General features: G+C 43.6%; 1 protein-coding gene across 6 annotated transcripts; it reads left to right on the forward strand.

The window, feature by feature from the left end:
- Positions 1-35,767: 35,767 nt before the first annotated feature.
- On the forward strand, positions 35,768-169,583 carry HIVEP1 (HIVEP zinc finger 1). Of its 6 annotated transcripts, none has more exons than XM_061449463.1 (11): positions 35,768-35,909; positions 39,824-39,970; positions 110,621-110,674; positions 129,054-135,004; positions 141,444-141,577; positions 142,930-143,105; positions 147,608-147,712; positions 157,388-157,905; positions 160,780-164,160; positions 164,648-164,746; positions 169,054-169,583. In XM_061449463.1, exons 2-9 carry the CDS (start codon positions 39,931-39,933, stop codon positions 161,947-161,949), a joined length of 8,148 nt encoding a protein of 2,715 aa, XP_061305447.1. In that variant the 5' UTR covers positions 35,768-35,909; positions 39,824-39,930; the 3' UTR covers positions 161,950-164,160; positions 164,648-164,746; positions 169,054-169,583. The 6 variants fall into 6 exon arrangements, with proteins under 6 accessions (XP_061305447.1, XP_061305449.1, XP_061305448.1 ...); XM_061449465.1 differs by lacking the exon at positions 35,768-35,909 and adding an exon at positions 36,497-36,557; XM_061449464.1 differs by lacking the exon at positions 35,768-35,909 and adding an exon at positions 36,600-37,176.
- The last annotated feature ends 118,775 nt before the right edge of the window (positions 169,584-288,358 follow it).

Below are 288,358 nucleotides of genomic sequence, written 5' to 3' on the forward strand. Positions count from 1 at the left end.
CACTGAAGTCCTTCTGTCTGAGCTGATTTACTGCACGGGTAAGTCTATCACTAATAATAGAGCAACTGAAGCCAAGGAGAACTGCAAGGCAAAGCAGGGATTTACAGCAACCAGAAAGCAAGGGTTTAAAGCAGCCAGGAAAAGAGATAACTGGAGTTGCACCATAATTAAATCTTAATGTCAGGTGCAAAGCACTAAGGAGCTAAGCTAACAGTATGTGCCCATGCATACTAGCCCAAAATGCTTCCCTGTTTTTAAGGGTTTTGTTGGCATTCATCTCAGTGATCCCCCAAAGCTGTCTGAACAGAGATCTAATCCAGCAAGGCCATTGATGTCCCCAGGGCCATACCTGAGAGCTTTTAGCATCCTGCAGCACCAATCTCCCATCTAGGATTGATTTGACTACTTCAGACTTATGTTAAAAATGCTTTGTTAATAGATCCATTTAGCTAGATGAGCTTTATTTACTGAGCAGACACTCCTCATGCCATACACACTTTCTTAGTTTATGTGTAAGCTATACTGTCACTGGAGAAGACCACACTTTGTGGAGGACTTTAAAACAGAACAGTCAGTGGTAACTTGAAAAAAAAAAGGCCATTTCAACAGCCATTTGTTTTTTGGGTCTCCATTGTCACCACTCCCTGTTACTTAACACCAGCAGAAGACTCTCTTTGTAACTTTTATTCTGTATTATGAGAGCTGAATGCTGGTTTCTGATCTCTATTATGGCACTGCTTGAGGCTGCTGGCTTTTCTGCTTTGGATGATCCACGCTTCAGTTTGCTGCTATGCTTGTAAAGAAAGAGTCTTTAAACATTCGCCCCCCCCCCCCCCCTTTTTTTTTCTCCAGCTATCTTTGGGTTTTCTCTGTTTATTAACTATACATGTATAAAAGCAGTGGCTTTTAGATTGATTTTCTATTAAGACACAAAAGGTGTTGAGTTGTTGCTATGCAGGGGCAATCTGCCTACTATAGATTAAGGCAAATCTAGAAAACATTCATGGGCAGCCTGGCTTAGATAAGCATTCAAACTAAGAGAGAAAGAAAGAATAAAGACAGCACAAAATAGCAACGTGTGGACTTTAAAAGCAGAGAACCTATCTTCTTAAAAAAATGTTTGCTACTTTTAGCTCTAAAAAACATTGTTAAAACAACCCAACTGCTGTGCCGGTGTTGGCATCAGAGGATGGCATGGAGGGTGGCGTGCATCATGGGGAGAGATAGGGCACAGGACCAGGCCTCTCGTCCCCACTTGTATTCACTTTCTGAACTCAATTGTGTCAGTCAAGCCTAAATGTATGGACCAGCCCCCACAGCCACATGCAAGAGAGATCTCTAGAAGTGCTGAGTCTTTGCAGCTTCTGTGGAAATCTGCCTTGTTCTAGTGTAAGGCAATCCTATATTTGCTTAGCAGGCTGAAGTTACAGATCTATTTTTGTTGCTGCTTTGTGCCAGTTCCCTATAAACTATTGAGTAGGACAGAAAAATTTTCTTCTTGGAAAATATACTCAGTTGCCCATTTAGATGCATAGGAGCTGTGGCCTAATCTCTGATCCAGCATAGTCCTTGTTTCCTAATACCAGATCTAGTCATAAAAGCTGCTGAACTGAAATTCTTTCCTGCTCAGACATACCAGGCCACGCATCAGCTGGTGATGCCCTAATCAAAACATTTAAATGATTCTCTCTATGTCTCAGAAATTATTAATTTTGTTAAATTAAACCTCCAGGAAGTACACTTTGGGCAGTTAGCGTTTCTGGCCATAGAGGCTTTATCTAAACATATTGGCAAGCTAGTGCTTAAATCAATGTCAAATCTTTACCTGGTTAAAATAGACATGATTTTATCTATTTTAAAGCTATGCTATTTTACACAAGCCAAATAATGGCTTTTTCTCTCCAGCAAGTAATCCTGAAAGCTTTATTAGGTTGAACTTACCTGAGATGCACACACCAGGTGATTTTGCAAAATCATCCATTCTATATTAACCCAGAAAAGAGAAAGAATTTCACTGTAATTATGTTCTTTTGTTTTCACTTTCCTAGAACGATTATCATACAAGGATTTCATCTGACATTGAGTTTATGTGTACCTGAATTCATTATACTGTGTAATTTATATTTGATATAAAATGACAATAGCTCGAAACTGTATTGACAGATCTTTATTGAAGATAATTATTCGACAGGAATCATTCTGAATGAATTAGATTGAAAATTCACTTCAATTTTGCAGCACTCCAGCGATAAGAAACTTAACTATACACATTTCCTTTGCTAAATTGTAGGTATAATTTTGTTTAAAACTCTTTGAATTCTTTCAGGTGAATTTGAGCTCCCCAGAGAAGCCTGTAATACCTAAGCTCAACTTCTGCAGTTTGATTAATTCACAATTCAAGATGATATTGCTACAGGCAGATGTGTCACTCAGTTCCCTGTGATGGCAGGATGTCGCTTGTTCCAGGGAGATGGTTTGTTGGGAAGGGTGGGAGGAGTGGCTACCGTCCCTGCCTTTATCAGGAAGAGGGTTTGTTCCCCATTTGTGGAACAGGTGGGAAACTGGCTTCCAAGACGTGAATCTGGCAGTGTCTCTCCATCCTCCTAACCCTAGGGAGGAACTGGAGGAACCAGAATGCACCTCCAGCCCATCTTCTCTGATGATTGCGGTTGCTGACCACATGGGACCAGCCACAGGCTTGCGGTTGAGCATCTGTGTAACTTGCTTTGGGATTTCAGGGGCCTTATGCTCAGCACTTTGCAGAATCAACCATAGAAATGGGAAATATTGCTTGTAACTTCAGTGACTACACACATTTTACCTCAATAGGTCACAATAATATATTCTCTCAATTTCAATCTATTTCTACTAAAAAGAGGAAAGCTTAAAATACACCTTCTATTTCCTTCATCTATTAAAATTCAGTTGGAAACACAGATCATTTGTGTGATATAGTGGTTGTTCTCCATCTTGTATTCTTTGCTTGGAAACTGCATATATGGAACTGGCTTTCCAATAGCTGTCTTCTAGAGACATCTTCTAGAAATTATATCCAGCAAGGATATAAAACAGCAGAAATGAGATAAAAATTTAACAGTAAAACCATGCAGGAGAATGGAGGAAAGATGAAAAATCAGCAATGCATCTGAGGTACAGCTGTGGCATGTTCACACAGAAAAAGCATTCAGGGGCCACAATAGCTTATACGCGCTTGACCTAGTAAGTGGGATAATTGCCTCTCAGCCATATTGAACTAGTATTTATTTCATGTCATGTTTAAAAAGGAGTTGAATTAGAAAAGTGAGAAAAGAAGAATAGTGAAGATGAGAATATAGTGTGTGCTACAGATAAGTTAATTTTTTCAGAGACTATTACTAAAAGGTTATTTTCTTGTGTTGAAGCCTCATTGTCCTAATGCATTTAGACAGAAAGGAAGAAAAGGAAAGGATAAGGGTGGGTGTAATTCACCATCAGAAGAGGAAACCCACTGCATGTAATACAGTCCCTCCTTCCACATGTTCTGTCTCTCCCTCCTCTCCCAGTAAAATGTTTCTGGGTTCTCCTCAGCATCTTGGAAATAATTTATATTATTTTGCTTCGGCTGGTTTATTTGTATTAGTTTTGTTCTTAACCAAATGGGATTGTTTATTGGGAAGCATTACCGCATTTCATGTGTATTGGAGCTATTTTAATTTGGCTATGCTTGCTTCTGCAGATCTCAAAGGTTGCCAGTGACTTGTTCTAAAGGTCTCAGCCAGCAAATTACCAGTACCCACCTTAACACTGATTGCTAGGACCTTGTATGTCTCTTCACAGAAGTGTGCAACAAAGGCTGCTGTAATTTTTATGTTGCTAATAACACCTCTTATACCAGCCCTGTAAAACTCTTCATGAGGAGCTCTGCATGCACGGCACTGTCTGTTTGGAGAAGAAGGTAGTCATTGCCTTAGAGGACACATAAATGCCTTTTCCTTGTTCTTCACCTCCAGGAGGCAAATGGGACAGCTTCTCCGCTTCTTCTCTCTAGTTTTGGTCTGCTGGCTCAAGTGAGGTTCTCTTGATTCATTTCCATTGAGAGAGAGACAAGAGGAACGCTGGTCCTTTAAGCACACACTGGTACTAATCCCCCTCTTGCTAGCACCCCTTAGACAGCTGTGTACTTCTGTTAATTTCAGCTGAACAAGTTGATTGATGCTGATTTAGGTAAGAGAACCAACCTTCTACTGCAAAAGTTACTAACAGATTTGCATTACCTTATATCAGATTATTATTTGTCTGTCCTGTTCTAACATTCCTTTCCTGACTTAATACGGTTTTGCAGAATTCCTAGTAGACCCTGATAAACCAACTGAATATACTGTGTGAATTTGCTCAGTCTTTCTAGGGAAAGAAATAAAATGTTGTGTAGGATAATGCAAATGAATTTTCCATACATTTGGGCTAAGCACAGGTGTAAAAAGTGGAGTGTAATGTGGGAAGCAGGCTCCCTACTTTTTCTTGCTTTCACAACCCTAATAACAGACGTGTGAATTAGATGCAGGGAAAGCTACATTTCTCAATTGCACTGATGAACTCTGAGTCACATTTTACTGCTACTCAAGTATTTTCACACAGGAGTTATTATATAAACCCACTAAACCACCTTAAAGAGAAAGCAGAATCCTCACTGGAGAAAAGTGCATGTGTGTTGACCAGCTGTTGTCCCAACGGGAACCAATTTGCTTCCTATTGTAAAAGTCATTTTTGGAGCTGCTGAACTTCTTATCCATGTAGATTTCGCAAATAGAAGGTGAGGGCAAATGGCACACAGTTTGGCAGAAGGACTTAGTGTGCTCTGTGGAAGAGGGGAGCTGGTGGAGAATTCTTGGATGTCTTAAAGAATAAAAATAAGTCATAGTCTATTCAAATATTTGTTATTGCACTGATACAATGTGAGTTTGGTTTCAGCAGAACTGCTAGTCCAGAAACTGTGTTCTACATCTTTGGGCAAGGAAATGTATCCTGCATTAGCCCAGTAACATGGTATTTTAGAAAGATTTTAAAAACTGAGATAAAAAGCAAGAAATTTTAAATTTTTTTAGATACCGCAGAGAGAACATGAGCTCCAGGATGTCTAGTAGGCAATGGCCAGGACGTTTTTTCAACCAAACCATGAAAATTCTACTGCATTAAGACAATGAAAAGAAATAAAACTGCAGTGGGAGATACATAAGGAGAAAATCAGAAGAGCTAAAACAGAAAGGGCAAATGGTACACGTACAGGGAAAGGTGAAAGAAGCCCAAAATTGAAAAACAATAGCAAGAACTCCTTGAAGTGTACCAGGAGAACAGAACTTGGAGAAGAGTGGAATTACCAATAGTTAAAAGGATCGCTTCAGACACATGGATTTAACCCAGCCATTGAAAAGATTCCTACTCAAGAGTGATTTATTTTTCTTTCTTTCTGATGATGGCTAGAGACACTGCTCAATACCATGCAAAAACAAAGGTGTTGAAGGAACTGGGGAGTAGAAAATCTCTAGAACTCTTAAGCCTGGTGGAACATAAAAATGATAAAAGGGCTGAGTTAGTAGTAAGAGCATTCATCTGCCATCCAAACGGGCATCACACTGGGATGCTAGAAGGTGTCTAATGTCCCTGGTGTTTGAAAGTCTCTTCTGAGGAGTAAGACAGCTGCAAACCACGAAGTGTTGTTAACTTAGTAAGTTAAACTACAAGAGATCACAGAACAATTGAAAGATATGGTAATTGGATAATTTGACAACCAGGTAATGAGATGGTATTATAAGAGGTATTCAACAGAAAAATCATAACTTGGAGTAAAAGATAGATAGGCAAAATGGTGGAGAATAAGTGGAGAGAATTGACGGATTTATTCTTCAAGATAACCTTTTCAAAACAGTTATCTCTATTGGGGTCTAGAAGCTAGGCTTTTCAAATTGTCTTCCTTTGTCTCTCTGTGTTTAAACCTTTGCTGATCTGCCCTTGCCAATCTCAGCTGGTCTGGCGTTGAGATGGTGAAAGTATTTGCAGAAAGGCTGCAGAAAATCAGAACAGCGTTAAGGTGACATTCATAGACAGTGAAATTGTGCTGGTGGCTTCCCCTGGGTTTGGCATTTGTTGAAAAGAAGATCAAGAGAACATAGAGTACTTCAAAAGATGAACAGTGGAGCTTTCTTTTTAAACAAATCCGTACTTAGAAAACAAAACAGACCAACAGGTGACTGTGGTTTTCATTTTCCACATGCTACGTGTTTGTAATTGTGTTCTGTAATAAGTGAAGATTTTTAAAATTTAAAGTGATGTTAGAACAGCATGAATGATAGATGTGTCTTCACCTGTGACATAACATTGAATTTTAGCTACTCCTTTTCTAAAAAGATGTAGCGCACTGATTTCAGGGAGAGAAGAAAAAAATAGCTGAGGTTTGGCAAGAATATAGTTTTTCATTCTTCAAGATGTGAGGGAAGACCAGACTGCTGGAGCATTAGAAATTAATTCCTGAAGTAGGAAGGCATCCTTTAGTTGTCCACTGCAGAATTTCTTGTGTGTCCTGTGATGTTGGTTGTATCATGGCAACACAACTTCCAGCAAAGAAATTTTGATGGACACTTAACACTGCATGTTTTTACAGAATGATAGCTTATGTGGTAAAGAAAGTACCAGGTGACAAATGTAAAGATTTTGATTGTACCCTTTATTTTATTGCTCAGTCTGTTCTACAGCACTGCCCAAGTCAAATTTGCAAGATTAGGCTCTGGGTTACTCACATGTTATGATAAATCTGAGACTAGCACCTAGGTTTAGGGCTTTCATCCTTTCGCTAATGTGCTTATCTGTCAAGGTCTGTGATAAAAAGTTGGACTTACCCAGGGTCCCTTGCATTACTATCTGTGTTTGAGGCAAGTCATTTGGGAGTGCGAATGTAGTTCCTCTTGATTTCAGTATGAGTTTGCCTCTTGTCTTTACTGGAAAGAGCATTGGAATCACCTTGTGTTCTGAAACATTTTTGTCTTGTGGTTTCAAACTGGACTTTTGAGTTGCATGTGCAGTCTTGCTTAATCTCATCACACTGTGCATGGAGTTGTTGAACTGTTTTTGTGGAGGTTCTGTAATTTACTACTTAAAACAACTAACAAGTTAAATCTCTGAGTTCCAAAATTATTTCAAGTGTTGTCTCACAGATGAAGAAGCTCATACTGAAAGAATTAAAGGCAGTTTAATTCTAGAAAACCATGACTGGCAACTAAGTCACTGGCATTGATCTTGTAATGTGCTGAGCATGCAGTATTTCTCCATATTGTTGTGGATGTACTTCTTCTTATCTTTACTTGTACAGAGATATTCCAGGAATTGAAGGGCTGAAGGCCAGATGCTGCGATTAGATAGTATGAAGGATGTGTAACTACTGTACAATAATGGCTTTCATATAAAAACTTATTAAGAGAGTGAAGAACATCAGCACTAGAAATGTCCTATGATCTCATCTTGGTATATGGTACAGTATAACTGTTCAACCCGCAGCTTTTTATCTGATGCAATTATGCCAGATGATCAAACTGAAGTATACTGTTTAGTAGTAGTAGTCAGACAATGTACTAAAGATTGTGCTATGCACTGAGAAGTGTTGTCCATTTAAAATAAAAAACAATCCAAAACAACAACCAAAACTTCTCATTGACCATCCCCTGTGTTCCTTAAAGAGGTAAAATCTTTTATTTGCTTTAACTGGAGCAAGGGCAGACTGCCTAAGTAAGAAATATAGGACTGGTTTATGTATATGTTATCAACTTCCCCCCACTCTGCCTGAAATGGTCCAGTATCTCAACCCAGCTTGTCTGGTAGCAGAAACTTATGAGTCATTTTGCACTACTTGACCCTGACACCAGCAAATAAATCCCACGGGCTATAAGGGACAGTTAGAGTGAGAAGAATAAGAAAACATATGGCCAGACCAAGAGATGTGTCTGGTTTGTAATCTGAAGAGATACACCTTCAGATTTTCCCTCTTGCTCTGAGAATGCAACTCTTAATCTTCCTGCTGCCACAGAAAAGCTTGGTCACCCTTCTCAGAAAGCAGTCTACTTATCTCATCAATTCCCACTAATCCATTATTTCTTTCAGAAGTTAGAAAGCTGTCAGCATTGTGTAAGAACCATCAGCATGAATATTTGATGACCACAGCTGCCATAAGCATAACAAATCTGATATATTCCTAGCAGACATTAAATATTCTGTTTACTCCATAAATGTACATTTTTAGAAATCTATTGAGAGACACTGTCCAAGGAGATTTGAAGCTGGGTATTTAATATGAATCTTAGTGTTGAATATGAACGATACACTTCCCTGAGAGTCTAGTCAACATTTACATCCTTACTGCATATTTCTACATCTAATGAATGCTTAGAACACGACATCATTTTTGCTTCTGACTAGTGCATGTTGAAATGCAATGGCTTTTCAGTTTACACTCTACTAGGATGCGTTTGAAAGCCACATGACTGTGCCTGTTCTTTAACAGGTGCCAGTATTTTAAAAAGTGGAATAATTTTAAATTGTATTTTATGCAATACTTGGTTGTAATTGCATATTTTTTCAATTTTTAATCCTGTTAAAACTTCAACAGCTTTGCCTTTATGCAAGAAAATCCCCCGGGATTTGTAAGCAGATTTCTTTGTATTCCACTATCTCTGTTTAATGCAGCAGAGATTTAATTTATCTGTGCTGAAATGTACAGCTCCTTAAGCTGTGAATAACACAAGATCTTTCTCTGAAGTTTTGAGTAACTTTTCCATATAAAAAAATACAAATTTATAGCTTGATTTGGATTATATTTGTTTTTATTACCAAACTCAAAAATCTGTTAATGGCTACATCTAGAAAGCCAGACAGGAGTGTTTGTTAGGAACCAGTACTCATCTTATGAGATATTTAAGTGAAGACGCCAAACTGGGGCAATAGAGGGGAGGAGTTTGTCACTCAGTAGTTCTCCCATAGAGAAGCTGTTGAGGTTTTTCTGAAAACCCAGCCACTTATTTTAGTAAAGATGCTGGCTACTGAGTGCTTCTGAAAATATTTTCATTCTGGCCCCAAAATGAAAATACTTTGCACAGGAATCTGGATAAGAAGGGAATAAAAATGAACAGCTCACAGTCAGGGGGACCAAAGCAGGCAGAGATGGTTTTCCAGGAGTCTCCAAAATGGGCATCACACAAATTGGCAATTTAAAGTGATGTCGGCCATTCCCATAGAAAGGACAATAGTATTTGCTGATATTTCTACATTTTATTCCCAAAGGCTATGAAACAGAAAGGAAAATCAGTCTGCTGATACTTAAATAGCAAATTTTATTTTAACAGATGAAAAGCTCCTTCAAACAATGTTTTTGTACTTATAGAGTCTAAAAACTGCCAAATTTTCCAGAAACTTCTCTAAACCTTTTAATCACACTCACTGCTTTGCATACGTCTACAGACTTTTGCGGCAGTATTTATGACAGGCGCTCTTCATCTAGTATCAAGGGTTTTTTTCAACTTTAATGTGAAGTCTACTTTGACTAACTTGCAATTAGGTGTATGTAGTTCAAAAGCCCTGAGCAATGAGCAGAACTGCTCTTACCAACATATTCTTAGCACTCATCAAAGAAATACAAAATTCCCTGGTTCAACTACACCTGGCAAAAACAGGGCAGCAATGGCAGTATGGATCCATCACACCGCAGTGCCTCTCAGAAAAGCAAGCTTTTTATTCTTTGCAAAGAAAGACTGCAGATCTGAATGAGCTGGATATTCTTTTTTTAAAATGTTGACACCATTTTAGTGGTCAGGAAAATCAATGCAAAACATTCAAAATGAAAGTGAAGCATCAGTTGTACCTTTTAAAATGTTTTTTTTTCTCCTCCTGCCAGTGATTCTAACATCACTCTAGGAGACTGAAATTAAACCATTTCCCTGTTGATTTGGGTTGGCTTTTTTCAATTGGAAAATAAAGAAAAGAATACTCTTTTCTTTTTTTTTTTAGTTCTTTTCCTAGCATTGCAAAAGCCCCGCAAGGATTCCCTTCAAAGAAATCTGATCAGTGATTTAACACAATATAAAATGTTATGTAAAAGCACTAAGAAATATTCTCATAGAAGCCACTTGGGAACAAAAAAGACAAAAACAAATGTTTTGGCCAACATTTCCAAAGGAAGATCTATCATTTTTTATCTTTATTATTTTTAAAGTCAATTTTCTTCTTCATTCAGGCACATGAAGAATTGACTTTTCATACGTCTTGTGCCAGAGCCCAAGCTGGGAACCTGCTTGCTGCAGGAACCTGCCTGCTCTTCAGAGTTTGATATGGTGGAGTTGAAGATATGGAAGGAGGCTAAAAGACAGATTACAATCCTGGACTTCAGGAGAGCAGGTTGGACTCTTCAGGGATTTGCTTGGAAGAATCCCACTGGAAATGTCCCTGGAGAGAAGGTGTGTTCAGGAAAGATGGTTGTTTTTCAAGGATCACCTCCTCCCAGCTCCAGAATGATCTATCCCAAGGAGCAGGAAACCAAGCAAAGGCAGCAGGAAGCCTGCGTGGACAAACAAGATGTCCCTGACAAAATTAAAATGTAAAAAGGAAATATGCAAGACATGGAAGTACGTGCAGGTGACCCAGGAAGACACTGTCTGAGAGTGTAGGGTTGGGGTAAGAAAAGCCCATCTGGAACTGAATTTCATGAGGGAGGTAAAGGGCAACAAGAACAACTTCTCCAGGTGCACTAGTAGGAAAAGGAAGACTAGGGAAAATATGGGCTTAGTGCTGAATGGGGGAAGAGACCTGGAGACAAAAGGTATGGAAAAGGTTGAATTTCTTAACATCTTCTTCCCACTGCTGTGATTGTAAGTCTGGGTTTCAGGAATCCCTCAGTGAAAGAGCACTGGATTATGAAACACGTAAGCAAACTGGACACATTCAAGTCTGTGAGACCTGGTGTGATGCACTCAGGAGTGCTGTGGGTGCCGGCTGATATAATTGTGAAGCCACTCCAGATAATTTTTGAAAGGTCATGGCATTTGAAAAAGGTTGCTTAGGACTGGAAGAAAACAGATGTCAACCTTCAGGAAGGAAGATGTGGGTAAACACAGGCCAGTCAACCTCATTTAGACCCCTAGAGAGATGACGGATAAAATGGAGCAGGGAGATTGGACTGGATAATCTCCAGAAGTCCCTGTCCACCTCAATGGTTTTGTAATTTGATGACACCAATGTAGCTGGGATGCAGCACACCACAAGATGGAAATACAAAATGACCTCTCCTGTACTGTCACCTACAGCTGCCCCACTGTTGCCAAAGGAATTAGTACATTGCTTGCCTCTAAAAGAAGGAGCTCAAGAGGTAACACGAGCTGCAGCCTGACACTCTGCCTTGCCCATAAGTGGTAGCACGGACACTTCTGGTGCTGCTCTACAAGCTCTGGTGGGCACCTTCCTGCTGCTGCACAACTTTGCCCCTTACCCTGCCCCAGCGACAGCCCTGAGAGACAGCTGCCTCTTGGCTTGCACATGGGTGTGAAGCCCCTTGTTCTTCGATAGGTTAGGGCATCCAGGGATCCTGTGATAGAAATAAGAGTCAGGTGTGAGGAACTTCCCAACTGTGCAGCAAGCTATGCAGCCAGGAGTGTTTCCCAGATCACCATCAGCATGGTAGATGCCCTTCTACACTGCTTGCTCTGGAGGGGAAGGTCAGTCCAATGTAAGGGTTCAGCTGCCCTTCACACCCTGTTCCCAGGCTCCTCTCTGGAGACATCCCACTGTAGGGTAAAGGGTAAATATTATTTAATCTAGTAAAATTCCTCCAGATAGCTCTAGACTGTTAATAAAAAAAATGGAAAAAAAAGAAAAAAAAAAGAAAGAAAAAAGTCTTTTGGGCAGTCATTACTGAGAGAGTTAAAACCATAGGGAATTTTATTGGCCTGCTGTGATACAAGTTAAATATAGGGGCATCAGGAATTTCCCTCCAGGCCAGATAAGTCCCACATAAAATATTTGAACTTTGCAGGCATGCACACCCCATAAGGCAATGCTGAGCATTTCATCCAAATAATAATATACAGAGGGCCAGCAGTATTGCAGCAGCCCTGTGTGCGAGGCTGGCTGATTCCTTTTGTCTGTGTCTTACTCTTATGCTACTAGGCATGAAGTCTGTACGCTATGCTCCTTATTCCTGCCTCTGCATTCCTCTTCTTTGATCCTTCCCAGCATGGTGGAGTTCAATTCACACTCACTCCTTCCTGTGGAATTACTTCAGTAATTTCACCTGTGTTACTCCAGCATTTTCACCAGCACACCTGAAAGAATTACCAGTTTATTTACCTTTTTTTTTTCAAAGTTTTGGAGTTTACTCTCCCACTCCTTGAAACTCCATGGGAGCAGTTTATTTTGCTTGGCAGTCAGTGTAAAGTTAAATTACAACAAAATAATAAAAAAGAGAAAATATAAGAGCATAAAAAAGACAAAAGAATGGCTAGCTACATTTCCTGGTCCTTAATGAAGCAGCTAATTGACCTGCCCTGGAAGTACTACTCTTCAGTTCAATCACAGACCTTCTTGTGCAGATACCTAGAAGTCCCTGGAGAAATGTTGCTGTTCTAGTGTAAACTACTGCTCACAAGTAAGTACTCACAGGCAGCTTGCAGCCTGAAGAGGAAGGGAACAAAAGATGTCTGGTATGAAAGTGCAGGTCAATGGAGTTATTCCTAGAAACTGTTCAGATGTTTTTAAAATGAGCTCACTGTGTTAATTACTACTTCTTTTTTTTTTTTTTTTTTCCTTAATGGCTATGCATGTGGGTAGTGTAGAGCAGTAGCATGCTATAGCCAGGCACTTGGGGTTTGCATGTCTTACAACCCTGGCCAAAGAGAAACCCTCCAGTGAATTTATTTATAATTATTTAGGGGTTAACTGAGATCCCAGATTCTTCTGAAAATACATGTATTGCTCCAAACTGTACCTGTCTTAGTAGCAAAATACTAAGTGGATTAAATATATAGCATTTCCCAAAGGAAGGAGCGTGCGTGTAACAAATGTGCCTCTTACCCCTCAGAAATATCAGGTTTTAAAGGAAGACAAACAGCTCCCATTAATTTTCCTCCCTTCACCATGTACATGTCACTGCGAATGAAAGTTTCCAGCTAATTAGATACCATAAGGATGAGGTGAAGTTCCCAGAGAATATTGATTTTTAAGTAGCGAACATATTTTCTTGCTTACATTATTCAATTTTCCCCTTTTCTGACTGCAGAAAACCTCACTGGAAGCATATTTCTACTTGCCTTGGCCATAGTGTGTGAGTAGAGTGATGCAGTAGAGACATCTATGCCTAATGCAAGTGCTCAATTTAAGGATGGGCTGGGGCTCTTGCTGTAAAACTGCATCCAGAAAATGAGCATTTTGGAGGGATGGGGGAGAGAGGGTGCCGTGCTAATAAACACCCACAGACTGACAGATTTTAAACAATCTGGAACATTTTGTCATTTGATGTCTCGAGAAGAATCTCAAAAGAACCTAAATTTATTTAAGTAAAACCTGTGGGGAATCTGCGCTCCCTATGCTTGAGGAGCTCAGAGGAACAGATTGTGCCCCAGATCCCTTAAAAGCATAATTCCTTAAAGGGGGCCCATTTCTGCTCTTTTTCTGGGGAATGTAGTCCACTTTATTGTCACTGCTGGAGGTACATGAATTAATAACACAAACAGATATGGAAAAGCATAGCAAGCTAATAATACCTACAACAAAAAAGCATATGCATGAAGTTAAACTCGGGTTGGTTTTTTTTTCCAGAGAGTAATATATCAAAAAATCCATACAAGCCTGTTTTTTTGGTTTGTATGCTGTACTTTTTTTTTTAACGAATAATTTAAAGTTTATGCTTATTCTCTTTAAATCTTCTTCCAGTAAAATACAAAGTAAAAATAAATATTTTTAACCTCTCCTTGTGCCTCCAGCTTTTGGTACTTAAAGGGAATCAAGTTTAAAGTAATCATCTTGTACAACAAGGGGGAAGTTGTGTTGTCTCAATCATGTCTTAGAGCTTTTCTGTTTCATAAATATTGCTTTGCAGCATTCTCCTGTGCCTGCAGATACTAATAACACTGTGCTGTTCAGACCAGTCTATTAAATGAATTTACCAAACTAACTGCAAAGTAGAATTAATTGAAGCTTCCTCACAGTCAAGTATCTTATCATCCACACGCAGAGTAGGTAAGTTGGGCAACTGCTGTAAAAACTAAAGCCACATGCGTTTAATGGTGATAAACAGAAGTTATGTGCAAAAACATTTGAGGCAGCATTCCTTCATATACAGAATTCATCCATCCTCAGCTTCGTTTTCCCTCTCTACCTTAAATCAGATACTTTAACTGGTGAAAATACGAAGATTAAAACAAAGGAGCAGACTATAAGTTACTCTGCTAGATGCCTTGCAGTCACCTTGCCTGCCTGCTTGCTGATGAGCACAAGGGGACCTGTTGCAAACTTCCTGCAAGCAAAGTATGAAGCGATCAACTGCTCTGAGCTCAGTGGCAGCACAAGCTAACCAAAATTATTGCAGCATTACTGGCTGCAGTGTGAAAACCTCAGAGCCAAGAGAACCAGGTAACTGTGTGTGCTCAAGAGCAGTGGAAAAGAGGCTCACTCCCATTGCAATAGGTGCACTGAAAAGGGAACATGCAGGGTGTGAATGTGACCTCTGCAGAGGAAGCATCAGATCAGCAGCGGCGACCACCACATTTAATGAAATTTTGCTGATGCTGTGCCCAATTCATTCTCTTGCTGCTTTCCTGCAGAACTGCAGATGTCAGTCCTGCAGTTAATTGTGTTCTTGAAAGTGACAGACCAGGAAATTCTGATTGAAACACACATTTAGGAGGCTCTTCTCAGTTACATGCAATCTGCATCAATCAGTAAAGCTGCACCATGAGAAGCCATTTCATGTTGCGGAGGATTTCGATATTGCAAAATCTGGTTCCATTCCAATTTGGAAAGAAACCTAAATTTCAACATTTTCCATGAAAGGGAAAACCCATGGGGTCACTGCATTTCTGGCACACTGCTGGAGAAGGGAAGGTGCTGGAAACCCCCAGTCTTTATCCCAGGGCTCTCCATGTGACTTGGGACCAGTGAGCCTGAAAACTGCATGGCCTCCTGCTTTCTTGGGGAGCTGCAAGGCTATGAGCTGGTGATTCAGTTCATCAGTCCCCAGCAGTCTGCACGGTGATCTCTGGAGAGCTTGGTGCTGTAGCCCTCGTTCTGCTCACTGTCCTCTGTGTGTGAGTCAGTCTAGTCTGCTTGCCTGTGTTTGCTTCATGTCTTTGGATTTCTAGATGCATTCCCAAAGTGTAGACCATCTCTGAGCATCCCCTCCAGAGAAGTGAGACCTTGGTATCCAACTCTGTAGGGGTTTGGGAGTTGAGTGCCAAGTTTATGCGCAAAAACCATTGTAGCTGATCTGTCTTTGGTGCCAGCTCAAATCTCTGTCAGGGCTGATCTTGACCTCAGTGTAACCGCTTGCTGTCACCAATGCATATCCTGAGACTGGTGTCAGGTCTCAGAGACTCCCTGATGGCTTAATCAAACCCTTTCCCAGAGCACCAGTTCTGTGGGTATTCTGGCAGACTGCCTCCTCAGGGACACATGATAGCTGAAGTGTATGCTGCAGCCTTTGCATGAGGTTTCCAACCACATCCCCATCCTCCCCCTTACTGTCACCTCGATACTATTTATTTTAGACAGCACAAAAGAAATACAGATCTAGGCAAAACAATAACATGTCTATGTGCCACATCATGCCTCGGTTTTCTCATCATACTGGACATTCTTGAGTGCTTTCTGGGGCTGTGCACTCAGGAAAACAGAGCCTCTTCTCTCTTGACCTGACCCTACAACATGGACCACATGAGTTTTCCCCTCTCTTTTGTGAGCTCTAACTCCTTCTTTCTGTCAGCATTAACATCAGACAGTCAAAGTGATGCCACTTGGCACTATTTTCTTTGGCACTATTTTCTTTGGCACATCTATCGCACTGCCTAAACCTATTGAAAATGTCAGTGACCCGTCTAATCCCTTTCTTTAGACCTTCACCTCTCTTTCATAAATATATATACACACTTCATCCATCTTTCCACCCATTGCCTAAGCACTAGCCTCAGGAAAGGTCTCCGAAAGCAAGAGGTCATGTAGCAATCAACTACTAGACATTTTCTGTAATCAGTCTCTTCAGAGGATTCAGTGTATACGAGTCAACGTTCTCCAATGGGCAGAAAATGTTTCCTTCAGACAGTTTCTGACTGCAGGGAACTATTAGGTGCTATACTTGTGATTCACTCTGAGAATAAGCATGCCAAGTTGAAGTGACTGGAAGGGGGGAAAAGATTTCTAAGGATGTGAAATGTTGCTGCCATTCTCAATTTTAAATGTGCCTGAGGACACGAGGTGCCCCATTAGAATATTGTGTGAATGTAGACACACTCTGTACCTACCTCAAGAGGCAAATTGTGCTTTTAAGGGCCTTGTCTGAGCATCTTCAGCTCCACCTGTAGTCAATGAGGGTTGATGGTGTTTAACATTTTGGAAAAATAGGCCTATGCTCTGGGTTGTGTTAGTGTTCAGCCAGGAGCTTAGAAAATACAGTCTTTTCACTCCCTCTGCAGCTTTGGGCCAATCTGTTCTTGCAACAACACAGAACAGTACTAAGGATTCATATGTTTTTGGAACGGTGGCAGACATTTGATGGAAAACTCCATATGTAGGTCTGGATCCAGGTCTGCTTGTTTGTTTGTGACCATCTAGAAACTTTCTATGGGATGAGACGAGATAGAGCTTAGCTTGTTTACCTTGTCAAAACCCAGGATGCAAGAAGTTATGGGAGTGGTGTATAAATACTGGGTAAACAGTGCAAAGATCGTTGATGCTAAAGGACTATGTTAGCTAAGAAAAGCTCAAGCTGGAAAAAAGTGTTTCTAAGAGGACAGTATCTTTTTAGGGGAAATAATAGAAGGAGTTGTCTGCCCCCTTCTTTTTAAAGACAGATCTTTATCATTTAGTCAGATTTAGATACAGTATGTCTGCCAGCCACAGCAGGGACCAAAAATCAAACCCCCAGAAAATCTTCCTAGCTCTAAGGTCGTATAAGTATCCTTTCCACAAGAGCCTGGCTTGTCCAATTGGTAGCTGCCAGAAAAGGAATGCTATCTGAACCTAAGCCTGCTCATGGTGAATTCATTTGAAAATTCAAGCAGATGCTTTCAGGGTAATTATTATTATGTTGCTCGCCTAGCTGCAGCTGTGATTTCCTTTTTGCATAGTGTAGACAGAGCCTTACAGAATGTTTCCCAGCACCTTCTGTGATAATTGACAGCTATATGTAAACCCTGCCTATTGTTTCAGATAGCACAACATGTTCTTAATTGCATGTTTCAGATTAAAAACAGATCAAAAAATGAACTGACAAATAAAGCAATAAAATCTTTAGAATTTGTTTCACTTATTCACTTTTTATATGCACTTCTGGTTATATTCTCTTTCCATCACATGCATATGAACCCAACTGGTGTTTAACAGCTTTAGTTGGAAAGGTCCTTAAGATCATCTAGTTCCAACCCCCCTGTTATGGGCAGGGACACCTCACACTAGACCATGCTGCCCAAGACTCTGCCCAACCTGGCCTTGAACAGTGCCAGGGATGGAGCATTTACCACTTCTCTCAACAGCCTGTTCCAGTGCCTCACCACCCTCATAGTGAAAAACTTCTTCCTTATATCTAACCTGCACTTCCTGTGTTTGAGAAAAGACCATACTTCTTCAAAATTGAAGCAGTACTTTGTTATCGGGTTGTATATGCATATATATGAGAGATTTTTTCCATCCACAGGAATATTTTCTGTCTTATTTCCTTTGCCCTGTTGTACTTAGAGATTATTTATGTTTCATGAAGCAATGGCATCAAAGGAATACAGGGCTAGATCATGCCACCTAGACAGAACGGTGTGTGGGAGTCTGATGACTGGTTTTCATCAAAAAAAGGTCCCACAGGCATGCAACCTGCCCCCAAACGATCCTTCCTAGGATGAAGGCTGAAGACATACAAGACCTCTGTAGAAGGTTTGCTGTAGGAATGAGAAGAGCACATAGTGGCTTAAGACATTAAACTATAAGAGATAATGAAATCATGGCCTCTAGTGAGAGGACTACAAGACGTAACAGCAGTTATTGGTCAAGGTTCTGTGCCCAAGCTACACCACCTCAGCAGCTACTGCATAAGCTTACCTCACACTGCCATGGCTAATCATCACCCCAATTAGCCACAATAGAGGTTTTGCTGAAGCAGATTTGAGTAGAAACATATAAATGCATGAAAGTAACACGGGAAGGAGACATGTGGAGCAGGTGGAGATAACAGAAAGAAAGATTTGGATGTACAGTCCCTTTCTTCATTAAGAGAATTCTTGCAAACAGGCTTGAATGGAGGATTGAAGGACTTACTTCTTTTAAACTGGAAAACAAAACAAAATCTGAAACACCATCACTAACCCAGTAAACCAGCAATAATCAGAAAGCCAGAGAATAACTGTATGACATTGGAAAGGATTTTATACAGGTGATGTCATTCTTTCCTTGAATGAATGCTATCAATCTGCGTCTGAAGCATAAAACCATGAGGTAATGGAATACATTAATTGCTGCAAGCTGCTGGTGTCTCTAGGCCAATGGTTACCTATGTTTTTGGAACCAGCCTCTTATAACTTTTCCTCCTGGCTCTTCTGCCCAGTGGATAACTTTGCCCACAGGTACCCATTTCAGCTTTCCACCAGCAAGAGCTTTTGCTGTTACTTCCTCTCCTGCATCCCAGCTCCCCACACTCCTGCTGCTTTTTCTTACTTCCAGATCCAGGAACAAGACCCCAGACCCCATCAGACCTTATTCACTTGGCTCCTATACTCTGCTGAGCCTCACCTTCAACATAGACATGCTCACTGGTTGGGAAAGGAAGTCCCAAGTTGCCTGAGTTGTTCCCTCAGCTCAACTGCAGGGGTGAAAGGGAAGGTGAATGCAGAGAATCCATGTGGCATTTTCCCCATCACAAATCAAACAAGTATGTGGGAGCTCTTTGGATCTGGTGGGAGCTCATTATTGCATTCTTCCAGGTTCTCAGCTTTTGCTCAGGAGGATTCCAAGAGAATTGTGCAAAGGCCTTTGCAGAGCAAGCTATTGACATTCACTGAGTATGTCCAATAGCAGTGACTTAGGCTAAGGCAATAGAATAGTACTTCCATTCATGTTTGGGGTTTGGGGGGATGTTTTGCTGGTTTGGGTACTAATTAGATTATACATCCTTTCGAGCAGATTCTTCTACACATAACTGATATTCAATATAGATTTTATAATAAATATAATAGAGAAGAGATTCAGAGCAACCCTGCAGAGAAGGACTTGGCAGTGTTGGTCGATGAGAAAATGAACATGAGCCAGCTTCACTGTGCGCTCACAGCCCAGAAAGCCAACCGTATCCTGGGCTGCATCAAAAGCAGCATGACCAGCAGGTCGAAGGAGGTGATCCTGCCCCTCTACTGTGCTCTCATGAGACCTCACCTGGAGTATTGTGTGCAGTTCTGGTGTCCTCAACATAAAAAGGACATGGAACTGTTGGAACAAGTCCAGAGGAGGGCCACGAGGATGATCAGGGGACTGGAGCACCTCCCGTATGAAGACAGGCTGAGAAAGTTGGGGCTGTTCAGCCTGGAGAAGAGAAGGCTGCGTGGAGACCTCATAGCAGCCTTCCAGTATCTGAAAGGGGCCTATAGGGTTGCTGGGGAGGGAATATTCATTAGGGACTGTAGTGACAGGACAAGGGGTAATGGGTTAAAACTTAAACAGGAAGTTTAGATTGGATATAAGGAAGAAATTCTTTACTGTGAGGGTGGTGAGGCACTGGAATGGTTTGCCCAAGGAAGTTGTGAATGCTCCATCCCTGGTAGTGTTCAAGGCCAGGTTGGACAGAGCCTTGGGTGACATGGTTTAGTATGAGGTGTCCCTACCCATGGCAGGGGGGTTGGAACTAGATGATCTTAAGGTCCTTTCCAACCCTAACTATTGTATGATTCGATGATTCTATGAATAATGTATTAGAAGGGTAAAGATAATCCTGACTATTTTTACAGTGGTATAAGTGCCAGGTCTCTGCCCCTCAGGTCTGACCTACCATTCCCTAAGGACCAGAACTCAAACTTCTGTATCTCAAGTTGTAAGCAAGCAAGAGAATTTTATTTGTGCAGCTGACATGCTAAGGTACTTAAGGTGCCTGAGATCAGGTTAAGATGTCTGAATGGACAGAGCCAACAGCTTCCACTCAGGCCTGGGGTAAAAGGGACAAACCCAGACTGCTTCTGTAGTTCCTGCAGCAGGCTTTTTTAGACAGAGCTAATTACCAAAACCTTCAGAGCCTCCTCTCCATCACAGGTATTCCATCTGCATGCTAGTAGCCAAGCAGTGTGGAGAGAGGGTAAGTTGTGGAAGAGAGACTGGGAGCCAGGTTTTAAGGGATGACTGAGATAGGTGAAACTATGAGGAAGATTACAAGCTTATTAAGGAGATGGAGCTTAATGTTAAAAAAGGATGAGAATGGGAACTGGGAGAGGAGTCAGATCTGGTTCACCAATGTGAGACTGATTGGAAAGCCAGTCTGGCAGTGGGATAGGGGGAAGGATTTCAGATGAGACAAGGCAGAAGAATGGAACTGGATGAAGGAACCCTGATGGGCTGAGAGACTTTTCAAGATGAGAGCTTTAGGGTAGAGCTGAGACTGTCTGGGCAAGGAGGAAGAAGGCAGAGAATTCATCTGTGGCAGGGAGACTGTACAGTAAGGGACACTGGTGAAGAAGAAGGACTGAGGGAAGGAAGAGACTCAGTGAGGGGAAAGTATAATTGGGCAAAGAGCCTGGGATGGGGATTCACAGCCCAATGGAGGTAGGAAGTAAGGGAGGAAGGAAGGGATTCTAGAGGCAAGGAAGAATGGATAGGGCTGAGTGCACCTACAGGAGAGAATCAAAACAGGAACATTGTAGTGAGTTGGGACAGAGTAAATCAAGCTTGGGAAGGAAAAGTAGAAGAGCATGTGCATATTTCTTTGCTTCATCCTTTCCAGTGTCAGCAAATAGTACTGAAACCCACTGTCAAAGTGTGTGAGTGTCTTACATACACACACAGGTGTACACAAACATGCATAGAGATCCTGTCAGATACACAGAGCAATGGCTGATCAGTAGTGGAAGTTCTCCTTTAGCTTATGTGGCAGATGTCTTCAAGAGCAATATGCAGGTTCCTGTTTTCTGGGGTACTGAGAGACAACAGAAGCACATTTCTGGGCTTTCAATGTTCTGTTATAAACTCAGAAATAGCAGGCATGTATTTATTTTTCTTTTTCCTTCTTTAACGTTCAAAAAAAAAAAATCAAGTCCTTAGTCTTTGGGCAATGCTAGAAGTAAGGTTGCAAAATCCGCTCAGCCATGAGACTTACACCTTTAACTGCATCATCATACATACTTTTTCCCTCAGGACTCCGCTGAAGGTTCAGGACAGATCATCTCTGAGACACATCCAGGATTTACAGGGTCCCCTGCTTTTTTCCATATAGGAATTGGTGGATGTGTGTTGCCCTTGTGAGACAAAGGACTGAGGAAGAAGACTAGAGATTGTCAGCCTGTATCTTGCCCTGGAAAATAAAAATCTGTCCTTGGTTCTGCTCTAATTTCTATATGATATTATTCAAGTGTTGACTGTTTGACAGCTTATTTAAGAAAGTGTGTTTCTTATAATCTATATTTTAAATTTCAGGTGCTGATGCTTATGTTTGCAACAAAAATCAATGTAAGTTGTTCCCCAATCAAGTAAAGTGCTGTATAGTGCTAAAGCTTCTGGGAAAAAAAAAAAAATCAAACTGAGCATTTAAAATTAATGAACAAGTAGGTATTTGTGATACTACAGTGGTGGGTGTTACAGATATTAGTAATTCTGTCTCCACCACAGGGTTTGAATGGCACTATTGCTAAGGCTTTGGTATCATGCCTTGAGCAATATGGTGAAAAAGAAATATTGAACAGGAGCTCATTAATGGTGCAATCAGACACAATGTTCTGGCTACAGCTGTCTCATGGGTTGCTGACCCCTCAGATCTGCAGGCAGTATAGCACATCTCACTGTTCCTTAGTTTTGAAAAATTGAGCTTAGTGGTGGCAATTGTTTTGCCTGCCCTGTAAAAGCATATACACCATCCCTCCTACCCCCAAAACCTGGTCATTTGACAGGATCTGAGTTGGGATGTTATTACGGATGAAGCTGTGCTGGCAGATCAGAAAGTGTGATCATGTCCCTGTCAGAGAAGGGGTGAGAGCAGTAGTCTCTTACTTGGGTTGAGTTGTGATTGAAACATGTCTGATCATGCTCCATGACCAAGAGTGCAGGATCACAACACTGAACTCCAGTACTCACTACACAGGACTAAATTCATGCTGCATAGGTAACCTTTCTTGTGGTGTTTCCTAACTACTGAGGGTGAACTTTGCAGCCTGAATGGTTTATTCTGAGCATATTTTTGTGTATAAGCACATATGGAAACGCATGTTAAGTAAAGTATGTGTATCATGCGCATATATGACTTTTCACAAGAAACTATATTTTTGCTACCTTTTCTTTGTCATGCACTAGGAAATACTCAAGGGGCAGATGAATCAGTCCTATGGCATAGACAAAATCACAGTGAATCTATATTGAGTGGACGTCACAGGGAATATTTAAATCCCACAGGTATTTTAGAGACACTTAGTAACTTCTTGTGCTCCTTAAATACTAACAGCTGCTGTGGACTGCTGGATGAATGATAGTTTGGAAGGCTTTCTGCGCAGAACCATGACATAACTGTGCCTCAGTTGAAGAGGAATGCTTCCTTTAATCAAATCATTGTGTAACATTTCTGATTCACCATGGAGTTGTTAAGTAGTGTGTCCCAAGTCTCTGCAACAGACACAAGGCATCTTGTATCTCTTGAGGGAGAGAAAAGGGAAATGCGGTTTCTTAAGCCATGCTCATACTCTGAATCTTATGCCAGTGGTGGACAAAACCAGTTTCCTAACTTAAATTGGAGTCTGAAAGTTTCTTTGACTTGTGCCAGCTGCTGGTGGCCCCAAGAACAGCTTGAAAAGGGAAGCAAACAGGCTGAGTGAAACAACCAAACATCAACTGGTGGTGGTGATGTCCAAGTCTTAATCCATACGCCATTCTCTGAGAAGGTAAAAAGATACATAAGGTATTCCACTAACTTCATGACAGCAAGTTAGGGAACCACCCCAGAATGAAGCCAGATGGCTTTCAGGACATTCTGGGTTGCCTCTGTTATTCCAAAAGGCTGCAGTTCAGACACATGGGCTGAGCTGGGAAACCTGCCCTTCTGCTGTGGTGTTCCTTAAGTAATATTCATACATAAAATGCTTCTGTTTTGATTAAGAAGAATTTACCAACTGAAAGGAGATTTAACACTGGTAGAATTATAATTTCCACCAAATGGTACAGTTTTTCTGCACTGAAAGGAGGTTTGAAAGGTCGTTACAGCTCAAGATCCATTTTATGGAAGTTTAAAATACAACAAAGAGGTGCAGCACTGCAGTGACACAGGTGTTGTCTGTAGGTCTTGAAATGGTTTCCAAGACCAGGAGGACCTAGGACACTTTGCCAGCACCTGAGCCTTCTCTGAGGGAATGGATTTTCCCTGTTGGGAGAAAAATAATCTGTTCTTCTTTGAAAGAGAAAAACCGAGTTTAAAAATGGAAATGGTCTCCTGATAAACAGTGCCTTAAAGCTGGAGAAAGCTTCCTGTGGCACAGTGGATGTGATAACCTGTAACAAATGGCAGTTGGCTGAAGGGGCTCCCCTCTTGGTAACCATTTATGCTATGTATAAGTGGTGCAACTGATTTTTGTAATCCCAGACAAAAGTAGACTCTTCTGAAGTATTGTCAGCCTGTGAAAAGCTTCCAAAGACTAAAGCTGCTGCTGAAAAGCCAAAGGGGTGGCGAGCTTCCAGCTTGGCATCCACTGCTAATGTTCCATCTACCTAAAATTGCCATTATAACATAGTTAGAAAAGGCGTTTTTCATTTCCTGCTCTGCACTGATGTGTAGAGTTACTGTGTGCTGTTAGCAACTAAGTGCCGGTTTTCACTTCAGAAACAGATGCCTTTTATTGAAGGCTGGATCCTGGCAACCCTTCTGCAACTACAGAGATGGAAAAGGGTGCAAAAGAAGCTGCCTGGACACAAACTTGCATGTGTGGTGCTCTTTCCATCAAGCTTTAATTTTTCCGCTCTCCTTAGCTTTATTTCTCAGATGTAAGGCTTCTCTCCTGATATGACCACGCTCATACAGTGTGAAGAGGAGCACTCACTGCATTTCTCCAACATGTGAGAGCGCTCCTGCTCTGTTATTTCTAAAGTATTCCAGACCACCTCCATTAAGACATGCTATGCAGCCACCAGTCTCTACAGATCAGAGCACGATGGCCATTCACATTGGCTGGAATTCAGTGTGAATACGATTAATTTTCTCTGAAGTCGTTTCGGAAAATGAAACTGCCCTTGTCCTCTCCTTGGATAATCCCCTCCTGCCAGTGGCCATGAATCACCCTTGAATAACATTTCCGTATAGATGGCTTTGAAGTTCTGTTGAGTCATCTGTGCAATCTGGGAGGGTTTGCCATATCCTGGCTCCACACCTGCGTTTTCCAGAACAACCCTGAGGGAACTGCCCTATGTGGTATCCCACACTGTTTACATGCAGTAGCATACATCATTCTTCTTTGTCACCTCCATCTCTCTTTCCAAAGCTTAACACAGCTTTTGCAGAATTCTTGCTTTCCAGGTTTTAGTTGTGTCAGGTCATAAGCACGTGTTTACTTTGCAACTATCCCTGCTGGTTGAAGATACTACTGCCCCAAGGTATTGGATATCGTTCCTGTGCCAGAGGTCACCATTCCAACTGATCTGCCAGGAGGTGGAAATATGTTTATATACACCATTTGCTTCTTTACAGAATTAACTCAAATAGTTAATTTGAGTTAATATAGTTGAGTTAATTTGAGTTTATATAGTTAACTTAAACCACTATAGAAGGCAGTCTGAACTAGCCCACATGCAGTGCAGCAGGGAGTGTGCATGCAACCCCTTCTGCCGGTTAAGCAGGATCTGTGAACTCCATGTGGGACATTAATGCACTCAATCACAGGTGACAAAGTACAGCAAGCAGAGGATGTTTATCCACAGCTTTGAAATACAGCAGACTTCAACCTGGACCATTGGAGGTGATGCTAGTGCATGGATGAGTTATTAAATATTAAAAAAATCCAACATAAGCTAAATTAAAATCTAATTACACAAATTTGCAATGAAGAGGGAAGAATAAATGTAATATCTGAACTCTATTAAAGGATTTGCATTTGTATGGGAACATTTGCAAAATTAAATGTTTTAAAAATCGTTTCAGATGATTTGGCCAGGAATAATTATGGCATAAAACCAGACTGTAAATACAGAGAAAACCAAATTAAACCGGGACATGAGGTAAAGGAAGTTACTCATAAGAATAATTGTTTTATATTTCATATACTTCTCTTTTTTTCCAGCAGAAAAACAAAATGTCTTACTGCAGGGTAATTAGAATATAACCTTGTCCCAGGAAACCCAAGAGTTGCAAGCCCAATCCTGTATGTGTGTGTGCATGTCTGCCTGCACACTGCTTGTAACAACCCAATCAGTGGCAATGGTAAGTCCTGGGAATGACCCTTTTATTTCGAACCTCTGGCTATTTCAGGATTCAGTGTGAGGTCCAGCCTGGGGTCAGACACTCACTAGCGAGAGCAAAGAGAAGGCAAACAGCAGGCAAATTATCTTTCGGTTAAAAATCAACTTAGGAAGGATTACAGTTGCCACAAATAATAGAGAACAGCTTGGAAAGGTTACCCTTGTGGAATGGAAAGATCAAAGGCAGAATCAATTTGGGGAAAATAGCCTACAAGTGAGCATAACAGGTAGTAGTGGGATTAGAAAGCAGTAAAACAAATAAAAAGGAAGGATGTAGGAAGTGCAGAAGAATTATTTCCAAAATTTATGATGATTTGTAGTCAAGAAAACTAAAGAGTCCTTGAAGAGATTTTAAAGTAGCCTCAATGTAAATTTGAATGCAGGCCATATTATTTGTAGCTTTGAGTTCTTGTTTAAAAGTACTTTCACTCCCTTTATTGTAGCTGTGGCTTTCTTTAACTTCTTAACCTTTTGCTTGCTGCGTGGCATCAGATACCTGCTTAGAGTTATGGTCTATTCCAAGCCTTAGAGGATCTAAAATCATAAGCCACACGCTTGGAAATGAAAAGAGAAGGCTTAAGAAACAGAATATTAACATGGTGACATATACACACTGTACATACAGGTACATACATGTATATGTTATATATACACAAGTGTGTTCTGCAATTTCTTTTGCTCATTCTCTCCATCAGGGCCCTGAGAACTCTAACAGTCCTTAATAGACCTGACCAACCTCACCTCTCCACCCACCTTAAAAAGGGCCCAGAAATCCTTTTAAATTCAGCTGGGGGCCATCAACCCTTGTCTGAGCTATTTGGAGATCTCAGCTTAGCTTTAGACTTAGAGGTCTCTATCTTAGCCTGGCTAGGGCAGGCTATAGAGTCATTTTCTGTGGAGGCTGATGCCTGGACTGGTTTCCTAGCCTGAATCTGCCTCTGTTCTCTCACCAAGACCATACCTGGATGTCTCTGGACCTGACCTAGGAAATGGCTTCCTAGTTTGACCTGTCCTATCACCATGCTTTGCATTACGATCTGGACTCTTGACTGGAGCTGGCCACCACCTCTGGGCCTGCCCTGCTTGGCTCATTTGGGGCTGTGGGACAGGCTATGGAATTGCCTTAGCTTCTGGCTTGCAATCTCTTGAAGAACAGTCCTGCTCTTGCTGCTCTCTGATAGTCTCTTCAAGTATGTTATGTGAGAGTGTAGAGATGAGCTAGTGTGGCCATCTCTACCAAAGTAGCAGAAGACGGTGACTCCTGCCCATTCTGCAGAAGCACTCTAACTGAAGTCATCCTTTTGCCTAGTGAAGAAGTAGCCGTTTCTAACCAGCTCCTCTTCCCCTGAAGGCAGGAAAGTAGCAACAGAAAGCAGAGGTAAGGAACAGAAGTCTCTGGCAGCATTGCTATAATATCACCAATACAGGAGAAAATCTAGATAACACTTTTATTTCCAGATGCAAAGATCTGTGGTTCAGATTTGGCTAGAGAACATTGCCCACAAAGAAAGATAATCCCCTATTCAATGTTTCACCTCACTGGCTTGAGCCTGCAAAGCATTGCTTGTCTAGGTAAGAAACGTGTACTGATGTGGTTCATGTGAGCGTCTCCAGTGCTTAGTGTTTAAGTCATACTTGTTGTTTCTTATCAGTCTGAGTAATACACTTGCATTTTATGGGTCAAGAGGACTGGGACTTTTCAGTAGATGGTATTTCTGCAGTAGGCTTCCAGAATCAACTTCTGATTGCTTTTTTGTCACTGTACCCAGTGAATTCTGCACATCAAGGAATGGTTTTGGTCTCATTAGTAACAGGACTGGGCAGCAGGTCCCAATTAAGAGCAGCCATTTGCACCTCTATGTCTTCTCTGTGCTTGTGTTGGGAGCTGCTTAAGAGGCGTACACCAGAGAATCAGGTAAGGGGGAGGATGATAGAGGAGTGAAAAAAGCATCAGTCCTTCCTCTCCTAACCTGCAACTTCTCAAAAGATGCATCCAGATTGGGGAAAATAAGGTGGAGTACAAAATGTCTCTTCATTCAACCTGGGTAGGGAAAAAGTGCTTGTTCTAAAGTTGGGAGAGGAGTGGCTTGGAGGGCAACCAGATAAAGAGGTAAAACACAACAGAAAATGGGCCCTAGGAATGAAGGACTGGTTAAAAAGTGTCTGAGTGGAAAGGATATTTTAAAAAGGGAAAAGTTTATAGGCAGCTTGCAGGTAAAGGGAGATACAAAAGTGGGTATCAAGTGTTTAGCCTCCATAAACCAGGCTGAAATCATCATGCTTTATTCCACAATCCATAGCAGTGAACTGTTTCTGCATCTCTTGGTTTTTGTGATTAAAATGTTCTTGGCATCAGCTTTGGTTTTAATGTGATTGGTTTTTAAATGTAATTAGAATGTTTTTTACAGCTTTGTGTATTTCTATTTAAGAGACAACAAAAGTAATGCACAGTTGTGCTTTTTATCAGAGAAGGATCTCTAAAACATTACACCACAATGGCACTACAGTCTTGATAATAAGATCATGCATGCTGGAGCATTGCAGAACTGGCTCTGAACTTATGCAGACAATGTCTCTGGCTCGACAAAAAGCACAACTTGTGGTTTGTCAGCCCCGTTGATCTCAGTGCCTTGTTGTGCAAGCTGTTCACAGGATCAGATACACGATGTGGACCCTTAGATGCAGGGAGGAGGGGTTCAGTTATGTTTCAATTCTCTATGAACTTTTTTTATTTTCAGTAACATTCACTTTCTTTTTCCTTTTGAATTTTACTGCAGAGGCTACAGTAAGATCATCAGGAACTCTAGGCATGAGTGGTTCCACTAAACCGAGGGAATAACTCACATGCTCAAATAATGCCTGTAAGATTTGATACAAGAAGCCCTTAAGCATACACTCTGGCTTTCTGAGAGTGCTCTAGTGGGACTTAACAGACATGCAAATTCTTTTCTGAAGATCTGCACAGGAAAAATTACTCCACAAGGGAAATACCTCTCTAGAGGGGGATTCACAGCTGTGCTACGTACTCTTCCCCCTCTCTGCACTCTGGTGCCTGAAGCCTTTGGGGAGCTGAGCTGTTCTTTGCAAGCTCCTCTCCTAACTCTGCTCAGCATCTGCCTCATATGGCTGGGACTTTTTATTTCTTGAGGCCTGGCTTCCATGCTGGATTTCTTCTGGTCAAGTACTGACTTGGACTTTTGTTATCCCTGACAAACTCCGTATTTTTAAGAAGTGAATGCATGCCATGTTTGGGATTTTACAGACTGGCCAGCCACTCCTGTAGAATTTCTATGGCAAAAATAGAATTTATATATCTTGGAGGAGCTATGCTGATTTAAGACAGTGGAGGATCCACTGATTTTTACTTTTCCTTGTGTTGCCATTAGCTTATCTGCAAGCTGAACTGTGCATCAGTGTCAGATTCTCCTCTTCACAAATGTACTAACATTTAATTCATCAGTATGGCTGTTCCACAGTTTGATCAAAATAACATGTATGTCATATTTTTGTGACCTAGAAAAGGTCTTAACACTTGCTGTGAAGACAAGGCTGGGGAACAATTAGCCTCTGAAGGTAATAAAGTGTGCTTTTTCTGTTGTACCGCTTCTTAAGCCAACAGATAAACAGCTTTGAGGCGTGCTGTTGCAACCTAGAGCACATTTTGATGTTGCCTTTCAAGACATTAGTTTTTTAAATAGGAGAGTCAGTCAGTTGTGAAATGTCTTATTCCTTCCTGGTGAAGAGGGGTTACAACTTGGATGTGATGAGCCCATGGCACAACTTTCTGGAGGGGATGCAAGGTGCAACTGGTCCTGAAGAAGCACAAGTAGAGGCTGACAAGCCAGCCTGGAGCAGCAGCTTGGCTGGGTGGGAAACAGAGCTGGATGTCAGCTCTCTGGACTGACTAATCCATGAAAAAACAAACCCAAAATATTTCTATCCCTGCTGCAGCCTTGAACCAGGTCTCTAATTCATATCACTGTTGCTCTCCTACGCCTTATTTTCCTCTGTCTTGTACGCTACATGGGTAATTGTTTATCAGTGTGTGAAAATGGGCATAGTCATGCTGCTGTGATAGGATTTTGGAAAATGAGATCCATGGCTTTTACAGTGTTGGCCTTGTGAAATTTTGGGACAGCTGCAAGTGCTGTGTTTTCAACTTGTATTCATTTGCTAAACACGTTCTGAAAATTTTCTACACTCCTCAGCAGTGGAGCCTGACACTTGTTAGCCTTAGTTTAAAAAGATTTAACAAATCACTGGCCGCAGCCAGAGGAAATGATTTTTCAGAAGACCACACAAACAGGGAAATTACATAGCAGGATTATGAACAGAAAGGCACCAAGATCATTCAAAGCAAAACCATATGTTTAGTTATTGCTGTAGCCATTTGGATTTAAGGAGGACTAAACATCTTTAAATGATATAAATAGCACAACTAACAAAAGGTGCTATATGTCTGGCTTGTGATACACCATGCAAATTCTTCCTATATTATTTGAATGCTGCTTCATAAGTCAGGGGAACAAGGCTAAAGGAACTGAAGCTTTGTTGATCTGTGCCTGGCAAAGTAAATACTTCAGTAATCAAAGAAGCTTTAACTTGAGACTGATTTTTTTTTTTTTTTTTTTAATAGAATAGGGATATTATTTTCCTCTTTGTGGATTTTTTTTTTTATGTTCACATCTGTACCTGGAAGAAAGCAAGGAAAAGATTTCCAGAGAAAATAATTTTTTGCTTATTTCCTTTTAAACCTGCAACCTTTGAGCTGCAAAGCTAACTTAATGTGCTCAGAATATGGTGTTTAAAAGACCTCTCCCATACATGTCTGTGGCAAACATAATAATAGAGTGCCATTAAGTGGCAAAACTACTTGGGAAAGAAGGCATGGGATGAAATGCTTTTTAATCATTCAGATATGTTAAAATGTTTATGGTCGAATCTAAAGAAAAAGCATGCCACTGAAAGCATCTTGGCAAGGTGCACTTATGTTAAGCATGTATGTGTCTTCTGTTTCTTTAACAGATAAAAGGCTTAGCAAAAAAAATGCTGGCAAACCACACCATATTTAAATGAACAGCTCAGAACCTAGAGCTACTGAGAAAGAAAGATCAGAGTGAACTGGCAAGCTGAGGTAAAGGGGAGATGCAGTGGAAACTATGAGCAACCTCATGAAAAAGTTCAGAGGTGGCAAGAAACCTCTCTAGCTCAAGTAAAAATACATGGGTGAAAGGGAGGAAAAGGTCTGTGAACATACAGAGCCTACAGAGAAAAAGTTCTTTCTGGAAAGACAGAAGCAGTTTTCAGTGGAAAGCTGAAAGCTCTGGGACTTGCTTTTCATGGCTACATCTACACAAACTACAGAGCACCGGCCCAAGCTCAAACTTGCCTTGTGTTTGGACACAAGACTCTGCTCAGGGCCTTGGGTGAGCTCCATCTCAGGGAGGAAGGAGTCTGAGCTGTCTCAGCCCTTTAATATAATCCCAACAGTATCATATCCTGCACTGAAAATGAGGCTTTGTCTCCTCCCAGATTCTCCATCCCAGATCTCATAATTCCATGGGGCAATTGCCCTCCTCCCAGGAGGGCTTAATGCCACATCCCACAAATGCTAGATGTGGGGTGTGCTGAGTACAAGGCATTCATTACATAGCAATGGGCCAGCCTGCTCCTCATCCTGTTCAGGACAGGCCAGCAGCAGCATGGGCATGGCAGACTGCCTTTTGGAGAGAAAAAAAGCAGCACTGGTTTGACCAGGCTGGTGTTAATTTCTTTCTTATAATTCTCCTCAGACTTTTGCATGCCGTCATAGAAGATTTGGCCAGGCAGGGAGTGCAGCCAGCTTGCAAAGTACTGAGGATGAGTCTCTTGCTCTTGGCCTCATCATGTGTCACTGCAAGGAGGATGCTGCATGTGATGTGGGCATGGCACTGGTCTTGCCAGAGCTTGCAGTACTGAAGACCTCAAAGGCACTTTGATAGAAGGTGCTTTTCTCAGCTGGTGCTTTGCTCTGTGGCTGGTCTTTTGTCCGATCTCTTGTTCTGTGGCCAGATGTACAAGGCCTTGTGTGCTGAGAGGAATGAAAGCTGATGTAAGGCTGTGGTGGTGGTTTAGGTAGGGTGAGGATTGCTTTCCCTGCCTGGAGGAGCTGTTGCTGGGAAAGCTCTCCTGTGATTGCCCCTGGGGGAGTACCACAGCAGCTGGGGCTCTTCTAAGGAGGGAAAAGTACTCACCAAAACAGTTTTTAGCATAGCATCTTAAACACAGGCATTCTTATCTGAGATGCTCTGATATCATTAAAATGAACGTGGTATAGATAACTAGATATGGCATCAGCGATCCTGAAGTTCACTGAAATGTCTGGCTAATAATACCTGGAAAAAGGGTGAAGTCAGTGAATTGTGCTCTATATTGCTTGATTAACCTGAAGCTGGACAGATTTGCACCTTTCCTTGGCTGCAGGGGTCTGGACCAGTGACCACTACACTGTATATATGCTATGTATATATCTATGCTGTACTACTATATTTATATGTATGAAAGTATAGCTGCAGTGTATATATGCAAGTACAAAGTAAGATCAAAGTTCTTTGATGAAACATGTTTCCATGATACAATGCCAGTTTCTCTGAATCAGAAGAAACCAATTTGACTTACAGGACAACATAAAAGCATCCTCCCCCTTCCACCTGCCCTTAGGCTATCCTGCGAGGGGAGGAGATAGAGGACATTGCCATGTAAAATGTCCCAACCAGGACCAGTCTTGGCTCAGAGCAGCAGGCTGCAGGGAGCAGCACGCAGTGAGGTTCCTGCTGCTGTCTTTGCCTGCCTCCAGGAAAGTGTGTGGCCACTGCTGACAAGGGAGAGCTGTGAGTATCTGGGGTGACAGCTACTGCTGGAGAAAAGGGGGAAAATGACCTCCCTTAGCAGCAGTGTTTCCTGCCCTATCTCTCCAGTCCCATCACAGGAGCAACAAGCCCTGGAAACACTCTGAGCACCAGCTCATACCAGGTAAGCCAAGATCCTCTGACTTTCATTTAAATAGCACTGAATGAGGAGCCTCGGAGCACAAGCTAACAGGCGGCAATTTCGAGTGAAACATTTATGTTAATTCAATACAGACTGTTTAAGGAATTTCCCTTCTTAACTTCTATAGAGAAACAGTGTTCAGTCTTGTTTTTTCTTTTGAGAACTTCAGAAGTTCCCTCAAAAATTCCCTGAAGCCTTAATAATAGAGATTCCCAGTAGCGTGTCAGGATGTAATGTACAATGTAAAACTTTCACATTTGATGCTCGGCATAGTTAGATTTACCACACTGCTTCACATTAAATATATGCCAAGAATTCTAGCAAAATCACATCCTGTTCAACAGGAGATTTATAATGGGGTGCTTAACGATGAATTATTTAAAAGTACCTAATCTATCATGGTTTCTTGAGAACCTAATGTGTGTATGTGTATATATTTATATGTAAAATACCCGTAAGCCATCACAGAATACCAATTTCTGAGCTTAGAGGTTTTGAGCATAAAACTAGAGTATATTTAAATGTAAGTATCCTACTGAAAATGCAGTGGAGTTTTAGAAAGAAAAAAGCCTTAATAATCTTTGCTGTTCAGATATACACACACAGTCATTTAAAGGGAATCTGTATCCTGCAGGGCTCCTCTTAGGTGAAATTTTAAACATATCTAAATTCTGCCATGAAGGATTTCTTTCAGTGTGCATGTTGATGTGGCATTTTAAATCTCACTGAAAACTTTCACAGAATTTCCCTCAGTTTGCAGGTTTGAGAAGATTACTATGTGCCTCCTACTAGCAATCATCCACAGTACTTTGGGTAAAGTACTTTACTGAGTGGGTACACACTTCCTTTTTACTGATGGAAAAACAGATGGAAAAAGACAGTGTTCTGCCCTGTATAAACAGCCTGCTGTGCTGCCTTTTCAAAGCCCTTGGGACTTGTATTTTCTACCTGCTCATGGGGAGCTTGCAGGGCTGGAGGCAGCTCACTGGCCCCCAGTTCAGCTCACTTGAGGTGACCAGGCTGAGGAGCATTGCCAGCTCACAGATGCCTCTTCAGCCACTTTATAAGATGGCCATGGAAATAACCTCACAGGGCCAGCCTTTAAGTTGTTTTGTCCTCAGACCCAAACTGGCTTGAGATGACTCAAATGACATTCAAGGGCAGATTGGCTGGCACCGTCTGCATGCCCCATGCCTCTCTCCTCTCTGTGGGCCTCTCTCCTCTCTGACACCTCATGGAGCTGGTCTTGTAAAGGCACTTGTGCTTGCTTGCAGAGGAAGGGCACCTATTGTATTCCTGTGCACATCCATGTGGAGAAAGGGCTGGATTTTCATGATGCTGTGTGGGATGCAGTTTGATGACTTTCAGTAGAGGAGCAGTTTCTTGCTGGCTCCAGGGAGTTCGCTGTTGTCTTTCATTTCAGCTTGCACATTGAATCATCTGTTTTGAACTTACTTAGGTCCTTGCAAAGAGATGAGTGACACAGGACTTCCTCTGGCACCAGCAGCAGCTGTGGTGGGTCCTTTTTCCTCAGACATCTCATGAGGAAGGGCCAGCATCTGCTGCTTCCTCCCTGATGACTCTGGTGACAAAAGCCTGAAGCTTTCAGAGAATGAGTGGCAGAAGAGCCAGATGCCATGTACTACAGAGGCCAGCAGGATAGACTTCCAGGGACAGCTGAACAGAACAAGAAGTCCAGGCCTAGTTTCAGAGGTCACTTTATCTTAGGTTTGTGACTGGTATGCTAATGTAAGTTTATGGCACCTGCAGGGAGATACTTGGATTGGTGCTTTCAGGCTAATTTTGCTCTTTAGCAAGTTGGAGCCCTGTATCTATAAAAGCCAGAGGAGGAAGAAACCAAACAAAAGAATCTTCATTCACTTGTCTAATTAGAGTTGTAGAATACAGTGTTTCTCCTGAAGATACTGTCTGCAGGTCTGATCTTTCGTGAATCTCCAGTTCTGTGATGAATACCCTAACTGCTTGGTTGCAGCGTGAAGGCAGGTTGAACACTTTTGCCTCTTGTACAGTGAATACTTCTGCTGCCTCCAGGCAGGAGGCAGGACAGGTTACCCACAGCAGAGAACCTGCCCCCGTTGTAAGCCATAAATGTAGGGTATAATTTAAGGGAAGTCGAGAAGAAAAATAGCCCAGGGCACTGCCAGTGGCTAGAAGCTCAGCCCTAAACAGTGTCGTATCTGTCCGCAGTTCTGCAGTGAGCTTCTCTGCATCTTCTTGGCTTGGTTTCTGCCATGTCAAAGGGGGATGAAAATACCTGTCTTGTGAAAACCCTGCATGGTTAAAAACAGTTTGAAAGGAGGCCCTGTGAAAAACTGGAATACTCTGGAAACGGTGGTCATGCTCTCCAAGGCAGAGTCTTGTACGGACCTTACAAGGGAAGGGTGTAGTGTGGCCACAGCGCTTACAAGCTGAGTGCAGGGGCAGCCAGGGGAGCACAGGCACGGGAAGAGGAGGAAGAGCAATAGTGAGGTGATGCAAGAAATATTTAATTGGGTTTATTTGCTGAACGCATCACGTGCTGGCTCCAAATGCAAAGCCCAGGCGGCAATCACGAGCTGCCAACACCTTTTCGTCAGGGAGTTCGGATTAAAGAATTAAAAAGCGAAAGTCGCCATCCCCAGCGCCGAACCTTGCCCCCCACCTTCGCTTTCTGGGGGTGGGAGGAGAGGAGAGGAGAGAGGCACAGCGGTTCCCGGGGCGGAGGGGCAGCCGTGGGCCGGGCAGGGTGACCCCGCACGGGTCACACATGCGGGCTGTGTACACACGCACAGCTGATACAGGAAACCCCACGGCGGCGGCTCAGCCTTCAGCCTCCAGCCTCCCCCGCAGCAGAGCCCGCGGACCGGGCCAAAAAAGGGGCGCCGCGCCGGAGAGCGCCGCGCCTCCTCCTCGTATTTCCTCCCCCGCCCACTTCCAGCGGCGGAGGGGCTCGCTGCCGCCCGTGATGCAAAGTTAGCCGCGGCAGGATGCGCGGCGCGGCGGTGAGTTTCCGCGGCGGGGCCGGGGCACGGCGGAACGGGACGGGATGGGATGGGACGGGACGGACCGGGCTGGCGGCGAGGGCGCGGGGAAGCCCGGCCGGGCGGGCAGTGCGGAGGAACCTCCGGGATCTCCGCGTCATCCGCGGCTCTGGGCGCCTCTGTGTGTGTGTGTGCGCGTCCGCCCGTGCCGGTGCCCCGGGGGCCGGGCCGCGGCAGGGGGGAGCGCGACGAGCACCGGTGCAGCGCTCCGAGCGGCGGGGTGGCAGCGGTAACTTCTGTCCTAGAGGGGAGGGAGGGGGAAGGCAGCGCAGGATCCCGTCACCATGAGGGACCCTTTATACCCCTCCCGAGGAAGCCCCGGCTATTGGGGGGGGGCGGCCCGGGACACTGATGGCCTCCGGGTGCAGGCGGCTGTCGGCAGGGGAAACGCGCGCGCCTGTCGTGCCTCACGCTGCGCCCCCACCCCCCTTCACCCGCACCGGGCCGCGAGGAAACCCCCTCGGTGACCCCTCCCCTGACCCCTCCTTCTTCCCCCCCCCCCCCCCCCCAGCCCGCCCTCCCGCCCCGGCTGGGGAAAGGGGGCGGGGCCGGGAGACCCGGTGACGTCACTGCTCCGGCCCCGCTTCCTGCAATAGAAAGTGAGAGAAGGTAAAACACCCTCCGCCCCCCCACGCGCGCCCCTCCCCCCGCCAGTGACCGGGGCGCCTGTGGGGAGGGGCGGGGCCGGGAGCGCGTCTCTTCCCCCGAGGGGAGCCCGGAGGATGCGCCGGCCCCCCCCCCAGCCCCGCCCAGCCTGTCAGGGGAGGCTCCCCCCCGTCCTCCCCGCATTGTGCGTGTCACCTCTCCATGGGGGGGCTTCGGGGTTGGCCGGCTCCCGCGTGGGACATGGCGGGGGGGGGGGAAGGCCGGAGGAGGGGTCGGCGCGGGAGGCGGGCGCGGCGGTGGCAGGGGGCTGCGGAGGGGGCCGTGCCGGGGGGCGGTGCCTTGGCCGGCCCGGGGGGACGGTGCATGGAGGAGGGGTTGATGTCGGTGCCGGGCTCTGTGTGTGTGTGCGTGTGCCCGGGCGCGGCGGCGGCAGCGCTGGGTCATGTTTGTGTTTGAGGTTGTCAAGTGAAGGAGGTTCCCGGCTCCCCCTCTCCCGCCCGCTTCCCCCCCCCCCCCCCCCCGTCCTTCCCTGCTGCTGCTGCTGCCGCCGCCGCGCAGGGGTCGCCGCGCTCCCCGCCGCCGCCATCAGCCGCCGCTACCGCCGCGCCGGCCCCTCCGCCAGGTTTGCAGTGGGAGCCGCGAGGATCGGGAGGGGGGCCCGGGAGGCGCCGCGCGGAGGGGGGTGCGGGGCGGGACGGGTGCTCCCCACCGCTTCCTTTCCACCTTCCCCCCGTCCGTCCGTGGCCGGCGCCCCCCTCTGCGCGGAGCTGCGGCAGCCACAACACAATGTGTCCTCCGCCGGCGGCGGGGGAGCGGGCGGGGACTGGGAGTCCGCAGGCCCCACTCCCCCCCCCCCCCCCCCAGTATCCCCCCAGCTCCGCCGGGCCACCGCGGCACCTTCGGGACGCGCGGGTACTGCGCCCGCCCGCGGTGTCCCCAGGGGAGCCGGCGGCACCCCCCGCCCCGGGCGGGCTTGTCTGTGCGCTCCCCACGCGCTTAGCAAACGGGTTGGGGGTGGTGGGGGTTCCGCGGATCCCCGGCCCCACTCCTCTCGCCTCCCATCCCCGCCGCCGTCCCCGCAGGGCGCAGGGCTCCGCCACCCCCACTGGTCCCCCGTCTCCCCCTCCCTCCCCGGCATGTGTGCAGCGCTTTGTTCGGTGCGGCGTTGCAGAGGGGTTTTCCCAGGCTCCTCCCTCTTTATTCATTCATGTTTTTTTTCCCTCTCTCCCTTCTCTTTGCAACGCTGCTCTCGCATACCGACGGCTCTCCGGGTCCCGTGGGGACTGCTGCTTCCCCTTCCCGCTCCCTAATGGCATTTTTTGGGGGTGGGAGAGGAGGGGAAATATATGTGACCGCTGCCTTTGCGAGCTCTCGTTTCTCCTTCTCCCTTTTTGTGTCGTTTAAACGAAGAAGGGGAATGACTTTTCGTGTGGGTCCTACGGGGTGTTTCCGCCGTGGCTTTCACACGGCCAACCCTTCCCCCGAAAGAATGAGTCCTGCTGGTGAGCGGGGGAAATCGGTGGTTTGAAAGCGTAAATAAGATGTCATCCGTGCTGCAGGGGAGCATCGGGAGGTGCTCACGCTTTACAGATACCCGGGAGGGGGATGGGGGATTTCAAACTCCTGCTTCTAACAACTTGCATAAAGAAGAGACTGGTGTTGATGAGGATCTTTAAAAACCTCAACCCGGCAGCACACAAAGGAAAGAGGGGGTTGGGGTTCAGGGGCTGCTTATTCCTCCAGGTAGTCCAGCCTCTTCTCTGCATTTCCAGCTTGTGTCCGAGATGAGGAAAATGGGCCTGTTAGCATCAGGTTTTGTTTAATTTCTCAATCTTCCTGTTAGCTTTGCAGATAAAGTGGTACGGGAAAAGAACTTGACAGGCTCTGTGATCTGTTTTGGATTTTTTCCTTGTTTTTCCTGTAACATGCAGTAACACCCTAGTGAAGAGCCATCAGTCAGAGTAACATTTTCCAGCCCTCCTTTGTGTCAGTTGCAGTCAGTTTCTTCTCCGGTTTGGGTCGTTTTATGCAGCAACAGACAAAAGAAGCATTAAAAATTAATGATTATATTCCTCAACAGTGTGTAGACTGAAGGGGTGGTTGCAAGTAGTCTATTTCAAGTGAGTTTGGATTCCATTTTTATAAAAACATGGTTGTCTTAAACCCCCCAAACCCACCACAACCCACCAAAATTAATACTTGACAAATGCTAAAAATTTTACAAAACTCCTCCTTTGCGTAGCTACCCTTAATTAACTTGGTCATATTAGGGGCAATCCTGAAGAAAAAAAATCTGTTAACATATGTTAGTATTACCAAGTGAAAAATGGTTAATTTGTTTTGTTCAGCTGGAAGAGTGAAACTCTACTGGTCATTTTCTTTTCTAAGTTGTTGTCTGTAAGTCAGTTTGCCATAGTTCTGTGTGAGATTTCACATCCTGTAGCATTTCAGAAACTGAACATAATACTACTTAAACTGGAAGCAAAGCACAAGAATATTTGAAATGTAAGAAAGTTTTGTTTAATCTTGAAAAAAGGAAGATGTAGATCTGGGGATTCAGATGTAGGTTTCTGCCAGTATATCACCAGATCTGTGTGTTAGGCTATTAAAAGAATTCCCTGGTCCATAGGGTTTCTCTCTATCGGGGCTTGTAAATCTGATCCTGTAAATGCAGGGGCTGCTGCAGCCATGCAGGACCATGCCGAAGTAGAAGCTTGCTGTGCAACAGCTTGCAGGTGGATCAAGAGCCAGTGTGATTCTCTGCTGTATGCTGATACTTTGGAAGAGATCCTATGGGGATTATTCTGCACTGGCACACTCTGTGTGAGGAACCTGGAGGTACCTGATGTTACTAATAGGGTAGATTATAGCTGGTGCCATGTGTGTTTGCCCTCTGCTCTGTTCTCTCCCCACCCTGAGATGAAGATCTGTATCTTAAAGCCTGATGTCAAGTTTTGTTTACTTTTTCTGGATTTATTTGCATGGGACACAAGTTGTTGGAAGACATTTTCTGGCTAGAAAACAGCTGACAAATGTGGAAAAGTGTCTTAGTTTTCTCATGCTTCCTGAGTAATCCCGAAAGGAGTTTCACCCTCATGTAGTTTTCTTTAGATACAGGAACATTTCACTCTGTAAAAGTATAGGTACAGAAATACATCTTGCTCATTGCTAATTTCTGTAGCCATTTGAGGGTGAAAGGCAGAAGGTATCTTTGTTTTCCTTACTAATGCATACATCTTGTAACTTTTATTTCCCCCTTCTTTTTTTAGCATACGGATTAACTGACCCCTTTGACAAGTTTATGGAGCTGCCATCTCTCTGCTTGCTGTGCTTTGCATTTCTGAGAGAAGAAAGTGGTATATGAGATTAGAGGAAAATGCCTCGGACAAAGCAGATACATCCCAGAAATCTGAGAGGTATGTAGCTCTCAGCTGAGAAAGAAGAGCTCTTGGGAAACTCAGTTGCAGTTTCAATTACAAAGTTAAAGAAATTTGTATTTAAGAAGTCCATTTTGATCCAAAAATAGTTTGCAAGCAACTTCTACGAGTTGCCTGCTTGACAGCTCCGATTTTGAGAGAAATAAGTAGAATCTGTTCTTATTCCTGCAGTTTCTGTGCTTGACAGCATTCTTGATATCCTCCAGTTTACAGCAATAACCAATATGAACTTTGAAAAGACGAAGGAGGATGTAGTTTCCTTACCGGAGAATTTCCAGTTGAAATACACAGGGAGGTGGGGAATGCACGTAACCTAGAAGGAACATGAGATCTGGCAGCCAGTAGTTGTTTTTCTTAATAGTAATCAGTTTGGCATGCTTCTGAGGTGACCAAACTCTCTTCCCATGCGTGCCTCCTCACTGTTTATCATCTGTCACCCATGATACCTCCCGCTTTGCTAGATTTGACCTTGGTCTCCTTGCTGTCTTGCCTTCATACAGCCAAATGGTAGCTTGTTGGCTGTGGAAAAGAGTGCGCAGGCAAACGACCTGCTCCACAAACTGGCAAGCTTACATGCCCAGGCATTTCCTTGAACAAAATCCCAATGCACTTAACTGAGCTCAGGACTGGCAGATGAATGGGAGGAATCTGATCCTATGGTTATTTGTTACTGTCATGGTAGAAGTGGCCCTGAAGGAATTAAATGAGGGGAAAAATACAGGTCAGTTGACGAGCAGACATGTGTGGCAAGGGTGAACACACTTCCATCCCCACGTTCCTACGCAGCTTTCAGGAGAACATGCTTCCACGTGCACCCTCACGTGTAGCTGTCATCAGCCTTTTTTATGTGAATTTTACAGTTGCAGTATGGCAGCATCCCTTCAGAGAATAAAAACGATTGCAAAACCACGAACAGCAACATAAAGTTTTAGGGGCAGGAACAGCATTTGATTCCGGTTTTAACTTTTTATGCCAAAAAACCCAACAAACATCCGCATGTGTTTCAGTTAGTTTACAGTTGAGAGGCTCTCAAGTGCTAGTGCTTACAGCTGTGTCCAAGACCTTGTGTTTGCAGACTGTTACTGCTGCTACCACTAAGAATCTCTGCTGGAGGAGGCATTTTTGCAGTGTCTTTCTTCACAAGTGCTGAGTAGCATTTTTTGGTGTGATGGTTAAACCTGCATCACAGATCAGGAATTTCACATTTAGGTGGTGCCATTTCCTCTTCTCACTGAACGTGAAGCAATAGATTAGAGTCCAATTTTTAATACTGCAGCTTACCAAGTTGCTGGCATAGCAGAGTTTATGTTCTCTGATCAAATGTAAGAGTGATCTAATTTTAGTACTCTGATACTTACTCTTGTATCACTTGAAACTTAATAGGAGTTAAGTCTGTTGTAAAGCTTTCTATTCACTTACAGAAATGCATTTAAAATAAATAATCTAATTAAACTCTTAACTGTGTAAGAAATTAATTGCTTTTTTATTTCCTTGCGTAATTTCCCCAGTCATTTAGCTTTTATCACACCCTGTAATAGCAGTTTTCATCAGTTCCTATTTTTCCACAACTAATGGAGTTCTTGAATGAATTAAGATGGGCTAAATGTTGAGAAGAGAAATAGAGGTATACAGTGAGCCCGTAATTTGAAATTATGTTGGAATGGCTAAATGATTGTTAAAACTACACAGGTGCTGCAGACTTCAACACATTGTGAGCATATACTTCTACTATCACGGCTTATTATAAGTGAAGTGACTTGAAAAATCAGTTTACTTCTCATTAGTTATGCCCTATTTCCATTTTTAGTCTAGATAATGAGGAAAACTGGATTTTACCTTCTTTAGTCATCAGTCTCTGAGAATACTGCAGAAGATATTTGGTTAAACACTCAGTTTTTGTTGGAACTTGAGGAGGCCGAAAGATTTCACAGGCCTGTTTTCTGACAGCCTATTTTTATATACACAGAATTAGACCCATCCTAAGTTAACCCCCTTAAACATTAAAACTTTGAAAAATTTGTTTTTTAACACTGTGGTTTAATTCAGGGTAGTTAGTACTGATGATAACGGAATCTGCAAAAACAATAAATGTCTGTGGTTGAAGGTGAAACTCTGCAAATGCTTATGTTTTGTAACTTTCAAAAGACAAAGATGTAAGATGTATTTTTAGGTTAAAAGGTATTTTTAAGTTGTCTAAACTTGATTGTCACCTTTTGTACTGTGTACAAAGAACACTCTGTGGCCTTACCTGACTTCCTTATCCCTTGTCCTGGCTCCTCGCGTTGCCCCGTAGCAATCAGATCACCAGCAGCTTTAACTGGACTTGTCCAGAGCCTATCAATGTTTAACTTTTCGAAAGATCACAGTTGAACAGCCCTGGACACTGGCTACCCTGTTGTGCATCAGATGAGTTACTTGGGTTGCATTTGCAGTCCAAGTTAGCCTGGAGAATAAACAACCAAGTCCAAGAACCTGATGTATTTTCAGAAACCCAACACAATCCCTCTCTCCCTCCCCCACAAAGAAACCACACAGAAAAGACCCCACTGTAAACACCTACCACCACCACCACTCTCATTAGTTAATTTGAGGTTTGCTGCAGCATAAGAGTAAGTTTTGAAGGTTTTAGTATTGCCTGTGTTTACCATAAGCAAACCTCTTGTCTGAGGAAAATTAAATAGCTTTGTTTAATACAGGGAGCTAAATGTAAGATTTTGGGAGGAAACCTTAAGGCTCTCCTTCTTGTGACACGGCTTGATTTTACTCGTTTTATATACTTCTGAGAGAGATGACAGCCTTTGGCAGATTAGCAATGGCCCTGAAGTATCAGGATCTGTGAAGATCGATTTTATTTTTTGTATATTTGGGAGCTTTTCTTTCTTTTGTGTGCTGATGTCATCTTCTGTCTCCTCCTCCTTGGTTTTCACTGAGCATTTACAGATGTAAATGTACAATATAGTACTATACTAACCTGATTTTTTAGGAGGAAAAAACTCCAAACCTGTATCAAGAGGGCATGATATGGAAAACATTATTTTACAAATTTGAAAAAAATACTAAATTCGTTGGCTACTCATTTTTGTGACTGTATTAGTGATGTGGTTTTAATGCCCACCTCTGAGTGTGTTGTATCTGAAGGGTACCAATAAGGTACTTTTGTGCTTCATTCATTTCATTATGTTTTGTCATATCCACCTTCCCTGCTTCTCTCTTCAGATTCATCCTTAGGGGAAAAATGTTGCCATCACCAGTGTCTGTTTTGGTAAAAGGAGTTGTTCTTCGGTGTCAGGTTTGGTCTCCTGACTAACCTGACAGTTGTGGTTAACCGCACCAGTAGAGATGAGTGGCTAAAATTTGAGAGCAATTGCAGTTTTGCAGGTCTCAAAAAGATGCGGGTTGGATGCATACAAGTTGTGGTAAATCCTAAGTAGTTTGAAAGGTGAAGGCCAGAGGTATGCCTAGGACAAGCCTAGCATGGAGGTTTACCTGTCAGCAGTGTCGCTGGAACTGAGTTTATAAGTAGGTGTTCCTGATGTTGTCTTAGTCTCCTAAGTGTTAAAGATACTTATTGTATTGCTAATCGAAAGCATCATCATTCCATGCTGCAAAAGAGGACAATACCTGGCTTATTCAGATATTCAGAGGTTGCCTTAATTGACTTTATTTGTTGTATAAAGTTTTAGCTCACTGAAACTGACAAAAAGACTACTTTGCATGTGGTTACTGCCATATATTTACATGGCCAGTTGATACACAGGTGTAACAAAACGTTTCACAAGAGCTGTAATGTATTCCCAGAAGTACGGTTACATTAGAGAATCATGCTTTTAGCAGGGCTGAGTGGGCTTGGTTTGTTGTCAGATGGTTGTGAGAATATGGAAGGAAAAAATATGGTTCTGTTTACTTAAAAGTACCCAGTTGTATAGTTTAAAATGAAAACTTACTTACGTATATAGTGTTTAGCACACTGCACTGATTCACCAGTACAAAACTGTAACAAATATTTTGAACTTCATCTCTTGATAAGCTTTCTGTTATTTTTAATAGGACAAGCTGTTGCTGTTTCTGTTTTTCCTTCTCAATCAAATATTTCTGTTTGAAACAAGTGGCGGACAGGGCCATAAAGTTCAACAGCCATCTCCAAATCTTCTAACACTTTGCATTTGATAAGTAAATTTCATACATGTGTATGTAGTTTTGCTCAATAGCTTGGTAGCTTTGCATTAATCTGAAAAGTGTGCTTAAGTTTGCTGGAAAGCTGGATACATTCTGGGCCTTATGATGTCCAGAGGAGCTAGGCATCTGTGTCGCAAGTGTGATTTAGCAAAGGCTTTTTGAGTTTGCTTAAAATTGTAATGTGCTTTCAGTACTGAAATAGGCCAGTCTACACTGAAAACTGACAGGTTGGTATTTCTTATTAGTGTTTGGTTGTGTAGTCTATAAAACTTGAGTATCGATTGGTGTGCTGTGCTTCAGTTCATGATTTGCATTAATTACATAAAAAAAGCTGACATTTCTCAAGGCTTACTTCTGTAATTTGTGCTTGCATGGTTCAGAAGAAATGTGGAAGCACAACATTTGACTTCTGGGTCTTGGTATTCTTTCCGAGACAAAAATAACGCTTCAGTTTTATTGTATTTCTGAGGGGCTGTTGATGCAGTATTGGTATGTCAGAAGTGCTAGTGGTCTGTGCTCTGTGGTGTACCTGTGGGTATCTGTGAAGGTGTTGCATATGTCTTACTAAATTTGTGAAGCAAGTGTAAGACACAGGTGGAACAAGAAGTCAAGAGTTTTGATTCAGTGACTTTGTTACAGAAATATCCACTGATTTGTTAGTTCTTGTTCCTCTGTATCATGTTGTTTTGTACACTTCTACAAACCAAACTTGAACCCAAAACCTCCATTGTGGAGGTAGAGAGAATGCATAGCTCTCCTGGTGTGTTATCAGGTGGAGTACCAGTGATCCACCCGTAATGTAATGAACAGACCAGATCTCTTGTAGACCATCGAAATACACACTGTGCCTCATATTTCTCTTCTGGGACGGTGGAATTACAATGTTTCTGGTTTTTGTTTTGTTTTGTTTGTTTGATTTTGGAGGGTGTGTGCATGTTTGTTTTTTGTTTGTTTTACTTGTTTAAGATCTCTAGGCTGGTTTTTATGGTGTGCGTGGTCCAACATCTTGCACGTTAGGTACAATCTTGGCTGCAGACCTTAAATTTTATTATAATGTGAACAATATCTGTATCTTCAGGTGAAGAGCCATCTAAAATACTCTGCAGTGTAAGAAAGGCTGGATTTAAAGGTGTAATTTGCCACACTTTTCCATCACTTGTCTTGTTGTGTCTCATTGCTCTGTGTCCCTAAACTTACTGTGTTTTCAGCGGGGCCTAGTCCTGTTCACTGCACAGGATGGGTGGGGTTTGTGTCAGTGGCCACAGGTGATGGACAAAAGCCTGTTGAGGGTGGATTGCAAGAGGGGAAATAATAGTAGGGTGGATAACACTGTTCAGTGTTCCCTTGAGACAACTGGGTTTAATTCCTGCCTCAACCACCAAATTTCTTGTGTGACACTGAGCAATTCTGTTACACCAAACTAGTGCAGTCAGGCACTAATTGTGTGTGCTGCATTTTGCCTGAGTTGAGATGCATAGGCACAAATTATGAGGTTTTCTAAGTGCATTTGGTCCACTGTGGCTACAGTTTGGATGTAAAAGTGCAATGGTTTGTTTTTGTTTTATGTTTTTGTTTTGTTTTGTTTTTTTTTAATTGTTATTATTTTTAAGAAAGAGGAAAGGTCTAGGGTGACTTACGTTGAAGATCCAGTGTTAGCCAACACTTTATGCCTCTCTTTTCTGCCTGTAAATTGGAGATACCATACCGTATCAACTTCCAAGGGCTCAGAAGATAAAGTTGTTACTGTTGTGAAGCAGAACTCAGTGGCTAAATAACGGAAAAGATGATGAAGAAACTGGTAGCAAAGAGAGCCAAGCAGTGAGCACAGCCCATTTTGTGCACTGGCTTAGTTTGTGTAAACACCCTTACTTTTGGCATTCTCCAACTTCTTGCTGCTTCGCTTCACAGCCTTAACATTTAAAAGGTATTCTCAAAGCTTACTTCCTAGCTTTTAAAATACCAAACTAAAACCCCAAGAAATTCTAATGTATTGAGCCACAGCACTTCTCATGTGAGTCATGGAGTTGTTGGGACCTCAAACTGCAGCGCAGGCTCTTGCTGTGGGAGCTGTGCAGCATGCTGATGGCTCACCGGTGTATGGACCAGGTGCTGGGGAGCAGAGAAAGAAATTGCTCCCATAGGTGAGTGTTCATCAGCATGTTGCAGAGTTTTGAGCTGTTGCTGAGAAAGCCCTGCAGTCAGGAGGGAATACTCACTGCAGGAAAAGTCTCCAGAGAGGAACATCTTTAATGTCATAATTTCCCAGTTCGTTTGGAGTCTGGTTTAAGCCATTGCTCTTGAGGGAAGTGAAGCAGTCCTGCCTTCACCCACCACAGATGCTTGTTGCCCTCCTTGCTCCTGTGTGCTGGCCCTGCAGTGGAAGGAGTAGTGCCACACAGAGTGTGTGATGGCATCATCATGGGTAGGGAGTATATTTTCTGTTGGGCTGGCTGGTTCCCTGGTGCTGTATTCCTGCTGTTGCTGCAGCAGGTGGTGTTGGCAGCCTGGGAGGGACAGCACAGAGTCAGCGTTGTCTCAAGCATCTTGCTTGAACTCATTGTGAAACTATGTTGGAAATCTCTATTTGCCATGTGTAAGCAGCAGGCTTTTCTGAGCTTCTTTAATTGTCCAAAGACAGGTATAAATTTTCATAAGGATGACAGAAGGTTCATTCCCTAATTCTGTTTTCTTTGCTTTTCCCTCCAGAACCTGCTTCTACTGGTAAATTTCAAAACTGGGAAGTGATGGAGGTTTTTAATGGATGACTTCAAGAATTTTAGTGTACTAGTAACCAGCAGGAAACTGGTCTCACTTGACACCTTAGTTAAAAGTAAAATAAAACAATCCCTCTAAAATTTGACACAGAGCTTTCATTCAGAGTAAACAAAATTTGGCTAAGATGGAAGCAACTAAAAAGAGGTCCAGAAAACCAAACTTGATTGTAGCTGGTACTGTCAGCTTTGAATATATATTTATAGTTTTCCACACATGCCTGCTAAATATTAGGAGAAGTAAATGAGGCCAATGTGGAGAGAGTCTGCTGGATGCAGACAGTGGCAAAAATAAGTGCTTTCAGAGGGAGTTAAAATAACATGAGGAACAGTGATAAAATAATGGGATTCCAGCTAACAGGTTGCAAAGAAATGCCTGCAAGAACATTGATGGAAAAAAAGAGAGTGGAGGAAGACCTCACAGCAGCCTTCCAGTATCTGAAGGGGGCCTATAGGGATGCTGGGGATGGACTATTCATTAGGGACTGTACTGATAGGACAGGGGGTAATGGGTTAAAACTTAAACAGGGGAAGTTTAGATGGGATATAAGGAGGAAATTCTTTCCTGTTAAGGTGGTGAAGCACTGGAATAGGTTGCCCAGGGAGGTTGTGAATGCTCCATCCCTGGCAGTGTTCAAGACCAGGTTGGACGAGGCCTTGGGTGATATGGTTTAGTGTGAGGCGTCCCTGCCCATGGCAGGGGGGGTTGGAACTTGATGATCTTAAGGTCCTTTTCAACTCTAACTATTCTATGATTCTATGAAGTAGCTGTTCTCTTGATAGCAGAAAACAAAAAATTGTATTTTTAATGGAATATAAACCCTTTACAGTTGCAGTTAGAATCAGGCTGAAGTTGGAAGAAATCGATGAAGGGTAAGGTTAAAAAAATTTAACACATACAGGAAAAAAAAAAAAGCAGCAATGACTCAAATAATCATGAAATCATTTAGGTTGGAAAAGACCTTTGAGATCATCAGGCCCAACCATTAACCTAGCACTGCCAAGTCCACAACAATACATGCCAATGCATTAACTGCAAAAGGTATTTAAAAAATTATGCAAATTAAGATCACATAAAATGAAACTGCTATGCAACACTAGCAGTTTAGAGATAATGTATCTTATGAAAGTCTAACACTTAATTATGGAAAACGAAATACAAAGCATGAAAATTAGAACTGAACAGTGAACTGAAGCTTGAAAGCTATGTTTAAGCCAGTTAGATTTCTTTCAGAATACAATGAACTGGAAACAGCTCAAATCTGTAATTCTCCCTCACCTTTACATACTGTATCTTCCTTATTGCTAATAGACTGTGGAGTAAGAAGTGCTACAGAATTTGGCATTTGCTGAAGCATGAACTTCAGAGTTTTAGGAAGGTCCTGGAAAAAAAAATGTATCTGTGAAAGGAAAAACAAAAAGTAAGATTTCAGCAGTTGCTCTTTCAAACATTTCTGTTAAAGCAGGCAGTTGGGTCTGGGGTGAAACTGAGTCAAGTCTTTTGAGACCAGGAACAATGGCATTTTGTAAAAGTCCAGCTTTCTTATGAGCGTTTAGAAGAATGTGACTTTTTGGTTGGTTGTTTTTTTAAATCCTTGTATCTCAGAACAGATGTTGGTTTGCTGTGAGTGTATATGCAAGGTATATAAGTAACTGTTTTAATGTGTGTGCATGGTGTATGTGTGTGTGAACTTACTTAAAAAAACAACCATCCAAACAAACAAGCAAAAAAGAAAAAACAGCCACTTCTAATATGTAATCTTTAGAAATAAACATGTAAATAGTAAAATAGAATCGTAGAACAGTTAGGGTTGGAAAGGACCTTAAGATCATCTAGTTCCAACCCCCCTGCCATGGGCAGGGAGACACCTCACACTAAACCATGTCACCCAAGTCTCTGTCCAACCTGGCCTTGAACACTACCAGGGATGGAGCATTCACAACTTCCTTGGGCAAACCAATTCCAGTGCCTCACCACCCTTACAGTAAAGAACTTCTTCCTTATACCCAGTCTAAACCTCCCCTGTTTAAAGTTCTAACCCATTGCCCCTTGTCCTATCACTGCAGTCCCTAATGAAGAGTCCCTCTCCAGCATCCCTATAGGCCCCCTTCAGGTACTGGAAGGCTGCTATGAGGTCTCCATGCAGCTTTTCTTCTCCAGGCTGAACAGCCCCAAATCTCTCAGCCTATCTTCATACGGGAGGTGCTCCAGTCCCCTGATCATCCTCGTGGCTCTCCTCTGGACTTGTTCCAACAGTTCCATGTCCTTTTTATGTTGAGGACACCAGAACTGCACACAATACTGCAGGTGAGGTCTCATGAGAGCAGAGTAGAGGGGCAGGATCACCTCCTTTGACCTGCTGGTCACGTTTCTTTTGGTGCAGCCCAGGATACGGTTGGCTTTCTGGGTTGCAAGCACACACTGAAGCCGGCTCATGTTAATTTTCTCATCAACGAACACCCCCAAATCCTTCTTCTCAGGGCTGTTCTGAATCTGTTCTTTATCTGGAGAATACTGGATAGGTCAAGGCGTTTGGTTGAGAGATCTTCCTTGCAGGTTTATGGGCATCTGCTTCTTATATGGCTGTTACGAAAAAGGCTAAGGCTTATATTGTCTCACATTTTTCTTAATGGACTTTTTACTGCTTTAAAACTATGCAAGTTTCTGTCTTGGCATTCCTGACAGTATTTTCAGACTTTGAAGGCATCAGTCCCCTGGACTGTGCAGCTGTGGGCTGTGTTACTGCACAATTGCATATCTAGCTCAACTTCCCAAGAATATTGTTACCATTTAAAAATATCTTGTTATAATGAAGTCTCTTTAATAAAAAAAAAGGCCCCAAAGGAATTTACAGCATAGTACTGTTTTCTTCAAACTTGATCTGTGCCTGTGTTATGATGCTTGGAACGGTTTGTGTGATAAATACTTACCTGCTGCTCCAGGTGAGGATTCATGGTCCTTGGCATAGGTGGACAGGTATCCAGGACCTTACTTAGGGAGCTCAGTAACAACACACCATTGTCTGCATGTATGGGGGTAATGTCTGTTTGATGTAACACTTTGCAACATTGTTGAAGAGGTGAAAACTGTTTTTTAATATCCAGTCAGTCATTACCACCGAAAGAGTCACCCTGTAGCCCACCTTGACATATTCAATTAAGCATAGAAAAACACTCTGTTTTGGGGCTTATGTTGTTTTGTTTTTTTTTAATCCTGAAATTACTCCCTTTCATGGCATGTATTTTGAGTTTCTTCTTACAATCAGGCAGTTTGATTTCAAATTGCAAACTGCTGTAACCATTTATGCTGGGAAACTTAAAGGAGACTTCCTAGAGGTATGCATTTTCAAAGTGCTAGTTATACCAGTATGTTATTTCCTACAGTTGTGCATTCTTTGGTATGTTGGACTTCTGTGGTAAGCATTTTTAGAGTGAAATTTAGGCTTTTACTCACTTGGAAAAGTAAGATTTTCCTTGCAGTGTTAAAACAGATCAATAAACTGGACTTTAAATTTCCAAATTAGATGAGTTGGGCAAAGTGTGGTCTTCCCTTCCGCTTGTTTAAATGTGTCATGTTTCAGAATATTTATATTAAAAAGTGGAGGGGGGGAGCCTTTTGCAGATGTTTGGAGGCTTCATTGACACATTTGTGGGAGAATTGGGGAAGCTCTAGTTCAGTAGGCAAGGCAGTACTGTTTGGTTTTGTACAAAAGCTTTTTAAGTGCCCTTAAAGCTTCTCTCCGAACGAGCCTGCTCAGAGGATATGCTGAGTGATTCCCATATGACCTTTGGTGGCAGACTGAAGGAGAAACGTCTGTGATGATCCATAGGTTGTGAGAAGTAGAAGGAGGATTTCTGTTAAGGCAAAGTTGAAAAAGTCTGTGTACTGGAAAATTTCATCTTACCTCAAGACTTGTTGATACTTATACAGCTGAACCTGGTTAATGCAGTAAAATGGGTTTAACACCTTGGATTACCAACAGAAGCAGCAAGTAGAGAATGTATGTTCATATGTTAAATACCCTGTGAACTTGTTTTCTCCCTGAATTCCTGTGTGTTTAAGAGATAAGTTCCCAGAATGTCCCCTTTGTAGATCCCTGGGCAGACCTGGGCTGAAATCACAAACGGTTTGGAACAAGTTGTGGGGAGGAAAAGCAGTGGTTCTACAGGAGCCTGCAGTGTAGCATCACTACAAAACAACTGCATGTGTGTTCCTAGTTACCTGTGAAATATGTGGCTTATGCCCTGCCAGTGGTGGTAGTCATGGAATATCTACAGCGCACTGCATTATTTCTTCTAATTTCTGGCCTAATTTTGGGGGGTGGGAGGTGGGGTACGTTAGTGTTGAATGGCATTGTTTTTAACGACTGAGTTCAGCCAAGTCAGATGGGAGATTGCATGTTCTTACCCTGAAGGTTGCAATGCAGACACAACGTGGAGCCAGGAAAAAGAAGTAAGTGTTTAGAAATGGCACTTAAAGTATCATTTTTGTGGTGGCTTTGCTATTTCATTACATATAAGGAATCTGTAGCCGCTGTGCTTTCTGAAAGGAGTGAAAGTCTTTTACGCAGTAGATGTGTGTAGACTTTACCTTTCTTCCTCCTTCAGGATTTCTAAAAGAAAGAAGTATTTCTAGCCCAGATCTGTGAAGGAAACAAAAGGGTGTATGAATTAATTGTGTTTAAGATATTTCACTATAATTTTTATTGGCAAAATACCTAATATGCCAAAATGTTCCTGTAGTTTTCAGCTGTCAAGAGGCAGAGCTAAGTATGTATGTTGTAATAGTTTAATGCTTTGAATTTTAAAAGCGAATTGCCTTCTTCAGTGTAAGGGCAATGTTTTTATGGCTATCAGGTAGATTAGGAGTTGTGAAAATGCCAAACTTTATTGCAGGGATGATTTAATAGTTTTCAAAAAAATCTGTATGTGGTGTACACAGTGGACTTGCTGAATTTGTCTCAAGTATTACATGCTTTTGTTAGGGGGATGGGGTAGTACCCTTTTTCATGATAACAATTTATGGAACGTTTAATTATGTTTTCCCCTGGTGTTTTTTTTTTTTCTTTAAACAAAGTATATTTCTGTGCCAATAAAATCTTATGTGTATTTTTAGAAAACTGTGTATGTATGTTATGTCCAAGTATGTGTGTCCATTAGCATGAATCAAAATAGTGTTTTCTTTATGTGCTTTTTTTTTTTTTTCATAGAATTCTAGAATATGACCCGAAACAGCGATGTAACTTGTGGAGATAACAGATGAATTGCTGTTCTGGTACAGGATGATCTTACTTTTGTCAGACCTGTGAAATGCAGTACCTTCAGCAAGGTTTGGTACCAGAGTAGCAGTAGAACCTGGCTGCCATTCCTGTTCACATACACTAGATCCGTTGCCGTGGTGGTAGAAAGCAAGCCAGTTTTTGTTGTTCGGCTGCTAAGTGCAGATCTGCTTCCCTGTTGAAAGGGTCAGTATTCCCTCTCTGAGGCTTATTAATTAATTTAGTCATTAGGCTTGCTCAGAAGCCCTGTAGTCTTAATTTATGGGTTTCTGAGGCTTTCAGTTGTCTTGGTGTGTCATTCACATATGCAAGAGCACTGTCAGGGCAAACTCTGAAATTCCCTGGTGGAGCAGGTTGGGATCTCCTGCTTTGGGCCTTTGCCGGAGGGATCCCATATCCTAGAGAGAGTGGCATTGCAGGCAGATCAGGGCATGTCCCAGTGCTCGTGGGAAGTTCTCACAGGCATCCAGGCGGGAGATGGCCTCAGCACAAAACAGGTTTTAATTATTCAGGTTTTTCCAGTGTCTTATGCCCGGCTTCTATCATGTCTTTTCAGAAATAAATGGTGCATTCTTCTGTATCATTATTTTTTCTTCACAACTTCTTTTGCAAGTGGTGTTTCTCTATTTTTATTTTTTTTTCAATTCCTGTGCTTTTTTTTTTCTTCATGTCATTCTTTTTCTCCAGAGTGACTTCCAGGTCTTACTATCTATGGATATTGCTTCTCCGCTATTCTGCCTGCTAATGCAAATATAACCAACAGTCTAGTGGACATCTAGGAAACAGGGAAATTCAGTGTCATCTTATTCCTCCCTCATTCTTCCTCTTGTTCTTCAGCCTCACAAACCTTTTGGTACTTCTAACATCTTACACGTTTTCGTTTGCTCCCTGAACAAAGTCATAGGTATAAAGACATTTCCACTGAAGTGACCCATCAATGTAAACACATGATGGGGCCTTAAAAAACACAGTTAACACTGTTCTTCAGGAATAGCATCTTTACAGCGCTTTGAGAAAGAACAGAAAATTGGCTATAGAGAGACATGGTGTATTAAGAATCAAGGTTCAGAGGTTTGAAGAATGTGGTATCTGTCTGCAACATGCTCGGGAGCAATGCCAAGTAATGTATTCACAGTGTATCTGAAAACTGACCCCATTATTTTAGACAGTATTTCTAAAGATGGTATCTCCAAGATAAAAAGCAAGTGTGTGTGTGGTTGCATTTCTCATAGGTCTGTCTAAACACATTTAGAACTGTTTGGAAGTGGAAAGAGTTAATATTTCAATATATTCTCAACTTTTACAGTAATTTATGTACTTTTTTTTTTCTTCTGTGGGGGGACAGGACAAGGGTGAGTAGAAGTTCCTGAGACTGATACTGTAAAATCCCTTCATTTGAATGCTCAAGCTCCATGCTGTATTAAAATGCTGACCAATAAATCTCTCCTGTTTACCATGATGGACTGTCAAAGGCAGTTTCAGTAGAGGCAGCATGTGATGAACAGGCTGGTGTGCCCCACCTGCCTCTTGGCCTCCTTTCTTGTGTCTGTAGTGTTAAGGGTAAAAGATTGAACCCATTGAGGTATGTTCTTGTGGATGTTAGTATGTCACTTGTGGTCAGGTGTTAAAAGCTTATAAATGCAGCTTGTGAATGTCTGATTTGTAATTTGGCTGGGAAATCACAATTTGCACAGCATGGGCAGCAACAGTCCTAGCTCATCGATGTTTGCCTTCTGTAGATGAATGTAGTAATTATGAAAAGCTACTTAAAAATACTTAGGGAGGATTCTGAATGTTAATGTCTTATTGGTGGAAAATAATGGCCTGAAAAGGATGTAGTGGTCAGTGTTTTCCAGAGCTTAAAGTTCATGTTTTTTCTTCAAGGGCATTCAGAAATTTAAATGCTTTAAAAATCTGTGGATATGAGGAAAAGGGGCAGAGGAGACAAAGCCTTGTTTTAAGCTAACAGAGTTCATTAATACAGATGTACAAGTACTGGTTACCTGCAAGTTAATTTCAACCTTGCATTTTTAGTAAACGCTGATGTGAAACATGTCTCTTGAGCCGATGTTACAACTAACCAGCTTTTCTCCAAGAGGCTTTAAAAACACAGTTTTGGCAACAGTAACTAAGTATTCTACAGAATAACTCCCAGTAAATGGAAAGAAAGCTGGTAATCAGTTTTGATTAATGGATCTGCATTCTGTTATTTAAATGTTTACATCTTGATTAGCATGTATGCTGCATTTAAGTATGCAGTTTTACTTGGAGCAAAATTTGAGTCATGGAGAATGGAGATAATCGTTCAGATGCTAAAGGCTGGGGATGCAAGGTAAAAAAAATGTTTGGGATATGCACCCACCTTCTTCAGCCTTGTACAGTGATACCTATTATGTGACTGATAACTTTCACTTACTTGTGAGACTATGGGGACTCATAATCAGATACAGGTAAAAGAAAAGGGGGGGGGGGGCTGGTTTTATTTTCATTTGTTTTTTTTTTTTTGTAAATTCTGCTTAGTCTACAAGAGACTTAAGTTTTAACAGAAGTATTAAGGTTTTGTTTCATGAACTGAATGTCCTCTGCTTCTCATTTTGTTAAAGACAAAGTTGAACATGTCTGAAAGTTTGTGAGACCTTTTTTGGATTAGTTTAAGAATTGCTAGTTTATGATAGCATCTCATCATTTAAATCTGCATTTCCATGGTGATAGTTGTGATATTCATATATGTTGCTATTTCTCATGTTGTTCATAATATTATATTTCTTTTACGTAAAAGCTCTGATTGTGAGAACAGTTGTTAGGTACCAGAATGTAGTGATTTGCTTTGCCGACTCACTTCTCCTGCAAAGTTGAGGCTTTTAGCCAAGAGAGTATGTACATCTTTCTGGGTTGCGGATTCTGGCTTTGTGAAAAATTGACTGATTCAACAGAAAGGTTGGCCTGCCACGTAAGCACACAGTAAAAAAAGAGCATCTGACAGCTCTGTGGCTTGAAACAATGGATCTGACACAGGCATATGGAAAATTCATGCAACAGGAATACTGTATCAAAATGATTTCAGTAGAGGCAAACCCGAATCCTTTCCCTTCCTTCCTCCCTCTCTCCTTTGCTTTCCCCTAACTCTCTGTTTTTGCTTTGTTTGCTTCTAGCCTTTTGCTTTTCAAATTATTCCTCTTTAAAAATCTACATCTTACATGAGGATTGAACAGTTCCTCAAAGAATTTTTAGGTAGAATGATTGACCTTTGAAGGGGAATATTTACACAGATACATCAGGAAGGCGGGATGCTTTTGAAAAGCTGTGGTTCCTCTTCTGCTTAACATGACTGTCCAAAAGGAGAGACAACATCCTGTACTTGTGTTGGAAAGGGAATTCCTGTGCAGAATAACTTGACTCTCTTTCTTTCAAAGGAAGCTGGATATTCTTTCTGTGTCCTCTGATGAAAAAAACCTTTTCCCCTGCTCCACCCGGTATATTTTTGTTGCATTAGATTTGATATCCTCTGCAAGGTTTTGTATTAGTCTTCTACCTGGGCCTATAGAGAAAGAATTTCTGTTTACAGAGAAGGGCTTCTGTTATTGTTGAGCTGGCTGAGATTTTGAGAACTGTGAGGGGCTAGAAAGTAAATGTAGGCAAGCAACAAACAGAACAATCGCCCTTCTCTCGTAGCAAGCAAGGCTGTAACTAATCTTGCTGGCTTATTTTGTTTTTTCTTTTTTTCCTCCTGCCTCAAGTTTTTTTAAGACTGTTAAGACATAAACAGTACCAAACTCAAGTAATTCACAGGTGTCAGTTTTTCTGTGTAGGTAATACCCAAACTGCTCAGTGCTCTGTGTTTTTACTATTGCATTGGTGTTGGAGCACCATTCACACAGCCAGGTTGTTTTTTTTTTTTCTCTCTGATAGAAGAAAAATGAAGAAAATGCTGGAACTGACTTACGCATTCATCCTGTCATTTTTCTCTATCCTCCTTAAGGTCATCCAAAATCAAAACAATTCAATAGTAACGTTTTCCACAACTGTTATTGGGGCTTCCATGTTTTTTTGTTACACTTCTTTCAACAGACCTCACAAAATGAGGTGTTGCGGTTACAACTACCACAAAGTCAACATGTGGGGCACCTAAAATATTTGATCGTGTGGCTCTCTTCACAAAATTTCCCTTTTGCACCCCCTCAGTCATGTTATTTGTGCCTAGTGCCATAGGGTGTGGATTAATGAGATACAGATATGTGTGCCCAGGGGCACGTGCCTTGCTGCTCCAGCGGGACATGGCTCTGAATAGCACCACCAGTTCCAGCAGCCCAGTCTGCTCTTCCCTCCTGGGAGTTTCATGCGAGGGATTCTCTCTGTGGTGAATGAATTATCGAAATGAAGTGCCTGAAGATACAGTTAGACTGTCATTCATCCTGAGACATAATTAACAGCTGGATGTCTCACTGCTGAGAATTAATTTGCTTTGGTAGTGCCCAAGTCTTCCTCCTCTGTGTCCCTGCAACTACATTTGTGTATTTTCAGTTGGGCTGTTGTAGTGAATAAGGCAGACGTGCCTCTGAACATGCAGTTCTGTGTGTCTGGCAAACCCTTGCAGTGAATTAGGGTTTGTACTCTTAATTTCTGAAGTGCTAGCCTGGCAGGTTCAGGGTAGCGTGGCCCTAGTTATGAGCAGACTGTGGATTTCTGATCTGACTGCGTCCTCCATGACACAATTGACTTCATGCCTGGGGAACCACACTAGCCTTGGAACCACAAAACATGAGTCATGGGGATTCCAGTGTGATAGCAAGATGAAAAAGATAGACTTCTGGCTGTCTAAAGGTTGGGAAGGTTATTCTCCATCACAGTTGTCATCTCTGTGCCCAAGAGTACTGAGAAACTTGGCATGACACTGTGTGGTGGAAGTCTATGTGGGCTTGTTCTTTCTGTGTGCCTGTGTGAGAAGTGTTTGGTAAACAAATTTTTAAAAGCCTGTTTTGTGCCTGTTTCATATGTAAATGCCAACGTGGGAACTGCATATATGCTTACTGGGGATTTTGAAGTTGTAGAAGGCTAATGATGCTGCTGTGTGGATGTGTGGAGTGTGTTGTGTCAGTGAGCAGGACTGTGGAAACCATCCAGGAGGCCAGGAAGGGACCATTGCTCTCCCAGCATGTTACTCTTTTGCTCCCCAGTAAAGCTGTGCCTGATAGACGCACATTACAGTGGTTATTTTGGTGCTCTTACAAGCTATGCACACGCATTGCAGTGCTTATTTTGGTGCTCTTACAAGCTATACTAAATAATTGTTGTAAACCAATTCAGACTTCTAAGTAAAAAGTTGGAAAAAAAGCTGATTTTTTTTCCAGAAAGGAATCCAGTCACCCCACCCGTTTTCTCTCTTCAGAAACCGGAGCTCAGGAATTACTACAGTAATGCTTTTCCAAGTCACGGCGGTTGCTTCATCCCCTTGCTTGTAACTGTGCTCCTGTGGTGGCAAGGAAGTACAGCAATGCTCTGAAGCTCAGTGTGTGCGAAATCCTCCGTACAGTCACGATAAACGTATTAGTTTGCAGTGAAGTGGATAAATATATTCCCCAAGGAAAACTTTGTCTGTACCTGTCTGTATCTGACGCTAATGTTGGAGCATGTTGCTGAGAGGAAGAGGGGAGCAAATACTCCAGCTCAGTTGTCTTTGCTTCTTCCTGATTATCCCTTTCCATTCATGCTTAATGCCCATGTATATATTTTTGGTTTTCAAGTTATTTTACTTGCATTCTTTTTTTTTAATCAAGAAAAATTATATACAGAATATCTTTAGTTAAAAACTAGATTAGAAGAACATACTTGTGTGCAACTAAGACAAGAACTGGAAATCATAGAAGAGGATTTGTGGCTTTTCATTCAATATTGATTCATTTTACGTGTACTTTGTGTTGAGCTGAGGCTTTTACTTTGCAGAAAAGAAGCATGTACTCATGTCAAGAGCATAATTCCTGGTTATTTTCAGCAGGTGCTTAGACACGTTTGTGAATTCCAATTTAAAGCTGAGCAATTCACCCTCTACTCCCTGTATGTAAATTCATAGCAGAGGACACAATGAGGGGTTTGAGTGTATTAATGATACTTTTGTTTTCAGTGTGGAATTCCCATGGAGAGGTCAGGTCTAAAAATACCAAATGTTTCCACAAACAATTCCTGCATACTGTGTGTTGAGTAATACAGCTACAACCAAGGAGAGAGCTTCTGTTGACAGTTTCCCAAATGAATGCAGGAGTCCAAGCTGAGCTAGTCTATATATAGTTTTTATTATTGGTCATATGTTCTTACCAGAAATCCAGATGTGCTTGAATCATGCAGCACATTAATGACACAGGATGACTGGTTGTGGGATGAAGGTTTCTTTTGTGTGCCATAGACGATGCCATAACTTCCAGTTAATGACTTCAAAACATTTTACAGAATGCAAATGAGTAAGTTAAGGCATGTAAACAAAAGTTGTCAGACTTCTTTTCAAGGTAAGGATTTGAATTACGTTCTATTAAAATGTGTAACTTGATTTAAAGAAATAATTCTGTATCAGTGCTGTCCTTTTCCAGTTGAGTGCTTGGTTGATGAGAAAATGAACATGATGAGCCAGCTTCAGTGTGTGCTCGCAACCCAGAAAGCCAACTGTATCCTGGGCTGCATCAAAAGGAGTGTGACCAGCAGGTCGAAGGAGGTGATCCTGCCCCTCTACTCTGCTCTTGTGAGACCTCACTTGGAGTATCGTATACAGTTCTTGTGTCCTCAGCATAAAAAGGACATGGAACTGTTGGAACAAGTCCAGAGGAGAGCCACAAGGATGATCAGGGGGCTGGAGCACCTCCCGTATGAAGATAGGCTGAGAGATTTGGGGCTGTTCAGCCTGGAGAAGAGAAGCTGTGTGGAGACCTCATAGCAGCCTTCCAGTATCTGAAGTTTAGATTGGATATAAGGAAGAAGTTCTTTACTGTGAGGGTGGTGAGGCATTGGAATGGGTTGCCCAGGGAAGTTGTGAATGCTCCATCCCTGGTAGTGTTCAAGGCCAGGTTGGACAGAGCCTTGGGTGACATGGTTTAGTGTGAAGTGTCTCCCTGCCCATGGCGGGGGGGTTGGAACTAGGTGATCTTAAGGTCCTTTCCAACACTAACTATTCTGTGATTCTATTCTAATAAATAAATATTAAAGAAAAAAACACCTCAAAGTGTTCCTAGTAAAGAAAAGGGAAATTCAAAAGGAAAAAGCCAAAGGGAGTAGAGGAACTTTACAGGGCAGGCAACAGGCCTTCCACAATAGTAAGAAAATCTTGTGTAAGAGAACCTGAAGTGCTTCATTTTAAGAATGTTTCAACGTAACAGAAATTTTTGAGTAGCTGCTAGTTTGAAATACGAAGTTCAGCATGAAACCGAGTAAGCTTCTGAGTTCAGATATTTCTCTGTTCTCATATCCAGTACCTGTATAGGCATGTTTATGCAACATCAGACCCCTTATTTTTTCTTTTTTCCTGCTGCTGTCATACTGTATGTTCATTGGGGAAAAGTCCTGGTCCAGTGATTGTGGAGTTTCATGTCAAAGTATGCTCTCTCCAAATGAAATCCCTGCATAAGGGGGTGAGTGGTGTAGGTAGCCTGTTTGTCACAGCCATGTCCAACAGCTACAGTTTTTCTTGTTGCTCAGAGTGGTAGGGGTAGGTCTTTTCCCTCACAAAGGCTGTTTATTCATTAGTTTGGCAGAGAAATCAATAGGGGTCGTGCTGTCACTGGGCTGATTTCACCAGTATCTTTATGTATATCAGAATGATTTCAAGTATGATATACAGTTGGAAGCAGTGTGGGTTTGCTCAGTAGCCTTTGCGGAGTTGTGGAGTTTTTATCTCCATTTTTGACACAGTTGAGACCACCCATGAAGGTGACTGGGCAACCCCTGCAGACCAGTCAGCCCTGCCCATTGGCACTCAAGTGAGGAACTGTGGCTTTTAGTCTGCTCAGGTTTGTTATTTCCACTGTAATAAATCCAGTTTGTGACTAGTGTTTGATGCTAGATTTTTTGACAGCTGTTGTAACCCAGCATGTGCCCATGAGTAGCTGTATTTTTCACTCTGTGTATTTACAATCTAAGCTGTAAATAATGCCTGAACTCTTTCTAAGCTTATTTCCAGTTCTTTCTCAGTGGTGTATTTAGATTATTGTTGCAGACTGGGATGGGCTGCATGTGTTTTCTGTCTTGTGAAGCTTTCACACAGTGACTTTTTGCTCACCTCAACTTCTGCAGAAATCCACAGATTTCTTAGATTTCCACTTCTGTAGAAATCGCCCTTTTTCTGAGAAAAGGGTAGTGTTCGCACCAAAGAAAATGTTTTCCCTGTTAGTGGCTGGTCTAATTACTATTTCTGCTTGCATGAGAGTATTTCTCAAATTTAGAGAGGGTTTTTTCTGGGGTCCTTTTAACCTGAGAAAGCTTGTTGGTTTTTATTTTTGTTTTATTATTCCTGGCAGTAGAATTACATTCACCGTTCCTCCTATTTTGAATCTAACTTTTAAACACTGTGGGAACTGTAATGTAACCTTCTCTATGAAGTGTCAGGTTGCCACTCATAAGAAACACTTTTTAGAATTTTGTTTGTTTTTTTTTTTTTAACCAATGGCTTATCTAGGCTGGGGATGAGTGGGGATGTTGAGCAGAAGCACTGGAGACAATGTTGGTCAGGTAGTTACCCTTTAGCCAGTGGTAGTTAATACTATCCTGCTTAATCCTAATAAAACTTACTGAAAATAGTCAGAGGTTTGTGCGTACTAGTACTGTTTTTTTTTCCTAGGATGTTGATAGGCATTTCTTTGCTCCTAAGGCAGATGTAGTATTGATATGGAAGTGTTTTCTCTTGGGACGTCAGAATTGAGTCTGGTTAATCTTACTTCTGTATGCATACCTATTCTTCTAGGCTTGCAATGTTATCTGGAATTCCCAGTTTTCTGCAAACAGCTTTATTATTAGATGTGTGCTTTCTGAAGTCTGCAGTTTGGTTATCTTCAATATCATGATGATATCAAGGTCACATATAGTAGCCAGACAGCCCAGGTCATATATCTGGGGGGAAAAGGAGAGGCGTGCAGGAAACAATGGCAGAACAATGGGTTATGGAGGAATAGGGGCTGTATAATTTACCTACCTGTATGGGAAATGTTTACATCTAGTTATAAATGATACTTTCTTAGATCTTTCCCCAAACTTGTATTTTTTGTATTTGCCTGAAATAAAGATCGTGGAGAGACAGTGACATTACCTGAGACTGTGGAACAAATTCTCACAGGAGTATAATTATGCTGTGCTGGGGAAGATTGCTTTTTAAAATATCTATATGCTTCAGCACATCTCAAAAGGAAAGGTAAGAATGAGGATAGACAGTTGGTGTAAAAATACCCAGCAAAATTTGATCCAGATGGAGGAAGTGGAGTCCGTGTTCTTGAGCTGTGGAAAAGCTCTCTCATGTTTATTCCTGTTTCCCATTATTTTCAGCACAATGTGAGGAACCCTATGCTACATTTATGTATTGGAACTGAGAGTGAGAAGGTAGGAATGAGTCTGTTGTTGGTGTGTTGTGCTTTCTTTAATTTACAGCATCATCACTGTGCTGTGCTGCCATGAAGGACAGAATATAGCCTTTGTCCCTGCTCAGTGTTAGCGGAACCAAGAATGGTGCATGCAGTTGGCAATGACTTCAACAACAGAGTCCCCATTCATTGCTGAAGAGTAGTTTGTTTTAGCTGTGTTACGTAAGCTGCTTGTGGTATAACTCGGGACGTTGCACAGAATAATATTGGGCATGGATATCCATCTGTTGTTCTGAATATTGAAGAGGGGAAAAGGATACCGTATTGCAGTCAGTTGCTGGGCTAGGCCTTCAAAAGCTGGCTGTATCGAAGTATTATGACCCTTTCCATTAGCGACATCATATGACAAGCGCTCGGAGCATTATTGAGCGACTGCATATGTACTACTTGCACAAAAATACTGAGTTTTACCCTCTATGAACCCAGTGCCAACTTACGTGTTTTGTGAGTTATGCACAGGACCGGACTGGTAAGAGAAAGCTTACCTCATGGTGTAACGGTAATGCAGGGCTATAGAAACTATTAAGCAGATAAGATTTTTGTCACTGAACTCTGAAAAGGTAACTGCCATTAGTTACTGTGTTTCCTGAATGTAGATCCATCTGCCTTTGGTAGTTAACATTCTGACCAAGAACATGCATGTTTTTGCTTACAGTGGGAAGAAGGAAAAAGAGCAGCTGAAATACATCAGAAGCTGGGGATACTGAAAATAGTGCCTTGCCCTCCTGAATGTTGTCTGACAAAGTGTCTGTATAATGCTCTATAAAACTCTCTTCAGTTACAGTGATGGGTCTGTCTGCATTTTGTTTTGAAGGACTTTTAAAGAAAATAAATAAGTGAAAGCAGGCATTTCCCACAGTCATGGGTTGCCTTTGCCTTTGTTTTGTCTGCCCTGTGCCAGGGAGGTGCTGTATATTGCATGCTTGGCAAAACATCCTGCTTTTCCTTCCTGTTTCATACCACAGATCCTCAGTGTGACCTTGCAAAGGGACTAGAGATGCTGAAGAAACTTTAAGCAAAAACTGGTTTTATTTCAGCCAGGTGGTGCTTTTTAAGTTCTTGCTTACTGAGTTAGCACAAACAAAACCTAAACAGCAAAGTACAGACACAGAGACTTGTCATACATTCTGTTCAACCTGTTTCTCCAGGATTTTGTCTTCAGTGCTTTATAGCTACAGAAATCTGAGGACCCAGCTCAGTGTAGCTGCTCTTCGCCTTTATAATGCTCCTTTTCTAAGGGGGAACCTTTCCTAGAATTAAAGAAAGACTATTTCAGATCATGTTTCTGTTGTTTTTTACTTTTTTTTTTTATTTTAAGCTTCTGTTTTTCTGTTTTCTCAAGTTATGTTACAACCAAGGTGCCGGTCGTATCATATTCTTCAAGCTTATCTGGAAACAGGTCTTGCTGATGAGGAGGATCCTCTAAAATCTGTGTTTTACTTCTTAATAATTCAGTTACATCATGTACTAGAAGAGTTCTATTGAATCATGTAGCACTTTGTCTTCTAGAGCTATAGCACTTTATTGCAATCATGTACGACATTAACATGCACTGCTAGCTTTACTTATAGACCAAACCTGACATACTTAGGTAATGACAGACTTGGCCTTGTGGGTTGATATTTGAAAATTGTATTCAACAACTAGCCTGTTCCACAATTAGTTACTTTTTGGGGCTCTGGCCATCACAGTGGTGAATTACTGAAAACAATTTGAGAACCTGTTGAAGCTGTGGATTTTGGTATTCATAAATATATATGGGTGGGAAGTGCTGATAAAAATACTAGGTAATTTTTAATGGGTTTGGGGGCTTCTTTCAGTGGGCTGTAAAACTGAAAATACCCAGTTAGTCAGTTTATTAGAAGGCAGTATTCATTCCTTACACGTATAACCAAGTCTTCTGTAGATAGGCTGTGCAAAAAGGAAAATGGGGACTTTTTTTTCATTTGGAAACTAATTTGAGTTTAACGGAGATAGAAATGTAAAATTCAGGGAATGTTCCAGCTCTGTGTTCATACTTATTCTGGGGGCATGGGGGGTGGGGGGGGAGAATCTCTGTGTCTGGCTTTACCCACTTTTAAAATGGAATACTTCACTGAGAATAGCTTGTAGCTGTGCATAGCTGGGCTTTGAGTGCACAAAATTTGTGTGTCTTATTTGGGTTCCTAAGGAGGCATTGCCCAAGTATTATTTAAGTATCAAATTTCAGGCTGAATATTTTCAATCTGCTTGTTTTGCAGTCACCTAAAATTACTGTAACTGTGAGAAAGGAAAAAAAGTGTAGCTTGTGCTTTTGATAACTGTGTATGTAATCAGCACCTCCCGCTTAATGAATTAGTTGGCTGTTTCTTTCATACAGCAATAGGAGGGAAAGCTGCTGGGATAATCAGCAAGTATTGGCAGAGGGATTCAGCAATGTATGTATTGGTTAATATTTCCTTTAAATAGTTTTCAAGTAGACTAGGTCAAAATTTTGAATATGTCCCCCTATGTGTCTAATTATTTTACAGAAGCTGAGGCAAACTGAATATTATAAACTGTACAGTATTAAACTACTTTCTTAAACCTTGAGGGAACACTGAAGGGTTTTATTTCCCTTTTACAGTGCAGTCAGAGTCTACAAAATAAGCTCTTAAGTTTTATTTTAAAACATTGAACATATTTGAAAGCACTTTTTTCCCCAAAGAGGTCTTCCATAATGTCATATAAGTATCTTTTTCTTAAATGGTGATAAGAATATGTTCTTCCTACAGATATCTATTGTGTTTGTAATAAATTAAGTACTTTGGGCCCAGCTGTGCATGCAGAAGCCCTCTTACGATTTACAATTCATTGCTTAGTGCCCTCCCAGAATTAAGGTATTAAGAAGTAGATGCATCAGCAGAGAATAAATTTATCTTTGGTGATGGCTACTAAACCTGTCCTGTCGACAGTGTTATGTTCCAGCACCCAGACTTATCTTTAAACATTGTCTCTTACTAGCTGGACTTAAAATCAAGTCAAAATAGGCATGGGGCCATTTCCTTAGCAGCAAAGAGAGGACAGTGTGTGCCTGGCCACAAAGTGGTAGCCATCTCTTGGTAGGAAAAGCAGCTCAGGAAAGTTTATAGTCGAAGGGAGGCTGTGCTGCTGGCCTCAATCTGGCGCTTGCCTTCTCAGCCCCATGATGCTCTTCAACACAGGTCTGCTTGTGTGTAATACTGTATCTTTGCTCAGGGAGGGAAACACTGGTGAGGAGGGGAACCAGTTTCTAGGACAGGCTAGACTTAGTAGTAGAGGGAACTAGCCCTCCAAAGGGAATGCTTGCAGGGGATGCTCGATGTGAGCTTACTGTTGCTATCCACATTTAGATAGATACTCCTGCTGATGGCAGGGGTTTGTTTGGTTTTGTTTGTTGTTGGGTTTTTTTGTTTGGTTGGTTTGGGTTGTGTTGTTTTTTTTTGTTGTTGTTCTTGTTAGTTTGTTTGTTTACAAAATCAACCATTTTTATTTAAAACATAAAAAAAGGCAGTCAAGTATCTTGGAGAAGTGTGGTTTTCCTGATTAGGAAGACCTCATCACTAGCATTATAGCTTTGTGGTGTTTATTATCTGCTGTACATGGATGTGAGATACACATTCTTCGCTCAGTCATGGCAGCTGTCAGCCAAGAGTGGAGGCTCCCTGCTGACAGTCAGGCTTGTGCCTGAGCTGGGGTGCCCCATTGGGAAGCTGATACCTGGCTGAGCAGGAGCCAGGGTTTATACAATCACAAAATCAACGAAGTTGGAATTCCTTCAAGATCATGAAGTGCAGGAGACTTTGCTGGCTGTGGCTTTTGGGAGGATCCGAGACCCCTGTGCTACTGTAATGTGTGAAGGTAATTTAAATAATTTCAACATGACCTTGGGGATCTCTGTCCTGCTTTCGCTTTTTATGGTAGAGACCATGTCTTTTCTGTTGATTTGCTGTGACCATTTTTCATCTCTACTTTATTGGAAAGCCAATGATAACTCAGTATTTTCTGTTTACCATCCATAATCGTGGATCACATAGTAGTGATGTGAATTACAACAGTATTTTTATCAAATGTTCAGTAAAAATCGTAGAATCGTAGAGTCATAGAACAGTTAGGGTTGGAAAGGACCTTAAGATCATCTAGTTCCAACCCCCCTGCCATGGGCAGGGACACCTCACACTAAACCATATCACCCAAGGCCTCGTCCAGCCTGGTCTTGAACACTGCCAGGGATGGAGCACTCACAACCTCCCTGGGCAACCTATTCCAGTGCCTCACCACCCTAACAGGAAAGAATTTCCTCCTTAAATCCAATCTAAACTTCTCCTGTTTAAGTTTTAACCCATTACCTCCTGTCCTATCACTACAGTCCCTAATGAAGAGTCCCTCCCCAGCATCCCTATAGGCCCCCTTCAGATACTGGATGGCTGCTATGAGGTCTCCATGCAGCCTTCTCTTCTCCAGGCTGAACAGCCCCAACTTCCTCAGCCTGATTTCATACAGGAGGTGCTCCAGTCCCCTGATCATCCTCGTGGCCCTCCTCTGGACTTGTTCCAACAGTTCCATGTCCTTTTTATGTTGAGGACACCAGAACTGCACACAATACTCCAGGTGAGGTCTCACAAGAGCAGAGTAGAGGGGCAGGATCACCTCCTTTGACCTGCTGGTCACGCTGCTTTTGATGCAGCCCAGGATACGGTTGGCTTTCTGGGCTGCAAGTGCACACTGCCTGACCATGTTCATTTTCTCATCAACCAACACCCCCAAGTCCTTCTCCACAGGGCTGCTCTGAATCTCTGCCCAACCTGTAGCTGTGCCTGGGATTGCTCTGACCCAGGTGTAGGACCTTGCACTTGGCATGGTTAAACTTCATGAGGTTGGCATCAGCCCACCTCACAAGCGTGTCGAGGTCCCTCTGGATGGTATTCCTTCCCTCCAGCGTATCAACCGAACCACACAGCTTGGTGTCATCAGCAAACTTGCTGAGGGCACACTCAATCCCACTGTCCATCTCGCTGACAAAGATGTTGAACAAGACCGGTCCCAACACCGATCCCCAAGGAACACCACTCGTTACTGGTCTCCAGCTGGACATTAAGCCATTGACCACAACTTTTTGTGTGTGGCCATCCAGCCAGTTCTTTATCCACCGAGTGGTCCATCCATCAAATTGATGTCTCTCCAATTTAGAGACAAGGATGTCGTGTGGGACAGTGTCGAACGCTTTACACAAGTCCAGGTAGATGACATCAACTGCTCTACCCCTGTCCATCAGTTCCTTAGCCCCATAATAGGAGGCCACCCAATTGGTCAGGCAGGATTTCCCCTTAGTGAAGCCATGCTGGCTGTCACCAAGCACCGTGTTGTTTTTCATGTGCCTTAGCATGCCTTCCAGGAGAATGTGCTCCAAGATTTTGCCAGGCACAGAGGTGAGACTGACTGGTCCTTAGTTCCTCAGAATTTGTGGGAAGGTGTTTTGCAAATGTGATTTCTAGTATAATAACGCTGTACCTAAGAAATCTATGCTATGTATTAAAAAAATAAGGCCTGCTTAAACTACAAGTAACTATGGAAGTTGAGATCACCAAGACAAAAGAAACAGCCTACAGAAATGACTCTAAGATTTTGACTCTGACTGTGTTTGTACTTTTCACATGTCTGATTGCTGCCAAATTCTAGATGTCATCTTTCCTGGGAACTAACCAATGCTCTCTGGCATGGTTTTTACTTCCCCTTATGTCTATATTTGAAAAAGCATATGTGTAGTGCCTAAATGATTATAGTGGTTAACAAGCTATGGATGACAACCCACAAAACATGTTTGCTAAAGTAAGTTTCATAATGCCTAATAGAAAACAAATACCAGAGCTACTAAAGCAGCAACATTGCTGTATATTTCATACACGAGAAAAACTGAAGGACAGAATCCTAATCTGAGTTTTTCTTGAGCATGCTTCTTCCTGTTGGATTTGAGTTACTGGAACTCTGTGGACAGAACTTCGTTCTTTGGTACATATTTAATGTTTTCCCTGGTAGGGCAGAGCATGGCTATAATGCAGAAAAAACATTACTGTTGTTCCATGAGCAGTAGTTTCATCCTAAGAAGTAGTTTCATCCTAAAGAAGTAAAGCCAGTAGTGTCCATCTAAAGCAGCACTGTTAAGAAGTCATTCTGAAGTCAGCAGCATCTCTGTTCCTAAAATAAAAATGTTCAGGCCGTCTACCATGTGCAGTTGTGTGCAAGTGATGGGATGCGATGCTTAAGCAGCTCAGTAAAGGATTGCAGTGTTTGGAAAAAAACCCTGCCTTACAAGTAGTCAGTCACCCTAGCCAGTGGATGTTCTCGGGGACATGGGGAGAGTGCATCCCAGCTGGGGAGGAGTGTGCTGGAATAGTGCCAGTTTTTCACTAGTCCTCAATGGCAGACTGCCAGTGGTGCCCAACTTGGGTAGCACTGAATTCAGGAGCTAATTCAGCCTGTAACTGCTAGCTTGAACACAGCACAAAATTGGAGGTTTTATTACACATTGCTACTGCTTAGTAGTGTTCTTAACCTTGGGTGTTCAGTCTTGAGCCAGAGCTTTCTGAAGTTGGCTTAAGCTATTAGATTTTCTTTTAAATTAAAAAGGAATTTGAAATGTATTTACTTACCTTCTTTCATTTGATGCTTCACATTGGCTTCTTCCACATCATTGCACTGCTGAGAAGGTTAGGCACCTAAGAAGAAAAACTGAGATTTCTGTAACCTTTTGCTTCCTCTGTCAAATCCCTTAAGAAATTATCAAACTCTGTCAAGGTTTATGGTGTAGTTAAAAGACTTAATAACATCTTTTATGACTGCTTAATGCTCCGAGTAGAAGAATCTCAGTTATGTTGTATAACTAAAAACACTGGCTCACATCTTCAAAAGCAGAATTTAAAGTTCTGTTTTTTTGAAATTAACTTTTAGGTGCCTGTATAAATACACTTAGTTCTGCTAAGATGAATGGAAATTGTTAGATGGGCAGCATTTCTGGTCTGAACTGCACCTTTAGTTTTGGTGGTGTTTTGTTTGGGTGTTTGTTTTGGGCTTTTTTTTTTTTTTTTCCTTCATTTCGTTAGATTTTCAGTATTTCTTTAATATTAGTGCACTTCGTATTTAGGAATCAGGAGATAACTTCCATATAGCCTTCCATTTTGCTCCAGCACAGCAGCTGTTTCAGAATGTCTGCCCTTCTGCCACAGTTTAGCCCATGAAGTTTTCTATTTTGTGTTTAAGAAAACAGCTTTGTATATACATGTGTATCTAATTTATTTTTTTTTTTAATTGTTATTCCCGTAAGACTATTTGTTAGTTAACTGCTGTGGGAACTCTCTGGTTTTCTGGTAACCTTCATACAAAACAGGAAGAAGTGGCCTTTTTCATTTCAAAACGAGTTGAGGCATGGCTCCTAGATGCTTTCCAAAGGAGTGCAGCATGACATCCCATATGGCTAGTCCCATACAGACCTTGCTCAGTCCGGCTGTACCCTGTCAGGTGTGGCTCATGGAGCCAAAGGCCCTGTGTGCCATACCCTTGCATAAGGTTTTGACCACTTCAGAGAAAAGGAGAATTGTGTGACCAGTATAAATAGAGGTATAACTACAGCTTAACTTTATTTTCCTTGGAGTTTGGAGCATATGTGTGAGATACATATACATATAGAAACTTCCCCTCAAACAAAGCCCAGTATCACAACAATCCTAATGCACCTATGTGGAGCAACAAAAGGGAATAAACTTTTTTTAGTTAAGCACCCTTGATCCTGGGTGTACAGCAAAAACTGCATGCCTTGTAGTGTTCCTGATAAACTGTCAGAAGCTGCTCTAGGCAAACTCAACAATGGCTTTGCATGAGATATAACTCCAAGACAAGCTGCTGAAACTTAGAACTTCTTTATGCATGTGCTGTGGACAAGGATTTGCTAAGGGAAGTGTGTGTTAGTAATCTAATTACCGAGGTGTTCTGCTCTGCCTGAATTGTTTTCTCTGGCAGCTTCAGTCCTTAAAACATTGCCACCTTCCATGTTGCCGGTAAAAGAAAAGCCAAAGGAACACGTATCTCTATTGGCTGAGATCTCCACCAGGACTGCAGTCCTGTAAATTTTCATCAAAAATCTAGAGCTGTTTTACCAGGATCATTGACATCTCCCTGGCTTGGAGAACTTGCTTCAGCCGTAGACTCCTCTCGCAAGCTGTGTGGTGGAAATCATGATGAGCGTGTTGGGGGGTCCATAGAACACAGTGGTTCATATGCAGTGGTCTGCATCCAGGTCACTCCAACCCCAACAGCAGCCCAAACGTAGAGAAACTAGGAGCGACAGTGGAGAAGAACAATTAGTGGAGAACAGAAAAGGTATGTATTTTATGTAGAAGCAGGGTGCATGGAAGCTGATGTGCTCAAATATAATATGCATCACTGGCACAGTATATAGAAATGAAAGGTGATGTTCAGCAGTTTTTTGCCCTTTCTTATTTGTTGACCTCTTCGCATCTAACTGCAATCCCCTGCTTTTATTTAATCTGTGGCTGATTCCATGGACTTTGCAGTTGGCTTTTTTTATGCAGTTCAGGTGGCTTGCAGTACTCCATATGGCTATGTCATCTTTTATCATTCAGCATTAGACCTGCTGTTGAGGGACAAGCTGTACCTGACCTTTGCCCAGGTTTATCAGGGACAGCCTCTCTTCTTTCTGTATTTTAAAAAAAGGGACTGCTCCTCTCATAGGCTGCGGTGGACACTTGGGGTTGGGAAAAGGGTGAGACGGTTTGCTTGCGTGCAGAATCACAGGGATGAACTGGGTCCTTAAGAAATGATCTAACCCACTTATCTGAAGATGGGATTGGCAAAGTCTTGGTTATTTCTGATGCAGCTACCATCTTCATATATAGATATATGTTCTAATCCTACTGAAAAGATACATATCATACATATGTATGATGTATATGTATATATCTCTCATATTCTATTCAAGTGCTTCTCTGTCAGAAAGCTTTTCTGACTGTTGCAGTAAAGTATTTCTTCTTGTAATTTGAAAATAAATTTCTTTCCTTTTAGCATCATCTTTCTGAACAACTGGAGACTGTTACCTTGCTCCCTTCAGTTTGCTTTTGTTTAGATTAAATTCATAATCCATCCTTTTTCTACTCTTCTGAATATCTCCTGATTTGTCCACATTTGTTTCATGGAGTGCAGCAGTGAAACTTGACCAAAATGTTCCTGCTGGCATCCCAGTAATGGTGAGTACAGCAGAAGGCTTTCTTCACAATCTCTGTTGCTGTCTATCTATTCCAGAACAACACAGGTTTTTTTTGCAAGAGTGCAATATTGTTGATGCGTATCTAGTTTATTGCATGCTGTAACCTCTAGCTCTCTTCCACATAACTCCTGTTTAGCTGTGAGAGTGCAAGTTGGGGGGTTGATGAAAGATGGAAAACTGGTCGTGAGGCTAGCATGGGATAGTGAAACAGAAGAAGGGATAACAATGACAAAGGAAAAACTACTTGATTAAAGAAACTGTAAAAATATTTCACTGGGGGAGAGAGGGAGGGAAAGGACAAAACCTGGAGTATTTTTTCCACAGTTACTGATTCCAAAAGGATTTCAGCAATAAATGTGCTGAAGTTCAGTTTGGATATCAAGGTTATAATCTGTTTGAGGCTAGGAGATAGCAAAAGATACCTGTTTTTCTTGTATATGCAAGACAGTGTTATTAATAGTACTATTTTTAATGCTACCAACGTTTGTTTGCTTGCATTGGTGCACGCTGAAATCTTTCACTTTGCAGCCTGAGTTGCTTTTCTGGGTGACCTTTTCATATTCTTTGTGCAGAAAAATTCACTTCAGTTGATTTTTTTTTGTGTTTTTTTTTTTTTAATATAAAGTTTTAGGTAAATTCAGTTGTTTTTGTTTCTAGGTATTGTCTTGTAACAATAGTAATTTTGTAAACTTAAGAAAGTGGTACTTCAAACTTTTCCATCATCTTTTTATCCCACATTTCAAATGGCAGGGTTACTTGTGCAGTGTCTGGAGTGGGTATCTATGCAGAACAACTCCTGTGGTGCTTCTGGTTATTTTGGATGTGCCTCATATGCACAGTAAGTTGTGTTTTTTTTTCTGAAAAGAGGGGAAATCCTCACTCATTGAAGCAATTTGTATTCCAGATTGGACCAAAAACTATGGGTCTTTGTAGTGGGCTAAAATCCTGCAAAATTTCACCACTGTTATTTTTTCCAGTAATCCCAAGATTGTTTGTTCAGCTGCTTTTATTCAGTGTAGCACTCAATGCTAGTGTTTGAAAAAACAGGGAGGTGGTTAAAGCAGGGAACTTTTTTTGGGTTCTTTGACACATACTTGTTGTTTCAAGCTCCTTTCCATGCTCACGTTGTCGATTTTGTGTGCGTGTAAAGGAGTGTGCTGTGTGCGTGAGCACTCCCGAGAGGGATGTTAGCCATTTGTATTCCTGAGTCAGCAGAAGTTGCTGGAAAAAGGACAGTAAAAGTGTAGTAACTGCTATGGCGAACGCCACAGTTTGCATTGTGGTGTCTGATCCTGATTATGGGCATTAAGCCTCTACTGACAGCCGCAATTCCCTTGTTTGTGAATCTGTTTCTAGATGCTTTCTTTCTGAGAGTCACACAGCTGTGACTGCACTCTGGTTCATTTCAACATTTCCTCATTAGCCTTAAGGGAACTCTCTTAAAACCTGCTACCCCACGCTGCTTCCATCTTTAGCATGAAAGGGGATGGTTTAACAGCTGTGCGGGAGGACTGCAGGCTAGGATGGATGCGAGAGCAAGAGGGAAGGCACTCCATAGTGGCTGGAAAACTATCTCATCAAATATTTGTTGTATTAGTTTATAATATTTGACCCAGCTGCTACTGACTTAACCAAGGACTAAGCTGAAATCATACAGGAATCTGGGAGCTTTGTTTCTCCTTTGGTCTTTCACTTTTGGCTATTTTGAACCAAAACTTCAAAAATGGAATAGAAAGATATTCATGAATTTAACATTTTCCCCACTTACACAATGGTCTGGGTTAGGGTTTGGGGTTTTAAGAAACTGACAGCTGAATCCACAATGTAGTACACTTAGTGACACTAGTGCTTCTATCCTTGGGCATGTGCACCACTACGAAGGGACAGTCAGCTGCAGAACTGACCTGTGCTTAGTCTTTCAAGGTCTGTGCACCAGTGACTACAATTATTTGTTGTTTAGCATGTTCTGCTCTTGGTGCTAAAATTTGAGTTGCACAATTTGCAGAAATGCTGAGTAACTGCTGTTTCCCTTTTATTTTGTTCTAAATCATTCAAAAATATGCTTATACAAAGCTGTGGGCACCCTACTGCATAATTAATACTACAACAAAACCACAGCAACATTAAAATAATTAGTCAAAAAGGAGCTCTGCCTGTCTGCTACCTACAGAGAAAATTCTGTCCTACCTTTTTATTGCTCTGGAAATGTAGGTCCAGGTCTTTCTAAAAGCAGTTTAAAATAGATCCTGCTTTTGCTGAAGTCCTTCTGAGACTTAAGGAGAGGTACAAACAGCAGGGGCAAAGAGCTTGACATGCCCCTGGAGATCTCAGAGGAGACCACTCCGAAAGAACCAATGTATGCAAGGGGAAATCAGGTCTCTGCTCTCAGGAAGCTGGAACCTGTAACTGTTGGTTTTAATAGGTACAGTAGGTATTGAGCTGTGGGATGAGCAGACTGCAATAAAGCAGGTGTTGGGGTCATCCCTGTGAGTTACACAGCCACCATCTTTTCCTGAATTGTTTGCAAAAGAACCCAGCGTGGCTCCCAATTGTGGCTGAATTGTGGACTTTTTTGGATTGCTACACTAAATATGTTTAGTGCAGAAGTTGGAAGTTAACAGTGATTCCTTTGTGTAGCAGTCCCTTTTGAAGTAGAGCCCTGTATCTACAAGAACACATGCAGAGGGATAAATCCTGCTTTTAAGTCTGTATTTTATATATAAATGTCTTATGAATCTTTCAGCACAATATATGTTAACATGAATATCTACACATGAAAAGGTAATAGGACTTCAAACTATTTTGTTGAATATGTAAGTATCCCTGTCCTTGTTTGATTCCCTCCCTCTCTCAGTAATCAGCGGAAGACTTCAAGGCTTTGTCATTTCACTCCCTTCTCACAGTAATTTCAGTCCTCCTTGAGTGCTGATACTTGGTTCTGTCTTAGCTGTTTGATACCGAAGTCTTTCAGAAAGCTTTAACATCCATATCCACTGGTCAGAAACTGTTTGGCTGCTTTTTTGAAGCCCCCCATCTTAATTTCTGTTACAACATTTCCTAAACCATTTCATGTGCTTTTTCAGATAGAAAACCAGTGGTGTTCTCAGCTGTGGCTGGAAACCCTGGTGCTGTAGCTGGGGCTACCCTGTACTGTGGCATGGTGAGAAGCTCTTACCCAGGCTGGTCCAAGAACATCTGTAATGGGGATGGTCACCTCTCCTCAACCTACTTTATAACTTGAGGCCAAGGGAGCCACACAGGCCACGCAGCTACAGCTATCTTTGGCCCTTCATGGGCTACATTGTCTCATGTCTTGCAGTACTGTTGTTGGTTGGTAAAGACATCCTCTGGTGTTGGCAGCCTACCAGAATACATTCTTACAGCTGAGCCCCGAGGCTTATTCCACTGGAGCTCAAGAGAGATGTGCTTGCCTTAGCTGAGTGCTGATGCTGTCAGTCAGTCAGGGGTGATGTGATGTAACAGGCCACTCTTGATCACATATTATGTGCCGGACTTAAGGCACATAAGATGAATAAGAGCTGGCAGGTCCTAGTTCAGGAGAGCAATGTGTACTGCTGCTGCTGGGCAATGCAGTCGAAACCTCATCTGGGTGACAGTGAGGTGAGGTACTGTTTGCTGGTTGCCCACAGTTGGACCGATGACAGTGATGCACCTAGAACTTTCAATGAATCCTAGGAGTCATGCCATTACTTTTTGGCATTTCTGTTTCCTTTAACTTTGTGCCTAGAGGGAGCCCAAACACAGCCCCAAAGATTCTCCTACCTTCTTCACCCTCATATGGAAGACACCTCTCTGTGGTCTGCGCAAGCAGAACACTTGCTGTAAGAAAGAACCTTGGTTTAAACCACCTCAGGAGTAAGCAGTACAGAGATTCATCCTGGAGAACCAGCATTAGTATAGGGTAAGCAGCTGTTCTCTTGTCATCTTTCATGAATTAACTGGAAAGTTGTGTCATAAATACTTGTGGCTCTGATGGCCTCTGCAGAATACACTGTGTGACAGCCATGCTAAGGGGTCTGTATTGTAGGATTGCGTTGAGTCATATGGTTGGTGATTTAGATGTAAATAATAATTGACACATGTAAGAATTTGAATGTCATTATGTGGAGGCTTTTAGACTTAGGCAAGTTATTTTGTTTTTATGTAGCACTGTAACATGTTTACTATCTTTGACAGTGAGCTTTCCCCCTGATATTAGATAGCAGATAATAATTAGCAAGCAGACAGGGTTATGCAACAAGGGGATATTTTAATAATCTTTGTTTTAGAGAAGATAGGCCAGAATGGAGGTACCTTTTCGAAGCAATCTACTTCACTGATACTTTTGAACAGGCTGACAGCACCTGGGAAAGAAAATAAGTGTTTGCTATTCCTGTTGTAGACTTCTTTCAGTCACTACGACAGATGTTCCAAGCATGTTGTTCCTCTCTTAGCTTTTTTTAGTAGTAAAAATGCTGTGGTCTAAATATAGTTTAAATTGGTTGAGATACCTTGTCTGAATATGATGCAAAATTGCATTAGGCCTGGTTTAAATCATAGTGTAACAGGACAAAACCATTGGTAAGACTATTTAAGTTTGTTTCAAACCCAGGTGGGAATTTTCATTCAATCATATTTAAAGTGGTTCCATGGTTCCAAGGAAGTGCTAATTTCTAGTGTATGTTGCAGTCTGATTTAGGATGAACACTAGATAGCAGAGTGGACTCTTCTCCCCTGTTTATTATTTGGAATAACCTTAGATAAAAATGGAATAAAACCTTAAATAGTTCTCTTTGCTGTATCTGCAGTGTTGTCTCTTTTGACAACTATATAACACACCTCAGGAATACACACATTTTGTTTTTCTTTTGTTCTCTTTTCTTTCTTTTTTTTTTTTTCCAATTAAAAGAGAGCTTGGCATTCAGGAACAGTCAAAGTGGCTGAGAGCAGAGAGAGAACAAATGTACATGCACAGTTTACCCATTTTCCCTTGCGGAATTTGGGAGGTGAGAAGACTACGGCCCTTATGACACTTCCCTCTCCCCCTCCCTCTTCTCTCTGCCAGTGAGTTCCGGTTCAGAGCTTGTCTCTGTCATCTCTCCTGCTCACTTGCTCCTGGAGACCACTAGGAGATCTAACAGGATGATGCAGGCTGAGTTCTTTTAAATGTATTGGTGATAAATAGCTCCTCCTTTTTATTCTGCACCCCCTGTATCTAGATAACTTATTGCTGTTCATGAGACCCACTTTTGGTTGGGAGTGCAGCTGCCTGCCTAGAGTCAGGTCACAGTGGTATGACAGTAACTGTACTGGTGTGTCCCTTACGATTACAAGTGTGTTTCCAGTCAGTGACATTGATCAGGGGAATGAATGCTCTTGTTTGGATACTGGCAAAAGGCTGAAGCTTTCTGCTCTGTTTGACACGTGTCCTGGCATCAGGATAGGTACACAGCTGAAGTTGCTAAATTGCAATGTCTGGGACAAGGTGCGCTTTTGTTTCCAAAAATGATGTGTAGGGGCAACACAAGGACACAGTTCAAGGTTTATTTCACCACTTGGACTTTCACTCCAGTGGAAGAGATTTGGATTTCAACTTCAGAAAATGGAGATCAACAGTTCGTAAGCTATTTTTGCTTCATTACTAGTTAATTTCTGGATAGACTGTTAAAATACCCCTCTAGGAAGGAGGTGTAGGGAAACAGAGGTGCTGTGATCTATAGTCACTGATGACTGAAAACAGCTAGCATCCTTCATTTTGTGTCCCTTGCTGGAGGAAGACAGAAACTTGGTGGTAATCACATGGTGCCAGGTTGTTGCTGTGGATCAGGTGGCAGTAGTAACTGTCTCTCGAATGTCCCACTTCTGTGGGAAAACTCACTAATAATTGGCTTGAGCATCCAATCCTAAGCCATCACAGGATAGGGCAGTTCACAAACGTTTTGTCTTGAAGCCAGTTGGTCCCTGCTGTGATCTCACATAAGGAGGTGTTTTCTTCTAGGTTTGTTTTACAAATTTAGAATTAAGATCATTCATACTGATTTTTCTTTTTCTTTGGTTTCCAGCTTCTCTGCGCAGCAGTGATGATTGTAGTTATTTACTTAATCATTTCTTCACGTTATTTGTGTTGATTTAGTGCCCGTAGGTATTTATGCTGTAAGAACAGTGGGAAAGACTTTGAACATCTAATTTCTCCCCCTTTTTGCAGCATTATCCTTGTGATTAAGGAGAAGTCCTATAGCATTCACCCCAGGAAGTACTTTATAAAGTTCATGGGTAATTTTACTATCCATGGGTAACTGAATGTACTTTTGGATTTTTTTCAGCATGATCATGGCCTTCTCCTAATTGTTTTTACGATTCTATTTTTTCTTTACAGAATCATAAAATAGAGTTGGAAAGGACCATAAGTTCATCTAGTTCCAACCCCCCTGCCATGGGCAGGGACACCTCACACTAAATAAACCATGTCACCCAAGGCTCTGGCCAATCTGGCCTTGAACACTGCCAGGGATTGAGCATTCACAACTTGCCTGAGCAACCCATTCCAGTGCCTCACCGCCCTTACAGTAAAGAACTTCTTCCTTATATCCAATCTAAACTTCCCCTGTTTAAGTTTTAACCCATTACCTCTTGTCCTGTCACTACAGCCCCTAATGAATAGTCCATCCCCAGCATCCCTATAGCTCCCCATCAGATACTGGAAGGCTGCTATGAGGTCTCCACACAGCCTTTTCTTCTCCAGGCTGAACAGCGCCCAACTTTCTCAGCCTGTCTTCATACAGGAGGTGCTTCAGTCCCCTGATCATCCTTGTGGCCCTCCTCTGGACTTGTTCCAACAGTTCCATGTCCTTTTATGTTGAGGACACCAGAACTGCACACAATACTGCAGGTGAGGTCTCACGAGAGCAGAGTAGAGGGGCAGGATCACCTCCTTCGACCTGCTGGTCGCGTTTCTTTTGGTGCAGCCCAGGATACGGTTGGCTTTCTGGGCTGTGAGTGCACACTGCAGCCAGCTCATGTTCATTTTCTCATCAACCAACACCCCGAAGTCCTCCTCAGCAGGGCTGCTCTGAATCTCTTCTGTGCCCAACCTGTAGCTGTGCCTGGGATTGCTCCGACCCAGGTGTAGGACCTTGCACTTGGCATGGTTAAATTTCATAAGGTTGGCATCAGCCCACCTCACAAGCATGTCCAGGTCCCTCTGGATGGCATTCCTTCCCTCCAGCGTATCAACCGAACCACACAGCTTGGTGTCATCGGCAAACTTGCTGAGGGCGCACTCAATCCCACTGTCCATCTCGCTGACAAAGATGTTGAACAAGATCGGTCCCAACACCGATCCCCAAGGAACACCACTCGTTACTGGTCTCCAGCTGGGCACTGAGCCATTGGCCACAACTTTTTGTGTGCGGCCATCCAGCCAGTTCTTTATCCACCGAGTGGTCCATCCATCAAATTGATGTCTCTCCAATTTAGAGACAAGGATGTCGTGTGGGACAGTGTCGAACACTTTGCACAAGCCCAGGTGGATGACATCAACTGCTCTACCCCTGTCCATCAGTTCCTTAGCCCCATAATAGGAGGCCACCCAATTGGTCAGGCAGGATTTCCCCTTAGTGAAGCCATGCTGGCTGTCACCAAGCACCGTGTTGTTTTTCATGTGCCTTAGCATGCCTTCCAGGAGAATGTGCTCCAAGATTTTGCCAAGCACAGAGGTGAGACTGACTGGTCTGTAATTCCCCGGGTCATCCATTTTGCCCTTCTTGAAAATGGGGGTTATATTTCCCTTTCCCCAGTCATTGGGAACTTCACCTGACTGCCATGATTTTTCAAATATGATGGCCAGCAGCTTCGCAACTTCATTCGCCAGCTCCTTCAGGACCCGCGGATGAATTTCATCAGGTCCCATGGACTTGTGTACGTTCAGGTTCTTAAGATGGTCTTGAACCAGATCTTCTCCTACAGTGGGCCCAAGGTCTTCATTCTCACAGTCCCTGCATCTGCCTTCCTTTGTATAATGAAAGAAGTTAATAATCTACTTTTAGGGTTGTTTTCCTGTTTGAAGATCCTCAGGGCTTTAGACTGCATATTAGGAAAAATTTCTTCACTGAAAGAGGGTTATCAGGTGTTGGAACAGGTGCAGGGAAGTGGTGGAATCACTGTCCCTGATAGTTTTCAGAAGGCATGTAGATGAGGTCCTTGGTGACATGGCTTAGTGGTGGTCTTGGAAGTCCTGAGGTAGCCGTTGGACTTGATGATCTTAAAGGTCTTTTCCAACCTCACTGATTCTATGATTCTATGAAAACTGTATGTTATGGAATTCAACCAAGACCCTGATTCTAGCTCTTGTAAAAGTCTGAATCTGGCATAAGCCATTTCCCAAGGTCCATTTTTCTGCATGCATAAAGTAAACGAACCATTAGTTTAGTATGTGAGGCAGAATATCCCTAAATGACAGCAAGGAGAAAGATTTTCAGAAAGACCCACAACCCCTGCTTCGCTGGTTAGCCAGGTTTCTTCCTCCAACAAGGAGATAGAGTTTGTTTGTAAGAACTCGACAGTGGAGAGCTCTTGGGAGAGGCAGTGTGCTGTGGAACAGAAACTGAAGCAGTTGCTGACATGGTACTTCTCTGTTGAACTTTAATGAACAGTCACATTTATACATAAGGTTTGTGGCTTGTCAAAAGTTTATTGGGGCATTAAGGGCCAGCAGTGTCATTTGTGCACTAGGTAAATCCCTCTGCTTGTGGGTCTAACAGCAACCTGACTTGAACTGATAGGTAGATGTCTAATCCGCGACCTTTAGTAGCTGAAATATGTTCACCATCTACAGTGTTCTAAGGTTTGCATCGAAAGAGAACAGTGGATAAAGCATATGTATATATGCATTGCTCTGTGTGATCCTTTCTGGCTTGTAACAGCACATCAAGGGAATTCCAGCCTTAAGGAGTAGCAGAGCAATCACTTTTCCATGTGCTTTCATCCTCGTGAAACATGTTCGTTCATAGGGATTCATGGTGGTGTGCAGCCCGTTGGTCTTAATGGAAAAAAAAGAAAACAACAACCCATGACAGATATAAAGTTTGGTTTTATCCTCTTAATTTTCAATAAGACGTTTCTTATTTGCATTGTCCTGTTGAATTTGAAAGAAGACAGAGAAGATAATCAGAATAGAATGAGGGTAATTCATTTTGTGGTTCACAGTGGCTGAGATTTAGAAGGAAAAAAACCCAGACCTTAATCAGCAGAGTACTTAAGGGCTCCCGCATAAGAATGTTATGCTTAACCTTCAGCAAATGCTTATGGGCTGCCCTGAATAGTAATAAATTTAGGCACATGCTTAAGTGTTTTCCTGAAGGAAGACCTGAGTATCTTGGCAAGTGTTAACATTGCAGCTTCATTTACCTTTATCATAAATCCCAGGACCAGGGGCAAACTTTTCTTTCATCTTTTGGCTGATAGCTGGGTCTATAGATTTTCCCACCTCCTGTTCGGCTTGCTTTCTAAGCTACGGCTCCCTTGCTGGAATCCGATCAGCCAAGGCTGACCTTCAGGGGTGCTCCACATGGGCTGGGGGGCCTGCCTGCATGGATCCACTCGCAGGATCAAAGTCTGCACCTTGCCTTTCATCTGCCAGTTCTTTGCCTTCCGGGGTTAGTCATTTGGAGAAGTTTAAAGGCCTAGTTCAGTCAGTATTTTGCTGTGCCCGTTCACAGGCAGTAGGGCTGGGAGCTGCACGTTGTTGAATGGCTTGCCTGTAGTTTTTTTGTGGTGGGAGATGGGATGGGAGTGGGTTAAATTGGCACCAGCTGTTGGCTGGTTGTGGGAGACGAAAAAAAAGGGGGGGGGGCGGAGGGGGAAACAAAGGAGGGGATAGAGGAAAAAATAAAAAGGAAAGAGAAAAGGAAAGGAGGGAAAAAGGGAAAAAAGGATGGGAAGGAAAAAGAGTAAAGGAAAAAGGGGGGGATGGGAAAAAAGAAAGGAGGAAACAGGAAGAAGAAAAAGAATAAAGTGGAAAAATGAAATAGAGGGAGAACAGGGTAAAGAAAAAAATTAAAAAGGGGGAAGGAGGAAAAGGAAAGGGGAAAGATGAAAAGAAGGGAAAAGGGGGAAGGAAAAAAGGGGAAATTGAAAAAAGTGGGATGGAAAAAGGGAAGAAAGGAAAAAAGGGAGGGGAGGAAAAAAAGGAAAAACTGGGAAAGGATAAAGAGGAAAAAAGGAAAAGGGAGAAAGGTTGAAAGAAAGAAAAAAAGGATATAAAGAAATAAAAGGGAAAGGGAAACATGGGGGGAAGGGAAAAAGGAAAAAAGAAAAAAAAAGGATGGGGGGGGAATGAAAGGGGGAGGGGAAAGGAACCCCCCTCCCTCCCCAACCAGCCCAAGCCCCTCCCAAGCAACGAGCGCCCCCGCAGGCTCCTCCAGCCGCTCCCCAGGGTGGTGGTTGCGCGGGGTGCGGTGTGATCCGCGGGGGCCGCCGGCCTTTCGGCGGGACTGGGCGCGCGGCCCTTACGCAAGAGGCGGCCCGACTTCCCCGTGGCTGCCGTTGCCATGGCGAGGTAGCGGGGGAGGATTCCTGAGATCGTCAGCCGGGAAGAGGGAAGGAAGCAGGGAGGGAGGGGGGGGTGAGATTACGTCTGAACCCGGCACTCCGCTGCGCCTGACGTGGTGCGGTGGGGTCGTCCAGGTGTCCCGGGGAGGATGAGGGGGGCGAGCTCCGCGGGCCTCGTTCGAAATCAAATAAAGATGTGCGGAGGGGTGGTGGTGGGGTGTTGTCTCAGGGTGAGGTGCGCTTATGTGCGGGCAAGGCTGAGAATATACTACCCAGACTCCAGAGAGGAGGATCGGTGTGAGGTGTTGGGCTGGTGTCAGCAGATGCGCGTTCGTGGGTGCTTCTGGCTAGGCTATAGTATATATTTCACGTGCTAGAAGGGGGGTCTCTTAATTTTCCTCTGTGTGTTTTATTGCTGCAGTTAGTTGTAACCGTAGTAGTTGGAAGCTGTGCATAGAAACATACCATGAAAACATACAAGCCCTGAGCAAGCAGCCGCTCTAAATATTAGCCCTGCGCTTGTGTCTAGCCTAGGTCAGGTTGTTGGTAGATGAGCATGAACGGAAGGAATGATGGAAGAAGGCACCGGTGTCTGCTTCGGTAAGTTTTCTTCCTATTATCTTTAATTATTAGTGGCTTACTCCATCTCTTAATAGCAGAATGGGAGCAGTTCCCACTGGTGTGTCACCAATGAGGTCTTTTTGTGCTTTAGAACCTCTTGCTCCTCTTTGCCTGCCTGAAGTCCTAGAAGCAGGTGAGAGTTTATTGACTCCTGTCACTGCGATCTCTTCTTCTGTTGCCCCAAGGGTCTCATTAGTGCAGGCAAAAACTTCATAAATACTGATGTTAGGATTTAAGTTTGGAAAAGACGGTGGATTGTCTGGAGGAAAGTATGACAAACACCATGCTACAAAGTAGTATATTGTAAACGTGTTTCTTAACAGATCCCACCTGGGTTAACAATAATGTTCATTGCCAGAAAACAAATGTGTGCAGGGAAAAAAAAAAAAAAAATCTAAGTAAATTTAACATTCTAAAACTGTTTTACAGCTGTGGGATAAGAAATGTGTTAGGATGTGAGAGTATGCTACTGGGAAATGAGCTTGCATTACACCCACAGAGCATTTACTGTACATTAGTTATAACCCTGTTGTTTTTGTTGTCTGCAATTAATTGAGTAATTTCTTCCATGACTGAAACTGCAGGTTAAGCGTGTTTGCTTTGAAAGACAGTCTTCTAAATCAAGACAGCTTTTGCACTTACCATATTAACAAGCTCTTGCAAAGTACGTTTTGTGCACTATGGTTATGAATTCCTGAAAGGTGTCGGTGGGGGTTAATTCACTGTTACATAAACAGCTAATAACAGCATTTCAGTGTACGGGAACTGCTCTAAAATAGTTATTAGCTTCCAGGCTATTACCAGAGAAAAGGCTCTGTTTGGTCTACATGAATCAAGGCATTTCGCTTTTGCAATTAGTATTCATATGAAAAAGACAGAAGCAGGCTATAAGAACTTGAAGGAGTTGAAGCAAGGATGCTATAGTAGAAATAGGCGAAGACTAACCTGTCATGTAGCTTTAGCATTAGTTTTACAGCTGTGACAGTATCTTTTATCTCCAAATTCTATTGGCAGGGGTAACCCAACAAAATTACAACCAAAACAGTTTTCCAAAAGTAGGGTATTTTTTGTATGAAGACATTTGAGAAGAGCATTTAACTAGCGAAGCATACCTGCTACCTGTGTGCATGCATGGATATTCTAATAAAAAATGCAGAAGTTGGAGCTGGCAATGCCTAAAGCTGAATAATAATACATTTGTACCAAACTGTGCAGGCACAGGGGCAGCAGCACAGGAAGCCAGGAGGTGAGATTTATTGCAGCAGGGTTATGCAGTGGTTCAGCACCCTCCAGGCAGTGCAGGAAGGAGCTGAGAAGTAGCTATCAAGGGACCAGGGATGCCTGCCTGTGCCTGGAGGGTGGCAGGTGGGCCTACAGCCATTGAAACTTCCCATCAGGAATTTGCTATATGTTTCCATTGTCAGAGTGTTTATTTAGCAAAGTAGGCCTGTTGAAGGAGCCTGCAGAATTGACGTCTTCTTTGGATATGAGCAACTGTTATTTGCTCAGAGAACTTGAAGTGTTTGGGTATGAGAACTTTGCTTGCGTTTAGACACCCAGGGTTGCCCGCAGACTAACTTACAGCTGTCCTTTTCAGGAACTGGAAATACTGCTTCAGCTGCATTTCTAGAAGTGTACAGCAAGGGTCTTTCTTGTGTAATTCAGCTCTCTCTTTCACATATGTCTGATGTTTGTTAATACTGAGAACTACTTTCCAAGAGATAAAGTAACTTATGTTTTGGTTGTTTGAGCTTGAGGGATTTGACTCTTGTTTATTTTAAAATGCTGTATTGTTCTGCATCACCAGCAGTTATTTATTTAGGCTTGTAAAGCAAACACATGACTTCACATTAACCTTTCTTCCCATCCTGTCTCCCCTGACCCCAAAGTAGTTCAGCCTGAAACTTGATAAGTTAATTGCAGTTACCCTGGCAAATTTATAAACAAATGAAGATGGATGAAGCTTAACCTTACAATCATCTTCGATTGGCTGGACATATGCAGCTGAAAGCATTAATTGCTGCTGTTTTGGCAGTTACCTTTGACAGTGAAGGGTTTCAGTAAATGCTTCCTTCTTGAAGGAGGTGAAACATGCCCTGTTGTTTGCTTCACTTCTGGAGCCTTTCTGAAGCTTGCTGGATTGTTGAGTAGTTTTTATCAATGTTGTGTAGATATACCTTTCTGATATTTTCACTTCCCTGATATGGAACTAGTGTCAGCTTATCTCAGTATATTTCGGTATATGTATACTTGTCACAGGGAATTAAGTGTTTGTGCACTGCTTGAAAATGGTGGACCTTTACTACAGTCAATATAATTATAATGAAATTAATGACATTTTAAATTAAGAAGAATATTTGCTCATTTGTCTGTTATGTACCGTGATTTGATTGTAAATCCCAGCAGTGCCGATGGCCCTGGAGATGATAGATGACGGGACACAGTGTGTACCAGAGCATCAGCTATTAATATTGGTTCCTACAGTCCTGGCTTATGTTGTGAAAAGACAGTGAGAAGGAACCTATAACTCAGCCATGGAATTTATCTAGAAGGAGGCTCCAGAAGAAAACCCAAGCACAAATCTTTACGTAAATACATTTGGAAATTCTTTTCTGGTATTAAATTTGACTGTGTAAGTTCGTGTAGTGTGTTTTACCTAAAGTGATCCTAAACCTTTGCGAGTTGTCTTTTGTCTAGAAAGTGGGTAGTAGAGGGAGATTGAGAACCAGGAATGAAGCTTTTGGGTCTTAACAAAGATCATTCTGCTAGCCTAGCCAGAGGGGTAATGTCAGGTGGCAGGCTGAGCATGGGTTTCTTTTGGTGTGGTTTAAGTGTCCGCTTGAGACACTGTACGGGTGCACCATACTATTTCGGTCTTTGCTGTTTGGATATTGTATGTTATAAAGTGTATGGTTACAAACCAGTTCATGCTGAGCACAGTAAGATTTTATTCTGGTTAAACATTCGTGCTTTATTATAGATCTTTATTGTGATTGCAAGATAAATATCAGGTTTTTATTACTTTGTAATAAGTTTTATCTTTAAAGATCGTTTTCCAAAAGATTGAAACAGGCTGTTACCTCACCTCAGAGTTATGAGTGTGATATTCAAGAGTACTTGGAAGTTGAGTTAGATGAATGCTGTTTTAATTGGCAGGATTTTACCATCAGCTTCCATGGGAAAATTAGTTAAAATTGTCACCAGCATCATAGTGCCTTTGAAAACTCTCAACCATATTATGAAGATGTTTTACTTTGGAATTAATTGCTACAAGTTGGAAGAGGAGGCTACTTTCTAACTACCCTAATTTCACATTGTCCATATGATAATTAGGAGACACAGACAGAAGTCAGGTGTGTTTTCCACAAGGTTTTTAGGCAGCTAGCTTTATGTGGACCCAGCGTGAGACAGTTTAATAGGGTCTGGTTTTCAAAAAGTCCTTTGCTGAGCACCAAGGCTGGTTTAAGAGAACTGTGGTTGGGCGCTTGACTTTGGAAGTCATTGGTCTGACTATTAGTAGAACCTATCAGAATGTGTAAGGCCAGGAGGAGTCTGTGTCCCTACCTTGTATGCTGTAGTAATGTGTGATGAAATAGTAACAAACCAAGATGCCTTCAAATTTCTGTGTGCCATTGGAAAAGGCATTGAAAAGGAGATGTGTTCAGGAGGGCATCTAAGGGGTTAATTCAAGAGTATGTTTTATGTAAGTAGTTGGCAAGAAACTGTCTAAATTTCTCTGTAAGTCCTCATGTTGCAGCAACTATGTTCCTTAGGAACATAAATTATCTTTCCAGTAAATCCTTGGGGCACAGAAACGTTTTGTGGACTGGAGCACATAGGAAGGTTGTGGTGGGCACTGGTACTGAACTTATAAATCTCATCACAAGTTCCTTAACCCTGAGACCTGACTTTCCCCATCTCCCCATAAGCAATCCCCTGGGCATTTCACCCTCACCTCCCCACCGGCATCCCACTTACTGTCTTCTGCTTCTCATCACTGAGCCATGCCATCAGAAACCAGCATCACTTCCCTTTCCTGAAGAGGAATTTTATGCTGCTGGTAGGTGTCTTGCTACCTGCTTTTTTATTGCTCTGTGCCTGGATTCTTTCCAAGACAGCTAGTCCTCACTTTCATCTACGCCCTGGGATTTCAGAGCAGCGATGGAGAAGCAAACCTTTGTGTGAGATTTGGCTGGTTTGCAGAGTTGTCTGCCACAGGGGAATGGAAATCGTAACAAGGGAGTTCCCACAAATAGGTGGATGTTGTGGGGTTGTGCCAGGAAGTTTTGGTTTCCTAATAAAATCATAAGATGAAATTCTGGTTCTCTTAAAATCCTTGGGAACTTTATAGTCAGCCTGTGAGCACAGTCTGAATTTCAGTGAAGAACTACGGGGTTTTCTGGGTTAACCATTTTCTTAAGTTTAGGCTTTGCACTGCTCTGGAAATGTTTCAATTCTGAGGTTTGGCTCTTTGTCCAGTGTCCTCTGTTGGTAGCATATTAGTAGGGGAGTCAAATGCTCACCTGAGTTTGGAGCATGTGGTTGGGAAGGCATTTCAGCTTCATCTAATTTATTCCATCCAACAGAGAGATTTTCATCTGTGTGTTCCTGTTGACCACTATAAGGGAACAGGTGTGTATATATAACAGAGGCCAGGTCTTTGAAATCCTTAAGTTGCAGCTTTACAATGGGTACAGTATTGTTTGTTCAAAAAGCAAAACACATCCCTGTTGAAATTCACAGAATCACAGAATGGTTTAAAGCTCATCTGGTTCCACTGCTTTGCCAAGGGCAGGGACACCTTTCGCTAGACCAGGTTGCTCCAAGCCCCATCCAGCCTGGCCTTCAACACTACCAGGGATGGGGCAGCCACATCTTCTATGGGCAGCCTGTGCCAATGCCTCACAGTAAAGAATTTATTCCTAATACCTAATCTACATCTCCTCTCTTTCAGCTTGAAGCCATTCCCCCTTGTCCTGTCACTACATGCCCTTGTAAAAAGCCCCTCTCCAAATTTCTTGTAGATCCCCTTCAGGTATTGGAAGGCTTTTATAAGTTCTCCCTGGAGCTTTCTCTTCTCCAGGCTGAACAAGCCCAACTGTCTCAGCCTGTTTTCACAGGAGATGTGTTTCTGCCCTCTGATCATCCTCATGGCCCTCCTCTAGACTTGGCTCGAGCAGCTCCACATCCCTCATGTGTTGGGAACCCCAGAGCTAAACACAGTACTGCAGGTCAGGTCTCACAATGCAAAGCAGAGGGGCAGGATCACCTCCTTCAACCTGCTGGTCATGCTCCTTTTGATGCAGCCCAGGATACAGTTGGTTTCGTGGGCTGCGAGTGCACACTGAAGCCACCTCATGTTGAGCTTCTCGTCAGCCAGCATCCCCAAGTCCTTCTCCACAGGGCTGCTCTCAATCCATACTTCCACCTGGTTTGTATTTGTGCTTGGGATTGCCCCGACGCAGGTGCAAGACCTTGCACAACTCCGTGAAGTCCTTATGGGCCCACCTCTCACTGATAGTAGTTTCAAAATGAGTCCTCTGAATGATAGTAAATTAATTCATCAATTTGAGTGAACAGTAGATAATAAATCCACACTTCATAAGTGTGTGCAAAGCCATTCCTTGTGGGTATGTCAGATGAACTTCAGAGTAGCTTTGTACTCTATTAAAACATCTGCATCTGAAGCTTATGAAATTAGATTCATGCATCATTGTTGACATTATTTTTAGAAGTGTGCCTTTGTTTTCCTTTATAACTTGTATTTCATGTGAAAAAAGCAACAAAAACTGAAATGTCAGAAAACATGAAACTTGTCATATTTATGTCATTTTTCTGAAGTGAAATGTGTATTAAATTGGAGCTTCATTGTTATTTTTAAATACTTTTTTGAATTTAACTTTTCAAAGTCTGCATAGCTTTCCTTAGTGTAACTTAATAAAAAAAAAATTAAAGCTTTGGGTAAAAGTGCTTTGTTTTGTTTGTTTGGTTTTCTTTCAAGAAAAGATGAAACTGACCATTCTAGAAAATGTTTTATGATGTAAAACTTGCTTAAATTCATCCTTCCCAGAAACACTTCAGATTTTGGTAATGAACTTTCTGACAGAAAGTGGGTTTGTTTTTGGCAGAATCCCTCTGGCAACATCCTCCTGACATCAGCATAGGAGCCTGCAGGTTTGCTGGGGAAGCTAGGTGTCAGCCTGACATAGGCCATTTTAAGCTATAGAAAATTTATCAACTATTACAGCCAAAACAATGCCAACCATGCCCTTTGGTGAGATTAGAGTGGTAAAAATGGCCAGTAGAGCATTAAATAAAACTTAATTTAGGGTTTCAAAACACAGGAATATCTTAATTAGAGTCCCAGTACTGACTCCAGTGTTAATATGGCTGTGCACCTTAACAGTGCATTTCCCAACCATGATGTGTTTCAGTTTATGTTGCTCTAATTTTATGGATATGCATTACTTGTTCTGGGGATAATTGTGAGGATAATGTGCCATATAATGCGTTTTACTCTGCAGTACTAGCATATAATGTCAACCTGATTTGTTAAAACCTAGTTTTTATATGGGTAATTTTAAAGGGCAGTATATGGTTTGATATGCTTCAGCCACTTCTTGTTACACAGGATTTGCAGTATAATGCTTAAAGCCCCTTTGATAATACAGCACAAAGATTCTTACTGGCTTGTGCAAGGTATTCCCAAAATGTGTTAACTAGTGTGGTTTACTGCAGCCTTCTGGTTTTCTTTGGCATTATGCCTTAAGAAAGCTTTACTGTTGCACCCTTTGGTTTCAAGTCTGCGTTCTTAAACATAAAATCGTCATGATATATTTCTACAGCAAATATTTGTAAATTAATATGACCAGCCATCTCAAATCTGAACTAGAAGTGAAATATTGCAAATAAAATCTTGGCTTGCTTTGCAAACCAAATTCAAGTCTTTTTATGAGATGGGAGGCATCGTTTCCCACTGCGTATCTTCAGCAATCAACAGTGTAACAACAGTCTGATTGGTTATTTACTTTTTATTTTCTTTCCCATAGGTCTTAAGTCAACAGTATTCAGCAGAGTGTAGCATGGTTATTTTTAATGTATCCTTATTGGCTGTATAGATCAAAACATGAACAGTTTTATGGAGGTTGCATTTTTACGTCCTGGCAACTTCTTATTTGTTCTTGTTCCTATTAAGAGGTTTAATTTCCCTCAGAAAACTTAACCTTTCTTTTCCACTTGAAGTAATGACAAGGACAAATATTCGTCAACATCCCTTTAACCTGATGGTTTAACTGCTCCTTCAGTATCTTGGAGATCTGGAAAAGCATTTCTGCCCCTTCCCCAGCAGCCAGAGAAGTGCCCAGTGTTAGGAATGCCTCTGTCTGCCCTTGTCACTGCAACTGCTGGGGTATCACCACCGGCTCAGAGGGCCCCCAGTAGAGCTTCCCTTCCCCTGCAAAGCCCCGGGTGGTTGAGGGAGCATGGCGAAGAGCAGGCAACCTAACCTGCCTGCATCTTCCATTCTAGCGTGACACTGTGTTGTAGCAGACTTGTCGGCTGCAGCAAGGTGTAACGTAGCAATGGAGCAAGGGAATTTTACAGTGCCTTCAGACACAGTGTGGTTGTGAAGTTCCACCATGTTGCTTTAGATAAAATAATTTTAACTAGTGTTTTGGGTGAAGGAGTAAATGATATCTGAACAGCTGTAATGATTTTGTCAGGCTGTTTAGGACCTCTAGCAGAAGGATGGATTTTGAAAATCTGTAATGCTTGTGAAATAGAATCAGTATTTTTTTTATAGTATATTTAAGCTAAAACTTCTTTGGAGAAGGGAACTTACTTTCCTCCCACCCCCACCCTTTTATGTGTCCAGCATGCTGCTCAGTAAATAGGGCCCTGATCCTTCCCTTGCAGTCTGTAATATGAACACCAGTGATTTCCCCGTGTCACCTTCAGACCTGTGTCAGCATTGGAGTAATTTCCATTCCTGCTTTTAACTACTCAGATTGCCCATTTTTACTTACAGGTGGTCAAAGATCTCTGTCACCCTCTGCCAGGCACAGACCTGCTGCTGATGGATGTGACTGATATCTTCATAGCATGTTTGTGCTGTGCCTTTTCCTGAATGTGTGCCCAATGGGAAGGTTTCCACGGTTTTCAGATGGCCTTTTATCTGCAGACTTGTTCAGGAAGGTATTTTAAAGAAACTGTGGCAAGTACAAATCCTTATAATAAGGCTCTCCTAGTCTGTGCTTGTGCTGCCTGACAGATCTGTATTTGACTTCACTGATGGCTATTCAGATGCAGAGTTCGATTTTCTAGGTCTTACTGCAGTTGACTGCCTTGATTGCGGGCATCTTCCCACACATTGTCCTGTTGCCTTTTCATGGGCAAATACTCCCTTAATTGTTTGTATCCTGCTTTCCGCCACTGTCTTTCTCTTGTAAAACAAGTCAAAGGGTTTTATTAAGGAAGAACAGTCAAATATTAGGTGATGAGAAAAGGCAGAAAGGGCATTTATTTCGGGTGGTGGAGCTTGCTGGGTAGGTGGCTGTCTTGTGTGGCTGTGGGAGGAATGTTCTGCAGATACTTGATAACCTGCAGTAGGAGGAAAAAGTTGCACAGGTGAAAATGGAGGAGGTTCTTGAGAATGTCGAGGTCTCTTGCAAGTCTGGAGCTCAGCTCAGCCTACGTTCCCGTACAGAGATGTGCTGCCAAAAGATTAATACCTACTTTATTGGGATGCTAAGGGTCTTGGTGCACCACATTCAGAGCGCTTCTGTGGCTTCACTTGCAAACCTGAGTTTGGAACCGAAAAAAAAAAAGTTCCATCTAGAAACTAATTTTTCTTTAATAAAAAGGAAAAAAAAAAAAAACAAACCAACCCTTGGAGTGCCTTGGGTGTGTTGGGTAATTGTGTACTCAAGAAATTCAGTTACATAAGTGAAGACACTCCTGTCAGGCTTGCCTGCCAGGAAGGCAGATGCTGCAGCAAATCCACTCATCACAGAAGAACTCCAGTCGGTGCGAAAGGGGAGAAGCTTTATCCTGTGTGCTGTATTTATTCACGGAGAGAAGTTGTCTTTGGCACGTAAGTTTGGCACCAGTTTTCATCCCGTGGAGCTGCTTTTTCTTGTTGGTGTTGTGGGTAGAAGTTTCCTTTTCTGACGTGGAAGGAAAGAGGTGGGTATTTTCCATAGTTTATCACAAGGCTTTGCCACTGCTGGTTGAAAGAGCCCAACTAAGTGCCTTCAGGAAGCAGGATTTGAATCAGAACCAAAGTCCTGGGCAGCAACTTAGGTGTCTTGTTTGATAGGGGAGAGGAAAGATGGGAAGGGATGTAGAGGCATCATGCAGCAGACCGCGGTGTGTAGGACATTGGTCCTAAACAGTGGAAGTGATGTCTAGATCTACCTTTCAGGCTTACCAGTGTGCCTTTAGGGGGGGGAGTTTTAAAAGGAGGACGCTTTCTGGGCAAAACTAGGCTATTCTGCATTTATTAAGTATGCACATTCTCAGTTAAGGTGGTTTATGAAATGTCTGAACAGGCCTTACTGTTTGCTTACATTGCTTACGGAACAAATCATAGAATCATAGAATAGGGTTGGAAATGTCAAATTTAAATGCGTATAAAGCTGTATTTCATAAATTTATTTCAAATGTATTTGATTTTACTGTGAAAGCCATTAATGAGTTAAGTTTGGGATGTGCAGCACAACGGCAAAGGTATTTAGATATTTATGCTTAATTTAGAAAAATGACCTTTCAGAGCAAAGCGCTGTGCTTGTCAGAAATATCCTGATGAATTAATTTCTTGTGATGCCAATGTGTTGACTTTTGAGAGCAACCTTACAGATAATGAGGTTTATTTTTATCTTAGATCTGTCTGATTGTAGTGCCTCTTGCAAATCAAGGCACTTTCACTGACTTTTATGGTTATAAATACATAGCAAAATTCGGAAGAAAAAAAAAAGAAACAATGGAAAAAAGGAAAAACCCAAACCAACCCAAATCTGTCTGACCAGCGTGGATACCTGGACTTCGAAAAAATCCTGCAGTTGTAAGATCAGTATCCCCTTTTACCACCACCCCCCAACACTCCCAACCACCTTTGTAATACTATCTAGAAATACTTTCATTCTGATTTTAAATGACCTTACAGGAACTATGTTGCATGTGGTAGCAATGTTGTTTTGCATTAGAAAACACTAACTTTGTTTCCACAGGCTAAGGCAATGACTTTCAATTTGTAAGAATCTGCAAGGAATTTGAAAGCAACTTTTAGTACTTCTTGAAGGTTTCTGACTGCTTAAATTGATTTATGTTTAGAACCTAATCTTGCTCACTTTAACAAAAGCTGGCAACTTCAGTAGGTTTATTTGTGCAGATAGAGTGAGAAAGATTCAGCTATTGATATAAATACTTCAGCTTTCTGGTTTCTGAGAACTATTTTCTTACTGTTAATTATGCATCCTTAAAAATGTGTACATTCATATGCATATGTAGAGGCAGAGATGGCAGTTTAGTTTGCAAACTATTGAGCTTTGTTTTGCCTATCAATGTTTTCAATTTTAGTTTGACTCAGAACAATCTCCAAAATGTTAGGATAGGCTCAGATCAAGAGTTATGAGTTGGGTCACATGCATTGTCACATGTAGCATCATATACTGGATATAGGTGGCTATTACTGGAACATCAGTATATTCCAGTATATTATATTAAGAATTAAAAGTTATTGCTGGGTTGATTTACGTAGTCCCTTGAGGTTCATTTGGGCAGGAACAGATGTCTAAACAGGAGGTTTGTGTTCTTGTGAGCCATCGGCAGCTGCCAGGACTCAGGGCAGATAGTGGGCTCAGCATGGATGGGCTTGGGAATGGGTTTGTGGAAACTAATAAAATACTGCAAAACAAAACTCCCTTTACAGGCTTGCATTCAAGTAATTGAAATGGTTTTAGATGGAGTGGTGCCAGCTTCTAAGCAAACAGCTTACAAGTTTAAAAGTCTGTGTTGTTTAAAAGAAATATTAAAGGGTCAGCGGTCAGGTATGCTTGTGACTAGAACTTAAGTGCCTATATTGGCAAATGAGAATATGAGTTCATCTAAGAGGTTGCAGTCTGAGTGAAGTGCAATGGTAAAGCTAAAATGCATGATAAAACTTCATGGTTTTAACTTAATTGTTAGGAGTATTTTAATATTCTTGTGGTAGAAATGTCATCTTAACCATTTGGGTTGAGTATTGCATTTGCTGAAAATGTGTTTAGCTTGGAGTTGCTGTTGAAAATAGAAAAGTCTCTATTGCTATTTGGATTGCTGTGTTTTTGCTGGAGTCGGTGGGCAGCGACTTACAGTCATGTTTTGGTGTTTACTGTCAGGTCACTCTGAACTAGGCTCATCTGGGTTTTTTGGTAATATTGCAATATTACTCTGACTTTACAAGGGCAAGTTTACTGTAAATCTGTGGCGATCTCCATTTGGGTGGTAGTTTCTTAGAACAGCTTCAGTTATTGTTGGAATAGTGGCAAGTTTAAAGGGTATTGCATGCATGTAATGGTATTTCATCTCAACCAAAACAAAGGATGTCAGTTTCTAAAGCAACCAGAATTATTTTTAACTCTTTCCTCATTTCTTTAAAACAAACCCAGAGTGATTCATCAGTATCCTGTCTCGAAGTGGCCCCTGCAAAGTGTTTCAGTGGGAGATTAACAAGTGGTTCAGTGGGTAATTTTGCAAGCACCAGCTGTGGACCATGGTATTTTGTTCTATGGGGTTTTTTTTAACCTTTCATGCAGTGCAATTAGTAGCTGGGTGGTGTTCTGAATATCCCATTTGATCTCTAACAAGAACGTTATCTGTTCGCCCTTGCCAGGGTGTGTTGTTCTTAAAGTGGGTGTTGAGATTCCCCAGTACAGAGCTTTAGTATTTCATGACAAAAGCCCAAGGCCTAATATCTCATTGTGTTTAAAAGGGTTTCTCATTTGTCTTTTCAGACAAAATTGATCAATGAACTCATTTGCAGTGGGAAAGCTAAATCTCAAACAAATGCATTTTAAATATCTGCCTGAAAGCAGGGAGGAAATGAGAGCTGAGATAAATTGATAAAACTGGTGAGAAGTTCAGCTCCTAAGACCTACATCTTGATATTACAAGTAAGAGTTATGAGGTTTCAGTATGGTCTTTTTTTCCAGTAATGCTCAGTTTGACCTTCCCTATAATATTTATTATTTAATATACCCTTATTATGTCAAATATTTTCCACCTCCCTCTGAATTAAACTGCTGTGATCTTTTCAACTCTTCTTATACAGAATCATCCATAGGCTCCTAAGTACTAGTATCCTTTTTTGAGCTTTTTCTGTTTCTGAAATAGTTGTATTGTTATTGTCTGTATTTTTCCTAAAGCAGCCCAGTGTTTTATCTCCAAATACCACCTCCTCCCACAAAGAATTATAAATCAGCAAAGTGTCCAGGAATGAATCCTGTGCAGAGAGAGTCATTGAGACCTTTAGGTCAGTTTCATAGTGCTACACACCAACAGGTCATAAATTGAATGTATGAGTAGTTAAAACAGATACAGGGATTCAACCTGTTTACTTCTTTATGCATGTCAGTGCTTTGATCGTGGCTTTTTGCCTTAGTATATTTGTTGTAACACGGTATTCCATGTACAAACACTTTTCCATAGTCCACAATTGAGGCTGCTAGCTACTGGTTGGGTTGCATTGCTCTAGCTGTCCTAGAAGGAGGTGACTCCTAAGGTGTATAATGATAGACTAGTTAAACTATTAATTAAACCAGAAACTTAAACTATTTATATGCTCTGAACTGTATCATGATAATAATTTTGAAATGTCATCTGCTTTTCCAGATTTCAATCCCAATTTTTCCATTTTTTTTTTTTTTTTTAATTGAGTGCCATTGGGTTTCTCCTGGCTTTTGTGCTGAATTGGGAGTAGCAATTTCCAAATCATTTGTTTACTGTAGCATGTAAGGTAATGAAATTGCAGCCACCAAAATCTTCAAAATTATCTACTAGGAGTGCAAAAGTGTAAATTTTACCCACTTGATAATTGGTAATTAAGGTCAGATTCTGTTGCTGAATCATGACTTGAGTTAATGAATACTTGTTAATGAATACTTGTTGAGTGTTCAATCTGAGTAAAACTTAGTCTCTGGAAGTTCTTGAAAATAAGAACAGTCACAGTTTAAAACAGTTGGAAGTAATTGCTAAATTGGTTAAAACAGCTGAGAACTAAGTTATTTAAACACCTGAACTGTAAACTTGATTTGAACAATGAGTTATAGTTGGCTTTTGGGTTTTGGTTGGTTTTGGTTGAGTTGTTGGGTTTTTTTTGAAAGTGTTATATGCTTAAAATTTATTTTAAAACATGAAGCCAAAAGCCAGGGACCTGACTACCTGTAAAAAAAATGGTTGTTCTTGCCTCAGGATTAACCTGAGGTTGCTTGGTTTGTAATTATGAATTGTAGCTACAGAAAATGAGAAGCTGGACAGAAGGACTGCTGAAGATAGGAAAGCATCGTGTCATATGCTGTAAGAGTATATATTTTATTTAAATTCTATCACCAATAAAATATTATCCAATGTTTATTTACAAGGAAAAAGAAATCAGAAATCATGCACTGAGTATTTTCCTGCTTGCTCCGGTTTCTCCTAAGTAGAGTCCTCAAACATGAACTGATCTTTCTTCTCTGGAAAGAGAAAGCAAAAGGAGAATAATTTCAGTGCATCATTTCTACAGCAGACACTTTATTTGCTTTGCTGTCCTTCATCATTTTATGGATTTCAGTTACTTTGTCATTTTCTTCTCAACCCCCCCCCCCCCCCCCCCATCTTTTCTCTTGCCTGTCTCCTTTCCTTCTCCTTCACCCATTTCAGCATGGAGCAAAACATTTGCCTGTGTTTTTAAGAACCACAAAGAGAGATAAGTGCTGAGTTCCATGCACAACCTGAGGTCTTCCCCAAGTGTGAGGCATCAGAGGCCTTTGACCTACTGCAGTTTACTGAGGGAATACCAGATATGTGTATTTGGTGGATGCACACCTTGTCCTACCACTCACAGCCTTAAATATCAGCACTGGATGAATTTGGTGGCAGAAGAGGAGAGTAGGAAGGTCTTGCTGATATGATTCTTGGCATAGGAGGGGTTGTCGAGAGGAAACCTGAGAGAGCTTGAGCACTGAGCCCAGCCTTGCTCCTGTTCTTTATGCGCTGCAAAATCCAGTCATTCCAAGAGGTTTGCGAGCTGGTTTATAACAACGGTCAAAGTAAATTTGGAGATGTAAGCATCAGAGAGAAGTATAAGTATTTGGAGAACAGTAAGTATTAGGAAAGCAGCACCTGTTCCTTGGCAGCCAATCACTGATGATTTGTCAAGAAAGTCTGAGGAAAGACCCCCCAAGAGGCAGAAAGTGGGATCTGCCACTGGCTGCCTTTCTGTTCCCCAGGCAGGTGCCCTGCTACATCACTGCAAGCCTGGGTCAGCTGTAAGCATCAGTGAAAAGTGATGCATCATATAATCATTTAGGTTGGAAAATACCTTCAAGAGTATCAAGTCCAATCATAAATCTGTCTTCCATTGCAGGATGCCATCAGAAGAAATTATCAGATTTGCAGCTGTGGGCTGGTGTTTTCCCCAAGCACCTTTTCTCTTTCCTTGTGTAATACCTTTCAGTATTTATTAGGTTTGGTTGAAACCAATCCTGGTGTCCAGTAGGGCTTTGGTGAGAAACTGGCTAAGCTTTCCTTCAACACAGCTCTTGGTGCCTGTCAGGGTGACGTGGTGCTTTACTAGCCACTGTGAACCTCCTCAGAGAAGAGACATTAAAGAGCAAGAGAGGTTGTCCAGTTGGCCTCATTCTCTCTGCTTTCCCTTCTTTGTGCATGCAGAGTTTCCACTGTTTTTTTTCTTCTATTAACCATGCACAATTTTTGTCTCGGTTGCCCTTTCTCTGGCTGGAAATGTGGAAACTTTGAGCAGAATTTATTTTAGGTGAGCTGTTAAGAAAAAAAAAATGAGAAAAATACTTCTGTAAATAGGCAAGACATTTAAAACTGAAATAAACAGATTAAGGTATAGATGGGTGAAAAAGCCATTTAAAATATTAATCGTTTTGGAAATTTGTGGCTGTTACTCAAGTCACTAATTTTAGTGCTAGCAAGAAAATGTTTGGCAGAACAGGCATGTTAAAAACAAACCCAGAAAGCAGTTTCATGATGCTATCCTGGGTTTGCATTTTCATTGTTTTAGTCAAGTTGTACATTCTAATAATTTCTTCTCCCACTCACCATATTTTCCAGAAGTCATTGTTCCAACAAAACAAACCCAAAAAATACCTTATGTAAACGAGTTAATAAAGTTGGATGCAAGACTTTCTGCACTGTGTGGCACAGAGTTGATTTGTGCAAAATCTTTCTGTTAAAGGCCAAATAAAACATGAGGAGTTGAAGTCTCTGGGTGCTCCCTGTGGCACATTGCTATTGAATCAAGCTCCCTTCAGGCTGAATTGTTTGCTTCCAAATGCAGGATGGGATGGTGTGTGCAGCAGCTTGCTGTGGATTTCTCCCACATGTTCCTCACCGCCCCCTCGTCTTCAATCAGACGATGCAAAATTGGGCGTGAATTCTAAATAAAAAGGGAAAAAACACGCGGGTGATGTTCAGATTGCAGAGTGCCATCACTTTGTAGGTGTGTAAGAGGCAGCTATAGTTAATTGTCTTCCCGAGCTTGCAAGTAGAGAAGGAAAATTTCACCAACAAAACTAGAAAAAGGGGGGAAGAGGACAAGGTTTTGGGTTTGGTTTAGATTTTACTTGGGTTTTTTTTAAAGGTATCGTAAGCTATTCCATGGCAACAGGAACTGTCCTTCTTGTGGGATGAGGTGAATGTGAGTGGATCTATGTAATTTCTGCTTCATTTTTCAGAATACCATTTAGCATATTAATGGTACACTTAACTATCTGTATACTACCATGTTTGTTTCATAGCTTTTATTTACTAAACAAAACCTTCTCAGCTTCTTGTAATAACCAGCTTTTTGTATAAAGATTAATGAACTAAATTTACAGTGTCAACATTTCAGGATATTTTTTCAGGAGCTTATTTGTTGTCCAAGGGTATCTCAGAGATAATAGAAAAAGGAATGCCAGTAAGATATTTCAGCCTGCTTTCTTCTCAGGGAGAACTCTATTATATTTTAGGGGCTGGAGTGTGGGAGCTCTGTTGCAACACATTTTTGTTCATCAGTGATGCTTATAAATCATACTGGGGTTTTTGTGTCTGCTGCTGCCCTTTACTGCGTTTGTGTGATCTGAGCAATTTTGACTCGCTGCAGGACTTGGGGACTGCTCAGTGCTGTCCTTCACAGGTGAGCTGTAGGTTGGACAGAGGCTTGGGTGACATGTTTTAATGGGAGGTGTCCTTGCCCATGGCAGGGGGGTTGGAACTAGATGACCTTAAGGTCCTTTCCAACTCTAACTATTCTATGATTCTATGAGCTGGGGTAGACAGGGTGCCTGTAGGTGCAGTGGGAAGCTGGGGGCCAGCCACTGTGGTGTCCCCTGGGGCCAGCCTTCCTCTCAGCTACTGGGGCCAGCCGGAGCAGGCACGAAGGAGGAGAGAAGCAGGATGCAAGCTGGCTGTGCTGGAGACAGGTTTTAACAAGTGCCTTGGGACCAGCACAGCCCTGCTCCCAGCAGAAATCATTGTTTTACGGGGCTTGTGGAAGAAAGTGGCTTGTGTGGCTTGCAGGGTAGCCAAGGTAAGTGCTTAAAGCTGAGCACAGCCTTAGCAGGCTGCCATATGGTTGTGACCAGAGAATAATCTCTTCATAATAATGTGAATGTTTGTCACTTGGCCTCCTGGGACAGAAGACTTCAAGTCCTCTATTTTCCCTGATGAAAGAGGTACCTGTTTAGATGGGAGGTTACTAGCTGGCAGGACATGGCCTGAATCTGGCCCCCAGGATATTTTCCTCCCCTCCATCCATGTTCTCTAAGAAAAAAAGCAACTGTTTTGTACAGCCTTGTCTTACAAGGCCTATCTGCCATTCAGCCCTGAATAAAATAGCAGACATCTGCATTTTTACAGTGCTGGAGGGTGATGGTGTAGGACCTATTGCTGTGCTGTGGGGTGCTCTGCAAGGTCAGCTTGCAACTTCAATTAATGGTTAGTGGCCGAGCAGCTCCTTTCTAATAGCTCTTTAAAACTAGTAAAATAAGAAAGCTGCAGCATTGTAGTTTCAGCTCATCCCAATTTGCTGGGAATGTGTCGCTGAATATATGATCCGTGTTTGTTTCCATTTGTTACAGAACATCTCCCATACATGCCTCATTTCCTCTCAGCATGCCTGCCAAATGGCCCCCTCCTTCCCATAGTTGTACCTTGGGAACTGTCTGGCAAATCTGGATAACGTAGGGTAGTTGGCCCACAACTTCATTGCTCTGTTTAGGGTCTGCCTAACCCTGTGCAGGCCATGTGCATTTTCTGGAGAGGTGTTTTATCCTTGTTCCTATCATCTTTGATGGGATTGGCACAGGGACTGGAGAATACCCGAATGCTCAGTTGGATACTCTAGACCTGGTTTTTGTCTTGGGTATTGAGGGAGGATGGAAGCAAGTAGAGAACTAGGTGATCTTAAGGTCCTTTCCAGCCCTACCTGTTCTGTGATTCTGTAGCAGTAAAAATAAATCACTGAAATGACATACTGGCTTAATATGTGCATTTTCCACCCCCAATTTGTGTTTGCCCTGAGAAGAGAACATGAACTGCCTAGGGCTGTTCGTTTGTAAGCCTCTTAGAGTGGATAAGCCCCTGTTCATGGCTGGATGATATTTTCTTAACAAGAAAATATCATCTCTTTGTGCCTTTGCACAAGGTTTTTGTTTCAGGTACACCCAGTCCTACATCAGCTTGTACTGACTAGTTTTTCAAAGGTGTTTTTTGTTTTCTCAGTCCAATTTCTGTTGTTTCTTGCTTTAAAGCCGCAGCTAGTGACATTTCATTCAGCATGCAAAAAAAAATCAGGGTAAAAGTAAAAGGTTACTATGAAAAGATAAACTCTCAAAGTATGTAGAGCGAGGTTTAATATAAATTAATTTTGGATTTTTGTTCTGGGTTTTTTTTTTTAGCACTGAGACCTGCTGATGCCATTATGACTGTTGGTGTGTTGGATTGTATTCATATGCTTTGGCTTGTAATGTTAAGACCTATTAATACTAAGTTCTTGGAAAAACAAGCATGCAAAAAAAAAGAGATACCTGAAAAGCTTTAACTTCACATTTAATGTTTATTTATACCAAAGAAGATTTTGAAGGTGATTGTGATTTTTGCATCCCTGTTCAAAGTGGATTTATCAAATAGCACGAAACGGTAGCTGACCGTTGGTCTGGAAGAAGTCCTAAGCTGTGTGTTAGAGTTGGTCTGGTTATAAGGCTGATGCATGAAGATGCTCCAGCACTGTCAGGAGCTTGGTGAGGGGTGGCTGGGTGGCTGGAGGTGATGGCCCAGAGACATGGTCTTTGAGCTACATGGTAAAAGAAGGATGGTGCTTGGGGAGGCTGGGTTTTAAAGACAGGCTGGAAATACTGATAGGATTTTAAGGAGGAAAGACCGAGTATCAAGTGAGCTCCCCTGACACCCTAGAAAAAAAATCATTTGTGTGTAAATTTATCGAGAGTCTGATATTTGCACATTTTGCAGTCAATATCCACTCCTTAGCAAACACTGCCTGCTGTTTTACAGTTAATAGAAAAGTGCCTCGATTCCTGTTCTTTTGAGTGATCCAGGAAAGAGCATGCATAGTGAAGTGGCAGTGTTGCTGATTTGATGGAGAAGAGGTGAAGATGAAGATGCAAATGAAAATGGAAAGGACTTCAGAATGACATTTGGTTGCTGTGCAACCATATTATAAAATGACAAATGGAATTCAGTGTGGATAAATGGAAAGTGATGTCCACAGGAAAATTATTCAAACTTTTCATTTAAATTGACTTGCTTGTTAACACTCAGGCATATCTGGGGGTTCATATATTTGTGTGGAGAAGTCAATTGTGTACTCACTAGCTGTCAAAAAGCAAATAAAACATTAGGAATGTGTATGGTAGTAGTAGAGAAAAATGTGTCTGTCACAGGAACATCTGTGATGTGCCTTCATCTTGAAGAGTAGGATTAATTCTGACATCTTCCTTGTTATTCTCTTTCCCTTCTTCACTTCCACATCCAAAGAGGATAAAATTGTACTGCAAAAGTTGCAGAGGTCATAAGTCTGTTGAACAGCTTTTGTATAAGGAATGAATAAGTAGATGAGGCCCTGCAGTTTGAAGAAGGAAAATATGAAAAGCTCACGCAGACTGAAAGCACCCTTGGAGAAACTGATGTAGGAATAATCTGTGGGGCCTGTTAGGTTCAAATAGAGCTTCTGGGCCTTGCTTCAGAGCTGTGTGGTTTTAGTATTCAACTTAGCACGTGTCTTCTGCTTTTATCTGGTCTTATGCTCTTGTTGGCTGCTGGAGGCAAGATGCTGGGCTGGGCTTTTGGCTTGACTTTGCTTCGTTTCTTGTTAGTGTCATAAAGAAATACTTTTTTTTTTCTTAGCTGGTAGTGCTGTTTATTGTCCATATTAATATCAGGTAACTATAAGAACTTCAGGATCCAAAGTCTTACTAAAGATTTAGCCATTTAAACCATTTGTATTAAGATTTAGGATCTCAGTAAAGAGATGATCTTTACAGCATATGCTAAGCTTAAGAAAATTAATCTGTATTTAAACAAGATAGTCGGTTGGTTGATACTCTGGGTTCCTCAGTGCTTGAATATATCTACTTCCATGATTTCTGCCATGTAAACTCAGTAGCATTTGGGGAATGACACAAATAGAAGAAGAAATTACAGTGCAGTTTGACCCCTCGGAGAACTTGCAGACAGCCTCCACGCTGTTACCTCAGGTGATGAAACACAATTCTTGATGTTGTTTTACCTGTTGAACCAGTTTTGTGCCTTTCTGTGCTGGGCAAGCCCTCCCACAGCAGCCTTGCAGTTGAGGATGAGTGCTTTTTAGTACCAGAAAGATGGATGGGAGGTTTTTCCGCTCTTTGGCTAGGGAGTGTCTATCTCCACTGTTTGCTGCTTTGGCATAGGATCTGTATTTGAGAAAATACATAAATTAAAGAAATCTGTTGGGCCCCAGGTGTTGTTGTTTTTACATGTTTCTGGTGAGTGGAAAAGTTGGTGTTTGGTTTTGGTCTTGCCTTTTTTGGTTGGTTGGTTTTTAAAAAGTTTGCAGGCATTTCACTGACATTTACCTAATTTCTCTATCGGGCTTTAAAAAAAAAGGAATTAATTAAAACCACACTTCTTTTTTCCAGTTTGGGGACATGACATCAAAGGCCAGTAAACCTATCAGGGGGAGGGAAGCTGTCTCAGTGCGGAAGGTATAAAGGTGCACATGGCAGCAGCTTGGAGAAGGTGGTGAACTAGGGTGATTCTTGAGTGACTTTAATATCTTGTTTTAACTTTTATCCCTGGTATAGGATGACATATAAGAAAAAGAAAAAAAGGAAGAAAAAGCCAAATATAAGCCTGGAACAGTGAATGCCCTAGAGGCTGTTAAATAATTATTAAGCATATTTTAGTGATAATAATCACCCATCCTAGGTAGACAGATAGAATTTGGCAGGGGAGCAGAACAATGCTCTAGCGTCAGCATAGCAATGGTGTAATTACTGTGCTGGGTGGCTGATTAGGGGCTATGCAAATGGCCCTGCAATCAGTGCCTTCATTTGTACTTTGGTTCAGGAGGGAGACAATGTGTAAATGAATTATTTCTGGTGGCTGTGGGAAGGACACTTAGGATGTAGGGTTGCCTGGCTTTGTGGGACAAGTGGAAAAGGGAGTGAAGTGAAAAGTGGAGAAGGTGGAAAATCTGTGTGTAAAGTGCCACCCTGGCGGGGTTGGGTGCAAAGGTGCCAAAGCAGGAGATATTTCTGAAGATATTTCACTTGCGCATCTGAGGTTTTGTGCTTGGCAGCTACTATGCCCATCCCCACAGGTACCTCACTGTTTGCTGCGTCCTTCTGTGAGGAGACAGCCATTCAGAAATCCCCTTCCTTCCCCCCCTCTCCTTTGCTCAGTTTTTAACGACTTTAACAGTCTCATAATAGAAATTCAAATCATGTAAACTAAAAAAGCTGAAACTCCCTAGTTATAAATTGATGGCACAGGGGCTGAGTTTGGGTTCATATGCAAAGTGCCTCTGTAATTTATGCGCATACACCTTGTCAGGCTCATCAGGAGCCCTTGCCATGCTTAAGTAATACATGTGATGGCAAGGATAAAGCTATTATTTATTTAATTTACATACAGCTTTTCCGTTGACTGTTTTATTGTATGTACAGTGTAGCAGTTCATTGCTGGCACTAATTTAATCTGCAGAATATAGATTGTATTTTCAAATATTGCAAGCTCCTTTTTTCCTAAAATGAAGAATAATAAGAGGACTTTTATCTTCTATTTTTCAACGGGTTATGTAAAGTATCTGTCATGGGTTCTTCATTTTTAAATCAAATAATTATATATGGCAGGGAGTATGATGAGCATTCAGAGTTGACATTAAAGGGAAAAATGCATAAAATATTCTTGAAAAGCTGATAAAACAGGTCATTAATCAAGGTTATAATGACTAGTAGAACATTTTAAGATGTTTTAAATCTCATTTTTTATGTTTGAAAGAAGTGTATGATATTTTTTAAACTGACAAACAGCTCCTGCATCATCCTACTAGTTGCTAAGGGGTTTGTATTCACATAATTTTGAAGAAGTCTTTTTCCCCCCTCTACTGCAGCTGTACGAGCAATCTTCAAACGCAGTAGCATCTGACAAGATGAGATTTAATCTGCTTTATGTCGCATTTTTGGTAGGCTGGGGTCATCTGTGCTATCAATTATCAGGCTTAGTGTTTGGCAGTGTGTTGTGCTGTGGTACTGTGATTCTCTAAGCTTCAAACTGGAGAGGAGAAACCACAAAACAAACCATATGCCAAAAAGTGTCAAGTTCCCACACTATAAAATTACAGAGAAGATGTAGGGACTGCTTTTCCTCATCTGATCTCTTCCTTTTAATTTTGGGTGTTCCTCATTAAATTGGAAAAGGGAAATGTATGGGGACAGAAGAACGGTTTCTAATTAAAAGTATAGATTTAAATTTAAGTGAGAAGACTGCCTCATCCTATGGGTTTAGTGAAATGCCTTTTTTCTGCTGTTTGCCAGCATTGTAGGTGTTCATTCTGCAGCAGGAAGGCAGCAGTGGGAACTCCAAGCTATCAAAGGCATCCTCAGGTCCCTGGCTCTGCCAGCCCTGGAACCTCCTGTCTGCAGGGTCCCCTGCTTCTGCAGGGAGGGGCAATGCTGCCATCCCTCTGTGAGCGCAGGGTGCAGCTGGGACCTGCTCCTCAAGCTGTGCCACTTGGCTCTCAGGTTTGGAGGCTTTTCTGCTGCGCGGGAAGCCTGCGTGCAGGGACCTGCCGAGCCTCGGCTTGCACTTCCCGAGGGATGGGCAAGAGGCAGCATCCCTGCCAACTGCCCCACCAGCTGTGCTGCTCTCTCAATTAACCTAATGGGCTCCTTGTACAGACAAGACTCTTGGGGTTTGATTGTTTTTCCTTTTTTTTTAATTAGCTAGTTAAAGGAAGTCTCGGGATTCATCTCAGTTAACCAAAGCCCATTAAGACTGTAACGTTCATGTTTTAGTGGGTTGTAAAGAGCCTTTCCTCCTCCTAGCGAAAGGGAAAAGCCAAGCACCGCAACCTCCTCGCTTCTTCATCCTCCCAGCCCTGGCAGGTATTCCCTCCTGCAGGCAGGGTGCCTTGCGATTAAATGCTGCCACTGGTGCTGAGGGAACCTGCCATCCAGGGAAGAGCTCCAAGCTTGCATCTGCTTCACCCGCTGCATCAGCTTCCTGCCTTTTGCCCTTCCCATCCTGTGCCCTTCTCACTGCTGCCTGTGCTCTGTGCAAATGTGGATGCTCGAAGCATGAGGCTTCCCCCAGTGGGAGGTGTGAAATGGCCCAAGTGGGACATGGGAGTGGGCTCAGGTCCCTCAGTGCCAAATCTGAGCCCTTCTGCATACACCTCTCTGCACCGCCCGTCTGGTGCTCAGCGTGTTTTTATTTATTTGATTGACTGTGGTTTTTGTGCATTTAATAACAAGTGCCTTTGGACACACTTCTCATCCAGTGAAATCACAGCACTTTGGTACTGGTGCATTAGCCTGGTGAGTTTCAGTAGTTAGAAAATGGAGGTTTCCACACAGGGCCTCCAGCCTCTTTTCACTCGCTCTCTGAAATGAAGTAGCAATGGAAATTGCAGAGTTTTGAACTTGCATCAGTGGTTTTCTCAAGCTGTGCATCCCCCCTCCTAAAAAAAAGACAACCCCCTACAATTCTGTTTTCAGTAATACTGCCCAGTGTGCATAGTGTGATTGCATTAATCCATGTCAGCTGAATTTTGTCACTGCAGTTCATTTCTCTGCTAGTGATCTAGATGATCAATGCAAGAAAAAAATGATTAAAATGGTATCTTTGTGTCCACTGAAAAAAAACACATGCAAAGTAGTTTTTAAAATCACTTTCCAAATGTCTTCTGGTGCAGTAAGGTGAGAGAGTGCGTTTTTGGAGAAAGCGAGTAGAAAAACTGTTTCCATCTGAAGCTGTTTTGCAGGAGGTATTCTTAGGATGACTCAGGCACAAGGCCTGAGAATTGTGCTTGTCTTTAACTGAAGGGGAAAAAAATGCTGACATTTTCCTTCCAGCTGTTTTGGTTAAATACTTGAGTGTACAACCCCAGCCTTTCAGGCAAGATGTGAGCTCATATTTCTCAAAGTTTTGATGAAGTAGCCTGTCTTAACATCCAGTATGTTGTAAATCTGCTGATTTTCCACTTATCCATAAACAGAGTATGTGAGATATTAAAAATATGACCAAGGCCCTTTTTATTGTTTTAGAGCAGAAGCTTTGTGTTTTCAACAAGAAGCCAAAACCCCCCTTTTACAGTGGTACAGACGCATTCAAATGTGTACAATGAAAAATATTGATGTTTGGGCATTTTGCATAAGCTTAATGAGCACTTCTTACCCATCACTCTCATGTGCCTTTCTGGTGACTTAAAAGCAGTTGTGTCCTCCTCAGTGACTGGTTCTCTGTTCCTGTGTGTGTTGTTATTCTGCAAGGTGACTTGTTCAGCAGGACTCATTACACCAGCACGGGAGCTCTCTTGAGCAAAAAAGGGATGGAAAAACCTAAAACAAAACCCCCAAATGAACCCAGAAGTGTAAGATTTCTTTTGCTCCAGCTAAAATTGCTGTCAGAAGTTACTGGTTTTATATTTTGCAAACCTCGCACTTTTCAGTATCTCTGTTTTCCTTTGCTGAAATTCCCAACCCTTTATTTTTCTTCGTTAACTGACTGTATAAATAAGGCCTTAAAAGTTTTTCTTGAGAACTCCTAATGCATTTCTGATACACAAACCTTAACATGTTTATGTGTATGTTGGTATGCTGATATCTTAAAAAAAGAAAGTAAATATCTTTCTAAACTACATTTTATTTGTGGTGTAATTAAAATATATGAGGTGAATCTCAGTGAAGATCAAAAACAGACAATGTAAAGCTGTTGAAAAATCTAGTTTACTTTACTGTTTAAAAACTCACCACAGCACCACCGTATCTGACTCAGACTCTTGGTATCCATTTAATGATCTATCACAGCAGGAGGTGTGTAAAACAAGAAGCATGTATTAAAGCATGCCGATCTCCTTCCTTGTGTCCCTAAAAAGCACAGGGACATTGCCTATTTAAAACACCAAGGAATTTGGTGGTATTTCCACACAGCAGATACCTGCTGAAAGAGCTTTGTCAGACAATAATGTAAAAAGGTATAGTAGTGGAGTAAGAAAAGCCATTGCACCCTTGTTTCATCTTATTTTGCACACATGTGCATATATATATATATAAATAAGTATGTGTAAAAGCCAATATAGCCATAAGTATGTTTTATAAGTAAGTACACACATATTAAAAAAACCCCACTATTATGATATTATCTGAGCTTTCCTTTTTTGAACTACACACTTGCCTGGGATAACCAAGAGCTGGCTGCATAGCTTGTTACACTGGTATCACATGGAATCACATGGCAATTTCCTCTTTTATTTCTTTTTCCCCTCACTTGGTGAGAAGTGTCGCATCTTAAGTAAGAGTGTCTGGCACCATCATCATCTGCTTCTAGATGTGTGCTACTCTAGAAGGCTGTCATCTGAAGTTTGGGGGCATTAGGATAGGTCTTGCAGTAAAGTAGTCAAGATAGGTACTGTTCTGTCATTTTATGGGAAATGAAGAGGGTGCCATATCTGCTATGTATTAGAATTTTCCATTAGTTAAATTACTTTCTTTTATCCTAGGAGAAGTAAATAATATTCCAGTTTCTTTTGTAAAATTTTCAGATTAAACAGTATCTCCATTATCACAGGTTTAAATCTGAAATAATACTAAATCAAGTGAGTAAGGAGTTGTATAATATTATTTGCAATTAACAGTGCAGTTTTCAGTTCCTCCTGGGCTTTGCAGATGAGTTTTGTGTAATGTATTTTTGCTTATAAGGAATTTTCAAAGGTATGTACCGTTAAGAGAATCTATCATATAGTTATGAAATAATATGACATGTAATATGTAATTTGCCTTAAAATGTTTCACATATGGGTAATTTAGGGAGATATGAGAGAAGGAATTTACTGGATAATCTGAATTTGCTGTTAATTAGCAAGTTATTGTCAGCATTGAGGTGGCTGTGTTTTGGTGCCACTGGTGTGATTCCAAAGCCTGCTCTTCCCACCTGCTCTACAGAGGTTTGGGATGACCCATTTCTTCTTTCCAGCCTGGAACACAGTGGTTCATAAGGCAGTCATCCATATAGGATCTGTAGTGGTAAAATGCAGCAGGCTGGGAAGCAGCTGTCACAAATTTTGTACAATGGTGTTAAACACGCCTTGGTGTAACAACAAGAGCAGGTAGCTCTATGCTATGGGTTGTTCCAAAGATGTAGCTCACAATGAAACATTTAGGAAGCAGACCCATGCTAACATATACCCTGCCTCATTTGCAGTCAGAATCGGAACCAGCACTGAATTTTTCCATTGTTTGCAATGCTCAGAAGTGTTCTGCACAGAGATACCTCCACAGGTACGAAGATGTATACGCAACAAATATAACTCACTGGGGGAAACACGTCAGGAGATGTAGGAGACTTTCTGGCTGGGTACCAAGAACATGTTTACCTAGTTATTATTTGTGTTATTTGTGGTTCTTTGTTTGGGATTACTCTCTGACAAAGGGGTGGTTGTGAATTTCTGGTAGGAACTCTTTTTTTCCTTTAATAAGAGAAAATTCAGCTAAGGAGATCAAAGCGATTAATCTTTTTGGCAATCTAACATAGTATGCTTCCAAAATACTTCAGTAATTTTTCTCTATAAAATAGGATGATGGTGAATTTAAATGCATACATTCCTTGTAGCATTTATCTGAAATATGCAGATAATTCTTTTAAGAATGAAACTGCAGTTGTTTGTCTACTTAAGCATAAATTTTGGTGACAAATTGTTTACATTCTCTCAAGAGAGAAACATATCTTACGCATATCCCTAAACAGAGGGGAAATGGGTTTGATAGCCAGTCTATGGGTGTGATTGCTTGTTGCATTTGGTCAATCCTACAGCTCCATTTACAGGGTTAATTTGTTGAGGTTTATTGTTTCCTGTGTATTTCCTGTATATGTTAGTGTATTTCATCCCATGTCATGCACCTTTGTAAATTGCTTATTCCATCACCTTTCTGTAAAGCAATAACCTGTGGGAAAACAATGAGATTAAGATAGACTTTTCTCTAATAACATTATTGGCACATATATATAAAAGATGCATTGTTTATGTTTCCTCTTATTTTTGCTAGAAATCATTATTTACAGCCGTTCCTATTAAAAAAAAAAAGTATAGATACATACAGTATTTCAGCCATAGTTTAAGTCCAGGAAGATGTTAAATACTAAGTCTTCAGTGCTTAAAGTAAATCTGCATAACTGGGTTGGGAAATTGCTGGTAAAGGATAGTTCTTTTTTCGAGTTGCTTGTGCTTGTCTTCAGCAGCCAGTAAGCCAGTACAAAAGAAACTGTGTTATAAAACTTCCCTTTAAATATGTACATCTGTCTCGCTAACCTCAAAGGAAGAAGGAAGAGGTTTGGCTTTTAAAATTGCTGTAATAGTCTTTAGACTTTCTCAGAAGCTTCGTTTGCTCCAGCTTCGGGAGCAAATGGAAAAAACAAAACCAAACAACAAAACCAAACAAACAAAAAAAAAGAAAGCCTTAACAGGTGTTTTGGAAAATGAACAGTATTATCTGAAATCCATGTGCCAAGCTCAGACCTTGGGCAGACAGGCTGTAGTTTGATGTGGAACTCAGCTTCTCCCACTGCCACTGCTTCTTAGCAACATAATGTGAAGCCATCCTGAAACCACTCAGAGGATTATTTGCTACCAAAAAAAATAGAACTCAAGTTTTATTCATTCCAGTTGCCCCTTTTCTTGCTTCTTGCTCTGCACTTGCAAATGCACACACGTGCAGAACAAGCCCCCCTCCCCCTTTCCCGCTGCATCTTCTGCACAACTTTGGCAGAAACACAGTTCCCATCACTGATGTGTCTGGAGGGCAGCAGGTGATTTGCGATGAACAGGACGAGAGTAAAGACTGAAGGCCTCTTTTTGCTCCTGTTGTGTCCATAGGAATTTGGGTAGTTTCACGGAGGAATAAGCATGGGGCTGCTGCTCACCCCCCACTGCTCCTGTGTGACAGTGCTGGCTCCATCACTTCATGTGGCAAATCCTGTTTGCTGTCTCTATCGCTGTGGTTGATGCCCCGTTGTCTTTCTAACAGCATTTTTTCAAAAGCTTATTAAAATACTCTGTAATGCACCGTAATACCTATTCCGAAGAGTCCTCTGACTGCATTAATTATTATAGATGGTACAAAGCTGTGGTGGGATTAGCTGCTGGCTGCAGATCCAATGCCAGTGCTTTTCTTTCTGCAGTTCCATGTAATTTAACATGTCAGTAGCCTTGCTAGTAAAACATGATAGAATTTTATATGGCTGTATTACTCATAATGTACTGCATATTTACCTGTGAATGGCATCACTCCTAGGTATGTACAGATAGTTCAAGACAGATTTCAGTAAATGACTTTCTAAAATCTTATAGTATCTTATAGAAGTATTTTAATAATGACTTCTTTTTCTTGCAGACAAAATTGAAGAAGCACAAAAACAACTTAATGGAACAGAAGACCAACAGAGAGGTAATAAACAAACCCCCAAAATGAAATGGAAAAAGCCTCATTGTGATTCCAGAGGCTGATCCAAAGCCTTCCTGCATCAGTGAAAAGACTGCCTTGGACTGAGCACTGTATGAGGCCCCAGGCATATCTGTCTGCAGACCAGAGACTGTGTCTGTAACACCCCAATTTGCTAAGACACAAAGGCTTTGTTTTAACCACTTGAGTTGCTGCCTTGACCTTGATAAGACTGCTGAAGCTGTAGTATCAGAGATGTGCACGACTTACTGACTATAGCTTGTGCTAACCATTGGTTCGTTTTATGATTTACCTAATCATTAATAACCACATTTGGTTTATGGCAAGCGCAGTATGTGATGATTCCTAACAGATGTTGAAGGGGGATGGATCATCACAGGTTATTTTAAGAAACAGATGACCTGTGACAGATTAAATCTGTGTGTTAGAGCTTAGAAAGCTGGTGGTAAGTCATTGTATTTCAAGGCTGGCTGACTCCAGAGGTACCTGTTTGGTTGTGTGTTGGTTGTGTGATAAAGCTCTTCCTCTTCTGCACACCCACAGAGATGCTCAGAGAAAGGGAGTGGGACAGGCAAACAGTATTCTGCTGAGCTATGACTGGGCCCATCATGGGAGAGCTGTGAAAGGTTCATCTCCACAAGCCTGGAGAAGCACATGGGCAGAAATCCATATTATGGACTCACGGAGTGAGACCCTGTCTGGATCCCTTCCAGGGCTGTCCGGGCAGAGCCTCAGCCACAGTGTCTGGGTGTGAAACCCATCCCCATGAGCTGTGGGGAGCAGCTCTCCAAGTTACCCCCTGGTCTAAGGGGGGTTGCCAGCTGAGGGTGTGGGACACGTAAGGGGACACACAATAGCTTTTGGGCACTGCATAGGATTTATTATGGGATGTTTAGGGGAGGAACCAAAGGTAGGACAAAGATGGGATTTAAGAGACTGGGGCAGTAACAAGTATGGGATAATGAAATAAAGAGTTCATCTGTATAAAAAGCGGATTGGTCAAGATGCTTGTCTGGTGAAACCCTGTATCTCACCAGCACAGTCTGTCTCCTTACTAAACTCCACCTTCAACTGGTTTTCGGTAAGGAACTCTTTACTCCTTGTGTGTGTGGGGGGTGTGTGTGCAGTGCAGCAACTGGAGTGAGTGTGGGTCTGATTGCTAGCAAAGATAATGCAGATGAGCCAGTGAGCAGGTGAAGTAGGCTGGGGGCCAGGATGGGTTTGGGAGTCTTGAAGGTCCACCCCTGGGTATGAGAGTATCTTTATGTCCTTAGGGGTGAAAGCACAGGAGGGCAGCTGTAAGGAGCAGAGGAGTCCTGGACATCTCTGGTTACATTTGTAATGGTCTGTACCAGCAGCTGGAGTGAGGCTGCAACCCTGGGGGCTCATATGTGCAGGTGCAGCAGCTTAGGATGCTGATATTCAGGGGTTGCTACTTGGCAGGCTGAGTTTCTGAGCCCAGCTACTGGTGGGGTCTACCTCGGACATGGTGATACATTCCCAGTTAATGGACCTCTGCCCTGTTCAGGTGGATCAGGGAGCAGGATGAGTGTTGGTATGAGTGCTCAGAGTGTCTGTCTGGGATATGTATGTCCAGCTATATATGAATATATGTATGTATGCATGTGGTATATATGTGTGCTCTGTGTGCATGTCCCTGTTGGGAAAACATTTTCAGCCTTGCTGCTGGTTGGACGTGGGGGCATAGAGCAGCAGCAGCAGCCTCATTTCTCTTGAGCTGCCCAAATTGACATGAGATATTTTTCTCTAACAGTACCCTCTATCAGTGCTTTTTCTTTTCTGGGTAAGCATTCACCTTTCCTGGTAGTGAGCTGTCCTTCTGGTCTGTGACACATCTGTGAACAGTGCTGTAAATTGCTGATGCTCTGTCCTGGAACCAGAGTTTCTTTATCTTTTGAAACAATGAACTTCAAAACTTTTTGAAGATCAGAGAACAGAAGTGCCCAAGTGGATCTCAGTAGGGTCCATCTGGCCCAGAATTCGGTCTCCAAGAGGCAATAGCATGTACTGTTTAAGGACAGCACATAAGCCTGGCCACTTTCTTTAGTCCATTCCCCTCATGCTCTTCACAGACATTGGATTAGGGATATCTGCCTCATCCTTTTAGTTCCTAGACATTTATGGAGCTGTTACCTATGAATCCTTTTGATTAAATGTTGTCTGCATCCAGTTTTCTATGACAGCAAACTGCAGAAGTTCCTTAAAAATAATTGCTAAATCGCTAAAAGTGATTTTTTTTTTTTTTTTTTGCTCAGTTTTCAGCAGGTGTCCCCCAGTTCAGCCACTGTGGGATTTGTTAAATAGCAGTTCTACAGTCATCTTATCCACTGCCTTCATGATTTTATAAATCTCCTGTATCTCGGTCCACTTTCCTTTCTCCAAACTCATGACTGGTTTAATTTTTCAAGGGAAGGTTTGATATAAACTGTCTTGTCTGGGCGCCAGGACTGTGATGTTGCTCTATGTATTTTTAAATGGTGAAAGAGAGGAAAAAAGTGGCTAGAGGCAATAGCAACCGTTCAGAGATTTACAGAGACTTTTAAACAAACTAGACCTTCTACTGAATAGTTTCAACATAGTTTTGTTTAGTGGGTTGTAGGTAAGTGATATTGTCATCCAAACATAATTAGCTTGGCAGGCAAAGTATACCTGCTCTCATTGCTATAGGTCTTGCAGAGGTAGTATGGCTCTGGATCACTTTTTGTGATACACATGTTCAAGCTAAAGACCTGCTTTCAGGTGTTTGTTCTCACACATGGCCCAGTAACACCTTTGCACAAAGGAAGAGTAATCCTCTAGTGTAAACTTAACAATGTACTCTGAAAAGGATGGTGCTACAAAGATTTATGTGGTGGTGGCACTCAGCTTTCAGCATCTCAGAATCAGAGATCATTGCTTAATCTTTGGCTTCTAACCTAAATTCGTATGGGTGACAATTGAAAAATTAAGTTTTGACCTAGAAAATTGATAACTGAGATAATAAAGTTACTCTTTACCATTGAAAATGTCCTCTGCCCTTTTTTTTAAGGTTTCTTAAATGTCTCAGTCAGATAGATTTATTGGTGATATAAAGTAAACAGAGTGATTTATTTGAAGCTTTAGAGTCTGAAGGCCACTGAAAAAAATAAAGTACATATTCTGAGCAAAACAAGTAAACAAAAATGTGCACATATTCACATAAGTTATTTTAAATCACAATCCAGTTATGCAGGTTCATGTGAAGTATGGTTATAGATCTTCCCTCTTTGTTCATTTATTTTGTCTTTCAGTTCATCTAGATCAGTTTAGATTTGTTTATTTCCTGTCTGAAATGAATAGGGAATATAATTCTGTGGAATTTATCACAACTACTGATCTGTCAGTTGCAGAGCTGTCAGTGGCACAGCATATATCCAGGAAGGAATTTTTCATCAGTTTAATCATGCTGGGTTTCTGCTGACTAGCTTTGTGCGCTGAGCAGTCATAACTTTATACATGTGTGGGTTTTAAGTTAAATTTAATTGACTGCAAAAAGATACGTGATTAACACCTCACTTTGCCATTAGTGTAGTAATCCAATTAAGTGCAAATTGAAGTAGGATACTGTTAAGCATGGAGGAGACAGTAAATGAGCAGACATAGTTTTCAAGTTTGCGGATTTTTGTTATTTAATATGAAATTTCAGTTGGAAGGCCTACTCTGTTTTTTTTTTTTTTGGAGTGATAGTCCACAAATGCATTCAAATTATGAATATTCGAATGGCCTGCCACTGAGAACAGAAACATGTTTGTTAGGGGCCCTGCTCACCTTCCTGCTCAGTGAGTGCGTAAGGTGGGTCGTTCTTGTGTCATTACGTTTTTTTTCTCAACTGCCTAATTCTGCTATGAATTTTCAGTAGGAGCAGCTATGCTTTTCTTTAGGTTTAATGATGTCTCCCAAGGCTGTTTTACACCTTGGGTCTGCCCCTGCTTTGAGGTTGAATTTCATCCCATGCAAAAGTTTGTTAGTGTGACACAGAAGAACCTGCTCCCCGTAAGTGCTCCATGTGGTTCTTTAAGATCCTAGAAAGGATGGTGAGCTTGAACTACAGAATATCTCTCCTTGAGAAAGCAGTGAAAACTTTCTTTGATGTGGAACCCAGTGGGTAGCATGGGCTGGAAGGCAGTCAGACAAATCTGACTGCTTTATCTTTGATCTGCCGCTGGGCATCCTCCTTAGAAAGCCATCCCAAGAAAGTCCTCTCTGTCTTCTCCCTTCCAGACTGGTAAAGTCCAAGTCCTCTTGGGTCCTTGTGATTACTATAGAGGCTTCTAATTTGGTCATCCCTTCAAAACCAGTTCAGCCACTGAAGGCCTGTATGAAATGCTGTAAGCATTTGTTTTCATCTTTATCCATTGTCTGCCTATCACAGCAGTCTGAGTCCTGCTGGATACATTAGCTCCACCAACACCATCGCTGCACTCTTTAGGACTGGTTATTTCCAGACTTGGAACCACCAATGCTAAACTGCTGCCTAAATCTCTCTCTGCTTTTGAAACTGTTCTTGGAACTAAAGTTGGTGATTCCAGCAACACCAAGATTTGCCATAAAATGAATGGCAGATCCCCAAAAGAGCCATACTTTCTGCAGTGTTGTGGTTTAACTCCAGCCCCACACAGCTGCTTGCTCACTCTCCTGCAGTGGGATGGGGGAGAGAATTGGAATGGTAAATGTAAGAGAGAAAAAGGTTGAGATAGAGGAAAAGCTGTGTGCGCAAGCAAAGCAAACCAAGGAATGCCTTTAATACTTTCCGTGGGCAGACGGTGTTCAGCCGTCTCCAGGAAAGCAGGGCTCCATCATGTGTTACTTGGGAAGGCAAACACTATCACTTCGAACATCCTCCTCTTCCTCCTTCTTTAATCAGCTTTATTCCATACCGTATGCTGAGCATGACACCATACAGTATGTAATATCCCTTTGGTCAATTGGGGTCAGCTGTCCCAGCTGTGTCACCTCCTAACTAACTGCTTGTGCACCCCCAGCCTGCTCACTGGTGGGGTGATGTGAGGAACGGGAAAGGCTTTGCCTCTGTATAAGCACTGCTCAGCAGTAACAAGAACATCCCTGTGTTATCAACACTGTTTCCAGCACAAATCCAAAACACAGCTCTATAGTAGCTACTATGAAAAAAATTAACAGTATCCCAGCCAAAACTGGGGCATGCAGGAGAATGGGAGAAGGGTAGACTCTCTGTACTTATTTCTTCAATAGGTGGAATTTTAGACAGCTTACTGATTGTCACTGCAAGCTGTACGCAGTGTAACACATCCATCCTGAACTCAAGACTTTTGGTCCCCCATGCCCATGCAGGCATCTGCCAGTCTCCAGATCTCTTCCCAGGACTGGCAGGTGTCTGTCTAGCTTCAAGGAAAAGCCTGTTTTCAACCTACAGTTTTAGGGATCAGAGGCTTTGTATTACCTGCTGCCTCAGCTACTGCAGCTGACTTTACTCTGACAAAGCATGGGGAGATTTACTTTTTGAACACCAACTTTCCTTCAAGGTCTGTGCTCCATAGCATGGACAGGAGGAGCCATGTTCTAGTGGTCCTTTTAGTTACAGCACTCCTCGTCTCACCCACAGAAAAGTTGTTGTAAATAGTTGAAAGGAATATGCTGCCAGTTAAGTTTCAGATTGGTGCATTTTGTTGGTCCCCTCCGGCTGACCAATTCTGACAGAGTGAGTACTCATTTTGGAGTACCCACTTCAGCTGAAAGGATCAGGTCTGCCCTAAAACTGTGTTAAGGTCTCTTTAGCACCTCTCTGAGTCTGTCATTTGCCTGTCAACCAAGTTGCTGTACTTTCTCACTCCATTGATTTCACACTCCTTAAAGAGCTTTTTCTGTTTCTTGCCTGAGGCGGGAGATGCTTCATGTGGAATTTGAAGATGAAGCTGCGTATTCTGCTGCATCCTCAGTTTCAGATTCTCAGCATAGCTATTCACTTCTTGGTCTGTGAAGATGGATATTTAAGTTGTTCTCACTTGTTCCATAAGTCCAAGCACCTATGACAGATCTATCTTGATAGAGTTCCCTTCCAGAGGTACCATAAGTTTGTGCCTAGGATGGTATCAGAATTTCACCCGCATCGGTTCTCTTTCCAGAGTCTTGTGCTTAAATGTTAATAGTTCCCTCTTCATTTGCATCCTGAGATGCAGAAACATTGTGGGCAGGCCAAGAGTTTTGTCTGAATTCATCAGTGGTTGTTTTAAGTGGCAGCAGGCTCTGTTGGTATTTACTGAGAAACCACTAAGACAGAATGATTCAAAGCTCTGGTTTGGACACCGTCAAGGTCCAGGCAACTTTCGGGGTGCTGTTGAAAAATAGTTTTATTTACAGTCCCTGTCATGGGGCTGCCTAAAGCCTCTGTCTCCACTTTCAGTGGGTACTGATCTGTCTCCGAAGCCTTAAGGTTGTCACAGCATTTGGTGAAGTCACTGCGTGCAGGACTCTTAGGACTCTCCTTTTGCCTGCTTAGGTCCATGTATAGCTGTGTGGAACCACCCCTCATGTGAATGTATATTTGAGCTATCATGCAAAGAAAGAAAGGGTAAAAAAGGAGAGATTATGTTCCAGCAGCAAATATTCTCCAAGATGCACAATCCACATGCACATATGTTCCCTTCCCACACTTGGTAGTCCCTTCAAAGTAGTGTGTTGGCATGGAGGAGAAGCAACTGAAATTAAATGTCCTTTACCTTGTTTTCCCATCTGCTGTTTTTTTACCTGGAATATTATTTTTCTAGTAAATCTGACAGTGCTGAGATATAGGTGAGGAAGTTGATCATTATAAACATTATAAATGCATGTATGAGACTTCAGAAATGTTGGTTCTGCTGCATATTCTTGGTAGACATATTTTGTATCTTCAGGGTCCTTCCAAACCCTCCCTACTTTATCATCCCTCTTGTTAAGTGAATGGATGTTATTGACAAAATTATAGAGGGAGTTTCAAATACATTATTATAGATAGATCAGCATTCTCCTTTGATAAACAAAATATTGCATACGTCTTACCTTAAAGGTTAGTACCCTTTTTATGTTGTCATGTCCCAGCTTACTGAGGACTCTCATCGGCCTGCCATCTGGCCTCAGAGGAGCAGCCAGGCCCCTTTTCCTTCTCTCCCCTTCCCGCAGGCATTCCTGATCCTGCTTCCTGCCACTGCACCTCTCCCTGCCAAAACGCAGGTGGGAGCACCACATGCTGATGGTGTACCATGCTCCCTAGGTCATTGGCTGTGGTCAGTACTGCATTTTTTCATACAAGGGAAATAGGAAACTGAATGAGAAGGGAAGAGATCAAACAAAAATCTGGAAACATGGTGCTTAACAGTTTAAGCATTTTGATTTACTGGCTTAGAGTGACCTCATCCCCACAGATGCTTCCCTGAATTTTCCCTGTAAGTTTGAAACCATGTGAGCTTTCTGGATTCTTTGCTGTGATGGTACCCACATACTGTCATTAGTCAAAACCATTTTATCTCCATTTTGTATTTATAGGAAACTGTGCCATGTTTTTTGGGCAAGACATGTAACCAAGATCCATTTTGATTCTTTTCATCTTTCCATCCTTATCTCTAGCAACCATATGGGCTAGAAATATAGTCACTCTAAATGGAAGTGGATAATCTTCAGTAGTTGCAAGTTACAGTAGTGTCCTGTTTGCTACTTAACGCTGGTGAGAGGATTAGCTAGCCTTTTTATTTTTCTGCTGGCGTACACCAGAGCTACCTACCTTTTACTTTCCAAGTGTTCAAAACTACAAGTTAGCAACAACGTTTTATGCAGTTCATTTGTGCATTTTCCTGGTGTCTGATTTCATAAAGTGTTTGTATCTACATTAAAATATGTCCATATATGTGTCTGAGAAGAAATTTATTTAAATTGTTCTGTGTATCTTAAACTGTTAGGCTTTAAGTCAAGTCTGAACTGTCTTTCTTAAATATTTATGGCAGCTAAGACAGCCATGATTGGCTTGATGCAGGAACTGTTTGTGTCTGTAGCTCATGCCATACCAGATCTCACATTTTCATAAAGTCCTATCTATTCTTAAAATCTCTGGTGTTTTCAGATTGAGGGAACATTGCAGGCTGCTAATAACAAGAGTGGCGACTTGAAAGGTCCTTCCTGTCTTCAGGCGCATTCAGTGCAGTGATTTGTGCTCACTAAGGACAGTGAGAAAACTTGCCTGACTTCTGTGGGAACAGGAATAGTCTCTGATATCATTTAGCTTCATTTTTCATTGCTTTCGTTTTCAATAGTTAAGTACATTTTAATGTCCTCATTTTACCAGTGGGGGCAAATGGATAGAAATGGAGATGTTTACATGTTCTTTGCTCTGAGAAACAACATTAGAATATAGGCAGGGAATTTTTCTGGCTCCTGTAAATCTCTTGGGTTGTGAGTCAATGTCTGTATCTGTTACTTCTATTTTAATTTTCTTTGGTTAGTACATTTAGTTTAGACTACTAGCAACTGAAATCTGTTCGGTAAATCCACTGCTGGTGCTAGACATAGCAAGAACTGGTATTGTTTTGACAGGCAGACAAACAGATTTACAGTTTTAAATTGTACATTTCATCCTTTGAAGCTATTATGAGAACTGGGTTAAAACATTAATGGAATGTGTAAGTAATAGTATTTTGACTTTTCCTGACAAGTCTGGCAATTTTTTTTTTGAGTGACAGTTCAGCAAAAGAGATTCCAACCTGCAAGTGACATTTGCAAAGGGACATTGTACAAATCAACATTATAAAGCAATTGCTGAAAAAGCATCTTCCGATAGCAAACGGCAAGTGGCTGTTCCAAATGGTACAATGCATTGTTGAATCAGTGGCTATGTTTTCAGGATCCTGACATTTTTAGCTTGACCCGGCTTTAACAAATAGAAGGGTTTTTCTCAAGTTTCTAAAATCTGAGGCCAGAACAAGCTCAGTTTTGTGGTGGGATGATGCTGAGCTAACAAACTAGCTAATTCAAGAAGTATACCTCTGCGTGTATAGTAAATACAATAGGTTGCTAATTTTAGCTGATGTGAGCCAGGAGCGAGCCCGTTATTGAAACACAAGAATTTTTACTTGTGAGTTTCCTTGTAGTCTGTCTTCTTTGTGAGTAATGAGTGGGGTTTTTCATACTTTCTGGATACTCCTTTAGCACAAGGAGTTGTTAGTTTCCTTTGGCTTCCTTTGAATAAAAAATATAAAAATGGATGGTGAGTTAGATAACACTCTCTTGTAGCTATATCCTTATAGGCTGACCTGGATGGAGTCTTTCATAAGAATTTCCTAAAAAGGTACACGTATATGTGTGAGAGGGCAAAAAGAGAGACTGAGCACATCTGTGGAAAAGGGCAGGTGAGGCTGGGAAAAGGAAAGAGCTCTTGAGTAACTCAGAGCTGTCAGCATTGAGGACCTCCTATTGATGCTGAAGCAAACCTACCCTGGGGGAGGTCATCCTTCCCACTTCCAGCATGGGTGGGTCCAGCCAGACCCGCCTGAGCTTCCACTGTTAGGAACTTCCTGGTGTCTAGATTTCCATCAAATCACCTAACTTATGCTTTTGTCATGTTCACAGCCCCATTTAGTCCCAAAAGAAAGACCTGCTGTGTAAGACTTCCTACTTGCTTTGCCAGAACTCCAGTTCTTTTCTCTGTTTTTAAATAGTATGGTTGTTAGGTGTGAGCTCTTTGCTGCTTTTCATTTCTCTTCAGTTGCTACAGGCAGTATGGAAATTGCTCCATTTGGTCCCTGCTTTTCAAATGGAAGAGTATGTTAAAGAAATGCAGAGAGTATGACTAAGGAGCTTGTTCTGGTTTCAACATCATTATGAGCAAAGATAATTTAGTTAACATCTTGTTCATTTCATTTCTGCTTGTAACCCTCAGACTCATGTTTGGGTATTTTATATTCAGTATCTCGTCTGACCAGATAGCAGCTGCTCTTTGCTGATAACCCTACAACTGGTTGCTGTTTCATGAGCAGTTCTATAATTCTGTTTTAGTGGCCTTTCTTCTTCTGTGTGTTAGAGGTAGAACTAGCTCTAAAGATTTATTAGCCAAATCCTAACTTCCCAGTAACAACTGATAATCCTTAAATTGCAAGCAGATTATTTAGTCATGAAACTGTTCATAGCATTGCCTGGCATTGGAGGAATATTTCCAGATGTCCCTGAGGTATTTTGGTTAATTTCTGGAAACATGCTTTTTCTGTTTATCTTTAAAAAGCTTTATTCTCACATGGATAACTCGGTGAGACTGGTTTCTGGTTAGGTTTGACTGGGAGCCCATAAATTTGCCTCTGGGGAGGCACCCAGTCTTATTTTGTCTTTGGAGTGCCTGGGGTGGAAGAACTTCTCAGGCTGGGATTTCTTGTGATGTCAGTTATCATAACGTCTCTTCAGCTACTCATAGTCAGCATGCTTTATCTTAACAGCATTCAGGCAGTGGTTACTTTTCTTAGTTTAGTATTAAGGCTTCTGTGTGGATGCAATGCAGAGCCAGCACATAAACTCCATAGGGCTACTTTGAATAGCAAATCATTTTATTTTTTTTCAGCATATTTAATATACCGTAGTATATGCCCTTGCTGAATATTCATATATTGACATTTTGTGAGATAGTTGGGCATTAAACATAGGTTGTGTGGTCTGAGTTTGCTGTTCCTGTCTTGCCTTTCTTCTGTCTTGCAATGAAGTGCCCAAGTTCTATAAAACTGTACAGTGCTTCAGCCTCAGCTGGTTTCTTACCACATAATGGTGGGAAATATCGATTAGTATCAAATGTCATGTTTTATTTAATGTGTTTCATACTGGGCAGGAAATTAATTCTTTTTAGAGAAAAAAATAATCCATTTCACTTTGGTCAGAGATTTTCAGATGCGCTGAAATTTTGCCTTTGATTCCCATTCTCATGTGGATGTTGGCATTTCTTAGCTGAGGCTCTAGTGTTACCTCAGTGGTCAGATGTTTGTTGCTGTTTGATCTTCATAGTCTTCCTCATCAAGCACACTGTTTTTATGGCTAAAAATCTGCTGGTTGTTACTTTTTTTTGCTCCAGCCAAGAAGCTAAATGCACAAAATTAAACCAGCCTCTCATAAAAAAGATCTTTCTTGGTCTTGTTGACAGAGTAGTTATGTCCTTACACCCCGTCAGGAGTCTTACCGCCAAGATAGTTTTGATGTCAGTAGCCATGACTGGAGATAATGCCGTCAGAAAGGCAACCTCAGACTACAACGTGTCATTTACTCTTTACCTATCCCAGGGCCAAACAGGAGTTGGCAGGCTCTCACATCTGGGGTGAAACTGTATCACAGGGGAGCTTCCTGGTGAGTCCAGGCTGTGTGCCTCAGGGCGAAGGTGTCTCGCTTACCTTGTGCTAAAATGTTATTGCACAATTTATAATGTTAATCCTCTCTGCCCTCACTCATGGTGCCACCGTATTTCATCTAGTTGTGAGGACTAGCTCAGAGTGCACCTTTGTGGCTGTACCTTTATACCTGTATACCTTTTGCTGTATCAGTTGCTAGGATGCATGTAGTCTTGATTCTTGGGGAAGAACCTTTGATGTTTGTTACCTTCAAAATGACAGTTCAGTCCTATTTATATATTAGTGGAAACAGTATATTATACAGTTTAAACTTTACCATTTGTACAAAATGGTATTAACTAATGTTTGCCTGCTCTGGGCTGTGTGAATGAAAGCATGACCAGATCAAGGGGAAGGATTATCTTCTCCTACTTGGCAGTCCTTAGACCACCTTTTAGATACCTTGTCCAGTTTTGGGGCCCTTGGTGCATGAAGAGCATCAAAAACCTGGAGTGAGCTCAGCACTGGGACACCACCCATCACGGGTGGAGTACTTGTCCTCCAAGGAGAAGCTGAGGGACAAGGGCTCATTTGGCCTTGAGAAGCAGTGGGTTTTGGAGGGATATTATGAAAATGGTGTCAGACTGTTCACAATGGAGCATGGTGGGAGGATGAGAGGCAATAGGATTAAGTTGAAATGAGAGAGGTGCGGACTGGCTTGTTCCCCACGAGGACAGTCAAGCGGTGGAATGTATGGCTCACAGAGACTGTATAGACTCTCTCCTTGGAGGTTTCCAAGACCCTACTGGATAAAGCCTCTGGTCTGATCTCATAATTGGCCCTGATTTCAGCAGGAGGTTGGACTTGAGATTTGCTGAGGTCCTTTCTCACTTGAATTATCTTGTGATGTTACAAAATACTATTTTTTTTAAATTTGTGATACTTAGTGGTAGAGGTACAGGGTATGATTTCTTGGTGTACATATCAATAAACATGTTCTCTACAATTAACTTTAATATATGATCTTGAGATACACTGATTTTATGGGCTCATAAGATGTGATGGTAGAGAGCATTAAAATTTAGTTTGACTTTACAAAATGTATACTTTCATTGAGGTTAATGGCACTACTCAAATGAGTGCTGGTACTGCATATTAACACAGATGCACCTTTCCTGGGCTTGTGTTAGTAGGACTTTCGCTGGTTTCGTTAATAATGAGGAATTATGCTAATAAAATTTTTAACTTTCATTCCAGGATGAAAGCCTGATGTGAAATGACCCTTAAAAGAGGATTTGAGAACCTCTCGTTGACAGCCAATATGATAACTTTGATGGATCACATATCAAACCACAGCTTAATGTTGTCTGTTAAAAACACCAAGAAAAATAATGATGTGTTTACAGGCAGTATGAAATCAAAACCATACTTAACCTTATCTATGCCTTATGGAATGGTCCAGTATTTGCTGATATTAACAACATATGTTGCCATAGATGACACTTGATCCAATCCATATCAGAGTGCTTTAGCCTTGAATGTCAAATCCCTCCCCTCCCCCCTTTTTTAATTAATTATTGTCAATTTGTGCTTTACATAGAGATTAAGTGTTTTTTAAGGGTCTGTTCTGTATATGTTTGAATTAGTGTTCTCAGCAATAAAAGCTCTTAAGCATACAATAAGCCTACTGACAGAGGTTTTCAGATATCACTGCCGACTTGGGAGTGCTTGCTGACTTGCCTCCTGGCCTCTGAGAGACCACCCTGTGACCTTCTCAAGAAGTCTAAAGTTATGCACCTGAAGTAAGACTCTTAAAATTGTTGGTAATTGACTTTAAATCCTCTCAATTTCTGCTTAAAATTAAGCAAGGCGCCTGGGTTAATCTTGGCCAGATCTTTTTGTTGGCTGTTGACTGTGACCATTTTCATAGCTGCATATGTGGTTTATGTAATTAAGGATTTATGTTTGGGGGGGGTTTATGCTTTGGAAAAACTATCATTTTAGGAAAAATATTTATGGCTGTACTTAACATTTAGGAAGCAATATGAAGCCAGGAAGGCCATTTAATAAAAAATTAAAATTTAGTTATTCCCTGCTGTGTTTAATGTAAATTCTGGTGGCCTAGCGTTTGCTAGCCAGACTTATTTTTGCTCTCATAATGATGTTTGTTATTCACAGAAATAGACCCAGTGCAGTGATTCATGAGTGCTTTCGATAGTTTTGGTGAAATCAAAATTAAATAAGTATCATACATCAAGAATAAGAGTATTTTGAATATCTAAGGACACTGGGAGGCTTAGCTTTAATCAGCATCAGATCCTTAGTAATGATCTCTTCTGAAAGCCCATCTTTGGATTGCTACCGTTGTTTGTGGTCAGACTAACATTTTAGCTGTATGTGTAAGACATCAATTAGTATTTAAACATTTTCAAAAGAGGTTGCTCTTACTTGCAGTGCCATGGGAGCAAAAGTACAGTTTTAGAAGCTAAACTTCAGGCACTTGAAGTGGATAATCTGGTATTTGTACAGTCTGCAGTGATTTTTAAAATTCGGCAACATGAAGTGAGTGCATGAGATGAAAATGGTGCATTGGACCATAGGGGCAGGCAGTGGTTGCTTGCTCGGTGCTTCACAGGGTAGCACTGAGGGAGAAGGGAGCTTGGTGCCTTGCTTCAGTTCCTTCTTCTCTTTCTCTTTTCTTCTTAAGTGCAAGCATGTAGCTCTGTTAGAAGGGAGAGAAAGAGAGTAGGTGTTATAATAACATGTAGGCTTTGAGACAGGCAGTTCTGGAAGTTACTTCAACAAAACCATTGAGATCATTTTGTCAAGACACTGTTTAGTTCACCAGTAAGTGTTTCGGAAGAAGAAAATCAGATTGCTTATACCTTTCCTTTATTTGCTGTATGAGTTACTTTGCCAGATTGCTATCTACACCATCACATTTGTGTTCTGCTCTATTTCCTGTGCACGGAGCAAAATGCAGCAGAGAAATTGCAGGTTAACAGTCATGTTTAGAAACATCAGTTTTTCTTGTCATGTTTTGAGTGCAGAATTCATACCGAAGCAAAAGTATTAAACAGAGAATCTTGATAGCAAAGCAGAACAAAGCCAGCCAGGCAAAGCACGAAAGAGATGCTCTGGTGTCCCTGGGATATGAAAAGTGGGGTGCTGACCACAATGATGTTGTTACCTTCTCTCTTGGGCTGGGTAACTTAATCCTATTTGATATAATACAGCTTATGAAAAAGAACTTTTTTAGATGTCTGATTGAGGTGACAGCACTTCTCAGCAGCACCACTTCACCACCTGAGAAAAAAGGGAATTACTGCTGAAGGATAAGAAGGGCTTTGTGTTTGCGGAAGGAGGTGAGCAGAGCACAGGAGAGAGAAAGAAAAGTGGATCGGTTTCATTTTTGCTTCTCACACACACATATGATGTTTCTACCTTCTCTTTGTTCAGTGTCAGCTTGTTGATGTGGGTAAATGGCCCTGGGAAGTTATTAAGCTCCTGAAAGTTTGTAGCTCTGAAAGGTGGAGGAGTGTTTAGCACTATGGGGCTGCTGCTTTCCACCAGATTTGTTGTTGCCTCTGGAAATATTGATGCAGTTGATCTTTGGGGAAGCACATAGCTGTAGACTAACAAACTTGTGGTGGAATATCTTCAACATAAACTGGGAATACAAAGAAAAGACTCACACAGAAAGAACAAGAAGCTAAAACCAAGTTGAGTTGTCAGAGATTGCTTTTTTCCCCAAATATGCTAGAAATGTGGCTTTTAGCAAACATGAGGTGAATATTTCCATTAATAATAATGATTTCTAAATTATCCAGGAGTGAAGTAGAGCACAGGACTTAAACTATTATTAAGCCTTTTAAAGCCATTGTCAATAAAGTACATTTTACCACATTTTGTAGATACGTATGTGAAGCAAATTTGCAACTCCCATCTCTGGGATCACCAAAGGCGTAAAGTCAGAAATACAAATAAGAAACTAGTTCTCATGATTTCTGTAGACTGGAATTTTATTGGTATAGAACTACAGAAGCAGCACAACTAGTGCTTGCAAAGACTAAAGAAAAATCTATTTCTTTATTTAATGCAATGCATAACTTGCCTTTCTTTATTCTTTTTTCTTTCCTTTCAATTCCCTAAGCAATTTTTATGGTTTACCATGTGTTGAACCGCATTTTTTAAAGTAAAGCAGTAAATAGATTATGGAAAATTCTGATCTTATATTCATAACATTCATGGTTTTAATTGCTTGATTGGTAGATTAGAGATATATTCTTACTTTATTTAAGGCTTTTGTAAGCCACGTTGCATCTTTCAGCTGTGTCTGTTTCCAGTTCACTAGTATGGTGCAGTTTGAGTGTGTTTGTTCCTCTGCATTATATGATTGAAACCCAGGAATAGTAATTATTCAGTATTCTGAGGCATCAGGAAGCAGTGTATCATTTGACTGTTCAACTGCTGCAATATGAAACTCCCTAGTCTTTTTTGTATATGTTTGTCTGCATTGATGTTCGCAATTCCTGGCACTCTTACCTTCCTAGCTGTGCATAATCTGTTCAGCAATTCCTATAGCACTCTGGTACAAACACTGGCAGTGTGATCGGTGTGGAGGCGTGATTGTGACGGGATAAAAGCTGCAGTGTGTGCTTAAAAGGAACCAAATTACTTATGCTCAATTAACGTGACCGTGCTTCAGAGGGATCACCAAACCTTGGCTAAAAGCACTCTTTTATATAGTTACCTTGTTTTTTTCTCTTTGATTTTGTAAAATAGTTTTTTGTTACTGAAGAAAAAAGCAGTTGCAGTAGACTGAAATTTTAAAGAAATCGCCATTAATGATATTGATCACAACTTATTAGTGTAGGCCACTCATTTAATTGTGAATCAACAGAAAGGACAGAACATCGTGATGTAAGACTGCTGGGCTTTGAATATGTTAAATCCAGTCTAGTATGAATAGGTTTTGGCGATAAAGCAATAAATACAAAGTTCATTTAAAGGTTAAGTGAGTGATTACTGCAGAAATTTCTTTCTGGATGCACAAGAGGAGCACAAAATCCCCATAACTAGGTTTCGTAGCCAGTAGTTATGGCAAGGGATTCAAGCATCTCTTTCGTGGGACTGCTGAATGTGTCAAAACGGGCTCTTACTCTTTATAGTTAAACTTCCTCTAGTACGGCTGAGAGAGGAATAGATCAGGTTCTGCAGAACTTGCACATTTGCAGTACAGTGTGTGTGATGTGTAGTCTTTAATCTTTCAGTTTGCAAGGAAATCTCCTGAATATCCATTCATCCTTGATGAATATATGTATACAATTAAGTTGGCGCTGAGTTGGAAATGGGATTTTGAACTTCCAATTGTCTGGCATTAGCATATAGCTCAATCCCACCTGGGTTATGCTCTGACATGGAGAAAACGTCTTTCTTTTTGGTCACTTTTGCATTCTCTTCTGCTACCAAAGTTTTAGGCATTGCCTGTGTTTCCTTTATAAGAGGGTTTCACTCAGGATTCCAGTATCTCTTGTCAGATGCACACTATGTGTTGGCTTTCCTCCCACATAGTATAGGAGCCAGATGATGCTTCTGCAAGAGGATAGTCTTCATGCCACTCAGAGGGGTCCATAGGGTTGATGGGCACTGGGAAGTCTGAGCTTTCTCCACTTTCTTTCTAGTGAAATTCACTGTGAGAACTTTGTCCCTTTATGTGTTGTCTTGGGGCTGTTCTTTACCTAGAAGTGCATATGCACCTCTGTTGCTGAGTAACTCTGTGCTAGGTAAACATACCACATGGAGTTACTCATTACTGCTTCCCAAAATGTGTGTGCAGCTGAACCTTTTCAGAGACATCAGCCCTCTAGTCACATTAATTTCTTCCTTTGCTTAGAATACTGGCAACCAGACAAATATGGGTTTGACTAACAGCCTAATAAACTAGTTGTAAAAGCTTAAGAAAATGGATTTACGTCCATTTAATATTTGGCTTCTTCTGCAGTACTGGTGATGCTAGCTGAGGCAGTACCTATAACTGAGTGTTAAGAAAGAAGTAACAAATAAATAAATAAATAAACCAACCAGATTAAGTCTAATTCTGTTGAGATAAACAAAGGTGTGTAACATCAGGTATCCATTGAAAAACAAGCTTGTAAGTATCAACACTGAAATTCAGTCTGTATGTATTTTTTTTGTTACAGAGAAAATTGTATTCTGTACGAATATAAGTATGTGCTACAGGATTATTCTGCTAAATAATACCCCAATTCATGTGTTCTTCACTGCAGCCCTGAAACTCTGCATGCATACCTGCCTAAAATCAGCAGCAAGTGTAGCTAGTAATGAAATAATTCAGATTTAGTTTATTTTGTTTCATGATGCACAAATACAAAATCATTTAGGTGTGACTGATTTTATTCATCCACCGTAGTTGCTCATCTGAAATGCTATTGAAGTTCAGTAATTGGAGCTCTGAAATACAGTATTTGACAGATGGTGTGGGTGGTTGTGCCATTTCCATGATAAATCTACTTACAAATATAACCATGAGGAAGTTGTCTTCATTCCTTGAGTGCGGAAACATATAGATGGAAAAAGTGACAAATACAGCATGAAAACAGATTTGTGTCTTGGTTTTTCATTTTCCTGATTTGAATTTTTAAACAACTGCAAGACAGAGGTTTCTTTTTTACTTTATCTGAAAAGAAGTTGCTCTAAATGCTAAAATATTCATTCAGTAGCCTTTCTTTTCTTGCATTTCCTTTGAAGCTTTTCCTGTAGTGAATTACTTTTGTAATCCCTTACAGTATCACTTTGAAAGTATTGTTCTTTTTAGATGAAAGCAAAATAGATCTTCACTAAGATACCTTTACTATTAAAAAAAGGTATTGGAGGCAGGAGAGATGGACAGTCCTGTTGCTCCAGGGCTTACTGTTGAAACTTAGAGATGATAAAATGGTATAAATAGAAATATACTCCATTATTCGATTTGCATTTTCTTTTTTCTCTTTGTGTTTTAACAGAAATCACAGATGCTGGTACTAGAGGCACCCAAGATGCAATTAAAGGTGTGAAAAGAAAAAAGATTGTGACTGAAAACCATCTAAAAAAAATACCAAAATCGCCTTTGAGGAGCCCTGCTGAAGCCAAGGTTAAGCAAAGTGTAGACCCTTCACCACTAAAAGCTCTTCCGGATGCCTCTGAACACACCACAGCACAGGATCACCCACCCGTGCAAAATGGAAATCAGTGTACCAAACAAAGCGGGGGAGCTCTTAGCAGTGACATAAGTGTTGAAACAACCAAATCTGAGACATCAATGCAGACAAAACTCTCGTTGGCACATCAGTCCTTAGATTTGGGTAAGCAGGCAGTAGAGAATACTGATGCAAACCAACTGAACTCACCAGAAAAGAAGTCTCTCTCAAACTCCTCATCAAGTAAAACAAAGACTGACAGTAATGAATGTATTAACTTTGTTGATTGCAGTACATCATCCCCATGTACTCGTACTGCATTCGATGTCTTATTGAAAGCTATGGAGCCTGAACTGAACACCTTAGCACAAGAGTGCCCCCCTTATGGGATGCAGATAGAGAAACTGAGACCAAATAAAACTGTAAGCACCTCTTCTAATCTCACGTCCAATATAATAAGCGTCCAAAATCAGTCTTCTTTGTCACAGCATGAGTTTGCAGCTGGACCTCACTATTACCCGTCTACGTTAAACAATGTGCATGTAGCAGCAACAGCGAAGACTGGACAAGCACAAAGCCAGTCAGTTTCTCATTCACAAGACCTGATTACTAAGACCAGTCAACAAAATCACCAGGTTGTTATGTGTCCAAGTTTCACTAGATCGCTGGTGCAACAGCAGAATCAAGAAAACCCCAAGCTCCAGCAGATATACAGCATAGCAGTAACTTCATCTGTTGTCCACACCTCATCTTCCACTGTAACTCAGGTTTTTTCTCAAAACCAGCTAGTAGCTACTTCATCTACACCTTTGTCAATTAGCACATCAAGTTCAGCACACTTGCCTATAGGTCCCGTGTATAATTCATCCCAGATAGCGTCAGTTGTAAACCATGGTGTAGAACAAATATGTAACCTCTTGAAAGACCAGAAGCCTAAAAAGCTAGGGAAATATGTGTGTGAGTATTGCAATCGGGCCTGTGCCAAGCCCAGTGTTCTCCAAAAGCACATCCGATCCCATACTGGAGAGCGACCGTATCCTTGTGTGACATGTGGGTTTTCATTTAAAACCAAAAGCAATCTGTACAAGCACAAAAAATCTCATGCACATGCTATCAAACTTGGACTTGTGCTACAACCAGATTCAGCTGGCCTCTTCTTATCTCATGACTCGGAAAAAGCACTTAGCATCCACTCAGATGTGGAAGAAAGTGGGGAAAGTGAGGATGAAGGCACTGCTGATGAAAGACAAGATGATCAAGAATTGGAACCTGCACAAATAGTGAAAGTCATTTCGAGTGCAGAACCATTGAGGAAAGGAAGCCCTATTCCGTTAAGCAATCCAGACTGTATACCAGGTGACTCTTCATTACATGATACAGAACCTCAAGTAAGGGCAGCATTACCAAAAGTAGTAGTTCATCCTGTGAATGTTTCTCCATTAAGGGCTGATAGTCCAAAAGTAACAGAACCAGCACCCGAACTTTCTGCAGCACAGAGAAAAGGAGATTTTAAAGTGACAACTGTTCAGTCAAACTTAACACATACAGCCTCATTGAAGGAGAATGACGTAAAGCAACAGCAGAAAGCAGAAATGGGCCTACTAGAGGAACAGGTGGGATCTGCAGTAGGAATGGTGCATGCTCAGCTCCAGAGACAGCAGGCAACGGATGGTTCCCAAGATCAGCAAGGAAAATGCCTTTTGAGCCCTAGAAGTTTAGGTAGTACTGATTCTGGTTATTTCTCTCGTTCTGAAAGTGCTGATCAAACAATGAGCCCACCAGCTCCTTTTGTGAGAGGATTGTTGACCTCTGAGAAAGATCCAAACAAAAACGTGCCCTGTGTGCCACGAGCAAGTGGTGTGGTAGCATCAGTGGTACAAACGGTTTGTGCTGAAAAGAATCTGATTCTCTCTGGCCAAATGCGACCTCCCATGGCAACAAAAACTCTTGAGGAACGTATCTCAAAGTTGATTTCTGATAATGAAGCTGTTGTGGATGACAAACAGCTAGATAGCGTGAAACCAAGAAGAACATCTCTTTCGAGAAGAGGAAGCATAGATTCACCAAAATCCTACATATTTAAGGATTCTTTCCAGTTTGATTTAAAACCCATGGGAAGAAGAACTAGCTCAAGCTCTGATATACCAAAGTCTCCTTTCACACCCACTGAGAAATCAAAGCAAGTTTTTCTTCTTTCTGTACCATCCCTTGACTGTTTACCTATAACACGAAGTAATTCCATGCCTACTACCAGTTACTCAGCAGTACCTCCACATGTAATACCTCCCTCTCATCCCCTTCGAGGTAGTCAGTCATTTGATGATAAAATTGGCTCTTTATATGATGATGTTTTTGTATCGGGACCTGCTACTCCACTGAACCAAGGTGGACATCCTCGGACCCTTGTTAGACAGGCAGCAATAGAAGATTCTTCAACTGGTGAAAGCCAAGTTCTCGGACCAGTGCGATCTGTAGAAGAAAGTTATCTGGGATGTAATGAATCATTATTGCAAAGGAGCAAGTCCCTTGCGCAGGGATCAAATTTGGAAAAAACAAAGAAGTCCCCTCAGGTGCGAGGAACAATGTTTGAGTGTGAAACCTGCAGAAACAGATACAGAAAACTGGAAAACTTTGAAAACCACAAGAAATTTTATTGCTCGGAGTTGCATGGACCTAAAACTAAAGCAGCAGTCCGAGAACCTGAGCATAAAACTGTTCCAAACAGCACACAGCCTCAAATTCTACACTACAGAGTCACTACTTCAACTGGTGTCTGGGAGCAGACACCCCAGATAAGGAAAAGAAGGAAAATGAAAAGTGTTGGTGATGATGATGACCCACAGCAAAATGATACGAGTATACTATCAAAGAATACAGAAGGCCAAGGCAAGCCAGCAAATTCTTTCAATCTGTCAAAACACAGTGCAACAACAGTGGTAGGGTCCCAACAGCGAAGCAGCCTTCTACTTCAGAGTTCCCAAATTCAGCTTGTGGGTCAAGGCACAGATCAGACAACCAAGCCAAAGATGTCTCCACACACTGAAAAGCAGGTGAGTTCGGCTGTGCAAGAAAAGGTGGAGTTGAAAAGACAAGGTACTGGCATCTCAGTAATACAGCACACCAATTCACTGAGCAGAAATAGCTCATTTGAGAAATCAGAGTCGTTTGAAAGAGTGTCACCAGTTTCTTCTCAAGACCCCAACAATGTTGCAAAGCACCGTTCTTTGAATACAATTGTAATCCAAGAAGATAGACATCCTCCTCTGAATACTCCCCAGCATCGTCAACCCCTATCATCAGAAGCACCTAGAGGGGAAGTTCAAGGGAGCCAAATAGTTTCTAGTGAGAGAAGTGCACCGCTTCAGCCCTCAAGACTTGTTCGCCAGCATAACATCCAGGTTCCTGAAATACTGGTCACAGAAGAACCAGACAGGGACCAAGATAACCAATGCAGCGATCCAGAAAAGACAGAAAGGTTTAATTGGCCACAGCGCAGTGAAACGCTATCAAAATTGCCAACAGAAAAGCTGCCACCAAAGAAGAAAAGAATTCGCTTGGCTGAAATGGAGCATTCATCTGCCGAATCAAGCATTGACTCCACACTTTCCAGAAGTTTAAGTCGGGAAAGTAGCTTGTCTCATGCCTCCAGTTTCTCAGCTTCACTTGACAAAGATGAAACTTTGAAGTCAGAGAACCTTTCCCAAGCAGAGCTTGTTAGCAAGTCGTCAGAATTCCTCATGATTCCTGCTGGCTCACATGCACTGGTTGTGCCTGGACCTCATTACCGGGAAATGAGACGTGCTGCCTCAGAGCAGATCAGCTGTACACAGCCATCGATGGAGGTTGTAGACCACAGGAGTAAGTCTTTTGACTGTGGAAGCATGTCTTCATCAAAACCTGCCTCGCTCGTAGAGATAGCCACTCCGAAACCATCATCTGCAAATGGAGTTACTGGACATGTGCCTCTGCTAGAAAGGAGGAGGGGGCCATTTGTAAGGCAGATATCTTTAAATATTTCTCCAGAAAATCATCAGATACAAGGTAAATCAACTTCATTTCAGACAGTTCATGCTACGGATATACCCACAGTGCCATTGCACAGGCTGCAGATCTCTGGGAAATCTTCTGTGGAGTTTCCTTCAAGTACTCAGCATTCACAGACTCACTCCAGGCTTCCCTCAGCAATTCAGAATTGTAATCCTGTGAGCCTGTCTTCAGTTCAGCAGCCTGTAGATCATGTGCTGAACAAGCAAGGACAACCATCCTCAACACATCAGCCTTCCCAGCCCTCAACTAAAACATCAGCCCAAGAGGAACAGGTGAGCACATACATGCTTTCTTGTCACCCCAATGAAAAAAAAGATTGTTTTGCTCCGAAGTATCAGCTACAAGTTAAAACATTGCATATAGGTCAGCCATACTCTTCTAAATTGCTAAAAAATACTTTATCGACTCAGACTGTTCCAAGTCAAGTTGGGGTGGACCAGAATGTATCCTCCTTTGAATTGCAGACTAAACTGCCTGACATGTCTACTCCATATTCTGTGCCTCCTCTAAAGCAAATTGTCCCAAATAACTGCAGCAGTCAAATGCATCAGATTCCTCCTTTTGTGGTTCCTGTCCGTATTCATAGCAGTATGCCATCCTATGGCTTTGCAACTGTCACCCCCCTTCCTCACATTTTAGTGACCCAGGATCAGGTAAATCAATCTGTTTGCAAAACAAATGTTGTGACAGTGCCAATGCTTGAAGGCAAAGCTCAGCTGCCAAAATCTCACAAAGATAATCAGAAGACATTGCCAAATTCATTTGAATTTGAAAATTCACAAGCAGAAAGTGGAACCAGAAATTCATCTTTGTCAAGCTCTTTGAATATTATTCAGAAAGTGCCAGTTAGCGGACTCTTCCCTCAACCAGAAGCTACAGCTTCAAGTAAACGAATGCTTTCCCCAGCCAACAGTTTAGATATTGCCATGGAAAACCATCAAAAACGTGTGAAAGATGAAAGTGGAGCTGCCTGCATGACAGAAGCTAGACCACTGCAGTCACTGAACATTAGACCTAGTGACCCTACTGGTAAGCAAAAGAAACCAGTTTTGGTAAGACAGATATGCACCACAGAGCCTCTTGAAAATCATCTCTTGGATGCTGATGGTGTTGCACAGCATGAAAAAAGCAGCAAAGCTAGTCCTTCTGACCTACTGTTGCCTGACCATGACTCATCTGACACTGGTGTTTCAGAAACTCTGAAGGAGTCACCAGAATCTGAAGACGTTAGGTGTTCAGCATCGCCTGTGTTTGTAGTTAGAAAACCATCTGAATTGTCTCCAGTGAGTAATCAGAGTTCTCTTCTCAAGGCTGTAAGTAGCAGTCAAGAAAGAAAGTCCCCAAGTAACAGTAATGAGAGCAAGCACATCAGTAGCCATGGCCAAGCAAAGCCTGTAACTATGCTGGCTGTGATGAATGCAGGAGAACTGCAGAGGTTGTCGTTTCCAAGCCTCAAGACCACAACGAGTTTTACCTGGTGCTATCTCTTGAAGAGAAAACCATTGCATCTGCTGCAAAATGATCAGAAAATCTCAGCCTACTCTACATGGGCCGTTAGTCCCAGCAACCCCAATCCACTTGGTCTGTCAACAAAGGTAGCTCTTTCCCTCCTCAATTCAAAACAAAAAGTTGAAAAACCGCTGTACACTCAAGCAAGAACTACTCATCCCAGAGCTGATGTATTGGTCTACTCCAGCAAGTGGAAGAACAGCTTAACCAAGGTACATAAGGTATGCTCGATATATACTGATCACTTAAAAAGGATTTGCTTTGGAAATCACGCTTGCTCATATTTTAGAGAATGTAATATGCCTGACATGTATAGTATATGTGCTTATTTATTTTAGTTATGCTGGATCAAACTGCTAAAAAGATCCTGACTAATTCTGTTAAGAAACCTGTTCATAAGGATTTATTGCTTTTCATGAAAATTAATTCCTGGATTTAAATCTGTATGTGAAGTGTTTATTGTGGCAGGAGTGTGTTTGGTTGTTTTTTAAATGCAGTGGGTAGAACAAAAATAGTTCTGATATAAGTATTTTTTAAAATTTTAACTTAAATCAGGTGAATTTAAGATCATTGTATATTTTGTCTTGAAAGTCTGCTTGCATTTTCTGTTATGAAAGAGTGCTCAGCCTGAACCTGTCCATGGATACACCATGAAAACATTCTTCACCATCACCGATATAACTGTGAGAGAAGCAGTGTATCATTTCCCTTTCTCCCACTACGTTAATTGGTAGTGTGAAATAATGACAAAAATAGCACAGTTTAAAACAAAACTACAGCTACCGTAAAACCACTGACAGCTCCTTGGATCCATATGGCTCCAAAGATGATGTTAAATCTTGCACAGTGGCATATACTCTGGGCAATGTTTGTGACCCATACTACGTCATTCTGGAGTCAGATGTGGCAAAGCAAATAAGTCACTTGTTACTTCCTTAGCTGTCTTGGGGCTGCACATGTGTGATGAGGATTTCACTCACGGAAGAGTTTTGTTACGGGCAGGACTAAAGCTGTGCTGGTATGCACTGGATTTGATGTTTTTTAGTGACTGAACTGCCTCTGGGAATGGGTAAAGGTGGCTTTTTGCCCTTTAGTATGGCAGCAGGTGTTTGTGTCTATTTAATGGACCCAATACTCGCTTTTATTGTCCCATCTAGTGAAGCCATAAAGCTTTCTGAAACGTACAGTAGTTTCACACTCTTCTCACGGTGTCTTAAATGGCGAAATTCTCTTTGGAGCTGGCAAAAATGGGACGTTACCCATGGACCTCCCTTTCTGTGGAATCTTTTAGACCATAGAAATGTTTTTGTGGATGGGTAAAAGCAGTTGTAACTTGTTCTACTCCTGCAGTCTGCAAAACTTCCAGGGCATTGGGCTGGGAATTGGGGTCCATAGGGCTGGCAGTTGTTCCCCCGCAGCCTTGGGAAAAGCCACTTATTTCTGTGGATGATGAGTGACAAAGGCTTGCTGTCAGAGGTCACCCTGGGATGTTCTTGTGTTTGCAAAATGTTTTGCTAAGATACAAAGTCATCAGTTGGGAAAAGAGCAATAGATGAGAAACTGCGTAAGAGGGAGAATTCTTTTCAGAATTATAGTCAAAAAGATGCACTGAAACTCCTAAGGCCAGAAGACCGTTAGAGTTAAACCTGGTTGTCTTGAAATCAGTGGGAGACATTACGAACATTCATTTGGAGGTCAAAACTTTATCTGTAATGTTTCATACAGAAAGTACATACGGGCTATTGGTTTTGTATTAGTACTGTAATTAAACTGCATTATTGTTTACATTTTAGCATGCTGCCTTTGTTCAAACTCTCACTATCTTTTTCAGCCTGCTCCCTCATACATCTGGGGAGATAAAGAACTTAAGTAGTGCTAAATTAAAAAGAGAAAGAAAAAAGATTCAAAGGTTTATTTTTCTCATTGTATGAAGTTGAGTGATTCTGAGGCAAGTCTCACATCAGTTGTGTTATTGGCTTGTGTTTGTTTTACTTTTAAAGAACAGTGTTTCAGAAGAAATTCTCTGATAACAAAGCTACTGCCTGCCTCTTGAAGAGCAGATTTTGTCTACAAACAAATTCTGTTTAGAATATAAATAATGGATAATAATATTTTGAAAAATATTTTGACAGCAGCCTTTTAAACACTCTAGGAGTACTTAAATGTGGTAATAGGCAGCTGTCAGGTACATTTATAGTGCTTCTGCCACAAAAGAACCACAGTTACTAATATTTCTTTAGTCTTTCTTGAGCATGGTGAAAATGAAAAGTTCTTAAGCTCTGCTTGTGTCTGATTTACAGGCTTTACTTAGAGCCATTATGAAAGAAGAAAGAGTAGCAAGAAAGCACCAGTTAAAGTTTAATAGGCATCTCTGATTGTATGAGCAAGGTATGGGATGGCAGAAATGAAAAATTTCAAACACCTGATGGGTACTGTGACCTAATACCTCCAGAGTTTGTCTGCTTCCCTTTTAATGACTCAGGCAGCAGGATTTCAGTCACTGTCCAGAATGATGGTGGTGATGATGTTGTTAAAATATACCTCTGCATTACCAGTCTCTAGTTAGACCTGGTAATGGAGTAGCCGACCCAACTTGGAAGATTCCTCATAGAAGCCATGTTTAAAGAAAGCAAAAACTGAAATTCCTCATTCAGTTCTCATTCAGTAATTCTTCTGTTTTTTCCTGGTTGAGACTGAGGATGGAAATCACTGGAGATCCTTTTGCCAGTAAATATTCCATTTAAAAACAAGCAAACAAAAAACAACCCACACCCCCAAAAAAAGCCAACAACAAAAAAGAAACAAAACCACAAACAGATTAGCAAATAATAATAAAAAAAACAAAAAAAAGAAAAAGATTGATTTCCTGCTTAAAACCTCAGCAGGGTCCTGAATTCCTTCAGGAACCACAGTTTAGGTTGAAAGCCTCTGGGGGTTGTGTTTGCTCAAGTGGCTTGCACATTTTAACCCTGAGTTGACAAGCAGCCTTAAGTGCTGCTGTAATCCAATTTATAAATAATAATAAAAACACAGCACTATTATGCCTCACATTCTTTCTTACTGTCATATCACTTTGCAGAACAATTTGGTGTATTCTGCTCATGGAGCTTTAACTGCTGATCTTCTCACCAAGATTAAGTGAGTTGCTGGGCTGTTCCTGGGTTTTCCCCCAGAACTAAGTCATGTTTACAGAGATCTCGTGCTTCTGCATAACCACCATTAATCACTGTCACAAAAAAGTTAATTCTCAACAATAGATATGTGCAAAATTAAGAGACATGAACAAAATGCAGACAATGAGGAACCCTGGAACTTTGTTTGCTCTTCACAATTCACTGCTCAGAGGCAATAGGTGAAGTTGCCACGTTCCAGTGATTCAAAGGAAAACCACAAAATGTAATTGTGAAAGAAGCTCCTGGAAGGAGTGCAGCACGTTCAACTATAACAGGAGGTTCACCTGCATGAAAAAGGCTTTTTATATCTCCCTGCTCTTTTGATTTCATTGTTCTGTTTATTTATTATTATTTTTCACCAATTGTCCTCACCTGAAGTCGTTTGTGTTGTATCAGGAGCTTATTCTCAAGCCCTTGCATTGATCTTGGCTTCCCTTTCTAAAGCAGCTCACTAGTGTGGGCAGCATTCCAGGGTGAAGATTTTCAGGCAAGAATAGGCTGAAGAATGGAAAGTATCTGCTAACTGGAAAGCTTTGCTTTCTTGGATGGTGTGCCACAACAGTCCAGTTCACCACTGGAAAGTAGTTAAGTGCAGAAGATTCTTATGTGTAAACTAGTAAAAGCTTAAAGAAATTAAAAACATTTTCCTCAAGTGGCTGTTTGCCTATGGGAAAAATGTTTAATGAATTTTCTAAGCTGAAATTTGTAACTTTGATGATTCAGGCTGCGAGCATGTTTTTTTTTTCCAAAGGTTGTTTTAAAGTACCAGAAGTATCAATGGAACTCTGGTCTCTGGGCAGCCCTAAGAGCAGGGTTTTTTTTCCACTTTTATACCAGTAATTGAAGACAGTGGAGTTAAATTGGAGCAAAATGAGTAAGTAGAAATGAATCATGGTCCTTGTCTCTATGGGAGAAGAGAGGACTGTGCTAGAAACTGAAAGCATAAGTAATCATGGAGAGGGATATTTTACAGTGCTGCTGTATTTCTACCCTTTCCACCAGTACATGTGGGGCTGGGAGGGATTTTAGGTGAGGTTTATTGAAGGATTTCCACATAAGAAATCCATGGTCCTTAGAGACTGGCTGCTCTTTAAAATATGCAGAGGACCCAAGTCCTTTTCAGCATCAGTTTGCATTTTTTTCATAAAAAGTGAAAGAACTTCTTTTTTTATGTTGTGAATTAGCATTTCTATAGATTTCTATGACAGAAATCAGTGTTTGTATTAGAGCATCTCTGTTATAGCAGCATTTTGCATCTTTAAGACTGAAACAACTGCTAAAATAGCATCTAACCAGTAAATTAAAGTAAATGAGTGGGAGGTATGTAGTAATTTAAACACCTATGTTAGGCTATCTTATGTCTGTATGTAAACGTGTGTTAAAAAAAAAAAAGGGGTGAGGGGAGAATCCAGAGGTATTTGGCCTTGTGTTAGTTTTTGCACTCTATCTGCTTAATATACAATTTATTATAACACAGTTTCACTATAATTTGTATAACAATGTAGGCCAAATTTCTTTTTCCTTTGTCATTTCATTCTTGAAAATTAAATCTGGAAATAGTATTTAGGATTGGAAGATTAGCCATTTAAAAATTGCAGTATTTTACCTGCTGGGAATATTTATGTGGTATTTGGTTTATTGTACGTATTCTGTATTGTCCACTGCTCATGTTAAATTATAAATGTCACCTTGCTACTTTTTGTTTGCAATGGAAACAAAAGCATTTCATGTGCCAGTAGAGTAGAGGAATTACAACATGGCTGAGTTGCAGTTACTGGAATAGGCTCCACTTCTGATAATTCTCATCCAGAACATCATCTCCTTTCAACTTGTATGAATGCTGTTAAAACATGCAGGGTGAAATTTCTTTCTTCCTACACACAGGCAGAGTTGTCATGTGTGCTTTGGTAGAACTGCTCAGATATTTGAAATTCCAGCCCAAATCAGTCGGAAGTCTGTATGAAGGCATTCAAACTGGAGTGGTACTTGCAGCCTGTGCAGATTCTAAGGGCTTTGAATTAAATAAGATGCTTTTCCTCTGATCTGTCTTCCTCATCATCCACATGCCTCATCAGGTGGGAAGTAAAGGCAGTGGCTGAGGCTGCATGGTGGACTATGGGCAAGGATTGGGTGCCAGAATGATGTCACCCTGCAATATAGATAACAACCACTGTCATTTTAAGTGACCATCAGTCATTTTAAGTCAGCCAGTGAAGTCATTCCTCTTGCGAAGAGTTTGCAAGCTTACAGCATTTTAAAATGAGTAGGAAACATAAGACCAGGCTTCTTTTTTTTTTTACCTCTCATCATTTTATTCACTTACCAATATGAGCAAATGTGGTAAGTGTGCCAGCTATGTGGGTAGAACAGTTTATAAATACAGCAGTAATAATTGCTGCCTAATTGGATCGGTTCTTCATTGTTGCCCGTTTTATAAATATCCTAGATTTGGAAGGAGTAGATTTTAATTGGCAAATGTTGGGGGAACTCATCCTTCTTGTCTTTTTTTTTTTTTTTTTTTCCCAATTCCTTAATTAATAATCAGGGGAGATGGAGAAATGTGTTTTTGTTCTGCTAGACAACTGGTACACTTTTTCATGTAATTGGGTCTGCTAGTGGAAATTAAATGTGGAGTCCTGCTTTGGAAAGGTTCTGAAGCCCCTGTTATAACCTCAGCAAATTGGGAACAGTAAATTTCCACACTAAAACAGGTATATTTTTTGCAAAATACTAGCAATCAGAAATGTTACCTGTTAGTATCTTCCCTCAGCATGCCCCTCCTTCCCACCCTTCTTCTCTTTACTGTGCTGTAGGAAAGCAGCTTCTGCCAGCGATGAGGTGCTGCTGGGTTGTGGGTTGGTGGGTGAGACCCGAGGCCCACAGAGATAGGATGGAAAGCAGTCAGGGAAGCCTTGCCCTGCTATGGTAGACACTGGGCAGAGGGCAGCTGTCGCTGGGAATGCAATACTGAAATATCAAGATTTGAGGAGTGGAGAAAAGGCATGGGTAACTGGTTACACACTGAAGTTTCCCCCTTTTTGTTAAATTGTGGGGAGCAGTGTATCATGCAGCTGCAGAGCCTCGTCTGTGCAGTCTAGTTGCCACATTGAGGGCAAAGGAGTGAAGCTGTAGCTGTTCAGAAGGCACTTGGGTTTGACTGTAAGCATCTTCTCTCTGAAGAAGGCTATCTGTAAACTAGAAAACAGCACCTTCATCTTCCCAGAGGAGATACCTCTTACTGCAGATTCAAAACACTCCTGATTTCCTACAGTGCCATAATCTCCATACAGATTTACCAGTCCACAAATAGTCAATGCACAGTAGAGAAGTTAAGCAAAAGACACTTTCTGTTTCATATACCTAAATATTTTTAATAGGTTATTATAATTGTGGCTTTTATGATGCTTTTATTCATCATAACTTGCAGGTTTGAATGGCATATGAAAGATACTCATTTTAATGATATGCATATCTCATTTTCTTTCAGCGAGCATTAAATAGAAAAAAATTGACTGCCACTGAATTCAGTAATAAGGAAAACTCTGAATCAAGCACTGAGCATGACAAAGAAAACTCCTTTATCAAAACTGAACCAAGAAGAGTTAAAATATTTGATGGAGGGCAAGTATTGTATTTTGTATGCTAGTTATCATTGGGAAGATATTTTTCCCCTGATTCTAGAATTTGCAGAGATATTACTTCCTGATTGATTTATTTCAAACAACCAATCCCATATTGTGGTCTGTGAATGTTGGTTTGTGTTTCCAAGAAAAATGGAAAGTCGTCAGAAGCATGGAGCCATGAGAGTTACGAGGAGGAGTAATGAAATAAAGAACAGTAGGCAATGCGATTAATTTTCTTTTCCAGAGGATGAACATTCATCAGCAGTAAAGGCAGCTGGATACAGCCATAGATGTAAATTATTTTCCTATTTTTCTCATACGTAATAAATAATACTTGTTCTGCAGTATGGTTGTATAACTGTACCTGGAGAGGATATAGTCCAGGGGCTAAGCAGCAGTCGCTGTCTGGCAGTTTGCTGTGGCATTCACAGGCTGGAGAACTCCTGATTTGAAAAGTGCCATGGAAATATTTACTGAGAGCCCTTGCTCATGCACCTTAATACCTTAAATCAGTTGCCTGATATGAATAACAGTTGTTAACCACGGTGTTGTGCTATGTACAGCATCTTACAAAACACGTTTTCTAGTAGAAGAGTGCCAATGACACATCTAAAAATTCTGAGCACAAATGGTGCATATTTTATTATTCTTGTAACTTGTGTGGGCTCTAGGGCTTTCCATTTATTGGTGCCTGGTTTGAATTCAGTCTAAACCAGCAGTTAATCCATTACCAGCTGCCCAGGTAAAACATTGCTACATGTCTCTGCTCAGACGCAAATGTTGCAGGGACCAGGTAACAAAAGCTAAGCACCATCTTTGGCATCCTTGAACAAAGATATGAAGGATGTAATTGAACCTCAGTGACTTTTTCCATCTAGAGACTAAATAGGCTGAGTCCAGAGCACATTGGTAGGGAATTTTAAAGATTTTCCCATTGTCTAACTAATGTTCCTTTTCTGCACCCAATGCCTCAGAGGGTCTCAAAAGTGCCTTTTTAAAGCTTCTTCATGGTGCCCAAACCTGCTTCCAAGAGCTGGCACTTTTTAAAAGAATGTTCCTGTGTTGCAAAGAGGAAATTTGAGATCTTTGAATGCCTAGTATCAGATGATACCTTTCTTAAAAACGATGTAATGTTATTCCTAAACAAGTCCATGGTTACCTAGTGAAAAGTCTAGATAGACATTTAACAAATAAATGCAGAATTTGAGCAGAAAAATAATAAGATTGGTTTTGACAGACATTCATTTTCATCTATTATATTTATTTATATGAAATTCTGGTAGATTAGGGTTTCTAACTGGAATCATTTTCCCATTACAACTGATTGCCTTACTCTTACGGTGCTGTTAGGTACAAGTCAAATGAAGACTATGTGTATGTTCGGGGGAGAGGGAGAGGGAAATATATCTGTGAAGAATGTGGAATACGTTGCAAGAAACCTAGCATGCTGAAGAAGCATATTCGCACGCATACAGATGTCCGTCCTTACCACTGCAATTACTGCAACTTCTCCTTCAAAACTAAAGGTAGGGGTACTTTTCTGTGTATATTTCTCCCCTTTTTTCTTTCTACTTTAAAGTATAATTCTTGTCTTTTCCCATTTGGCTATTAATGAGCTAAAGAAGTTTTCTTTCTGTGGAGGGTTTTTGTGTAGTGCTTCAGATATTTGTAGTTTCTGATTCCCTTTTCCTTTGTCTTCTGTATATTTATTCAGATATGTTTATTCAGATCTTTACATGAATGAACTGTGGCATGCCATGGTGGGTGAGAAATTGGAGTTGAAAAGGGAAATCCTGTAGGAGTATGATGAAAGTTAGGTGAACACAAGTGAGCTGGTTAGCTGCCCATCCTAGATAAGGATGGGAACACAGAATTTGAAGTCCCCAGTAGTGTTCTTTTGGAAGTATAAGATTGCCATATATTGTACTGCTGTTGGCACTTATCTTATTGCTCTGGAAAAGAAATTGGTCTTTATTGAATTACTATATTAAAATGTCTTTGAAGGACAAGGTTCACTTTCCACTTGACCTTCTAAGACCCAAAGATGGATCCCAACTTTTTGAAGCCTGTTTACACCATATACTTAAATTCATCCTAATTTAAGCAGGCGGTATATTAAGCAGTGGTAGATCTAGACTCAAGAGAAGTGAAGCAGACAGGAGAAGTTCACAGCCAAAATACTTTCAGCGAAAAAATTCTAAGCAGTAAATTTTTTCTTGGCTCTCAACATCATTTAGCAGTAATCCCCCCAGCTGTAACCTCGGAAACATTTGTATTTTTAGTGGGTTCGAGACTGCTCAGCAATTGGGTGGAAAGCTTCCAAGAAATAAGCCAGTGCTGCAGAAAGTGGGATGGATAGTCTTTACATGTGTCAAAACCTATCACTGCATCCTGACAGACTGGGTCATCATGTCGCTTTTAAGGTGAAATTCCAGAATGTGAATCCAGTAAATTCTGATTATGGCTTTTGCAGAGTAGGCATGTTGGCCAAGTTTGAGTAATTAAGTTCTGCCCAATAAAATTCTCCTTGGTTTCAGTTGTAGCATATACTTGTATTCGCTTCCTCTTATGTAGTTGCTGTGCCCAGCTGTTGCTATTACTCCTGGCAGAGTCAGTCACAGAGTTGAGTGGTTGATGTTTGGCAAACCACAGACTTCATGACAGGATAGTATAGCCAGTAACTTCATGCCGTATGTAAAGCCAGGAAATTTGCTGTTGGTGACTTAATATATTCATATAGCTTCATCACAATTATTTTGAAATTTGGGGTGAATGACTACCTTAATTTGAAAGCAGGAATAAAGTACTCCATAACCAGGGAAGAGTTGCCATTTCCACCACTGTATTTCTCCCATTTTTTTTTGAGAGACAGTAGGAAATTTAAGTATAAAGTAAGCAGTTACATGTAATAATGTACATTGCACAAATATCATAATTTACAGGTTTCTGATCTACCCTTAACCTTTTCTTGATTCTATTTGCTGCTGTATTGCCTTTTCAAAGAAGGGGAAAGCAGCTTGCAGGGCCCCTTAGCAGTTAGCCATTCACTTCTGAGATTCAGATTGAATATGTTCATAAACTGATTTTGAATAGAATTTATCTGTTTATTTAGCTTGGCAATGAAAATGATGACAGTAAAAATAGAATCCATCAAATGCTAAATGAGCTTCAAGATAGATATGAACTTCCAGTTTCATGCAATAGTTTTCTGTCTACATGTCTTTGAAGACTGAGTCATCCGTTTTTATACTTTGCCATAAACAAGTGAGGGATCTTTTACACCGGTGCAAAATGCATCATCATCTAGTATTTCTATCCTGCTGTGTTATTTGCATGATTGGAGTGCTGCAATGGATGTCTACAGTCTCTTCAGAAGGGATGGACAAGGAAAAAGAGGTGGTAGAGTTGCATTGTATGTCAGGGAGTACATCAACTGCCTTGAACTCAATGTTGTGAGTGAGAACAGTGAATGTTTGGGGGTGATGATCAGAGAGAAGGCCAACCAAGCAGATATCCTGGTAGGAGTCTGTTATCAACCACCCAGGCAGGATGAAGCTACAGATAAAGCATTCTTCAAACAACTGGGAGAAGTTTCATGATCACTTGTCCTTGTTCTCGTGGGGGACTTCAATCTACCACATGTCTGCTGGAAGTACAACACAGCAGAGAAGAAACAATCCAGGAGGTTCTTGGAGGTGTGGAAAATAACTTCCTAACATAGCTGGTTAGTGAGACAACTGGGGGAAATGCCTGGCTAGATTTGCTCTTCGTCAACAGAGAAGGACTGGTGGGTGATGTGATGGTTGGAGGCTGTCTTGGGCAAAGCAATCATGAAATGATTGAATTTTCAGTCTTTGGAGAAGTCAGGAAGGAGGTCAGCAATACCTCCACCTTAGACTTCCAGAGGACTGACTTGGGGCTGTTTAGGACACTGATTGGCAGAATTACTCTTCAAGTAATTCAGGGTGCAGGAGCAGGCAGGGAAGAGACCAGCCTGGCTGAGCTGCTTGGACTCAGGATTAAAAAAAGGGGGATTTATCACCTGTGGAAGAAGGGACAGTTACCCCATAAAAAGTACAGGAATGTTGTTAGGTTATGTAGAGAGAAAGTTAGAAAGGCAAAGGCACAGGCAGAACTTAATCTGGCCACTGCCATAAAAGATAATAAAAAGTACTTTTACAAACATATTAACAATAAAAGGAGGGCCAAGGAGAACCTCCATCCTCAACTGGATGCTAGAGGAAACCTAGTGACTGAGGATGAGGAAAAGGCTGAGGTACTTAATGCTGCCTTTGCCTCAGTCTTTAATAGTCACACCAGCCATCCTCAGGGTACTCGGTTCCCTGAACTCGTTTGCAGAAATAGGGAGCTGATTGAAGTTCCCATGATTCAGGAAGAAGTGGTTAGTGACCTCCTGCTCCACAGAGACATACACAAATCTATGGGGCCAGATGGGTTACACTCAAGAGTGCTGAACTGACCTCAGCGCCAGGGAAGGTCACTGAGCAGATGATCCTAAGTGAGATGATAAAGCACATGCTGGAAAACAGAGGGATGAGGTACAGTCAGCATGGGTTCATGAAAGGTAGGTCTTTCTTGAGCAGCCTGACCTTCTACGATAAGGTGACCTGCCTGGTTGGTGAGGGAGAGGCTGTGGACATTGTCTATTTAGACTTAAGTAAAGCATTTGACACTGTCTCCCACAGCGTTCTCCCGGAGAAATTGGCTGCTCATGGCCTGGATAGGTGAATTCTTCACTGGGTTGGAAACTGGCTGGTTGGCTGAGCCCAAAGAGTAGTGGTAAATGGCATCACATCTAGTTGGTGACTGGTCACTAGTGGTGTCCCTCAAGACTCGGTGTCAAGGCCAGTGTTGTTTAACATCTTCATTGATGAGCTGGATCAGGGGATCAGTAAATTTGTGGATGACACCAAGTTGGCTGGGAATGCCTATCTGCTGAAGGGTAGGGAGGCTCTGCAGAGGGATCTGGACAAGCTGGATCGATGGGCTAAGGACAGTTGTATGAGGGTCAGTGAGACTCAGTGAGGGATCCTACACTTGGGTCACCATAATCCCATATAACGTTACAGTCTTGGGGAAGAGTGTCTGGAAAGCTGCTTGGCAAAAAAGGATCTGAGGGTGCTGATTGACAGAGCTGAACATGAGCAGCTCATGCTCAGGCAGCCAAGGCCAACAGCATCCTGGCAGCAATCACGTAGCAGCAATAGTGTGGCCAGGAGGGCGAGGGCAGTGATCATCCCCCTGTAATTGGCACTGGTGAGGCCACATCTCGAATAATGTGTTCAGTTCTGGGCCCGTCACTGCAAGAAAGACTTTGAGGTGGTAGAGCAAGTCTGGAAAAGTGCAACAAAACTGTTGAAGGGCCTGAAGCACAAGTCTTATGGGGAATGGCCGAGGGAACTGGGGTTGTTTAGTCTGGAGAAAAGGAGGCTTAGGGGGGACCTTATTGCTCTCTTCAGCTACCTGAAAGGAGGTTCTGGTGAGGTGGGGATTGGTCTCTTTTTTCCAAGTAACAAGTGATAGGACAAGAGGTAACGACCTCATGCACATGGGGAGGTTTAGATCGGATATTCAGAAGAACTTCTTCACTGAGACGGTGATCAGGCATTGGAACAGGCTGCCCGGGGAAGTTACAGAATCAGTGTACCTGGAAGTGTTCAAAAAAACTGTGTAGATGAGGCCCTCAGTGATACATTTAGTGGTGAGCTTGGCAGTCCTGGGGTAATGGTTGGGCTTGATGATCTTAAAGGCCTTTCCCAACCTACGTGATTGTGTGATTCTATGATCTCAGTAAAGAGCTTCGTGAGATGTATCCAGAGACGTTCCGGATGGTGAATCGGCTTCAGCCCTTGACAGCTTGCATTGAGGGGCAAGGTTCTATCAAGTGTGAAATCAAATTTTACAGGTGATTACAAATGTAACTGAATAAGATACAGACATGTTGGGTATATATTTGTGTACAGTCATATAGTCACAGAACAGATAATTTTTTTCATTTTTTCTTAAGGAAATTTAACCAAACATATGAAGTCAAAGGCACATAGCAAGAAATGCATGGATTTGGGAGTCTCAGTAGCCTTAGTAGATGACCAGGATGGAGAAGAAGAATTCGGTAAGAAATTAAAATCATCTTTCTTTACTGAATTTTTTATTTATTTTGTCATTCCAATTTCTTACCCTTTCATTTCCAAAGATTTTAAATTCTTCATCGCGAATAGATACAGAGATGAAAAACTTAGAAGCTAATCCAAGAGAATAAGAAATGCTGGAAAAATTTTCGTCTAAAGAAATGACAAGCATATGCTAAAGATAAATTGCTGCTGAATTTTTCACAAAGTGTTATGCAGTTTAACTTCAACAGTTTCACAGTTAAATATGACAAGACTGAAAATACCAGCAAAACAGCTGTTTGCCTGGAAAAAAAAAGGTAGCCAAATGTAGGATTTCTTTGAAAATGGATGTGCATGTAATTGTCAAACTTTTTGAGATGCACATTGCATAAAAATTACATCACTAACATGCCATCAGAATCACAAATATGTTGCTGAGTGTTCTGCAAGGTGGGCTGCCTTCTTCCAGTGTAAAGTTCTGTCCCCTTTCACAAATAATTAGGCATAAATCAACAGGTAGAAATAATTTAAAAATTACCAACATTATTCATCTTGACCTGTTCTATTTCTCCATTAGTGATGAAAGTGTTATCAAAATGAATGTATTTGCTAATAATTGGGATTTTGCATTTCCCACATCTTGAGATGGCTCCGCTGAAGAGGAAATGAGATCAAGGACAGTCAAAGAGGGCCAAACTAGGTTTATGTGGGTTTTGCTCACCATAATAAGGAAGATGTAACTGCACCAGGTGCAGTGGGGTGGAGAACAAGGTTGTGCATTAGGGCTGTTTCAGGTCTCGGCATGTGTCAGTGCAGCGGTTGCATTTTCTTCTTCCTCTGGTTTCTCAGCAGGGAGATGAGTTGTGTCGCCTTGCCTTGTATTTTTCTTCTTTCAGTGGAATAGTTTATTAGATTGAAGATGAGGTTTTGAGAAAAGAAAGCAGTGGGGGTCTTTATTTAAACAGTAAAGGGCAAGAAAGATGAATGCGCTTGGTCCCATATGACAACAGCCAGCAGAATAAGCGAATCAGCTTGAATCTAATTCTAAATAATGCCGGGAATATGACTCAGCTGGTATGATTCAGTGGTGTGCTAGGTACAAAGAAACCTGCATTTTCCCCTTTTTGGCATTCTTCAATATAGTCCTTTTCAATAAACTAAAAACATGGGCCCCCCTTTGCAATTTGAGGTACCAAATAAGTAACAGAGAAGGTAAGCAGCAGTACAAATTACTGTCCTTTTCTCACATGGGAACAGTTCCCACTAACATTTTTAACCTTCCCGTGATACAAAAAAAAAAAAAGCAATTACATTCTGTAGCTTTTGACATTTTATTTAGCTTTATAAAGTACATCTGAGCAGGGGTTTCCATTTCCTAGGAACTGGAAACATTTTACTGATTGATAAATTGATATTCTCAATTGCATACATTAAAAATTGCATTTGTGGTTATAATGTAATGGGAAATGTTTCAAATGTAAACAGAATTATCAGTAACACTTAGTAGAAGTAAGCCCTTTCAAACGTTTGTTGAAAGGTTGCTTTTCTTTGGCTTTAAGACTACTGAGAGGAGAGAGAGACTATCTTTTTACATATCATGTATAGGTGTGTATAACCATAGTGTAAATATATTATGTATTCCTTGAACTATGTACTTTGCTTCAGCACAGTAATTACTTAATAAATTTTGGAAAAAAAAAGGCAAGACAAACATTCAGCAGGTTTTGCTATATAATCCTTGAAATTCTACCAGAAATTTTATTTTAAGATGTTTCCACACACCACCCCAACACCCTCAAAAAAAAAAAAAAAAAAAATAGAGCAGGTAACACTTCTTGCTTTAGCTAAAAACCATAAAAAATCAAGCCTATCAACTTGGTGATAAAATCTCTACCTTATCTGAGTGATGTGGCTCAGGTACCCATAGTAAAACCAGGTGTGTAGCACAAAGCTCAGCACCAAAGTCCTATCCAAGAAATGGGAATAAAGCCTGTGATAAACACACGTTTGCTGTAGCCAAACCAGTTCAGCCTCAAAAAAATCCGGCAAAGTGCATTGACTATTGTCCATGTAAATTCAGTGAGTAACTGTACACTTTTAAAATGTGACTTCATCTGTCATCTCACCTTTCACACATGAAAATATTTCTCCTGATAATTCAGAAACTTGCTTGTTGGCCCATTTCTAAGACAGACAGGAGAGAAAAAAAAAGTGTGATGTATTTGCATACAGGCTTTTTTAAATGTAGGTGGAACTGTTGCCCTTTCCAAAATCTTGTACATGCAAAATTTTTCATTGTGTTTGAATGTGATTGAGTATGTTTATTTTCTTAGGTGTCTGATCAGTCTCAGTTTACAAAGCAGCTTCAGTCACCTCTTTGGATGCCCTTTCCCCAGGGCAGTTGTCCTGGGTTCAGCAGTAGTAGCCATGTTTCTCCTTCTTGGTAGCTGGTGCAGTGCGGTGTTTTGACTTTCGGCCTGGGAAGAGAGCTGATAGCGATGTTTTGGTTTGGCCAAGGACTTTGTGAGCCTTATGCTCTGCCAGGGAGGAGGGGAAGCCAGGAGGAAGCAGAGACAGGACACCTGACCCAAACTGACCAAAGAGGTATTCCATACCACAGCATGTCATGCCCAGGATGTAACTGGGAGTTAGCCGGAAGGGCTGGGAGACTGCAGGGTTGGAGGAGGTATGGGTCAGTGCTTGGTCGGGCCTGGGGGGTGAGTTATCGGTTGGCTAGTGGTGAGGTGTTGTATTCTCTTCCCTTGTTATTTCCTTTATCATTATTATCATTGGTGGTAGCAGTGGTGATTTGTGTTATACCTTAGTTACTAAACTGTTTTTGTCTCAACCTGTGGGAGTTGCATTCTTTTCGATCCTCCTCTCCGTCCCTCCGGGAGCAGGGGGAGGGCAAGAAGAGGGGAAGTGAGTGAACGAGTTACCTGACTGGGTTTAAACCATGACAGCAGTGCAGCAGAGCTCCTGTTGGGGCCAGCACCCCTCATGCCAGGTCTGGGCTCAAGGGAGAGTCGTGCCAGTAGTTACTTGCAAAGGAAAACATGATGGGCCTTTGGCCAGAAGCTTCACTCATGGTGTTAGTCTTTGGCTCCTTCACCCCTCCTCCCTCTGACGTGCATTGCTGAGAGGTTTATGTCAAATAATCTTTTCGGTGTTTTAAAAACTGACGTCTTTAAATGCATACATTTTTTACTTCAGGAGTTGTGTGGTTGTCAGAAACGATCTCTCTCTCAGAGTGGTCTGTCTGGTCCCATCTCTTCCCTCAGAGGAAGGCAATGTGAGATGCTGGTGAGGAAGGTGCAGAAAATCTGATAAGAAATAACTATGACCTCAAAAGAAATAGATTTCTTCCTCCTGTAGGCTGTGTGAGATTGGCTTGTCTCCTGACCCACAGAATGTCTGTCTGTCTGTCTCTAGCTAATCTGTTATTTGAACACTTGGAATACTGATTGTTATTATGGTAATAAAAATGTCTTCACCCTTGCTTAAAATAACTAAGCTGTATGTCTCCCACGAGACTTTGTATTAGAGAAATTATCCAGAAACTTAACGAAGCCACCAACCTTTTATTTACTAAGGAATTTGCTGGCTCTATTTTTATGTTTGGGCTTGGGGTTTTTTAAAGCACAGGCAGTCACAATTATTTGAATATATAATCTTTTAGAGTCATATGAGAAGTCAGCTTTGACCCAGTGACAGTATAGATTAATAATGCATGCAGATTGAATAAGGAGTGCAAAATTGTACACAATCCTGATGGCAGGATACACACATGCACACATGCAGAGCCTATTTTGCAGTAATTTGAGAAGCTGAAATCTTGTTGTGCTGTAGCATCTAGGGAAAAAGAAAGAGATGCTCTCTAGCTGTCTGAGGCTGTATGTGATCAGAGCTTTTAACATAGCAGTCTTTGTAGTTGTCATCATTTGGGTATTAGTAACTACTTTCTGGCTTGGCTTTTTGTATTCAAAGCCATTCCTTAGTCCATTTATCTTTCATCTTCTGCTCTGTGGAATGTTCTTGTCACCAAAATACAGGGTTACAATGTAAGGAATGTTAATATCGGAATTAAATTGTCAGATGAGGTGAACTGTTTAGTGTGACAGACTGCAACTGGGGATATCCTCTTTGGCCATGTTGATCCAACATTTTGCTATTCAGTCTTACAAACAGCAATAATTTGTCTTAAAATTTAAACAGTTATACTCTTTAAAAGGGTCTCTGTGGAGGAATTTTATCCCAGATATTACTTCACCAGTGGAAAGACCTAATTGTAAGTTTCAGGTATGTATTTATATACATATAGGAAAAAAAAAATCATTTTTGCAGTATTAAATCCTTCTAAAGATACAATAGTTTCACGTTAATTAGCTATATATTACTTATAGCAGATCTTAAGTGAGTTTCCATGGCTCTTCATTAGCTTAATCATGACACAGGCTGTGTTTTCACTGCACCTATGTTTAAGGAGTGAAAAGAAATTAAAATCCTTGCAACAGTATCCTCCTTTTGCAGATAGAATGGAAGGCTGGTTCTGTACAGCTTACAACAATTTAAATTTTTTTAATTTTTAATTTTTTTAAATATCAGTGTCTAGTCTTCAACTAGATGTACATTAGAGTATGCTGGAGCCCTGCAACACAGCCTGGAAATAGACTACCTAGTGCTAGGGTAGTAACAATAGTAACAATATACATGTTACTCAGGAAGGCTTAGGTGTAAATAATCCTTTTAAACAGGGGTTACTCTTACTTTTTGGTTAGTTTTACTTTGTTACTTTCCATACTCTTAGGAATGAAAATCAAAAGCTCACAGGATTGGGGTTTTTTTAAATGATTTCTGAGTAGCGCTGGCTATTACCAGTTTGAGTTTAACCCAGTAGATGTCACTCTTGAGTCCTGTTTGATGGTGATGAGTAGTGGACAGTAGCTAAAGCAAGACTGAAATCAGTCAATCAAAGCTTATGAACCGACATAGAAAGACAGCAAGTTTGGATATAGACGCTAGTGCTGTCTCACAGTACTTAAAACATGTTTTACCCTCTTTAAAATCTGATTGAATGGTTACAGGACCACTACAGTAGGAGAAAGGCAAGTCTAAGCTTGTAATTGTTTGGAAAATAGAGTGTGCATTGATGACATACAGACCTTACTTTCCAGTTTATGATAATACAATGACATACAAAAAAATATTTCTGCCTTTATTGACATGTTATTGGGTTTTTTCCTCCTTGAGTTTGATGGAGAATATATAACATAGAAAGATGCTTTATTTTAAAATGCTTTTAAATAGATATTAATCCACAGCTGAAGATACTTCCACAATTTGAGATGATAAACACTACTTTGTATTACTCAGATGCTAAGAGCCAGTAAATTTAAATTTAGACTGGAATAGATAGTGAAGAGACCAACATGCTCAGTAAGTTATGTCTTTATCTGTATAAGCAGAGCTTAATAGCAGTCCTGTAGTTATCTACGTGACTGTCCATTTGCTTTGGAATGTGTAAAACTTCAGCAGTTTGGACTTTTATTTTCAGGTCTTTCAGGCCTTCCTGCCAAGTGAAAGAACAAAAATAAACATTTTGCTCTTTGCACGAACAATCTACCTAACCATGATTAAGATATAACCAAATACGACTAAGTTACAAGCTGTTGAACTTTATCACTGCAGTTGATGCAGAAATTGTGAAGTCTTTAGCAGGGCCTGATAAGTCAGGTCATGTGATGTACTAATCGGTGATAATATCACAAGTAAAAATGCAAGCTGAGATTCTGGTGGAACTTTCTTTTAGTACGTTGCAGTATGGTGATAATTAGATGGCCATTGTTAAAACCATGTACAGTAAAGGACTCCAATAGGGAAAATTTTTAAAACAAAGTATTTTTTTGTTTTAAAAACTTCTAAAACAAAGTACAAGGGGAGACCTATTTTAGTTACCTAATTCATAGCAGCATAACTGGAAAAAGCAGTGGGTGGATTTATCAGCCCCACATGTTTCGCTAATGGACATATTAGGATGCTGATAAATTCAACTAATGCTATTGTGCTAAGGAACTTGGAGCTTTTTCTTTCTCACTTCAGGGTAAAATGTCAGTACTCCGAGAGCTTAACCAGCAAGCTTATCAATATCACAACCACAAGACGCAGCTGATTAATTAACTGAGGACTGACAACAAAATAAATGAAAGGACTAAGATGATTTTTGCCTATGATTTGTATACACTTACTTCAATATACTGGATTAAAACCTCAGTTATTTTATTAAATATAATTATAGCAGTCAAACAATCAAAATCTCCAGTCAAAAGTTGTGTCCATGTTTCTGTTACACCTTTATTTCCAGCTGTTCCTTATCTTTTCAGAGTTCAGTTCTGTAGCCAGAAGTTCCACTTTCTCCTGTGAAGTCCAAGAAGAAGGAGTCTTTCTAAGGGTTTAAAAGAAAAAATTGCAGGAGTTGACAAGAGGATGAGAGAGAGACATTCCCTATTCTTCCAAAAAGACTCTTTATAAAAAATTGAGGCAGTCTTGAGCAGTCTTTCTGTTAAAATGGTGAGAGTTACATATTTGAAAGAGAAGTAGCTTTCATAAGCCTTCTCTTAATAGTGTGAAACCTTTTTCCCTGTTTTCTTTTTAAGAAAAAACCTGTGAACTTTCATGCCAGAAGCAATTTCCCCATATGCTAGTGGTCTTTAAATTTATAACACATCCTTCATTCTAAAATATTCCACACTGCTTTACAACCTCATATAAAGATAAACACAGAAGTAATTTTGTTCCCTTTGGAAATTGAGTCAGTTCTAGTTATATATATCAGCTACATAAGCATATGGTTATAATTGTGCATATTTTAAGATAGGAATCAATTAATTTTTCCCCAATTAAAACTGCCAAGGAACTTTAGCAGGCAGTGTGCAATTACCAGAATCGATCAGGGCCAGTGCTACTTGGTTAACAAGACAGTGCTTGGAAAAGAGTCTTTTACCACAAGGAGTGATCCCACCCTCAGCTCGATGCCTCATATAGAGAAGACCTCATGACCTGCTTGGGTCTTCCACAGCTTGAAACTCCAGCATCAGGTCCTTTGCAGCTCCACTGATTTACAGTAATGCTTAACGGGATCACTAATCGCTAAAGCTTGGGCACCTCTTGTTTCAGCAAATGTGCACACAGGTATAAATCCAGAGCAGAGTATTCCTTTGTACATTGCCTGAGCAAGCTAGTCAGGTAGTGTGTTTCTGTCATCTGATGTTTCAAAGCGGTGTGGGAGTAAGGGAACCACAATGATTGCTGTCACCTCGCCTACACTGCAGGTTCTGGCTACAGGTAACCAACCACGCTTAAATAGAAGCTGGCAAATGCACAAAGGGTGGAGGTAAACAGGGAAATAATAGAGGGAAATGATATCCCACCGAGTCCTGCGTGTAAGGAATTTATGCCCACACACAGTTCCCCTTTTCCTTTCCAAGGTTTTATTCTAGAAAGCCAAGATGTATGTAGGAGATTTCTACATAAGCAGCATTTGCTAGTAAATCATGCAGCAGTTTAAATGTTGATTTGAAAAAGGAGTTTCTTATTATAAACTAGAGCATTGTTTGATCTTATGTTTTCCTTGCTTTACAAATATGACAAGTCAATCTAATCATTTCAGGTAGTTTCTCTTGCCGGTGGAGATAGTCACTCGTGATTGACATCAACTTTCACACAAAATGTGATTCATGTAAAGAGAGGGAGAAAAAAGAAAAGCAAGTAGGATTTCCCAGGGAATAGTTATGTGATGTTGGTAAAGAAGCCAAAGAGAGTCCAGACTGAATCCAAGACTTTGCAATGCCCTGTGCATTGTTTAAAGAGTTGCAGTAAATGCATGGATCATCCTCTAGATGTTACACATGGAGAAGTCTTCAAGATCTGCTGCAGAACCATCAAGGGAAATAATTTCCATTCAGAAATCAAACATATGTAGAGGTCCTAATGTTTTGGATGTGTTTGCTTTGCAAATTAATGATGTTAACACTGTTTGTTTGAAGAAGAGAAATGACAGAAGTATAGAGAAAAAAACATGGAAAACTCCATGTGGCTTTGTTAATAATATTTCTAACAATCCTACCAATATTTTAATGGAGCTTACTGAATTAATGGAGCTTACTGAATTAATTTTTCCACCAAAATGTATTTTTGTTTCTGAACAACTTTATCTGTAGATGGGAATTATAAATGAAGAATAGTTAAAACTCTAAAACATACTTTTCTTAGCATTGTTCCAATGACCTGGAGGATTTGGGGTGTTTTTAATGACATTTCCGTTTCGTGCCTGCTGTAGTAAATACAGAAATTCTATGGTTTCTCTATTAAGTTCATGTATAAATTACTTTATAGTCAAAGAGGGGCAAAGTCATTAGAGAGGGATTTTTTTTCCAATAACTATTAGTCTCATTCCTAATTACATTGCTCATTTGAAACCATAAAGGCTTACAATGGAGGGTAGCTTATGGAGAGATAGCTCAATTAAACCCATTTATTTTACCTGGAGTTCAAGGTGCTTATTTTGGTTTCTGCCACATAGCAACCAAAGGCATTGGTAGTAAATTCAGATTCTTTTAAGGGTATGGGTCTGGGTTTGATTTTTTTTTTTCAGAATTGTTCATGTTGATGATAAGTTGCTGTGTAGATTTCCCTAGAACAGGATCTCTGAGATTTTAACTAACCAGCCGTCATTGCTTTTGCAGAGCCAAATGATTTTTATGCTGATAATTTTTTTTGGACAGCTCAGCAGACAGACCTTTAGTTGAATATAAAATATTAGTGCATTCGAAGCATTTTGTCTTTTAGAAAATAAGATCCAAGACAGTCTGGCTTGAAGTCAGATACAGCAGATGGGATTTTCTGTCTCTTCACTAAGGATGAGTTTTTCTTTCCAAGTTGTGATATAAAAGAAGGTGAGAAGCTGCAGTAGAGCTATATTTTATAGAGAAATTTACCACTAGACAGCAGTTTGACTTTATGACTTGAAATCAGGAGGGCTTCTTCATGTGAGCATGTGCTCATATGAGCAGTTTCATGCATAGGTAAGTTTTGAGAGGATGAGGGCCTCCCAGGATATCTTGGGTGACTTGTTAATAAACCTTTCAAAACATTAGCAAAGTGAAGAAATCTGGTGAGGTCTAATTTTGGTCTCTTTTGCCTGTTAAGGAGACAGATTCCTGACTAACAGCCTCCAGTCTTTCTGTTTGCATCCTTCAAAAACCTTTGCAGCAGTGATTTATATTAGGTACAAGGACACCCACTTATGAGTCAGAACCAGCTAGAGAATATCCCACCGCTAAGGTTGGCAGACCAACTTCGTATGTCGTCACTGGGAAATTAATGAACCGGGGATCTGCTCACTTCTCCCCAGGTGAGAGAGTGAAGGGTGACTTGCAGCAAATGGTTATAAGTGGCTTAAAAGCAAACAGCTGGATCTAGAAGGTTAAAAACAACATGGATGTACACTGGAAAATAAGACCAAAAATGAAAATTTTCCCTATTGTGTTGATGGAATGGGATGTGACTGAAAAAATGCATGTGCCATGTGTTATTTTGGTGTTTCTAATTACTCTCTTCCACCTCCTTCCCAACCTATCCAGGACCTTCATTGGCTTATCTTCTAATTCCCACTTTTGCAGGTGAGAAGCAACGATTTGGCTGTGACCGGTCAGGATATGATGTGGAGGAGTCTGATGGTGCTGATGAAGATGAAAATGACAATGAAGATGATGATGAAGATAGTCAGGCTGAGTCAGTCCTATCCACAACCCCCTCAGTGACAGCCAGCCCCCAGCATCACCCCTCTCGACACGGCCTGCAGGATGCTGGCAGCACAGATGAAGACATCAGACTTCCAGACTGTTTTGCTGGGGTTCACACAGACTCTATGGATGGTCTGCCAAAAGCATTGCTCACAAAGATGACGGTCCTTAGCACAGCACAGTCGGTTAGCAGGACCTCCAGGTCACCAGCAGAATTCACCCATCAGGAAGCACATGAGGATAAAGCCCAGGAGAGAGGAGTGGCACCCTGCAGTGCTAGTGCAGCACTGGCAGACATTGCTCCTACATCTCCAGGTCACCAGATGTCTGTGGATTACCCAGATCCAGAAGCAGCCATGGGCCACTCCTTAATATCAACTGCAGCTCTTACAAAGGTAGGAGTGTCTGATTCTGGGGAGAGAGTGGGATTTTAAATCCTCCTTTCAAAGATATTTTGGGAGATTTTTCAAATATCAAAATGCTTGGCTTTCCCTTTATTCTTAGAGTTGGCTGATGAGTCTTTAAGAAGCATTGAAAGTGATCAAAGCACAGATGCGTAGGACTCTAGAAGCAGCAATATTGTAGGAGCACTGCTTTTCAAATTCTTTATTTTGATTGCATTCTCTGTGAAAGGATTAATTGTATACAGTCGTTTCAGCTGAAATTTGGAGCTGGTAGATTGTCTGACAAATAAGGGCTATAACAGATACTTGGAATAAACATACGGTGGTGAAGTTTTCAGAGTAAAGTGGTAGAATTCAGAAGTCATTTCACTCTGAAATATGAAGATAAAATCATAGGCAATTCCCAAGGGAAATTAGTTTAGTCCCAAGGGAAATTAGTTTAGTCCCAAGGGAAATTAGTTTAGTCCCAAGGGGGTTTGCTTTATCACCATAAAAAAATTGTGCAGTTGTTTATCTCTCCTCCAAATATGCTTAGTAGCAGAACTAGGAGCACCAGATGTTCAAGATGGTCCTTGCACAATAACAAAAGGAGAGGCAAGCTCAGAACTGAGACCTGAGCTCTGTTTTTCTCCAAGCTGAAAGAATATTTTAATCAGAAAAGGATCAATTTTGCCTATGCCTATTATAGACACACAGCTCTTCAGAGCAGTGTGCGGAAGGATGAGGTCAGACTGTATGCAAGGCTGCAGGGGCGTTCAGTAATTTTGGTGACTGTTGCCTTTAAAGCTCTGCTGAGGAAGTCACAGAGGAAAACTGGCAGGTGTTAAGCCTTTAACAGTATTTTAATGCAATATTTTAATGGGCTGTAATGGGGATGGTACAAGTCACATACCTGACTGACCCTAAGGATAAGGGATAAAGATTTCTTACTGCAGAACATGAAGGTACTAGAGCTCTACAGAGTAATGCTCAGATAAATGTGATGCAAAGTGTAGTTTAAATGTAATTTAAATAAAGAAGAAATTACTGCCTTATCTGTGATGAATGCAGTATTTACAAATAGTATATGCATGCAGTTATAGAAAACTAAGCAGCAGGAAATTTTCTAAAGCATAAACAGTAAGAAAAAATTTCATTCTGGTTTAAATACTTACTGGCTTCTTTCTTCCTTAAAGACCTGTATTACTGGATTTCTTTCTTACAACATTTGAGATAGTGAACTGTTGACAAGAAGAAACACTAAAAATGATTGCTGTATGTCATTGTTTGGCATTGGTCCATTCTTCCTCGTAGAACTGTGAGTCCGTGTGGCAAATGTAAATTGGAGCAGTTTTGTAGTATGGCAGAGAATAAAATTAATGGTCTCTGATCACGGTATATACCTGCCAAAAAAGGGGTAGGATCTTAATATTTGGATTTGGGGTTTCAGATGTTGCCAATAGATACCAGAAAGACATTTGACTGAGTATGCTCCTCATCGAACAGAACCACTGAAGCCTCAAGAAAATATTCACACAATTAACAATGTTAAAAAGCCTTCATCAATATAGCTCTAATAATTGTCTACATCAAGATACTAAAGGGGAAAAAAAAAAAAAAAGGCTTCTAAGTAATAAAAGGCGGTAATTCCTCTCCAGACTACCACCTACTTTCCCAGACCAAAAGAAGCAGCAGCCGTGTGTCTGATGGCTCGTCTACAGTCTGTTTCTATTGTGAATGGTTGTGGATCCCACTTCTTGCAATCAAGACAAGGGTCGAGACAGCTCAGGAAGGCTGTTGTATGTTCCTTCAAAAGCATCCGTACCAGTTTATCAGGATTTCTTGTGAGGTGTCAGACAGGACTTAATTCTAAGAAAGATGTTGGCTTCCTTCTCACACCCATCTTCCCATTTAGACTGGTTGGCACTGCACAGTCTGTAAATCATATTCTACTTTAACCTATATATTTCATACCAGCAGTTTTCAAAGGCATTACTGTTCATGTTTCTTTTTTTTTTTTTTTTTTTTTTGCCTGCCCGCTCTAGAGATTTCTTGAGAGTTTGGTCAAAATCACAGAATTAGCATTTAGGACTATATAAATAAGTAAGATTGCATCACTCTGTGTGTTGTGAATATGCCTAAAACTAAAAGGTACTGAGAGACTGCAATTGCAATTTAAGACTTCTTGGTTTAGGAGTTTTTAGGAAGGGAGTTGCCAGCCTTGGTCATTAATATAGGCTATATGAGAAGAAAAAGGAACATATAAATATGATTGTTAGTCCAGGTGTGTGCATCAAGCCATGGTGAGCTGAGGCAGCAGTGGGGTGAGAGTCCCACATCTCACTCCAGTATCAGCCTGTCACTTCTGCCTCTGCAGGCACTGTAGTTGTCATCCATCTCTTGTCATTTTATATTGCCTGTCTTCCATGTCAGGAGAACCTACAGACAGATGTGCCATGATCCTGCCTCTGCTTGCTGGAGGCTGTAATGCTTCCAGGAGAGGAACCCAGTGCATCAGAAATGCCAGCTTACACTTCTTGCCTGCGGTGATTTCCACAGAAAACAGTTCTCCAAAGCCTTCTCACTCCTTAAAAAAACATGTACAAAGGATATGCAGCAATGTTTTCAAGTACTAGTGTTCAAGAGAAATTAGCCTCTCCTAATTAGGAGAGGAAAATTCAATTAGTGGGTGAGGATGGAGTTGGAAAAAGAAAGGAAGGAAATTAGTTCATTGTTCAAGCTGGGCAGTATATATTGTGAACCAGTTTATGGTTGTTTTTTCTTATAAGGCAGTGTGGGAAGCACTCGGCAGCTACCTTGTATTTTCATTTCACTCAAGGATAGCAGTGGCCACCGCACTAATATGCCTGTGTTGTTCTCTCCCAGAGCACACCCTCCATCAGCTCGCCCTCCTCGCCAGTGGACCACGGCATGCAAACAGCACCGTTGCCCTACGCTGAAATCCCAGAGGAGAAGTTGGCCAGGTGCCTGCAGCCTGCTGCCGAGCAGAGGGCTCCCCAGACTCACCTCTTCAGCCACCTCCCCCTGCACTCGCAGCAGCAAGCCAAGGCTCCCTGTGGCACGGTACCAGTCGGGGGGATTCAGGTGGTCCCTGCTGGCCTGGCCACCTACTCCACCTTTGTTCCTATCCAGGCAGGGCCGGTTCAGCTCACTATCCCTGCTGTTAGTGTGATTCACAGAACTACCAGCGCCCTCGGTGAGACGGGTGGCGTGGCCGTCAGTGCCACTGCAAATCCCATGGGAGTTGCTGAGGTGAACAGCATGGTGCCATGTATTCCCATCGGCCAGGTGAGCCTGCCAGGCATCCAAGGTCTTGGCACGCCTAGTCTGCAGCCTCTGCCCCCGCTGGGCATGGAGACAGTGAACATCTTGGGCCTGGCTAACACAAACATCGCCCCGCAAATGCGCCCTTCGGGAATCACCCTGAATGCCGTGGGCCTCCAAGTTTTGACCGCTGGTGCTGCCCCACAGGGCAACCCCAGCCCACAGGCCCACATTCCTGGCTTGCAGATACTGAACATCGCCCTGCCGACCCTCATCCCCTCCGTCAGCCCTGTAGGTGCCGAGGGACAGGGAGCCTGCGAGGTGCCTGCCACAGGCAGCAAAGCCTGTGAGGCCCAGCTGGAGCCTCCTGTCAGCTTCCCTGCGTCTGAGGTCGGCCAGGCCGGCAGGGATGCTTCTCCTCAGACAGCAGCTGGTGGCCAGCGGTACAGTGGGAAGAGCCATCCCGAGCCCACCCCGCTGACCAACAGCAAGCGACCCGATGGTGCAGGGAAAGCAGATCCTGAAAAGACTGACCTCACAAATCCCGCCAAGCCAAAGCACGACGTCCCGTCCCTGCAGCTGAAGAGGGCTGCCCAGGCAGAGCCCCACTCCAAGGCGAATCCCGACGCGTTAACCAAGTCCCCGGTCCACCGAACTGTGTCCCCGGACAGACAGGTACACAGGCCAGCTGCCTTGCCCCGGCAGCAAAACACGGTGCAGTTTAGCGATGGCAGCAGTGACGATGAGGATAGACTTGTGATAGCAACCTAGTTTTTGTTTTTCATTGTGTTTTTATTTTTGGGGGTTTTTTTAAATAACACTTACAGGTTTCTTTGCAAACCTTCCTTTCCTTAAAGCACATTTTTCTGACACAAACTCATTACTAATCTTCGTGCAATCATGAACTCTTGACCAATAATTGTTGTTTCTTGTCAGCTCCAGCCATTTTTGTACATGTTGTATAGACGATTGTGCCTTTTTGGAGTTTTATGTTTAGAAACCTGTACAGATTGTTGAATATATATATATATAATATATATATATAAAATATGTATATTAAAACCAGGTAGTTGCTTGTGTTCAGTAAGTAAACATCCTATCTCAGATAAATAAAGGATTAAATTATATGTTGCACTGTTAAATGTAAATTTTTATGGCTGTGGGACAAAGTTTCTGTGTACAGATCTAGTATGTAAAACTCCATATTTATTGTATCCATATTAGTCTTGGAAAAGGGTCTATCCATCTTTCCTGTGTAAGACAGTAGCTTTACACTTAAAAGAGAAATACAGTATCTGTGTTATGAAATATTACAGTAAAATTTTGTTTACTGACTTTACCATTGTTTATGTTGTGCCTTCTTGATGCAGCCTGGTAGTTGGAGAGGCGCTTCATTCGTTCCTTTTAGTACACTCCCAGCTGTGTCCAGCTTGAAAGGATCTGGTGGTGGTGTGTGCCCCCATGGTCTCACCTGCCACGAGAGACACAGTATGATCTTCAGGATTACTTGGAGCAAAACCTTCCATTCCAAAACATCTGGTGATGGCAAAGTGGGGAGGGAGTCCTTCAGCTTTTAGCAGAGCAAGCATCCATCCACCTTGTGTTTTTTAACACTTCCTAGCTAAAATTTCAAGACTATTTGAGGGAAAGTAGCAAAAGGGTCAAGATGAAATATTTTTTATTTGTAATCTTGAACTATAAAACCACTTTTTATTAATATTAAAGTATTGTTACACAAGAAAGGAATAATTCTTTGTGTGTTCTTAATTGCAAAATCGGCCATACAGTTGGTGAAAATGCCACTGCTGCAATGAGGATTTGGCATTACTGATTACTGTCAACTTCTTATGAGACTGCCTTTCAGGTGATCCTCATTTACAGGCAGACAAAGCCAGTTTCTCCCTAAATACGGCTTTGTCTTATTCATGCAGAGGGGGAAAAGGGGGGTAGAGGTCTTACATATACAATTAATGTGCTCTTATGTCAACAGACTTGGCATTATGGGTATACAAGATATGGGTGGATTCCAAAACAATGAAATTTAATAAAATTCTGTTTGCACATAGTGAAAGCAATTTAAAGGTGTTCAACTACTGCAGGAGGCAATTCTCGTAAGTCACAGGGCTACACATTCCTGAAAGTTCCAAACTGACCTGGGATTTGTGCTGAAAATTTTAAATAGAGTTGGTTTTCTGCTGTGTCCTTATATCACATTCTCATGGAAGTTTGTAAAACCATTTTTACCACCAAATTCCAGTACAAATCTGGAAGATACCAACCTAAAAGCATGATCACCTTTATGGCAATAGCAAGGTTGAGTGCATACAAAACAACTGGAAGAAAAGGGTAGGAAGCAGATCTTGGAGGAAAAAAAAATCAGGAGTGAACCTGAATGTGAGCCGGGCTGCATTGTTTGCAGATTAACTCCTGTAGCCAGCTGAAAGAAGTAATTCATACCTTGTACTGCTCATATTCAAGAACAGCACTATCCTAGATCCATTTTTAACTTTACATTGGCTTTTGTACTATATTCACATTGTACTCATTACATTATTCCATTACAGTGTTGTAAAACTGTAGGCGATATTGAATGAGCTTTCTTAACTTTCAGAGAAAGCACTTCAGCACAGAGAAAATCATTTATATTACTGTGATTATCAGCCAATTGTACTAATCCAGCAATTAGAAACGCACGTACTAGAAAGGAGAAATTACTCTCGTCTCAGACATTAATGTTGGTGTAATTCCTTACTGTGCAGAGCCTCACCAAGGGCACGAGCACCTGAACCACGAAGCACTCTCAACTCACATTGAACTTAGAGTTAAGAGTGCTTGGCATCCCACAGCATTGGACTTCAAGTGTCTTATGTGAACCACTGTGTAAAATGTCACTGTGTATTTGTATGTTCTTTTTATAAACATGTAGTGATGTCAGCATGTCATACATCGTTAACAAATGTGAATTTACCTGAACCAGCCAAGGTTAAAACAGATACATTGCTGCATTACATATGCTCTGAAACTTTTGCTAGCAGAATCAGGTGATGGTTTGTAGTTAATGAACTCGAGAAACTTTGCATCAGTTTTAGCTTGTTTAAAATGGACACACTTGCCTGTAAACTAGAACTATGTTTATTAATTTGAGTATAAGATGACTGGATTAAGTAGGTTTACAGCAAAGTAAAACTGTCTCCAAAATTTTGAATGCCATCACAAGTTATTACCATCTTTCTGAGTTTTATAAGGAATTAGTAGGTGAGAAATTGCTCTTCCACATTCCCCAAGGTCCTGATTTTGCTAGCCATTTAGAAAGTCCATTGATTTACTGTATACACATCTGAAACATTTACTCGACTAGCAATTTGTGGTGTGCTTGTGTTCTAAGGATTAGTTCCAGGAAGTCACTAATTTAACAAAAAATTCAGTCTGGTCAATCAGGTGATCTTTATGTGTCTCTTTTCTATTATAGGTGTTTTGAAGACAAGGTCAAGAAATGGAAGCAGTATCTTGAAGAATAACAAGACAACAGATATGCCATAAAGCGGAATGTTAAGGTGTGTGTCATTTGGTAAGTTAATAGCAGAACAATAGACAGGACCAAGAGAATGGGTACTGATCAATAGTGAGCAGTCATCATACTTAGCCAGGCAAAGCAGATGAGCCATGTTTGAAGCCAGATGTCCATTAACAACAAAAAGATTAGTGAGTAGTTGCAGATACATCTAACCTTGTTCAGATGGAGTTGGGAGGAAAACAGACTTTTCTAGAACATAGGTGTTTGTAGTCCTGAACATTATATTGTTTCCCTTCCCTCTAGCATGTTTCCAAATGGATGTTCCTTGAGGTGCTTCACACCTTTGCAACAGGGAAAAAAAATAAACTAGCAGTATGACCACAACTGAAAGGTTAAACCCCATACCTCTTCTCTGTTAGTGTGTAGCAGTTCATTTTAATCATGTGTGTAACCAACATCTATTCTGTAAGTCAGCATACATGGGTGCCCTGTATCAGCACAAGCCTGTGACCAGTGTTAGCGGTTACATTTTCATTCTGAATTAATTCATTTTAAATTGGTTTGTATCATTATTCTCTGGTCCAGTCATTAGTGACTGGGAAATGGCACTCCCATTGCCACAAGGAGCCTCCTGTTCAAGTCAGTAGCGAGGATCTCGGAGAATTTGCCGGTTCAGGATTAGGCTGCTCTTCAGATGGTTTAAATTATCATAGCTGAATTGGAATAAATAGCACTGGGGCAGTTTACTCAGGGATCAATTTTTAACGACTATCAGACACCCTCTGGCAAATCCAGCACAGCTGTTTAAACATTAAAAGGCCAGAGCAAGTGTTGCTCCTGAGTGCATACAGGCACAGTCTGGCATCTTCACACAGCCTATTCTTACTGAGAGGGTGCAAGCAGGTGCAGGCTAAAGGCTGGGTACAAATACAGCTACAGTAAGGACATGGCACTGAGCTTCTGTGAGAGCCATGCAAATGCTTCCCTGGTAGCTGACAAAAGCCCTCACTAGAAAAAGAATCGACCAGTAGCCTGAAGCTTTTCTCTTTCAACTCAGACCTTGATTGATTTCTCATTGCAATATGTGATATTTGCTGATGATGCAGGTATCTGATATTGAAGGTAGCGTGTTTCCCTGCTGTCTTCATAACAATATTGGGTAGACTCATTAAATGTGCCTACATTCCCCACTTGGGCTTTAATAAGCTGCAGCATGACCTACCTGTCACTTCTTAGGACAAGACCTAAACCAGAAACAGCCTCTTTTGCAGTAACTGGCCTCAGATCTGTAGCATTACATCCCCAGATGCAACTCCCAGCTTGTGGGCCATAGCTGAAATAAAGCAAACCTTAGTAGGTTCAGAGATAGCCTGCATTGATTACTGCTGCTGTTCACGTGTTTGCTCCTTTCTCTTAAGTAAGTTGCTGTAGCTTCAGCTTTCTGTAAATTATGCCCTGAAGCTAGAGCAGCCCACAGTTGGTCCACATCAGCCAGTCCCCTGCCAGAATGTCTGACAATTCTGGTTTGCATACTAGCAAATTCAAATGCACATCGCATGTGTTTCATCTCAGACGATGTACTTGGGCTGAACACAGTCTGGCCCACCCTGAAATCAAAGATACACCATAAAACAAAGACATACCATGCTTTATACTTAGCTAAACATTCTGTATGGGTCCTTAATGAGCAGATTTATCTCGCCTTGAATGTACTGACATGTATGTTAAACAGAATATAAAATGAATTTGACACTGTACAGCTTATTCCAGAAGTCCTCATTTTTTGCAACATAATCCTCACTAAGGTTTTATAAACACTGTAAACTGCCTTTCAAACATGTTTAGCATGGGGATGGTTTCATCAAAATCAAATAAAAAATGCTCAGTTTCAGCATGAGCGACTTGCAAAAGCCAGGGAAACCAATCAGTCTACAAGTAAGGGTGCTTCCCAAGTTAGCCTTCAGCTGATTTATCTGGCAGGCCACTGCTTTTGTTGTTTCTGAAAGATCCTCTAAGACCAGTTACATCTTGTAGTAGGCAGTCCTTATCTTTCATGGCTTATAATACGAACAATAGGTGTCATCTGTCTTGGGTGACTGTCATGGTCAGTCTCTGATTGCGATCTTAAATTAGGAATGTCTTCAAAAAACATGGCTATAATTGTCTTTCCATGTCTTGAGGAATTTTTTTTTGCTTGTAAGGGTCTCGGCACCTACAGAGGGCCACTTTTAATGGTGCCTAAAATACCAGAGGCTTACACTACATATAAACCATTTGTGGCTTACATCTTTGAGGATGAGATCAGTGCCTTAGGTCTGTAAACTGGGTTGCTAACTATTGCTGGTTTAGGGTATAAACAAGCTACTTTAAAATACTTCAAATTGACTATTAGGTAATTTTATGTGGAATGTCCATGGGTGGATGAGCAAACAGCAACAGTGATGTAACAGCATAGAATTAATTGATGTTCATGTTTTGTTCCAGAAATGCTGAATCAAAACCAAAAATATCTTAATGGCAAAGGCATTGCTGGTGTTATGTTTGTCTCTCCTCTTCTCTCTGTACTGGCCAAACTACTCAAAATGTTAGGAGATGGATGGTGATTTTCAGATATTCCATGTGAGATCTAAGAAAACCATGCTGGCTGCAAAATGGCAAAGCTTTACATTCCTACTGTTCAGTCATGGAAACAAAACTTGTCCTAAGATGAGTCAATTATCTAGGCACACTTAGTTTTCTTTGGTAATAGTAGGCTTGTTTTCCCCAATAAGGTCAAATGTTAAAGCCTGTTTGGTTTTGCGGCTGTACTCCTTAGTGTATTTGAAATCCATTACTATTCGTGAGGCATTTGTGCTGGAAGCAGGCCAGCTGAAAGCTGTTTATAAAGTCAAATACCCCTATCATTTCCTCTTTTTGTTAAGTTAATGTGGTTACAGCATCCCTTTGGGCTTCAGAAGTTCCATTTGCAGGTCATTCAGGTCTAAAGTGCTTTCATGTTGGTACCTAAATACAGTTGGATTCTTCCTTCTGTGAAACAAAACATTCAACATAAGTTACAGTTGCATCTCTCATGCAGCAGCTCTCTAATAAAATCATTGACCTTTAAGAGTCACTCCTCACCCCATTAGCTTGCTGCTTCAGATGCAGCCATGGAAGTGAGTTCCCAGCCCATTTGTTTGCACAGGGCTTGTCCCCATCTCAGCAGCAGCGGCCCGCTTTTGTGAGGGGCTTTTGCTGGGATGACTGACTGAGGCAGCAGTGATCATTGGACATGCACGTGCAGTGAGGGACCAGCAGGGAGGGAGCATCACCAACATCGTCAATGTACATCCCAGAAGCACAGGGCCATGGCACACCTGTAGGGATTTTGCTCAGTGCTGACCGCATGCAGATGCAGGTTTTGAAGGAGTTAGGCACCATCAACAGGACCTACCCAGACCTGAAGTGGCTAAGTGGAAAGTCACCATCCTGAGACTTCCCCTTCCCATCCCATATGACCAAGGTATATCAAGTCAAAATAAACCTTTTAACAAAACCAATTTTAACATGATGCCAAAATTTCCTGTTTGAACTGAGAGTTGCCACAGCTCCATTCTTATTAATACTCAAAAACTGCCGAGCTCTCCTCCACAGCAGCTAGCAAGAAGGTAGTTTTGTTTCTGTGAGGCTCTGCATGCCTCAGTCACACTGTGTGCAGAGAGATCATATCCTTTATACAATGCAATCACAAGGGCTTCATTCTGAAGCTGTGAGTGTCAGGAAAAGGAGATGGTGAGGTCTGCTTCTTATACACCCAATCACTAATACTGCAGCCACTCAGCCTGAGGGGTGCAAGGAAGGATGCAGCCACCATCCTCTCAGGGGAAGCTGAAGAGCACTAGTGCTGCACCAGCTCTCTCCTCATCTCCAAGGGACGACGTAGCATGAAAGGTGCTTTAGCCTAGGCCAGATGCAGGCACTCGCTGGCAGAAATGAAGCTAGGATACAAGAAAAAGAAATAAACCAGGCTGCAAGACAGAGCAAGCCGGGGAGAGCACCATGGCATAACCTGGCTGTTAGGTTGTTTTGGCACAGGAAGACAGCATCCTGTATTTCAGCCTTGTTAGCCAGTGTTAGGTGTGTCCCTGGTTTACACAAAGAGTTTACGTGCCAGAACAGAAGCAAATGTTGAAACAGTGCCTCTTTGCAAAACAGAAGTAATATGTTTTCATATGGACATCACTTATTTTTGCACCATCAGCAAATCTAGTGGGTGGTTCAGAAACCATTTTTGACACCTAGAGGTTTAAATTGTTTTTCTCTCTTAGTTCATTCCCATACCTGTAATCATCTGTGACTTTTTCTTATTTACAGTGTTTCAGAGCAAAAGCTCACACACCTAATGCTGATTAATTCTGCTGGACTGGGTAACTGGCTCCCCTGTGGATATTCTGTTTTCCTGTGAATCATCATTCCTTCTTGAGACATCCTCCAACTCAGATCAAAGATCCAAAAAGTATTAGAGATGAAGACATCTGACAGCTCAAACAGATTAGAAAAGTCACGCACAAAGAAATGCATCCCATCTTCTCTCTGAAATAGGCATGGTGAACACAATCCTACATGCTTATTATAAAATGAACAGTAGAAAGACAAAAAGAAGAACAAAGGAGAATTTTGAAATTTAGCTTACCCAGAGTCTTCTACAAATTACCCTTTCTATGTATTTGCACTTTTGTACTCAGTTCTCTCTTGCAGTTGGAAACTCTTCAGGCTAGTCATCTGATGGAAAATGACATCCATAAGCTTCAGCAAGAGCTGCACGAACTGCGTCAGCAGAGGACTTGGTACTATCCATTTAAATTTTGAGTCTTGTTTACAAACACACAAATTAAAGGAACATGAAAACACATGATCTATTTTTTTCAAGTTCATGTAGTCTGTTGTGTTCTTGATGGTTTTATTCAATTTTCCATGGAGGTGTATGAACAACTGGAAAGATTCTCTGCCAGTGAAATGCCAAAACCTAAGGTCATGAGGTTAAACTAGATTATCTTCTCTCCTTGCAATCTTTGAGCACAGGTGTTACCTGCTAAAGCAGTTAAAGTATTTATTTCAGCAGCTTTTGATCTTGAAGGTTGCACAAATAATTAGTCTTTCAAGATTCTGAACTTTTTAATAGAATTTTAAGCTCTCCTTTTAATGGATTCCTTTTAATTCATGTTTAAGAATAAGAGCCATGTTTGATCTAAGACAACACACAATGTGTCTGGATAGTCAGAGACATCATTTTTGTGGGAGTGTTTGAACAATATATTGTATTTTTTCAAGAAGCTGTGCCTCCAGTCAGTGGAAAGAGCTGAAGGAAGCACCAAAGGAGTGTCCTTTTTCTGTCACTAAGCTCATGTAAAAGGAAGATAAAATGTGCTGCTCTTACATCTTAGAGTGGGCTATTTCAGGCTTTTAGTCCCCTCCAGTACTCTTCTATTAGTCTTCTGTACTTGGAGAGGAAAAAAAAAACTTTTAACCTTACGCACTGTAAACACTCACTTGAAGGCAATGCAGGAAAGAATATCCAGCAGGAATACATTCTGCAAATACTCAGCAAAATCATTAGATCCACATATTCTTAATTAGTGAGGCTTTGGCAGAATTAAAGGAGAGTGCAGTCTCCGAGTCTCCGAGTCCCTGGGTGGGGTTCAGCTGCTTATGTTTACTTTGAGGAAAAATGTCAGCAAAGTCTGATGCTGAGTTTTTCTCTGCCTCCAAAAATACTCAGTGTGGGAATATCATGCAGCATGGTTGTGAAAGGCATCTGAACTGAACCCAAAGTTTACTCCCCACTGCAGGTTCCACAGCTGGGGCAGCCATCAGGGCTACTGAAGCCATCAAAAGAAGATGGGACAAGGTTTGAAGAAACAAGGACCAAATAACAGGAAAAAATTTGCCTTCTGGATAGAGACAGAAACCTCATTGTTGATCCTGACAACAAATGGATAATCTTTTCGCTGTGGTATTTCTGTTGTTTTCGTGACATTACCCCTTTAATTTCGACCCAATACACATGTAATCAGCAATGCTCTGGCAGTAACAACTGGTAACATTGTTTTCCAACATTTGAGAGAAAGAGGAGGGGGCAATTGTTGGTCTGTCCAATTTGGAAGGCAGTCTGTAGGTGTCAGGTAGGCATGCCAGAGCATATGCTGGGCAGGTAGGATATTATACCTGATGCTTCTCCTCTCCTAGATTCCCCCCTTCAGCTCATCCAGGGCATTGGTGAGGGAGCTGAGGACTGCTGACTTTTAAACCAGGTGCTAGCTAGTGTCTCAACAGAGTTCAAACTCCTACTCCATCTATTAGAGACTCTTTACTGAGCACATCCTGTGTTCTGTGTATGTACAGTAATGCAATTTTGTCAGACCCATGCTAAAGTACTGACCAGACAAGCTGTCTGTATAATGATGGTGCCAAACAGGGGAAATTGAACTCGAGTTGGGTTTGTGCATGTGTCTTTAGGAATCATCTTGTGAGTTTCTGGACTGGCTTAAAAAAGGAAGTGTCTGGGAAGTGGTTGGACTTGGTGCTTTGTAGAGTGAGGTAGAATAGTTTTAAAATAATTGTTTGGGGCAGAAAATTAAGACATAGCCTGGCCTCAACATTGTCACGAACAGTCTCCTGCTGCCTGCAAGAACGCCAGGATGTCACTCACGGTTTCTTATGTCTGGAGCATGAAGAGCATCTTACAACAGAGGGTGGGTATTTCTGGCACAATTGGAATTGCTGTTTATAACACTGGAAAGTGATTTCTTTTTTTTTTTTTTGTAACTGGCAGTGCTGTTTCAAGCAAATTAAAGTCCCATACATTTGCATTTCTATGTGTCATTAACCCAGACACCTACTGCAGGGCCTAAAGCTCCTGTCTACTGGCAAGACTAAATCCTACTAATGCGCTTTTCCTAATGCACTGGGGGAATCTGGGGTCTCTACTTTTGAAACTGACTTGCTATTTTGACTAATTGCTCCTGGTAACAGTTAGTAGCATTTTGCAAAGGCACTTCATCTGCTGACAGCAGATTGACATAAGGAAGGGACACAATTCACATTTCCAAAGGGAGCATTGGAAACCTATTACCAGCTTCATTAATCTGTTAATAATAAAATTAAAGTACAAATAAAATGTGACAAATTGGGTTCTGTTGTGAAAGTCACTCTAACAGGAGGCTCTGAATAAAGGTCAAAACAGTCTCTGATTTCTGCTGTGTTTTAATAGTAGAATCAGAGGAGAGCATTGTAGAAACTCTGTAATTAATCTGTCGATACTATAATTGCCCCCAAACGATACAGAAAGTGTTTGACATGTGATTTTGGTTTTTAACTTGAGAACATTTACAAAACCTGGAACATAAAGCTTTGTCACACAACATTTAAGTGCTAATCCAGTTTCACAGGAAGCTTTCAACAATATACGCACAGTAGATGATAGGCTTACTTTCACTGCCTGCATATCTGCGACTGCCACATCAGTCGAAACTCAAATTTAACCCAGCACAGAGGCAAAAGAGAGAAGAAAAGCCCTACATGGGCAGATCTTCTAGCATCAGGCACAGAAATGAGCATGGCATTGGAAAAAGGCTTCATCAAAGAATCAGTAAACCAGATCAGACATCCCTTTTCTGTCAAGGATAGGTTGGCTTGCAGGAGCCTTGTTTAAAATGAAAACTATAAAATCTTCTTACTATTCACCGATTCTTTAAGGGCTACCCACTAAATCTACCAGTGCTCCCTGCATCTCTAACATCAGCCTTCCTAGCCATATCCTAGGTTAGCAGGATACGTTAGTCTAGCCTCTTCAACAGTCCTCCTGCTGGGATCTTCAGCTAATACCAGAGAAAAAAAATTGCTAAGAATGAGAGTGATTCGAGCATCTCTGAGACATGTTGTTAATGAGTTCTGCAGAAAAATGTCCAATTTATCTAAGTTCCTGGTTATTACAGTTGAGCAATTGCCCCAAAAGCAACCAGTTGCAGAGCATAATTTAGGGGCACAGCTGCAATGAATGGTGGGCTTCTTGCAGACTGGCAGAGCAGTGGTCTGCTGGGAGCACCTGAACCGGAGGCACACTTATTAAAGAACCCAGACAGGCAAACAAATATATAAACATGTTAATGTGAAGTATTTGAAGAAAATGGCTCATTAAGTCAAGCGGGATGACTATATGGAAAACTGATAGCTCTGTTTTAAAAATCAGCAGGAGGAAAAGGAGAAGGTTGTCTTTTCAGCTTATGTAAGCCAAAAGGAGAAGTTTGTACAACCTTCCTCTCTTCAGCCATTTTAGGGATAATCTCAGACCACAAAGAGGCCAGATTTCCTGATAGAGAAGCACCACGTCGAGTTGGTTATGTCAGGTAAGATAACAGGTAGGGGAAGGAGGACACATTTGTCCTCCTGGTCTTCAAGAAGGGTTTGCAGTTACTCACAGGAGGTGTGAACAGCGTGGTGAGGCATTGCCCCAGTGTTGATGGGCTGGGAGCCTGGGAAAGGCAAGAAGCCTGGAGCAGATGCCCATTAGTGTGAAAACACTCATAGACTGCAAATCAGATCTAAACTGGGCTTAAAGGCCAGGAACTGCATGGGCTGTGAGATGAGCTATTAAGCAGAGAGGCAAAGTATGGAAGGGAGAGAAGGGAGCAAGAAAACAGCCTGTTCTGGATGGAACAAGCTTTCAATAGCATAGCATGCTCTCAGATGAAGGAGCATGACAGAGGCTCACCCAAATGAGCAGATTTTTTGTCACAGCATGTAGCAAGAGTCCTTCTTGGGCTCAGCCTGACTTTATCTGCTTGGTTTGTGCTCAATTTCATATTTAAGATTTTTTGTTGTTAATGTCAAGTCAGATCTCTAAGTCTTGTTCTTGTGATTTGAGCTCTCTAAGTCCAGCTATAAGTCCTGTTCAGTTTGGGTACATGGAGAGCTGAGTTGTCAGTGCCCGGGGGGGAAGATTTTGGGTAAAGCAATACAGACAGGTCCAGGATTGCAGCTGCCTTGGAAGCTGGCAGTTGCCTGATTTGAATTTAGTTAGTTGACGACTCTTTGCTGCTTTGCGTCTCTGCTCAGCCAGAGCTCATGGAGCACTGCTCCTGCTAACAGAATGCTATTTGCTACCTCTTTGCTACCATTTCCTATCACTATCTCTTTTCCTTTCCTTCTGAAATGAGTCTCTCTCATGCCCTGTTTGTACAAGGGGAGAAAGGCAGGCTCCACTTACCTTCTCTCTTGCCTCCTGCTTGTATCTCTTCTGTCCAGCAGAAATTTGTTTGTACTTAACCCAGCATAAGACTGAAGAAGATGATCAGAACAATTGTGAAGGACCATCCCCAGGGCTGTTTGAGACCTACCAGGTTGCTGAGTCTTCCTCAAAGTCTTTGCTATCCACATCTACTGCATCACAAGGAAGGGAGCTTCACACTGCTAGTCCTTAAGTAGTTTATCCTGCAGCTGTCTCTTGTAAAGGCAATCATGCCCCAGGCTTTTTTTTCTGTTTCTCTCTAGATAGTGTATGGCTCTGTTATAATTGTTATCTCTTTCTCCTTCCCAAGGAGTTCTACGTTGTAAAATATTAAAAAAAGCAATCCTATGCAGAGAATTAATATAAAATAGGGGTGACATCTTGACATCTTTCCTGAATGCCCAAACATGGTTCCTGTAGTCCAGTCAGTACAGTATAACTCTGGGATTAGCATTTGTTCTAAGTAATTCGAGTTCGGTATTTTAATTCTTCGAAGGCAGCAATTGCAATAGCAAAACCCTGGCCCTGATATTTGGAGTGCCTCTACTCTTTTGAACAGATCTGTCAGCATCTCGAGAACACACAGCATGAGCTATAACCAAACCAAGAGAAATCTGGCATCTATTGCTTTAATAGTTTCATTGCCACTTTCTTTCTCTTAATCTTTCATCTGTAAATGCTGACTAAAAGTAATTTTTAAACAAGGTTTATGTATCCTGTCACACATGTGTTTCTCCATAATGATAAAAGAAGATGCCAGGGAAAAACTCTGCCTTTGTGTTCAAATCCACTTTCACGGCCAACAGTGCTGAAGTTCATTTTTTGTTGTCTCTTCAGACAGTGAATAACAGAGTACATGTACCATTCTGCATGGAGGATTGGGAGTAGTATAAACAAAACAAAGAAACATTTTGTTATCACAAAAACATGGTGCTGGTATCACAGAAACATGGTGAGATTGCTCCTATGACTGGAGTGTTGGAATGGAAGGTTACAGGCTCTTTAGAAAAGACAGGTCTGTCACACAGGGAGGAGGAGCTGCTGTTTATGTTAGGGATAGGCTAGAGGGTATGGAACTCTGTCTGGGGACAGGTGAGCAGTCAACAGATAGTTTGTGGGTCAGGGTCAAAGGGAGAACAGCGATGGGAGAAATCGCTGTGGGGATCTGTTACAGATCGCCTGATCAAGAGGACTCTGTGAACAAAACGCTCTATAGACAGATAGGAACAGCCTCATGCTCTCAGGCCCTTGTTCTCACGAGGGATTTCAATCACGCTATCTGTTGGAGGGACGGTACAGCCTGGCATAAGCAATCCAGGAGGTTACTCGATTGTGTGGAAGACAGCTTCCTCTGCAAGTACTAGAGGAGCTGACAAGGAGAGGTGCCATGCTTGAACTCGTGCTCACCAACAGGGAGGGGCTGGTTCGAAATGTGATGCTTCAGGGCAGTCTTGGTTGCAGTGATCATGAGATGGTCGAGTTCAAGATCCTCAGGACAGTGAGAAGAGCGTGCCGCAAGCTCACTGCCCTGGGCTTCAAGAGAGCAGGCTTTGGCCTCTTCAGGAACCTGCTTAGTAAAGTTTCATGGGATATAGCCCTAGAGAGTGGGGGGGGGGGGGGGGGGGGGGGGGGGGGCGCTAAGGCTGTTGGTTGATATTCAAAGATCACCTGCTGCAAGTTCAGGAGTGTTGCATCCCAACTAGAAGGAAGTGCAGCAGGAGGGCCAGGAGACCTCCTTGGATGGATAAGGAGCTCCTGAGGAAAATTCAAATTAAAAAGGGGCTTATAAAAAGTGGAAGCAAGGACAGGTGGCATGGGAAGAGTACAGGGATGTTGTCCGGGAAGCTAGGGACCAGGTTAGGAAAGCTAAGGCCCACTTAGAATAAAACTTGGCTAGGGATGTGAAAGATAACAGGAAGGGATTCTGTAGGTATGTTGCGAATAAAAGGCAGACTAGGGAAACGTGACCCCTCTCTGGAAGCTATCAGGAGAACTGGCTACCCTGGATTTTGAGAAGGCTGACGTTCTTAATGACTTCTTGCCTCAGTCTTCACTGGCAAATGCTCCGACCATACTGCCCAAGTCTTGGAAGGCAGATGCAGGGATGGTGAGAATGAAGACCTTAGGCCCACTGCTAGATGAGGATCAGGTTCAAGACCATCTTAAGAAACTGAACGTGCACAAGTCCATCGGAGTTGATGAAATCTTCATCAGGACAGCAGGTCCTGAAGGAGCTGGTGAATGAAGTTGGTAAACCACTGTTCATCATATTTGAAAAATCATGGTAGTCAGATGAAGTTCCTGATGACTGGAAAAAGGGAAATAAAACCCCCATTTTCAAAAAGGGGAAAACAGATGACCCAGGGAACTACAGACCAGTCAGTCTGTTCCAGAGTTTGAGGATTCTGGGCTGAGAGAAACACAACACAATAAAAAATCACAACTAGTTTATTAATACAGGGAAAATATAGACATAACAAAGGATACAGTAAAGGATATTTCTGATGTTTGGTTATCCTACCAACCTCAAAGACCATGTAATGACAATCAGGAGACCAGCTCCGAGAAACACCATCCCAGTGCAAGGTGGCAGGCTCAACCTTAGTGGGTGTCCCCGTGGAGGCAACGTTGATCTGGGTGGTATGAAGTTCTGCAACCCCACGCTGCATGAGGCTCGGGCTTTTATACTAGTGGAAATGCACACTCATTCTGATGCAGGGGGCCAGCCTACATCGGAAGGAGTGGCCAGTTTACACTAGAAGGGTCTCTGGGGTTCAGGGACTTTCCAGGGAGGAGCCAAAATGGGACTTTCCAGGGAGGACCCAAAATGGGACCTTTCAGGGAGGAGCCACTGTGGAGCATTACCTCATGTGTATAAGACTCGCTTTTGCTAACAGCAGTGTTAACTTTCCTGTTATCAAGGTTATGTTCCCACAACACATGCCAAACACTACTTCTCTATTTTGTTTTTATTTTTTTTGTTTCACCATGGACCATTTTCTATTGTTACTGACACACAGTCTCACTTCTGTGCCTCTTAAAATCTTGGAGCAGATTCTCCTGGAAGTCATGCTAAGGCACATGAAAAACAACAAGGTGCTTGGTGACAGCCACCATGGCTTCACTAAGGGGAAATCCTGCCTGACCAATTGGGTGGACTTCTATGATGGAGCTATGGACCTGATAGACAGGGGTAGAGCAGTTGATGTCATCCACCTGGACTTGTACAAAGTGTTCGACACTGTCCCACACAACATCCTTTTCTCTAAATTGGAAAGACATCAATTTGATAGACCTCTTGGTGGATAAAGAACTGGCTGGATGGCCACACACAAAGAGTTGTGGTCAATAGCTTAATGTCCAGCTGGCAACCAGTAATGAGTGGTGACCCTCAGGGACTGGTGTTGGGACCGGTCTTGTTCAACATCTTTGTTGGTGACAGTGGGATTTAGTGCACCCTCAGCAAGTGTGCTGATGACACCAAGCTGTGTGGTTTGGTTGATACGCTGAAGGGAAGGGATGCCATCCAGAGGGACCTTGACACTCTTGTGAGGTGGGCTGATGCCAACCTTATGTAGTTTAGCCATGCCAAGTGTAAGGTTGTACACTTGGGTTGGAGATCCCAGGCACAGCTACAGGTTGGGCAGAGAAGAGATTCAGAGTAGCCCTGAGAAGAAGGACTTGAGGGTGTTGGTTGAGGAGTAAATGAGCATGAGCCGGCTTCAGTGTGCGCTCGCAGCCCAGAAAGCCAACCGTATCCTGGGCTGCATCAAGAGGAGCGTGACCAGCAGGTCAAAGGAGGTGATCCTGCCCCTCTACTCTTCTCTTGTGAGACCTCACTTGGAGTATTGTGTACAGTTCTGGTGTCCTCAACATAAAAAGGACATGGAACCGTTGGAATAAGTCTAGAGGAGGGCCACGAGGATGGTCAGGGGCTGGAGCACCTCCTGTGTGAAGACAGGCTGAGAAAGCTGGGGCTGTTCAGCCTGGAGAAGAGAAGGCTGTGTGGTGACTTCATAGCAGCCTTCCAGTATCTGAAGGGGGCCTATAGGGATGCTGGGGAGGGACTCTTCTCTGGGGACTGTGGTGACAGGACAAGGGGTAATAAGTTAAAACTTAAACAGGGGAAGTTTACATCAAATACAAGGAAGAAGTCCTTTACTGTGAGGGCAGTGAGGCACTGGAGTGAGTTGACCAAGGAAGCTGTGAATGCTCCATCCCTGGCAGTGTTCAAGGCCAGGTTGGGCAGAGCCTTGGGTGACATGATTTAGTGTGAGGTGTCCCTGCCCATGGCATGGAGATTGGAACTAGATGATCGTAAGGTCCTTTCCAACCATAACTATTCTGATTCTACGATTTATTTAATGTTGAAAAATTAGGTATCAGAGTATCTATTTGGAGAGTTAATTGGGTTGAGTTTTGTTTGGGTTTTGTTTTTTTAAAATAATTTTTCTTTACTTGTTTGTTTTTGGTGGGCTCTTTCTAGCTGTGGCAGTGTCTCAGCGCTGTGGCAGTGTCTCAGCACTGAGGCAGTGTCTCAGCACTGAGCCCATAAGGCACTTACAGTTTCTTTCTGTTGCTCCCCACGTATGCTTTACATAAAACCGGATGCCTCTTGCACCTAGGGCCAATCACCAGAGCCTCAGCTGAAGATCAGTGGTCAAGATAAGCATCTACATGCTCATCTGTTGTGCCAGGCTCATCTATAGGTGCAACTATCACAAAAATCCCCATAAAATCTAAACAGCTGCTGTTTCTCCTTTAATATGCTCTTTTCAGCTTTCCAGAGCTTTTCACAGTAAAACAAAAGAGTAGGAAATTGAAAATAAATAAGCTTTTAGCACAAAATAGTTGCCTACTCAAGGAAGACTAGAGAGACATACAGCTGTTAGTAGCTTGGAAAATCAAGCTGTTAAAGGGAAACCCCAAGTGAGGGATTTGGGAGGGGGAAAAGAGCTATTCAATCTGTCAAAGAGCAAAGAAGGAGCAAAAAGCAAAAGCTGCAAGCTTAAGCAAGACATCTGTTGTTACAAAGATAGAAAGCAAATGAGGATATTTCTTTCCTTCCTTCCGTCCGTCTCCCTTCCTCACTCCTTTCTTTCTTTCTTTTCTTTCTTTTCTTACATGTCTGGCTACACTTGAGCTGAAAAAGGCATGGCAAGGGAGCATGGCACTCCACCAACTTTGCTCATTCAACACCTTTCTCATCTTGGACAACCATATCGCTCAAGGATGTCAGCCTCCGCACTAAGCTGGCACACAAATTAGGGTTTGGGTTAGGGGTAGCATTCAGAGAGCCACAGAGTCTACAGATCCTAGGATACTAGGGCTGAAAAAGGCGTACTAAGGGGAGAACAGAACTAAACCGTCATTACTCCTTCGACAGCTTTCTCATATGGGACACCCATTTTAATGGAGAATGTCAGCCTCAGCTATCCAATGCCTTGGAAATTATGGTTAGCTTTAGGGATAGGATTAAGTTTAAGAGAGCCACAGAGCCTCCCAGGATACTAGAGCTGAAAAAGGCATGCCAAGAGGAGAGCAGTAGTGCACCAAAATTGTTTCTTCAACATTTTTCTCATCTGGGACACATCCTCCTCTCTGGAGGATGTCAGCCTCAGCTGAAAGACGCAATAAAAATTAGGGTTAGGGTTAGCATTCAGAGAGCCACAGAGCCTACAGCTCCTAGGATACTGGGGCTGAAAAAGGCATGCTAAGGGGAGAACAGCACTAAACCTTCATTGCTCCTTCAGCAACTTTGCCATTTGGGGCACCCACTCAGCTTGAGGATGTCAGCCTCATCTTAAAGACCCAATAAAAATTAGGGTTAGGGTTATCATTCAGAGAGCCAAAAAGTCTACAAGTCTTATGATATTAGGGCTGACAAAGGTGGCCTTAGGGGGGCACAGCACTGCATCAACATTGCTCTTTCAACACCTTTGTCCCATGGGACACCCTAACCATAACCCTAATTTGCATAGTATCATATATCTGAGGCTGACGTCATCTAGATGAATGAGTGTCCCAGATGAGAAAGGTGTTGAAGGAGTACTGTTGTGCAGTGCCATGTTCCCCTTGGCATGCCTTTTTCACCCCTAGTATCTTGGAAGCTATAAGTTTTTTTTCTTTCTGGACCCTAACCCTCACCCTAACCCTAATTTACATGGCATTGTGGATCTGAGGGTGACATCTACAATCTGATTGGGTGTCCCAGACTAGAAAGATGTTGGATTAGCACTGTTGGTGCAGTTTCGTGCCTTTTTTCAGCCCTACTGTCCAGATTTGTGGCTCTCTGAATGCTAACCCTAACCCTAATTTGCATGGCATCGTGGATCTCAGGATGACATCTCCAATCTGAATGGGTGTCCCAAATGAGAAAGGTTTTGAAGGAGCAACGTTGGTGTAGTGCCATGTGTCCCCTTGGCATGCCTTTTTCAACCCTAGTGTCTTAGGACGTGTTGACTGTGTCTTTCTGAAAGCTAAGCCTAACCCTAACCCTTATCCTCATGGTATCATGCATCTGAGGCTGCCATCCTCAAGCCAAATGTTTGTCCCAGATGAGAAAGGTGTTTGTCCTGGGTTCAATAATAGCAGTCATTTTTCTCCTTCTTAGTAGCTGGTGCAGTGCTGCGTTTTTGACTTTCAGTCTGCGAACAGTGCTGATAACACTAATGTTTTTAGTTGTTGCTAAGAAACGTTTACTCCAACCAAGGACTTTCTGAGTCTCATGCACTGCCAAAGAGGAGGGGAAGCCGGGAGAAAGCAGAGACAGGACACCTGACCCAAACTAGCCAAAAGGGTATTCCATACCACAGCACGTCATGTCCAGTATATAAACTGGGGTCAGTTACCTGGAAGTAGTTACTGGTTTTACAACGGAACTTTCCAAAATTTCAGCCAAAGGACAAAATGATGAAGAGTAAGGTGATGAAGTAACGGCCACCAGGGCTCCCAAAGACCACTACCACATCACTGAGCATGTGGGAACAATATTCTAGAGATATGATGTAATGCATAAGTAACTTCATGAATATGCATGTAATGTAATGAATATGTGCATTTAATGATTATATAATCACAGCTTTTTGGTGCTCAGACACTCTAGGAGGGGTTATCTCCTGTGTCTCTCAGCGCTGCAATAAAGAATACCTGCTTGTCAACTTAAACCTTGTTGAAGAGTTCTTAGAGTTTTTTCTACGAATCAATTTGGTGACCTAGATGGGACATGCTCTGCTCGGCTGGAGGACCCGTTTAGGGCAGGGCCCCCTCGGGTCCTCAGGAACTTTTCCCGGAGGGACCCCTTGATTCACTCAGATCGTTGCGGGAGCAGACAAGGACCATCTTTATGAAAGGTATTCTTTTCTTTTATTTAGTCTGTAAGATGCAGTGAGCATCTTACATAAAGAGTAAATGGGGTTGGTAAGTGTACGCAAGTTTTGTCAGCTTTCTGTTAATCAAGATAGGAAATCTTGTAAGTAAAGGGGTATACCTCGCTGCTAGTGTGTGGTATATACTCACAAGGTGCAGGGGTTGTCTTGTATTTTAGGTCCTGCAAGACACAGGGGGTGTCTTGTGGAAACTGGTTTTGGTATTTAACTTATTTTGTGGCTCATTATGGTAATGATTTTGGTATTGATGACATGATAAGATTAATGTTGTACTGTATGTTTTAAGCACATTATTAATGATTGTTTGTCTGGATCGTGTTTGTGTTCCTAGTATTGTAGTTGCGTGGAGTGTGCTTGTGGGATCCCTTGTATGTATGTGTTGAGGGCAGCACTTGGTCAGTGGTGTGCGTAGCTGCACCAAGAGACGCTGTTCTGCGTATATTTTTGTTGTAAGGCTTGCACTGAAGTTTTTATGTAATATATGATCACTATGTTTTGTAAGGAAGAGCCTCAGGCTGTGGCTCGTCCTGTGGAAAAACTGGGGTAGACACAGGAACTGTGGAGCACGTTGTGGGTTAAAATAGAAACTTGCACTAATGTAGGACCTGAACCATGTGGAGCCAAGGACCCTATGGGAGTGCTAAAGTATTGGGGTGAGTTTATACAAACCCCATACCTGCTCAAAGGAGCAACTGAGTCATGCTGGACGCATGGCAGGCTGTTTGCTCTGTACTTACAAAGGCATGGTAGATAAGACCACAGAGTTAGAGAAACAAGTAGCAGATTTACATTCAGAGTTAAGAAAGGGTCAAAACAGAAGTGCTATTGCAGAGGCATTTGTAGCCGCTGCAGAGCAGGGCTAGTGACTGGGGGGAAAATAAAAGGAGCTCGCACAGCTCTTATGTTTAAATGTAAGATAATTAGTAGGACAAATGGACAAGTAAGAACAGACATATTGACAGCCTATAGTCCCAGGGAGATTAAGAATTTATTGGATAAATACAAACAGAAATAAAGAATGCTACGTAGGGGTGGAAAATTAATACATTCCCTGTGAGACAGGACCAGTGTGCATATTATAGATGAGATTAGATATTGGAAGTGGGAAAGCCCCAAATTAAATGATCCCCAGATATCTCCAGTGGTTGAATTGGAGCTAGATTGACGGGGACCTGGGGAACCTACCCTAGCAGATACACTGGTTAAATTAAAACTAGGGACCAGAGAAAATGAGGTGGAATTTTTAGTGGATACAAGAACAACCTATTCAGTGTTAAATCACAGTTTGATTCCATTGAGAAAAAATCTGTTACAGTTGTGTGAGACACTGGCCACCAAGAAAAAATGTTTTTTTCTGAAGTCCTTAATGTACAAATTGGAAAAGTGAATAGGAATACATAAAGTTTTGTACATGCTGAATTCTTCAAAATTTTTACTAGGGTGAGAGTTATTAGAAGATTTGGAAGTAATTATAACATTTAAGGAAGGAGAAATGGAATTAAGAATTAAGGACAAACAATTGAAATCCTGAGTTTATATTTAATTCAACAGAAAAGTGAAAAGAAGAACCTCCCTGAAATAGAAGAAATCTTCAATCAGGTACATCCATGAGTATGGACATCTGGAGTTCCAGGTAAGGTGAAAAATACTTTGACTGTTAAAGCAGAAATAAAAAAGGGGACCCACCCAGTTTGGATAAAACAATATCTCTTAAAATCAGAAGATAGAAAGGGAATAAAAGAAATCATTAACAAATTTTTAAAATATAGATTGCTAATTGAATAAAGAAACCAGATGGAAAGAGTTATAGGTTAGTTCAGGATTTAAGGGCAATCAATAAAATCATGAGGGATATTAACATGAAAAGTGAAATCATGGAATGCGCCCTGTAGTAGTTGTACTGCTAATGTAAATCTGTGTGTGCTTCGTCATAGCAGCAACTTGTTATTGGATGAAACTCTGCATTGATAATGAGGTGTAAGGATTGAGGTTGGTCAAATGCCTCCTGCCGTAGTCAAGGGCAAGACTGGGTTGGCCTCTGCATTTGCCACCAAGAAGGGCCTTTAGCTCTGCTGTTGGTTGCAACCCAGCAGGCATTTAACAGTGGGGACACATGCCATGCCAGATTTTGATGTGAGGGGTGGCCCCCTCTGTTATAAGAGGGTCATCCAGGAGGGAACCTAGTAAGACCCACTGGAGTACTGACTCATTGTAGACCAAGAAAATTGTAGGAAGAAATTTATATACTATGGTCAAAACAAGAATCAGATCAGAACAATTAGAAAAGGAAATTATGTGGGACAGAAATGGCAGATAGATTTTTCTGAATTACCTAAGAAAGGAGGTTATTGATATTTATTGGTATTGACAGACACTTTTTCAGACTGGCCAGAAGCACTCCTTTGCGGTAAATAATACAAAACAAGTGATTATAAAGTTATTAAATAAGATAATACCTCATTTTAGAGTTCTGGAGACCATTTCCTCTGACTGAGGTTCCCATTTTAATGCAGAATTATTGTAAAATCAATAAGAAATTGGAAATTGATAGAAAATTACATGTTCCATGTGAGCCTCAGGCCACTGGACAAATAGAAAAAATGAATCATCTAATCAAACAAGAAATTGGTAAGATTTGTCAAGAAACTAAATTATATTGGTATCAAGCATTACCATTGGCCTTATTAAGAATTAGAACAAAACGTTGGTCAAAGGAAGGATTTAGCCCATTTGAGGTTCTTCATGGAAGACCATACCAATCTCAGTTTAAAGGTGAAAATCTTCATGAAGTAGGAGAAGGTTATCTCCAACAATTTTTGATACATTTGGAAAAACAATTGGAAGGGATAAATAAAAGCATATTATGAACAAGAGCAAGAGGTTTAGATCACCCAATCCACCCATTTAGGCCAGGAGAATGGGTTTATATGAAAAATTTTACAGGTGAACCTGTTGAAGAAAAGTGGAGTGGACCGTACTAAGTGCTGCTAACAACTTTCACTGCAATCAAGATGAAGGAATAAACCACCTGAATATGCTACTCCAGAATCAAGAAAGCACCAGAACCAGAGGGAACATGGCAGGACAGATTTTAGGAACCTTTGCACGTGAGATTTTATCAGTCTTAATCTGGATTTATGTAATAATAAGTGTAGAAGCATAGAATAAGAATTTATACTTAATGTTAATCCAAAATGTCACTAATGTACTGAACAAAAGTTATTACTGGATTTGTACTCAATTGCCTAAGTCAGGAGAAAGGCCACATATCGCTTTAATTGGAATTCCCATTCCTTTTAAGGCAAATTAGAATATCAGGACCATACCAATCTCTAAATTTTAAAAGTCCAAACTTCAAATATTATGAATAAAACCCTCAACCATGGTAACGTATCAATAGGAAGTTACCCACGTTATAGTTGGACAATACAGCTTCAGAATAGAAAAACTCTAACTGGCTATTGGAACATTCCTCAAAAAAAAGGATGACATTGGTTATGTGGAAAAAATACATATAAGGCCTTACCTTTGAAATGAAAAGGAACTTGCACACTAGGTGCTGTAGTTCCCGATCTTACCATTATTGATACTCATCCTCCTGGAACTTGGATTCGGAGTTTCATTAAAAGAGTTAAACGAGGATATAATCCAATAGCAGAACGAAATACAGCATTTTGCAGTTTTGTTAGGTATCATATTCCATCTTCATGTGTTACTGAATTGGAAAAAAGCATTGTAAATATTTCAGCTACAATTGAAGAAATGGAAACCTTACTGTTGATGCCATTTTAGCAGTACAAGAAGAGTTACTAGTTTACCTAAAATAGTACTCCAGAATTGAATGGCATTAGACCTATATTATTGGCGTCTCAGGGAGGAGTTTGTCAGTAATCAATGATAGCTGTCGTTCTTATGTAGATCAAAGTGGGAGAATTACGACTAATATAAAAGAGATTTGGAAACATGTTAAAATGTTTCACAAGGTTGCTCAGGATGACACCTCATGGGGATTTGAAGAAATCTGGAAAAAGTATAACATTGTGACTACCCAATTTCTCCTGGGTAAAACAACTGTTAACAAGTGTGTTAATGATAATAGTTGTAATCTTGATCACATGTATCTCTGTTCAATGCTTCTTTTGGTGTTGCAAAAAAATCAATGATGAATTATGGAGAATGGAAGAGGAATAGGATTAAACATCAAGTAGAAAAGGGAAAATATTTTAGAAAGACTTTGAGTGGTAATGGAATTATATAAAATAGTTACAAAAAGAATTTGCAAAGGAACAGAAAAAGGGGAGATTGAAATAGAGAAGTATAGGTTTAAATATAATCCATTGTAAGCAAATAAATTCAGTTCTATGCTGTAGTCAAGGGACATTAAGCTTGATGAGTCTGTAACAACAGAAAGAAGGGAGTATCTGGGTAAATGTTTTGCCAAGACTGGCCTTAACTGGACTGGTAGTTGTTGGCGTTACAACCGGACTTTCCAAACTCAGTTTTTTCTATGAATAATCCTTCAATATCTTGCTCACCTAGGACAACCATTCAGCTCATGGATGTCAGCCTCATCACCAAACTGTCACAAAAATTCAGGTTAGGATTAGAGTTAGTGTTAAGAGAACTACAGAGCCTACAGCTTCTTGGATACTAGAGCAGAAAAAAGCGTGTCAAAGGAAGCTCGGCGCTGCGAACAACATTGTTCCTTCAAAACCTTTCTCATCGTGGACACCTATTCAAATAGGAGATCCGATCCTATCATCCTGAGTTCCATGATGCCATGCAAATTAGGGTTAGGCTTAGGGTTAGGGTTTAGAAAGCCACAAAACCTAAAGTTTATGGAATACTAGGACTGAAAACAGCGTAACAAGGGGAGCAGAGCATTGCACCGACATTGCTCCTCCAACAGCTTTCTCATCTGGGACACCCATTAGGCTGGAGTACGTCACCTTCACATCCATGATACCATGGAAATTGGGGTTGGAGTTAGCAAACTGAGAGGTGCAAGATTACTTCTCCTGGGATACTAGGGATGAAAGAAACATGCCAAGGGGAACATGGCACTGCACCAACATTGCTCATTCAAAACCATTCTACTTTTGGATACCCATTCAGATTGGAGATGTAATCCTTAGATCCATGATGACACTCAAATTAGGCTTGGAGTTAGGTTTACAGCACAAAATGCCACAAAACTTACAGCTTCTGGGATACTTGAGCTGAAAAAGGCATTCAAAAGATAGAATGGCAGTTCAATAACATGACTTCGCACATAGCTTTCTCATGTAGGTCACACATTCAAATAGAGGACATCAATTTCAGAATCATGCTATCATGCAAGTTAGTGTTAAGCTTAGACTTAGCATTAATAGACGCTCAAAGATAAAAGCTTGTGCGATACAAGCTTGTAAAAAGCATGCAAAAAAGAGCACGGCACAGTACCAACATTTCTACTTCAACACCATTCTCATATGGCAAAATCATTTAGCTGGAGGATGCCAGCATCAGCTAGAAGACGCAAGAAAAATAAGGATTAAGGTTAGGGTTCAGAAAGCCATAAAACTGAGAGGTTCCCCGATACTAGGGATGGAAACAGAATGCCAAGGAAAGCACAGCACTGCACCAACAGTGCTCCTTCAACAACTTTCTCATCTGGGACACCCATTCACCTCAAAGATGGCAGCCTCAGGTAAGAGACCCAAGAAACACTAGAATTAGGGTTAGGGTTGGCGTTCAAAGAGGCAAAAAGCCTAAACATGCTATGACGCTAGGACTAAAAAGGGCATACCAAGGAAAACACAGCACTACACCAAAATTACTCCTTCAAAAACTTTCTCATATGGAGCACCCATTTCCCTGGGGGACGCCACCCTGTGCTAAAGGGTGCAATAAAACTTAAGGTTAGGGTTCAGAAAGCCACAAAACTTATCGCTTCTGTGAAACCAGGGCTCAAAGAAGCATGCCAAGTAGAGTATGGCATTCCAGAAGCAAACCTCCTTCAAATCCTTTCTCATATTGGACACATATTCTTATCAAAGATGTCAGCATTCTCTCATCTGTGTCACCCATTCCATTGGAAGATGTAAGCTTCACATCCACGATTCCATGCAAATTAGAATTAAGGTTAGAGTTCACAAAGAAGCAAGACTGAAAGGTTATGGAGTACAAGGGATGGAAACAGCATGACATGGGGAGCACGGCACTGCACCAGCAAGGCTCCTTCAACACCCTTCTAACACGGTACACCCTTTCGGCTGGAGGATGGCAGCCTCAGCTCCACAATGAATAGGGAATTTGGGCTGGTTTTAAAGATAGAGTTCAGCTGAAGACGGACACAAAGCCTGCTCCTCCTGGGATATTAGGGCTGAATAACGAATGACAAGGGGATAACGGTACTGCACCAAAATTGCTTCTCCAACACCTTGCTTATCTGGGACACCCATTTGGCTCAAGGATGTCAGCCTCAGCTAAAGGACCCATCAAAATTAAGCTTAGGGCTAGGATTAGCATGCAGAGAGCTAAAAAGCCTACCTGTGCTATGAGGCTAGGATTGAAAAAGGCAAGCCAAGTGGAACACGGCACTCCACCAACATTGCCCCTTCAAAGGATTTTTCGTTTTGGATACCCATTTGCATAGGAGATATCATCTTCAGCTCCACCATGCCAAGCAATTTAGGGTTAGGGTTAGGGTTTGGTTAGGGTTAAGGTTAAGGTTCAGAAAATCATAAAACTGAGAGGTTTCCCAATACTACAGATGGAAACTGCATGCCAAGGAGAGCACATCACTGCACCAGCAGTGCTCCTTCAACACCTTTCTCATCTGGGACACCCATTCAGGTTGAGCATGGCAGCCTCACCTAAAAGACCCAAGCAAATTTACGGTTCGCGTTACGGTTAGCATGCAGAGAGCCAAAAAGCCTACCCGTGCTATGAGGCTAGGATTGAAAAAGGCAAGGCAAGTGGAACATGGCACTACACTAACATTGCTCCTTCAAAAAGTTTCTCATCTGTGACACTCTTTTAGATAGCAGATGCATCTTCAGATCTACAATACCATGCAAATTAGGGTTAGGATTAGGGTTCAGAAAGCCGCAAAAATGAGAGGTTCCCCAATACTAGGAATGAAAACGGCATGGAAGGAGAGTCCAGCACTGCGCCAACAGCGCTCTTTAACACTTTTCTCATCTGGGACACCCATTCAGCTGGACGATGGTAGCCTCAGCTAATAGACCCAAGAAAAATAACAGTTAAGCTTAGGTTTAGCGTTCAGAGAGACAAAAGGCGTGTTATGACGCTAGGACTAAAAAGGGCATACCAAGGGGAGCATAGAACTACACCAACATTAGTCCTTCAGAAACTTTCTCATATGGAACAGCCATTTCCCTGGAGGATGCCAGAATGTGCTAAAAGATGCAATAAAACATAGGGTTAGGGTTAGGCTTCAGAAAGCCACAAAACTGATAGCATCTGTGATACTATGGCTGAAAAAAGCATGTCAAGGCGAGTATGCTCCTTCAATTCCTTTCTCATATTGGACACCTATTCGTCTCAAATATGTCATCATCCTCTGCAAGACGTCACAAAAATTAGGGTTAGGGTTAGCGTTCCGAGAGACACAAATCTTATGTCTCCCGGGATAATAGGCCTAAAAAGGGAATGCCAAGGGGAGCATGGCACTGCACCAGCATGGCTCCTTCAACGCCCTTCTCCTATGGGACACTCTTGCGAGTGGAGGATGGAAGCATCAGCTCCACAATGCCTAGGGAATTACGGCTGGTTTTAAAGATAGGGTTCAGTTGAAGAGAGACACAAAGCCAACTCCTCCTGGGATATTACGGATGAAAAAGGAATGCAACGGGGATAACGGTATTGCAACAAAATTGCTCCTTCAACACCTTGATCATCTGGGACACCCATTTGGCTCAAGGATGTCAGCCTCAGCTAAAGGACCCAATCAAAATTAGGCTTAGGGCTAGGGTTAGCATGCAGAGAGCCAAAAAACCTACCTGTGCTATGAGGCTAGGATTGAAAAAGTCAAGGCAAGTGGAATACAGGGCTACACCAACATTGCCCCTTCAAAGAGTTTTTCATTTTGGATACCCATTTGCATAGGAGATGTCATCTTCAGCTCCACCATGCCATGCAAATTAGGGTTAGGGTTAGGGTTAGGGTTTGGTTACGGTTAATGTTAGGGTTCAGAAAGCAATAAATCTGAGAGGTTTCCCGATACTACACATGGAATCTTCATGCCAAGGAGAGCGCGGCACTGTGCCAACAGTGCTCCTTCAACACCTTTCTCATCTGGGACACCCATTAAGGTCGTGGATGGCAGCCTCACCTAAAAGACCCTAGCAAACTCAGGGTTAGGTTTAGGGTTAGCATGCAGAGAGCCAAAAAGCCTAGCTGTGCTATGATGCTAGGATTGAAAAAGGCAAGCCAAGTGGAACATGGCACTCCACTATCATTGCCCCTTCAAAGAGTTTTTCATTTTGGATACCCATTTGCATAGAAGATGTCATCTTCAGCTCAACCATGCCATGCATATTCGGGTTAGGTTTAGGGTTTGGTTAAAGTTAGGGTTAGTGTTCAGAAAGCCATAAATCTGAGAGGTCTCCCGATACTACACATGGAAACTTCATGCCAAGGAGAGCGCGGCACTGCGCCAACAGTACTCCTTCACCACCTTTCTCATCTAGGACACCCAATAAGGTCGAGGATGGCAGCCTCTGCTAAAAGACCCAAACAAAAATTGGTTTCCTGTTAGGATTAGTATGCAGAGAGCCAGAAAGCCTAGCTGTGCTATGAGGCTAGGATTGAAAAAGACAAGCCAAGTGGAATACGAGACTACACTAACATTACCCCTTCAAAGAGTTTCTCATTTTGGACACCCATTTGTATAGGAGATGGCATCTTCAGCTCCCCCATGCCATGCAAATTAGGGTTAGGGTTAGGGTTAGGGTTAGGGTTAGGGTTCAGAAAGCCATAAAACTGAGAGGTTTCCCGATACTACAGATGGAAATGGCATGCCAAGGAGAGCACGGCACTGTGCCAGCAGTGGTCCTTCAACACCTTTCTCATCTGGGACACCCACTCAGGTCGAGGATGGCAGCCTCACCTAAAAGACGCAAGCAAAATTAGGGTTAGGGTTAGCATGCAGAGAGCCAGAAAGCCTACCCGTGCTATGATGCTAGGATTAAAAATGTCAAGGCAAGTGGAACATGGCACTACACTAACATTGCTCCTTCAAAAAGTTTCTCATCTGTGATACTGTTTTGGATAGCAGATGCATCTTGAGATCTACAATGCCATGCAAATTAGGGTTAGGGTTAGGTTAGGGTTCAGAAATCTGCAAAACTGCGGAGTTCCGGAATACTAGGGATTAAAGCGGCATGCCAAGGAGAGCACGGCACTGCGCCAACAGTGCTCCTTCAACACCTTTCTCATCTGGGACACCCATTAAGGTCGAGGATGGCAGCCTCTGCTAGAAGACCCTAGCAAAATTTGGGCTAGGGTTAGGGTTAGCATGCAGAGAGCCAGAAAGCCTACCCGTGCTATGAGGTTAGGATTGAAAAAGGCAAGCCAAGTGGAACATGGCACTCCACCAACATTGCCCCTTCAAAGAGTTTTTCATTTTGGATATCCATTTGCATAGGAGATGTCATCTTCAGCTCCACCATGCCATACAAATTAGGGTTAGGGTTAGGCTTAGGGTTAGGGTTCAGTAAGCTGTAAGACTGAGAGGTTTCCCGATACTACAGATGGAAACGGCATGCCAAGGCGAGCACGGCAATGCGCCAACAGTGCTCCTTCAACACCTTTCTCATCTAGGACACCCATTCAGGTCGAGGATGGTAACCTCAGATAAAAGACCCTAGCAAAATTAAAGTTAGCATTAGGGTTAGCATGCAGAGAGCCAAAAAGCCTAGCCGTGCTCTGAGGTTAGGATTGAAAAAGGCAAGCCGAGTGGAATACGGGACTCCACGAACATTGCCTCTTCAAAGAGTTTTTCATTTTGGATACCCATTTGTTTAGGAGATGTCATCTTCAGCTCCACCATGCCATGCATATTAGGGTTAGGGTTAGGGTTTGGTTAGCGTTAGGGTTAGGGTTCAGAAAGACATAAAACTGAGACGTTTCCCGATACTACACCTGGAAACTTCATGCCAAGGGCAGCGCGGCACTGCTCCCAGAGTACTCCTTCAACACCTTTCTCATCTGGGACACCCATTAAGGTCGAGGATGGCAGCCTCAGCTAAAAGACCCAAGGAAAATTAGGGTTAGGGTTAGGGTTAGCATGCAGAGAGCCAGAAAGCCTACCCGTGCTATGAGGCTAGGATTGAAAAAGGCAAGCCAAGTGGAACATGGCACTACGCTAACAATGCTCCTTCAAAACGTTTCTCATCTATGATACTCTTTTGGATAGCAGGTGCATCTTGAGATCTACAATGCCATGCAAATTAGGTTTAGTTTTAGGGTTAGGGTTCAGAAAGCTGCAAAAATGAGAAGTTCCCGAATACTACGGGTGCAAGAGGCTTGCCAAGGAGAGCACGGCAGTGCGCCAACAGTGCTCCTTCAACACCTTTCCCATCTGGGACACCCATTTGGCTCAAGGATGTCAGCCTCACCTAGAGGATGCAATCAAAATTAGGCTTAGGGCTAGGGTTAGCATGCAGAGAGCCAGAAAGGCTAGCTATGCTATGAGGCTAGGATTGAAAAAGTCAATTCAAGTGGAATACGGGACTACACCAACATTGCCCCTTCAAAGAGCTTTTCATTTTGGATACCCATTTCCTTAGGAGATGTCACCTTCAGCTCCACCATGGCATGCAAATTAGGGTTTGGTTTAGGGTTTGGTTAGCGTTAGGGTTAGTGTTCAGAAAGCCATAAATCTGAGAGGTCTCCCAATACTACACATGGAAACTTCATGGCAAGGAGAGCGCGGCACTGCGCCAACAGTGCTCCTTCAACACCTTTGTCATGTGAGACACCCATTAGGGTCGTGGATGGCAGCCTCTGCTAAAAGACCCAAACAAAATTTGGTTTCTTGTTAGGGTTAGCATGCAGAGAGCCAGAAAGCCTAGCTGTGCTATGAGGCTAGGATTGAAAAAGGCAAGCCAAGTGGAACATGGCACTCCACCAACATTGCCCCTTCAAAGGGTTTTTCATTTTGGATATCCATTTGCATAGGAGATGTCATCTTCAGCTCCACCATGCCATGCAAATTAGGGTTAGGGTTAGGGTTCAGAAAGCCATAAGACTGAGAGGCTTCCCGATACAACAGATGGAAACGGCATGCCAAAGCGAGCACGGCACTGCAAAGCAGTGGTCCTTCAACGCCTTTCACATCTGGGACACCCATTCAGGTCGAAGATGGCAAATTAGGGTTAGGGTTAGGGTTAAGAAAGCCATAAAACTGAGAGGTTTCCCGATAATAAAGATGGAAACTTCATGCCAAGGAGAGCACGGCACTGTGCCAGCAGTGGTCCTTCAATACCTTTCTCATCTGGGACACCCATTCAGGTCGAGGATGGCAGCCTCACCTAAAAGACACAAGCAAAATTAGGGTTAGGGTTAGGGTTAGCATGCAGAGAGCCAAAAAGCCTACCCCTGCTATGATGCTAGGATTGAAAAAGGCAAACCAAGTGGAACATGGCACTACACTGGCAATGCTCCTTCAAAAAGTTCCTCATCTGTGATACTCTTTTGGATAGCAGATGCATCTTCAGATCCGCAATTCCATGCAAATTAGTATTAGGGTTAGGGTTAGGATTAGGGTTCAGAAAGCTGCAAAAATGAGAAGTTCCCGAATACTACGGGTGAAAGAGGCATGCCAAGGAGAGCACGGCAGTGCGCCAACAGTGCTCCTTCAACACCTTTCTCATCTGGGACACCCATTAACGTCGAGGATGGCAGCCTCAGCTAAAAGACCCAAGAAAAATTAGGGTTAGGGTTAGGGTTAGCATGCAGAGAGCCAGAAAGCCTTGCTGTGCTATGAGGCTAGGATTGAAAAAGGCAAGCCAAGTGGAACATGGCACTCCACCAACATTGCCCCTTCAAAGAGTTTTTCATTTTGGATACCCATTTGTATAGGAGATGGCATCTTCAGCTCCCCCATGCCATGCAAATTAGGGTAAAAATTAGGGTTAGGGTTAAGAAAGCCATAAAACTGAGAGGTTTCCCGATAATAAAGATGGAAGCTTCATGCGAAGGAGAGCACGGCACTGTGCCAGCAGTGGTCCTTCAATACCTTTCTCATCTGGGACACCCATTCAGGTCGAGGATGGCAGCCTCAGCTAAAAGACCCAAGCAAAATTAGGGTCAGGGTTAGGGTTAGCATGCAGAGAGCCAGAAAGCCTAGCTGTGCTATGAGGCTAGGATTGAAAAATGCAAGCCATGTGGAACATGGCACTCCACCAACATTGCCCCTTCAAAGACTTTTTCATTTTGGATACCCATTTCCATAGAAGATGTGATCTTCAGCTACACCATGCCATACATATTAGGGTTAGGGTTAGGTTTTGGTGAGCGTTAGGGTTAGGGTTCAGAAAGCCATAAATCTGAGACGTTTCCCAATACTACACATGGAAACTTCATGCCAAGGATAGCGCGGCACTGTGCCAGCAGTACTCCTTCAACACCTTTCTCATTTGAGACACCAATTCAGGTCGAGGATGGCAGCCTCACCTAAAAGACCCAAACAAATTTTGGTTTCCTGTTAGAGTTAGCATGCAGAGAGCCAGAAAGCATAGCTCTGCTATGAGGCTAGGATTGAAAAAGGCAAGCCAAGTGGAATACGGGACTACACCAACATTGCCCCTTCAAAGAGTTTTTCATTTTGGATACCCATTTGTATAGGAGATGACATCTTCATCTCCACCATGCTATGCAAATTAGTGTTAGGGTTAGGGTTAGGGTTCAGAAAGCCATAAGACTCAGAGGTTTCCCGATACTACAGATGGAAACGGCATACCAAGTAGAGCACGGCACTGTGCCAGCATTGGTCCTTCAACACCTTTCTCATCTGCGTCACCCATTCAGGTCGAGGATGGCAGACTCACCTAAAAGGCCCAAGCAAAATTAGTGTTAGGGTTAGGGTTAGCATGCAGAGAGCCAAAAAGCCTAACCCTTCTATGATGCCAGGATTGAAAAAGGGAAGCCAAGTGGAACATGGCACTACACTAACAATGCTCCTTCCAAATTTTCTCATCTATGATACTCTTTTGGATAGCAGATGCATCTTCAGATCTACAATGCCATGAAAATTAGGGTTAGGGTTAGAGTTAGGGTTCAGAAAGCTGCAAAAATGAGAAGTTCCCGAATACTACGGGTGAAAGAGGCATGCCAAGGAGGGCACGGCAGTGCGCCAACAGTGCTCCTTCAATACCTTTCTCATCTGAGTCACCCATTTGTCTCAAGGATGTCAGCCTCACCTAAAGAGCGCAATCAAAATTAGGCTTAGGGCTAGGGTTAGCATGCAGAGAGCCAAAAAGCCTACCCGTGCTATGAGGCAGGATTGAAAAAGTCAAGGCAAGAGGAATACGGGTCTACACAAACATTGCCCCTTCAAGGAGTTTTTCATTTTGGATACCCATTTGCATAGGAGATGTCATCTTCAGCTCCACCATGCCATGCAAATTAGGGTTAGGGTTAGGGTTAGGGTTAGGGTTCAGAAAGCAGTAAAAATGAGAAGTTCCTGAATACTACGGGTGAAACAGGCATGCCAAGGAGGGCACGGCACTGCGCCAACAGTGCTCCTTCAATACCTTTCTCATCTGGGACACCCATTTGTCTCAAGGATATCAGGCTCACCTAAAGAGCGCAATCAAAATTAGGCTTAGGGCTAGGGTTAGCATGCAGAGAGCCAAAAAGCCTACCCGTGCTATGAGTCTAGGATAGAAAAAGTCAAGGCAAGAGGAATACGGGACTACACAAGCATTGCCCCTTCAAAGAGTTTTTCATTTTGGATACCCATTTGCATAAGAGGTGTCATCTTCAGCTCCACCATGCCATGCAAATTAGGGTTAGGCTTAGGGTTAGCGTTTGGTTAGGGTTAGGGTTAGGGTTAGGGTTCAGAAAGCCATAAATCTGAGAGGTCACCAGATACTACACATGGAAACTTCATGCCAAGGAGAGAGCGGCACTGCGCCAACAGTGCTCCTTCAACACCTTTCTCATCTGGGACACCCATTAAGGTCGACGATGGCAGCCTCAGCAAAAAGACACAAGCAAAATTAGGGTTAGGGCTAGTGTTAGCATGCAGAGAGCCAGAAAGCCTAGCTGTGCTATGAGGCTAGGATTGAAAAAGGCAAGCCAATTGGAACATGGCATTACACCAACTTTGCCCCTTCAAAGAGTTTTTCATTTTGGATACCCATATGCTTAGGAGATGTCATCTTCAGCTCCACCATGCCATGCAAATTAGGGTTAGGGTTAGGGTTAGGGTTAGGGCTCAGAAAGCCATAAGACTCAGAGGTTTCCCGATACTACAGATGGAAACGGCATGCCAAGGCGAGCACGGCACTGTGCCAACAGTGCTCCTTCAACACCTTTCTCATCTGGGACACCCATTCACGTCGAGGATGGCAACCTCAGATAGAAGACCCAAGCAAAATTAAAGTTAGCATTAGGGTTAGCATGCAGAGAGCCAAAAAGCCTACCCGTGCTCTGAGGTTAGGATTCTAAATGGCAAGCCAATTGGAATACGGGACTACACCAACATTGCCCCTTCAAAGAGTTTTTCATTTTGGATACCCTTTTGCATAGGAGGTGTCATCTTCAGCTCCACCATGCCATGCAAATTAGGGTTAGGGTTCAGAAAGCTGCAAAAATGAGAAGTTCCCGAATACTACGGGTGAAACAGGCATGCCAAGGAGGGCACGGCGCTGCGCCAACAGTGCTCCTTCAATACCTTTCTCATCTGGGACACCCATTTGGCTCAAGGATGTCAGCCTCAGCTAAAGGACACAATTAAATTAGGCTTAGGGCTAGGCTTAGCATGCAGAAGGCCAAAAAGCCTACCCGTGATATGAGGCTAGGATTGAAAAAGTCAAGGCAAGAGGAATACGGGACTACACCAACATTGCCCCTTCAAAGAGTTTTTCATTTTGGATACCCATTTGCATAGGAGGCGTCATCTTCAGCTCCACCATGCCATGCAAGTTAGGGTTAGGGTTAGGGTTAGCGTTAGGGTTAGGGTTAGGGTTCAGTAAGCCATAAAACTGAGAGGTTTCCTGACAATGCACATGGAAACGGCATGCGAAGGCGAGTACGGCACTGCGCCAACAGTGCGCCTTCAACACCTTTCTCATCTGGGACACCCATTAAGGTCGAGGATGGTAACCTCAGCTGAAAGACCCTAGCAAAATTTGGCTTCCTGTTAGGGTTAGCATGCAGAGAACCAGAAAGCCTACCCGTGCTATGATGCTAGGATTGAAAAAGGCAAGCCAAGTGGAACATGGCACTACACTAACAATGCTCCTTCAAAAAGTTTCTCATCTATGATACTCTTTTGGATAGCAGATGTATCTTGAGATCTACAATGCCATGCAAATTAGGGTTAGGGTTAGGGTTCAGAAAGCTGCAAAATGAGAAGTTCCCGAATACTATGGGTGAAAGAGGCATGCCAAGGAGGGCACGGCGCAGCGCCAACAGTGCTCCATCAATACCTTTCTCATCTGGGACACCCATTTGGCTCAAGGATGTCAGCCTCAGCTAAGGGACACAATCAAAATTAGGCTTAGGGCTAGGGTTAGCATGCAGAGAGCCAAAAAGCCTACCCGTGATATGAGGTTGGATTGAAAAAGTCAAGGCAAGAGGAAAACGGGACTAGACCAACATTGCCCCTTCAAAGAGTTTTTCTTTTTGGATACCCATTTCTTTAGGAGGTGTCATATACAGCTCCACCATGCCATGCAAATTAGGGTTAGGGTTAGGGTTAGGGTTCAGAAAGCCATAAATCTGAGAGGTCTCCCGATACTACACATGGAAACTTCATGCCAAGGAGAGCGCGGCACTGCGCCAACAGTGCTCCTTCAACACCTTTCTCGTCTTGGACACCCATTCAGGTCGAGGATGGCAGCCTCAGCTAAAAGACACAAGCAAAATTAGGGTTAGGGCTAGTGTTAGCATGCAGAGAGCCAGAAAGCCTAGCTGTGCTATGAGGCTAGGATTGAAAAAGGCAAGCCAATTGGAACATGGCACAACACTAAAAATGCTCCTTCAAAAAGTTTCTCATCTATGATACTCTTTTGGATAGCAGATGCATCTTGAGATCTACAATGCCATGCAAATTAGGGTTAGGGTTAGTGTTAGGGTTCAGAAAGCTGCAAAAATGAGAAGTTCCCGAATACTACGGGTGAAAGAGGCATGCCAAGGAGGGCACGGCGCTGCGCCAACAGTGCTCCTTCAGTACCTTTCTCATCTGGGACACCCATTTGGCTCAAGGATGTCAGCCTCAGCTAAAGGACGCAATCAAAATTAGGCTTAGGGCTGGGCTCAGCATGCAGAGGGCCAAAAAGCCTACCCGTGCTATGAGGCTAGGATTGAAAAAGTCAAGGCAAGAGGAATACGGGACTACACCAACATTGCCCCTTCAAAGAGTTTTTCATTTTGGATACCTATTTGCATAGGAGGCGTCATCTTCAGCTCCACCATGCCATGCAAATTAGGGTTAGGGTTAGGGTTAGGGTTAGGGTTAGGGTTCAGTAAGCCATAAAACTGAGAGGTTTCCTGACACTGCACATGGAAATGGCATGCGAAGGCGAGCACGGCACTGCGCCAACAGTGCTCCTTCAACACCTTTCTCATCTGGGACACCCATTCAGGTCGAGGATGGTAACCTCAGATAAAAGACCCAAGCAATATTAAAGTTAGCATTAGGGTTAGCATGCAGAGAGCCAAAAAGCCTACCCGTGCTCTGAGGTTAGGATTCAAAAAGCCAAGCCAATTGGAAAACGGGACTACACCAACATTGCCCCTTCAAAGAGTTTTTCATTTTGGATACCCATTTGTTTAGGAGATGTCATCTTCAGCTCCACCATGCCTTGCAAATTAGGGTTAGGGTTAGGGTTAGGGTTTGGTTAGGTTTAGGGTTGGGGTTCTGAAAGCCATAAATCTGAGAGGTCTCCCGATACTACACATTGAAACTTCATGCGAAGGAGAGCTCGGCACTGCGCCAACAGTGCTCCTTCAGCACCTTTCTCATCTGGGACACCCATTAAGGTCGAGGATGGCAGCGTCAGCAAAACGACCCAAGCAAAATTAGGGTTAGGGTTAGGGTTAGCATGCAGAGAGCCAGAAAGCCTACACGAGATATGAGGCTAGGATTGAAAAAGTCAAGGCAAGAGGAATACGGGACTAGACCAACATTGCCCCTTCAAAGAGTTTTTCATTTTGGATACCCATTTGTTTAGGAGATGTCATCTTCAGCTCCACCATGCCATGCAAATTAGGGTTAGGGTTAGGGTTACCGTTCGGTTAGCGTTAGGGTTCAGAAAGCCAAAAATCAGAGGTCTCCCGATACTACACATGGAAACTTCATGCCAAGGAGAGCGCGGCACTGCGCCAACAGTGCTCCTTCAACACCTTTCTCATCTGGGACACACATTTGGCTCAAGGATGTCAGCCTCAGCTAAGGGACACAATAAAATTAGGCTTAGGGCTAGGGTTAGCATTCAGAGAGCCAAAAAGCCTACCAGTGCTATGAGGCTAGGATTGAAAAAGTCAAGGCAAGAGGAATACGGGACTAGACCAACATTGCCCCTTCAAAGAGTTTTTCATTTTGGATACCCATTTGTTTAGGAGGTGTCATCTTCAGCTCCACCATGCCATGCAAATTAGGGTTAGGGTTAGGGTTCAGTAAGCCATAAAAATGAGAGGTTTCCCGACACTGCACATGGAAATGGCATACGAGGGCGAGTACTGCAGTGAGACCACAGTGCTCCTTCAACAGCTTTCTCATCTGGGACACCCATTCAGGTCGAGGATGGTAACCTCAGATAAAAGACCCAAGCAATATTAAAGTTAGCATTAGGGTTAGCATGCAAAGAGCCAGAAAGCCTTCCCGTGCTCTGAGGTTAGGATTGAAAATGGCAAGCCAATTGGAATACGGGACTACACCAGCATTGCCCCTTCAAAGAGTTTTTCATTTTGGATACCCATTTGTTTAGGAGATGTCATCTTCAGCTCCACCATGCCATGCAAATTAGGGTTAGGTTTAGGGTTACCGTTCGGTTAGTGTTAGGGTTCAGAAAGCCATAAATCAGAGGTCTCCCGATACTACACATTGAAACTTCATGCCAAGGAGAGCGCGGCACTGCGCCAACAGTGCTCCTTCAACACCTTTCTCATCTGGGACACCCATTAAGGTCGAGGATGGCCGCCTCAGCAAAAAGACCCGAGCAAAATTAGGGTTAGGGTTAGGGTTAGCATGCAGAGAGCCAAAAAGCCTACACGAGATATAAGGCAAGGATTGACAAAGGCAAGCCAAGTGGAACATGGCACTCCACCAGCATTGCCCCTTCAAAGGGTTTTTCGTTTTGGATACCCATTTGCATAGGAGATGTCATCTGCAGCTCAACCATGTATGCAAATTAGGGTTAGGGTTAGGGTTAGGGTTAGAGTTAGGGTTCGGAAAGCCATAAGACTGAGAGGTTTCCCGATACTACAGATGGAAACGGCATGCCAAGGCGAGCACGGCACTGCGCCAACAGTGCTCCTTCAACACCTTTCTCATCTGGGACACCCATTCAGGTCGAAGATGGAAACCTCAGATAAAAGACCCGAGCAATATTAAAGTTAGCATTAGGGTTAGCATGCAGAGAGCCAAAAAGCCTACCCGTGCTCTGAGGTTAGGATTGAAAATGGCAAGCCAATTGGAATACGGGACTACACCAACATTGCCCCTTCAAAGAGTTTTTCATTTTGGATACCCTTTTGCATAGGAGGTGTCATCTTCAGCTCAACCATGCCATGCAAATTAGGGTTAGGGTTAGGGTTAGGGTTTGGTTAGGTTTAGGGTTAGGGTTCAGAAAGCCATAAAACTGAGAGGTTTCCCGATACTACAGATGGAAACGGCATGCGAAGGCGAGCACGACACTGCGCCAACAGTGCTCCTTCAACACGTTTCTCATCTGGGACACCCATTAAGGTCGAGGATGGCAGCCTCAGCTGAAAGACACTAGCAAAATTTGGCTTCCTGTTAGGGTTAGCATGCCGAGAGCCAGAAAGCCTACCCGTGCTATGATGCTAGGATTGAAAAAGGCAAGCCAATTGGAACATGGCACTACACTAAAAATGCTCCTTCAAAAAGTTTCTCATCTATGATCCTCTTTTGGATAGCAGATGCATCTTGAGATCTACAATGCCATGCAAATTAGGGTTTGGTTAGGGTTAGGATTAGGGTTCAGAAAGCTGCAAAAATGAGAAGTTCCCGAATACTACGGGTGAAACAGGCATGCCAAGGAGGGCACGGCGCTGCGCCAACAGTGCTCCTTCAACACCTTTCTCATCTGGGACACACATTTGGCTCAAGGATGTCAGCCTCAGCTAAGTGACACAATCAAAATTAGGCTTAGGGCTAGGGTTAGCATGCAGAGAGCCAAAAAGCCTACCCGTGCTATGAGGCTAGGATTGAAAAAGTCAAGGAAAGAGGAATACGGGACTAGACCAACATTGCCCCTTCAAAGAGTTTTTCATTTTGGATACCCATTTCTTTAGGAGATGTCATCTTCAGCTCCACCATGCCATGCAAATTAGGGTTAGGGTTAGGGTTAGGGTTCAGAAAGCCATAAATCTGAGAGGTCTCCCGATACTACACATGGAAACTTCATGCCAAGGAGAGCGCGGCACTGCGCCAACAGTGCTCCTTCAACACCTTTCTCATCTGGGACACCCATTAAGGTCGAGGATGGCAGCCTCAGCTAAAAGACCCAAGCAAAATTAGGGTTAGGGTTAGGGTTAGCATGCAGAGAGCCAGAAAGCCTACCCGTGCTATGAGGCTAGGTTTGAAAAAGGCAAGCCAAGTGGAACATGGCACTCCACCAACATTGCCCCTTCAAAGGGTTTTTCATTTTGGATATCCATTTGCATAGGAGATGTCATCTTCAGCTCCACCATGCCATGCAAATTAGGGTTAGGGTTAGGGTTAGGGTTAGGGTTCAGTAAGCCGTAAGACTGAGAGGTTTCCCGATACTACAGATGGAAACGGCATGCCAAGGCGAGCACGGCACTGTGCCAACAGTGCTCCTTCAACACCTTTCTCATCTGGGACACCCATTTGGCTCAAGGATGTCAGCCTCATCTAAAGGACGCAATCAAAATTAGGCTTAGGGCTAGGGTTAGCATGCAGAGAGCCAAAAAGACTACCCGTGATATGAGGCTAGGATTGAAAAAGTCAAGGAAAGAGGAATACGGGACTACACCAATATTGCCCCTTCAAAGAGCTTTTCATTTTGGATACCCATTTGCATAGGAGGTGTCATCTTCAGCTCCACCATGCCATGCAAATTAGGGTTAGGGTTAGGGTTAGGGTTAGGGTTCAGAAAGCCATAAAACTGAGAGGTCTCCCGATACTACACATGCAAACTTCATGCCAAGGAGAGCGCGGCACTGCGCCAAAAGTGCTCCTTCAACACCTTTCTCATCTGGGACACCCATTAAGATCGAGGATGTCAGCCTCAGCTAAAAGACCCTAGCAAAATTAGGCTTAGGGCTGGGGTTAGCATGCAGAGAGCCAAAAAGCCTACCCGTGCTATGAGGCAGGATTGAAAAAGTCAAGGCAAGAGGAATATGGGACTACACCAACATTGATCCTTCAAAGAGTTTTTCATTATGGATACTCATTTGCATAGGAGATGTCATCTTCAGCTCCACCATGCCATGCAAATTAGGGTTAGGGTTAGGGTTAGGGTTAGGGTTCAGTAAGCCATGAAACTGAGAGGTTTCCCGACACTGCACATGGAAACGGCATGCGAAGGCGAGCACGGCACTGCGCCAACAGTGCTCCTTCAACACCTTTCTCATCTGGGACACCCATTCAGGTCCAGGATGGTAACCTCAGATAAAAGACCCAAGCAATATTAAAGTTACGTTAGGGTTAGCATGCAGAGAGCCAAAAAGCCTACCCGTGCTCTGAGGTTAGGATTGAAAATGGCAAGCCAATTAGAAAACGGGACTACACTAACATTGCCCCTTCAAAGAGTTTTTCATTTTGGATACCCATTTGCATAGGAGGCGTCATCTTCAGCTCCACCATGCCATGCAAATTAGGGTTAGGGTTAGGGTTAGGGTTAGGGTTAGGGTTAGGGTTCAGAAAGCCATAAAACTGAGAGGTCTCCCGATACTACACATGGAAACTTCATGCCAAGGAGAGCGCGGCACTGCGCCAACAGTGCTCCTTCAACACCTTTCTCATCTGGGACACCCATTAAGGTCGAGGATGACAGCCTCAGCTAAAAGACCCAAGCAAAATTAGGGTTAGGGTTAGGGTTAGCATGCAGAGAGCCAAAAAGCCTAGCTGTGCTATGAGGCTAGGATTGAAAAAGGCAAGCCAAGTGGAACATGGCACTCCACCAACATTGCCCCTTCAAAGAGTTTTTCATTATGGATACCCATTTGCATAGGAGATGTCATCTTCAGCTCCACCATGCCATGCAAATTAGGGTTAGGGTTAGGGTTAGGGTTAGGGTTCAGAAAGCCATAAGACTGAGAAGTTTCCCGATACTACAGATGGAAACGGCATGCCAAGGCGAGCACGGCACTGCGCCAACAGTGCTCCTTCAACACCTTTCTCATCTGGGACACCCATTAAGGTGGAGGATGGCAGCCTCAGCTGAAAGACCCTAGCAAAATTTGGTTTCCTGTTAGGGTTAGCATGCAGAGAGCCAGAAAGCCTACCCGTGCTATGAGGCTAGGATTGAAAAAGGCAAGCCAAGTGGAACATGGCACTACGCTAACAATGCTCCTTCAAAAAGTTTCTCATCTATGATACTCTTTTGGATAGCAGATGCATCTTGAGATCTACAATGCCATGCAAATTAGCGTTACGGTTAGGGTTAGGGTTAGGGTTCAGAAAGCTGCAAAAATGAGAAGTTCCTGAATAATACGGGTGAAAGAGGCATGCCAAGGAGGGCACAGCGCTGCACCAAAAGTGCTCCTTCAATACCTTTCTCATCTGGGACACCCATTTGGCTCAAGGATGTCAGCCTCAGCTAAAGGACGCAATCAAAATTAGGCTTAGGGCTAGGGTTAGCATGCAGAGAGGCAAAAAGCCTACCCGTGATATGAGGCTAGGATTGAAAAAGTCAAGGAAAGAGGAATACGGGACTACACCAATATTGCCCCTTCAAAGAGTTTTTCATTTTGGATACCCATTTCTTTAGGAGGTGTCATCTTCAGCTCCACCATGCCATGCAAATTAGGGTTAGGGTTAGGGTTAGGGTTCAGAAAGCCATAAGACTGAGAAGTTTCCCGATACTACAGATGGAAACGGCATGCCAAGGCGAGCACGGCACTGCGCCAACAGTGCTCCTTCAACACCTTTCTCATCTGGGACACCCATTAAGGTCGAGGATGGCAGCCTCAGCTGAAAGACGCTAGGAAAATTTGGTTTCCTGTTAGGGTTAGCATGCAGAGAGCCAGAAAGCCTACCCGTGCTATGATGCTAGGATTGATAAAGGCAAGCCAATTGGAACATGGCACTACACTAAAAATGCTCCTTCAAAAAGTTTCTCATCTATGATCCTCTTTTGGATAGCAGATGCATCTTGAGATCTACAATGCCATGCAAATTAGGGTTTGGTTAGGGTTAGGATTAGGGTTCAGAAAGCTGCAAAAATGAGAAGTTCCCGAATACTACGGGTGAAACAGGCATGCCAAGGAGGGCACGGCGCTGCGCCAACAGTGCTCCTTCAACACCTTTCTCATCTGGGACACACATTTGGCTCAAGGATGTCAGCCTCAGCTAAGTGACACAATCAAAATTAGGCTTAGGGCTAGGGTTAGCATGCAGAGAGCCAAAAAGCCTACCCGTGCTATGAGGCTAGGATTGAAAAAGTCAAGGAAAGAGGAATACGGGACTAGACCAACATTGCCCCTTCAAAGAGTTTTTCATTTTGGATACCCATTTCTTTAGGAGATGTCATCTTCAGCTCCACCATGCCATGCAAATTAGGGTTAGGGTTAGGGTTAGGGTTCAGAAAGCCATAAATCTGAGAGGTCTCCCGATACTACACATGGAAACTTCATGCCAAGGAGAGCGCGGCACTGCGCCAACAGTGCTCCTTCAACACCTTTCTCATCTGGGACACCCATTAAGGTCGAGGATGGCAGCCTCAGCTAAAAGACCCAAGCAAAATTAGGGTTAGGGTTAGGGTTAGCATGCAGAGAGCCAGAAAGCCTACCCGTGCTATGAGGCTAGGTTTGAAAAAGGCAAGCCAAGTGGAACATGGCACTCCACCAACATTGCCCCTTCAAAGGGTTTTTCATTTTGGATATCCATTTGCATAGGAGATGTCATCTTCAGCTCCACCATGCCATGCAAATTAGGGTTAGGGTTAGGGTTAGGGTTAGGGTTCAGTAAGCCGTAAGACTGAGAGGTTTCCCGATACTACAGATGGAAACGGCATGCCAAGGCGAGCACGGCACTGTGCCAACAGTGCTCCTTCAACACCTTTCTCATCTGGGACACCCATTTGGCTCAAGGATGTCAGCCTCATCTAAAGGACGCAATCAAAATTAGGCTTAGGGCTAGGGTTAGCATGCAGAGAGCCAAAAAGACTACCCGTGATATGAGGCTAGGATTGAAAAAGTCAAGGAAAGAGGAATACGGGACTACACCAATATTGCCCCTTCAAAGAGCTTTTCATTTTGGATACCCATTTGCATAGGAGGTGTCATCTTCAGCTCCACCATGCCATGCAAATTAGGGTTAGGGTTAGGGTTAGGGTTAGGGTTCAGAAAGCCATAAAACTGAGAGGTCTCCCGATACTACACATGCAAACTTCATGCCAAGGAGAGCGCGGCACTGCGCCAAAAGTGCTCCTTCAACACCTTTCTCATCTGGGACACCCATTAAGATCGAGGATGTCAGCCTCAGCTAAAAGACCCTAGCAAAATTAGGCTTAGGGCTGGGGTTAGCATGCAGAGAGCCAAAAAGCCTACCCGTGCTATGAGGCAGGATTGAAAAAGTCAAGGCAAGAGGAATATGGGACTACACCAACATTGATCCTTCAAAGAGTTTTTCATTATGGATACTCATTTGCATAGGAGATGTCATCTTCAGCTCCACCATGCCATGCAAATTAGGGTTAGGGTTAGGGTTAGGGTTAGGGTTCAGTAAGCCATGAAACTGAGAGGTTTCCCGACACTGCACATGGAAACGGCATGCGAAGGCGAGCACGGCACTGCGCCAACAGTGCTCCTTCAACACCTTTCTCATCTGGGACACCCATTCAGGTCCAGGATGGTAACCTCAGATAAAAGACCCAAGCAATATTAAAGTTACGTTAGGGTTAGCATGCAGAGAGCCAAAAAGCCTACCCGTGCTCTGAGGTTAGGATTGAAAATGGCAAGCCAATTAGAAAACGGGACTACACTAACATTGCCCCTTCAAAGAGTTTTTCATTTTGGATACCCATTTGCATAGGAGGCGTCATCTTCAGCTCCACCATGCCATGCAAATTAGGGTTAGGTTTAGGGTTAGGGTTAGGGTTAGGGTTCAGAAAGCCATAAAACTGAGAGGTCTCCCGATACTACACATGGAAACTTCATGCCAAGGAGAGCGCGGCACTGCGCCAACAGTGCTCCTTCAACACCTTTCTCATCTGGGACACCCATTAAGGTGGAGGATGACAGCCTCAGCTAAAAGACCCAAGCAAAATTAGGGTTAGGGTTAGGGTTAGCATGCAGAGAGCCAAAAAGCCTAGCTGTGCTATGAGGCTAGGATTGAAAAAGGCAAGCCAAGTGGAACATGGCACTCCACCAACATTGCCCCTTCAAAGAGTTTTTCATTATGGATACCCATTTGCATAGGAGATGTCATCTTCAGCTCCACCATGCCATGCAAATTAGGGTTAGGGTTAGGGTTAGGGTTAGGGTTAGGGTTCAGAAAGCCATAAGACTGAGAAGTTTCCCGATACTACAGATGGAAACGGCATGCCAAGGCGAGCACGGCACTGCGCCAACAGTGCTCCTTCAACACCTTTCTCATCTGGGACACCCATTAAGGTCGAGGATGGCAGCCTCAGCTGAAAGACCCTAGCAAAATTTGGTTTCCTGTTAGGGTTAGCATGCAGAGAGCCAGAAAGCCTACCCGTGCTATGAGGCTAGGATTGAAAAAGGCAAGCCAAGTGGAACATGGCACTACGCTAACAATGCTCCTTCAAAAAGTTTCTCATCTATGATACTCTTTTGGATAGCAGATGCATCTTGAGATCTACAATGCCATGCAAATTAGCGTTACGGTTAGGGTTAGGGTTAGGGTTCAGAAAGCTGCAAAAATGAGAAGTTCCTGAATAATACGGGTGAAAGAGGCATGCCAACGAGGGCACAGCGCTGCACCAAAAGTGCTCCTTCAATACCTTTCTCATCTGGGACACCCATTTGGCTCAAGGATGTCAGCCTCAGCTAAAGGACGCAATCAAAATTAGGCTTAGGGCTAGGCTTAGCATGCAGAGAGGCAAAAAGCCTACCCGTGATATGAGGCTAGGATTGAAAAAGTCAAGGAAAGAGGAATACGGGACTACACCAATATTTCCCCTTCAAAGAGTTTTTCATTTTGGATACCCATTTCTTTAGGAGGTGTCATCTTCAGCTCCACCATGCCATGCAAATTAGGGTTAGGGTTAGGGTTAGGGTTAGGGTTCAGAAAGCCATAAGACTGAGAAGTTTCCCGATACTACAGATGGAAACGGCATGCCAAGGCGAGCACGGCACTGCGCCAACAGTGCTCCTTCAACACCTTTCTCATCTGGGACACCCATTAAGGTCGAGGATGGCAGCCTCAGCTGAAAGACGCTAGGAAAATTTGGTTTCCTGTTAGGGTTAGCATGCAGAGAGCCAGAAAGCCTACCCGTGCTATGATGCTAGGATTGAAAAAGGCAAGCCAAGTGGAACATGGCACTACACTAACAATGCTCCTTCAAAAAGTTTCTCATCTATGATACTCTTTTGGATAGCAGATGCATCTTGAGATCTACAATGCCATGCAAATTAGGGTTACGGTTAGGGTTAGCATTCAGAAAGCTGCAAAAATGAGAAGTTCCCGAATACAACGGGTGAAAGAGGCATGCCAACGTGGGCACAGCGCTGCACCAGCAGTGCTCCTTCAATACCTTTCTCATCTGGGACACCCATTTGGCTCAAGGATGTCAGGCTCAGCTAAAGGACACAATCAAAATTAGGCTTAGGGCTAGGGTTAGCATGCAGAGAGCCAAAAAGCCTACCCGTGCTATGAGGCTAGGATTGAAAAAGTCAAGGCAAGAGGAATACGGGACTACACCAACATTGCCCCTTCAAAGAGTTTTTCAGTTTGGATACCCATTTGCATAGGAGGCGTCATCTTCAGCTCCACCATGCCATGCAAATTAGGGTTAGGGTTAGGGTTAGGGTTCAGAAAGCCATAAATCTGAGAGGTCTCCCGATACTACACATGGAAACTTCATGCCAAGGAGAGCGCGGCCCTGCGCCAACAGTGCTCCTTCAACACCTTTCTCTTCTGGGACACCCATTAAGGTGGAGGATGGCAGCCTCAGCTGAAAGACCCTAGCAAAATTTGGTTTCCTGTTAGGGTTAGCATGCAGAGAGCCAGAAACCCTACCCGTGCTATGATGCTAGGACTGAAAAAGGCAAGCCAAGTGGAACATGGCACTCCACCAACATTGCCCCTTCAAAGAGTTTTTCATTATGGATACCCATTTGCATAGGAGGCGTCATCTTCAGCTCCACCATGCCATGCAAATTAGGGTTAGGGTTAGGGTTAGGGTTCAGAAAGCCATAAATCTGAGAGGTCTCCTGATACTACACATGGAAACTTCATGCCAAGGAGAGCGCGGCACTGCGCCAACAGTGCTCCTTCAACACCTTTCTCATCTGGGACACCCATTAAGGTCGAGGATGGCAGCCTCAGCTAAAAGACCCAAGCAAAATTAGGGTTAGGGTTAGGGTTAGCATGCAGAGAGCCAAAAAGCCTAGCTGTGCTATGAGGCTAGGATTGAAAAAGGCAAGCCAAGTGGAACATGGCACTCCACCAACATTGCCCCTTCAAAGAGTTTTTCATTATGGATACCCATTTGCATAGGAGATGTCATCTTCAGCTCCACCATGCCATGCAAATTAGGGTTAGGGTTAGGGTTAGGGTTAGGGTTCAGAAAGCCATAAGACTGAGAAGTTTCCCGATACTACAGATGGAAACGGCATGCCAAGGCGAGCACGGCACTGCGCCAACAGTGCTCCTTCAACACCTTTCTCATCTGGGACACCCAATAAGGTCGAGGATGGCAGCCTCAGCTGAAAGACCCTAGCAAAATTTGGTTTCCTGTTAGGGTTAGCATGCAGAGAGCCAGAAAGCCTACCCGTGCTATGATGCTAGGATTGAAAAAGGCAAGCCAAGTGGAACATGGCACTACGCTAACAATGCTCCTTCAAAAAGTTTCTCATCTATGATACTCTTTTGGATAGCAGATGCATCTTGAGATCTACAATGCCATGCAAATTAGCATTACGGTTAGGGTTAGGGTTAGGGTTCAGAAAGCTGCAAAAATGAGAAGTTCCCGAATACTACGGGTGAAAGAGGCATGCCAACGAGGGCACAGCGCTGCACCAAAAGTGCTCCTTCAATACCTTTCTCATCTGGGACACCCATTTGGCTCAAGGATGTCAGCCTCAGCTAAAGGACGCAATCAAAATTAGGCTTAGGGCTAGGGTTAGCGTGCAGAGAGGCAAAAAGCCTACCCGTGATATGAGGCTAGGATTGAAAAAGTCAAGGAAAGAGGAATACGGGACTACACCAATATTTCCCCTTCAAAGAGTTTTTCATTTTGGATACCCATTTCTTTAGGAGGTGTCATCTTCAGCTCCACCATGCCATGCAAATTAGGGTTAGGGTTAGGGTTAGGGTTCAGAAAGCCATAAAACTGAGAGGTCTCCCGATACTACACATGGAAACTTCATGCCAAGGAGAGCGCGGCACTGCGCCAACAGTGCTCCTTCAACACCTTTCTCATCTGGGACACCCATTAAGCTTGAGGATGTCGGCCTCAGCTAAAAGACCCTAGCAAAATTAGGCTTAGGGCTAGGGTTAGCATGCAGAGAGCCAAAAAGCCTACCCGTGCTATGAGGCTAGGATTGAAAAAGTCAAGGCAAGAGGAATATGGGACTAGACCAACATTGCCCCTTCAAAGAGTTTTTCATTTTGGATACCCATTTGCATAGGAGGCGTCATCTTCAGCTCCACCATGCCATGCAAATTAGGGTTAGGGTTAGGGTTAGGGTTAGGGTTAGGGTTCAGAAAGCCATAAGACTGAGAAGTTTCCCGATACTACAGATGGAAACGGCATGCCAAGGCGAGCACAGCACTGCGCCAACAGTGCTCTTCAACACCTTTCTCATCTGGGACACCCATTAAGGTCGAGGATGGCAGCCTCAGCTGAAAGACCCTAGCAAAATTTGGTTTCCTGTTAGGGTTAGCATGCAGAGAGCCAGAAAGTCTACCCGTGCTCTGATGCTAGGATTGAAAAAGGCAAGCCAAGTGGAACATGGCACTGCGCTAACAATGCTCCTTCAAAAAGTTTCTCATCTATGATACTCTTTTGGATAGCAGATGCATCTTGAGATCTACAATGCCATGCAAATTAGCGTTACGGTTAGGGTTAGGGTTAGGGTTCAGAAAGCTGCAAAAATGAGAAGTTCCTGAATACTACGGGTGAAAGAGGCATGCCAACGAGGGCACAGCGCTGCACCAAAAGTGCTCCTTCAATACCTTTCTCATCTGGGACACCCATTTGGCTCAAGGATGTCAGCCTCAGCTAAAGGACGCAATCAAAATTAGGCTTAGGGCTAGGGTTAGCGTGCAGAGAGGCAAAAAGCCTACCCGTGATATGAGGCTAGGATTGAAAAAGTCAAGGAAAGAGGAATACGGGACTACACCAATATTGCCCCTTCAAAGAGCTTTTCATTTTGGATACCCATTTGCATAGGAGGTGTCATCTTCAGCTCCACCATGCCATGCAAATTAGGGTTAGGGTTAGGGTTAGGGTTAGGGTTCAGAAAGCCATAAAACTGAGAGGTCTCCCGATACTACACATGCAAACTTCATGCCAAGGAGAGCGCGGCACTGCGCCAAAAGTGCTCCTTCAACACCTTTCTCATCTGGGACACCCATTAAGATCGAGGATGTCAGCCTCAGCTAAAAGACCCTAGCAAAATTAGGCTTAGGGCTGGGGTTAGCATGCAGAGAGCCAAAAAGCCTACCCGTGCTATGAGGCAGGATTGAAAAAGTCAAGGCAAGAGGAATATGGGACTACACCAACATTGATCCTTCAAAGAGTTTTTCATTATGGATACTCATTTGCATAGGAGATGTCATCTTCAGCTCCACCATGCCATGCAAATTAGGGTTAGGGTTAGGGTTAGGGTTAGGGTTCAGTAAGCCATGAAACTGAGAGGTTTCCCGACACTGCACATGGAAACGGCATGCGAAGGCGAGCACGGCACTGCGCCAACAGTGCTCCTTCAACACCTTTCTCATCTGGGACACCCATTCAGGTCCAGGATGGTAACCACAGATAAAAGACCCAAGCAATATTAAAGTTACGTTAGGGTTAGCATGCAGAGAGCCAAAAAGCCTACCCGTGCTCTGAGGTTAGGATTGAAAATGGCAAGCCAATTAGAAAACGGGACTACACTAACATTGCCCCTTCAAAGAGTTTTTCATTTTGGATACCCATTTGCATAGGAGGCGTCATCTTCAGCTCCACCATGCCATGCAAATTAGGGTTAGGGTTAGGGTTAGGGTTAGGGTTAGGGTTCAGAAAGCCATAAAACTGAGAGGTCTCCCGATACTACACATGGAAACTTCATGCCAAGGAGAGCGCGGCACTGCGCCAACAGTGCTCCTTCAACACCTTTCTCATCTGGGACACCCATTAAGGTGGAGGATGACAGCCTCAGCTAAAAGACCCAAGCAAAATTAGGGTTAGGGTTAGGGTTAGCATGCAGAGAGCCAAAAAGCCTAGCTGTGCTATGAGGCTAGGATTGAAAAAGGCAAGCCAAGTGGAACATGGCACTCCACCAACATTGCCCCTTCAAAGAGTTTTTCATTATGGATACCCATTTGCATAGGAGATGTCATCTTCAGCTCCACCATGCCATGCAAATTAGGGTTAGGGTTAGGGTTAGGGTTAGGGTTAGGGTTCAGAAAGCCATAAGACTGAGAAGTTTCCCGATACTACAGATGGAAACGGCATGCCAAGGCGAGCACGGCACTGCGCCAACAGTGCTCCTTCAACACCTTTCTCATCTGGGACACCCATTAAGGTGGAGGATGGCAGCCTCAGCTGAAAGACCCTAGCAAAATTTGGTTTCCTGTTAGGGTTAGCATGCTGAGAGCCAGAAAGCCTACCCGTGCTGTGAGGCTAGGATTGAAAAAGGCAAGCCAAGTGGAACATGGCACTACGCTAACAATGCTCCTTCAAAAAGTTTCTCATCTATGATACTCTTTTGGATAGCAGATGCATCTTGAGATCTACAATGCCATGCAAATTAGCGTTACGGTTAGGGTTAGGGTTAGGGTTCAGAAAGCTGCAAAAATGAGAAGTTCCTGAATAATACGGGTGAAAGAGGCATGCCAACGAGGGCACAGCGCTGCACCAAAAGTGCTCCTTCAATACCTTTCTCATCTGGGACACCCATTTGGCTCAAGGATGTCAGCCTCAGCTAAAGGACGCAATCAAAATTAGGCTTAGGGCTAGGCTTAGCATGCAGAGAGGCAAAAAGCCTACCCGTGATATGAGGCTAGGATTGAAAAAGTCAAGGAAAGAGGAATACGGGACTACACCAATATTGCCCCTTCAAAGAGTTTTTCATTTTGGATACCCATTTCTTTAGGAGGTGTCATCTTCAGCTCCACCATGCCATGCAAATTAGGGTTAGGGTTAGGGTTAGGGTTAGGGTTCAGAAAGCCATAAGACTGAGAAGTTTCCCGATACTACAGATGGAAACGGCATGCCAAGGCGAGCACGGCACTGCGCCAACAGTGCTCCTTCAACACCTTTCTCATCTGGGACACCCATTAAGGTCGAGGATGGCAGCCTCAGCTGAAAGACGCTAGGAAAATTTGGTTTCCTGTTAGGGTTAGCATGCAGAGAGCCAGAAAGCCTACCCGTGCTATGATGCTAGGATTGAAAAAGGCAAGCCAAGTGGAACATGGCACTACACTAACAATGCTCCTTCAAAAAGTTTCTCATCTATGATACTCTTTTGGATAGCAGATGCATCTTGAGATCTACAATGCCATGCAAATTAGCGTTACGGTTAGGGTTAGCATTCAGAAAGCTGCAAAAATGAGAAGTTCCGAATACAACGGGTGAAAGAGGCATGCCAACGTGGGCACAGCGCTGCACCAGCAGTGCTCCTTCAATACCTTTCTCATCTGGGACACCCATTTGGCTCAAGGATGTCAGGCTCTGCTAAAGGACGCAATCAAAATTAGGCTTAGGGCTAGGGTTAGCATGCAGAGAGCCAAAAGGCCTACCCGTGCTATGAGGCTAGGATTGAAAAAGTCAAGGCAAGAGGAATACGGGACTACACCAACATTGCCCCTTCAAAGAGTTTTTCAGTTTGGATACCCATTTGCATAGGAGGCGTCATCTTCAGCTCCACCATGCCATGCAAATTAGGGTTAGGGTTAGGGTTAGGGTTAGGGTTAGGGTTCAGAAAGCCATAAATCTGAGAGGTCTCCCGATACTACACATGGAAACTTCATGCCAAGGAGAGCGCGGCCCTGCGCCAACAGTGCTCCTTCAACACCTTTCTCATCTGGGATACCCATTAAGGTGGAGGATGGCAGCCTCAGCTGAAAGACCCTAGCAAAATTTGGTTTCCTGTTAGGGTTAGCATGCAGAGAGCCAGAAACCCTACCCGTGCTATGATGCTAGGACTGAAAAAGGCAAGCCAAGTGGAACATGGCACTCCACCAACATTGCCCCTTCAAAGAGTTTTTCATTATGGATACCCATTTGCATAGGAGGCATCATCTTCAGCTCCACCATGCCATGCAAATTAGGGTTAGGGTTAGGGTTAGGGTTCAGAAAGCCATAAATCTGAGAGGTCTCCTGATACTACACATGGAAACTTCATGCCAAGGAGAGCGCGGCACTGCGCCAACAGTGCTCCTTCAACACCTTTCTCATCTGGGACACCCATTAAGGTCGAGGATGGCAGCCTCAGCTAAAAGACCCAAGCAAAATTAGGGTTAGGGTTAGGGTTAGCATGCAGAGAGCCAAAAAGCCTAGCTGTGCTATAAGGCTAGGATTGAAAAAGGCAAGCCAAGTGGAACATGGCACTCCACCAATATTGCCCCTTCAAAGAGTTTTTCATTATGGATACCCATTTGCATAGGAGATGTCATCTTCAGCTCCACCATGCCATGCAAATTAGGGTTAGGGTTAGGGTTAGGGTTAGGGTTAGGGTTCAGAAAGCCATAAGACTGAGAAGTTTCCCGATACTACAGATGGAAACGGCATGCCAAGGCGAGCACGGCACTGCGCCAACAGTGCTCCTTCAACACCTTTCTCATCTGGGACACCCATTAAGGTCGAGGATGGCAGCCTCAGCTGAAAGACCCTAGCAAAATTTGGTTTCCTGTTAGGGTTAGCATGCAGAGAGCCAGAAAGCCTACCCGTGCTATGATGCTAGGATTGAAAAAGGCAAGCCAAGTGGAACATGGCACTACGCTAACAATGCTCCTTCAAAAAGTTTCTCATCTATGATACTCTTTTGGATAGCAGATGCATCTTGAGATCTACAATGCCATGCAAATTAGCGTTACGGTTAGGGTTAGGGTTAGGGTTCAGAAAGCTGCAAAAATGAGAAGTTCCCGAATACTACGGGTGAAAGAGGCATGCCAACGAGGGCACAGCGCTGCACCAAAAGTGCTCCTTCAATACCTTTCTCATCTGGGACACCCATTTGGCTCAAGGATGTCAGCCTCAGCTAAAGGACGCAATCAAAATTAGGCTTAGGGCTAGGGTTAGCGTGCAGAGAGGCAAAAAGCCTACCCGTGATATGAGGCTAGGATTGAAAAAGTCAAGGAAAGAGGAATACGGGACTACACCAATATTTCCCCTTCAAAGAGTTTTTCATTTTGGATACCCATTTCTTTAGGAGGTGTCATCTTCAGCTCCACCATGCCATGCAAATTAGGGTTAGGGTTAGGGTTAGGGTTCAGAAAGCCATAAAACTGAGAGGTCTCCCGATACTACACATGGAAACTTCATGCCAAGGAGAGCGCGGCACTGCGCCAACAGTGCTCCTTCAACACCTTTCTCATCTGGGACACCCATTAAGGTCGAGGATGTCGGCCTCAGCTAAAAGACCCTAGCAAAATTAGGCTTAGGGCTAGGGTTAGCATGCAGAGAGCCAAAAAGCCTACCCGTGCTATGAGGCTAGGATTGAAAAAGTCAAGGCAAGAGGAATATGGGACTAGACCAACATTGCCCCTTCAAAGAGTTTTTCATTTTGGATACCCATTTGCATAGGAGGTGTCATCTTCAGCTCCACCATGCCATGCAAATTAGGGTTAGGGTTAGGGTTAGGGTTAGGGTTCAGAAAGCCATAAGACTGAGAAGTTTCCCGATACTACAGATGGAAACGGCATGCCAAGGCGAGCACAGCACTGCGCCAACAGTGCTCTTCAACACCTTTCTCATCTGGGACACCCATTAAGGTCAAGGATGGCAGCCTCAGCTGAAAGACCCTAGCAAAATTTGGTTTCCTGTTAGGGTTAGCATGCAGAGCCAGAAAGTCTACCCGTGCTCTGATCCTAGGATTGAAAAAGGCAAGCCAAGTGGAACATGGCACTGCGCTAACAATGCTCCTTCAAAAAGTTTCTCATCTATGATACTCTTTTGGATAGCAGATGCATCTTGAGATCTACAATGCCATGCAAATTAGCGTTACTGTTAGGTTTAGGGTTAGGGTTCAGAAAGCTGCAAAAATGAGAAGTTCCCGAATACTACGGGTGAAAGAGGCATGCCAACGAGGGCACAGCGCTGCACCAAAAGTGCTCCTTCAATACCTTTCTCATCTGGGACACCCATTTGGCTCAAGGATGTCAGCCTCAGCTAAAGGACGCAATCAAAATTAGGCTTAGGGCTAGGGTTAGCATGCAGAGAGCCAAAAAGACTACCCGTGATATGAGGCTAGGATTGAAAAAGTCAAGGAAAGAGGAATACGGGACTACACCAATATTGCCCCTTCAAAGTGCTTTTCATTTTGGATACCCATTTGCATAGGAGGTGTCATCTTCAGCTCCACCATGCCATGCAAATTAGGGTTAGGGTTAGGGTTAGGGTTAGGGTTCAGAAAGCCATAAAACTGAGAGGTCTCCCGATACTACACATGCAAACTTCATGCCAAGGAGAGCGCGGCACTGCGCCAAAAGTGCTCCTTCAACACCTTTCTCATCTGGGACACCCATTAAGATCGAGGATGTCAGCCTCAGCTAAAAGACCCTAGCAAAATTAGGCTTAGGGCTGGGGTTAGCATGCAGAGAGCCAAAAAGCCTACCCGTGCTATGAGGCAGGATTGAAAAAGTCAAGGCAAGAGGAATATGGGACTACACCAACATTGATCCTTCAAAGAGTTTTTCATTATGGATACTCATTTGCATAGGAGATGTCATCTTCAGCTCCACCATGCCATGCAAATTAGGGTTAGGGTTAGGGTTAGGGTTAGGGTTAGGGTTAGGGTTCAGTAAGCCATGAAACTGAGAGGTTTCCCGACACTGCACATGGAAACGGCATGCCAAGGCGAGCACGGCACTGCGCCAACAGTGCTCCTTCAACACCTTTCTCATCTGGGACACCCATTCAGGTCCAGGATGGTAACCTCAGATAAAAGACCCAAGCAATATTAAAGTTACGTTAGGGTTAGCATGCAGAGAGCCAAAAAGCCTACCCGTGCTCTCAGGTTAGGATTGAAAATGGCAAGCCAATTAGAAAACGGGACTACACTAACATTGCCCCTTCAAAGAGTTTTTCATTTTGGATACCCATTTGCATAGGAGGCGTCATCTTCAGCTCCACCATGCCATGCAAATTAGGGTTAGGGTTAGGGTTAGGGTTCAGAAAGCCATAAATCTGAGAGGTCTCCCGATACTACACATGGAAACTTCATGCCAAGGAGAGCGCGGCACTGCGCCAACAGTGCTCCTTCAACACCTTTCTCATCTGGGACACCCATTAAGGTGGAGGATGGCAGCCTCAGCTGAAAGACCCTAGCAAAATTTGGTTTCCTGTTAGGGTTAGCATGCAGAGAGCCAGAAACCCTACCCGTGCTATGATGCTAGGACTGAAAAAGGCAAGCCAAGTGGAACATGGCACTCCACCAACATTGCCCCTTCAAAGAGTTTTTCATTATGGATACCCATTTGCATAGGAGGCGTCATCTTCAGCTCCACCATGCCATGCAAATTAGGGTTAGGGTTAGGGTTAGGGTTCAGAAAGCCATAAATCTGAGAGGTCTCCTGATACTACACATGGAAACTTCATGCCAAGGAGAGCGCGGCACTGCGCCAACAGTGCTCCTTCAACACCTTTCTCATCTGGGACACCCATTAAGGTCGAGGATGGCAGCCTCAGCTAAAAGACCCAAGCAAAATTAGGGTTAGGGTTAGGGTTAGCATGCAGAGAGCCAAAAAGCCTAGCTGTGCTATGAGGCTAGGATTGAAAAAGGCAAGCCAAGTGGAACATGGCACTCCACCAATATTGCCCCTTCAAAGAGTTTTTCATTATGGATACCCATTTGCATAGGAGATGTCATCTTCAGCTCCACCATGCCATGCAAATTAGGGTTAGGGTTAGGGTTAGGGTTAGGGTTCAGAAAGCCATAAGACTGAGAAGTTTCCCGATACTACAGATGGAAAAGGCATGCCAAGGCGAGCACGGCACTGCGCCAACAGTGCTCCTTCAACACCTTTCTCATCTGGGACACCCAATAAGGTGGAGGATGGCAGCCTCAGCTGAAAGACCCTAGCAAAATTTGGTTTCCTGTTAGGGTTAGCATGCAGAGAGCCAGAAAGCCTACCCGTGCTATGATGCTAGGATGAAAAAGGCAAGCCAAGTGGAACATGGCACTACGCTAACAATGCTCCTTCAAAAAGTTTCTCATCTATGATACTCTTTTGGATAGCAGATGCATCTTGAGATCTACAATGCCATGCAAATTAGCGTTACGGTTAGGGTTAGGGTTAGGGTTCAGAAAGCTGCAAAAATGAGAAGTTCCCGAATACTACGGGTGAAAGAGGCATGCCAACGAGGGCACAGCGCTGCACCAAAAGTGCTCCTTCAATACCTTTCTCATCTGGGACACCCATTTGGCTCAAGGATGTCAGCCTCAGCTAAAGGACGCAATCAAAATTAGGCTTAGGGCTAGGGTTAGCGTGCAGAGAGGCAAAAAGCCTACCCTTGATATGAGGCTAGGATTGAAAAAGTCAAGGAAAGAGGAATACGGGACTACACCAATATTTCCCCTTCAAAGAGTTTTTCATTTTGGATACCCATTTCTTTAGGAGGTGTCATCTTCAGCTCCACCATGCCATGCAAATTAGGGTTAGGGTTAGGGTTAGGGTTCAGAAAGCCATAAAACTGAGAGGTCTCCCGATACTACACATGGAAACTTCATGCCAAGGAGAGCGCGGCACTGCGCCAACAGTGCTCCTTCAACACCTTTCTCATCTGGGACACCCATTAAGGTCGAGGATGTCGGCCTCAGCTAAAAGACCCTAGCAAAATTAGGCTTAGGGCTAGGGTTAGCATGCAGAGAGCCAAAAAGCCTACCCGTGCTATGAGGCTAGGATTGAAAAAGTCAAGGCAAGAGGAATATGGGACTACACCAACATTGCCCCTTCAAAGAGTTTTTCATTTTGGATACCCATTTGCATAGGAGGTGTCATCTTCAGCTCCACCATGCCATGCAAATTAGGGTTAGGGTTAGGGTTAGGGTTAGGGTTAGGGTTCAGAAAGCCATAAGACTGAGAAGTTTCCCGATACTACAGATGGAAACGGCATGCCAAGGCGAGCACAGCACTGCGCCAACAGTGCTCTTCAACACCTTTCTCATCTGGGACACCCATTAAGGTCAAGGATGGCAGCCTCAGCTGAAAGACCCTAGCAAAATTTGGTTTCCTGTTAGGGTTAGCATGCAGAGCCAGAAAGACTACCCGTCCTCTGATGCTAGGATTGAAAAAGGCAAGCCAAGTGGAACATGGCACTGCGCTAACAATGCTCCTTCATAAAGTTTCTCATCTATGATACTCTTTTGGATAGCAGATGCATCTTGAGATCTACAATGCCATGCAAATTAGCGTTACGGTTAGGGTTAGGGTTAGGGTTCAGAAAGCTGCAAAAATGAGAAGTTCCCGAATACTACGGGTGAAAGAGGCATGCCAACGAGGGCACAGCGCTGCACCAAAAGTGCTCCTTCAATACCTTTCTCATCTGGGACACCCATTTGGCTCAAGGATGTCAGCCTCAGCTAAAGGACGCAATCAAAATTAGGCTTAGGGCTAGGGTTAGCATGCAGAGAGCCAAAAAGACTACCCGTGCTATGATGCTAGGATTGAAAAAGGCAAGCCAAGTGGAACATGGCACTACACTAACAATGCTCCTTCAAAAAGTTTCTCATCTATGATACTCTTTTGGATAGCAGATGCATCTTGAGATCTACAATGCCATGCAAATTAGGGTTACGGTTAGGGTTAGCATTCAGAAAGCTGCAAAAATGAGAAGTTCCCGAATACAACGGGTGAAAGAGGCATGCCAACGTGGGCACAGCGCTGCACCAGCAGTGCTCCTTCAATACCTTTCTCATCTGGGACACCCATTTGGCTCAAGGATGTCAGGCTCAGCTAAAGGACGCAATCAAAATTAGGCTTAGGGCTAGGGTTAGCATGCAGAGAGCCAAAAAGCCTACCCGTGCTATGAGGCTAGGATTGAAAAAGTCAAGGCAAGAGGAATACGGAACTACACCAACATTGCCCCTTCAAAGAGTTTTTCAGTTTGGATACCCATTTGCATAGGAGGCGTCATCTTCAGCTCCACCATGCCATGCAAATTAGGGTTAGGGTTAGGGTTCAGAAAGCCATAAATCTGAGAGGTCTCCCGATACTACACATGGAAACTTCATGCCAAGGAGAGCGCGGCCCTGCGCCAACAGTGCTCCTTCAACACCTTTCTCATCTGGGACACACATTAAGGTGGAGGATGGCAGCCTCAGCTGAAAGACCCTAGCAAAATTTGGTTTCCTGTTAGGGTTAGCATGCAGAGAGCCAGAAACCCTACCCGTGCTATGATGCTAGGACTGAAAAAGGCAAGCCAAGTGGAACATGGCACTCCACCAACATTGCCCCTTCAAAGAGTTTTTCATTATGGATACCCATTTGCATAGGAGGCGTCATCTTCAGCTCCACCATGCCATGCAAATTAGGGTTAGGGTTAGGGTTAGGGTTCAGAAAGCCATAAATCTGAGAGGTCTCCTGATACTACACATGGAAACTTCATGCCAAGGAGAGCGCGGCACTGCGCCAACAGTGCTCCTTCAACACCTTTCTCATCTGGGACACCCATTAAGGTCGAGGATGGCAGCCTCAGCTAAAAGACCCAAGCAAAATTAGGGTTAGGGTTAGGGTTAGCATGCAGAGAGCCAAAAAGCCTAGCTGTGCTATGAGGCTAGGATTGAAAAAGGCAAGCCAAGTGGAACATGGCACTCCACCAACATTGCCCCTTCAAAGAGTTTTTCATTATGGATACCCATTTGCATAGGAGATGTCATCTTCAGCTCCACCATGCCATGCAAATTAGGGTTAGGGTTAGGGTTAGGGTTAGGGTTCAGAAAGCCATAAGACTGAGAAGTTTCCCGATACTACAGATGGAAACGGCATGCCAAGGCGAGCACGGCACTGCGCCAACAGTGCTCCTTCAACACCTTTCTCATCTGGGACACCCAATAAGGTCGAGGATGGCAGCCTCAGCTGAAAGACCCTAGCAAAATTTGGTTTCCTGTTAGGGTTAGCATGCAGAGAGCCAGAAAGCCTACCCGTGCTATGATGCTAGGATTGAAAAAGGCAAGCCAAGTGGAACATGGCACTACGCTAACAATGCTCCTTCAAAAAGTTTCTCATCTATGATACTCTTTTGGATAGCAGATGCATCTTGAGATCTACAATGCCATGCAAATTAGCGTTACGGTTAGGGTTAGGGTTAGGGTTCAGAAAGCTGCAAAAATGAGAAGTTCCCGAATACTACGGGTGAAAGAGGCATGCCAACGAGGGCACAGCGCTGCACCAAAAGTGCTCCTTCAATACCTTTCTCATCTGGGACACCCATTTGGCTCAAGGATGTCAGCCTCAGCTAAAGGACGCAATCAAAATTAGGCTTAGGGCTAGGGTTAGCGTGCAGAGAGGCAAAAAGCCTACCCGTGATATGAGGCTAGGATTGAAAAAGTCAAGGAAAGAGGAATACGGGACTACACCAATATTTCCCCTTCAAAGAGTTTTTCATTTTGGATACCCATTTCTTTAGGAGGTGTCATCTTCAGCTCCACCATGCCATGCAAATTAGGGTTAGGGTTAGGGTTAGGGTTCAGAAAGCCATAAAACTGAGAGGTCTCCCGATACTACACATGGAAACTTCATGCCAAGGAGAGCGCGGCACTGCGCCAACAGTGCTCCTTCAACACCTTTCTCATCTGGGACACCCATTAAGCTCGAGGATGTCGGCCTCAGCTAAAAGACCCTAGCAAAATTAGGCTTAGGGCTAGGGTTAGCATGCAGAGAGCCAAAAAGCCTACCCGTGCTATGAGGCTAGGATTGAAAAAGTCAAGGCAAGAGGAATATGGGACTAGACCAACATTGCCCCTTCAAAGAGTTTTTCATTTTGGATACCCATTTGCATAGGAGGTGTCATCTTCAGCTCCACCATGCCATGCAAATTAGGGTTAGGGTTAGGGTTAGGGTTAGGGTTAGGGTTAGGGTTCAGAAAGCCATAAGACTGAGAAGTTTCCCGATACTACAGATGGAAACGGCATGCCAAGGCGAGCACAGCACTGCGCCAACAGTTCTCTTCAACACCTTTCTCATCTGGGACACCCATTAAGGTCAAGGATGGCAGCCTCAGCTGAAAGACCCTAGCAAAATTTGGTTTCCTGTTAGGGTTAGCATGCAGAGCCAGAAAGTCTACCCGTGCTCTGATGCTAGGATTGAAAAAGGCAAGCCAAGTGGAACATGGCACTGCGCTAACAATGCTCCTTCAAAAAGTTTCTCATCTATGATACTCTTTTGGATAGCAGATGCATCTTGAGATCTACAATGCCATGCAAATTAGCGTTACGGTTAGGGTTAGGGTTAGGGTTCAGAAAGCTGCAAAAATGAGAAGTTCCCGAATACTACGGGTGAAAGAGGCATGCCAACGAGGGCACAGCGCTGCACCAAAAGTGCTCCTTCAATACCTTTCTCATCTGGGACACCCATTTGGCTCAAGGATGTCAGCCTCAGCTAAAGGACGCAATCAAAATTAGGCTTAGGGCTAGGGTTAGCATGCAGAGAGCCAAAAAGACTACCCGTGATATGAGGCTAGGATTGAAAAAGTCAAGGAAAGAGGAATACGGGACTACACCAATATTGCCCCTTCAAAGAGCTTTTCATTTTGGATACCCATTTGCATAGGAGGTGTCATCTTCAGCTCCACCATGCCATGCAAATTAGGGTTAGGGTTAGGGTTAGGGTTCAGAAAGCCATAAAACTGATCGGTCTCCCGATACTACACATGCAAACTTCATGCCAAGGAGAGCGCGGCACTGCGCCAAAAGTGCTCCTTCAACACCTTTCTCATCTGGGACACCCATTAAGATCGAGGATGTCAGCCTCAGCTAAAAGACCCTAGCAAAATTAGGCTTAGGGCTGGGGTTAGCATGCAGAGAGCCAAAAAGCCTACCCGTGCTATGAGGCAGGATTGAAAAAGTCAAGGCAAGAGGAATATGGGACTACACCAACATTGATCCTTCAAAGAGTTTTTCATTATGGATACTCATTTGCATAGGAGATGTCATCTTCAGCTCCACCATGCCATGCAAATAAGGGTTAGGGTTAGGGTTAGGGTTAGGGTTAGGGTTAGGGTTAGGGTTCAGTAAGCCATGAAACTGAGAGGTTTCCCGACACTGCACATGGAAACGGCATGCGAAGGCGAGCACGGCACTGCGCCAACAGTGCTCCTTCAACACCTTTCTCATCTGGGACACCCATTCAGGTCCAGGATGTTAACCTCAGATAAAAGACCCAAGCAATATTAAAGTTACGTTAGGGTTAGCATGCAGAGAGCCAAAAAGCCTACCCGTGCTCTGAGGTTAGGATTGAAAATGGCAAGCCAATTAGAAAACGGGACTACACTAACATTGCCCCTTCAAAGAGTTTTTCATTTTGGATACCCATTTGCATAGGAGGTGTCATCTTCAGCTCCACCATGCCATGCAAATTAGGGTTAGGGTTAGGGTTAGGGTTCAGAAAGCCATAAAACTGAGAGGTCTCCCGATACTACACATGGAAACTTCATGCCAAGGAGAGCGCGGCACTGCGCCAACAGTGCTCCTTCAACACCTTTCTCATCTGGGCCACCCATTAAGGTGGAGGATGACAGCCTCAGCTAAAAGACCCAAGCAAAATTAGGGTTAGGGTTAGGGTTAGCATGCAGAGAGCCAAAAAGCCTAGCTGTGCTATGAGGCTAGGATTGAAAAATGCAAGCCAAGTGGAACATGGCACTCCACCAACATTGCCCCTTCAAAGAGTTTTTCATTATGGATACCCATTTGCATAGGAGATGTCATCTTCAGCCCCACCATGCCATGCAAATTAGGGTTAGGGTTAGGGTTAGGGTTAGGGTTAGGGTTCAGAAAGCCATAAGACTGAGAAGTTTCCCGATACTACAGATGGAAACGGCATGCCAAGGCGAGCACGGCACTGCGCCAACAGTGCTCCTTCAACACCTTTCTCATCTGGGACACCCATTAAGGTGGAGGATGGCAGCCTCAGCTGAAAGACCCTAGCAAAATTTGGTTTCCTGTTAGGGTTAGCATGCAGAGAGCCAGAAAGCCTACCCGTGCTATGAGGCTAGGATTGAAAAAGGCAAGCCAAGTGGAACATGGCACTACGCTAACAATGCTCCTTCAAAAAGTTTCTCATCTATGATACTCTTTTGGATAGCAGATGCATCTTGAGATCTACAATGCCATGCAAATTAGCGTTACGGTTAGGGTTAGGGTTAGGGTTCAGAAAGCTGCAAAAATGAGAAGTTCCTGAATAATACGGGTGAAAGAGGCATGCCAACGAGGGCACAGCGCTGCACCAAAAGTGCTCCTTCAATACCTTTCTCATCTGGGACACCCATTTGGCTCAAGGATGTCAGCCTCAGCTAAAGGACGCAATCAAAATTAGGCTTAGGGCTAGGGTTAGCATGCAGAGAGCCAAAAAGACTACCCGTGATATGAGGCTAGGATTGAAAAAGTCAAGGAAAGAGGAATACGGGACTACACCAATATTGCCCCTTCAAAGAGCTTTTCATTTTGGATACCCATTTGCATAGGAGGTGTCATCTTCAGCTCCACCATGCCATGCAAATTAGGGTTAGGGTTAGGGTTAGGGTTAGGGTTCAGAAAGCCATAAAACTGAGAGGTCTCCCGATACTACACATGCAAACTTCATGCCAAGGAGAGCGCGGCACTGCGCCAAAAGTGCTCCTTCAACACCTTTCTCATCTGGGACACCCATTAAGATCGAGGATGTCAGCCTCAGCTAAAAGACCCTAGCAAAATTAGGCTTAGGGCTGGGGTTAGCATGCAGAGAGCCAAAAAGCCTACCCGTGCTATGAGGCAGGATTGAAAAAGTCAAGGCAAGAGGAATATGGGACTACACCAACATTGATCCTTCAAAGAGTTTTTCATTATGGATACTCATTTGCATAGGAGATGTCATCTTCAGCTCCACCATGCCATGCAAATTAGGGTTAGGGTTAGGGTTAGGGTTAGGGTTCAGTAAGCCATGAAACTGAGCGGTTTCCCGACACTGCACATGGAAACGGCATGCGAAGGCGAGCACGGCACTGCGCCAACAGTGCTCCTTCAACACCTTTCTCATCTGGGACACCCATTCAGGTCCAGGATGGTAACCTCAGATAAAAGACCCAAGCAATATTAAAGTTACGTTAGGGTTAGCATGCAGAGAGCCAAAAAGCCTACCCGTGCTCTGAGGTTAGGATTGAAAATGGCAAGCCAATTAGAAAACGGGACTACACTAACATTGCCCCTTCAAAGAGTTTTTCATTTTGGATACCCATTTGCATAGGAGGTGTCATCTTCAGCTCCACCATGCCATGCAAATTAGGGTTAGGGTTAGGGTTAGGGTTAGGGTTAGGGTTCAGAAAGCCATAAAACTGAGAGGTCTCCCGATACTACACATGGAAACTTCATGCCAAGGAGAGCGCGGCACTGCGCCAACAGTGCTCCTTCAACACCTTTCTCATCTGGGCCACCCATTAAGGTGGAGGATGACAGCCTCAGCTAAAAGACCCAAGCAAAATTAGGGTTAGGGTTAGGGTTAGCATGCAGAGAGCCAAAAAGCCTAGCTGTGCTATGAGGCTAGGATTGAAAAAGGCAAGCCAAGTGGAACATGGCACTCCACCAACATTGCCCCTTCAAAGAGTTTTTCATTATGGATACCCATTTGCATAGGAGATGTCATCTTCAGCTCCACCATGCCATGCAAATTAGGGTTAGGGTTAGGGTTAGGGTTAGGGTTAGGGTTCAGAAAGCCATAAGACTGAGAAGTTTCCCGATACTACAGATGGAAACGGCATGCCAAGGCGAGCACGGCACTGCGCCAACAGTGCTCCTTCAACACCTTTCTCATCTGGGACACCCATTATGGTGGAGGATGGCAGCCTCAGCTGAAAGACCCTAGCAAAATTTGGTTTCCTGTTAGGGTTAGCATGCAGAGAGCCAGAAAGCCTACCCGTGCTATGAGGCTAGGATTGAAAAAGGCAAGCCAAGTGGAACATGGCACTACGCTAACAATGCTCCTTCAAAAAGTTTCTCATCTATGATACTCTTTTGGATAGCAGATGCATCTTGAGATCTACAATGCCATGCAAATTAGCGTTACGGTTAGGGTTAGGGTTAGGGTTCAGAAAGCTGCAAAAATGAGAAGTTCCTGAATAATACGGGTGAAAGAGGCATGCCAAGGAGGGCACAGCGCTGCACCAAAAGTGCTCCTTCAATACCTTTCTCATCTGGGACACCCATTTGGCTCAAGGATGTCAGCCTCAGCTAAAGGACGCAATCAAAATTAGGCTTAGGGCTAGGCTTAGCATGCAGAGAGGCAAAAAGCCTACCCGTGATATGAGGCTAGGATTGAAAAAGTCAAGGAAAGAGGAATACGGGACTACACCAATATTGCCCCTTCAAAGAGTTTTTCATTTTGGATACCCATTTCTTTAGGAGGTGTCATCTTCAGCTCCACCATGCCATGCAAATTAGGGTTAGGGTTAGGGTTAGGGTTAGGGTTCAGAAAGCCATAAGACTGAGAAGTTTCCCGATACTACAGATGGAAACGGCATGCCAAGGCGAGCACGGCACTGCGCCAACAGTGCTCCTTCAACACCTTTCTCATCTGGGACACCCATTAAGGTCGAGGATGGCAGCCTCAGCTGAAAGACGCTAGGAAAATTTGGTTTCCTGTTAGGGTTAGCATGCAGAGAGCCAGAAAGCCTACCCGTGCTATGATGCTAGGATTGAAAAAGGCAAGCCAAGTGGAACATGGCACTACACTAACAATGCTCCTTCAAAAAGTTTCTCATCTATGATACTCTTTTGGATAGCAGATGCATCTTGAGATCTACAATGCCATGCAAATTAGGGTTACGGTTAGGGTTAGCATTCAGAAAGCTGCAAAAATGAGAAGTTCCCGAATACAACGGGTGAAAGAGGCATGCCAACGTGGGCACAGCGCTGCACCAGCAGTGCTCCTTCAATACCTTTCTCATCTGGGACACCCATTTGGCTCAAGGATGTCAGGCTCAGCTAAAGGACGCAATCAAAATTAGGCTTAGGGCTAGGGTTAGCATGCAGAGAGCCAAAAAGCCTACCCGTGCTATGAGGCTAGGATTGAAAAAGTCAAGGCAAGAGGAATACGGGACTACACCAACATTGCCCCTTCAAAGATTTTTTCAGTTTGGATACCCATTTGCATAGGAGGCGTCATCTTCTGCTCCACCATGCCATGCAAATTAGGGTTAGGGTTAGGGTTAGGGTTAGGGTTAGGGTTCAGAAAGCCATAAATCTGAGAGGTCTCCCGATACTACACATGGAAACTTCATGCCAAGGAGAGCGCGGCACTGCGCCAACAGTGCTCCTTCAACACCTTTCTCATCTGGGACACCCATTCAGGTCGAGGATGTCAGCCTCAGCTAAAAGACCCAAGCAAAATTAGGGGTAGGGTTAGGGTTAGCATGCAGAGAGCCAGAAAGCCTGGCTGTGCTATGAGGCTAGGATTGAAAAAGGCAAGCCAAGTGGAACATGGCACTCCACCAACATTGCCCCTTCAAAGAGTTTTTCATTTTGGATACCCATTTGCATAGGAGATGTCATCTTCAGCTCCACCATGCCATGCAAATTAGGGTTAGGGTTAGGGTTAGGGTTAGGGTTAGGGTTCAGAAAGCCATAAAACTGAGAGGTCTCCCGATACTACACATGGAAACTTCATGCCAAGGAGAGCGCGGCACTGCGCCAACAGTGCTCCTTCAACACCTTTCTCATCTGGGACACCCATTAAGGTGGAGGATGGCAGCCTCAGCTGAAAGACCCTAGCAAAATTTGGTTTCCTGTTAGGGTTAGCATGCTGAGAGCCAGAAAGCCTACCCGTGCTATGATGCTAGGACTGAAAAAGGCAAGCCAAGTGGAACATGGCACTCCACCAACATTGCCCCTTCAAAGAGTTTTTCATTATGGATACCCATTTGCATAGGAGGCGTCATCTTCAGCTCCACCATGCCATGCAAATTAGGGTTAGGGTTAGGGTTAGGGTTCAGAAAGCCATAAATCTGAGAGGTCTCCTGATACTACACATGGAAACTTCATGCCAAGGAGAGCGCGGCACTGCGCCAACAGTGCTCCTTCAACACCTTTCTCATCTGGGACACCCATTAAGGTCGAGGATGGCAGCCTCAGCTAAAAGACCCAAGCAAAATTAGGGTTAGGGTTAGGGTTAGCATGCAGAGAGCCAAAAAGCCTAGCTGTGCTATGAGGCTAGGATTGAAAAAGGCAAGCCAAGTGGAACATGGCACTCCACCAACATTGCCCCTTCAAAGAGTTTTTCATTATGGATACCCATTTGCATAGGAGATGTCATCTTCAGCTCCACCATGCCATGCAAATTAGGGTTAGGGTTAGGGTTAGGGTTAGTGTTCAGAAAGCCATAAGACTGAGAAGTTTCCCGATACTACAGATGGAAACGGCATGCCAAGGCGAGCACGGCACTGCGCCAACAGTGCTCCTTCAACACCTTTCTCATCTGGGACACCCATTAAGGTCGAGGATGGCAACCTCAGCTGAAAGACCCTAGCAAAATTTGGTTTCCTGTTAGGGTTAGCATGCAGAGAGCCAGAAAGCCTACCCGTGCTATGAGGCTAGGATTGAAAAAGGCAAGCCAAGTGGAACATGGCACTACGCTAACAATGCTCCTTCAAAAAGTTTCTCATCTATGATACTCTTTTGGATAGCAGATGCATCTTGAGATCTACAATGCCATGCAAATTAGCGTTACGGTTAGGGTTAGGGTTAGGGTTCAGAAAGCTGCAAAAATGAGAAGTTCCCGAATACTACGGGTGAAAGAGGCATGCCAACGAGGGCACAGCGCTGCACCAAAAGTGCTCCTTCAATACCTTTCTCATCTGGGACACCCATTTGGCTCAAGGATGTCAGCCTCAGCTAAAGGACGCAATCAAAATTAGGCTTAGGGCTAGGGTTAGCGTGCAGAGAGGCAAAAAGCCTACCCGTGATATGAGGCTAGGATTGAAAAAGTCAAGGAAAGAGGAATACGGGACTACACCAATATTTCCCCTTCAAAGAGTTTTTCATTTTGGATACCCATTTCTTTAGGAGGTGTCATCTTCAGCTCCACCATGCCATGCAAATTAGGGTTAGGGTTAGGGTTAGGGTTCAGAAAGCCATAAAACTGAGAGGTCTCCCGATACTACACATGGAAACTTCATGCCAAGGAGAGCGCGGCACTGCGCCAACAGTGCTCCTTCAACACCTTTCTCATCTGGGACACCCATTAAGGTCGAGGATGTCGGCCTCAGCTAAAAGACCCTAGCAAAATTAGGCTTAGGGCTAGGGTTAGCATGCAGAGAGCCAAAAAGCCTACCCGTGCTATGAGGCTAGGATTGAAAAAGTCAAGGCAAGAGGAATATGGGACTACACCAACATTGCCCCTTCAAAGAGTTTTTCATTTTGGATACCCATTTGCATAGGAGGTGTCATCTTCAGCACCACCATGCCATGCAAATTAGGGTTAGGGTTAGGGTTAGGGTTAGGGTTAGGGTTCAGAAAGCCATAAGACTGAGAAGTTTCCCGATACTACAGATGGAAACGGCATGCCAAGGCGAGCACAGCACTGCGCCAACAGTGCTCTTCAACACCTTTCTCATCTGGGACACCCATTAAGGTCAAGGATGGCAGCCTCAGCTGAAAGACCCTAGCAAAATTTGGTTTCCTGTTAGGGTTAGCATGCAGAGCCAGAAAGTCTACCTGTGCTCTGATGCTAGGATTGAAAAAGGCAAGCCAAGTGGAACATGGCACTGCGCTAACAATGCTCCTTCAAAAAGTTTCTCATCTATGATACTCTTTTGGATAGCAGATGCATCTTGAGATCTACAATGCCATGCAAATTAGCGTTACGGTTAGGGTTAGGGTTAGGGTTCAGAAAGCTGCAAAAATGAGAAGTTCCCGAATACTACGGGTGAAAGAGGCATGCCAACGAGGGCACAGCGCTGCACCAAAAGTGCTCCTTCAATACCTTTCTCATCTGGGACACCCATTTGGCTCAAGGATGTCAGCCTCAGCTAAAGGACGCAATCAAAATTAGGCTTAGGGCTAGGGTTAGCATGCAGAGAGCCAAAAAGACTACCCGTGATATGAGGCTAGGATTGAAAAAGTCTAGGAAAGAGGAATATGGGACTACACCAATATTGCCCCTTCAAAGTGCTTTTCATTTTGGATACCCATTTGCATAGGAGGTGTCATCTTCAGCTCCACCATGCCATGCAAATTAGGGTTAGGGTTAGGGTTAGGGTTAGGGTTCAGAAAGCCATAAAACTGAGAGGTCTCCCGATACTACACATGCAAACTTCATGCCAAGGAGAGCGCGGCACTGCGCCAAAAGTGCTCCTTCAACACCTTTCTCATCTGGGACACCCATTAAGATCGAGGATGTCAGCCTCAGCTAAAAGACCCTAGCAAAATTAGGCTTAGGGCTGGGGTTAGCATGCAGAGAGCCAAAAAGCCTACCCGTGCTATAAGGCAGGATTGAAAAAGTCAAGGCAAGAGGAATATGGGACTACACCAACATTGATCCTTCAAAGAGTTTTTCATTATGGATACTCATTTGCATAGGAGATGTCATCTTCAGCTCCACCATGCCATGCAAATTAGGGTTAGGGTTAGGGTTAGGGTTCAGTAAGCCATGAAACTGAGAGGTTTCCCGACACTGCACATGGAAATGGCATGCGAAGGGGAGCACGGCACTGCGCCAACAGTGCTCCTTCAACACCTTTCTCATCTGGGACACCCATTCAGGTCCAGGATGGTAACCTCAGATAAAAGACCCAAGCAATATTAAAGTTACGTTAGGGTTAGCATGCAGAGAGCCAAAAAGCCTACCCGTGCTCTGAGGTTAGGATTGAAAATGGCAAGCCAATTAGAAAACGGGACTACACTAACATTGCCCCTTCAAAGAGTTTTTCATTTTGGATACCCATTTGCATAGGAGGCGTCATCTTCAGCTCCACCATGCCATGCAAATTAGGGTTAGGGTTAGGGTTAGGGTTAGGGTTCAGAAAGCCATAAAACTGAGAGGTCTCCCGATACTACACATGGAAACTTCATGCCAAGGAGAGCGCGGCACTGCGCCAACAGTGCTCCTTCAACACCTTTCTCATCTGGGCCACCCATTAAGGTGGAGGATGACAGCCTCAGCTAAAAGACCCAAGCAAAATTAGGGTTAGGGTTAGGGTTAGCATGCAGAGAGCCAAAAAGCCTAGCTGTGCTATGAGGCTAGGATTGAAAAAGGCAAGCCAAGTGGAACATGGCACTCCACCAACATTGCCCCTTCAAAGAGTTTTTCATTATGGATACCCATTTGCATAGGAGATGTCATCTTCAGCTCCACCATGCCATGCAAATTAGGGTTAGGGTTAGGGTTAGGGTTAGGGTTAGGGTTCAGAAAGCCATAAGACTGAGAAGTTTCCCGATACTACAGATGGAAACGGCATGCCAAGGCGAGCACGGCACTGCGCCAACAGTGCTCCTTCAACACCTTTCTCATCTGGGACACCCATTAAGGTGGAGGATGGCAGCCTCAGCTGAAAGACCCTAGCAAAATTTGGTTTCCTGTTAGGGTTAGCATGCTGAGAGCCAGAAAGCCTACCCGTGCTATGAGGCTAGGATTGAAAAAGGCAAGCCAAGTGGAACATGGCACTACGCTAACAATGTTCCTTCAAAAAGTTTCTCATCTATGATACTCTTTTGGATAGCAGATGCATCTTGAGATCTACAATGCCATGCAAATTAGCGTTACGGTTAGGGTTAGGGTTAGGGTTCAGAAAGCTGCAAAAATGAGAAGTTCCTGAATAATACGGGTGAAAGAGGCATGCCAAGGAGGGCACAGCGCTGCACCAAAAGTGCTCCTTCAATACCTTTCTCATCTGGGACACCCATTTGGCTCAAGGATGTCAGCCTCAGCTAAAGGACGCAATCAAAATTAGGCTTAGGGCTAGGCTTAGCATGCAGAGAGGCAAAAAGCCTACCCGTGATATGAGGCTAGGATTGAAAAAGTCAAGGAAAGAGGAATACGGGACTACACCAATATTGCCCCTTCAAAGAGTTTTTCATTTTGGATACCCATTTCTTTAGGAGGTGTCATCTTCAGCTCCACCATGCCATGCAAATTAGGGTTAGGGTTAGGGTTAGGGTTAGGGTTCAGAAAGCCATAAGACTGAGAAGTTTCCCGATACTACAGATGGAAACGGCATGCCAAGGCGAGCACGGCACTGCGCCAACAGTGCTCCTTCAACACCTTTCTCATCTGGGACACCCATTAAGGTCGAGGATGGCAGCCTCAGCTGAAAGACGCTAGGAAAATTTGGTTTCCTGTTAGGGTTAGCATGCAGAGAGCCAGAAAGCCTACCCGTGCTATGATGCTAGGATTGAAAAAGGCAAGCCAAGTGGAACATGGCACTACGCTAACAATGCTCCTTCAAAGAGTTTCTCATCTATGATACTCTTTTGGATAGCAGATGCATCTTGAGATCTACAATGCCATGCAAATTAGGGTTACGGTTAGGGTTAGCATTCAGAAAGCTGCAAAAATGAGAAGTTCCCGAATACAACGGGTGAAAGAGGCATGCCAACGTGGGCACAGCGCTGCACCAGCAGTGCTCCTTCAATACCTTTCTCATCTGGGACACCCATTTGGCTCAAGGATGTCAGGCTCAGCTAAAGGACGCAATCAAAATTAGGCTTAGGGCTAGGGTTAGCATGCAGAGAGCCAAAAAGCCTACCCGTGCTATGAGGCTAGGATTGAAAAAGTCAAGGCAAGAGGAATACGGGACTACACCAACATTGCCCCTTCAAAGAGTTTTTCAGTTTGGATACCCATTTGCATAGGAGGCGTCATCTTCAGCTCCACCATGCCATGCAAATTAGGGTTAGGGTTAGGGTTAGGGTTAGGGTTAGGGTTCAGAAAGCCATAAATCTGAGAGGTCTCCCGATACTACACATGGAAACTTCATGCCAAGGAGAGCGCGGCACTGCGCCAACAGTGCTCCTTCAACACCTTTCGCATCTGGGACACCCATTAAGGTGGAGGATGGCAGTCTCAGCTGAAAGACCCTAGCAAAATTTGGTTTCCTGTTAGGGTTAGCATGCAGAGAGCCAGAAACCCTACCCGTGCTATGATGCTAGGACTGAAAAAGGCAAGCCAAGTGGAACATGGCACTCCACCAACATTGCCCCTTCAAAGAGTTTTTCATTATGGATACCCATTTGCATAGGAGGCGTCATCTTCAGCTCCACCATGCCATGCAAATTAGGGTTAGGGTTAGGGTTAGGGTTCAGAAAGCCATAAATCTGAGAGGTCTCCTGATACTACACATGGAAACTTCATGCCAAGGAGAGCGCGGCACTGCGCCAACAGTGCTCCTTCAACACCTTTCTCATCTGGGACACCCATTAAGGTCGAGGATGGCAGCCTCAGCTAAAAGACCCAAGCAAAATTAGGGTTAGGGTTAGGGTTAGCATGCAGAGAGCCAAAAAGCCTAGCTGTGCTATGAGGCTAGGATTGAAAAAGGCAAGCCAAGTGGAACATGGCACTCCACCAATATTGCCCCTTCAAAGAGTTTTTCATTATGGATACCCATTTGCATAGGAGATGTCATCTTCAGCTCCACCATGCCATGCAAATTAGGGTTAGGGTTAGGGTTAGGGTTAGGGTTCAGAAAGCCATAAGACTGAGAAGTTTCCCGATACTACAGATGGAAACGGCATGCCAAGGCGAGCACGGCACTGCGCCAACAGTGCTCCTTCAACACCTTTCTCATCTGGGACACCCATTAAGGTCGAGGATGGCAGCCTCAGCTGAAAGACCCTAGCAAAATTTGGTTTCCTGTTAGGGTTAGCATGCAGAGAGCCAGAAAGCCTACCCGTGCTATGATGCTAGGATTGAAAAAGGCAAGCCAAGTGGAACATGGCACTACGCTAACAATGCTCCTTCAAAAAGTTTCTCATCTATGATACTCTTTTGGATAGCAGATGCATCTTGAGATCTACAATGCCATGCAAATTAGCGTTACGGTTAGGGTTAGGGTTAGGGTTCAGAAAGCTGCAAAAATGAGAAGTTCCCGAATACTACGGGTGAAAGAGGCATGCCAACGAGGGCACAGCGCTGCACCAAAAGTGCTCCTTCAATACCTTTCTCATCTGGGACACCCATTTGGCTCAAGGATGTCAGCCTCAGCTAAAGGACGCAATCAAAATTAGGCTTAGGGCTAGGGTTAGCGTGCAGAGAGGCAAAAAGCATACCCGTGATATGAGGCAAGGATTGAAAAAGTCAAGGAAAGAGGAATACGGGACTACACCAATATTTCCCCTTCAAAGAGTTTTTCATTTTGGATACCCATTTCTTTAGGAGGTGTCATCTTCAGCTCCACCATGCCATGCAAATTAGGGTTAGGGTTAGGGTTAGGGTTCAGAAAGCCATAAAACTGAGAGGTCTCCCGATACTACACATGGAAACTTCATGCCAAGGAGAGCGCGGCACTGCGCCAACAGTGCTCCTTCAACACCTTTCTCATCTGGGACACCCATTAAGCTCGAGGATGTCGGCCTCAGCTAAAAGACCCTAGCAAAATTAGGCTTAGGGCTAGGGTTAGCATGCAGACAGCCAAAAAGCCTACCCGTGCTATGAGGCTAGGATTGAAAAAGTCAAGGCAAGAGGAATATGGGACTACACCAACATTGCCCCTTCAAAGAGTTTTTCATTTTGGATACCCATTTGCATAGGAGGTGTCATCTTCAGCTCCACCATGCCATGCAAATTAGGGTTAGGGTTAGGGTTAGGGTTAGGGTTAGGGTTCAGAAAGCCATAAGACTGAGAAGTTTCCCGATACTACAGATGGAAACGGCATGCCAAGGCGAGCACAGCACTGCGCCAACAGTGCTCTTCAACACCTTTCTCATCTGGGACACCCATTAAGGTCAAGGATGGCAGCCTCAGCTGAAAGACCCTAGCAAAATTTGGTTTCCTGTTAGGGTTAGCATGCAGAGCCAGAAAGTCTACCCGTGCTCTGATGCTAGGATTGAAAAAGGCAAGCCAAGTGGAACATGGCACTGCGCTAACAATGCTCCTTCAAAAAGTTTCTCATCTATGATACTCTTTTGGATAGCAGATGCATCTTGAGATCTACAATGCCATGCAAATTAGCGTTACGGTTAGGGTTAGGGTTAGGGTTCAGAAAGCTGCAAAAATGAGAAGTTCCCGAATACTACGGGTGAAAGAGGCATGCCAACGAGGGCACAGCGCTGCACCAAAAGTGCTCCTTCAATACCTTTCTCATCTGGGACACCCATTTGGCTCAAGGATGTCAGCCTCAGCTAAAGGACGCAATCAAAATTAGGCTTAGGGCTAGGGTTAGCATGCAGAGAGCCAAAAAGACTACCCGTGATATGAGGCTAGGATTGAAAAAGTCAAGGAAAGAGGAATATGGGACTACACCAATATTGCCCCTTCAAAGTGCTTTTCATTTTGGATACCCATTTGCATAGGAGGTGTCATCTTCAGCTCCACCATGCCATGCAAATTAGGGTTAGGGTTAGGGTTAGGGTTAGGGTTCAGAAAGCCATAAAACTGAGAGGTCTCCCGATACTACACATGCAAACTTCATGCCAAGGAGAGCGCGGCACTGCGCCAAAAGTGCTCCTTCAACACCTTTCTCATCTGGGACACCCATTAAGATCGAGGATGTCAGCCTCAGCTAAAAGACCCTAGCAAAATTAGGCTTAGGGCTGGGGTTAGCATGCAGAGAGCCAAAAAGCCTACCCGTGCTATAAGGCAGGATTGAAAAAGTCAAGGCAAGAGGAATATGGGACTACACCAACATTGATCCTTCAAAGAGTTTTTCATTATGGATACTCATTTGCATAGGAGATGTCATCTTCAGCTCCACCATGCCATGCAAATTAGGGTTAGGGTTAGGGTTAGGGTTCAGTAAGCCATGAAACTGAGAGGTTTCCCGACACTGCACATGGAAATGGCATGCGAAGGGGAGCACGGCACTGCGCCAACAGTGCTCCTTCAACACCTTTCTCATCTGGGACACCCATTCAGGTCCAGGATGGTAACCTCAGATAAAAGACCCAAGCAATATTAAAGTTACGTTAGGGTTAGCATGCAGAGAGCCAAAAAGCCTACCCGTGCTCTGAGGTTAGGATTGAAAATGGCAAGCCAATTAGAAAACGGGACTACACTAACATTGCCCCTTCAAAGAGTTTTTCATTTTGGATACCCATTTGCATAGGAGGCGTCATCTTCAGCTCCACCATGCCATGCAAATTAGGGTTAGGGTTAGGGTTAGGGTTAGGGTTCAGAAAGCCATAAAACTGAGAGGTCTCCCGATACTACACATGGAAACTTCATGCCAAGGAGAGCGCGGCACTGCGCCAACAGTGCTCCTTCAACACCTTTCTCATCTGGGCCACCCATTAAGGTGGAGGATGACAGCCTCAGCTAAAAGACCCAAGCAAAATTAGGGTTAGGGTTAGGGTTAGCATGCAGAGAGCCAAAAAGCCTAGCTGTGCTATGAGGCTAGGATTGAAAAAGGCAAGCCAAGTGGAACATGGCACTCCACCAACATTGCCCCTTCAAAGAGTTTTTCATTATGGATACCCATTTGCATAGGAGATGTCATCTTCAGCTCCACCATGCCATGCAAATTAGGGTTAGGGTTAGGGTTAGGGTTAGGGTTAGGGTTCAGAAAGCCATAAGACTGAGAAGTTTCCCGATACTACAGATGGAAACGGCATGCCAAGGCGAGCACGGCACTGCGCCAACAGTGCTCCTTCAACACCTTTCTCATCTGGGACACCCATTAAGGTGGAGGATGGCAGCCTCAGCTGAAAGACCCTAGCAAAATTTGGTTTCCTGTTAGGGTTAGCATGCTGAGAGCCAGAAAGCCTACCCGTGCTATGAGGCTAGGATTGAAAAAGGCAAGCCAAGTGGAACATGGCACTACGCTAACAATGTTCCTTCAAAAAGTTTCTCATCTATGATACTCTTTTGGATAGCAGATGCATCTTGAGATCTACAATGCCATGCAAATTAGCGTTACGGTTAGGGTTAGGGTTAGGGTTCAGAAAGCTGCAAAAATGAGAAGTTCCTGAATAATACGGGTGAAAGAGGCATGCCAAGGAGGGCACAGCGCTGCACCAAAAGTGCTCCTTCAATACCTTTCTCATCTGGGACACCCATTTGGCTCAAGGATGTCAGCCTCAGCTAAAGGACGCAATCAAAATTAGGCTTAGGGCTAGGCTTAGCATGCAGAGAGGCAAAAAGCCTACCCGTGATATGAGGCTAGGATTGAAAAAGTCAAGGAAAGAGGAATACGGGACTACACCAATATTGCCCCTTCAAAGAGTTTTTCATTTTGGATACCCATTTCTTTAGGAGGTGTCATCTTCAGCTCCACCATGCCATGCAAATTAGGGTTAGGGTTAGGGTTAGGGTTAGGGTTAGGGTTCAGAAAGCCATAAGACTGAGAAGTTTCCCGATACTACAGATGGAAACGGCATGCCAAGGCGAGCACGGCACTGCGCCAACAGTGCTCCTTCAACACCTTTCTCATCTGGGACACCCATTAAGGTCGAGGATGGCAGCCTCAGCTGAAAGACGCTAGGAAAATTTGGTTTCCTGTTAGGGTTAGCATGCAGAGAGCCAGAAAGCCTACCCGTGCTATGATGCTAGGATTGAAAAAGGCAAGCCAAGTGGAACATGGCACTACGCTAACAATGCTCCTTCAAAGAGTTTCTCATCTATGATACTCTTTTGGATAGCAGATGCATCTTGAGATCTACAATGCCATGCAAATTAGGGTTACGGTTAGGGTTAGCATTCAGAAAGCTGCAAAAATGAGAAGTTCCCGAATACAACGGGTGAAAGAGGCATGCCAACGTGGGCACAGCGCTGCACCAGCAGTGCTCCTTCAATACCTTTCTCATCTGGGACACCCATTTGGCTCAAGGATGTCAGGCTCAGCTAAAGGACGCAATCAAAATTAGGCTTAGGGCTACGGTTAGCATGCAGAGAGCCAAAAAGCCTACCCGTGCTATGAGGCTAGGATTGAAAAAGTCAAGGCAAGAGGAATACGGGACTACACCAACATTGCCCCTTCAAAGAGTTTTTCAGTTTGGATACCCATTTGCATAGGAGGCGTCATCTTCAGCTCCACCATGCCATGCAAATTAGGGTTAGGGTTAGGGTTAGGGTTAGGGTTAGGGTTCAGAAAGCCATAAATCTGAGAGGTCTCCCGATACTACACATGGAAACTTCATGCCAAGGAGAGCGCGGCCCTGCGCCAACAGTGCTCCTTCAACACCTTTCGCATCTGGGACACCCATTAAGGTGGAGGATGGCAGTCTCAGCTGAAAGACCCTAGCAAAATTTGGTTTCCTGTTAGGGTTAGCATGCAGAGAGCCAGAAACCCTACCCGTGCTATGATGCTAGGACTGAAAAAGGCAAGCCAAGTGGAACATGGCACTCCACCAACATTGCCCCTTCAAAGAGTTTTTCATTATGGATACCCATTTGCATAGGAGGCGTCATCTTCAGCTCCACCATGCCATGCAAATTAGGGTTAGGGTTAGGGTTAGGGTTCAGAAAGCCATAAATCTGAGAGGTCTCCTGATACTACACATGGAAACTTCATGCCAAGGAGAGCGCGGCACTGCGCCAACAGTGCTCCTTCAACACCTTTCTCATCTGGGACACCCATTAAGGTCGAGGATGGCAGCCTCAGCTAAAAGACCCAAGCAAAATTAGGGTTAGGGTTAGGGTTAGCATGCAGAGAGCCAAAAAGCCTAGCTGTGCTATGAGGCTAGGATTGAAAAAGGCAAGCCAAGTGGAACATGGCACTCCACCAATATTGCCCCTTCAAAGAGTTTTTCATTATGGATACCCATTTGCATAGGAGATGTCATCTTCAGCTCCACCATGCCATGCAAATTAGGGTTAGGGTTAGGGTTAGGGTTAGGGTTCAGAAAGCCATAAGACTGAGAAGTTTCCCGATACTACAGATGGAAACGGCATGCCAAGGCGAGCACGGCACTGCGCCAACAGTGCTCCTTCAACACCTTTCTCATCTGGGACACCCATTAAGGTCGAGGATGGCAGCCTCAGCTGAAAGACCCTAGCAAAATTTGGTTTCCTGTTAGGGTTAGCATGCAGAGAGCCAGAAAGCCTACCCGTGCTATGATGCTAGGATTGAAAAAGGCAAGCCAAGTGGAACATGGCACTACGCTAACAATGCTCCTTCAAAAAGTTTCTCATCTATGATACTCTTTTGGATAGCAGATGCATCTTGAGATCTACAATGCCATGCAAATTAGCGTTACGGTTAGGGTTAGGGTTAGGGTTCAGAAAGCTGCAAAAATGAGAAGTTCCCGAATACTACGGGTGAAAGAGGCATGCCAACGAGGGCACAGCGCTGCACCAAAAGTGCTCCTTCAATACCTTTCTCATCTGGGACACCCATTTGGCTCAAGGATGTCAGCCTCAGCTAAAGGACGCAATCAAAATTAGGCTTAGGGCTAGGGTTAGCGTGCAGAGAGGCAAAAAGCATACCCGTGATATGAGGCAAGGATTGAAAAAGTCAAGGAAAGAGGAATACGGGACTACACCAATATTGCCCCTTCAAAGAGTTTTTCATTTTGGATACCCATTTCTTTAGGAGGTGTCATCTTCAGCTCCACCATGCCATGCAAATTAGGGTTAGGGTTAGGGTTAGGGTTCAGAAAGCCATAAAACTGAGAGGTCTCCCGATACTACACATGGAAACTTCATGCCAAGGAGAGCGCGGCACTGCGCCAACAGTGCTCCTTCAACACCTTTCTCATCTGGGACACCCATTAAGCTCGAGGATGTCGGCCTCAGCTAAAAGACCCTAGCAAAATTAGGCTTAGGGCTAGGGTTAGCATGCAGACAGCCAAAAAGCCTACCCGTGCTATGAGGCTAGGATTGAAAAAGTCAAGGCAAGAGGAATATGGGACTACACCAACATTGCCCCTTCAAAGAGTTTTTCATTTTGGATACCCATTTGCATAGGAGGTGTCATCTTCAGCTCCACCATGCCATGCAAATTAGGGTTAGGGTTAGGGTTAGGGTTAGGGTTAGGGTTCAGAAAGCCATAAGACTGAGAAGTTTCCCGATACTACAGATGGAAACGGCATGCCAAGGCGAGCACAGCACTGCGCCAACAGTGCTCTTCAACACCTTTCTCATCTGGGACACCCATTAAGGTCAAGGATGGCAGCCTCAGCTGAAAGACCCTAGCAAAATTTGGTTTCCTGTTAGGGTTAGCATGCAGAGCCAGAAAGTCTACCCGTGCTCTGATGCTAGGATTGAAAAAGGCAAGCCAAGTGGAACATGGCACTGCGCTAACAATGCTCCTTCAAAAAGTTTCTCATCTATGATACTCTTTTGGATAGCAGATGCATCTTGAGATCTACAATGCCATGCAAATTAGCGTTACGGTTAGGGTTAGGGTTAGGGTTCAGAAAGCTGCAAAAATGAGAAGTTCCCGAATACTACGGGTGAAAGAGGCATGCCAACGAGGGCACAGCGCTGCACCAAAAGTGCTCCTTCAATACCTTTCTCATCTGGGACACCCATTTGGCTCAAGGATGTCAGCCTCAGCTAAAGGACGCAATCAAAATTAGGCTTAGGGCTAGGGTTAGCATGCAGAGAGCCAAAAAGACTACCCGTGATATGAGGCTAGGATTGAAAAAGTCAAGGAAAGAGGAATATGGGACTACACCAATATTGCCCCTTCAAAGTGCTTTTCATTTTGGATACCCATTTGCATAGGAGGTGTCATCTTCAGCTCCACCATGCCATGCAAATTAGGGTTAGGGTTAGGGTTAGGGTTAGGGTTCAGAAAGCCATAAAACTGAGAGGTCTCCCGATACTACACATGCAAACTTCATGCCAAGGAGAGCGCGGCACTGCGCCAAAAGTGCTCCTTCAACACCTTTCTCATCTGGGACACCCATTAAGATCGAGGATGTCAGCCTCAGCTAAAAGACCCTAGCAAAATTAGGCTTAGGGCTGGGGTTAGCATGCAGAGAGCCAAAAAGCCTACCCGTGCTATAAGGCAGGATTGAAAAAGTCAAGGCAAGAGGAATATGGGACTACACCAACATTGATCCTTCAAAGAGTTTTTCATTATGGATACTCATTTGCATAGGAGATGTCATCTTCAGCTCCACCATGCCATGCAAATTAGGGTTAGGGTTAGGGTTAGGGTTCAGTAAGCCATGAAACTGAGAGGTTTCCCGACACTGCACATGGAAATGGCATGCGAAGGGGAGCACGGCACTGCGCCAACAGTGCTCCTTCAACACCTTTCTCATCTGGGACACCCATTCAGGTCCAGGATGGTAACCTCAGATAAAAGACCCAAGCAATATTAAAGTTACGTTAGGGTTAGCATGCAGAGAGCCAAAAAGCCTACCCGTGCTCTGAGGTTAGGATTGAAAATGGCAAGCCAATTAGAAAACGGGACTACACTAACATTGCCCCTTCAAAGAGTTTTTCATTTTGGATACCCATTTGCATAGGAGGCGTCATCTTCAGCTCCACCATGCCATGCAAATTAGGGTTAGGGTTAGGGTTAGGGTTAGGGTTCAGAAAGCCATAAAACTGAGAGGTCTCCCGATACTACACATGGAAACTTCATGCCAAGGAGAGCGCGGCACTGCGCCAACAGTGCTCCTTCAACACCTTTCTCATCTGGGCCACCCATTAAGGTGGAGGATGACAGCCTCAGCTAAAAGACCCAAGCAAAATTAGGGTTAGGGTTAGGGTTAGCATGCAGAGAGCCAAAAAGCCTAGCTGTGCTATGAGGCTAGGATTGAAAAAGGCAAGCCAAGTGGAACATGGCACTCCACCAACATTGCCCCTTCAAAGAGTTTTTCATTATGGATACCCATTTCTTTAGGAGGTGTCATCTTCAGCTCCACCATGCCATGCAAATTAGGGTTAGGGTTAGGGTTAGGGTTAGGGTTAGGGTTAGGGTTCAGAAAGCCATAAGACTGAGAAGTTTCCCGATACTACAGATGGAAACGGCATGCCAAGGCGAGCACGGCACTGCGCCAACAGTGCTCCTTCAACACCTTTCTCATCTGGGACACCCATTAAGGTGGAGGATGGCAGCCTCAGCTGAAAGACCCTAGCAAAATTTGGTTTCCTGTTAGGGTTAGCATGCAGAGAGCCAGAAAGCCTACCCGTGCTATGAGGCTAGGATTGAAAAAGGCAAGCCAAGTGGAACATGGCACTACGCTAACAATGCTCCTTCAAAAAGTTTCTCATCTATGATACTCTTTTGGATAGCAGATGCATCTTGAGATCTACAATGCCATGCAAATTAGCGTTACGGTTAGGGTTAGGGTTAGGGTTCAGAAAGCTGCAAAAATGAGAAGTTCCTGAATAATACGGGTGAAAGAGGCATGCCAAGGAGGGCACAGCGCTGCACCAAAAGTGCTCCTTCAATACCTTTCTCATCTGGGACACCCATTTGGCTCAAGGATGTCAGCCTCAGCTAAAGGACGCAATCAAAATTAGGCTTAGGGCTAGGCTTAGCATGCAGAGAGGCAAAAAGCCTACCCGTGATATGAGGCTAGGATTGAAAAAGTCAAGGAAAGAGGAATACGGGACTACACCAATATTGCCCCTTCAAAGAGTTTTTCATTTTGGATACCCATTTCTTTAGGAGGTGTCATCTTCAGCTCCACCATGCCATGCAAATTAGGGTTAGGGTTAGGGTTAGGGTTAGGGTTCAGAAAGCCATAAGACTGAGAAGTTTCCCGATACTACAGATGGAAACGGCATGCCAAGGCGAGCACGGCACTGCGCCAACAGTGCTCCTTCAACACCTTTCTCATCTGGGACACCCATTAAGGTCGAGGATGGCAGCCTCAGCTGAAAGACGCTAGGAAAATTTGGTTTCCTGTTAGGGTTAGCATGCAGAGAGCCAGAAAGCCTACCCGTGCTATGATGCTAGGATTGAAAAAGGCAAGCCAAGTGGAACATGGCACTACACTAACAATGCTCCTTCAAAAAGTTTCTCATCTATGATACTCTTTTGGATAGCAGATGCATCTTGAGATCTACAATGCCATGCAAATTAGGGTTACGGTTAGGGTTAGCATTCAGAAAGCTGCAAAAATGAGAAGTTCCCGAATACAACGGGTGAAAGAGGCATGCCAACGTGGGCACAGCGCTGCACCAGCAGTGCTCCTTCAATACCTTTCTCATCTGGGACACCCATTTGGCTCAAGGATGTCAGGCTCAGCTAAAGGACGCAATCAAAATTAGGCTTAGGGCTAGGGTTAGCATGCAGAGAGCCAAAAAGCCTACCCGTGCTATGAGGCTAGGATTGAAAAAGTCAAGGCAAGAGGAATACGGGACTACACCAACATTGCCCCTTCAAAGATTTTTTCAGTTTGGATACCCATTTGCATAGGAGGCGTCATCTTCAGCTCCACCATGCCATGCAAATTAGGGTTAGGGTTAGGGTTAGGGTTAGGGTTCAGAAAGCCATAAATCTGAGAGGTCTCCCGATACTACACATGGAAACTTCATGCCAAGGAGAGCGCGGCACTGCGCCAACAGTGCTCCTTCAACACCTTTCTCATCTGGGACACCCATTAAGGTGGAGGATGGCAGCCTCAGCTGAAAGACCCTAGCAAAATTTGGTTTCCTGTTAGGGTTAGCATGCAGAGAGCCAGAAACCCTACCCGTGCTATGATGCTAGGACTGAAAAAGGCAAGCCAAGTGGAACATGGCACTCCACCAACATTGCCCCTTCAAAGAGTTTTTCATTATGGATACCCATTTGCATAGGAGGCGTCATCTTCAGCTCCACCATGCCATGCAAATTAAGGTTAGGGTTAGGGTTAGGGTTCAGAAAGCCATAAATCTGAGAGGTCTCCTGATACTACACATGGAAACTTCATGCCAAGGAGAGCGCGGCACTGCGCCAACAGTGCTCCTTCAACACCTTTCTCATCTGGGACACCCATTAAGGTCGAGGATGGCAGCCTCAGCTAAAAGACCCAAGCAAAATTAGGGTTAGGGTTAGGGTTAGCATGCAGAGAGCCAAAAAGCCTAGCTGTGCTATGAGGCTAGGATTGAAAAAGGCAAGCCAAGTGGAACATGGCACTCCACCAACATTGCCCCTTCAAAGAGTTTTTCATTATGGATACCCATTTGCATAGGAGATGTCATCTTCAGCTCCACCATGCCATGCAAATTAGGGTTAGGGTTAGGGGTAGGGTTAGGGTTCAGAAAGCCATAAATCTGAGAGGTCTCCCGATACTACACATGGAAACTTCATGCCAAGGAGAGCGCGGCACTGCGCCAACAGTGCTCCTTCAACACCTTTCTCATCTGGGACACCCATTCAGGTCGAGGATGTCAGCCTCAGCTAAAAGACCCAAGCAAAATTAGGGGTAGGGTTAGGGTTAGCATGCAGAGAGCCAGAAAGCCTAGCTGTGCTATGAGGCTAGGATTGAAAAAGGCAAGCCAAGTGGAACATGGCACTCCACCAACATTGCCCCTTCAAAGAGTTTTTCATTTTGGATACCCATTTGCATAGGAGATGTCATCTTCAGCTCCACCATGCCATGCAAATTAGGGTTAGGGTTAGGGTTAGGGTTAGGGTTAGGGTTCAGAAAGCCATAAAACTGAGAGGTCTCCCGATACTACACATGGAAACTTCATGCCAAGGAGAGCGCGGCACTGCGCCAACAGTGCTCCTTCAACACCTTTCTCATCTGGGACACCCATTAAGGTGGAGGACGGCAGCCTCAGCTGAAAGACCCTAGCAAAATTTGGTTTCCTGTTAGGGTTAGCATGCTGAGAGCCAGAAAGCCTACCCGTGCTATGATGCTAGGACTGAAAAAGGCAAGCCAAGTGGAACATGGCACTCCACCAACATTGCCCCTTCAAAGAGTTTTTCATTATGGATACCCATTTGCATAGGAGGCGTCATCTTCAGCTCCACCATGCCATGCAAATTAGGGTTAGGGTTAGGGTTAGGGTTCAGAAAGCCATAAATCTGAGAGGTCTCCTGATACTACACATGGAAACTTCATGCCAAGGAGAGCGCGGCACTGCGCCAACAGTGCTCCTTCAACACCTTTCTCATCTGGGACACCCATTAAGGTCGAGGATGGCAGCCTCAGCTAAAAGACCCAAGCAAAATTAGGGTTAGGGTTAGGGTTAGCATGCAGAGAGCCAAAAAGCCTAGCTGTGCTATGAGGCTAGGATTGAAAAAGGCAAGCCAAGTGGAACATGGCACTCCACCAACATTGCCCCTTCAAAGAGTTTTTCATTATGGATACCCATTTGCATAGGAGATGTCATCTTCAGCTCCACCATGCCATGCAAATTAGGGTTAGGGTTAGGGTTAGGGTTAGGGTTCAGAAAGCCATAAGACTGAGAAGTTTCCCGATACTACAGATGGAAACGGCATGCCAAGGCGAGCACGGCACTGCGCCAACAGTGCTCCTTCAACACCTTTCTCATCTGGGACACCCATTAAGGTCGAGGATGGCAGCCTCAGCTGAAAGACCCTAGCAAAATTTGGTTTCCTGTTAGGGTTAGCATGCAGAGAGCCAGAAAGACTACCCGTGCTATGAGGCTAGGATTGAAAAAGGCAAGCCAAGTGGAACATGGCACTACGCTAACAATGCTCCTTCAAAAAGTTTCTCATCTATGATACTCTTTTGGATAGCAGATGCATCTTGAGATCTACAATGCCATGCAAATTAGCGTTACGGTTAGGGTTAGGGTTAGGGTTCAGAAAGCTGCAAAAATGAGAAGTTCCCGAATACTACGGGTGAAAGAGGCATGCCAACGAGGGCACAGCGCTGCACCAAAAGTGCTCCTTCAATACCTTTCTCATCTGGGACACCCATTTGGCTCAAGGATGTCAGCCTCAGCTAAAGGACGCAATCAAAATTAGGCTTAGGGCTAGGGTTAGCGTGCAGAGAGGCAAAAAGCCTACCCGTGATATGAGGCTAGGATTGAAAAAGTCAAGGAAAGAGGAATACGGGACTACACCAATATTTCCCCTTCAAAGAGTTTTTCATTTTGGATACCCATTTCTTTAGGAGGTGTCATCTTCAGCTCCACCATGCCATGCAAATTAGGGTTAGGGTTAGGGTTAGGGTTCAGAAAGCCATAAAACTGAGAGGTCTCCCGATACTACACATGGAAACTTCATGCCAAGGAGAGCGCGGCACTGCGCCAACAGTGCTCCTTCAACACCTTTCTCATCTGGGACACCCATTAAGGTCGAGGATGTCGGCCTCAGCTAAAAGACCCTAGCAAAATTAGGCTTAGGGCTAGGGTTAGCATGCAGAGAGCCAAAAAGCCTACCCGTGCTATGAGGCTAGGATTGAAAAAGTCAAGGCAAGAGGAATATGGGACTACACCAACATTGCCCCTTCAAAGAGTTTTTCATTTTGGATACCCATTTGCATAGGAGGTGTCATCTTCAGCTCCACCATGCCATGCAAATTAGGGTTAGTGTTAGGGTTAGGGTTAGGGTTCAGAAAGCCATAAGACTGAGAAGTTTCCCGATACTACAGATGGAAACGGCATGCCAAGGCGAGCACAGCACTGCGCCAACAGTGCTCTTCAACACCTTTCTCATCTGGGACACCCATTAAGGTCAAGGATGGCAGCCTCAGCTGAAAGACCCTAGCAAAATTTGGTTTCCTGTTAGGGTTAGCATGCAGAGCCAGAAAGTCTACCCGTGCTCTGATGCTAGGATTGAAAAAGGCAAGCCAAGTGGAACATGGCACTGCGCTAACAATGCTCCTTCAAAAAGTTTCTCATCTATGATACTCTTTTGGATAGCAGATGCATCTTGAGATCTACAATGCCATGCAAATTAGCGTTACGGTTAGGGTTAGGGTTAGGGTTCAGAAAGCTGCAAAAATGAGAAGTTCCCGAATACTACGGGTGAAAGAGGCATGCCAACGAGGGCACAGCGCTGCACCAAAAGTGCTCCTTCAATACCTTTCTCATCTGGGACACCCATTTGGCTCAAGGATGTCAGCCTCAGCTAAAGGACGCAATCAAAATTAGGCTTAGGGCTAGGGTTAGCATGCAGAGAGCCAAAAAGACTACCCGTGATATGAGGCTAGGATTGAAAAAGTCAAGGAAAGAGGAATATGGGACTACACCAATATTGCCCCTTCAAAGTGCTTTTCATTTTGGATACCCATTTGCATAGGAGGTGTCATCTTCAGCTCCACCATGCCATGCAAATTAGGGTTAGGGTTAGGGTTAGGGTTAGGGTTCAGAAAGCCATAAAACTGAGAGGTCTCCCGATACTACACATGCAAACTTCATGCCAAGGAGAGCGCGGCACTGCGCCAAAAGTGCTCCTTCAACACCTTTCTCATCTGGGACACCCATTAAGATCGAGGATGTCAGCCTCAGCTAAAAGACCCTAGCAAAATTAGGCTTAGGGCTGGGGTTAGCATGCAGAGAGCCAAAAAGCCTACCCGTGCTATAAGGCAGGATTGAAAAAGTCAAGGCAAGAGGAATATGGGACTACACCAACATTGATCCTTCAAAGAGTTTTTCATTATGGATACTCATTTGCATAGGAGATGTCATCTTCAGCTCCACCATGCCATGCAAATTAGGGTTAGGGTTAGGGTTAGGGTTCAGTAAGCCATGAAACTGAGAGGTTTCCCGACACTGCACATGGAAATGGCATGCGAAGGGGAGCACGGCACTGCGCCAACAGTGCTCCTTCAACACCTTTCTCATCTGGGACACCCATTCAGGTCCAGGATGGTAACCTCAGATAAAAGACCCAAGCAATATTAAAGTTACGTTAGGGTTAGCATGCAGAGAGCCAAAAAGCCTACCCGTGCTCTGAGGTTAGGATTGAAAATGGCAAGCCAATTAGAAAACGGGACTACACTAACATTGCCCCTTCAAAGAGTTTTTCATTTTGGATACCCATTTGCATAGGAGGCGTCATCTTCAGCTCCACCATGCCATGCAAATTAGGGTTAGGGTTAGGGTTAGGGTTAGGGTTAGGGTTCAGAAAGCCATAAAACTGAGAGGTCTCCCGATACTACACATGGAAACTTCATGCCAAGGAGAGCGCGGCACTGCGCCAACAGTGCTCCTTCAACACCTTTCTCATCTGGGACACCCATTAAGGTGGAGGATGACAGCCTCAGCTAAAAGACCCAAGCAAAATTAGGGTTAGGGTTAGGGTTAGCATGCAGAGAGCCAAAAAGCCTAGCTGTGCTATGAGGCTAGGATTGAAAAAGGCAAGCCAAGTGGAACATGGCACTCCACCAACATTGCCCCTTCAAAGAGTTTTTCATTATGGATACCCATTTGCATAGGAGATGTCATCTTCAGCTCCACCATGCCATGCAAATTAGGGTTAGGGTTAGGGTTAGGGTTAGGGTTAGGGTTCAGAAAGCCATAAGACTGAGAAGTTTCCCGATACTACAGATGGAAACGGCATGCCAAGGCGAGCACGGCACTGCGCCAACAGTGCTCCTTCAACACCTTTCTCATCTGGGACACCCATTAAGGTGGAGGATGGCAGCCTCAGCTGAAAGACCCTAGCAAAATTTGGTTTCCTGTTAGGGTTAGCATGCAGAGAGCCAGAAAGCCTACCCGTGCTATGAGGCTAGGATTGAAAAAGGCAAGCCAAGTGGAACATGGCACTACGCTAACAATGCTCCTTCAAAAAGTTTCTCATCTATGATACTCTTTTGGATAGCAGATGCATCTTGAGATCTACAATGCCATGCAAATTAGCGTTACGGTTAGGGTTAGGGTTAGGGTTCAGAAAGCTGCAAAAATGAGAAGTTCCTGAATAATACGGGTGAAAGAGGCATGCCAAGGAGGGCACAGCGCTGCACCAAAAGTGCTCCTTCAATACCTTTCTCATCTGGGACACCCATTTGGCTCAAGGATGTCAGCCTCAGCTAAAGGACGCAATCAAAATTAGGCTTAGGGCTAGGCTTAGCATGCAGAGAGGCAAAAAGCCTACCCGTGATATGAGGCTAGGATTGAAAAAGTCAAGGAAAGAGGAATACGGGACTACACCAATATTGCCCCTTCAAAGAGTTTTTCATTTTGGATACCCATTTCTTTAGGAGGTGTCATCTTCAGCTCCACCATGCCATGCAAATTAGGGTTAGGGTTAGGGTTAGGGTTAGGGTTCAGAAAGCCATAAGACTGAGAAGTTTCCCGATACTACAGATGGAAACGGCATGCCAAGGCGAGCACGGCACTGCGCCAACAGTGCTCCTTCAACACCTTTCTCATCTGGGACACCCATTAAGGTCGAGGATGGCAGCCTCAGCTGAAAGACGCTAGGAAAATTTGGTTTCCTGTTAGGGTTAGCATGCAGAGAGCCAGAAAGCCTACCCGTGCTATGATGCTAGGATTGAAAAAGGCAAGCCAAGTGGAACATGGCACTACACTAACAATGCTCCTTCAAAAAGTTTCTCATCTATGATACTCTTTTGGATAGCAGATGCATCTTGAGATCTACAATGCCATGCAAATTAGGGTTACGGTTAGGGTTAGCATTCAGAAAGCTGCAAAAATGAGAAGTTCCCGAATACAACGGGTGAAAGAGGCATGCCAACGTGGGCACAGCGCTGCACCAGCAGTGCTCCTTCAATACCTTTCTCATCTGGGACACCCATTTGGCTCAAGGATGTCAGGCTCAGCTAAAGGACGCAATCAAAATTAGGCTTAGGGCTAGGGTTAGCATGCAGAGAGCCAAAAAGCCTACCCGTGCTATGAGGCTAGGATTGAAAAAGTCAAGGCAAGAGGAATACGGGACTACACCAACATTGCCCCTTCAAAGATTTTTTCAGTTTGGATACCCATTTGCATAGGAGGCGTCATCTTCAGCTCCACCATGCCATGCAAATTAGGGTTAGGGTTAGGGTTAGGGTTAGGGTTCAGAAAGCCATAAATCTGAGAGGTCTCCCGATACTACACATGGAAACTTCATGCCAAGGAGAGCGCGGCACTGCGCCAACAGTGCTCCTTCAACACCTTTCTCATCTGGGCCACCCATTAAGGTGGAGGATGGCAGCCTCAGCTGAAAGACCCTAGCAAAATTTGGTTTCCTGTTAGGGTTAGCATGCAGAGAGCCAGAAACCCTACCCGTGCTATGATGCTAGGACTGAAAAAGGCAAGCCAAGTGGAACATGGCACTCCACCAACATTGCCCCTTCAAAGAGTTTTTCATTATGGATACCCATTTGCATAGGAGGCGTCATCTTCAGCTCCACCATGCCATGCAAATTAAGGTTAGGGTTAGGGTTAGGGTTCAGAAAGCCATAAATCTGAGAGGTCTCCTGATACTACACATGGAAACTTCATGCCAAGGAGAGCGCGGCACTGCGCCAACAGTGCTCCTTCAACACCTTTCTCATCTGGGACACCCATTAAGGTCGAGGATGGCAGCCTCAGCTAAAAGACCCAAGCAAAATTAGGGTTAGGGTTAGGGTTAGCATGCAGAGAGCCAAAAAGCCTAGCTGTGCTATGAGGCTAGGATTGAAAAAGGCAAGCCAAGTGGAACATGGCACTCCACCAACATTGCCCCTTCAAAGAGTTTTTCATTATGGATACCCATTTGCATAGGAGATGTCATCTTCAGCTCCACCATGCCATGCAAATTAGGGTTAGGGTTAGGGGTAGGGTTAGGGTTCAGAAAGCCATAAATCTGAGAGGTCTCCCGATACTACACATGGAAACTTCATGCCAAGGAGAGCGCGGCACTGCGCCAACAGTGCTCCTTCAACACCTTTCTCATCTGGGACACCCATTAAGGTCGAGGATGGCAGCCTCAGCTAAAAGACCCAAGCAAAATTAGGGTTAGGGTTAGGGTTAGCATGCAGAGAGCCAAAAAGCCTAGCTGTGCTATGAGGCTAGGATTGAAAAAGGCAAGCCAAGTGGAACATGGCACTCCACCAACATTGCCCCTTCAAAGAGTTTTTCATTATGGATACCCATTTGCATAGGAGATGTCATCTTCAGCTCCACCATGCCATGCAAATTAGGGTTAGGGTTAGGGTTAGGGTTAGGGTTCAGAAAGCCATAAGACTGAGAAGTTTCCCGATACTACAGATGGAAACGGCATGCCAAGGCGAGCACGGCACTGCGCCAACAGTGCTCCTTCAACACCTTTCTCATCTGGGACACCCATTAAGGTCGAGGATGGCAGCCTCAGCTGAAAGACCCTAGCAAAATTTGGTTTCCTGTTAGGGTTAGCATGCAGAGAGCCAGAAAGCCTACCCGTGCTATGAGGCTAGGATTGAAAAAGGCAAGCCAAGTGGAACATGGCACTACGCTAACAATGCTCCTTCAAAAAGTTTCTCATCTATGATACTCTTTTGGATAGCAGATGCATCTTGAGATCTACAATGCCATGCAAATTAGCGTTACGGTTAGGGTTAGGGTTAGGGTTCAGAAAGCTGCAAAAATGAGAAGTTCCCGAATACTACGGGTGAAAGAGGCATGCCAACGAGGGCACAGCGCTGCACCAAAAGTGCTCCTTCAATACCTTTCTCATCTGGGACACCCATTTGGCTCAAGGATGTCAGCCTCAGCTAAAGGACGCAATCAAAATTAGGCTTAGGGCTAGGGTTAGCGTGCAGAGAGGCAAAAAGCCTACCCGTGATATGAGGCTAGGATTGAAAAAGTCAAGGAAAGAGGAATACGGGACTACACCAATATTTCCCCTGCAAAGAGTTTTTCATTTTGGATACCCATTTCTTTAGGAGGTGTCATCTTCAGCTCCACCATGCCATGCAAATTAGGGTTAGGGTTAGGGTTAGGGTTCAGAAAGCCATAAAACTGAGAGGTCTCCCGATACTACACATGGAAACTTCATGCCAAGGAGAGCGCGGCACTGCGCCAACAGTGCTCCTTCAACACCTTTCTCATCTGGGACACCCATTAAGCTCGAGGATGTCGGCCTCAGCTAAAAGACCCTAGCAAAATTAGGCTTAGGGCTAGGGTTAGCATGCAGAGAGCCAAAAAGCCTACCCGTGCTATGAGGCTAGGATTGAAAAAGTCAAGGCAAGAGGAATATGGGACTACACCAACATTGCCCCTTCAAAGAGTTTTTCATTTTGGATACCCATTTGCATAGGAGGTGTCATCTTCAGCACCACCATGCCATGCAAATTAGGGTTAGGGTTAGGGTTAGGGTTAGGGTTCAGAAAGCCATAAGACTGAGAAGTTTCCCGATACTACAGATGGAAACGGCATGCCAAGGCGAGCACAGCACTGCGCCAACAGTGCTCTTCAACACCTTTCTCATCTGGGACACCCATTAAGGTCAAGGATGGCAGCCTCAGCTGAAAGACCCTAGCAAAATTTGGTTTCCTGTTAGGGTTAGCATGCAGAGCCAGAAAGTCTACCCGTGCTCTGATGCTAGGATTGAAAAAGGCAAGCCAAGTGGAACATGGCACTGCGCTAACAATGCTCCTTCAAAAAGTTTCTCATCTATGATACTCTTTTGGATAGCAGATGCATCTTGAGATCTACAATGCCATGCAAATTAGCGTTACGGTTAGGGTTCAGAAAGCTGCAAAAATGAGAAGTTCCCAAATACTATGGGTGAAAGAGGCATGCCAACGAGGGCACAGCGCTGCACCAAAAGTGCTCCTTCAATACCTTTCTCATCTGGGACACCCATTTGGCTCAAGGATGTCAGCCTCAGCTAAAGGACGCAATCAAAATTAGGCTTAGGGCTAGGGTTAGCATGCAGAGAGCCAAAAAGCCTACCCATGATATGAGGCTAGGATTGAAAAAGTCAAGGAAAGAGGAATACGGGACTACACCAATATTGCCCCTTCAAAGAGTTTTTCATTTTGGATACCCATTTCTTTAGGAGGTGTCATCTTCAGCTCCACCATGCCATGCAAATTAGGGTTAGGGTTAGGGTTAGGGTTAGGGTTCAGAAAGCCATAAATCTGAGAGGTCTCCCGATACTACACATGGAAACTTCATGCCAAGGAGAGCGCGGCACTGCGCCAACAGTGCTCCTTCAACACCTTTCTCATCTGGGACACCCATTCAGGTCGAGGATGTCAGCCTCAGCAAAAAGACCCAAGCAAAATTAGGGTTAGGGTTAGGGTTAGCATGCAGAGAGCCAGAAAGCCTAGCTGTGCTATGAGGCTAGGATTGAAAAAGGCAAGCCAAGTGGAACATGGCACTCCACCAACATTGCCCCTTCAAAGAGTTTTTCATTTTGGATACCCATTTGCATAGGAGATGTCATCTTCAGCTCCACCATGCCATGCAAATTAGGGTTAGTGTTAGGGTTAGGGTTCAGAAAGCCATAAATCTGAGAGGTCTCCTGATACTACACATGGAAACTTCATGTCAAGGAGAGCGCGGCACTGCGCCAACAGTGCTCCTTCAACACCTTTCTCATCTGGGACACCCATTAAGGTCGAGGATGTCAGCCTCAGCTAAAAGACCCAAGCAAAATTAGGGTTAGGGTTAGGGTTAGCATGCAGAGAGCCAAAAAGCCTAGCTGTGCTATGAGGCTAGGATTGAAAAAGGCAAGCCAAGTGGAACATGGCACTCCACCAACATTGCCCCTTCAAAGAGTTTTTCATTATGGATACCCATTTGCATAGGAGATGTCATCTTCAGCTCCACCATGCCATGCAAATTAGGGTTAGGGTTAGGGTTAGGGTTAGGGTTAGGGTTCAGAAAGCCATAAGACTGAGAAGTTTCCCGATACTACAGATGGAAACGGCATGCCAAGGCGAGCACGGCACTGCGCCAACAGTGCTCCTTCAACACCTTTCTCATCTGGGACACCCATTAAGGTGGAGGATGGCAGCCTCAGCTGAAAGACCCTAGCAAAATTTGGTTTCCTGTTAGGGTTAGCATGCAGAGAGCCAGAAAGCCTACCCGTGCTATGAGGCTAGGATTGAAAAAGGCAAGCCAAGTGGAACATGGCACTACGCTAACAATGCTCCTTCAAAAAGTTTCTCATCTATGATACTCTTTTGGATAGCAGATGCATCTTGAGATCTACAATGCCATGCAAATTAGCGTTACGGTTAGGGTTAGGGTTAGGGTTCAGAAAGCTGCAAAAATGAGAAGTTCCCGAATACTACGGGTGAAAGAGGCATGCCAACGAGGGCACAGCGCTGCACCAAAAGTGCTCCTTCAATACCTTTCTCATCTGGGACACCCATTTGGCTCAAGGATGTCAGCCTCAGCTAAAGGACGCAATCAAAATTAGGCTTAGGGCTAGGGTTAGCGTGCAGAGAGGCAAAAAGCCTACCCGTGATATGAGGCTAGGATTGAAAAAGTCAAGGAAAGAGGAATACGGGACTACACCAATATTTCCCCTTCAAAGAGTTTTTCATTTTGGATACCCATTTCTTTAGGAGGTGTCATCTTCAGCTCCACCATGCCATGCAAATTAGGGTTAGGGTTAGGGTTAGGGTTCAGAAAGCCATAAAACTGAGAGGTCTCCCGATACTACACATGGAAACTTCATGCCAAGGAGAGCGCGGCACTGCGCCAACAGTGCTCCTTCAACACCTTTCTCATCTGGGACACCCATTAAGGTCGAGGATGTCGGCCTCAGCTAAAAGACCCTAGCAAAATTAGGCTTAGGGCTAGGGTTAGCATGCAGAGAGCCAAAAAGCCTACCCGTGCTATGAGGCTAGGATTGAAAAAGTCAAGGCAAGAGGAATATGGGACTACACCAACATTGCCCCTTCAAAGAGTTTTTCATTTTGGATACCCATTTGCATAGGAGGTGTCATCTTCAGCACCACCATGCCATGCAAATTAGGGTTAGGGTTAGGGTTAGGGTTAGGGTTCAGAAAGCCATAAGACTGAGAAGTTTCCCGATACTACAGATGGAAACGGCATGCCAAGGCGAGCACAGCACTGCGCCAACAGTGCTCTTCAACACCTTTCTCATCTGGGACACCCATTAAGGTCAAGGATGGCAGCCTCAGCTGAAAGACCCTAGCAAAATTTGGTTTCCTGTTAGGGTTAGCATGCAGAGCCAGAAAGTCTACCCGTGCTCTGATGCTAGGATTGAAAAAGGCAAGCCAAGTGGAACATGGCACTGCGCTAACAATGCTCCTTCAAAAAGTTTCTCATCTATGATACTCTTTTGGATAGCAGATGCATCTTGAGATCTACAATGCCATGCAAATTAGCGTTACGGTTAGGGTTCAGAAAGCTGCAAAAATGAGAAGTTCCCAAATACTATGGGTGAAAGAGGCATGCCAACGAGGGCACAGCGCTGCACCAAAAGTGCTCCTTCAATACCTTTCTCATCTGGGACACCCATTTGGCTCAAGGATGTCAGCCTCAGCTAAAGGACGCAATCAAAATTAGGCTTAGGGCTAGGGTTAGCATGCAGAGAGCCAAAAAGCCTACCCATGATATGAGGCTAGGATTGAAAAAGTCAAGGAAAGAGGAATACGGGACTACACCAATATTGCCCCTTCAAAGAGTTTTGCATTTTGGATACCCATTTCTTTAGGAGGTGTCATCTTCAGCTCCACCATGCCATGCAAATTAGGGGTAGGGTTAGGGTTAGGGTTAGGGTTCAGAAAGCCATAAATCTGAGAGGTCTCCCGATACTACACATGGAAACTTCATGCCAAGGAGAGCGCGGCACTGCGCCAACAGTGCTCCTTCAACACCTTTCTCATCTGGGACACCCATTCAGGTCAAGGATGTCAGCCTCAGCAAAAAGACCCAAGCAAAATTAGGGTTAGGGTTAGGGTTAGCATGCAGAGAGCCAGAAAGCCTAGCTGTGCTATGAGGCTAGGATTGAAAAAGGCAAGCCAAGTGGAACATGGCACTCCACCAACATTGCCCCTTCAAAGAGTTTTTCATTTTGGATACCCATTTGCATAGGAGATGTCATCTTCAGCTCCACCATGCCATGCAAATTAGGGTTAGGGTTAGGGTTAGGGTTAGGGTTCAGAAAGCCATAAGACTGAGAAGTTTCCCGATACTACAGATGGAAACGGCATGCCAAGGCGAGCACGGCACTGCGCCAACAGTGCTCCTTCAACACCTTTCTCATCTGGGACACCCATTAAGGTGGAGGATGGCAGCCTCAGCTGAAAGACCCTAGCAAAATTTGGTTTCCTGTTAGGGTTAGCATGCAGAGAGCCAGAAAGCCTACCCGTGCTATGAGGCTAGGATTGAAAAAGGCAAGCCAAGTGGAACATGGCACTACGCTAACAATGCTCCTTCAAAAAGTTTCTCATCTATGATACTCTTTTGGATAGCAGATGCATCTTGAGATCTACAATGCCATGCAAATTAGCGTTACGGTTAGGGTTAGGGTTAGGGTTCAGAAAGCTGCAAAAATGAGAAGTTCCCGAATACTACGGGTGAAAGAGGCATGCCAACGAGGGCACAGCGCTGCACCAAAAGTGCTCCTTCAATACCTTTCTCATCTGGGACACCCATTTGGCTCAAGGATGTCAGCCTCAGCTAAAGGACGCAATCAAAATTAGGCTTAGGGCTAGGGTTAGCGTGCAGAGAGGCAAAAAGCCTACCCGTGATATGAGGCTAGGATTGAAAAAGTCAAGGAAAGAGGAATACGGGACTACACCAATATTTCCCCTTCAAAGAGTTTTTCATTTTGGATACCCATTTCTTTAGGAGGTGTCATCTTCAGCTCCACCATGCCATGCAAATTAGGGTTAGGGTTAGGGTTAGGGTTCAGAAAGCCATAAAACTGAGAGGTCTCCCGATACTACACATGGAAACTTCATGCCAAGGAGAGCGCGGCACTGCGCCAACAGTGCTCCTTCAACACCTTTCTCATCTGGGACACCCATTAAGGTCGAGGATGTCGGCCTCAGCTAAAAGACCCTAGCAAAATTAGGCTTAGGGCTAGGGTTAGCATGCAGAGAGCCAAAAAGCCTACCCGTGCTATGAGGCTAGGATTGAAAAAGTCAAGGCAAGAGGAATATGGGACTACACCAACATTGCCCCTTCAAAGAGTTTTTCATTTTGGATACCCATTTGCATAGGAGGTGTCATCTTCAGCACCACCATGCCATGCAAATTAGGGTTAGGGTTAGGGTTAGGGTTAGGGTTCAGAAAGCCATAAGACTGAGAAGTTTCCCGATACTACAGATGGAAACGGCATGCCAAGGCGAGCACAGCACTGCGCCAACAGTGCTCTTCAACACCTTTCTCATCTGGGACACCCATTAAGGTCAAGGATGGCAGCCTCAGCTGAAAGACCCTAGCAAAATTTGGTTTCCTGTTAGGGTTAGCATGCAGAGCCAGAAAGTCTACCCGTGCTCTGATGCTAGGATTGAAAAAGGCAAGCCAAGTGGAACATGGCACTGCGCTAACAATGCTCCTTCAAAAAGTTTCTCATCTATGATACTCTTTTGGATAGCAGATGCATCTTGAGATCTACAATGCCATGCAAATTAGCGTTACGGTTAGGGTTCAGAAAGCTGCAAAAATGAGAAGTTCCCGAATACTATGGGTGAAAGAGGCATGCCAACGAGGGCACAGCGCTGCACCAAAAGTGCTCCTTCAATACCTTTCTCATCTGGGACACCCATTTGGCTCAAGGATGTCAGACTCAGCTAAAGGACGCAATCAAAATTAGGCTTAGGGCTAGGGTTAGCATGCAGAGAGCCAAAAAGCCTACCCATGATATGAGGCTAGGATTGAAAAAGTCAAGGAAAGAGGAATACGGGACTACACCAATATTGCCCCTTCAAAGAGTTTTTCATTTTGGATACCCATTTCTTTAGGAGGTGTCATCTTCAGCTCCACCATGCCATGCAAATTAGGGGTAGGGTTAGGGTTAGGGTTAGGGTTCAGAAAGCCATAAATCTGAGAGGTCTCCCGATACTACACATGGAAACTTCATGCCAAGGAGAGCGCGGCACTGCGCCAACAGTGCTCCTTCAACACCTTTCTCATCTGGGACACCCATTCAGGTCGAAGATGTCAGCCTCAGCAAAAAGACCCAAGCAAAATTAGGGTTAGGGTTAGGGTTAGCATGCAGAGAGCCAGAAAGCCTAGCTGTGCTATGAGGCTAGGATTGAAAAAGGCAAGCCAAGTGGAACATGGCACTCCACCAACATTGCCCCTTCAAAGAGTTTTTCATTTTGGATACCCATTTGCATAGGAGATGTCATCTTCAGCTCCACCATGCCATGCAAATTAGGGTTAGTGTTAGGGTTAGGGTTCAGAAAGCCATAAATCTGAGAGGTCTCCTGATACTACACATGGAAACTTCATGTCAAGGAGAGCGCGGCACTGCGCCAACAGTGCTCCTTCAACACCTTTCTCATCTGGGACACCCATTAAGGTCGAGGATGTCAGCCTCAGCTAAAAGACCCAAGCAAAATTAGGGTTAGGGTTAGGGTTAGCATGCAGAGAGCCAAAAAGCCTAGCTGTGCTATGAGGCTAGGATTGAAAAAGGCAAGCCAAGTGGAACATGGCACTCCACCAACATTGCCCCTTCAAAGAGTTTTTCATTATGGATACCCATTTGCATAGGAGATGTCATCTTCAGCTCCACCATGCCATGCAAATTAGGGTTAGGGTTAGGGTTAGGGTTAGGGTTAGGGTTCAGAAAGCCATAAGACTGAGAAGTTTCCCGATACTACAGATGGAAACGGCATGCCAAGGCGAGCACGGCACTGCGCCAACAGTGCTCCTTCAACACCTTTCTCATCTGGGACACCCATTAAGGTGGAGGATGGCAGCCTCAGCTGAAAGACCCTAGCAAAATTTGGTTTCCTGTTAGGGTTAGCATGCAGAGAGCCAGAAAGCCTACCCGTGCTATGAGGCTAGGATTGAAAAAGGCAAGCCAAGTGGAACATGGCACTACGCTAACAATGCTCCTTCAAAAAGTTTCTCATCTATGATACTCTTTTGGATAGCAGATGCATCTTGAGATCTACAATGCCATGCAAATTAGCGTTACGGTTAGGGTTAGGGTTCAGAAAGCTGCAAAAATGAGAAGTTCCCGAATACTACGGATGAAAGAGGCATGCCAACGAGGGCACAGCGCTGCACCAAAAGTGCTCCTTCAATACCTTTCTCATCTGGGACACCCATTTGGCTCAAGGATGTCAGGCTCAGCTAAAGGACGCAATCAAAATTAGGCTGAGGGCTAGGGTTAGCATGCAGAGAGGCAAAAAGCCTACCCGTGATATGAGGCTAGGATTGAAAAAGTCAAGGAAAGAGGAATACGGGACTACATCAATATTTCCCCTTCAAAGAGTTTTTCATTTTGGATACCCATTTCTTTAGAAGGTGTCATCTTCAGCTCCACCATGCCATGCAAATTAGGGTTAGGGTTAGGGTTAGGGTTCGGAAAGCCATAAAACTGAGAGGTCTCCCGATACCACACATGGAAACTTCATGCCAAGGAGAGCGCGGCACTGCGCCAACAGTGCTCCTTCAACACCTTTCTCATCTGGGACACCCATTAAGGTCGAGGATGTCGGCCTCAGCTAAAAGACCCTAGCAAAATTAGGCTTAGGGCTAGGGTTAGCATGCAGAGAGCCAAAAAGCCTACCCGTGCTATGAGGCTAGGATTGAAAAAGTCAAGGCAAGAGGAATATGGGACTACACCAACATTGCCCCTTCAAAGAGTTTTTCATTTTGGATACCCATTTGCATAGGAGGTGTCATCTTCAGCTCCACCATGCCATGCAAATTAGGGTTAGGGTTAGGGTTAGGGTTAGGGTTCAGAAAGCCATAAGACTGAGAAGTTTCCCGATACTACAGATGGAAACGGCATGCCAAGGGGAGCACGGCACTGCGCCAACAGTGCTCCTTCAACACCTTTCTCATCTGGGACACCCATTAAGGTCGAGGATGGCAGCCTCAGCTGAAAGACCCTAGCAAAATTTGGTTTCCTGTTAGGATTTGCATGCAGAGAGCCAGAAAGCCTACCCGTGCTATGATGCTAGGATTGAAAAAGGCAAGCCAAGTGGAACATGGCACTACACTTACAATTCTCCTTCAAAAAGTTTCTCATCTATGATGCTCTTTTGGATAGCAGATGCATCTTGAGATCTACAATGCCATGCAAATTAGGGTTAGGGTTCAGAAAGCTGCAAAAATGAGAAGTTCCCGAATACTACGGGTGAAAGAGGCCTGCCAACGAGGGCACAGCGCTGCGCCAGCAGTGCTCCTTCAATGCCTTTCTCATCTGGGACACCCATTTGGCTCAAGGATGTCAGCCTCAGCTAAAGGACGCAATCAAAATTAGGCTTAGGGCTAGGGTTAGCATGCAGAGAGCCAAAAAGCCTACCCGTGCTATGAGGGTAGGATTGAAAAAGTCAAGGCAAGAGGAATACAAGACTACACGAACATTGCCCCTTCAAATTTTTTCATTTTGGATACCCATTTGCATAGGAGGCGTCATCTTCAGCTCCACCATGCCATGCAAATTAGGGTTAGGGTTAGGGTTAGGGTTCAGAAAGCCATAAATCTGAGAGGTCTCCCGATACTACACATGGAAACTTCATGCCAAGGAGAGCGCGGCACTGCGCCAACAGTGCTCCTTCAACACCTTTCTCATCTGGGACACCCATTCAGGTCGAGGATGGCAGCCTCAGCAAAAAGACCCAAGCAAAATTAGGGTTAGGGTTAGGGTTAGCATGCAGAGAGCCAGAAAGCCTAGCTGTGCTATGAGGCTAGGATTGAAAAAGGCAAGCCAAGTGGAACATGGCACTCCACCAACATTGCCCCTTCAAAGAGTTTTTCATTTTGGATACCCATTTGCATAGGAGATGTCATCTTCAGCTCCACCATGCCATGCAAATTAGGGTTAGTGTTAGGGTTAGGGTTCAGAAAGCCATAAATCTGAGAGGTCTCCTGATACTACACATGGAAACTTCATGTCAAGGAGAGCGCGGCACTGCGCCAACAGTGCTCCTTCAACACCTTTCTCATCTGGGACACCCATTAAGGTGGAGGATGACAGCCTCAGCTAAAAGACCCAAGCAAAATTAGGCTTAGGGTTAGGGTTAGCATGCAGAGAGCCAAAAAGCCTAGCTGTGCTATGAGGCTAGGATTGAAAAAGGCAAGCCAAGTGGAACATGGCACTCCACCAACATTGCCCCTTCAAAGAGTTTTTCATTATGGATACCCATTTGCATAGGAGATGTCATCTTCAGCTCCACCATGCCATGCAAATTAGGGTTAGGGTTAGGGTTAGGGTTAGGGTTAGGGTTCAGAAAGCCATAAGACTGAGAAGTTTCCCGATACTACAGATGAAAACGGCATGCCAAGGCGAGCACGGCACTGCGCCAACAGTGCTCCTTCAACACCTTTCTCATCTGGGACACCCATTAAGGTGGAGGATGGCAGCCTCAGCTGAAAGACCCTAGCAAAATTTGGTTTCCTGTTAGGGTTAGCATGCATAGAGCCAGAAAGCCTACCCGTGCTATGAGGCTAGGATTGAAAAAGGCAAGCCAAGTGGAACATGGCACTACGCTAACAATGCTCCTTCAAAAAGTTTCTCATCTATGATACTCTTTTGGATAGCAGATGCATCTTGAGATCTACAATGCCATGCAAATTAGCGTTACGGTTAGGGTTAGGGTTAGGGTTCAGAAAGCTGCAAAAATGAGAAGTTCCCGAATACTACGGGTGAAAGAGGCATGCCAACGAGGGCACAGCGCTGCACCAAAAGTGCTCCTTCAATACCTTTCTCATCTGGGACACCCATTTGGCTCAAGGATGTCAGCCTCAGCTAAAGGACGCAATCAAAATTAGGCTTAGGGCTAGGGTTAGCGTGCAGAGAGGCAAAAAGCCTACCCGTGATATGAGGCTAGGATTGAAAAAGTCAAGGAAAGAGGAATACGGGACTACACCAATATTTCCCCTTCAAAGAGTTTTTCATTTTGGATACCCATTTCTTTAGGAGGTGTCATCTTCAGCTCCACCATGCCATGCAAATTAGGGTTAGGGTTAGGGTTAGGGTTCAGAAAGCCATAAAACTGAGAGGTCTCCCGATACTACACATGGAAACTTCATGCCAAGGAGAGCGCGGCACTGCGCCAACAGTGCTCCTTCAACACCTTTCTCATCTGGGACACCCATTAAGGTCGAGGATGTCGGCCTCAGCTAAAAGACCCTAGCAGAATTAGGCTTAGGGCTAGGGTTAGCATGCAGAGAGCCAAAAAGCCTACCCGTGCTATGAGGCTAGGATTGAAAAAGGCAAGCCAAGAGGAATATGGGACTACACCAACATTGCCCCTTCAAAGAGTTTTTCATTTTGGATACCCATTTGCATAGGAGGTGTCATCTTCAGCACCACCATGCCATGCAAATTAGGGTTAGGGTTAGGGTTAGGGTTAGGGTTCAGAAAGCCATAAGACTGAGAAGTTTCCCGATACTACAGATGGAAACGGCATGCCAAGGCGAGCACAGCACTGCGCCAACAGTGCTCTTCAACACCTTTCTCATCTGGGACACCCATTAAGGTCAAGGATGGCAGCCTCAGCTGAAAGACCCTAGCAAAATTTGGTTTCCTGTTAGGGTTAGCATGCAGAGCCAGAAAGTCTACCCGTGCTCTGATGCTAGGATTGAAAAAGGCAAGCCAAGTGGAACATGGCACTGCGCTAACAATGCTCCTTCAAAAAGTTTCTCATCTATGATACTCTTTTGGATAGCAGATGCATCTTGAGATCTACAATGCCATGCAAATTAGCGTTACGGTTAGGGTTCAGAAAGCTGCAAAAATGAGAAGTTCCCGAATACTATGGGTGAAAGAGGCATGCCAACGAGGGCACAGCGCTGCACCAAAAGTGCTCCTTCAATACCTTTCTCATCTGGGACACCCATTTGGCTCAAGGATGTCAGACTCAGCTAAAGGACGCAATCAAAATTAGGCTTAGGGCTAGGGTTAGCATGCAGAGAGCCAAAAAGCCTACCCATGATATGAGGCTAGGATTGAAAAAGTCAAGGAAAGAGGAATACGGGACTACACCAATATTTCCCCTTCAAAGAGTTTTTCATTTTGGATACCCATTTCTTTAGGAGGTGTCATCTTCAGCTCCACCATGCCAAGCAAATTAGGGGTAGGGTTAGGGTTAGGGTTAGGGTTCAGAAAGCCATAAATCTGAGAGGTCTCCTGATACTACACATGGAAACTTCATGTCAAGGAGAGCGCGGCACTGCGCCAACAGTGCTCCTTCAACACCTTTCTCATCTGGGACACCCATTAAGGTGGAGGATGGCAGCCTCAGATGAAAGACCCTAGCAAAATTTGGTTTCCTGTTAGGGTTAGCATGCAGAGAGCCAGAAAGCCTACCCGTGCTATGAGGCTAGGATTGAAAAAGGCAAGCCAAGTGGAACATGGCACTACGCTAACAATGCTCCTTCAAAAAGTTTCTCATCTATGATACTCTTTTGGATAGCAGATGCATCTTGAGATCTACAATGCCATGCAAATTAGCGTTACGGTTTGGGTTCAGAAAGCTGCAAAAATGAGAAGTTCCCGAATACTATGGGTGAAAGAGGCATGCCAACGAGGGCACAGCGCTGCACCAAAAGTGCTCCTTCAATACCTTTCTCATCTGGGACACCCATTTGGCTCAAGGATGTCAGACTCAGCTAAAGGACGCAATCAAAATTAGGCTTAGGGCTAGGGTTAGCATGCAGAGAGCCAAAAAGCCTACCCATGATATGAGGCTAGGATTGAAAAAGTCAAGGAAAGAGGAATACGGGACTACACCAATATTGCCCCTTCAAAGAGTTTTTCATTTTGGATACCCATTTCTTTAGGAGGTGTCATCTTCAGCTCCACCATGCCAAGCAAATTAGGGGTAGGGTTAGGGTTAGGGTTAGGGTTCAGAAAGCCATAAATCTGAGAGGTCTCCCGATACTACACATGGAAACTTCATGCCAAGGAGAGCGCGGCACTGCGCCAACAGTGCTCCTTCAACACCTTTCTCATCTGGGACACCCATTCAGGTCGAGGATGTCAGCCTCAGCAAAAAGACCCAAGCAAAATTAGGGTTAGGGTTAGGGTTAGCATGCAGAGAGCCAGAAAGCCTAGCTGTGCTATGAGGCTAGGATTGAAAAGGCAAGCCAAGTGGAACATGGCACTCCACCAACATTGCCCCTTCAAAGAGTTTTTCATTTTGGATACCCATTTGCATAGGAGATGTCATCTTCAGCTCCACCATGCCATGCAAATTAGGGTTAGTGTTAGGGTTAGGGTTCAGAAAGCCATAAATCTGAGAGGTCTCCTGATACTACACATGGAAACTTCATGTCAAGGAGAGCGCGGCACTGCGCCAACAGTGCTCCTTCAACACCTTTCTCATCTGGGACACCCATTAAGGTCGAGGATGTCAGCCTCAGCTAAAAGACCCAAGCAAAATTAGGGTTAGGGTTAGGGTTAGCATGCAGAGAGCCAAAAAGCCTAGCTGTGCTATGAGGCTAGGATTGAAAAAGGCAAGCCAAGTGGAACATGGCACTCCACCAACATTGCCCCTTCAAAGAGTTTTTCATTATGGATACCCATTTGCATAGGAGATGTCATCTTCAGCTCCACCATGCCATGCAAATTAGGGTTAGGGTTAGGGTTAGGGTTAGGGTTAGGGTTAGGGTTCAGAAAGCCATAAGACTGAGAAGTTTCCCGATACTACAGATGGAAACGGCATGCCAAGGCGAGCACGGCACTGCGCCAACAGTGCTCCTTCAACACCTTTCTCATCTGGGACACCCATTAAGGTGGAGGATGGCAGCCTCAGCTGAAAGACCCTAGCAAAATTTGGTTTCCTGTTAGGGTTAGCATGCATAGAGCCAGAAAGCCTACCCGTGCTATGAGGCTAGGATTGAAAAAGGCAAGCCAAGTGGAACATGGCACTACGCTAACAATGCTCCTTCAAAAAGTTTCTCATCTATGATACTCTTTTGGATAGCAGATGCATCTTGAGATCTACAATGCCATGCAAATTAGCGTTACGGTTAGGGTTAGGGTTAGGGTTCAGAAAGCTGCAAAAATGAGAAGTTCCCGAATACTACGGGTGAAAGAGGCATGCCAACGAGGGCACAGCGCTGCACCAAAAGTGCTCCTTCAATACCTTTCTCATCTGGGACACCCATTTGGCTCAAGGATGTCAGCCTCAGCTAAAGGACGCAATCAAAATTAGGCTTAGGGCTAGGGTTAGCGTGCAGAGAGGCAAAAAGCCTACCCGTGATATGAGGCTAGGATTGAAAAAGTCAAGGAAAGAGGAATACGGGACTACACCAATATTTCCCCTTCAAAGAGTTTTTCATTTTGGATACCCATTTCTTTAGGAGGTGTCATCTTCAGCTCCACCATGCCATGCAAATTAGGGTTAGGGTTAGGGTTAGGGTTCAGAAAGCCATAAAACTGAGAGGTCTCCCGATACTACACATGGAAACTTCATGCCAAGGAGAGCGCGGCACTGCGCCAACAGTGCTCCTTCAACACCTTTCTCATCTGGGACACCCATTAAGGTCGAGGATGTCGGCCTCAGCTAAAAGACCCTAGCAAAATTAGGCTTAGGGCTAGGGTTAGCATGCAGAGAGCCAAAAAGCCTACCCGTGCTATGAGGCTAGGATTGAAAAAGGCAAGCCAAGAGGAATATGGGACTACACCAACATTGCCCCTTCAAAGAGTTTTTCATTTTGGATACCCATTTGCATAGGAGGTGTCATCTTCAGCACCACCATGCCATGCAAATTAGGGTTAGGGTTAGGGTTAGGGTTAGGGTTAGGGTTAGGGTTCAGAAAGCCATAAGACTGAGAAGTTTCCCGATACTACAGATGGAAACGGCATGCCAAGGCGAGCACAGCACTGCGCCAACAGTGCTCTTCAACACCTTTCTCATCTGGGACACCCATTAAGGTCAAGGATGGCAGCCTCAGCTGAAAGACCCTAGCAAAATTTGGTTTCCTGTTAGGGTTAGCATGCAGAGCCAGAAAGTCTACCCGTGCTCTGATGCTAGGATTGAAAAAGGCAAGCCAAGTGGAACATGGCACTGCGCTAACAATGCTCCTTCAAAAAGTTTCTCATCTATGATACTCTTTTGGATAGCAGATGCATCTTGAGATCTACAATGCCATGCAAATTAGCGTTACGGTTAGGGTTCAGAAAGCTGCAAAAATGAGAAGTTCCCAAATACTATGGGTGAAAGAGGCATGCCAACGAGGGCACAGCGCTGCACCAAAAGTGCTCCTTCAATACCTTTCTCATCTGGGACACCCATTTGGCTCAAGGATGTCAGCCTCAGCTAAAGGACGCAATCAAAATTAGGCTTAGGGCTAGGGTTAGCATGCAGAGAGCCAAAAAGCCTACCCATGATATGAGGCTAGGATTGAAAAAGTCAAGGAAAGAGGAATACGGGACTACACCAATATTGCCCCTTCAAAGAGTTTTGCATTTTGGATACCCATTTCTTTAGGAGGTGTCATCTTCAGCTCCACCATGCCATGCAAATTAGGGTTAGGGTTAGGGTTAGGGTTAGGGTTCAGAAAGCCATAAATCTGAGAGGTCTCCCGATACTACACATGGAAACTTCATGCCAAGGAGAGCGCGGCACTGCGCCAACAGTGCTCCTTCAACACCTTTCTCATCTGGGACACCCATTCAGGTCGAGGATGTCAGCCTCAGCAAAAAGACCCAAGCAAAATTAGGGTTAGGGTTAGGGTTAGCATGCAGAGAGCCAGAAAGCCTAGCTGTGCTATGAGGCTAGGATTGAAAAAGGCAAGCCAAGTGGAACATGGCACTCCACCAACATTGCCCCTTCAAAGAGTTTTTCATTTTGGATACCCATTTGCATAGGAGATGTCATCTTCAGCTCCACCATGCCATGCAAATTAGGGTTAGTGTTAGGGTTAGGGTTCAGAAAGACATAAATCTGAGAGGTCTCCTGATACTACACATGGAAACTTCATGTCAAGGAGAGCGCGGCACTGCGCCAACAGTGCTCCTTCAACACCTTTCTCATCTGGGACACCCATTAAGGTCGAGGATGTCAGCCTCAGCTAAAAGACCCAAGCAAAATTAGGGTTAGGGTTAGGGTTAGCATGCAGAGAGCCAAAAAGCCTAGCTGTGCTAAGAGGCTAGGATTGAAAAAGGCAAGCCAATTGGAAAATGGGACTACACCAACATTGCCCCTTCAAAGAGTTTTTCATTATGGATACCCATTTGCATAGGAGATGTCATCTTCTGCTCCACCATGCCATGCAAATTAGGGTTAGGGTTAGGGTTAGGGTTAGGGTTAGGGTTCAGAAAGCCATAAGACTGAGAAGTTTCCCGATACTACAGATGGAAACGGCATGCCAAGGCGAGCACGGCACTGCGCCAACAGTGCTCCTTCAACACCTTTCTCATCTGGGACACCCATTAAGGTGGAGGATGGCAGCCTCAGCTGAAAGACCCTAGCAAAATTTGGTTTCCTGTTAGGGTTAGCATGCAGAGAGCCAGAAAGCCTACCCGTGCTATGAGGCTAGGATTGAAAAAGGCAAGCCAAGTGGAACATGGCACTACGCTAACAATGCTCCTTCAAAAAGTTTCTCATCTATGATACTCTTTTGGATAGCAGATGCATCTTGAGATCTACAATGCCATGCAAATTAGCGTTACGGTTAGGGTTAGGGTTCAGAAAGCTGCAAAAATGAGAAGTTCCCGAATACTACGGGTGAAAGAGGCATGCCAACGAGGGCACAGCGCTGCACCAAAAGTGCTCCTTCAATACCTTTCTCATCTGGGACACCCATTTGGCTCAAGGATGTCAGGCTCAGCTAAAGGACGCAATCAAAATTAGGCTGAGGGCTAGGGTTAGCATGCAGAGAGGCAAAAAGCCTACCCGTGATATGAGGCTACGATTGAAAAAGTCAAGGAAAGAGGAATACGGGACTACACCAATATTTCCCCTTCAAAGAGTTTTTCATTTTGGATACCCATTTCTTTAGAAGGTGTCATCTTCAGCTCCACCATGCCATGCAAATTAGGGTTAGGGTTAGGGTTAGGGTTCGGAAAGCCATAAAACTGAGAGGTCTCCCGATACTACACATGGAAACTTCATGCCAAGGAGAGCGCGGCACTGCGCCAACAGTGCTCCTTCAACACCTTTCTCATCTGGGACACCCATTAAGGTCGAGGATGTCGGCCTCAGCTAAAAGACCCTAGCAAAATTAGGCTTAGGGCTAGGGTTAGCATGCAGAGAGCCAAAAAGCCTACCCGTGCTATGAGGCTAGGATTGAAAAAGTCAAGGCAAGAGGAATATGGGACTACACCAACATTGCCCCTTCAAAGAGTTTTTCATTTTGGATACCCATTTGCATAGGAGGTGTCATCTTCAGCTCCACCATGCCATGCAAATTAGGGTTAGGGTTAGGGTTAGGGTTAGGGTTCAGAAAGCCATAAGACTGAGAAGTTTCCCGATACTACAGATGGAAACGGCATGCCAAGGCGAGCACGGCACTGCGCCAACAGTGCTCCTTCAACACCTTTCTCATCTGGGACACCCATTAAGGTCGAGGATGGCAGCCTCAGCTGAAAGACCCTAGCAAAATTTGGTTTCCTGTTAGGATTTGCATGCAGAGAGCCAAAAAGCCTACCCGTGCTATGATGCTAGGATTGAAAAAGGCAAGCCAAGTGGAACATGGCACTAGACTTACAATGCTCCTTCAAAAAGTTTCTCATCTATGATGCTCTTTTGGATAGCAGATGCATCTTGAGATCTACAATGCCATGCAAATTAGGGTTAGGGTTCAGAAAGCTGCAAAAATGAGAAGTTCCCGAATACTACGGGTGAAAGAGGCCTGCCAACGAGGGCACAGCGCTGCGCCAGCAGTGCTCCTTCAATGCCTTTCTCATCTGGGACACCCATTTGGCTCAAGGATGTCAGCCTCAGCTAAAGGACGCAATCAAAATTAGGCTTAGGGCTAGGGTTAGCATGCAGAGAGCCAAAAAGCCTACCCGTGCTATGAGGCTAGGATTGAAAAAGTCAAGGCAAGAGGAATACAAGACTACACGAACATTGCCCCTTCAAAGAGTTTTTCATTTTGGATACCCATTTGCATAGGAGGCGTCATCTTCAGCTCCACCATGCCATGCAAATTAGGGTTAGGGTTAGGGTTAGGGTTCAGAAAGCCATAAATCTGAGAGGTCTCCCGATACTACACATGGAAACTTCATGCCAAGGAGAGCGCGGCACTGCGCCAACAGTGCTCCTTCAACACCTTTCTCATCTGGGACACCCATTAAGGTCGAGGATGTCAGCCTCAGCTAAAAGACCCAAGCAAAATTAGGGTTAGGGTTAGGGTTAGCATGCAGAGAGCCAGAAAGCCTAGCTGTGCTATGAGGCTAGGATTGAAAAAGGCAAGCCAAGTGGAACATGGCACTCCACCAACATTGCCCCTTCAAAGAGTTTTTCATTATGGATACTGTCGTGGTTTAAACCCAGTCAGGTAACTTGTTCACTCACCCCCAGTGAGTGGTGCCGAGCTGACAACAATCAAGGTCCGTGTCCGTCTCCCCCCCGCCCCCCCTGCACCGGGGCTCTCTCCTTCCCCGCTCCCGGAGGAACGGGGAGGAGGATCGAGAGAGTGCAACTCCTACGGGTTGAGACAAGAACAGTCCAGCAACAAATCACCACCGCTACTATCAGCTAAAACAATGATAAGGGAAAATAACAAGGGAAGAGAATACGATACCACCGGCCAAGAAAACGAGTTCCACCCGGAAGCTCCTGTCCTTCCGGGTAACTCCCAGTTACCCCCCACCCCGGGCATGACGTGCTGTGGTATGGAATACCTCCCCGGCTAGCCCGGGTCAGGCGCCCCGTCTCTGCCTCCTCACAGCTTCCCCTCCTCCCTGGCAGAGCATGAGCCTCACAGAGTCCTTGGTCAGGGTAAACATCACTTAGCAACAACCGAAAACATCGGCTTCACCAACGCTGCTCTCAAACTAGAAGTCAAAACTCAGCACTGCACCAGTTAACACAAAGGAAAAAACATGACTGCTACTGCTGAACCCAGGACATTATCCACCCCTTATTCCATACCATTCACGTCGTGCTCAGATCCCACATTTTCAATACACCATCGCTCTCCCACATATATACATCCATATACATACAGACCAAGAGGAAAAAAAATCATTTTCTTAGTGCATGGACCAATCCCTATAATGCTGCCGAGTCCATTCGGTCCATGATGTTCCAAGTTCATTCTCTGTTGGGATGATGGCTGGAGGGAAGTCAGGGCCAGTCGCTGGTGACCTGGAGACATCTAGTTGATGGGCTATAAAAGCATTACACAGCAGGCAACAGTATACAATTGAGTTCACTGGCTGTTTTCCCCTAAAATCAAATCCCCTTGAGGTATACATCGGACTTCCCCATCTTCCCGCATTACCCACCAAGTATATCCAGTCCCTGAGCAAAAGCAATCCCACGAGTGGGTTTGCCTTTACCTGAAGCAGGAATAACCCAGACTGTCTTCCCCAGCAAATTCTTCATATGCACCACAGGAACTTTGTCCCCCTCTACAATATGTAAAAGTTCTGACTGGGCTGGGCCAGCCCTGTTGGCAGATCCTCTGGTGTTGACCAACCAGGTGGCCTTTGGTAAATGTGTATCCCAATGCTTGAAAGTTCCCCCACCCATCGCTCTCAGTGTAGTTTTTAACAGCCCATTGTACCGTTCGATTTTCCCAGAGGCTGGTGCATGGTAGGGGATGTGATATACCCACTCAATGCCATGCTCTTTGGCCCAAATATCTATAAGGTTATTCCGGAAATGAGTCCCATTGTCTGATTCAATTCTCTCTGGGGTGCCGTGTCGCCACAAAATCTGTTTCTCAAGGCCCAGGATAGTGTTCCGGGCAGTGGCATGGGGCACAGCGTATGTTTCCAGCCACCCGGTGATTGCTTCCACCATGGTAAGCACATGGCGCTTGCCTTGGCGGGTTGGTGGCAGTGTGATATAGTCAATCTGCCAGGCCTCCCCATATTTATACTTCAACCATCGTCCTCCATACCAAAGAGGCTTTAACCGCTTGGCTTGTTTAATTGCAGCACATGTTTCACACTCATGAATAACCTGGGCAATAGTGTCCATTGTTAAGTCCACCCCTCGGTCACGGGCCCATCTATATGTTGCATCTCTGCCCTGATGGCCTGAAGTGTCATGGGCCCACCGGGCCAGAAATAATTCACCTTTATGTTGCCAATCTAAGTCCATCTGAGCCACTTCAATCTTAGCCGCTTTATCCACTTGTTGGTTGTTCTGGTGTTCCTCAGTGGCCCGACTCTTGGGTACATGGGCATCTACATGACGTACCTTCACCACCAGGTTCTGCACCCGGGCAGCAATATCTTTCCACAGTGCAGCAGCCCAGATGGGTTTACCTCTGCGTTGCCAGTTGTTCTGCTTCCATTGCTTCAACCACCCCCACAGGGCATTTGCCACCATCCATGAGTCAGTATAGAGATAAAGTACTGGCCACTTTTCTCGTTCAGCAATGTCCAGGGCCAGTTGGATGGCTTTCACCTCGGCAAATTGACTCGATTCACCCTCTCCTTCAGCAGTTTCTGCAACTTGTCGTCCAGGACTCCATACAGCTGCCTTCCATCTCCGATGCTTTCCCACAATACGGCAAGAGCCATCAGTAAACAAGGCATACTGCTTTTCACTTTCTGACAGTTTATTATATGGTGGGGCCTCTTCAGCACGCACCACCTCCTCCTCTGGTGACATTCCGAAATCTTTGCCCTCTGGCCAGTCCATGATGACTTCTAGAATGCCTGGACGACTGGGATTTCCTATTCGAGTTCGTTGTGTAATTAGTGCAGCCCATTTACTCCATGTAGCATCAGTTGCATGATGTGTAGAGGAGACCCTGCCTTTGAACATCCAGCCCAGCACGGGCAGCCGGGGTGCCAGGAGGAGCTGTGCTTCAGTGCCAATCACTTCCGAAGCAGCTCGAACCCCTTCATACGCTGCCAGTATCTCTTTCTCAGTTGGGGTATAGCTGGCCTCAGATCCTTTGTATCCCCGACTCCAAAAGCCGAGGGGTCGACCTCGAGTCTCCCCTGGAGCTTTCTGCCAGAGGCTCCAGGTAGGACCGTTCTCCCCAGCTGCAGTGTACAGCACATTTTTTACATCTGGCCCAGTCCGGACTGGTCCAAGGGCTACTGCATGAACTATCTCGCGTTTAATTTGCTCAAAGGCTTGTTGCTGCTCAGGGCCCCATTTAAAATCATTCTTCTTCCGGGTCACATGATAGAGAGGGCTTACAATCGAACTGTAATTTGGGATGTGCATTGTCCAGAACCCCACTGCACCCAAGAAAGCTTGCGTTTCTTTCTTATTAGTTGGTGGAGACATTGCTGTTATCTTGTTGATCACATCTGTGGGGATCTGTCTACGTCCATCTTGCCATTTTATTCCCAAAAACTGAATCTCCTGTGCAGGTCCCTTGACCTTACTCCGTTTTATGGCAAAACCGGCTTTCAGCAGGATTTGGATTATTTTCCTCCCTTTCTCAAAGACTTCTTCCGCTGTATCGCCCCACACAATAATGTCATCAATGTATTGCAGGTGTTCTGGAGCTTGCCCCTGTTCCAGTGCAGTCTGGATCAGTCCATGGCAAATGGTAGGGCTGTGTTTCCACCCCTGGGGCAGTCGGTTCCAAGTGAACTGGACACCCCTCCAAGTAAAAGCAAACTGTGGCCTGCACTCTGCTGCCAAAGGAATGGAGAAAAATGCATTGGCAATATCAATCGTGGCATACCACTTGGCTGCCTTTGACTCTAGTTCATACTGAAGTTCTAGCATGTCCGGTACGGCAGCACTCAATGGTGGTGTGACTTCATTCAGGCCACGATAGTCTACTGTTAGTCTCCATTCTCCATTAGACTTTCGCACTGGCCATATGGGGCTATTGAAGGGTGAGCGGGTCCTGCTGATCACCCCCTGACTCTCCAGTCTACGGATCAGCTGATGGATGGGAATCAGGGAGTCTCGGTTGGTGCGATATTGCCGCCGGTGCACTGTTGTGGTCGCAATTGGCACTTGTTGTTCTTCAACTTTCAGCAACCCCACAGCAGAGGGATCTTCTGAGAGACCAGGCAAGGTGGACAGCTGCTCAATTTCCTCAGTCTCCAAAGCAGCAATACCAAAAGCCCACCGGTACCCTTTTGGGTCTTTGAAGTACCCTCTCTTGAGGTAGTCTATGCCGAGGATGCATGGAGCCTCTGGACCAGTCACAATAGGGTGCTTTTGCCACTCCCTCCCAGTCAGGCTGATTTCAGCCTCCAGCACAGTCAACTCTTGGGATCCTCCTGTTACTCCAGAAATATAGATGGGTTCCACCCCTTGACAGCTTGATGGCATCAGGGTACACTGTGCACCGGTATCTACTAGAGCCTTATACTTCTGTGGGACTGATGTGCCAGGCCATCTGATCCACACAGTCCAGTAAATCCGATTGTCCCCTACCTCCACCTGGCTGGAGGCAGGGCCCCTCTAATGGTCGTCACAGCATTGGACACTTAAGTCGTGTTGAAAGGGATTATTCTTCGTTATCACAGGAGCTGGAGTAAAATCAGCTCTTCCACTCCATCTGGGAAACTGCTCACCAGAGACTGAAGCCGTAGCTCTCATGGGACGATCAGTCTTGGCCCTTGCTCCCCTCTTCAGTTCACTCACCCGTTCCTCCAAAGCTGAAGTAGGTTTTCCATCCCACTTTGTCATGTCTTCTCCGTGATCCAGCAGGTAAAACCATAGGGTACCCCGTGGCGTATACCTTCTGTATCTCCTCTCTTGAATAATAGGACGTCTTTTGTTAATAGCTGAGACGTGTGTTGGTACACGTGAGGAGCTGGATAAATTAGATACATCGTCCCTCAATTTGTCGAGGTCCTGGGACAGTTTTTTCACAGCTGAGATGATGGAAGGAGTGAGATTGTCTTCGAACTCTCGGAGTTTATGAACCATTTCATCCACTGTTAGTGGTACTATGTCATTCCAGGTCACTGTTGCCAATGAATGGGCATATGATGACGGTGCATTCCGTGTAAGTTTTCGCCACATGGGTCGTGTACATTCAACTTCATCTGGATCTATAGGTGTATCCCCGTTATTCGGCTTGATGTGATAGATCATCTCTACGGTGGCCGATTCCCTCAGAGACTGGATGCCTTTGTCTATAGTAGTCCACTTGGCCGAACGACTCGTAACATCGTCCTTGTATGGAAACCTTTCTTTCACAGCTGCCAAGAGCCTCCTCCAAAGGCTGAGGGACTTTTTCTCTCTTGCAATTGCTTTGTCAATTCCCCCTTCTCTAGCAAGTGATCCCAGCTGCTTGGCTTCTGTACCTTCTAGTTCGTGACCATCGGCCCCATTGTCCCAGCATCGGAGTAACCAGGTGATGATGTGCTCCCCTGGTTGACGGGTAAAATCTTTTCGCATATTCCGCAGCTCGGTTGAGGTTCGAGGTCGAGAAGTTACCTCTTCTTCTTCTTCTTCGTCATGTGATGATGACTCCTGATCAGATTCTGGACCGGGTGGTGAATTCATTGGTTCTTCATCTCGCTTCACCCTTTTTGCCTCCTTTTTGCTTGTTCTCTTGCGTACAGGGGCAACTGATATTGGTACGAATTGGTCCTCTGGTTTGGCTGCAGTGATTATCACTGTGGTTTGAGTAGCGACTGTACTTGTTGCTGGGGGTGGTGTAGCTACCGTGCTTGGAGCTGGGGTAACCGCTCTGTCTGTTGCAGTTGAAGTTTGAGCAGCTGCTGTACTTGCCACTGGGGTAGCTGCGCAGTTCATTGCAGCCAAAGTTTGAGTAGCGACTGTCGCTTTGCCCTCAAATCCGCCGATATTCTTTTCCTTTTGAAGGTGCTGGATAGTGTTGAACAAGGGCCTGTAAGCATAGGCCAAGCCCCAGCACGTTGCCGTGATTTGTCCATCTCTGGTATGGCCAGAATGACCACACACCTCATTTAAGTGTTTTACTAATTCTTCTGGATTTTGCAGTTGTTCGGTAGTGAAATTCCAAAATACTGGAGGGGCCCACTGACCTAGATACTTGCCCATACTATCCCACACACCCTGCCACTCATGGCTGTCCAGCCTCTGGGAAAATCTCTCGGTCCTCCTACATCGTCTTTTGACCCCAGACAAGACCCAAACCTGAATCTGCTTAACTCTTGAAATCAGTAGTGGGCAAAACACACTCTGTATGCGTGTTAGCATGGTGATTCCCATCACCATCAGTAAACAAGTCTCAACAGCATTAAAAGGCCATTTAAAAAATTCAAAACTCTCAAATGTAAATGGTCTGGGGGGACGACTAGGAGGGTAAAAGGATGTCTCCTTCACAGGTTGAGCACCTGAGAAGGAGAAAAAAGATGTGTAATTGCTAAGCACCTCCATCATATACCTCCCAAAGTATAAAGGTGGTGACCACACTGGGAACATAAACCAGATCAGTTTCATGATCAATGATTCTATTGTATTACAAGTCATTACCATAAAGTACAATGGGATAAAAACCTTAGCCCAAGCCCCACACTTGAAAAACATTAATACAGCCAATACCGGATGGACGTAAGATATGGTATACTGAAACTGTGAGATCAAGAGGAAAAACCTTGAGAGCCAATAAATCAGCATTGTGACGAGTGACTATCAATCCAGTCAGATCTGTTCTTATCTCAACCCCTCGTGCCCCACGTTGGGCGCCAAAAAGAACTGTCGTGGTTTAAACCCAGTCAGATAACTTGTTCACTCACTCCCAGTGAGTGGTGCCGAGCTGACAACAATCAAGGTCCGTGTCCGTCTCCCCCCCCACCCCTGCACCGGGGCTCTCCCCTTCCCCGCTCCCGGAGGAACGGGGAGGAGGATCGAGAGAGTGCAACTCCTACGGGTTGAGACAAGAACAGTCCAGCAACAAATCACCACCGCTACTATCAGCTAAAACAATGATAAGGGAAAATAACAAGGGAAGAGAATACGATACCACCGGCCAAGAAAACGAGTTCCACCCGGAAGCTCCTGTCCTTCCGGGTAACTCCCAGTTACCCCCCACCCCGGGCATGACGTGCTGTGGTATGGAATACCTCCCCGGCTAGCCCGGGTCAGGCGCCCCGTCTCTGCCTCCTCACAGCTTCCCCTCCTCCCTGGCAGAGCATGAGCCTCACAGAGTCCTTGGTCAGGGTAAACATCACTTAGCAACAACCGAAAACATCGGCTTCACCAACGCTGCTCTCAAACTAGAAGTCAAAACGCAGCACTGCACCAGTTAACACAAAGGAAAAAACATGACTGCTACTGCTGAACCCAGGACAGATACCCATTTGCATAGGAGATGTCATCTTCAGCTCCACCATGCCATGCAAATTAGGGTTAGGGTTAGGGTTAGGGTTAGGGTTCAGAAAGCCATAAAACTGAGAGGTCTCCCGATACTACACATGGAAACTTCATGCCAAGGAGAGCGCGGCACTGCGCCAACAGTGCTCCTTCAACACCTTTCTCATCTGGGACACCCATTAAGGTCGAGGATGTCAGCCTCAGCTAAAAGACCATAGAAAATTAGGCTTAGGGCTAGGGTTAGCATGCAGAGAGCCAAAAAGCCTACCCTTGCTATGAGGCTAGGATTGAAAAAGTCAAGGCAAGAGGAATATGGGACTACACCAACATTGCCCCTTCAAAGAGTTTTTCATTTTGGATACCCATTTGCATAGGAGGTGTCATCTTCAGCTCCACCATGCCATGCAAATTAGGGTTAGGGTTAGGGTTAGGGTTAGGGTTCAGAAAGCCATAAGACTGAGAAGTTTCCCGATACTACAGATGGAAACGGCATGCCAAGGCGACCACGGCACTGCTCCAACAGTGCTCCTTCAACACCTTTCTCATCTGGGACACCCATTCAGGTCGAGGATGTCAGTCTCAGCTAAAAGACCCAAGCAAAATTAGGGTTAGGGTTAGGGTTAGCATGCAGAGAGCCAGAAAGCCTACCCGTGCTATGAGGCTAGGATTGAAAAAGGCAAGCCAAGTGGAACATGGCACTCCACCAACATTGCCCCTTCAAAGAGATTTTCATTATGGATACCCATTTGCATAGGAGATGTCATCTTCAGCTCCACCATGCCATGCAAATTAGGGTTAGGGTTAGGGTTAGGGTTAGGGTTCAGAAAGCCATAAAACTGAGAGGTCTCCCGATACTACACATGGAAACTTCATGCCAAGGAGAGCGCGGCACTGCGCCAACAGTGCTCCTTCAACACCTTTCTCATCTGGGACACCCATTAAGGTCGAGGATGTCAGCCTCAGCTAAAAGACCCTAGCAAAATTAGGCTTAGGGCTAGGGTTAGCATGCAGAGAGCCAAAAAGCCTACCCGTGCTATGAGGCTAGGATTGAAAAAGTCAAGGCAAGAGGAATATGGGACTACACCAACATTGCCCCTTCAAAGAGTTTTTCATTTTGGATACCCATTTGCATAGGAGGTGTCATCTTCAGCTCCACCATGCCATGCAAATTAGGGTTACGGTTAGGGTTAGCATTCAGAAAGCTGCAAAAATGAGAAGTTCCCGAATACTACGGGTGAAAGAGGCATGCCAACGAGGGCACAGCGCTGCGCCAACAGTGCTCCTTCAATACCTTTCTCATCTGGGACACCCATTTGGCTCAAGGATGTCAGGCTCAGCTAAAGGACGCAATCAAAATTAGGCTTAGGGCTAGGGTTAGCATGCAGAGAGCCAAAAAGCCTACCTGTGATATGAGGCTAGGATTGAAAAAGTCAAGGCAAGAGGAATACGGGACTACACCAACATTGCCCCTTCAAAGAGTTTTTCATTTTGGATACCCATTTGCATAGGAGGTGTCATCTTCAGCTCCACCATGCCATGCAAATTAGGGTTAGGGTTAGGGTTAGGGTTAGGGTTAGGGTTCAGAAAGCCATAAGACTGAGAAGTTTCCCGATACTACAGATGGAAACGGCATGCCAAGGCGAGCACGGCACTGCGCCAACAGTGCTCCTTCAACACCTTTCTCATCTGGGACACCCAATAAGGTCGAGGATGGCAGCCTCAGCTGAAAGACCCTAGCAAAATTTGGTTTCCTGTTAGGGTTAGCATGCAGAGAGCCAGAAAGCCTACCCGTGCTATGATGCTAGGATTGAAAAAGGCAAGCCAAATGGAATATGGTACTACACTAACAATGCTCCTTCAAAAAGTTTCTCATCTATGATACTCTTTTGGATAGCAGATGCATCTTGAGATCTACAATGCCATGCAAATTAGGGTTACGGTTCAGAAAGCTGCAAAAATGAGAAGTTCCTGAATACTACGGGTGAAAGAGGCATGCCAACGAGGGCACAGCGCTGCGCCAACAGTGCTCCTTCAATACCTTTCTCATCTGGGACACCCATTTGGCTCAAGGATGTCAGGCTCAGCTAAAGGACGCAATCAAAATTAGGCTTAGGGCTAGGGTTAGCATGCAGAGAGCCAAAAAGCCTACCTGTGATATGAGGCTAGGATTGAAAAAGTCAAGGCAAGAGGAATACGGGACTACACCAACATTGCCCCTTCAAAGAGTTTTTCATTTTGGATACCCATTTGCATAGGAGGCGTCATCTTCAGCTCCACCATGCCATGCAAATTAGGGTTAGGGTTAGGGTTAGGGTTCAGAAAGCCATAAATCTGAGAGGTCTCCCGACACTACACATGGAAACTTCATGCCAAGGAGAGCGCGGCATGCGCCAACAGTGCTCCTTCAACACCTTTCTCATCTGGGACACCCATTCAGGTCGAGGATGTCAGCCTCAGCAAAAAGACCCAAGGAAAATTAGGGTTAGGGTTAGGGTTAGCATGCAGAGAGCCAGAAAGCCTACCCGTGCTATGAGGCTAGGATTGAAAACGGCAAGCCAATTGGAAAACGGGACTACACCAACATTGCCCCTTCAAAGAGTTTTTCATTATGGATACCCATTTGCATAGGAGATGTCATCTTCAGCTCCACCATGCCATGCAAATTAGGGTTAGGGTTAGGGTTATTGTTAGGGTTCAGTAAGCCATAAAACTGAGAGGTTTCCCGACACTGCACATGGAAACGGCATGCCAAGGCGAGCACGGCACTGCGCCAACAGTGCTCCTTCAACACCTTTCTCATCTGGGACACCCATTCAGGTCCAGGATGGTAACCTCAGATAAAAGACCCAAGCAATATTAAAGTTAGCATTAGGGTTAGCATGCAGAGAGCCAAAAAGCCTACCCGTGCTCTGAGGTTAGGATTGAAAACGGCAAGCCAATTGGAAAACGGGACTACACCAACATTGCCCCTTCAAAGAGTTTTTCATTATGGATACCCATTTGCATAGGAGATGTCATCTTCAGCTCCACCATGCCATGCAAATTAGGGTTAGGGTTAGGGTTATTGTTAGGGTTCAGTAACCCATAAAACTGAGAGGTTTCCCGACACTGCACATGGAAACGGCATGCCAAGGCGAGCACGGCACTGCGCCAACAGTGCTCCTTCAACACCTTTCTCATCTGGGACACCCATTCAGGTCCAGGATGGTAACCTCAGATAAAAGACCCAAGCAATATTAAAGTTAGCATTAGGGTTAGCATGCAGAGAGCCAAAAAGCCTACCCGTGCTCTGAGGTTAGGATTGAAAATGGCAAGCCAAGAGGAATATGGGACTACACCAACATTGCCCCTTCAAAGAGTTTTTCATTTTGGATACCCAGTTGTTTAGGAGATGTCATCTTCAGCTCCACCATGCCATGCAAATTAGGGTTAGGGTTAGCGTTTGGTTAGGGTTAGGGTTAGGGTTCAGAAAGCCATAAATCAGAGGTCTCCCGATACTACACATGGAAACTTCATGCCAAGGAGAGCGCGGCACTGCGCCAACAGTGCTCCTTCAACACCTTTCTCATCTGGGACACCCATTCAGGTCGAGGATGTCAGCCTCAGCTAAAAGACCCAAGCAAAATTAGGGTTAGGGTTAGGGTTAGCATGCAGAGAGCCAGAAAGCCTAGCTGTGCTATGAGGCTAGGATTGAAAAAGGCAAGCCAAGTGGAACATGGCACTCCACCAACATTGCCCCTTCAAAGAGTTTTTCATTTTGGATACCCATTTGCATAAGAGGCGTCATCTTCAGCTCCACCATGCCATGCAAATTAGGGTTAGGGTTAGCGTTTGGTTAGGGTTAGGGTTCAGAAAGCCATAAAACTGAGAGGTCTCCCGATACTACACATGGAAACTTCATGCCAAGGAGAGCGCGGCACTGCTCCAACAGTGCTCCTTCAACACCTTTCTCATCTGGGACACCCATTAAGCTCGAGGATGTCGGCCTCAGCTAAAAGACCCTAGCAAAATTAGGCTTAGGGCTAGGGTTAGCATGCAGAGAGCCAAAAAGCCTAGCTGTGCTATGAGGCTAGGATTGAAAAAGGCAAGCCAAGAGGAATATGGGACTACACCAACATTGCCCCTTCAAAGAGTTTTTCATTTTGGATACCCATTTGCATAGGAGGTGTCATCTTCAGCTCCACCATGCCATGCAAATTAGGGTTAGGGTTAGGGTTAGGGTTAGGGTTAGGGTTAGGGTTCAGAAAGCCATAAGACTGAGAAGTTTCCCGATACTACAGATGGAAACGGCATGCCAAGGCGAGCACGGCACTGCGCCAACAGTGCTCCTTCAACACCTTTCTCATCTGGGACACCCAATAAGGTCGAGGATGGCAGCCTCAGCTGAAAGACCCTAGCAAAATTTGGTTTCCTGTTAGGGTTAGCATGCAGAGAGCCAGAAAGCCTACCCGTGCTATGATGCTAGGATTGAAAAAGGCAAGCCAAGTGGAACATGGTACTACACTAACAATGCTCCTTCAAAAAGTTTCTCATCTATGATACTCTTTTGGATAGCAGATGCATCTTGAGATCTACAATGCCATGCAAATTAGGGTTACGGTTAGGGTTAGCATTCAGAAAGCTGCAAAAATGAGAAGTTCCCGAATACTACGGGTGAAAGAGGCATGCCAACGAGGGCACAGCGCTGCGCCAACAGTGCTCCTTCAATACCTTTCTCATCTGGGACACCCATTTGGCTCAAGGATGTCAGGCTCAGCTAAAGGACGCAATCAAAATTAGGCTTAGGGCTAGGGTTAGCATGCAGAGAGCCAAAAAGCCTACCTGTGATATGAGGCTAGGATTGAAAAAGTCAAGGCAAGAGGAATACGGGACTACACCAACATTGCCCCTTCAAAGAGTTTTTCATTTTGGATACCCATTTGCATAGGAGATGTCATCTTCAGCTCCACCATGCCATGCAAATTAGGGTTAGGGTTAGGGTTATTGTTAGGGTTCAGTAAGCCATAAAACTGAGAGGTTTCCTGACACTGCACATGGAAACGGCATGCCAAGGCGAGCACGGCACTGCGCCAACAGTGCTCCTTCAACACCTTTCTCATCTGGGACACCCATTCAGGTCCAGGATGGTAACCTCAGATAAAAGACCCAAGCAATATTAAAGTTAGCATTAGGGTTAGCATGCAGAGAGCCAAAAAGCCTACCCGTGCTCTGAGGTTAGGATTGAAAACGGCAAGCCAATTTGAAAACGGGACTACACCAACATTGCCCCTTCAAAGAGTTTTTCATTATGGATACCCATTTGCATAGGAGATGTCATCTTCAGCTCCATCATGCCATGCAAATTAGGGTTAGGGTTAGGGTTATTGTTAGGGTTCAGTAAGCCATAAAACTGAGAGGTTTCCCGACACTGCACATGGAAACGGCATGCCAAGGCGAGCACGGCACTGCGCCAACAGTGCTCCTTCAACACCTTTCTCATCTGGGACACCCATTCAGGTCCAGGATGGTAACCTCAGATAAAAGACCCAAGCAATATTAAAGTTAGCATTAGGGTTAGCATGCAGAGAGCCAAAAAGCCTACCCGTGCTCTGAGGTTAGGATTGAAAATGGCAAGCCAAGAGGAATATGGGACTACACCAACATTGCCCCTTCAAAGAGTTTTTCATTTTGGATACCCAGTTGTTTAGGAGATGTCATCTTCAGCTCCACCATGCCATGCAAATTAGGGTTAGGGTTAGCGTTTGGTTAGGGTTAGGGTTAGGGTTCAGAAAGCCATAAATCAGAGGTCTCCCGATACTACACATGGAAACTTCATGCCAAGGAGAGCGCGGCACTGCGCCAACAGTGCTCCTTCAACACCTTTCTCATCTGGGACACCCATTCAGGTCGAGGATGTCAGCCTCAGCTAAAAGACCCAAGCAAAATTAGGGTTAGGGTTAGGGTTAGCATGCAGAGAGCCAGAAAGCCTAGCTGTGCTATGAGGCTAGGATTGAAAAAGGCAAGCCAAGTGGAACATGGCACTCCACCAACATTGCCCCTTCAAAGAGTTTTTCATTTTGGATACCCATTTGCATAAGAGGCGTCATCTTCAGCTCCACCATGCCATGCAAATTAGGGTTAGGGTTAGCGTTTGGTTAGGGTTAGGGTTCAGAAAGCCATAAAACTGAGAGGTCTCCCGATACTACACATGGAAACTTCATGCCAAGGAGAGCGCGGCACTGCGCCAACAGTGCTCCTTCAACACCTTTCTCATCTGGGACACCCATTAAGCTCGAGGATGTCGGCCTCAGCTAAAAGACCCTAGCAAAATTATGCTTAGGGCTAGGGTTAGCATGCAGAGAGCCAAAAAGCCTAGCTGTGCTATGAGGCTAGGATTGAAAAAGGCAAGCCAAGAGGAATATGGGACTACACCAACATTGCCCCTTCAAAGAGTTTTTCATTTTGGATACCCATTTGCATAGGAGGTGTCATCTTCAGCTCCACCATGCCATGCAAATTAGGGTTAGGGTTAGGGTTAGGGTTAGGGTTAGGGTTAGGGTTAGGGTTCAGAAAGCCATAAGACTGAGAAGTTTCCCGATACTACAGATGGAAACGGCATGCCAAGGCGAGCACGGCACTGCGCCAACAGTGCTCCTTCAACACCTTTCTCATCTGGGACACCCAATAAGGTCGAGGATGGCAGCCTCAGCTGAAAGACGCTAGGAAAATTTGGTTTCCTGTTAGGGTTAGCATGCAGAGAGCCAGAAAGCCTACCTGTGCTATGATGCTAGGATTGAAAAAGGCAAGCCAAGTGGAACATGGTACTACACTAACAATGCTCCTTCAAAAAGTTTCTCATCTATGATACTATTTTGGATAGCAGATGCATCTTGAGATCTACAATGCCATGCAAATTAGGGTTACGGTTAGGGTTAGCATTCAGAAAGCTGCAAAAATGAGAAGTTCCCGAATACTACGGGTGAAAGAGGCATGCCAACGAGGGCACAGCGCTGCGCCAACAGTGCTCCTTCAATACCTTTCTCATCTGGGACACCCATTTGGCTCAAGGATGTCAGGCTCAGCTAAAGGACGCAATCAAAATTAGGCTTAGGGCTAGGGTTAGCATGCAGAGAGCCAAAAAGCCTACCTGTGATATGAGGCTAGGATTGAAAAAGTCAAGGCAAGAGGAATACGGGACTACACCAACATTGCCCCTTCAAAGAGTTTTTCATTTTGGATACCCATTTGCATAGGAGATGTCATCTTCAGCTCCACCATGCCATGCAAATTAGGGTTAGGGTTAGGGTTATTGTTAGGGTTCAGTAAGCCATAAAACTGAGAGGTTTCCCGACACTGCACATGGAAACGGCATGCCAAGGCGAGCACGGCACTGCGCCAACAGTGCTCCTTCAACACCTTTCTCATCTGGGACACCCATTCAGGTCCAGGATGGTAACCTCAGATAAAAGACCCAAGCAATATTAAAGTTAGCATTAGGGTTAGCATGCAGAGAGCCAAAAAGCCTACCCGTGCTCTGAGGTTAGGATTGAAAACGGCAAGCCAATTTGAAAACGGGACTACACCAACATTGCCCCTTCAAAGAGTTTTTCATTATGGATACCCATTTGCATAGGAGATGTCATCTTCAGCTCCATCATGCCATGCAAATTAGGGTTAGGGTTAGGGTTATTGTTAGGGTTCAGTAAGCCATAAAACTGAGAGGTTTCCCGACACTGCACATGGAAACGGCATGCCAAGGCGAGCACGGCACTGCGCCAACAGTGCTCCTTCAACACCTTTCTCATCTGGGACACCCATTCAGGTCCAGGATGGTAACCTCAGATAAAAGACCCAAGCAATATTAAAGTTAGCATTAGGGTTAGCATGCAGAGAGCCAAAAAGCCTACCCGTGCTCTGAGGTTAGGATTGAAAATGGCAAGCCAAGAGGAATATGGGACTACACCAACATTGCCCCTTCAAAGAGTTTTTCATTTTGGATACCCAGTTGTTTAGGAGATGTCATCTTCAGCTCCACCATGCCATGCAAATTAGGGTTAGGGTTAGCGTTTGGTTAGGGTTAGGGTTAGGGTTCAGAAAGCCATAAATCAGAGGTCTCCCGATACTACACATGGAAACTTCATGCCAAGGAGAGCGCGGCACTGCGCCAACAGTGCTCCTTCAACACCTTTCTCATCTGGGACACCCATTCAGGTCGAGGATGTCAGCCTCAGCTAAAAGACCCAAGCAAAATTAGGGTTAGGGTTAGGGTTAGCATGCAGAGAGCCAGAAAGCCTAGCTGTGCTATGAGGCTAGGATTGAAAAAGGCAAGCCAAGTGGAACATGGCACTCCACCAACATTGCCCCTTCAAAGAGTTTTTCATTTTGGATACCCATTTGCATAAGAGGCGTCATCTTCAGCTCCACCATGCCATGCAAATTAGGGTTAGGGTTAGCGTTTGGTTAGGGTTAGGGTTCAGAAAGCCATAAAACTGAGAGGTCTCCCGATACTACACATGGAAACTTCATGCCAAGGAGAGCGCGGCACTGCGCCAACAGTGCTCCTTCAACACCTTTCTCATCTGGGACACCCATTAAGCTCGAGGATGTCGGCCTCAGCTAAAAGACCCTAGCAAAATTATGCTTAGGGCTAGGGTTAGCATGCAGAGAGCCAAAAAGCCTAGCTGTGCTATGAGGCTAGGATTGAAAAAGGCAAGCCAAGAGGAATATGGGACTACACCAACATTGCCCCTTCAAAGAGTTTTTCATTTTGGATACCCATTTGCATAGGAGGTGTCATCTTCAGCTCCACCATGCCATGCAAATTAGGGTTAGGGTTAGGGTTAGGGTTAGGGTTAGGGTTAGGGTTAGGGTTCAGAAAGCCATAAGACTGAGAAGTTTCCCGATACTACAGATGGAAACGGCATGCCAAGGCGAGCACGGCACTGCGCCAACAGTGCTCCTTCAACACCTTTCTCATCTGGGACACCCAATAAGGTCGAGGATGGCAGCCTCAGCTGAAAGACCCTAGCAAAATTTGGTTTCCTGTTAGGGTTAGCATGCAGAGAGCCAGAAAGCCTACCCGTGCTATGATGCTAGGATTGAAAAAGGCAAGCCAAGTGGAACATGGTACTACACTAACAATGCTCCTTCGAAAAGTTTCTCATCTATGATACTCTTTTGGATAGCAGATGCATCTTGAGATCTACAATGCCATGCAAATTAGGGTTACGGTTAGGGTTAGCATTCAGAAAGCTGCAAAAATGAGAAGTTCCCGAATACTACGGGTGAAAGAGGCATGCCAACGAGGGCACAGCGCTGCGCCAACAGTGCTCCTTCAATACCTTTCTCATCTGGGACACCCATTTGGCTCAAGGATGTCAGGCTCAGCTAAAGGACGCAATCAAAATTAGGCTTAGGGCTAGGGTTAGCATGCAGAGAGCCAAAAAGCCTACCTGTGATATGAGGCTAGGATTGAAAAAGTCAAGGCAAGAGGAATACGGGACTACACCAACATTGCCCCTTCAAAGAGTTTTTCATTTTGGATACCCATTTGCATAGGAGGCGTCATCTTCAGCTCCACCATGCCATGCAAATTAGGGTTAGGGTTAGGGTTAGGGTTCAGAAAGCCATAAATCTGAGAGGTCTCCCGATACTACACATGGAAACTTCATGCCAAGGAGAGCGCGGCACTGCGCCAACAGTGCTCCTTCAACACCTTTCTCATCTGGGACACCCATTCAGGTCGAGGATGGCAGCCTCAGCAAAAAGACCCAAGGAAAATTAGGGTTAGGGTTAGGGTTAGCATGCAGAGAGCCAGAAAGCCTAGCTGTGCTATGAGGCTAGGATTGAAAAAGGCAAGCCAAGTGGAACATGGCACTCCACCAACATTGCCCCTTCAAAGAGTTTTTCATTATGGATACCCATTTGCATAGGAGATGTCATCTTCAGCTCCACCATGCCATGCAAATTAGGGTTAGGGTTAGGGTTATTGTTAGGGTTCAGTAAGCCATAAAACTGAGAGGTTTCCCGACACTGCACATGGAAACGGCATGCCAAGGCGAGCACGGCACTGCGCCAACAGTGCTCCTTCAACACCTTTCTCATCTGGGACACCCATTCAGGTCCAGGATGGTAACCTCAGATAAAAGACCCAAGCAATATTAAAGTTAGCATTAGGGTTAGCATGCAGAGAGCCAAAAAGCCTACCCGTGCTCTGAGGTTAGGATTGAAAACGGCAAGCCAATTGGAAAACGGGACTACACCAACATTGCCCCTTCAAAGAGTTTTTCATTATGGATACCCATTTGCATAGGAGATGTCATCTTCAGCTCCACCATGCCATGCAAATTAGGGTTAGGGTTAGGGTTATTGTTAGGGTTCAGTAAGCCATAAAACTGAGAGGTTTCCCGACACTGCACATGGAAACGGCATGCCAAGGCGAGCACGGCACTGCGCCAACAGTGCTCCTTCAACACCTTTCTCATCTGGGACACCCATTCAGGTCCAGGATGGTAACCTCAGATAAAAGACCCAAGCAATATTAAAGTTAGCATTAGGGTTAGCATGCAGAGAGCCAAAAAGCCTACCCGTGCTCTGAGGTTAGGATTGAAAATGGCAAGCCAAGAGGAATATGGGACTACACCAACATTGCCCCTTCAAAGAGTTTTTCATTTTGGATACCCAGTTGTTTAGGAGATGTCATCTTCAGCTCCACCATGCCATGCAAATTAGGGTTAGGGTTAGCGTTTGGTTAGGGTTAGGGTTAGGGTTCAGAAAGCCATAAATCAGAGGTCTCCCGATACTACACATGGAAACTTCATGCCAAGGAGAGCGCGGCACTGCGCCAACAGTGCTCCTTCAACACCTTTCTCATCTGGGACACCCATTCAGGTCGAGGATGTCAGCCTCAGCTAAAAGACCCAAGCAAAATTAGGGTTAGGGTTAGGGTTAGCATGCAGAGAGCCAGAAAGCCTAGCTGTGCTATGAGGCTAGGATTGAAAAAGGCAAGCCAAGTGGAACATGGCACTCCACCAACATTGCCCCTTCAAAGAGTTTTTCATTTTGGATACCCATTTGCATAAGAGGCGTCATCTTCAGCTCCACCATGCCATGCAAATTAGGGTTAGGGTTAGCGTTTGGTTAGGGTTAGGGTTCAGAAAGCCATAAAACTGAGAGGTCTCCCGATACTACACATGGAAACTTCATGCCAAGGAGAGCGCGGCACTGCGCCAACAGTGCTCCTTCAACACCTTTCTCATCTGGGACACCCATTAAGCTCGAGGATGTCGGCCTCAGCTAAAAGACCCTAGCAAAATTATGCTTAGGGCTAGGGTTAGCATGCAGAGAGCCAAAAAGCCTAGCTGTGCTATGAGGCTAGGATTGAAAAAGGCAAGCCAAGAGGAATATGGGACTACACCAACATTGCCCCTTCAAAGAGTTTTTCATTTTGGATACCCATTTGCATAGGAGGTGTCATCTTCAGCTCCACCATGCCATGCAAATTAGGGTTAGGGTTAGGGTTAGGGTTAGGGTTAGGGTTAGGGTTAGGGTTCAGAAAGCCATAAGACTGAGAAGTTTCCCGATACTACAGATGGAAACGGCATGCCAAGGCGAGCACGGCACTGCGCCAACAGTGCTCCTTCAACACCTTTCTCATCTGGGACACCCAATAAGGTCGAGGATGGCAGCCTCAGCTGAAAGACCCTAGCAAAATTTGGTTTCCTGTTAGGGTTAGCATGCAGAGAGCCAGAAAGCCTACCCGTGCTATGATGCTAGGATTGAAAAAGGCAAGCCAAGTGGAACATGGTACTACACTAACAATGCTCCTTCAAAAAGTTTCTCATCTATGATACTCTTTTGGATAGCAGATGCATCTTGAGATCTACAATGCCATGCAAATTAGGGTTACGGTTAGGGTTAGCATTCAGAAAGCTGCAAAAATGAGAAGTTCCCGAATACTACGGGTGAAAGAGGCATGCCAACGAGGGCACAGCGCTGCGCCAACAGTGCTCCTTCAATACCTTTCTCATCTGGGACACCCATTTGGCTCAAGGATGTCAGGCTCAGCTAAAGGACGCAATCAAAATTAGGCTTAGGGCTAGGGTTAGCATGCAGAGAGCCAAAAAGCCTACCTGTGATATGAGGCTAGGATTGAAAAAGTCAAGGCAAGAGGAATACGGGACTACACCAACATTGCCCCTTCAAAGAGTTTTTCATTTTGGATACCCATTTGCATAGGAGGCGTCATCTTCAGCTCCACCATGCCATGCAAATTAGGGTTAGGGTTAGGGT

The sequence above is a fragment of the Pezoporus flaviventris genome, unplaced genomic scaffold, assembly GCF_033815535.1.
Source record: "Pezoporus flaviventris isolate CSIRO_AGI_PZ_B2104156 unplaced genomic scaffold, CSIRO_AGI_Pfla_v1 ptg000007l, whole genome shotgun sequence".
Lineage (NCBI taxonomy): Eukaryota > Metazoa > Chordata > Aves > Psittaciformes > Psittacidae > Pezoporus > Pezoporus flaviventris.

Excerpts from the sequence above, each read along its gene's own strand:
- HIVEP1 (XM_061449463.1), top strand. The coding sequence starts at position 39,931 with ATGCCTCGGACAAAGCAGATACATCCCAGAAATCTGAGAG. Across the intron at positions 110,675-129,053 it reads AACAGAAGACCAACAGAGAG|AAATCACAGATGCTGGTACT; the intron begins GTAATAAACAAA and ends GTGTTTTAACAG. Across the intron at positions 147,713-157,387 it reads GGATGGAGAAGAAGAATTCG|GTGAGAAGCAACGATTTGGC; the intron begins GTAAGAAATTAA and ends CCACTTTTGCAG.